The sequence below is a fragment of the Chelmon rostratus genome, chromosome 6, assembly GCF_017976325.1.
Source record: "Chelmon rostratus isolate fCheRos1 chromosome 6, fCheRos1.pri, whole genome shotgun sequence".
Lineage (NCBI taxonomy): Eukaryota > Metazoa > Chordata > Actinopteri > Chaetodontiformes > Chaetodontidae > Chelmon > Chelmon rostratus.
In genome coordinates, this window is record NC_055663.1 from 17,094,268 (window position 1) to 17,356,216 (window position 261,949).

General features: G+C 42.5%; 21 protein-coding genes across 28 annotated transcripts; 10 read left to right on the forward strand and 11 right to left on the reverse strand.

The window, feature by feature from the left end:
- The first annotated feature begins 4,418 nt into the window (after nucleotides 1-4,418).
- On the forward strand, nucleotides 4,419-23,189 carry LOC121607507 (transient receptor potential cation channel subfamily M member 1). Its single transcript, XM_041938345.1, has 27 exons — nucleotides 4,419-4,522; nucleotides 11,255-11,331; nucleotides 11,969-12,164; nucleotides 12,347-12,560; nucleotides 12,875-12,999; nucleotides 13,104-13,275; nucleotides 13,608-13,782; nucleotides 13,867-13,990; nucleotides 15,706-15,778; nucleotides 15,882-15,982; nucleotides 16,363-16,539; nucleotides 16,654-16,788; nucleotides 16,923-16,973; nucleotides 17,073-17,213; nucleotides 17,309-17,338; nucleotides 17,438-17,730; nucleotides 17,888-18,116; nucleotides 18,292-18,423; nucleotides 18,511-18,642; nucleotides 18,732-18,860; nucleotides 18,967-19,218; nucleotides 19,324-19,498; nucleotides 20,190-20,210; nucleotides 20,298-20,442; nucleotides 20,540-20,745; nucleotides 20,921-21,053; nucleotides 21,144-23,189. The coding sequence occupies exons 1-27, from the start codon at nucleotides 4,451-4,453 to the stop codon at nucleotides 22,519-22,521; spliced, it is 5,088 nt and encodes a 1,695-aa protein (XP_041794279.1). The 5' UTR covers nucleotides 4,419-4,450; the 3' UTR covers nucleotides 22,522-23,189.
- LOC121607509 (ras-related protein Rab-8B-like) lies at nucleotides 22,745-27,016 on the reverse strand. Its single transcript, XM_041938349.1, has 8 exons — nucleotides 26,176-27,016; nucleotides 25,543-25,603; nucleotides 25,390-25,450; nucleotides 25,217-25,294; nucleotides 24,990-25,079; nucleotides 24,812-24,877; nucleotides 24,669-24,719; nucleotides 22,745-23,948 (listed from the first exon to the last, which is right to left on the reverse strand). The coding sequence occupies exons 1-8, from the start codon at nucleotides 26,297-26,299 to the stop codon at nucleotides 23,856-23,858; spliced, it is 624 nt and encodes a 207-aa protein (XP_041794283.1). The 5' UTR covers nucleotides 26,300-27,016; the 3' UTR covers nucleotides 22,745-23,855.
- On the forward strand, nucleotides 26,982-28,545 carry rps27l (ribosomal protein S27 like). The gene is made up of 4 exons (XM_041938350.1): nucleotides 26,982-27,116; nucleotides 27,821-27,929; nucleotides 28,067-28,177; nucleotides 28,296-28,545. Exons 1-4 carry the CDS (start codon nucleotides 27,111-27,113, stop codon nucleotides 28,322-28,324), a joined length of 255 nt encoding a protein of 84 aa, XP_041794284.1. The 5' UTR covers nucleotides 26,982-27,110; the 3' UTR covers nucleotides 28,325-28,545.
- dnaja (DnaJ heat shock protein family (Hsp40) member A) lies at nucleotides 28,541-32,078 on the reverse strand. Of its 2 annotated transcripts, none has more exons than XM_041938347.1 (8): nucleotides 31,943-32,078; nucleotides 31,388-31,532; nucleotides 30,222-30,396; nucleotides 30,015-30,119; nucleotides 29,695-29,922; nucleotides 29,375-29,605; nucleotides 29,182-29,282; nucleotides 28,541-29,081 (listed from the first exon to the last, which is right to left on the reverse strand). In XM_041938347.1, exons 2-8 carry the CDS (start codon nucleotides 31,517-31,519, stop codon nucleotides 28,866-28,868), a joined length of 1,188 nt encoding a protein of 395 aa, XP_041794281.1. In that variant the 5' UTR covers nucleotides 31,520-31,532; nucleotides 31,943-32,078; the 3' UTR covers nucleotides 28,541-28,865. The 2 variants fall into 2 exon arrangements, with proteins under 2 accessions (XP_041794281.1, XP_041794282.1); XM_041938348.1 differs by having other exon boundaries at nucleotides 31,388-31,528; nucleotides 31,943-32,065.
- Nucleotides 32,079-33,199: 1,121 nt separating this feature from the next.
- Nucleotides 33,200-37,910, forward strand: acsbg1 (acyl-CoA synthetase bubblegum family member 1). The gene is made up of 14 exons (XM_041939340.1): nucleotides 33,200-33,246; nucleotides 34,093-34,148; nucleotides 34,338-34,606; nucleotides 34,727-34,815; nucleotides 34,967-35,087; nucleotides 35,169-35,249; nucleotides 35,340-35,489; nucleotides 35,591-35,767; nucleotides 35,993-36,174; nucleotides 36,287-36,520; nucleotides 36,622-36,839; nucleotides 36,995-37,134; nucleotides 37,476-37,722; nucleotides 37,834-37,910. Exons 1-14 carry the CDS (start codon nucleotides 33,200-33,202, stop codon nucleotides 37,908-37,910), a joined length of 2,088 nt encoding a protein of 695 aa, XP_041795274.1.
- A 263-nt stretch (nucleotides 37,911-38,173) lies between these two features.
- On the reverse strand, nucleotides 38,174-43,489 carry idh3a (isocitrate dehydrogenase (NAD(+)) 3 catalytic subunit alpha). Its single transcript, XM_041938703.1, has 11 exons — nucleotides 43,244-43,489; nucleotides 41,901-41,963; nucleotides 41,682-41,765; nucleotides 41,348-41,462; nucleotides 40,925-41,112; nucleotides 40,511-40,644; nucleotides 40,320-40,422; nucleotides 40,116-40,180; nucleotides 39,538-39,622; nucleotides 39,181-39,333; nucleotides 38,174-39,092 (listed from the first exon to the last, which is right to left on the reverse strand). The coding sequence occupies exons 1-11, from the start codon at nucleotides 43,268-43,270 to the stop codon at nucleotides 39,009-39,011; spliced, it is 1,101 nt and encodes a 366-aa protein (XP_041794637.1). The 5' UTR covers nucleotides 43,271-43,489; the 3' UTR covers nucleotides 38,174-39,008.
- Nucleotides 43,490-44,370: 881 nt separating this feature from the next.
- lrrc61 (leucine rich repeat containing 61) lies at nucleotides 44,371-47,736 on the reverse strand. 2 transcript variants are annotated; one of them, XM_041938704.1, is made up of 9 exons: nucleotides 47,554-47,736; nucleotides 46,449-46,544; nucleotides 46,217-46,363; nucleotides 46,043-46,103; nucleotides 45,793-45,878; nucleotides 45,642-45,707; nucleotides 45,456-45,524; nucleotides 45,109-45,234; nucleotides 44,371-45,003 (listed from the first exon to the last, which is right to left on the reverse strand). In XM_041938704.1, the coding sequence occupies exons 1-9, from the start codon at nucleotides 47,579-47,581 to the stop codon at nucleotides 44,897-44,899; spliced, it is 786 nt and encodes a 261-aa protein (XP_041794638.1). In that variant the 5' UTR covers nucleotides 47,582-47,736; the 3' UTR covers nucleotides 44,371-44,896. The 2 variants fall into 2 exon arrangements, with proteins under 2 accessions (XP_041794638.1, XP_041794640.1); XM_041938706.1 differs by lacking the exon at nucleotides 47,554-47,736 and adding an exon at nucleotides 47,320-47,495.
- Nucleotides 47,737-49,741: 2,005 nt separating this feature from the next.
- cib2 (calcium and integrin binding family member 2) lies at nucleotides 49,742-56,396 on the forward strand. 2 transcript variants are annotated; one of them, XM_041939718.1, is made up of 6 exons: nucleotides 49,742-49,846; nucleotides 51,377-51,411; nucleotides 54,050-54,161; nucleotides 55,537-55,684; nucleotides 55,760-55,955; nucleotides 56,375-56,396. In XM_041939718.1, the coding sequence occupies exons 1-6, from the start codon at nucleotides 49,796-49,798 to the stop codon at nucleotides 56,394-56,396; spliced, it is 564 nt and encodes a 187-aa protein (XP_041795652.1). In that variant the 5' UTR covers nucleotides 49,742-49,795. The 2 variants fall into 2 exon arrangements, with proteins under 2 accessions (XP_041795652.1, XP_041795653.1); XM_041939719.1 differs by lacking the exons at nucleotides 51,377-51,411; nucleotides 54,050-54,161 and having other exon boundaries at nucleotides 49,796-49,846.
- A 3,290-nt stretch (nucleotides 56,397-59,686) lies between these two features.
- On the reverse strand, nucleotides 59,687-63,335 carry LOC121608436 (SH2 domain-containing protein 7-like). 2 transcript variants are annotated; one of them, XM_041939706.1, is made up of 8 exons: nucleotides 63,242-63,335; nucleotides 63,006-63,145; nucleotides 62,369-62,535; nucleotides 61,617-61,706; nucleotides 61,118-61,283; nucleotides 60,940-61,035; nucleotides 60,071-60,760; nucleotides 59,687-59,979 (listed from the first exon to the last, which is right to left on the reverse strand). In XM_041939706.1, exons 1-8 carry the CDS (start codon nucleotides 63,294-63,296, stop codon nucleotides 59,932-59,934), a joined length of 1,452 nt encoding a protein of 483 aa, XP_041795640.1. In that variant the 5' UTR covers nucleotides 63,297-63,335; the 3' UTR covers nucleotides 59,687-59,931. The 2 variants fall into 2 exon arrangements, with proteins under 2 accessions (XP_041795640.1, XP_041795639.1); XM_041939705.1 differs by having other exon boundaries at nucleotides 60,886-61,035.
- A 3,604-nt stretch (nucleotides 63,336-66,939) lies between these two features.
- tbc1d2b (TBC1 domain family, member 2B) lies at nucleotides 66,940-82,045 on the forward strand. The gene is made up of 13 exons (XM_041938190.1): nucleotides 66,940-67,331; nucleotides 68,087-68,237; nucleotides 70,191-70,365; nucleotides 71,419-71,570; nucleotides 71,792-72,045; nucleotides 74,959-75,384; nucleotides 75,516-75,626; nucleotides 75,846-76,042; nucleotides 76,715-77,209; nucleotides 77,299-77,416; nucleotides 77,734-77,919; nucleotides 78,778-78,899; nucleotides 79,567-82,045. The coding sequence occupies exons 1-13, from the start codon at nucleotides 66,990-66,992 to the stop codon at nucleotides 79,760-79,762; spliced, it is 2,925 nt and encodes a 974-aa protein (XP_041794124.1). The 5' UTR covers nucleotides 66,940-66,989; the 3' UTR covers nucleotides 79,763-82,045.
- Nucleotides 82,046-82,151: 106 nt separating this feature from the next.
- On the forward strand, nucleotides 82,152-97,499 carry dapk2b (death-associated protein kinase 2b). Of its 3 annotated transcripts, XM_041938193.1 has the most exons (12): nucleotides 82,152-82,377; nucleotides 82,987-83,121; nucleotides 88,980-89,201; nucleotides 90,003-90,141; nucleotides 91,437-91,566; nucleotides 91,676-91,724; nucleotides 91,817-91,843; nucleotides 91,940-92,092; nucleotides 92,583-92,628; nucleotides 95,263-95,352; nucleotides 95,459-95,539; nucleotides 96,491-97,499. In XM_041938193.1, the coding sequence occupies exons 2-12, from the start codon at nucleotides 83,045-83,047 to the stop codon at nucleotides 96,566-96,568; spliced, it is 1,092 nt and encodes a 363-aa protein (XP_041794127.1). In that variant the 5' UTR covers nucleotides 82,152-82,377; nucleotides 82,987-83,044; the 3' UTR covers nucleotides 96,569-97,499. The 3 variants fall into 3 exon arrangements, with proteins under 3 accessions (XP_041794127.1, XP_041794126.1, XP_041794125.1); XM_041938192.1 differs by lacking the exons at nucleotides 95,263-95,352; nucleotides 95,459-95,539; nucleotides 96,491-97,499 and adding an exon at nucleotides 93,316-95,256 and having other exon boundaries at nucleotides 82,984-83,121; XM_041938191.1 differs by lacking the exons at nucleotides 95,263-95,352; nucleotides 95,459-95,539; nucleotides 96,491-97,499 and adding an exon at nucleotides 93,316-95,256.
- Nucleotides 97,500-105,839: 8,340 nt separating this feature from the next.
- On the reverse strand, nucleotides 105,840-116,561 carry LOC121608343 (circadian-associated transcriptional repressor). Its single transcript, XM_041939597.1, has 6 exons — nucleotides 115,431-116,561; nucleotides 112,749-113,208; nucleotides 112,325-112,400; nucleotides 111,433-111,511; nucleotides 109,487-109,613; nucleotides 105,840-107,476 (listed from the first exon to the last, which is right to left on the reverse strand). The coding sequence occupies exons 2-6, from the start codon at nucleotides 113,166-113,168 to the stop codon at nucleotides 107,084-107,086; spliced, it is 1,095 nt and encodes a 364-aa protein (XP_041795531.1). The 5' UTR covers nucleotides 113,169-113,208; nucleotides 115,431-116,561; the 3' UTR covers nucleotides 105,840-107,083.
- Nucleotides 116,562-137,450: 20,889 nt separating this feature from the next.
- Nucleotides 137,451-143,343, reverse strand: fbxl22 (F-box and leucine-rich repeat protein 22). Its single transcript, XM_041939672.1, has 2 exons — nucleotides 142,961-143,343; nucleotides 137,451-138,888 (listed from the first exon to the last, which is right to left on the reverse strand). The coding sequence occupies exons 1-2, from the start codon at nucleotides 143,296-143,298 to the stop codon at nucleotides 138,540-138,542; spliced, it is 687 nt and encodes a 228-aa protein (XP_041795606.1). The 5' UTR covers nucleotides 143,299-143,343; the 3' UTR covers nucleotides 137,451-138,539.
- A 1,955-nt stretch (nucleotides 143,344-145,298) lies between these two features.
- usp3 (ubiquitin specific peptidase 3) lies at nucleotides 145,299-155,296 on the reverse strand. The gene is made up of 15 exons (XM_041938964.1): nucleotides 154,801-155,296; nucleotides 154,430-154,490; nucleotides 153,647-153,784; nucleotides 153,453-153,536; nucleotides 153,129-153,210; nucleotides 152,751-152,830; nucleotides 151,192-151,305; nucleotides 150,689-150,802; nucleotides 150,343-150,492; nucleotides 149,850-149,956; nucleotides 149,605-149,685; nucleotides 149,358-149,476; nucleotides 149,118-149,231; nucleotides 147,250-147,317; nucleotides 145,299-146,637 (listed from the first exon to the last, which is right to left on the reverse strand). The coding sequence occupies exons 1-15, from the start codon at nucleotides 154,889-154,891 to the stop codon at nucleotides 146,154-146,156; spliced, it is 1,887 nt and encodes a 628-aa protein (XP_041794898.1). The 5' UTR covers nucleotides 154,892-155,296; the 3' UTR covers nucleotides 145,299-146,153.
- Nucleotides 155,297-162,448: 7,152 nt separating this feature from the next.
- On the forward strand, nucleotides 162,449-172,172 carry ca12 (carbonic anhydrase XII). Its single transcript, XM_041939403.1, has 9 exons — nucleotides 162,449-162,566; nucleotides 162,934-162,954; nucleotides 165,556-165,735; nucleotides 166,845-166,987; nucleotides 169,263-169,358; nucleotides 169,433-169,496; nucleotides 169,707-169,864; nucleotides 170,017-170,143; nucleotides 170,816-172,172. The coding sequence occupies exons 1-9, from the start codon at nucleotides 162,503-162,505 to the stop codon at nucleotides 171,469-171,471; spliced, it is 1,509 nt and encodes a 502-aa protein (XP_041795337.1). The 5' UTR covers nucleotides 162,449-162,502; the 3' UTR covers nucleotides 171,472-172,172.
- A 4,800-nt stretch (nucleotides 172,173-176,972) lies between these two features.
- On the forward strand, nucleotides 176,973-186,622 carry man2c1 (mannosidase, alpha, class 2C, member 1). The gene is made up of 26 exons (XM_041938628.1): nucleotides 176,973-177,119; nucleotides 177,679-177,804; nucleotides 178,046-178,169; nucleotides 178,277-178,347; nucleotides 178,444-178,621; nucleotides 178,714-178,903; nucleotides 179,138-179,244; nucleotides 179,325-179,435; nucleotides 179,518-179,610; nucleotides 179,727-179,843; nucleotides 179,930-180,025; nucleotides 180,131-180,276; nucleotides 180,615-180,738; nucleotides 182,401-182,522; nucleotides 182,621-182,706; nucleotides 182,795-182,941; nucleotides 183,041-183,120; nucleotides 183,333-183,427; nucleotides 183,512-183,616; nucleotides 183,720-183,876; nucleotides 183,989-184,132; nucleotides 184,211-184,320; nucleotides 184,416-184,495; nucleotides 184,602-184,744; nucleotides 186,056-186,159; nucleotides 186,258-186,622. The coding sequence occupies exons 1-26, from the start codon at nucleotides 177,019-177,021 to the stop codon at nucleotides 186,367-186,369; spliced, it is 3,069 nt and encodes a 1,022-aa protein (XP_041794562.1). The 5' UTR covers nucleotides 176,973-177,018; the 3' UTR covers nucleotides 186,370-186,622.
- Nucleotides 186,558-190,803, reverse strand: neil1 (nei-like DNA glycosylase 1). The gene is made up of 10 exons (XM_041938629.1): nucleotides 190,449-190,803; nucleotides 189,244-189,728; nucleotides 189,042-189,161; nucleotides 187,763-187,871; nucleotides 187,574-187,667; nucleotides 187,331-187,452; nucleotides 187,216-187,243; nucleotides 187,051-187,121; nucleotides 186,765-186,972; nucleotides 186,558-186,687 (listed from the first exon to the last, which is right to left on the reverse strand). The coding sequence occupies exons 2-10, from the start codon at nucleotides 189,696-189,698 to the stop codon at nucleotides 186,641-186,643; spliced, it is 1,254 nt and encodes a 417-aa protein (XP_041794563.1). The 5' UTR covers nucleotides 189,699-189,728; nucleotides 190,449-190,803; the 3' UTR covers nucleotides 186,558-186,640.
- Nucleotides 190,804-190,878: 75 nt separating this feature from the next.
- On the reverse strand, nucleotides 190,879-194,045 carry commd4 (COMM domain containing 4). Of its 2 annotated transcripts, none has more exons than XM_041938630.1 (8): nucleotides 193,967-194,045; nucleotides 193,610-193,681; nucleotides 193,439-193,504; nucleotides 193,312-193,351; nucleotides 192,542-192,661; nucleotides 191,672-191,752; nucleotides 191,359-191,535; nucleotides 190,879-191,247 (listed from the first exon to the last, which is right to left on the reverse strand). In XM_041938630.1, exons 1-8 carry the CDS (start codon nucleotides 193,967-193,969, stop codon nucleotides 191,207-191,209), a joined length of 600 nt encoding a protein of 199 aa, XP_041794564.1. In that variant the 5' UTR covers nucleotides 193,970-194,045; the 3' UTR covers nucleotides 190,879-191,206. The 2 variants fall into 2 exon arrangements, with proteins under 2 accessions (XP_041794564.1, XP_041794565.1); XM_041938631.1 differs by lacking the exon at nucleotides 193,967-194,045 and adding an exon at nucleotides 193,871-193,889.
- Nucleotides 194,046-195,774: 1,729 nt separating this feature from the next.
- sema7a (semaphorin 7A) lies at nucleotides 195,775-205,133 on the forward strand. The gene is made up of 14 exons (XM_041939028.1): nucleotides 195,775-196,057; nucleotides 196,295-196,434; nucleotides 197,204-197,245; nucleotides 197,359-197,454; nucleotides 197,724-197,826; nucleotides 197,996-198,106; nucleotides 198,431-198,573; nucleotides 199,830-200,008; nucleotides 200,646-200,754; nucleotides 201,312-201,507; nucleotides 201,731-201,843; nucleotides 202,192-202,337; nucleotides 202,964-203,022; nucleotides 203,117-205,133. Exons 1-14 carry the CDS (start codon nucleotides 195,937-195,939, stop codon nucleotides 203,536-203,538), a joined length of 1,980 nt encoding a protein of 659 aa, XP_041794962.1. The 5' UTR covers nucleotides 195,775-195,936; the 3' UTR covers nucleotides 203,539-205,133.
- Nucleotides 205,134-208,211: 3,078 nt separating this feature from the next.
- On the forward strand, nucleotides 208,212-212,620 carry islr2 (immunoglobulin superfamily containing leucine-rich repeat 2). Its single transcript, XM_041939215.1, has 2 exons — nucleotides 208,212-208,437; nucleotides 209,150-212,620. The coding sequence occupies exon 2, from the start codon at nucleotides 209,159-209,161 to the stop codon at nucleotides 211,301-211,303; it is 2,145 nt and encodes a 714-aa protein (XP_041795149.1). The 5' UTR covers nucleotides 208,212-208,437; nucleotides 209,150-209,158; the 3' UTR covers nucleotides 211,304-212,620.
- A 381-nt stretch (nucleotides 212,621-213,001) lies between these two features.
- Nucleotides 213,002-225,896, reverse strand: stra6 (signaling receptor and transporter of retinol STRA6). Its single transcript, XM_041939605.1, has 17 exons — nucleotides 225,638-225,896; nucleotides 224,234-224,300; nucleotides 223,487-223,569; nucleotides 222,428-222,561; nucleotides 221,778-221,944; nucleotides 220,732-220,857; nucleotides 219,869-219,939; nucleotides 218,915-218,994; nucleotides 218,745-218,806; nucleotides 218,166-218,328; nucleotides 217,926-218,001; nucleotides 217,359-217,492; nucleotides 216,772-216,889; nucleotides 216,288-216,389; nucleotides 216,017-216,180; nucleotides 215,164-215,301; nucleotides 213,002-214,041 (listed from the first exon to the last, which is right to left on the reverse strand). Exons 1-17 carry the CDS (start codon nucleotides 225,706-225,708, stop codon nucleotides 213,803-213,805), a joined length of 1,995 nt encoding a protein of 664 aa, XP_041795539.1. The 5' UTR covers nucleotides 225,709-225,896; the 3' UTR covers nucleotides 213,002-213,802.
- Nucleotides 225,897-261,949: the final 36,053 nt, after the last annotated feature.

The following is a 261,949-nucleotide window of genomic DNA, read 5'->3' on the forward strand; positions in this document are numbered from 1 at the left end:
AGCATTCGTATTAGTTTTCATTCTTACTTTATATTCTCAACAACCACATATTTGTCTGGTAATCCCACACCTCTTTAATGTATCCTTTTGTTGGATTTATGATGTGCAAATAAAGTTTTGACTGTCACGCCTAACAAGTGCTTATTATGTTTTGAGCTCAAGGTGCTTCCATGGACATGCAGAGGGAACATGTCTCAACATGAACCACTCACAACAAACCACTAAAGACCACTTCCTGCCCTGAAGTTCAGGCAGTGTGCTCGGTCTGTGGAGAGAGATGGAACGTCAGCACTCAAACGTCGCCTTTGTGTCCTGTTATCTCCCTCCACACATGTTATGTAGTGGTTTTTTAATCTATTTGTCCAACTGTGTGCATGTTATTATCAGCTGAGTGTGTTTGCCCTCCTCTGCAGTACTGAGGGACTTAACACACCTGGAGCACCAAAGTCTCAGGTGAGGGTGTAGAGTCTTATTTCCTTAGCAACGAGGAGAAACACTGGCTGAGTCAAAAACACACAAGTTTTATTGTTTTGTTACTGTAGGTCAGTGCAGATCACCTTGATAAAAACCAGCAGTGCACACGCAAACAAAAGCAGGCGCAGATGCCTTTGTTTGGTGTTGTTCACCCGCAGGTTTCTGCAGTGCTCGTGTTCCGTACATTTAAATGTTTGGGTTTCCTTGCCAGGGGTGGTGCCTCCAACCACTTTACAGGAACAAAGGAGGGCTTCCACAGCACAGTAGATGTGCACAAAGTGAAACATGTCCTCTTCCTTGATCGGTGTCTCCTTCCAGAGTATCACATGTGGAAGTCGTTTAGGCCTAACCTGCTTTCCAGCTGTTGGATGTATCCCATCTGGCTTAACTGATGACATTGGTCACACAAGGCATTTACAAATTATTAGTTAAAACAACTGAAGGTAAAATGAGCTTGATGCAAAGCAGGGTTCTCAAATAAAGGAGTGAAATACAAGAACCCGGAGTCCCTTCTCTGTTTGTGTCGAGTAGGCAGATTTCTGCTTGTGGTTCTGGCTGTACTGATGGAAATGACACACAGATAACCTCTGAGACAGCCTGATACAACTAAAGGACTGAATGTTTCTTTTAACCACTCTGACACCCCCATGGTCAGAGATAGGCGTAAAATCCCTGACCATACAAGAGGTCAGAGCTCCCTCTTGTGGCTAAAGTTGGAAATCTGAAAACACCTGCACCCACAGATACTTGTTCAAACAGTCAGAGGTTTGTGGAGCACTGTGTCTTTATAAGGCATAATTTGGGCACAAGAAAATCTATTTTTTGACTACTGACCACAAGGCAATCACCTTCTCCCCCAACAGCATCCTGTTGTCGGGTTTACTTCAAATATGACCTGCTGCCCATGGAAAGAGATCTTTTTTGTATGGTCCAATATCTCCTCCGAAGTGTGTCAACAGTGAACTCTGCAACAAATCTGCCAAAGTCAGCTGTATTAAACAAACAGGAGAAAATCCCAAACTGCCAACCACATTATAATGTACTTGAATGTACACTATGTTCCTCAAATTAAGGTAAGATATGCTTACTTACTACACATCTTTTAAAAAGCCAATGTTCATACAGTACATACAATAATAAAGCCATCAGACAAGAAAAACTGACACACACATACACACACACACACACACACACACACACACACACACACACACACACACACACACACACAACGATAAAAGTGATACAACTAATAAAACCTGTAAAACTGGAATATTGCACATAAGTATTATACATTGCACCAGAACATTGTGCATATTCATTTATTGGTGCAATTTAATGAATCAATGGTTGATTCAATAAAATATAGTTTTTTCCTCACTTTTTTATGTATTGTAACAACAAGAGCCATCCAGTTATTTTGCATATGTGCAATGTGTCCCTTTGGTATAAAATTATAAAAGGAGTACATTGCATGTTGGCATGACTGGAACAGCTGAGTCAGAGAGACTAAATCTGAGTCTGGAAATCCATTTAAAAATCTGTTAAATGCATTTGAGCTTTCTGAAACTTTCTGCAGCATAATTCACATTTTAGGGCTACATTTCCTGGTCCTGTTTTTTCTTTCATAGCAACAGTCCTCCTTGCTTCTGCTCCATTCAGTGCTCTACCTCCTTCTGGAGACAAATAATCTCCTCCACTGATACATGCAAAGCCACTAACAGATGATAAAGCTCATTTGTGTCTGCTTACTAGGAGAAATTAGGCATTATCCGTTCTTAGAGGCAGGCAACGTCGAGGCTGGAGTAGAAAAGTACATCAATCATTCATGGACTCGTATATTGTTTGTTGTTTTCAAGGCTCTCTGTCAAGTTTGAGATAAAGACCAGCAGGGATCATCCACCTTTCTCCGCCGATTAAACCGGTAAGGCTGTAACTTGACGCTGCAGTTGACAACAGCACAGTACATACTTGATGATTTCACTGTGGATTAGCAGAATCGTTATCTCTTTGCTGCACTTACACTTGGTTCCACTGCAGTTTAATTTGTTACAGTGTGTCTCTTTGAGCTTCCATTTCAGAACAGGAGGATTTTGTTTATCCTCGTAAACCCCACTGTCCCACCGGTGGGTCAGTCATTAAAAACTCCGGCCTCTGTTCACACCCACAGAACTCTACTCTCCCCTCTAGTGGGTCTCCAAAAGCTTTTAAAGATATGAAGCATGTCACTCTAAATGTGGGGTAAATATAAAACAGGAAAAGGACATATAAAGTATTGGCATTTGATGGAAATGTGCAGCTATAAATAAGAGTCTTTAGGTTTTAATATTTGATTAAACATTGTAAACTGTAGCTTTAATGAAGAGCTGGAATAAACTAGTATATTCTATATTGATGCCGTGGAATGAGAAAGCTACTCGAGGGGAAATGAAAGGGAAAACTGGATGTTAAGGGGTTTTATCTGATCATCTTATTTTATTGTAAAGCAAATATCCGTTGAGCAGGCTGCTCCCCGCTGCTGTGTTTTTTCCACTTTACCTTTCAATAATTTTCAATATCGCTTTGGGAAATGTTGGTTTTGTTGTAATTTAGATGAGGTCAGCTTGGGGATCAAATCTAAACATATTATTATTATTCCCCCCTCCGACCATTCCACTTGGTATCCAGTAGAGGGAGTTGCTGGATATTTAATTTCTCTGCCTTAAATGGAATAAAGCCTGAATATTTTTCCATTAGTAGCTCAAACATGTTTAATTTGATAATAAAAAAAGGGAAATCTACACAAAAACTTAAACACTTTGTTCCTTTCATGTAAGCAACATCCTGTAATAGACCTTCTGTAAGGCAGCAGGTTGTTTAGGCTCTTAGATTTAAAGGTTGAGGCACTTAAACATCAGATCAGCTCAGCTAAACATTCATTACAAATAACAAAGTCCTAATGACATTGCATAACAGGTTTAAGTTGGTCTGGAAGTGATAAATTCAGCATTAAAGTAATACAATTCATTACTGCTAATGTTTCCCTCTTTTAATATTCCAAACTCTGTTAATGAATAGCAAAATATTTGCTCACATTTGCCAAAAGCGATGCGGCATTAAGCCTTAATAGTTTTACTTTCCATCATTTTTGTTGGTATTATGTAACAGGTCAAACTCTTAACAATACTTAACATGAAGCTGCTCTAAATCTGTGTTGGGAGACTACTTAATGTGGAACAAAACTGCATTTAAAATGTTCCCAACAAATGGAAAAGAGAGATTAAATCCACCGTGCATAATATTCTGCTATATTCTAATGGTGACAAAATTCGAATGAGCAAAGGACAAAAGGGTATTTTGTTCTGGTGACAAAGATCAGTTCATCCGGAGCGAGCGTAACATGGTGTGAAGGAGGTGTGCGGTTTGTCTCTGCATCACACTCTGTATGTGTGCATACCTTTCTGTTTGCACCCTGATGGGACACTCCTGTCTTCCCTGTCAGACACACTGAGCCTCATCTGGTGGGACAACCTTTGGCTTTCCGCCGGCTAACTTTAGCCTCACAGCTTGCATGGTCTCTCTAAGCCTTTTTTGGGGTTGTGGTGTGCCAAAGTAGATTTACCTTCAATAACCATTTATTAAATCTCTATCCATTAGACTCTGAGGCTTCGTAAGAGCCGGCTGCATTAAGCCTGATTATGGGATGCCCGGCAGAGGAAAAGGGTCTATGTGTCAAGTGTGTCATCGAGTGATTTATATCCCTGGCTGGGATCTCTGTCTTGTCAGTCGGGAGTAAGCTGCAGAGAGGAGAGAGAAGCACTGAAACCTTTAATGATGTGATTATTTTTCTAAGTGTGAATCCAGGGGTTGCTGCCATGCCTTGGTTCTGTAGTGGGTATCGAGGGTTTCTGTCTGTTTCTTAATGCTGATGCTGCTGCAGAACTTGGACCTGCCGCCAGTCTCTGAGTTAATTTGACTTAAATTCTAAGTCTTCAACATGGACACCAAGGGCCCGGGTACCAACTTTAAGCGGTCCTCCCTGAAACGCTCGGCATCCGGCTCGCAGAAGGTAAGATGAAGCTATTTCTGGCACATTCAACAGGTGATTGCTGAGTTGGCTCTAATGGAGTGTTTTCACTTGTATTGAAAAAGAAAAAAAACTTTGTTATGATATTTTGACGTCCTCTTGAGATACACTTGTGGCATTCATTTATGAAAGTAAACATTTGGTGTTGCTCTCGAAAAGGGAATTTGTAACGGAATGACGTTGCATTTTATCATAGTTTTTGATCGTTGTTAACTTTTTGCATCCAGAAACCACTTTGCTCTGCGAATGACTTGTCACATGCAACCGTTACTATGAGCTGCACACATTAGTTCCTAACCAATCATTTCCGAGCCCCTTTGTCCCGCATAATGACATGCACCATTCAGGACTGCTGCTTGCATACCGGCAGGCACATGGTCTGCGCTCCAAGCCCTGCAAACTTACTGCTAAGTGGTGTTTGAAGCTGAGTAGGCTTCAAGAGCCGCTCGCTCCAGTACTGCAGTTTAATCCTTCATAATGGCCCAGTATGGACGACCACCGCCATGACAGATTAAGGACTTTTATGTCATTCTAAAGTCTGCTTTCATGTGATTAACACACTCCTGTTAACATGTCCTTGAAAGCAAGAAAGATGCACTGTTTTTACATACATGCATATTTGAATACATTTGCTTCAGCTCCCAATCCAACGGGCAGTGTATGACAGGATTAGAGCACACACACTATGAGCTAACTCAGCCTGTGTTGCTTTTGTAGACACACGTAAGCACAAAATCTGAGTGGAATTTTGAGAAGGGGACAAAGTACAAAGATAGTTTCTTATTTAAATAGTTTAAAATAAAGGATAAGCAAACATAAACCATTTTAAAAGCCTCTGGTTCTCCAGGAAAAAAAAGATGAAGATGGAAAATAAACGTGGTGTAAATCATTTCAGCTTCATCTTTTGTAGATTACATACAGTCCATATCTATAATCAACATCAAACCATTCCAGTAAATATGTGCTTTTTAAATGCCGAGCCACGCTGCTCATTATATGGCTAAATCAGCCGTCGCTCCTGATGTATATATCAACAGGATATCTGACACTGACATCATTAAAAGAATCAAGTGTGATGGGTTTCTATAAATTATAGCGGGCATTATTTGGTGAGATTAATATTCTTTGCATAATCCACGGCCTTTTTCTGTGCGGTTTTACTCTGTAAAGCAATCAGCGATGTCATGGCTCTGAGCTGAATACGGCTGCACTTTTAATGAGATCGGATATGTTGCTAAATATAAACTCATTGGCTGCACAGACCAGACTGCAGAGAGATAACGTTCTGAACGTGCATTTTTTTTTTTTTACGACAGTCTTTGATCACTCATCTGCTTTATTCAAATGATATATGTTCATTTACAGTGGGTCAGGGTATGAAAAGGGATTTATTTTTCATCCATGGTATAGTAAATGATGATTAGAAATGAGGGTTAAAGTCTTGCTTGTTTGGAGCCTTAAGGTCCTCAAACAAAGAGCACATTCAGTTAAATATGTTCACATGATATTACCTTGCTGCCATAAATGAACTTAGTAAAGAATTCATGTTCATCCGTGGTGTTCTTTCTACAGAGAACGCTACTCACCAGCAAGTAAGCTGACCTTTAACCCCTTTTACTGAGAGTTAGTTGCTTACCGCTCGACAGTTAAAGAAAAGGCCTGAAAGCATCAGTTGCCCAAAAAGTTTGAATAATCACAGATGAAATTTGTGCTCGCGCCCTCAAACCAAATTCGCTGGATCAATAAAAACCGCAAAGGCAACACAATCAATTAAAATGCGATTAATGAATCCTGCAGTTTTCACTCTGGGTTTGCAAGATCATATGACCGCGTGATGTAAGCATCAGGCTTCGGGTCAGGTGAGGGGCAAGAAGCCTCAGAAAAGCTTTAAGGCTCCGGTCAGGATGGAGCATAAGGCTGCAGGGTTGCGAGCTGTGCGAAGGTTTGTGAAAAGATAAAAGTGAAGCAAGTAAAATCTTCAAATGCTGCAGCAGCCTGTAGTCGAATAAAGTGAAATGGGTGTCTTTTACAAACTTAGTTGGGTTGCTGTGTATAAAATGTGAATTTTAAAGGAGGTGGATATTAGTTAGTGGTGGTCAAAGTGAAGGGAAGTTGCCTTGAAGATTTAATTCTGCGATGGAGATGGAAATCTCTGACACCCCATATAATTACATGTCAAAACAAGGTGATATATTTGCCTCTGATGGGCCATTAGCGGACACACTCATACTCACACAACACTCATGGTCCGACCTGTTAACTGAGCGTTGAAGTGATAGCACTCGCCTTTTTCCAGTATAACATGGCATATAAGGCTAACATTTAGGTAAAACTGTTGGGCTGCTGTCATGAATCTTCAAGATTTAGAATGATTGGGTCATGACCGCGTTACACCACAAAAAAGATCCGATAGCTGTTGTTAGTTTTTTGAAGGAGCCGTCGGTATTCTGATCCCCTGACCTGATGTAAAATTTCATTTGGTCTCTTTCTCAGTCAGACGTTCCTTTGTGGGGAAACACAGAAAAACAGCAGCTTTAAAACATGTCTTATGACTCCCTCAACTCTCGGGCATAATCAGTGACATGTTGGACTCGTGATGGCTAACTGGATTTTCAAACCCAGGAGGACAATGAGTGCATTTACAAACAGGGCTGAGGGGAAACAGCTAGCTTCACAGTTGATGCAAATTTGCCAATCCAGAGCCTATGACTCGAGCGTGTCGCTTTGTCCAAATATCGCTCGCCTCAAGTGAAAATGTGTGAAAGGCAGCTTTTCATTCGGTCCACGTGGGATTGACCATGAGTCCGTAATATTTTTTTAGACGGTGAAGGAGTTTACGTGGGCTTCCTTCCTGTCACACTGCATCAGGCTCTGACCACATCCCCATTCAACACCAAACCCGAGCAATTAGTTGCTTTTATCTTCAACCCTGGTGACATCACATTCCATTAGGACCCCCAAATCCTTTCTGATCCACTTCACTTGAGGCTTTTGTTGCGTGAAGTCCGACGTTACTACGATATTCGCAATGACACGTATAGTTTTTACTCAGTTTTACAAAAGCCACCAACTGTAAACGATTAGGTGTCCAGAATGCACTGACATTGACAGGTCAGGTGTCAGCGTACACATACAGCCAGCGTTACATCTTCTCCCTGTGGCAGTTGGAGCTGAACAGTCCGTGTAATTGTAGTTGCCCTGGAACAAATTTCCTGTGATCTCGTTGCTCACTAAGCTGTGGGTCAGGAGACCAGGACCATGTGATTCCAGTGCGAAAAGGCATGAATGTATGGCAAACAGTGTACGTGGACTGTCTTGACCAGAGCAATGCACTATGTGTCATGAATAATTGATGAACTTCAGAGAAAAAGCACCATTGCGTCAATATACCTCATATAAAAAGAGGTGGTAAATATCTCTTATAACTTTTCTGCTAATCTAATTTCTCACACAATTGCCTTTTGTTTGGAACGACCATTTCCTGAGAAATTGCTCCACGCTGGAATGAACGTTGTTTATTGTTCTGAGGCTTAAGTCTCATTAATTTGCTTGGTGTGACACAATCTGATCCTGCAGTATCCAATTCTTCAAGGTTTTTGTTGTTTAAGAGCTCAAAGGCAGCTCTTAACAAGGCAGCTGCTTGCTGACTGGACTTTGGTTTTAATTGCTGTGGTTAATGAGTTTAAGCACGCTGAAATAACTGCGTCATACTCACCAAACCCTTCTGGAAATGCACTTTGTTTTCTTCGGCTATAATTAACATTTTTTTTCTTACCAAAAAGAGGGGAAGCTGGTGGGGGAGTTACGCTTATACCTCTCTGTCTTTCTGAGTCATCAACCACCAACCTCCCTTGTCTTTTTCACTGTGAGTTACGGTCAGGCTCAAACTGCTCACTTCAGCCATAAAAGGAGCGCTTATCATACCGTTTCACATGAGGAAGGTTTTAAATGGATGTCTACAACTTTGTGCTTGTTAACTCCATCTCAGCTCCGAGCTCACCTAATGCCTCCCTCTGGCTATTAAAGCATGCACCTGAAAGCCCTTAATAACATTGAGTCCAACATGCACAATAAACAGGATACATTTTAAATGTATTTAAATTGGTCAGATTTGACTTTTCCCTTTAATATCTAAATGATCTGTTTTTAATTGTGGGATATCAGGCTGCAGCCAGGAAGCTAAATGTGATTTTTTTTAAACAGTAACATCTGTTTCCAGCCTGCTGGGGGGGTTATTTATTAAACACAATCACTTCAGTTTTTGAATTCAAATCCACTCAACATGACCGACATTAAAAAACCAGACTGAGAAACTACTGAATAGCTGGTGTGCTGAGTTTTCTTTTCCTCCACAAAAACATGGTGGGTGGAAATAGAGATTAACTGCAATTAGCATTGACTGACCTTGCCCCCAACTGGAGACCAGTCATGTCTTAACAAGGCGCCTTCCAAAAGAATGCCTGCATCCAATTCTCTCAATTATGCAAATTGGGTTGAAATCAAAGTAGTTGGAGGGGGCGAAAATTTTCTAATGAAAAGTTGGGGAGCCTCTGAACGGGACTGCAGTGCTTTTAGGTTAGCCAGCCTGCTCCTCACACAAGCTAAGATCTTCCACACTGTGAAGTGAACACAAAGAAAGGAGTTTTCAACAAATTGGGAGATTAGGGGCCAGTTATCAAAGTAGATTTATTGTGCCTTGTTCAAGCGAAGGATGAAAATACCCTGTGGGCATGGAGAAGGGGTCATGGGACTCCCAAAAGGATTACCTTGAACTGGAGTCATGAGACTTGGGCGAACAAAGACCCTGCTCACATGCTCATCATATTAACTGGCCCTCATAAAGTGAAGAAGTTTCATGTCTTGTGGGATTCAATGAGAGCACTCGACTGGGAGTGCAGCACCAGGAGAAGGCTCCGGTGGAGGAGCAGCAGACTGTAGGCTTCCTCTCTGCTCTCTGGGCTAAATCTCCAGCAGCACTGGAGACAGGACCCTGCAGCTCGGACACAAGACTGCGCGTAAGTCTATCCACATTCTGCAACTGCGACTCTTTTCCAAACTCCATTTCAGCTTTCGCTTTTATGACAGAATTTGGAGGCTAGCACCGAGTGGCGAGAGATAAAGAGTGAATTCAGATGCAGTGACGGTGAAGAGGCAGCGCTGTGCTGAGTTCTGGGTGCTTGCTGATGCGTGATAACACTGAGATGGAAAACTGCTGAGACAAGACAGACAGCAACAACCACAGTGTGCCTTGGAAGATATAGCAAGATGGTAATATTTGAACAAAAACCTGCCATGGTGAAAGTATTGGCATTTTACATACGCTATTCATAGCCGATTTGTAGTGCTTTAACATTTTAAATAGGAAAATGCAAAAAAAAAAAAAAAAAAAAAAAAAATGCAACTGAATGGTTTGAAACAGGAGCATTGTGTGTTTTTACAGTCTGTTGTATCTACTGATTTAGCAAAACACTGATTTATGTAGTGATTTTATCTACCAAACCAAGCAGTTATCAGATTTCTATTTTGGATAAAGACAAAATGAGATGATTCTTTAATGAGTCTGGTGGGAAAAAGCAGGTCGGTGCAGGAGCAGACAATTAAAAGATGCAGAAAAGGAAAAGGGAAGAATGAAAACTGTGGATTCCCCCCCAAAAAATCAAATCTGATAAAATAGTGAGTACAAGTAGTGAAAAGTTTCTATGCAATATGCATATTTAATAAGAAGTATGCAAAGAACACAGTGTTTGCAGATATTTAGATAACAGGGATATTAACAAGCCATGCAAATGTGATCATAGTGAGTAGACAGGCTGTAAAAAACTATAGACCTGATTAAATAAAAAGATGTTGGCAGGTCATATGAAGGCGTCTTATAAACCAAAAAACTGGCAAATATGAAATGATCTCTTTTGCCATTCTAGTTAATATAACGAGAATATTTCTGTGGATGGAGGACATACAAAGTGCAGGACAGCCGCCCTGCTGCTGCTGCTGCTGCTCCTGGCTGGCTGAGGCCATTTGTGCAGATAAAGAGAGAGAACAGTAACTGTACTGTGTTATGGGCACTTCTGATTACAGTAAACAAGACTAGAATTTATCTACGGTCTTTCATATACACTCACATGACTTCAGACTCATATTTAAAGCAAAGAGATTTTTTTAGTATGTTTTAAGCCATTAACTCTGACAAACAATATGATGTTTTTTTTCATCAGTTTCTCCAATGCCTCAGTTTTAATTGGGCCTCCGCCGCCAACAATGGCCCTCAGAGAGACAGTGCTTTGAACTCAGGTCATTTTTGCTCAGCACTGGAAAAACATCAGACAGCAATCAGAGCAGGATTTGACAAAGTGTGTGGGCATAGTGCTTTTCACGGGCTGCTTATGAAGCTCCGGCAGACAATAAAGGTTGCCTAAATCCACAGAGTTGCTCTAATAACCTCAGGAGTGACCAAACATGCTCAGCCTCACCGTCGACACGCAATATAAACTGTTTTCAAAGTTCCCCAAAAACATTTTCACTTTGATTTTACTTCCTCCTCTCTCGCTGGGTTTCTTTGCAGGATGCAAATGGTCTTCATCTTTCAGCCTGGATTACCACCAAAAGGATTTTGATAGTGAAACTTACATTCAGATATCGGTAAAGACGCTCTCCCTGTGACTGCGGTATGACACTGTGTGAGCTGACTTTTATTTTTCTTCTCTCTCTCTACAGGCACAAAAAGCTTGGATTGAGAGGAACTTTAATAAAAGAGAATGCATTCACATATTTCCCACCAAGGATCCGACCAGGTAATTCAAATTGGCTTTTAAATGGTTATTTATCACTTGTGGTAAACATATGGCGTTCGCTTACAACAGCAGATATGACTTTAAATTTGTGAAAGCTATGCAAGTCTATAAAAAACTCTTTATTATGATGTGTAAAGTGTTAATTATGTAAATGAAAACACAAATAAGGGTTCTGCTCCATATTCACTATGAGTCAATTTTTAAATGTATTAAAATGATTTCTCTTTACTTATTCATCAATTTAGTAAATCATGACACCTCTGACTCTAGATTATCAGACATTTATCGGGATTAAAAGTGATTTTTCAGAGTGTATTGTGGGACCCAGTTGCTATCCTGGGCTCCGAGAGCAGCCAGGCAGGGCAGCCCTTTGTTCGCTGAGGCACACGTTTCCCAGAAAAGGGCACAGCCATGAAAGAGTCTGTGCGATGTGCGTTTCGAGGAAAAAACACAGCCTTCATGAGCAGACTAAACAACAGCCTTTGACTCGGCTCATTCGCTTCCACTCGTGGTTCAAGCCCTCGGCAACACTGGATGGTTCGCCGCTCAGGGTTTTCCATGAATGACCAACACAGACCGGGTCACCCAGAGCCCCAGACTGACATGCTATCACTAAAGCGATGCTTCCTCTGTCTAGATGTGCCTGTGGTCAGCTGACAACGCAGCACGTGGCCATCCCTCCTGGTGCCAACTCAGTAGAGGAGGCGAACCAGTTGGTGCAGATTGACACCCCGAAGGATAAATGGAGCGTGATCAAGCACACCAGGACGTACCCGACAGACGCCTATGGCTTAATCGAGTTCCAGGGCGGAGGATTCATCAACAAGGCCATGGTGAGTCTCAGCCGCTGAAAAATGACTCCTGTGTTTACATAGCTGGTCCTACACCAGCATGAGAGAGGTGAGTGGATGTGATGTGGCCTTAAAACATGTAGGGCTTAAAGCAGACAGAGTGACTGTGTGGTTTGACTGGAATAAACCACTCTACTGTACTTTTCCCCTCTTTTCTTTCCTAGTTTATTCGAGTCTCCTATGACACCAAGCCCGACAACCTCCTGCATCTGATGGTGAAGGACTGGCAGTTGGAGCTGCCCACCTTGCTCATCTCTGTGCACGGGGGTCTCCAGAACTTCGACCTCCAGCCCAAACTCAAGCAAGTGTTTGGCAAGGGCCTGATCAAAGCTGCTGTCACCACCGGAGCTTGGATCTTCACGGGCGGAGTCAACACGGGTAGGACGCGTACAGTTCGGGATAACGTTTTTAATGTCCACTTAACAAATAACAGTTTGTGACATTAGAAGATTACCTTTGCTCTAAATTGTCATTACATAATACCTATTCTGCAATTTCCTGGGGGAGATTTGACCGACCCATTGTCACAGGTTTAAGCACTGTAATTAGAGCTTTTGCGGGAAAATTCATCACAAATGACAATCTGTGTGGATTTTGCCTGCAGTAACCATAGTGTGTCCCATGATGCAGCCCCATTAGGCAGCTAAAAGAGTCATAATTCATGTTGCTATATTTTGCTCTTTACATCTCAGGGGTGATCCGTCATGTCGGAGATGCCTTAAAGGACCATTCCTCCAAGTCACGAGGGAAGGTGTGCGCAATCGGAATTGCTCCATGGGGGATCCTGGAAAACAAAGAGGACCTCATTGGAAAAGATGTGAGGACATTTGAAGCTGCATTGCACTTTCCCGCAAACATCCTCCTTCTTATGAATATGTCTTAATAAAACATTTTTAAACTAATTTCTCTTTCGTTTTCCAGGTAACCAGACCCTATCAGACCATGGCTAACCCACTGAGCAAGCTGGCTGTGCTCAACAGCAGCCACTCGCACTTCATCCTGACCGACAACGGCACCTGCGGGAAGTACGGCTCTGAGGTGAAGCTGCGTCGGCTGCTGGAGAAGCACATCTCCCTGCAGAAGATAAACACCCGTAAGTCAAACAGTGCTCCACAGACAACGTTGAACCCACTCCGTCCTCCGTGGTGTGTGAGTGTGAGCCAGAGTCTTGTTGGAAATGTGGATGGAGAGCTCCTCTGTGACCTGTGGGCTTCCCTTTGTCATCCTATGCCTGGAGCTCGGATAAGGCAGGGACAGCAAAGGGATGCTCAGCTGTCACCACTGACTTCACTCCCTCCCTCCTCCGGTTTGTCCGTCCACACATCACATCAACATGTTCTGCTTCAGCACTCTCAAAGTTCTGTGACACGTTGGCGATAGAGGGATGGATGGAAGGACTGACTTATTTTTGCCTGTGTTTTCCAGGCTTGGGTCAGGGGGTTCCTCTAGTGTGTCTGATAGTTGAGGGAGGTCCGAACGTGATCTCCATTGCGCTGGAGAGCCTGAGAGACGAGCCTCCCATCCCCGTGGTGGTGTGCGACGGCAGCGGCCGAGCTTCCGACATCATTTCCTTCGCACACAAGTTCTCCGAGGACGGAGGGTGAGATTTTGGATGATTTCTCCTCTGCTGTTATTACTTGTCCGGTAAAAAGCTGAAATGTCATCTTCAAATCTCCTCTTCCAGCCTGGTTAACGATGATGTGAGGGAGCAGCTTTTGGTGACTATTCAGAAGACTTTCAACTATAGCAAAAGCCAATCGCAGCAGATCCTGCTCATGGTTATGGAGTGCATGAAGAAAAGGGAACTGGTGAGTAGAGGTATAAAAGTGAAAAATAAGGTGTTAATACTTAAAGCTCCAGGTATTTCAGTTACCTCATGTTTGAATGTAGCTTGTCTGTGTCAATCAATAAACATTTCCGAGTTGTGAAACATCTGGTCTCCATCGTCATTCATCCATTCCACTCATCTGTGTGTTTCCATTAACATATTGAATAAACATAATCCCCACAACGTGCTTGTCATTTCTCCTTCTTGTTACGGTCATGTGTGGCATGTCATGTAATCTGGGGCATTCGCAGCTTCGCTGTAGGTCACCATCAGCCCTCACGTATAAGCACACGGCCGTAAAGTGGTGGGCGGGTGTCTAATCCCGTGGTGTTTAAACTGTTTACTTCAGTGTAAACAATACAGCTCGGGGTTTGACCTTCGATGAAGCACACATCCTGGTAAGATAGCACATTAATCCCTGAGCTGCGAGTGTGTCTCCAAAGTGTTTGCCGGAGACCGTGGTGCACAAACAGTGGCAGCATTTCTGCATCTCCAGCAGATGTCCGCAGGCGCAAGTGATGTGATTAGTAGTTTGTAATACCCAACGCATATAATCTCCAGACTCCATACATTTGGGTGGGAAAGATCAGTGCACACTACCACCTGCTTAGCAGAGGCTCTTACTTCATCCATTCACGGCAGGCATGCAGCACACAGATGGAGAAGAGGATCCATCTCCCTAATCCTCAGCCAGGTTCCCCTCTCTCTCCATTCGGCAGGCTTTTTTCAGTCCGCAGAGTGCTATCACTTCATCAGGGACTCTGCATCCTCTATCCCCGCTGTATTAGGGCGCCTAATGCTCCAACACACTCAGATAAGCAACTTAAACTGCTTTTTCAAAGATCACGCCGCTGCTGGCTTTTTTACGTACCATTTACTTTTCACTGATACCCAACACAGACATTGTGAGAGAACCAGAAGTTGTTTGAGCTCTTTATACCCAACTAAGAGGCCACACTATTGCCTGCTCTTAATCTAAAGTGCCATGACTAACCTACAGGTGAATCAGTGTCACCGTCTAGTCCCTGCATAATCCTTTCATCCTAAGTGCATCCCATGTGAACAGCTGGGTTAGACAAATAAAAACACTGATTTAGAGGCAGAAATTTGCTGTTATGTAACACCAGAATACAATGTTTGACCAAATTAGGACCTCGCCATTCGGAAAGTCGCCCTGTTTGCAGAGAAGCACCCCATAGCTGTCTGAAAGAGCAAGTTTTCAGTCACGATGCAGGGACGCTCATTACTAACGCATCCCGAGACCAGCTCTGGCACCGTGCCATACATTCATGCCGACTTTATCCCATTTATCACGGCTGCACATGTGACAGGCCCATCAACGTGATTTCATTTGATATAGTCGAGTCTATAACAAGGAAAGCACTATCAGAGCGACTAACAAGTAAATTAGCTGTTTGCGCTCGGAGGGTCAGTCACAGAGTGCTGCAGTGAGAGCGCCTGCTGGAACAATCTCCCATCAGTTGACAACACGCATGTTTACATCTGCAGTGAGAGTGGGAATACATTCCTGGCATAAATTCACTCATTCATTTGTGTGTGTGTGTGTGTGTGTGTGTGTGTGTGTGTGTGTGTGTGTGTGTGTGTGTGTGTTATTAACTGAGTCCACCATGGCAGTGCATGGCTTCACATCTGCAATCGTTTCTTCTCTTTCGTTTTTTTTTTTCTCACATGTAGATCACAGTGTTTCGAATGGGCTCTGAGGGACAACAAGACATTGAAATGGCCATTCTCACTGCCTTGCTAAAAGGTATTATCTCAACAGTATGATAGTAGTATGATAGCAACAGTTTTCTTGCAGTGTACTACATGCCAAATGCTCTCTGTCTGCCCCTCTGCTTCTTTTGCATCAGGCACGAATGCTTCAGCGGCAGACCAGCTCAGCTTGGCTCTGGCCTGGAACAGGGTGGATATTGCCCGCAATCACATCTTTGTTTATGGACACAATTTACCAGTGAGTGGTGCTCACATCTCACATGTAAATGAATCAATCCACACGAGTGCGCGGCAGTTGCAAAGTTGTCCAGGATGTATTTGTTACTAAAGGAAAGAATTCAGTTTTGAAAATCAAAAAGTCATTTGAAATATGGTTGTTTAAAATGATCGTGCACTCAAAAGTGTGTTACGCTTGTTGCTGCTTCGCTTGGATGTTCTTCACTGTGTAGAATGACGTATGTGCAGAGTCTGAAGTCTGTTTTCACTGACTAATGAATTATTCAAAGCAGAGTGTTTTTATATGCCTTCAAACATGTCTGGACAGGATCTTTAAATGTAACCAAGTGATGCTACAGAAAAGAGACTACTACGTTAAAGCTTATTTATTTACTTTATCAGCCTGCCGGTGCTATCGCCAACACTACAAGCTCTGCAGCCCCGGTCCAGGAGAAGCAAAAGAGTCCTGCCAGTGCTCCTCGCAACAAAACCCGAGGAAAGAAGGGGAAGGGGAAGGGAAAGGCAAAGCCTGAACCTCCAGAGGAAACAGACCCGAGGAAGCTGGAGTTGATTCGTTGGGTAAGAGCGGGGTTTGTGACAAAGGCTATCACTTCATTTTCAGATATGAGAATATAATGAATGCTGTAATATGTAAATAATAATTTCTTTGTCTTATCTATTACTCTGTCTTAGGTGAACTCTCTGGAGCAGGCTATGATGGATGCTCTGGTGCTGGACAGAGTGGATTTTGTGAAACTGCTCCTTGAGAATGGGGTCAATATTCACCACTTCCTCACCATTCCCAGACTGGAGGAGTTATACAACACGGTGGGCCTGGCACACTGCAGCAAATGAAAATAAGACCAACTTTGAATCTCTCAAAATACAGGACTGACATATATATATTTATAAAAAAGGTTGACACTTATGTATATCTAAACCTGTTCTTTCTCTCCTCTCAGAAACTTGGACCTGCTAATACACTAAATGCTGTGGTTCGAGACGTCAAAAAGGTAAAAATGATCTTTCCCATCAGATGTTCTTGCTGCACAATGTCTAACATTTCAGTCTGTACACTTCCTATATCATATATTTCTCTGGTGGTTCTGCAGGGAAACCTTCCTCCAGATTATCAGATCACTTTGATTGATATTGGGCTGGTGCTAGAGTGCTTCATGGGTGGAGCTTATAGGAGCAATTACACCAGGAAGGCTTTCCGCAACCTCTACAATAATTTGTACGGACTAAAAAGGGTACGCATGGGTGGAAGAAAATAATTGATAATGGTGTGTTCATCATGTTAAGCAACAATTGATATTAATGATCATGTTTTGTTCTCTTCTTGCAGCCAAAGGCTCTGAAGCTTCTAGGAATGGAGGTGGGCTCTCCTTTCTACAACAACATACTGTCACGTAACAATACAACCCACGTACAACTGAGTACCGGTAATCTACAGCCATTTTTTTCATTTTGTTAGGATGATGAACCTCGAACAAAAGGCAAGAAAAAGGCCAAAAAGAAGAAAGAGGAAGAGGTGGAAATTGATGTGGATGATCCAGAGGTCTGTCGATTCAAGTACCCCTTCCACGAGCTGATGCTGTGGGCGGTGCTGATGAAGCGCCAGAAGATGGCGCTGTTCCTCTGGCAGCGTGGAGAAGAGGCTATGGCGAAAGCCCTGGTGGCCTGTAAACTGTACAAAGCCATGGCCCATGAGTGCTCAGAGAGTGAACTGGTGGATGACATCTCTCAAGACCTGGAGAACAACTCCAAGTCAGTACATGTAACATCTAGGGAGTGGAGAGTCACAAGTTGGACTTCTCATTTGCTTTTAATACTTCTGCAATTATGTTTTTGTTTTATTAGCTCTTATGTGACCTCAAACTCTTCTGAGAAGCGCTACGTATAAATCATCATTATTGTTTTACAGAGAATTTGGCCAGCTGGCCTACGAGTTGCTGGACCAGTCCTACAAGCATGACGAACAGGTGGCCATGAAACTCTTAACATATGAGCTGGTTAACTGGAGCAACTCCACCTGCCTGAAGCTGGCCGTGGCTGCTAAGCAACGTGACTTCATTGCCCACACCTGCAGCCAGATGTTGCTCACAGACATGTGGATGGGCTGTTTAAGGATTGGCAAAAATCCCGGCCTCAAGGTTGACATCACAAAATGTTTTTCCCTTTAGGCATCCATAAAAATATTTCATAAAAATAATAACGACATCACTGGTTGCAATATTTGTAGTATTACAGCATGAGTAAAATAACTCACTGTAAATGAACAACTAACTCAGTGTATCTTATAAAAACTGTGATAATCTTCTTGCCTAGGTTATTCTGGGAATCATCTTTCCTCCTCTGATTCTGCTGTTGGATTTCCGTCTTGGAGATGACGCATCCTATCATGCAGCCGGAGGCAAAGAAGAGGGAAAAGACAAGGACGATGACACAAAATCCAGCAAGGTTCACACTCACTATCCTGATTCATTTACTTTAGGAGTTAAGTTTGTAAAACGATAAGCTGAAACAGAGTCTGATGTTATGTTGTAGGACCCTAATGCTGATGCAACTTCCCGAAAGGGAGACGAAGAGGAGGGCAGTGCTAATGTTCGCAAAATCCCCATTGGCAAAAGGTTCTTTGAGTTTTACGACGCACCATTCACCAAATTCTGGTTCAACACTGTAAGTTTCCTTCATGAAAAGAAGAAGATTTTAATGCAAAGTGTGGTGACTTAAGTGCTAACATTTTGGTATTTTTGTCCTTCTGACAGATTTCCTATCTGGGCTACCTGATGTTGTACAACTACATAATCCTGGTGAAAATGGAGCGATGGCCGTCTATACAAGAGTGGACTGTCATTGCATATATCCTCACACTCGGAACTGAAAAAGTCAGACAGGTAAAAGCCATTAAATACGACCAATCTGCTCTGAGTCGAGCCATTATACCGTATGTGTTAAAGATGTTTTGTGCTCTCGGCGCGACCTTCAAACCCTGGCGTCTAGATTCTGATGTCAGAGCCAGGGAAGCTGAAACAGAAGATAAGCGTGTGGCTGGAGGAGTACTGGAACATCACAGACCTGGTCGCCATTTCCACCTTCCTTCTTGGGCTAATGCTACGGCTGCAGCATGAACCTTACATGGGCTACGGCAGGGTCATCTACTGTATAGACATCATCTTCTGGTACATTCGCGTGCTGGACATCTTTGGAGTCAACAAATACCTGGGACCCTATGTGATGATGATAGGGAAGATGGTAATTACATCTTGTGTTTCATTCTGAGCTGAACAATTAATGTGAAACATGGCACACGTGACGTGCATATGAATAGAAGTTCAACTTTCTGTTTGCTTCTTTCAGATGATAGATATGATGTACTTTGTGGTGATCATGCTGGTGGTGCTTATGAGCTTCGGGGTGGCTCGGCAAGCCATCCTTCACCCTGATGAAGAGCCGACATGGCGCCTGGCCAGGAACATTTTCTACATGCCCTACTGGATGATCTATGGAGAGGTTTTTGCGGACTCGATAGACCGTAAGACTAGAATTCATAGTAAGATTCTGTTTCCTGATTCTGGGCAGATGATCAGTGACACATTAATTTCTTTGTTTAAAATTCTGTGCTGCACTGTGACACCCCTCAATACTTTGTCTCCCTCTGCTGGCACATTCACAGTAGGCTCTTAACTCAGTTGTAGTTTTGCATTGAGGAAGAGCATGATAGGTATTATTATCTCATCTCCTCAATCGTGATCATCTGCCTTCAAGTTTTTTCTGTCTGTCAGTGTGTCTTCTGTCAGGGTGAAGGCAACAAGCAGCTACTGAAAAGTGTATATTAGGAGGGTTATAACTTTAAGTATTTCTGAAGAAGTTGCCAATACATCTGTTTTACCATTGATACTGAAAGCAGCATGTGTGATTCCCTCAGTCTTTATAACAAATGCTCAACATTCTTGATATAGCTGAAGCAAGCTGTAAACTAATTTTAAAATCAGATTAACCACAAAAGATGAAGTATAACGAGATGCCAGAGACATAAAGTACATCGATTATCTCTACTGTTTGATCGCTGGCCGTTTGGAGAAACATTTTTATGACTGCCGTCCCCAGTTTAATGGACATGAGCTTGACCTTGACAGAAGTATGATGTAAAAATCCTATGTTTATTGATTTTAACGCTCTCTCCGTGTTTCTGCATGACTGCGCTTCTCTGGGATTTGTCTAAGTCTATGCAATGGAGATCAACCGTGAGTAGTGCTTAAGTCAAGAATGCAATTCAAATCAGTTAGTTTAGGATCTCAGATTAAATTATATGTCTGTAACTTTCCCCACAGCTCCATGTGGTGAACATTTATATGATGAGGATGGGAAAAAACTGCCTCCCTGTATCCCCGGCGCCTGGCTCACACCCGCTATAATGGCCTGTTACCTTCTCGTGGCAAACATTCTTCTGGTCAACTTGCTCATTGCAGTGTTCAAGTAGGTATATGCTCCAATGTCTACCTGCTCTATTATTTTCCAAGACACGTCGGCTATTAATGCGTGCACTCACTGCTCTTGGTTTCTTGTCCCACAGCAACACTTTCTTTGAAGTCAAGTCCATTTCCAACCAGGTGTGGAAGTTCCAGCGGTATCAGCTGATCATGACGTTCCACGACCGACCCATCCTGCCGCCACCACTCATCATCTTCAGCCACCTCTACATCCTCATCAACAGGCTCTTTCGCCGATGTGCCAAGAAGAGACAAGACGGCGAGCTGGATGAGAAGGACCGCGGACTCAGTTAGTCACAAAACAAATGCACACAATATAACATGATAGACTTAGAAGTCTGTAAAATTAGGATCTAAGATAAAAATCGGATCATGCTGTAGCCCACAAATAGAAACTTACAGAACAATATTGGTCCTAATTGAAACACACTGACTGACTTCATGTCATCATTTGTTTCTACCAGAGCTTAGGCTGAATCCAGAAGAGCTAAAAAGTCTGTACGAGTTTGAAGAGCAGTGTGTGGAGGAATATTTCCGTGAGAAAGAGGACGAGCAGCAGTCCTCCAGTGACGAACGCATCAAGGTTACTTCAGAAAGGTGAACCACCTTTTCAGGTAGCTTAGATATTTGTATGTTTGCTGACTGCAGTTTATACTTAAACCTTTTTTTCTCTGGTGTTCCTGGCAGAGTTGAGAATATGTCCATGCGTCTGGAGGAGGTTAATGAGAGGGAGAACACCATGAAGGCCTCCCTGCAGACTGTGGATCTGCGCCTGGCCCAACTGGAGGAGATCCACGGACGAATGGCCGTCGCCCTCGAAAAGCTTGCAGGGGTGGACAGGTTGGAGCTCACCAGAACCTATTCACGAAACTCCTCTGTGTGCGACCCCTCCTCCCTGCTTCGCCAGGGCAGCATTAACAGCGCTGATGGTTACAGTCTTTACCGCTTCCACATGGACATGGAGGAGTTTGCGGCGAAGCAGAAGGACACAGATGAGACAACTAAAACTGGTGTAGAAAGACAGAGGAGTCTGCGGCAAGCCTCCAGTAGCTGTGCTCTCAACACAAAGGAAGGTGGGCAAACCTTAGAGGTCGGTGGTTTAGAGAGGTCACGGCCAAGTTCATGTGTGGACATCCTCATATCTCCATGCGAACAAAAGCCTGCTTCTGTAGCATCAAGTCAAGAGACCATAAGCAACATAAGACAAGGCAGCACAATGCTGCTAGATAGACTAACGGATATGAACAGACTAAGGCCTTCTTCCCCTCCAAAAAGGACTAAATCCTTGCGATACTACCCAGTCGAAGACCAACCCACCTCTCCTTTGACGAAGCGGAGGGCTATGAGCACCATCACTGTCAGCCCGCCTGATGAACCAGAGGTCGCAGCTGAACCCACACAGAAGGCCAAACTGCCGCCGACAAACCCCTCTTCCCCAAAGAGGACTAAATCACTGAGATATATCCCCACTGAAAGCGAAAGCCAGACATCCCCTATCACAAAGAAGAGAGCTATGAGCAGCATCGTCTACAACCCAGCCGAAGCAGGGGATGAGGCGCTGCAACCTCCAGACTACAGATCAGTGGTGGAACAGATCATTAAAACACCAAATCAGTGGCCGGCAAACTTGGAGTACCAGGTGCAGCCCACCGGCTTTGGTCACATTCCTAAAGTCTCAACAGTCAGAACTCTTGCCCAGCAGTTCCAAACCGGTGCTGGACCTGCGGAGCTTAAAAAAGAGGCGACCCAGACTGATCATATTCCTTTAGAAAGAAAAGAAGCTCTTCCAGCAGCGGAGCCAGCGGTAGACCAAACAAAGGCGAAGGCCAGGAGAAACCTCTCAGACTCGGCTGACTATCTGACTGTAGCCAATCAGAAGTATATGCCGTCTCACAGGTCACAGAGCTGGAACGAAAGCGAGAGGAAAGCAAAGTTCTCGCCGGTCAACAAGGAGCCGAGAGCCTCCAGCAGTGAGAGAGACCTTGCAGAAGCCTGCAGGGTGGATGATGCGGGAAAGAAGATGGAGGCAGAGAAGAGAGAAGATGATGCACAAGAGATGAAATAGGAGCAACAAGAGAGGGGAAAGCAGCAAGAGAGGACAACAGAATGAGGAAAAAAAAATGAGGAAGATGAACTGAATGCTACCAGAGAGGCAGAGAACTGTGAAATTTAAGGGAACTTACCATCGACTGGAGACCATTACTGAGTTTATGAAACTGTGTTCACAACAATGATTAAAAAAAATAGAACGACAGTGACGAAAACTCATTCCCAAGCTCTTTAAGATTTCAACGATGCAGTAAATGTTAGCTGTCAGTGCAGAGTAGTAAAAATCAACAAACATCTCTCTTTTAAAGATCCACTTTCTTTACTGTCTTTACGTTTTCATTGGTGTAACATACAGTAGCTACAATCTTTAACATTACAGCTTTCCCCATCATGTCTTTTAAAGCTGGAGATGTCAAGGGAACTGGTTAGATGTCCACAGTTTAAATGAAAATAAAGTATGCACACAACAGTTAGTTGTGCTGACATGTGAACAGCAAAAACATGAACTTCCTACATACAAATGACACCTTCAAATACTGTCTGTAAACACTGTATTTTCAGATATTGTAAAATGTGCTTAATACTGATCCACTCAGAGGTATCCCGACGGCTTTCATGCAAATACTGATGGTCGCACAACAATATGTAGTAAGTACAACCCCCAGGAAACAAACAACCTCTCTTTTTTTTCATTTTGACACAGAAACCTGTATAAATAAAGGTTTCATTAAAAAGAATAAAAATCGATTATATTTATACATATTTTTGTCTTTCTATCACAATTCTGTGACTCCTTATAGGCATACATGAACAAATACAAATGATGCCAGTGCAACAGGAGACAAGAGGCATACTGATATACATGAATTTACACAAATACAATCAATGCTGAGACTTGATATGTCCATCTCGCAGCATCACAGTAGTAAATATGACAATAGGTAGTTTGTATAAAACAATGCTACAATTTATGAAAGATAAAATAAATCATAAGACAACTACGTGTAACTTAGATATTCTCATAAGATTCAACAGAGGTATTATATATGCCAGCAGAATCACTGCCTCCTGTGAGCAGAGGCTGCAGGGCCAGCTACAAACCAATGCTGGCGTTCACGCACAAGTCTTTTGCATGAGCGGATATACAGGCCTCATTCCTCACTGATCCTCTTCTGGTCAGCAGATCAGGATGGCATCTCAACCACTCATGAACCTGTGAGCTTCAGCTGGCAGTAGGGCCCTCTGAATGTGACCGCTGCTTCCGCTGCAGCGAGGTCATCCGGGAGGCAGGAAGGAACCCTCCCAAACAGCAAAGTCAAGCTAGAGCCGCAAACACTAGACATGAGCGGCCTAGAGGAGCGAACACTTCAAGAGTTTTATTCTCTTCGACTTTTTCTCTGTGATCTTGACTGGTTTGCCTGATCCTCCGGCATTGTTGTCAGTCTGGGAGGGAAAGATGTGATAGTAGAGAAATGTAATAATTGCAATAATGCAATTTCCCAGCTTGGGATAAATAAAGTATATCTATCTATCTATCTAAATACAGTGCTAAACAAGTAGGGCTTCACATTAAGCATTTATACTAGTGAATAAACATTATCATTAAGCTGGTTATCAGCCTTTCAAAAAAATGTTTTGTGCATTGCAGTACTATTAATACACTAATGTCAATTTAAAAATTAGGTTTTCAATAATAGTGTTCAAGCTTGAATATATGCATCTTCATAATAAAGAGCAGCCTCCTTTACTGCATTATGTTTGAAGAATGTTCGATTCTTGCATTTTTTAAGAGATAATTGACTACAACATTAACCAATCTGTGGTCTCTTTGTAGTGTGAGAGGTGGAACACAGGTTAAAGAAAGACCGCTAAGCACTCCGAGTGACATTCCTTGTATATGCACACATATGTTGCCAATAAAGCCGATTCTGACTCTACTGCTGGCAAAGCTGAATTGCTGTGAGTGCAGAAGTGATTGAAAGCAGCCTAGATGACCCTATCAACATTTTTATCAGCTAGTCTCTTCTCTCGTCTGAGAAATGGTGTCTGGAGGGTAAGAAGACTGTTTCAAGAGATTTCAGTGATTAAATCAAACTGAAACTATACAAGACATGTGGAATTTACACCCTTAGCATCTATTATAAGATTCTCTGAACCACTTACTGTCTTTGAGCTCAGGTTATGTAAGATGTCTCTTCCCATGGTATAAAATGCCTAGAATGGAAAACAGGATAACAAAACAAATTGTTAATATACATATTTATCATGTTATGTGATACTTTCAGGGTTCAAACCTTATTGCTTACCTCTTCTACATTTAAGCTAGACTTTGCACTGGTTTCCAAGAACTTAACTCCATAATCAATAGCCAGCTAAGTGAGATAAAAAATACAATGTTAGTGCCACTCAGTGCAAAATGGAAATTCACAGCATTTCAGTTCATTTGAGACTGCTTTTTAATAAAGACTGGCTGCAGAGACTCACTTTTTCACCTCTGTCTTTGGACACCTGTCTCCTGTCAGTCATGTCACATTTGTTACCCAGGATCATCTTCTCCACATCAGATGAGGCATGCTGGGAGAAGTTAAAAGACTCATTATATTAAGCTGTAAGTACATAACTCTCAGTGCACAGCAACACTATCAAGCAGCAATTTCTACCAAATACAAATGAAATTAATGCAACAATAGTCGCTTTGATTTAGAGCTCACCTCTTCAATATTTCTAATCCAGTTTTTTATGTTTTCGAAGGACTTCTCATTGCAGATGTCATACACCAACATGATGCCCTGTGAAGAAAAACAGTCATCCTCACTAACAATACCTCAGATCCTCTTATATGTAAGATAAACCCAAAGGGAGGAAGTGTGGGATGCAGACTTACCATTGCTCCTCTGTAGTAAGCTGTAGTGATGGTGCGAAACCTCTCCTGGCCTGCAGTGTCCCTGAAAACAGCAAATCAACGTCAGTGGCAAATGGGCAGGACTGTGTCACACCCAGATTTTTTTAAAGAGAAAAAAAGCCCACAAACACTCACCAAATCTGAAGTTTGACTCTTTTTCCGTCCAGCTCTATTGTTCTGATTTTGAAGTCTATTCCTGCATTTGAATAAACAAACAGAGACTGATGCTCACTGCGCTGATTAGTTACACATTATAAAACTATTTCCACATGCCTGGGCACTTCTGCAACAAGCAGCTGCCCTTTGTAAACTAAAAGAACTATTAATGCTCTTAATCATTCAAGTTGTAGGAGGACATCATTCAATGTCACAGCAACACTGACAGATTAAGTATACTGTGCTTTGTAGAGGATATAACAATTCTGAATGGAACAGAAAAAAAGGCTTCTCATGTCAAAAAGGTAGTTGAACATCATGACTACAGTTTTGACCTCATTCTATATTTAACCTTACAGGTAGCGATGAGCCATCAAGGACAGGCGATCATTATGATTGGTCTCTCAGTCCCATTGTCTTGCTCTGATGCAGTGATTGCACCTTAAACACAGTATGTCTGTGTAATATAATAAAAAATAAATACCACGCTATAGGTGTAACTAAGACAACATATTGATCACCAATGGCAAAGCGCAATAAATAAATGTGTACCGTTCATCTAAGCATGCATTATGTCAGACCGGTGCTGAGGGGCGGCTGCAGGGTACTCACCTATTGTGGATATGAAGGTGGTATTGAAGGAGTCCTCGCTGAATCTGAAAAGCAGACATGTCTTGCCGACTCCGCTGTCTCCGATGAGCAACAGCTTGAAGAGATAATCGTACGTTTTCGCCATTTAAACACACTGTAGACTCCAACGTTTCGACGATATAAGGCCGTACTGTGCCGGGATCCCACGTCTGGAAGTCCTCAGCTGTCGGTAGCAGTCTGGCAGCAGCCCGGTGCCGAAATGAGTGACGTCACGTTCTGCTATGCATTGTGGGCCGTGTAGTTTAAAGGGGTGAGTCGCTGGACTCTGCGTCGTGATTGTTATTTCGTATCAAATTTAATCAATTATGAGGTGACAGCAACTTACCATATATTTATGGGTTTCCTATCGGGCTATGCCTCAAGTAATGTTTTGAAATTATAAAAGCAAACATAAAAATCTGCTTTTTCTTCTCCTTTTTCATAAAAAATGCCTTCACGGACACAAAATTCATGCTCTTGTCAAAAATTGTTTGCCTAAACTTGATGCTCAGAACCAAAAAGCGCAAGAGCTCGGAGGCAGACTGTATGAAGTCTGCTATAATCTGGACTATATAAAACATTGAAAAATGACATGAAAATGAAATATCGTCTCTGTATCTGCAACAAACTCCGGATTTTTTCGTGTGAGGAGTCCATGAGAAAATGGCAAAAACGTCCATAATTCCTCTCTATGCTGAAAAACCAAAGGAATTGGATCCTCGCCGAGACTCTCTACCTTTTTAGCCTAAGACCTAACTTTTAATGAAGTTTCCTTGAAGGCCGTTCTCAGGTTTTTATAATATCCTCTCGACAACGCTCGGGGATGTCTCAGCCCCTCAGTTCCTGCTGTTACACAGCTCCGGTTTCTGTTCAACAAGCCCACGTATGCGCAGCAAAGCGAGCCTAGCACACTGAAAATGCCTGTAAGTTGCAATGTTTGTGGTCATTTGTTTAGTCTTAATTAATATACAGTGTTGTCAGCTGTCTGTTCTTTTTTACTATCGAGACCCCAGCGTCGTACGCTGGTGCTGTGTCAAACCTCGAAGTTGTGTTGTTGGTATGTAGCTGCAGCACATGGAGTGAAAGTAAGCTAACATAGCAATGTCAGGCACGGGTGGCGACTACTTGCTGAAATGCGACCGTATCGAATGCGTATGCAACAGAACATGTAACGTAGAAACTTCGGGCCAAGAAACAGTCTGTACCTAAAAACATTTTTTTTTTACAACAGGCACTCTACGTTTTTTTTTTTTACCGGTTTACAAACACAAAGCCAATTTAACTAAAATTACTTAGAAGAAAAACGATTTGTTGTGTATTGGCGGCACAGTGTTTTCCATCGTTCATGGTATTGCTAAAATGTTAGCTACAATCTGGATGTAAATGCCGTGTTGAGTGTATATTGGAAAAGGTAGTAGACGGCCACTTGCCTTGTTGATCACAGGAGTAGCGTTGAGATTATTAGCATGTCTAAAAGAAATGGTGAGTTCAGAAAAATAATGTACCTTAATTAGCTTGATATGACGTTACTGCGAATCCTTTAAAATCACTGTTGCTAACACTACTGCTAACTTCCACTGTCTAACTTAATATCACCTCTGACTTTTTTGTTTCTCATTTGTTTTAGCTGGCTAAAGACCTCCTCCACCCAACCATTGACCACGAGAGAAGACAACATAAAAAGAAAAGACTTGTTCAGACTCCTAACTCTTACTTTATGGATGTGAAGTGCCCAGGTATATCAAGAGTAGATTTTTAGACTTAAAGCAGTAATTTTAGGCCATTTGTCCTTTCACATATACATGGTATTTATAAATGTCTCAGTTAAGTGCATTTTTTAATACGATTGGCCTGTTAAATACTGTTTTTGCAGGCTGCTACAAGATTACCACTGTGTTCAGCCATGCACAGACAGTGGTTCTGTGTGTGGGATGCTCCACTGTGTTGTGCCAGCCAAAAGGAGGAAAGGCCAGACTGACAGAGGGTAAAACATCCATGAAATACCTCGTTATTGCTAATGCTGTATTCTTTGTTAAAATCAAGAGTATAAAGTACCACTGCCTTAGAGGGCCATCTAACTCATTTTAATTTTTGCTTTACAGGTTGTTCTTTCAGGAGGAAGCAACATTAAAAAGGGATTGCACGTAATCATGTCTGTAATTAAGCCATGCTGTTGATAAATCCCTTAGTTTTCCATTGATTACAATGTAGTTGTGCATTCACTAATGACAGGTTCTGTCTCTGTACAGATGTTCAACTTTTATGATACATTTATAAACTTGACATTTTTTAATATGCAACATGCTAAAAATCAAATCTGAATGAGTCAATAAAGAAAGCTGTTATAAAAGTTGAGGCGTTCTGGGACTTTTATTGATAAATAACCCAAAAGGTTTGTCGTGACTGAAATTACCTTCACAGAAAGCATTTAAGTCGGACGAAATGAAAGTGTCTGTGCCATAGATTTCTTAGGAAACATACATATAAAAGACACAGATCTTAAATACAGAACAGAGGAAACAATAACACCAAAATACAGTTTTGATAGATTGGGGAGCACAATGTGAAGTGAATGCTCCACTGGCATTTGTGTAAAGGAGAGTCCAAAATCCAAATCAACAAAAAAAACCCCATACATGCTCTACAACATTTTCTTTTATATCAGACTTTGATCACTGTGTTTGACATTGCACTCCACCTCTGGGACCCTCCTCATCTTCCTCATAAGCTTCCCTACTGTGGCTTCTCTGTTGTGCCTGCACATCCACCTCACTGAGTTCCACCTCCTCTGTGTCATCAGTTATCATCACATCCTCCCTGGGAGGAAGCAATCTTTCCAGCTGGAACATGAGATGCTCTGGGAGCCAACCTTTCTTTGGGAATTCCACCTGCGGGATAAATTACAATGAGATGAAATTCTCAACAATGAAGAAAATTGGATCCAGAGTTGTGTCACACTGGTGAAATGTTTTGCATTCCTGTTCTTACCTGGAATTGAATGATTAGCTGTCCCTTTTCATAAGGATCTCTGTAAATTGGCATGCCCTCATTCTGAACACATTTGATGTCATCATGCTTTATTACTTCACCTGTTGATAAGACACATGTTCAAGAAATCTGAATTGCATATAATATATAAAAACAAACCAGCACTGGGGACCAGCTGATCCCAATCAATTACCTGGCAGTGAGGTGATGACGATTGTTCTGCTGTCTAATGTTTGAATGGTCTTCTTGAAACCACACAGGGCCTCAACAAGTTTGATGTTCATTGTCATCATCAAATTGTCGTCTTGTCTCTGGAAGACGGGGTGATCCTTCTGATCCAGCACAATGATTACATCCCCAGGCTCCAGTCCAGGTTCCTGGTCACCTTCTCCATGGAATGTAATTCTCTGACCATCTTTCATACCTGCACAACACATTTATCACATTAACACAACTTTCAAAAAAAAAAAACCAAACAAAAAAACTTAGATTAGGGGAGGAAAAGGTACGTACCTTTGTCAATGTTAACTTCAAGAATTTTCTTAGTGCGTTCTACTTTGTGTCCGTTGCAGTTTTTGCAGCGGTCCTTGGAGTTAAATTTCTCGCCCTGTCCCTGGCACTCTGAACACATGCTTTGGATCTGCTGAATCATGCCTGGACCAATCTGTTGCACCTTGATTTGTACTCCTTTACCTTTGCAATTTGAGCACTTCTCCAAGGCACCTTTCTTGCCACCATAACCTGTAATAACCAGGATAATGTCATTTACTTTTACAACACTTATTGTATAAAGGGTTAAAGTAACAAAACGAAAACAATACAACACTACGTACCATCACATTTTTCACAAATGACATTCTTCTGAAGTCCAAGCTTCCTGGTGGTGCCTTTGTACATCTCCTCTAATGTAACACCCATCTGGTGGACAACATTCTTCCCTACAGGAAAAGCAGATAAAAATTAAAGTTACATAAGTTTATTAATATAAATAAAAGCCTGCTGCTAGATTACCTATAAAACAGTGCTACAATATATTGTACCTCTTCTCTCTCTCTGCATCCTTCCTCCACCTCCAAAGAACATGTTGAAAATGTCCATTGGAGAAGATCCTCCACCCATGCCCCCCTCTTTGATTGCTTGTTCTCCTCCTTGGTCGTACAAGTTCCTCTTCTCTGGATTTGACAGCACCTCATATGCTTGAGATATATGCTTGAACTGTAGAAATCAAACAAAAAAACATTATTTCTGATGTGGTCTTTCAAGTAGCTATACCACCAAAGTCCCACATTCAAAACCTTACTCAAGTTAAAGTATGCAAGATCATGCAAAATTTACTTAAAGCATCAAAAGTACATAGATATATGCTTTCAGAGTAATATTACTGTTGCATTAACATGTATGCTGCACTTTACTGCTGTAGTTGTTTAAAGTTGAGCTAATTTAAATACTTTACATGCTGTAGGTTAGAGTAATCTATGGAAATGCATCATATTCTCTAAGATCATCATATATTTGTAGTGTCACTGTCATGTGACAACCTGGCATCTCTGAAAAGTCAAGTTATCATGGTTTTTAAATAATTTAACTTAAAAAAATAGGACAATTTTCTTAAATGAAGACCTAGTCCTTCAGTTCATCAGAAAAATGCAAATTGAAAATCACCAAGATTTGTGGATGCCACCAAACAGGAAGGGTATGAAAAATTTGTTATTTGAAAAGAAACTTAACTAAAGCTGTAATGAGTGCAATACTTGCCTCTAAGATGTAGTGGAGAAGAAGAGTAAAGTAGCACATAATGGAAATACTTGTGTATTTGGGTAAATGTACTTACTTTCAACCACTGCTAGCAAGTGGTAATGACTGATATTAGTTTAATCTTTCCTGACCTTTTATCTTCATTTTCAGCATATTTTCTGACAATGACACTGAATGAGAGGAGCCCTTTACTGTTGAGCCTACAAGGACAGTAAATAACCACTTGATTAATTTCTCAACCTCCTGACGTCGGAGCCTGAGGCATTTCAACACAGGGAGGGCTAATCTTCCGGCACCTCAGCACAGGAGCCGCGACTAGATCATTCCAGAAAGTTCCTGCTGTCAATTCAACCAGGCGTGCAGTTTAAAATTAGACAGGTCATTTCTATCAGTCCATAAACGGCTACAGGAACCGCACAAATGTCTCTAAAGCTATATGTAGCTAACTCACCTTATCTCCTTCACTGGGGTTCTTATCGGGGTGATATTTCAATGCGAGTTTTCTGTAGGCTTTCTTGATTTCCTCCGGTGTGGCTTGGGGGCTAACACCCAAAAGATCGTAGTAGCCGGTTTCGTGAACCATGGTGACAGTCTAGCTAAAACATAAACCAGACACACAATAGCACGTTACGTAAAGCTGCCACTTACTATTTTGTCCATGAGGTTAGCGTTTAGGACCCAATGCTTCAGTTAGCTTAGTAGCCACGTAACTCAAAAATTAACGTTAGCTACCATTACCCAACAACAAAGTTCACATTAGCAAGAACAACAGTTAAACTTAACCTGAAAACGTAAGAAATAGTGTTAACACGTGGAAGGAATACAGTGACATAACTATGCCTCAAAACACCTCGCCGGCAGCACGTGTGGACGTTTTACAATCCCTATCAACCACATGCTAAAATGCTACTATTTAATATCACGTCAAGCTTGAATGAACCCGCTAGCATTTATGTTCCGCATAGCTAAATATTCTTTCAAGTTCCAGAATAGCGTACCAACTTACCAGGTGTTACAACAGCCCTGGCTTTCGCTCGAGTATCTCTGAGCTAGAGAAGGAAGATGGCTGGTTCTTGTAGCCGCAACACAGTACAGAACTTTCTGGAGGGCTCTGGGAAGAAGGGGCCGGAAGTCTCGTTGGCTGGACCCCAGTGAAAAAAGGCAGGAGGAATGGAGAGGGAGGAGCTCAGAAGTAGCTAGATCGGCTTTCTACATAACTTGACCTATTCTTAGTCTATATTAGCTTGGTTTGGTGTATTGTTGATTAAAGCGCAGTGGGTCAAGCAATTGTGGAATATCTTTTACTTAAAAACGCACAAATGCAACAGTGTTGAAATACTTCACAAGTAAAAGTCATGCATTCAAAAATAGCCCACTTGCAGCAAAATGCCCTCAAAGTACTCAAAGTAAAAGTATTATACAGAATATCCCATTTCAGAATAATATATAGTTTATTAGATTCTATTTACTGATGCATTAATGTTGCAGCTGGTGAAGTACCTCAAAATTTTACTTTGGTAGAGATCAGAAGGGCTTAAAAAAGGCAGTTCAGTTTGACACAATGAGCTTCTTCCGGTGACATAATGACATGATGATCTATCTTATTTTTAAGATAATTTGGAAATTCACTTTGATAAGTATGTGCCACCTACTCCTAGGATAGGGACAGAACTCGAAATAACTGCCAGAAATATGGCACACCAATGACTGCAATGATGACTGTATGAAGTGCAAAGTTTAACATGTGAAGGTATTGCTTTTACTAGCTAAAGACCACAGGAAGAGGAAGAGATCGTCTGTAATGTAGGAGCCATGCAAACACAACTGATCAACCTTTGGAACACTAAGGTTAAATATCCCGCTATTATAATTCCTATCTGATATATAACCTTGGCCAAAGGTGAAAGTGTAGTATTGTCATGATTTGGGTTTTACCTTTCTGTGTAAGATTTAAGAGAAGATTATAATCACACTGTTTTACATATGAAAAGATTGAGCTAATTTAAATTCTGGACATGGTCATGAGCGATCGCTCCAATGCAGTGCACACGTGGACTTTCTGACTTGTTTCGCAACCATTACCGACTTCATGCAGTTCAACACTGCATGTCTTTTTAGTTTCCCAGCTTCTGAAAAATACGTGCTATTAAAGGGTGCATTTGTCCAGAAAGAAATATATTAAAAAGTGTCTCTTTTGAGCAAATCCAGAGGCTTGGTCCTGCAAAACCTATAGCCACACAACCAGGACTACCATACTGGCAGTATGGAATTTCCTGATAAAGAGAAGGGAGATGATCAACTTGAGCAAAGGTAAGAAAATATGAGAAAAAATTAACATTTTTTGTTTTGTTTAATTTAAAGAATGAGGAGATGCTGTAGTCTCATCAGACTAATACTTATAAACAGAAGTTTACAATTCATATTACGTAGCTCTGGCATAGGTTGTAATGCTTTTCAGTTAAGACTGAATGAACCAGATTAACTAGTTAGCAAAATTCACTACAATACAAAACTAGTGTAATGACATTCGTTTCAGATTTTGTCCCTGGGCACTTCTTCTGTTAGATAAGATTTTATTTATCCCACGCTGGGGAAATTCACATGTTACAGCAGCAGAAGAAAAAAGGAGAGGTAGAAAGCAGAACAAGTAGGACAAAGAGATACAAAATAAAATCAACTATAGAAGGCTATGCACATTATATACAAAGAATATAATATAATTAACAATTGCTTCTTTTGTCAGTCTTTTGGATGAATGAACTTTGAATGAATGTTCCTGTCCACTTTGTGTTAAAATGGCTCTCTGCCACCACGATGTGAGTATACAGATAATGAATGGGAGCTAAAAGTCAATGCAGTCTCACTTAGCAGTTCACTGAGAGTTTTGTGATGGAGGTTTGCAACCTTTACTTCTGACAACAAAATAAATGAAGATAATTTTCATGGGCTAGAGTGAACAGTCTTTTCAGCTTTCATTGAATATATTCTGTCAAACAAAGCGAGGGGGCTTTAGCTGTGCCAAAAGCCTGACATTGTGTCGGATAAACAATGCGGCTGAAAATTAGACCCATGTGATGTAGTGGACGCAGCAGCCCACAGTTTGAGGGTGGAGTGTATATATGAGCTGTTTGGAGCCCATGTTTCTGTGTGTTTCAGTGTTCGGGAGTCTATGGCACACAAGCAGACAGATAGTGAAGAACATGCCTCTGTAGGTGAGTTTTGAGCACACGGTCTGCTGAATGAGAGGACGTCCACTGTGGTGCTGGGATCATGGTGGAAATCCTTCATCCGCAGACCCTCCTAGTTCTGAATAACACTAACAGGGCCACAGACGTGGCTTTTATACCTCTGAGGGAAGAACTCGATTCATTTTTCAGGTTTTGCTTTCTCTCTCATCTCAGGAAAGAAAAACGCTGAAGAGGAGTTTGCTGGCACACCTCTCGCTCCAGCTCATTCTCTTTGGACCTCCGATGCTAAAGGCTCAGTAAGACTGAGAATAGAAGAGGGATGTCCAGAGGACCCTATCACAGTTCACCAAATGTTCAAAGCCTCAGTTGAAAAATATGGAAACATGTATGCACTCGCCAGCAAGAAGAACAACAAATGGGAAAAGATAACCTTCTTAGAGTATTATCACTTCTGCCGGAGAGCAGCCAAGAGCTTTATGAAGGTACATTATACAAAAAGAGAACTTACTGTCTATAGTGCATACTAACCGGCAACTATTGAGTACTATCAACTGTCAGATTTGCAAAAAAGAAAAGACAAAAAAGTTTGTTAATGTGTGCAGCTTGGTTTAGAGCGATTCCACGGAGTGGCAATACTAGGATTCAATTCAGCAGAATGGTTCTTCTCTGCAGTCGGTGCCATCATGGCAGGGTGAGAAAGACACACGCCACAGCAACAACAACCAGGCTTGCATTACACTAAATACTGGCCTGATTCAGCCTATATACGTACCCACATGCACTGTGCAGTTGTTACTGTTGTTGCTATTGCTGTTCTGTAATGATCTGTATTCTTCCTACAGGGGGATTATGACAGGAATTTACGCCACAAACTCACCAGAAGCGTGCCAGTATGTGGCGAGTGACTCCAAAGCCAACATTATTGTGGTGGAAAACCAAAAGCAACTGGATAAAATCCTGCAGGTACTGTTAACCTAAATATATAATGGTCTTTACACACATGGAATACATGCTGTGGTAAATGTCTCACTCTTGATACAATAGATTCGTGACAGACTGCCCCATTTGAAAGCCATAGTGCAGTACACTGGACAGCCCCAACAGAAGATCTCCAATCTTTACTCTGTAAGTTCTCCTGTCACCACATGCAATGACAAGGATCAGAGTGCCTGCAGGGCTCAGGCTATGATGGTGCTTGTTGCTGTTTTGGGACAGTGGGAGGAGTTCATGGAGCAGGGTCTCGATGTTTCTGAGAAAGCTCTGGATGACATCAGCAGCAGCCAGAGAGCCAACCAATGCTGCGTCCTGATCTACACCTCTGGCACCACGGGCAAGCCGAAGGGAGTCATGCTCAGTCATGACAATGTAAGCTTTCGTGTGGCCACTGTTATACCTACATGCAAGCAGTTGCAAAAAGCAGAAAAAAGTAACCAGGGCTTCTGGTTTAATCTGTGATGAATACTCAGATCACATGGACCGCCAATCACGCCAGCAGGGCCGGGGACATGCAGCCGGCCGACACTAAACAGGAGTCGCTAGTGAGCTACCTGCCTCTCAGCCACATTGCTGCTCAGATCTATGATCTCTGGACAGGCATCCAGTGGGGTGAGCTGGTATACTTTGCACAGCCAGATGCCTTAAAGGTAAATAGAAACGCCTGGATCACACAAATGGTAAAAGCATCGAAAAATTCTTGTAAGGTTACAGTTTTTCATCAAACAAACGTTTACTCAATTAAATGTTAAAGCAATAAGACTTTACTTTTACTAACAACTGTCTCACAATAATTTTGCAGTAGTTAAGAAGTATTTGTAATACATTTTTTGGCACAGTGTTTTCTAGCTCTGTCTGTACTTAATTCATTGTAGGGAAGCCTGGTAACAACACTGCGAGAAGTTTGTCCCACTTCCCACATGGGCGTCCCGCGGGTATGGGAGAAGATGATGGAGAAGATAAAGCAGGGAATTAGTGAGTGTGGATATGTGAAAAAGAAACTGGTGACGTGGGCAATGTCAGTCAGTCTGAGAGCCAATCAGAAGTGTATGCAAAAGTAAGAGCTGATGAAAGGGTATAAATGACCCTCAAACCAACATACATAAATGCATTTTTACAGCGAGGTGATATAAATTTATGTTGTTATTTCACTTTTATGACGCTTTCAGGGATGATGAGAAACCATTTCTCTTCTTCCTGGCTGACAGCCTTGTGCTGCAGAAGCTCCGGGCTGAGCTGGGCCTGTCTTGCTGTCAGAAGTTCTTCTCTGGAGCTGCACCGATCAGCAGCGAAACGGTGCAGTTTTTCCTGGGCCTGGATATCTGGTTGTATGAGGCGTATGGCATGAGTGAGAGCACGGGACCTCACTTTATGTCAGGTCCCAAAACTTACAAACTACCAAGGTAGAAAGTCAATAAGCATCACATGTAAAATTTGTTAGTCTTTAAGTGCTGTGAATTTTATGAATATTAAATAACAGGAAGAAATCTTTTCTCTGACAAAGCTGTGGTAAGGTGGTGCCCGGCTGTCGGTACAAAATGGCCAACGTAGACTCTGAGGGGACAGGAGAAATTTGCTTTTGGGGACGTAACATTTTCATGGGTTTCCTCAATATGGAAGACAAAACGAGAGAAGCTTTGGATGAAGACGGGTGGCTGCACTCTGGAGACCTGGGGAAGATAGACGAAGATGGTTTCCTGTACATCACGGGGAGAATAAAAGGTAGAGCTGTCGGAGCACATGAGGGTAGTGAAAGAAAATAGTTTGTTTTAGCTCACCACAGACTCACACCTGAGTGCATGTGGAGAAAAGATCCATTATCCTTGTTATGGGTCAAAAACAGCCGTAATGTCGAGGTGCCCTCTCTTTCTCTTCAGAGTTGATCATTACAGCTGGAGGGGAGAATGTTCCCCCTGTTCCCATAGAGGACGCAGTGAAGAAGGAGCTACCTATCATCAGCAGTGCCATGCTCATAGGGGACAAGAGGAAATTCTTGTCAATGCTTTTGACCCTAAAGGTAATTTTAGTTTTATCCAGTTTGTTTTTATACAGATGATGGAAAACGACTTACTACTGTATTCTTGACATTAACTATATCCGCTATAAAGCCACTTAATGTAAATGTATCTTTGCAAATGTACATGTGCATGATGAGCTTTCAGCTTTTGTATTCTAGCCCCTGTGTTGTACCGCCCGTCAAACTCTCTAGACAGATGTGTAACAAACGAGGAAGTGTAAATGAGGCAAAACAATTCAAATAACTGGTGTGACAAACTACTGCAACTGTTCGTTTTCACAATTAGTCATGATTTATGAAGAAATAGAAAAGATTCCAGGAATTCAAATTTTGCGTTCCAGTGTTGTAGCGACACGGAAACCATGGAGCCAACAGAGGAGCTCAGTCCGGAGGCGGTGGAGTTTTGCAAACAGCTCGGCAGCCAGGCAACCAAAGTGTCTGACATCATTGGAGGGAAAGACAAAGAAGTGTACCGGGCGATTCAAGAGGGAATCAACAGAGTCAACTCTGCAGCCATCTCTAATGCCCAACGCATACAGAAGTGGATTATTCTCAGAAAGGACTTTTCTGTGTCTGGAGGAGAGCTGGGTAAATTTAACGCAGCATCGATTAGGCTACATGCTAAATAAACTTTTGTTTTTGTATTAAAAGCCATGCAATATTAGGAATGCATTGAACAATTATATTTTCATGTTTCAGGTCCCACAATGAAGCTGCGTCGCCCTGTCGTGTTGGAGATGTACCACCAGGTCATAGAGAACTTCTATCAGGAATAAAGTCACGCTCCTAGAGAAATGACTGTGTAACTGTTAGTATGAAGATCACGTGGTACTTGTATATCTCTTCATTCTTGTGGATATGCATTGAATTTAATTATCTCTGTGTCTTGTGTATAGAATGCATAAATAATACAGGCATCATATTTAATTTGGTTATATTTAAGAGGAAACCAGGAGTAAGTTTTAAATAGTGAATCATACTTGCTATGACAATACTGAGACTTTCACAGTCATTTTCACCATTGATGCATCTTGTCGTGAGTGAAGCATTTGTTTCTAATTTATATGTCTCTTGTCAAACATTTGTTTTTACTGCAGTTACTTGCATGGCTGGATCTGACCCCATGTCATGTGCAAATACTTGGTGGTATTCAGCACGTGGTTTATACCAGTCCTGATAAAAACTTGTAACTTTGACCAGGAATCTAATCACAGTGGTCATCATCATAGCAGCTGACCTGGCTTATGACACCCAAAAGAGTCATTGGCATAACACTGAATAAAAAGTCTGGCATTTCTGATGTCATTGTAATATTAATTTTTCTTCATACATTCAGCATAGTTGCAGAGAGAAAAACGGTACGACATGACAATAAAAGACGTTGTACAAAACATCTTCAAGTTTCATGACACAGAAGCCTGATTATATTTAGGTCATTAAAGTCCCAATCTGTATTTTTATGCCACATAAACGTGAAATATATCCACAAACATACAGTAATTGAAGAGTTTGGCTTGTTGACAAATGTACTGAGTGTTTCTCGAGTGATCATGGGGGTTACAGATTGTATCTTCAATGTTAAAATAACTGTCAAATACATTAGACAAGAGGCCAAATTCAGCCAATAAATAAGACAATATCTACTACAGATTTAACAGTTTAGGAATAAAACACATATCACATCTAGTACACGGTAACTGTTGGTCAAAACTGTTGGAGTGTGCAGAGAGAAAAATAAGACATTTAGGATCTCAAACTCCTGAGTCTTTTTTTAAATACATATTTTGGTTTAAAATGTGCAGATACAATTCAACATGATGAAATAAAGTGATCCATAGCCATAACACTTAACTCATGGCCCCATCAGCATGCTTTTAGTTCATATCCTGCACTCTTTGACATATTGCTTCAGTGAATTCTGAGCACTTAGAATTTCCTCCCAGGTCTTTTGTTAGAACCTTGAACACAGAAAACAAAAGCATTATAAATCAGCATGCGGAGATATTAACAAAAATCCATGTCTGAATTTCTTGAAAAGGGGGTTACCTTTTTGTCTCGAATGGTGTCAAAGCAGGCAGTTTCAATCTTCTTGGCGTGGCCATGCAGGCCCATGTGCCGCAGCATCATGACAGCACTGAGCAGCAAGGCGGTGGGGTTGGCCATGTCTTTCCCTGCTATATCTGGGGCAGTTCCATGAACCTGACAGGAAAAATAAATCACAATCCATCATTGTGGTTGACATTTCTTAAAAATCTAATTTTTAATAACAGGTACAACTTTCATGTGCCTTCACTGACTCATCTCATATGAATTTCTACTGCACAACTTATAGTTTGACATGGGCGTAATTGTTCCAAAACCTGTGAAGAAAAAAAAAAAGTCTGACAAATAACAAGAACATACCGACTCAAATATGGCAACACCATTGGCTCCAATGTTTCCACTAGGAGTGACTCCGAGACCTCCAATTAGTCCAGCGCAAAGATCACTGTTACAGTAAACAAATACAGTTTTAGATTACTTCATGTGGGTACACTCTGACCTCGGTAATAAGATTTAATTTACATAGGCACATCATTTTGAACTGACCCAATGTCAGTGCTATTTTCTAATGTGCATCCTCACTGTAAATTTGCCATAATATCTTCAGCATTTGGCTGTTTTTATTCAGCTTTTCTTTACAGGTTAGTCAACACTTTGCCTAGAATAAAGTTTTCATCATTGTTATACATCATTATTTTCTGCTAATACACTGCCTGATTGAATCCACCAAGTCAGCACTACAATCCTGCTTTTAACATATTTCTTCTTGTACATTAAAACACAGTCACGCAATGCATAATTGTGTGTACATGCATGTACAAATATGCAGGATTTCCTGTACAAAAAACAGCATTTTCTGGAAAAGTAAATATGTTGCTATTTGGTGCAATTCAATGACACACAAAAATAATGAGAATGAGAGCATGCTTCTGTCTTACCTCAAGATGTCTCCATACAAATTTGGCATCACTAATACATCAAACTGTGTGGGATCCTGTACCATCTATAAAAGCAAGTATGATAATGCCACTATTATTGAAGAAATGTCAATATACAAAAAAGTTAACAAAACATTGCTTCTTATCCAACTAAAAGATGTATACACATTAATCAAATTCATAACAAAAGCTATTGGGACTTACATTAAGGCACACAGTATCCAAGTACATCTCAGTGAACTTTACACTTTTGTGCTTTTCAGCAGCCTCTCTGCATTTTCGTAGGAAAAGCCCGTCTGACATGCGCCTATGACACGAATGAGGAGAAACATTTATTTCTAGCAAATGCCTTTAAAAGGACAAATGACGTAATTTGAATACTGAATACAACTTACATAATATTGGCCTTATGAACAGCAGTAACACTGGCCCTCTGATTATTTCTGGCATATTCAAAAGCATACTCTGCGATGCGCTGGCTGGCTTGCTCTGTAATGAGCTTAATACTTTGTACAACTCCATCAACGATCTGAAAATACACAAATCCAAGAAGGATTCAGGTCAAATCTGTCAACTATAAATAGTGTTTGACTAATTTCAGCAACAAAATTATTCTGTTCCTAAATATCAAATGGTCTTTATGCTGGGGAAGCTAAAAAACACGATGAGATACAATGCTTTGATCTAAGAAGAATGAAATAGGCCTACATGCTGACTCAGGGAGGAGATAATCAAAAGGTCAAAAGAGCAAAACTACAATCAATAAAATGTAACAACTAGACAAATAATGTGTTGTTAAAGGTCCGTACCACATGTTCAATTCCACTGTACTCTCCCTCAGTGTTCTCCCTGATGGTGACCAGGTTCACATCAGTGTAGGGGGTCTTGTAGCCCTCAATGGACACACAGGGGCGCACATTGGCATAGAGGTCAAACGTTTTCCTCAGCAGAAGGTTCATAGATGGATGGCCAGCAGCTATTGGTGTCTTCAAAGGACCTGTAGATCGTTAAGTAATTCAAAATGATTTACTAGTTCACCTGCCAACACAAAAAGAAAGCATCTTATTGGAGGGGTGTGATCAAAATCAATGTGCCATGTTTGTAATGATCAGTTTCTTATTTGCAAAAACCTCTTTCCAAAAAAAGGATAAAATGATTAATTTGGTCTTGTAGTTTCTCAGGTCTGGCAAGTGTAATTCACAAGGCTAAAACAATTTAATAAGCAGGTTAACCTTTCAGGCCAATTTTGTTCCGGTCCATCGATTCTTTGGCATCAGGAGGGATCATCCACTTGCCACCTGGTCCTTGGATGGCTGTAACATTTCTCTCCTCCCACTGAATAGGTGCCTAGATCAAAAGTGTACATACAGAAAAATCACTAGATCAGTTCACATCATGCAGTTTTTTAAAGACTTTAATTGTGTTTCTGATTTGATCGGATTATGTTGGATAAGTATCAATGCTGAAGTGATAAAGCATTATCTATTGCAACCCTAAAAAAATAATTTTGCTGGTTAATGTTCCTGGTGAACAAGGATGCTATTTTTCTGCTTCTCCAGAACTAACTTCAGCTGCTTCAAATATCTTCATGACAGCATCGGAGATCTCTGGACCAATTCCATCCCCAGGGATTAAAGTCACAGTTTGTATCTGTGAGGCACAACAAAGACACATAATATTCAATGACACAAGATTGATTAGGCACTTAAGAGATGGAGTGAATAAGTTACATCAAAGATCTTCAAGATTTCAACTTCACTGTAGGTTAAGTGAAAATATACACACCCCACGGGTGAATGTCCTGGGTTGTGGAGCCTGTGTCTTCCAAGCTCCAACCACCAACGACACCTGACAGTCAAAAAGGTCCAGGTTTTTACAGGCACAAATAAGCATCACAAACAGCTAGGATGAAATGCGAATTGAGCAGCAGCGTACTAGAGTAGTGAACATAATAGGAACAAAATATTTCAAGAATTGTGCACTCTCATGTTTTACAGTGTTTGATCTGGATAACTGTTCATGTACTCTTTTTGACCAAGAAAGTACACAGTAATTGTTATACCAATCCTTGGTTACTCTCATAAACCTCCTATCTGAACATGAGAAGCAGTTCAATTGCATCAAACACACAAGGGACTAATCTAAATGAACACAACAGATAGATATGTATGACTTTGGGAGCAATATGCAAAGGACATTCTGGAAAAGCAGACTCCAGTTCACAGATGGAGTTAACAGTCCTTAAATAGCATGTTGCTGTGGTGAAAAGGCAATTTTCTGTTGCATTTTTTGGGATACATGACTGTCAACAAATGAATTAGCCTTGGCTTAGTATATGGGTGGGGGTGAAGGGCCCACCTCAAAATGCAAAAAGCCTGCAGTAAGGGGAAAGGCAACTAATATGGCAAATTGAATGTTGAAATGTAGATGACCAATAATAAAAGTGAGGCAAGAGGTCACCTTTAGCGCAACTGACTGCTTACAGTAAAAAGGCTATTTTAGCTTAGTTGAGTTGCAGAAACTGCAGACGTGCAATAGCAAATGCGCTCTGATTTACAAAAGATGGCAAAAGAAAATGGCCATTCCAGATTTCAATAACATTACTACTGCGGGAGATTGTGAGCAAGCATTTTCCCTAAGGTAGAAAGGACAGTCAGCGTTGTAATACGTGTCTTAACTTACTGTGCCTTGATTTTATCCTTGCCACTGAGCGATAAACCCCACTTTCTTAGTAGATTAAGAATCTGTAACTTTAGATGAGGGACATTTTATAGACATGTTGCCATTCTGTAACTACCTTTAACAGGACGAATTCGACTTGAGTAATAAGATATAACCTAAGTTTTACAACAATGTTTGATAAAAGAAAACATGTAGCTAACGCTAGCTCGTTTCGTTAAATGCTAGCTGAGTAGCTAACAGTCCAGAGTCTGGTTGCTATAGTAACTACAAGCAAGTAGCCTATGCGTTAGCGCCTAGCTAGTTAGCTGGGCTGGCACTGTCTCTGGTTTGCCTGTTATCTGTGTGAACGACAGTCAAAGAGCCGAACGTCAGGTGATAAATTAAAACACAATGTCATGCGTTTGCTGATATACTTATGGGCAGTTTACATATTTTCCCGTACATACCGCTGACCTCCACGCCTTCCCTGCCATCCTACAGAAGCCAAGGTCGATGCAGCACAAGAAGCACTTGTCAAGCTCACGGCGGTACAAAACGGATTTCCGTTCTGAGCATTTTTTTCCCAAATAAATCAGTATTACACAAATTTCGGCATAGAGAACATCACTATTCACGAGAATTTTAATTTTTTTGTCATAGTAAGGTTCAATTATTCACTCCACTATTTTATTCTATACTGCGGACCAATTTAACATCTTTTACAACGTTTCACAGGACTCCCTTCGCTCTTACTCTGGATGTCTTCCGGGATTAGGGCTGAGACTTAGGGAAGTGATTTTACGAGTTAGTCTCAAGTAATACGACAAAACCAAAATAAATAAATAAATAAATAAATAAATGCAAGCTTTTCAGACGAAAACATGACATATTTGACGTTTCACGGGCTATTTTGTTGGTCGGGAGTATGGATGTCCTGGGACATAGGGTGCCTCACACGCACATATCATCCATCATCGTCAAATATTTACTGCATCCTTTATAGAGAGATGTATACATACGTATATTAACACATAAACACATACTTCATCTATTACACTACGCATTTAATATTTATTCCATTGCACTACTTGTATGTGAAGCACTTGTATATTGACACTATACTTTTTGGTCAGTTGCTTTCCTATATATATGTGTATAAATGCACTGTTTACACATACTTGTATATACATAATAGCTGCTTATTCATCGCCATCTTTGTTTTCTGTCTAATTCTAGCTTCTTGTGAAATGTCCTCATGTGCAACTACACTAAGAGCAACTTAAAACTGGAGTCAAATTCTTTGTATGTGTCCACATAAAGCAGATTCCGAGTCAGACAAATTTTGCAGGATTCCACCAGCAAGTGGCGCCAGTGGACCGCTCCTGAAAGTGTGCAAACTCCACCATGGGTGACTTCTACAGGTTGCGAATGTTTCCTTAAATCACACAATTAATGCAAGTTCTTTGTCTCTGGCTGTGCAAACTGTGTATGGTATGTATCTATCAGCGGTCTAAAACCAGACTTTATAGATGAGAGTAAAAATCAAAAATCTGAAGTACTCCTTTATAAGCATAGTATTTCCCACAAGTTGATAGTACACATAATAAATTTTATGGTATAAAACAAGTAGAAACAGCTGAAACAATCATTCAATCACTTTTTGCAAAAGTTCAACTTACAAAGAAAGCATACAGCATGGGACACATTAACTCCCAAAATTATCCAGCAATGCAAAATGGAAAAAAGCTTTTAATTACTTCAACCTATAGAAATTCTTAAGCAGCATAGCTCTCAGCATAAATGCAGGGCAGGCTACAACATGGTACAAAATGCACACTGTGCAAGTAAAGACATCTTTGAACCAAACTGAGGGGTGTCAGCATGGATAAAGGTTTTCAAACCATTTACATGTATCATCACTTAGTTAATGCATAGGATGTGATACAAATTGAACAAATGCCCCACACTGCAACACAGAGCAACGTGTGTCTGGCAATGATACTTATCAAGCATTTGGATGCAGCTTAGAATTTGAAAAACCTACAGTACGTTAGCCATGGTTTATCATACAACGAGAAGTCGCTAAATGTTGCACACAAATGTGTCCAAAATAGCCCAACTCAGATGGCATACTGCTTTGGCTGCTTCTTCAGGCTCATAGATCTTTCAGTTTGTGAAATTACATGAGTGGCTCTGTTGTTGAGGAGTCTGCATTCATGAAGAACATCTGTTGGAAAAGAAATGTAGGAAAATGATTATACAGGATACCACACTGCAAACACAATGAAGTTGAGATGACAACTGGTTAGATCACATGCAACACTTCTCTCACCGTTAAACTGTTTGTAGGCTTCTTCAATAATGGCATTGTTTGATCTCTTTATCTCCCAGTAACTATCCTCCACCCATGGTTTGCAATCAGGGTGTTCAACAAGCTGTCCGTTCTTGTATAAACCAGCTGAATTTTTATAGAAAGAAAACGTTTGAAAATAGTTTACTTGAACAAGGAGACTCTATTCAAGCAGGGGCAAACACAACAACTGCATGACAGACATTCATTAAAGCCACTGGAAGATTGTCTATGTAAAATAAATACTATGCCCAACAACTGTACTTCATCTGATGAACAGAGTGTAATAACTAGCTATCAGTCATAATACATATCACACTACTCATTACCTTTGATGGTATCATCAATGTCTTTGCATAATTGGTATAAGTCACTCCCACGTCCAACCACTCTTTCACCTAAAATGTAAACAACAACAAAAAAAAAAGACCTCTAAAATCCAGGGACAGAGTCAACATCATCCAAGAGTTAATGTTGGGATGTGTAAGACTACATGACAAGAAAATATATCTTACCATCCAGCACCTTGATGTTGGGGAACATCTCAAGAACTATGGTTCTATACGATGCGTTCCTGCACACTGACGTAGAGAAAAGTCACCGTGAATTCACTTATCAGGATTCTCCATCCACTGGACTGATTTCAAATGAAGTCAACAAAATTACCTGGATTAGTGTAATTGTAAGTGTTGTCTTTAAAACGTATATTTTCCAGCTTTCTCAAAGCTTGAAGGCAGTGAAGGCTCTCAATGCTGTTGAGAAACAAAACAAATGAGAGATGATTTTACGCAACCAATTCAGAATATCACTCTTAAAAATGTAAAAATGACCTGTAGCAAAATATTTTCATGTTAAACATGAATGACATATTTAATCTTTTGTGTAATGTAATGTGATAAAGGTTGTGAGGTGATACCTGGATATGATATTACCAGCCACATTTAAATTCTGTATACTCTCACAACTGCGCAGGGGCTCTGAAATTACAGAAGCAACAATACATTGAAAAATCCAATTCTTTTCATGAGACTCCCTTGATATGCAAATACTCAGCATGGAAGTAAAGAACATACTGCTCCTGAGATCTTACCTAAATTGGAAATCCTGTTGGCAGACAAATTGAGTACAGCAAGATACCGCAGCGATGCTAGCGGAGCTAAATTTGTGATGTTATTTCCTGAGAGGTCTAGTCTCTCTAGATTCATACACTCCCCAATGCAGCCAAGATCATGTGTTCCTGTGAGGCATTAAATGAACAATTAGAATCATTACAAACAGGCATTTCTGAAGGCTTTAATAGTGGTACATTAATTAAAACTCACCAAGACCCCTCAATTTAAGGAACAGTATTGACTCCAAATCAAATTCTCCTGTGTGGGACTTGAGCAGCACGGCCGTTATCTTGTCAAAGTCTGCATCTGAAAGAATCGGAGGAGTGAGACTGCAGCATCACAAAGCACATTCACTTTTCTATTCTTAAACACAGACCAAAACCACAGACTCCTGATTCGTGAGTCAGCGCTGCAAAAGCAGAATGCTGGGAGCACCGCGTCCGTTCTGCTCGGGGTGGAACAATCACACAACCCGTGCCATCATCTCTACATAGGAAGTACCAATTCAAGCAGATCATGAATTTCATATCTGGCAGCAGGCTGAGCTCTTCCTCTGCCTGCTCCAGAGGAGGGGGTCACAGACAGGGAGATGCGCTCTCTGTGATGTTATTAGCTTGAAAGCTGTATGCATGAATAACAACTGAGGAAGTTATATTTGGTTTCATTTCCTGAGGCAGAATCAGTCCCCTACTCTTACTACACATGAATACTCTTTCATGAGCGCACACAGATGAAGCGCTGATTCCCAGATGCAAACAGGGTCCCTGTAGGAACAGACTCATCGGGATAACCAGAGATAATGATGTTGGAGTCTCCTTTTTTTCAATTTCATCCTGTTATATTTACAGACGTACATCAACAACATTTAACTATTTATTTCAAATGTGAATTATGTAAGGACAGACAGTCAGGGTACTGCAACACCACTACAAACTGAGGAAAACGCTCGTGGGTGGATTAATTAGGGCCACCAAACACACATCTTGCATTTGTGAACACCTGCAGAAATAAAGGTGACGGTATTTAGCTTAGCTTGACAATCGGCCACCAGCAAATGTTTTTAGCTAACGTGTATAGCTACCTGTATCTCAACTATAAACGCCGTGAAGCAGCCGCTGCGTGATTTCACGAGGATGATTCAGTAGGATGAAAGTGGGTGGGTTATTTAATGAAAAGGTAATTGTTCGTTTTTTTTCCCTCTCATGATGATAAATTGTTGTCCGGCGAGCGACTACGTTGTTAGCTACAGCTAGCTAGCACAAGCCGCTACTGGCTAGCATAGCGACGTAGCAACAAGCTATCCGTCACAACTTACCTTGATCTTTATCTCGCTTAGAGTCCATCGTGGGCAACTTTGCTACTTCAAAAGCTACCTGTCGCAGTAAAAGGCGACTGTTTTAGCCAATGCACTGGGAAGGCAAGGCAGTGGTTATTTTGGGGGAATGTGAAATTGGCATCTGTCCTGGGGTGCAGTCAGGACACGCTCACTGTACTGCTGTGCTGCTACAGCACGCAGGTGGATGAGACGGACTTCAGCTTCTGCAGTCCAGCATAGCATAAGCTAAAACAGATGGAGGCAATGCACTGTGCGACAGGGCCCTGCAGGATGCAGACCTGGCTAGAAAAAAAGACATGGTTCAGTATTTATGCGAAGCTTCGTGCAACAGGTTCAGTGACAATTAAAAGTTTTGCTCTTGTCACATCACTGACCTGAAAGTGATTCCTCCGTGGGGTCTTGTAATGGATCTGTAGCAGTCAACTCTGAATGAACTGTAAAATTAAGTAGTAATTACATAAAAAGGATAATGAATAAATAAACACGCGAAGTCTAATCCAATCAGGGAGTGAAATAAGCCACAGAAATATGATGCTGGAATAGAAGTTAATTTGTTATGACAAGACAAATGTGTAGAATGGATTAAAGGGAAGTGCCAGAATCACACGTCTGCCAGCAGACTAAAAACGTCCCTAAGTAAAAATCCTGAAGTAAAGGTATTAATACCACACTCTGAAAATACGTCACTACATGTAATATACATGTCCTACATTTAAAACCTTGTGTTAAATAAGTATTGGTGTATGGATTAGCAGTAAAATGTACTTAAAGTAGCAGAAGTAAAAGTAGTACTTAGTGAAATGGTCTCTGTCAGTGTTTAACTATTATGATGGGTTAATTGTTGGGTTAATGTAGCCTACTACATTCTCATAAATTACTGCTGCATTAATGTGTATGCTGCATTTTACTGATATAGATGTTTAGCTTTAAATACTGTAGGGTAGTTTAATCTACAGAAATGCATCATTTTCTATACGATTATCATCTGTTTGTCGCTGTTCTGTGAGAACCCCATATTTTCTAAAAAGTTTCCATGAGATCAGAAAAGACTGCCCTGTTTTCAGTTTTGTGATGATACATTTAACAGCTAATCCAGGGGGGAGTTTTAAATAGTTTATCATCTTAAGGAGAATTATCTCAACCCCTAAAGAAACTCTTAAAAAAATGGCACCTGCAAGTATGGCTGTGTGTCAAAGTGACGTTGCATCATGGAGAAAATGTTGCAATGAAGAACAACGTTTTGTGTCAGAGCTTAAACACATGAACTTACCAGTGATGAGAGGTAACTACGTTTATTTACTCAGGTAGTAAATCAGTACAAATGAGGGTAATATTGGACTACTTATTCTTCACTATGTTTGCAGGTGGAGATTTTATACTCCACTACATTAATGTGAAATTTTAAATTGCAAAAGCAAGACAGACAATAAAATCATTTTATAATAGGATGCATTTTAGATTAAATAAAGTACAAGTCACCCTTATATGAAGCTTTAAAATACGGATTACGTGTTAATGCATCAATAATAATTATAATAACAGCAACGGTAATAATAATAATAATAATAATAATAATAATAATAATAATAATAATAATAATAATAATAATAATAAAATTGCTAATAACAATAAAGGACCAGGAACAGGAACATTACATCCCTCTTTTCTTCACCTAACATTATGAAGTTGTTGCCATGTACAGCTATCATTCACAAAAAAGCAGAAGCATTAAATGACATGTGATGTCGGGGAGGATGCACATTAGTTTTATCAACATCAAGCAGCAGCACAGTGTAGTTAAGCCAGCATCTCCATTACCTGCAGTTTGTAGTTCACATGTGCTTATTTATTTATTTAGGTGACCTCCTATTGGTCTGCCCTGACTCCGGTGGACAGCAGCTGGGTGCGTAAAGAGAGCCAGACCAGTTTGCAGCTCTTGGACTCTGCAGACAACCTCCGCTGGCTCCAGCCGAACCGGACACCGGTCAAAAACACTATACTTTTCATTTTTCGTGTGTTTCTCTGCACCCTCTGCGTTTTGCGGTCATGGCGGACACCTCCCGTGAGGACGGCAGCAACCCTTTTTAAGAGTTTGCTGCGTCGTCGACCCTTCCCGCGCGGGGACCTCGCCTCCGCGGACCACCTCAATGCCTCCCATTGAGAAAAGGCTGCGGACGTTCAGTGTTGCGAATGTGTGCAAGCAACAAATGATTTGATTAAGATGGGTAATAAGCAAACAATATTTACCGACGAGCAGCTCGATGCCTACCAGGTAAGCCTGCGTGTCTACCTGCAGCCTGTTGGAGAATGTGTCCAACTCCAGTGTCAGAAAAAATCACGTTCAAGCATTTTTTTAAATTTCATTTATTTATTGCATGATCTGCAGTATAAACGATTAAGAGGATATATGTTTGTGAAGGAAAAGGCTGAAAAGCAGAGTGTAGAGAGTGTGCATGTGCAGCATTGCAATGAATGCATTTCCCCATGACTGTTAATTACTATTCCATGATCATTATTATAATACATTAGTATGATATTGACCTCTTGACAGATTCACTCCCATGTGTCTGAGGTTTAATGGATAAAGAAAACAAAATGCTGCACATTTAAGCAATATGTCCAATATGGATCACTTCAGCCCAGTCTAATACAAGCAGGTGGTCCTGGTCCCCCATCAATTAATGTCAGGCATTAATCAGTTTCCTCCCAGGGTCCGACCGGTTATGACTCCACTGTTTAAATATTTACACAGTCTTGATAGGCGAGAGCAGCAGAGGGTTTTGATTTCATTGTGAACTGGAAGAGCTTGCGCTCACCGTCCAAAAAAATAAAATAATTAAAATCCAGGTTTGCCTGTGAAGAAACACATCTTCATGTGCGGCACAGGTTTATCATGTGATCGGGTGGAGGCTTAATAATTGATGCCAAGCCGGTGTGATATGCTGTGAAACTCTACTCTCAGGAGACAGTTAAGTTCTCAAGAGCCTCTCTGGTTACTCCTGCTACTCTTTAAAATCCCTTATTGAAATACTGCTGCTTTCTGTCTGCCTTGGTGATTATTTCCCCTTTGGGTACTTTCATGTTTAATTTTTTTTTCTAGGATAGCAACACCCAGTTCAACTGGTGACTGAGCTTGAGTGATTTTTTTTTTCCACCAAAACCCCTTCATTACCTTTTCTATGTGTAGGCTTTACTTATAGTGTATTCTGACATGATTGACATATTCAGATATTGCCTCATATATAAGCCACATATCTTCAGTAGGCTGCCAGTGGATGTAAAAGTGACCAGGGCTCCCAGGAGAGCTTTTTTTCTTTTTTCTTTTTGTTAATTGCATTGTCTCTAGAGCTCAGCTGGCTGCGCTCCGCTTCTCACACTCAGGAGCAGAGCTCAGACAGAGGGGATACAAGGGAAAATGTAAACTGAGGTGCCTCCAGTAGGGCTGTTAGGTAATGTGTGCGCCAACACATGCGTGTCAGACAACAGCAGATCGTGTTCCCCTGCCTCATCGTTCCTACTGCAAGTGGCAGGTGACAGCACTCACACGCGCAGGCCATCATTTAAGAGACACCAGACACCAGGACAAGCATTCACAGTGAAGGGTTGCTCATCCCCCTTCAGAGGAACGGTGATGTTATTATGTGTGACTCACAGATGTGTCATCAGGAGTGTTTTTAGGCCTTCTATAGAAGATGCAGACATGTGTTGCACCATAAACAATCTGTCATGCACGACAGCCCTTCATCACTGTTCGGTGTTTGTCGTTTTTGTGTTTTCACATGCTGTTTTTCTCTCATTGCAGGACTGCACATTCTTCACCCGCAAAGAAATTCTGCGGTAAGAGTTTAATAAGATGCCTTGACTCTGATGCACTGTTGTCAACCACCTGCCATTACCAGACGAGTACATGCACAATGTTATGCACATATGCACATGTTTCCCCCTTTTCCCCTCCTTGCTGTATGCTCTGCTGTGAAGTGATTTAAGTTGACACTCCATTTGCATGACATGTAATACTGTTTGTGAAATCACAAACCAGACTTTCATTACAAGCTACTGTGTACCACATCAGGCTGCCTTTGGCTCCTGTTGCAGGAGTCGAATGCGTGTGTGATCCATGCCAAGTCCTCCACACAGGCTGCTTCCCACCTGGCGAAATTGATGTTGAAGTTGATTTCATTGGCAGCTGCAATTTGTAGTGTTTTGGCACTGTTCATTAAGGGGGAGGTAAAAAAAAAAAAAAAAAATGACAGTAAATGAATTTTCATATAATAAACAGTACATTATAGGTTACTTTGCCATGATTGCTGTATAACACAATAACGTGTGTGCTGGTTGTTAAAGAGGTTTGCAGGAACACAGTTTTTCTGCCACTGATTAGAATGATTAACAACATTGAATTCAAATGTAGAATAATACAGCAATTCATTATTGAGCACTAACTTGTCATTGCAGATGGTAAATGTACTGCTGAAACTGTGTAGAGGAAATAATGCATTCTGGTATGTAGGTTCAAGTAATATAAAGTGAAGCATATGAAGCAGAAGTGAGTAAAATTAAGCAATACAGTCATTTTTTATACAGAGTGAGTTCAGTGGCTACTAAATTATCCCCCCCAATCAATTATCTTCAAATATATCTTCCCATCATACAAATACAAACAGGCTGCAGCACAGCAACCAATCCAGACACATGTAATAGCTCAGTATGTGCATTTGTTCATAAGGATTGTTGGTATATATGATAAGTAAAAATATCCAGGTGTTTGTCCTTGAAGATCTAAAGGTTCTGTCCTGTAGCAGCACCAGTTTCTCATCTAAACCTTTTAAAGTCACGCCGACCTTTTGACTGCGGTGTTGTATTCAGTGCCACCCAACGAAGTATCACGTTTCTACCTGCTTGGACATGTGCGACGTCAACCCGTATAAAATGAAATAAATATCAATCCGCTCCGAGTGGTTGCACGAGGTATCGTGACTCACCGGGTGGCATCATGTCTTCCTGTCACTCGCCCCCTCGATCACAGGCATAAATTAAACAAATCACACGCTTTTCTTTTCAATGGAATTCACCACTGATGCTCATGTTGCAGCGTCTTTCCTCTGCGGTTCTGGATGATGGAAGATAAATAGCTGCTGAAAGAAATTTAATACTGCTAATGACGCTCAAGAATGTTACTGAAGTGACATGCAGGAATTTGGGGTCTGATTTGCCCCTGACCCTCAATGTGCAGTCAAGGTCGTTTTTGAAATAATATCAGTATAACAGTAAGACCAGCTATCATCTAATTTACAGGATTTAAACTCAACAGTAAACACAACATGTTTGGTTTATCTCACATAGATACAAACAGTTTTCAGGTGTAACTCCATTTAAGCAACACCTTCACTGCCAGACTCTCTTCAACAAAACATCTTGTTTTCGATATTTTCATTGCAGCATCTCACTGCATAAAGACAAAAATGGTGCATTTTTCCCAATTATGTTGCTTTTTTCTTTCCAACAAAACAACCTATTTTGTAATGTTTCTCTCTGTGTGCTAGTAGCTCCTCTGTGATATTGAATTAACTTTGATTGCAAAGCCATCAGTGCACTGGAGACTGAAAATTGACAATCAGCAGAGGGCGTAATTGGGTTCTACACTTTACGACCTTCATAAAGCACTCCTTGTTTCTGTCCCCGGCTGCAACAGTTACAGCACAATTATGTAACATCAAGGAAACAGGTCATCACCGATGGTCAAAAGGCCACTGATTTTGACCCTTCAGCCTGATGGTATATCTTCGCATTAGCACGGCTTTGTAACATTTCAGTGTTTTTATGTCTTTAAATGTGTAGTTGTTTTGGAAATGAAAGCAAGCGTTAATACTCCCACTGAACATAATCAAATTTACATAAGCTGTTCCGACCAAACACTTTCAAGGGTCATGGTACATTAGAAGTGCAGGTTTACCCGTTTGCTGCAGTGCACCAATGAAACTCCATCATTTTGACAGGTTTATCTAGTTTAATTGTAGTGAGTTTGCCCTCTAAGACCAGTGTCCCTGCTGATAAATGGCTCTGCTTTGGCAACTAAGGTACGCCGTGACAGGATTAGTCAAGGGACAGAGTGAAAGGGGGGCTGCAGCAGATAAGCACCGACTTTCCATCATTTGTTTGTCATTCATCCCATCTCCTTGCAGTTTGTTGACATCATCCTCAATAATGAATGGCATAAACTTAAAGGTTTTCACAGCGCAAGACAAGAGAAGGACAGGAGAGATAAATCTTAAAAAGAGGAATAATAATGTTGGCATACTCAGAATTAGTCACCCTGACCGTTCTATGACTCCATGTTTTACTGTAGAGCACATCCTTATGTACATTATATGTATATTGTTGTTTAAGGTGTTTGTTTCATTCTGTTTCTTTTCCAAATGGCAGTAAGCCAGAAGAAACAGAATTGTTCAAAAAGTGTTTTTACTTTTTATTCCAGGTTACATGGCAGGTACCACGAGTTGGCTCCACATCTTGTACCAATGGACTACACCAATGATCCTGATTGCAAACTGCCTTTAGCCTTAATAGTCAACATGCCAGAGTTAAAGGTAAAAAAAATCATTTTTTTTTTACAGAATCAGAATACTTTATTGGCCCCCTGGGGGGAAACTGGGTCAGTTGCTCACAACAGTAATAAAAGTAGAAAGGAAATGAGAATGTTAAAAATATGTAAAAATATGCACTGCACAACAATATAAATCAACATAAATAGTAAAGCATGTGAAATATGTAAATGTGAATATGTAAACTATGTGTAGCTGAAATAACAGCCGTCTGTATAGAATATAACTGTTGTGCAACATTGTACATCAAGTAATAAGAATAAAAATAATAAGAAACAACAGAATACTTGAATACTGCTAATACTAATACTATAATAACACACATACTAACAATACTAGCAATAAAATATATAGAATTATATATAGTAGTAATAGTATACAGTAATATATAGTGATATATAGTAATAATAATAAGAAGAGTCCTGTGTGGTAACTTGTCTTTCCTATTGGATCTGCCTCTGCTTTGTTTTTCTCCAGCAGTGTGCACCCCTGTTTTGTTTCCTTATTTTGGATTGTGCTGTAAGGACACTCTTAAAGCGAACACAGCACCCACTGCTCATGTGTGCAGACACCTAATCGATCCTTTCTCAGAGGGCAGAATTGATTTTTAACCACCGCCGTCAACACTGATCCGATTGCATGACGCCGCATTCTGTCAGCTTATGAAAGTTAATGTGCCATGAAACGCTCAGCCTCTCCGCCCTGACTGATGCACCCCCTCCTATTTTTAAGCACCTGCCATTTGAAGAGAGCATCCCGAGATTTTAGAAATTGCATGTTACGTAACATCACAATCAACGAGTACCAAACAGTTTTTTATATGGGCTCCTTATCCACCGAGGGGTTGGCACAGAGACTCTTAATGTGTTCTTCCTCTGGGCATAATTGGCCCTTGCCTGTAAACCTGTCACATGATTATAGGGCCTGTAAGGATGGCAGGAGGACGATGGAGACCACCAAAGGCAGGATTTATGAGGCCCAGATAATATAGAGTTACACAAAGTATTCAGAAATAGATTCCCTACTCAGTTTTAATGAGCTGTGTTGTATCGACTGCACTGATTCAAGCTGCACTGACGTGTTTTATGAGTTAAAAACGGCATCGCTTTCGATGGCTGATTGCTGCTTATGCAAACAGCTTCTTTTGCTGAGCTGATATTGAGTGCAAACATGCAAACTGTCCTCCAGACGACAGCTTTTCTTACACTATATTGCTTCCCTTTATAGAATTAGTGACAAGAGGTCTCGAAACCTATAGTTCCTTTAGGGCATTTTAAAAATATTGTGCATGTGTTTCTTGTGTAAATCACATGGTAGATGTTGCCGTGAATCTTAGATTAATGTGAATGTTCGTCTGCAGGAGAACCCATTCCGCAACAGGATCGTCGAGTCTTTCTCCGAGGACGGGATGGGGAATCTCAGCTTCAATGAATTTGTGGACATGTTCTCTGTCCTCAGCGAAATGGCTCCTCGAGAGCTCAAGGCCATATACGCCTTCAAAATATACGGTAATGACGAGTTTCCAGGATGTTCCAATTTCCCAGAATCCGATAAAATGAAATTGTGTGATTATTTGCCCACAGATTTCAATGTGGATAATTACCTGTGCAAAGAAGACCTGGAAAAGACTCTAAATAAACTGACGAAGGAGGAGTTGACTCCAGAGGAGGTGGAGCTGGTGTGTGAGAAAACCATCGAGGAGGCGGATTTAGATGGAGACAACAAACTCTCCTTTGCTGACTTTGAAAACATGATATCGAGGGCTCCTGACTTTTTAAGGTAATTAAATGCACCTCACGTAAGACACATAAAGTTATAGTTTGACATTTATATAAAAACATTTGTTGATATATTGTACTATGGCACTTTAAAATCAGGCGGTGCAGGTGTAAGCCCTCAGGCTGCAGTGCTGCGAGCTGTGTCCCTGGTTACTTACAGTTTCATTACCCAGATGGCTGATAACATTGATGATGACATTTTCATCATTTAACTGTCAGCCCAACATCGTCGTTTTAATCCTGAGCCACCACTGGGCCCATTCATTTATATGCAAATGGCCTCCCCACTCCCACTGAAATGATGAACACATCTATTCCTGATTCCTGTGTGTTTACACTCACATAGTTCAGAAAGTCAGGATATTTGCATGCACAATGACTACCACTGTTTCAATGCTAGTCCCTCTTTTGTCCCTCCAGTACCTTCCATATACGAATCTGAGGGGACTCTGTTGAAAGTTCCTGAGGTGGGCAGCGTGGTGGACCTCAGGACTCTACCTGCACCTCGTCCTGGCCACAGCACAGTGCCTGTCTCCCACTCCCATCGTCAGTCCTCTCCGGCCTTAGTGAAGTCTGCAGAAGCAAAATAATGGATACGCTGAATTCCCAGGACCCTAAGTTTCTTTACTGTAGATGAAAGTGTATTTTCCTTTCATATGGAAAAGGGCTTGACCTGAATTGATCTCTCACTGGGAGAAAAGTCTATTCTTTCCACATTTGAAGGTTGAAAAATGGTCTGAAATGAGCCAAACGTTGCATTGCTGCTGATTGAGCGCATCCAAGTACACATAGATTGTTAACCTACCTGTATTGTACATGAGATTCCCCGTGAAGTCTTCCTACAATGACACACCACATATGTAGTATTTATAAGGACAAAGCTTGAAGTGAATAAGGGCAGCAGTGGCATTAAGGGCATACAGATATTTTATATGAGCTATGCAATATTTGTACATGCAGTGTATTGATTTTTGTCATTTTAGGATGTGTTTCGCTTGTGGAACTGGAACACGATGACAATCATATCTTACTGTTCTCCAGCGAAATGAAGGGCTCTGTCATCTGAACTCATTTTGGAAGCTTTCATCCTCTGCCTCAGCCATTACTGTGAGATATTACACACAGCCATCTTTTGGATACACATGTTATAGTATTTTATGTGACTTCAGGTACTTTGAATAAATGTTGTTTTTTTTCTGCGTTCTGAGTGAATCACTTGGCGTGAATGCATTCATGAGGTTTATGTTTATCACTGAAAAAGCACGAAATAATCCTGAAATACAGGAGCTCTTGCTGTTTGTCAACCAAAAGCTTGTAACACCAGTAGTATCCTGTCTGTATAACCCGTTCACCTCCACCCACCCACCCCTGATGATCAAGGAGTTTGCACTATAAAGATCAGGAAATGACTGAGCCTCCGCATAGCCCATCACACGAGCTGCATTAACTTGTTAAGCAGGATGTGACCATTAGGAGTGAGCTGCCTCAGCATTCACAAGCATGATTACATCCTGCACACCCAGTTCATCTGTGGTGGAAATGGCCTTGCTCATGTTGTTTGATGATTAATGGGCCCTGGTTTCTGGGCTAATTTGCATCACGGAGTACAGTGCTCTGTGTTGTTTTTGTACGGTTCATGTTCTCAGCTCAGGTTGTGCTTGTGAGTCATACCGTGCCGGTACATGTTGGGCAGCCAGACATGCAGAACATTTCGTTATCAGTCACTAAGATGCTCAGGCCATGCAAGTCACATGCGAGTCATCTTTACGTCTTCGCTGCCAAGCGCAATGGCTGCAAAATAAATCTGACCTGGTTAATTGGTGCTGAGTCTGACAAATACAGAATGGTTTCAAAAACCGGAAAGTGGGACAGCAGCTAGAGGCTAAAGCGACATAACATCACAAGCAGCCCAGCATAGACCATTTCAGCAGTGTGTTGTGCAGAAACAGTTTCAGGCTCTTTCCTGCACAAACACAGCAACTATTTTTACTGTGTAATTGTGATGGTCTGTCGTTCAGGCTGCATCTTGTGTGCAACAGCAGACCAAAAAAATGGATAAAATAAACATGCATACAAATCACCACCAAAATATGAACATTCGTGTGACACTGCCAGCTATGAAAAATGAGGACAAGTTGATGGGGAGTCTTATTCTGCCTGAAAGAGGAGGATGTTGAAGTTGGTTAAACAGTGTGCAGTCGTCAGAGCAGCCATTTAATTCTTCACTCCATTATCTCCAGTTCCCTTTATGAGGGCACTATCGAATATTCAGGGCAATACTGTGCAGATTGTGTGGCTTCGTTAATTACTGGTCTGACGGAGAACATCTGTTAATTATGATTCCAGCAGAGAAGCTTCTGGTGCAATGCGATACCAGGGCTGTAAAGCGGCCATTACTGTAAGACGCCGCTTCCGAGGTTGAGGGCGGCCAAACAGTGTGTGAAACTCACACTGATTTCACTCCATTTTCGCTCCTTGTTGTGTTTTAAATCGATCTGATTTAAGATGGTGCCTGAAGCTCTCACAGCCTGACAACAGTAGAGGTCTTTGAAACTGCTGGATGGCACATACAGAAATTTGAGCTGAGAAGTCGGCGCAGCTCTGTGCTGGATCAACATCTCCTAGATATTGACGTTTTATTAAAATTAATCAATTGTTTATTAAAGATGGTGATACTTTTTTAACCCTACCCTAGTTAGCATTTTTAGCAATGAGGTATTTATGTATCTATAAATGCTTCAACCTCTATGACAAATCTGTTGATGCAGTTATTATAACTATTATATAATTATAACTATTTATGAGAATAAACGTTCAAGCTTTAACATGTCCCACCTGCATAAAACCCACCTGTGAATGACTTATTCATGCTTATAAAGAGATAAGTTTTTAAAATACACTGTAAAATTTGTTATACAGCGATATCAATCATTCATTACAGTGTGTTAGATACTATTTGTGTTTATAAACTGCTTATAATGTTAAATAGGGAGTTAACGTAAAGTGTTACCAATAAGCCTGTGCTGACATGATATTAAAATGAAGATGTGATATTTCAGTGTTCTTGACTATATGACTTGACCTTGTCAGTGGTTGACACTGATACACCAGGCACTCACGACATCTTGTTTATATGTCGTAAGATGTGATAGACACTTCCTTCTGTTTTCTAGTGACACTTCGTCAACCGTATCTTAAGTTGTCAAAGACAAAATGGCAGAAGTGTCATAAAGTAATGTGGAGCTGAATGTTCAATATTTCAGGGTGTTAATACGTCCTGGTTTGCATTCCATCACTTGAAGGGGAAACACCTTATTTCCTCATTTCTGCCACCCAACTTCTGCGTAAAGTGGAACTCTAGCCGCTCCTGTGTTTAACTGCTTATAAAGATAACTACGACCATGGAAAGCATTCAAATACACAGAAAGGCATTTGATGTATTAGTTATACTGTGGTTTTAGTGACTACGACTAGAACTATAATTAGAGGATAAAGGAGCAGCAGATGGTAAAAGATAATAAATGACATTTCAACATCTTTGACCCACTTCCCCATTGCTGTCGTATAGAGACGTTTGAAATCTGCATGCAAATAAAGTTTCCTGTCAATGAAACGCAGCATTGATGGCAGCAGCCTGCAGTTAAAATATTTTTCAAAGATCAACGGTAAACAAGGCACACCCTGTTCCTCTGACACTGAGCTGATAGAATATGGATTTGTGTTTAATATCATAATTTGCTTTGTGAAATTTCAACATACAGTTTGGCCCACTGCACATGTGGAGACTAAAATGTAATTTGGTCTTAAATAAATACATTAAAAGGCAAAAACACAGCAGATGTCATTTGAATAGTTAAAAAACATGTAAACCCAAGTTGAATATATAAAAGAAGCTTTCACAGGTTGTATATTAGGCAGAACTGTTGTAGTGTCAGAGTTAAATTAGTAAACGTTTTCTTCAGTAGCTGGTAACCTCTTCACCATTTCCTCTTGGCCTCAGGAAACAGCCATTTCCATTTATCGTTCTGCAGGAGGTAAAAAAAAATGGAATGAACATTAAATGCAACTTTTGTAGAGATAAGTATTTATTTATTAAATTTTGACCACATCACTGACCTTGAACCCCCAGGACTGGGATTGTTTGGGCCTGATGTCCTCGTAGGTGTTGCTGTTGGGTTTTGCAGTGGCCGTGTCCTCGTGGCCAGGAATTGGCTCGTATGTGTTGACATGAGGGACGCGGCCGGCGAGGGCTTCAGAGGTGACCTCAGCGTACACTGAATCCGTGTGCCGCTCGGCCCTCGCCTCGGTCGACGTAGTGTGTGTGCCACTGGGCCGGCCCGCCAGGTGATAGACGGCACTCTCGCTTATGTGCTCCAGGCTGTGGCTGCCGCTCGGCCTGCTGCACGAGCCTGTCTTCTCTTGGTCGTGGCAGGGGGCTTGCCTGACGGCGCTCGGGGAGAGTCTCGGCGGCGTGCTGGGGGGCGCGCTCAGCCTGTAAGGCTGCTCTCCGTTGGAGCTGTTGTCCAGAAGTGGGAGAGATCTGCTCTTGCTGTCCAGCGGGCTGAGCTCAGAGTAAACAGAGTCTGGTCTGGATGGAGGGCTACACCTCCTAGTGTTGTGATCCTGGGTTGCAGATCTCTCAGCTCTCCCCGGATTATCTCCGGGTAAATCGTCCTGGCAGATGTGCTGGAATCTCGGTATCTCCCTGGGTGATTGCTTCCTGAGCTGAGCATACAAAACCCTGTCCTGGTCATTCAGGGGACCACCATCAAGGTTCCTGCTCCTCCGAGGCAAAGGTGGTCCTTCCTGTTATGCAAAACAAGCCCGGTTTTCAAAGTCAGCTTGGATACACTGATGACACTGATGCTGTAAAAACGTCAGTGTAACACAGTGTAGAATTAGAATAAGCGCCCTGTTATTTTTAGACTTGCCTGGGGTGATCTGCTGCTCTTCGGCGGCCGTGTAGGCGGCTCAGCTCTGCTCACCTGTGGTTTTCGCATGTTCTGCACAGCCCCAGCAGTGGCTGCAGGCTTTTCTTTGGGGCTGACCTGGATGATATCATACAGCTCTTCATTCAGGTCCTGCAAGAACACAAAACACCAGTTAGACCTCCATTCTTGATCAATGTCACTTAAACAAAGCGAGTCAGGAGCTGTGTCTCACCTCAAAGCACGAGGACGTCAGATACTCTCCAAACGGCTGGATGGGGCTCGTCTTGTAGTATTCTATGAGATCAGAGACCGTGCTGTGCCCTTCAGTGTCTCCGCATACAACAAACTGGCCTGATTCGCTTTGGTTTATCACAAAGTGCCGACACCGGTCCCTGCCTCTGCAACAGGAGAATAATTGTTTGTTAAAGCTTCTCCACAACAATGTTCTTAGAGCCGTCTGAATCCAAAAATCTGATTCAATCTAAATAACCCAAAACAGCACGAGTTCCTTTGGCTGGAAGGTGATAACCAGTTCAAATGGGTTAAAATGACTGAAATAAAATCTGTGGTTAAGACAAGCTGAAAACAGCACAATATTTCATTCTGTGTTAAATCCACAGCTGAAACATCCCATTCGTGACTTTTGGAGCGTGGATGTCCAATGACAAAGTAATCTGCTAACAAATAACTTTTACAATACTGATGTTTAGTCAGACTGGACCGGAACTCACTTGTAAGACAGTATGTATCCGATGGCCTTGTCACTGAGCCGGATCAGGAAGCAGCCCAGCTCCTTCTCTCTCAGTATTTCTTCAGCATCCCTGTAGATGGACCATGAAGAACTTAGAACAAGTGTTTCCCAGGAGCCCATTCAGCCTTTGTTTACAGGAACAACGGGCAGCTTTTGAGTGGAGTGAGGCGGATCACGTAATTCACCTTGCTTCAAAGGAAAATCCATTTGGTTACGTGTCTTTTCCATAAACCTTTCATTTGCTAACATGCAGACTCTGACGAAAAACCATATCTTTTATCGCTGTATATGTGGGAGTCTGTGTCTGCCAGAGGAGAGGACAGTGGGTGAGGGTGGGCGTGTTGCAAAGTGGACACTTTCCATCAGAAAAAGTGAGTTGAATCGGCAATCCTTCAGACATAACAATGGTGTACTTTGGCGCCAGAGAAACAGCTTTCAGCAGCATAAATGTCTTCTTTACTAGAATATCTCATTTATAAATTAATGAATAAATAACATTTATTTTCCTGCCAAAAACAAAATAACACCTTCTATATTAAACAACAGCAGCAAATCATTTATTACTACTCTTTATCTGGAAATTAAATATAAAAATAAGACAGGAAATCAGATAACTTTATTATAACAAATTATAGTAATAACAAGCTTTAGAATTAATTCATGACCTTCGAAATAGCAGTCTGACAGAAAACAAACAACCCATACTGTGATGTTTCCTCAACAAATACTCACTTTCTGGTGATGAAGCCCAGGAACCATGTGGGGAAGAAGCCGTTGTGGACGATGAGCGGCACTTGAGTGTCTATGAACCACTTTGAAGCCAGTTCCCGGAGTCGTCCTTCAGTCACCTCGGGGTGAGAGTCCACCGGTGGCTCCCTTTGCTCCATCCTCGCCCGGTCCTAATCAAAGCCACACAGGCAGCCGATAAAGAGTCATTTCCCAATGTAAGCAGTGAGGCTGTATTTTAACAGTCTAATTTGCTTATTTTCCAGGAGGCGTCAACCAGAAGCTAAAAGTAGCTCAGTGCTCTCATTGTTACAGGTTAATGCTAGTGCTGCAAGGAAAACACTTCATCATTCATTTACTTTAACTCACACTTTTTCACATTATTCTGTATAAAATGTATTTACTGGCAAATCACAATATTGAATTATTTAATTTAGCCTGGTCCACAATGTTCGAAGTCCATCCACACTCTGAAAATACTCCAACAAGACTTTTATTTACATTGACCTCCTCTGCTGTAAGGCCACACTGACGTGAGGCTAACATTTATTTTGCATGCAGGTGTGTGATTAATAAGTTAGTCATTAAAGCAATGAGGAACCAGTTCGGGTGAGTGCGGTTGTCATCTAGTAACAGCACTTACCTTGAAGCAAAATGTGAGGCAGGTCCTGAGGCAGGCTGATTTTATATGTCTCTGATCCTTTGTCCTTGACCCTGAAAACTGGCAGATCTCAGATCTGGGCTTCTGTTGTCTGTACAGTGCACAGCAATTCCTTTCAATCCCTAGAAAGAGAATAAAAGTTCATTCTCAGTTGAATAAAAAGCTCAGATAGTGCTGCAATAAGGAGAGTGGTCTTTCGGTTGAGAGGGTGTACATACCTTTCCTTGAGATTGCCAGCATGTGATTTGAACCTGGTGTCATTTCAGCAAACATTAAAATGCTTCTCTCAGCCTCTGAGCAGTCAGTAACTGAGGGAGTATGACCCTACATGGGAGATATAGACACATGACATTTACAGTCACACACTTTTTTTCCACAGGCTTGGAAAGCAGCAGCATTGAGGCAACGGCACACTCAAGGTTCACGCAGCTCATTTGCATCACAGAGACGGCTGAAGGGCTGCTGAACAGAGCAAGAGCTTCCTGAAGAGAAACGGAAAGCAAGCCGTACAGAAACTGTGGTTTGGGTGCACACAAGAGCGCCGGTTCTGCAAAGAGACGTTTTACCCACATACTGTCTGGTTACTGTAGTAATGGGAGACAAGTTGCGTCAGCGGCTGATCTTCTCTGTTTTCTGACCTGGGTGGCTTTACAGTTAATTCACATGGTAGCTGATGAGGCAGGGACGGGCGCGTGAACGGATGGAAAGGTCTGGGAAAATTCACCCTGCATGCAGGGATTTTTGAGGGCATAAACAAAACTCTAGTGAGATGAGACATTTCCCAGCCTTGTTTTGAAGGTTGTCATAAATAATGGCTTCACTCATTCCCCCCGTGGCTGAGGCGGCCGCCGTGAATCACCTCCTTTGCTTCGTGCTCGGAGGTGAGCAGTAGGAACTCCCATGTGGGGGAGAAACAGTAACCAGAAAGAGTCTGTGTCATACCGAGCGGGATGAGACGACACTTCAGCATTCCCCGCTCTTAACAGGGCTCCAACTGATCTCAAAGGCAGCAGTGGAGTGTAACTTTGTTTACTCAAGTACTCCACTCAGATACAAACTCAAGGTACTTGTATTTTACTTGAGTATCTGAATTTTATGCAGCCTTGAACTTCTACTCCACCACATCTCAGAGGCCAATATTGCACCTTTTTACTCCACTACACTTGTCTGACTGCTTAAGTTACTAGTTATTTTTCAGATTACAATTTCTCATACCCTTCCTGTCCTGTGAAAATCACGCATCTCCCAATGCGGTGATTCTGAATTTGAATTTTTTCTGTTAAACCGAAGGATTACATGTTCCTTTATATGTTGAGAAAATTATCCTACTTCTACAGCTAAATAAACTATTAAAACTATAAATTAAAACTATAAAATCTTGAAATCTTAATATCTTAAATCTTGAAAAATGATCTTGGACCAGTTGGAAAATACATCGTCTTAAAGGTGAAAACAGGCTGTTTTTCTTGACTTTTTAGAGATAGGTGGTTCGCACAGGACAGCGATGCTATAAACATATGATGATCTTATGGAATATGATGCATTTCTGTAGATTAAACTACCAAATAGTTTATAAAGTAGGTGGAATTAGCTTTTACGTAAATCCGGTTTTGAATGCAGTATCAGTACTTTTGCTTCAGTGAAGGATCTGAATACTTTGTCCACCAGTGCTCTGATGACAACCTGCTATACTTTTCCCTGTAGGCAGCTCATCAAACTCATGTCTGAGAGTGAGATCAGTGTGGTCGTGACTGTCTACAATATTTGCCGTCCCTCCACGCTTCTTTTAGTTGAAATTCTAGCCCCGTTGTCCGTGTTCCATGTATGACAAAGTGTTGCTACAGTACCACGGCCCAGAATTTCAACATCATCTCAGCAGTGCTGTGTCGATTTTAAATGCCTTTGTGAGTCATTATGTGCTCCTCTGGGGGCGTGCAGAGGTTAAGTGTCAAATGTTATCACTGGTTCCGTGTTTGTAACATTCAATATTGCATGCAGCGTATCATACGATGCGCATAGCGATGTGAATGACAGAGAAATGTATTTTATCTACAACAGCTGTGAGGTAAATGGATATATAAAAGGAAGCCGTTATCAGGCCGTTACCAGACAAAAGGCTCGTTAAGATCTTTTTTCAATCTTGTGGTGACACACCAATGAGGGGGATGTGGGTCTTTAAAAGGTCACAAGTCTGTTAAAATGTCACTTTTGCTTACGCTTTCCTTTAAACATTCGAAGGTGTGTCCAACTGAATTCTCCCAAAAGTAAGCCAGAGTTCAATCTGGCCTAAAGAGTCATGTAGCTTCTGACAAAATCCAAGTTACACAGTTATCACATGTGGTTCTGGGCCTTTACCGTATTACAGTTATTTTAAAAGAAAGCATAAGACCACTCATCTGCTGTTTATTTTCCAGGGCCTGCATGCATCTTGTCATAGCATGTTCAGGTCTAAAACCGTCAATCACCCTAAAACATCCTAAACAACTTGTTCAGTAGGAAATATTCTAACAGGTCTGTTATAGGCCTTTGTTTTACTGTATGAGTCACACTGTGAATAACAAAGAATTAACTGCACGTCACAGGTTATACTACTGGTGATAAAACAGGCATAGACTAGATTAAGCAATATACTGTAGATCCTACTAAGAGAAGAATATAGTTATAATAATTTAATGATCTAGTTTAATTTTCTGAAGTGCTGTGCTGTAATCAGATTTTTTCACTGCTGATCTTCTTTTGCAGTATTTCTACTTTTTTATTTCCTACTTCATGTAGACGCAGATGTTGTAGGCTGCATAGTCACTTTGCAGATTAGCATTTTGCATTAAATGCGGGCGAGACTATAAAGTTTCATAACTGTTGTCTGGTAAAGATTTTGTATCTTCAAAATGGAAACTTTGCACAACAGCTCTGTTTCAGCTCAGCGACACAAACAAACAGCAGATACCTCCAACCTGTGGAGGAGATTTTAACGCTTCAACTGATCTGAACGAAAAGCCCCGAAAGTGGAGATATGATGGAGACAACTGCCCCAGACGTCTCAGGCTCATAACAAGACAGGTGGTTTGGTTAAAGGACAACATCTAAAGCAGGCCCTGCATTATTATCTTACCTTGTGTCTCGTGTTTTAAATGGACTTTGTGCTGAGTCCAGTCATCTTAGTTTATGTTGTGGTCACATTCAATACATTTTCATCAAATGACCACAAACTATCTGACACAGAGCCACCTGAGGTCAAGCTGTATTATTCCAGCAAAGAAGCAGGCTGCTGGTTGGCAGCAGTGGAAATCTAACCCTAACCCTTAAGTAGATTTACTCAATTACTGCACTGCAATTTAAGCTGTTGTGATCGGTTCACAAAACAGGAAATATTGTTACAGAGTGAACTACACAAATGTATATCAAGCAGTTAAAATTAGATTCACATCAACCAGCTACAACACTAAAGTTGACATTGCATCTTAATGCATCAACAATAATATTGCAATATAATAACATAACCCATTCTGCCTAACGAGTACTTTTACATTTTGAATTACATTTTAAATTACATTTTGAATGAAAGACTGTTATCGGTGACTGCTGTTGCAACTTTTATCCAGTAAATGATCAGTCCACTTGACAATTTGAAGAATTTGTTTTTAGTTTTTTAACTCATTCATTTTTTAATTATCTCCAGTTACGGGAATTTTAATTAGACTATTTAATACTACTTTAAGATGAAAACAGTAACGATTCTTCTCTCTGGCCTTTAGCTTGCGTTATTTCTCAACAGCAGCAGGTTGCACATCTGGGCCAACACCACCACCAAGCGGCGCCGCCGCGTCACCCGCGCGTCGTCCACCACGTCAGCGCCGAGACGCACTACATCTCCCATGCTCCCCTCTCGAGGAGGCAGGCAGTCATGCGGATGGAAACAGGAGTGGGCATCCGCTGCGCTGCACGAAGGAGAAACTTCGAGGAAAGATGCACGAAGAGGAGGATGGCAGCGACCCGAGCCCCTGCACAGCCTCGCGGATCGCGGCCACCAAGTCCGTGGACGTGGCCGAGGTCGAGGGAGCGAAGGAGCAGGCCTCCAAGCTGTGCGGATACTTGAACAAACTGTCCGGCAAGGGGCCTCTGAGGGGGTACAAGCCGAGGTGGTTCGTGTATGATCCGAGGAAGTGTTATTTGTATTACTTCAAGACTCCCCAAGATGCCTTGCCGCTCGGCCACATCGAAATAGGCGATGCGTGCTTCAGCTACGACGTGGAGGGGGAAGAGGGTCAGTTCGAGATCCGCACGGCCGGGAAGGAGTTCCTCATGAAGGTAGAAACTTTTCTGCAAGTGTAGCACAAGGCTGACCGCGTTTTGCTGTCATTTGTCACTTCCTTTCTTTCTCATTGTGGAAAAGGCAGACACACCCATTCCAACTTGACAGATTTATCCTCAGCCTTTGCTTTTAGTCGGACATGCAAATGTTTGTGCCGGCAGGGATGTGGTTTGACAGCTTTTTAAAATAGAAAATCTGGCTAAAATAAATCAAGAGGAAAAAAAGTGGTTTGCAAAACGTTTGCCGGACAAGAGCTTAATCAGCTGATCGCATCAAAGACGCTCAGCCCACTGCTGACATGCAGAGACAGTTTTAGGCTGTGACTGGCAGGAGCTCATCAGCCCTCATGACACCTCTGCATTTGCAAGTGGTCACTGCATCTCATGTGATGGACCTCCGTGCTGTCACATGACTGTGTCGGGGTCAGTGCCAAGACAGGTGCCCCTGGTTTGAGCCAGGCAGCCTGGCTGCCCGCTGGAGTCTGCAGCATTTTCAGCAGATGGTGGGAATAGTTAATACCAAACAGCTTGCAAGGCCCGAGGCTGGAACTGAGACCGAAACCAGCGTCTGTGCTCATTCCACATGACAGATCCGAATAGTAACCTGCTATTTAAAGTGCTCTTTCATATGTTCTTCCACATGTCATAATCGTCCCAGCCGAGGGGGCGTTTCCATAAATTGTGATGTTTGCACTGTCTTTTAACCGATGGGCTCTAAAAACAGATTGATGTGTGTGCATTTGTGTTTCCAGGCCCCCAGCAGGCAGGTGATGCATTACTGGCTGCAGCAGTTGCAGCAGAAGCGTTGGGAGCACAGCAACACACGGGGCTCCGGTCAGAGAGACAGCTGGAGCTCCCCGACCCTGGCCTACCCTCCCACCGGCCTCGTAGGCAAAGACAACGGTAGGCCGACGCAGGCGCAGTGCGTACGCACGGCATTGTCACTGCTCTGCTCCATCAGCTTCAGACACCAGCTGAAAGTAAACACCTGTATCTGATGGTTTAATATTTACACACATGACTTATTAAGTTCCCGCAGAAACAGCATATGGGCAGGGCCGTGTCAAGCACACATTATGTAAGAAATCAACAAAGGGAATAAAAGAAAGGGGCTCACATCGACTGTATGTTGGGTGTTTGTTATTTTAATGTGCTCAAAGAAGCAGAAATCTCAGTGTTTGTGTACCAGCTGCTGTTCAAGGAAGGTTCAAGTGTGCCCACGAGCATATGCAGCAGTAACATGACACAATAAACGCAGCTCAGGTGCAGCATTTACAACACAAACAAGAGGATATATATATTTATATCAGGCTGCCAGCGTAATATAAGTGTTCAATTTACCAGCTTTATGCTCCAGCCTCATGCTGGTCACATTTTAGGTGTTGACCCTTGACCCTGATGAAGTCAGGCAGGTCAAAATAAGATTAATGCAAATTTTTCAACAGAATACTTCTAGGCGAACCTAATTTCTCGGCACAAGTAATCTTAAATCTTTAACAGGAAGCATGTCATTGCTTTCAAACAGTCTTGGTTATCCTAAACAGAGGAAGTGTAATCCATCCTTACGTAAAGCTAATATGAGACATTGGATAAGACTTTGTGTGAGGTTTTCGTTATCCTTCTCGGTTTTGTTCACATGGTCTAAGTCTGCTTACAGCTGGGTGGCAGTTTTATACTTGTACGACAGGTGTTGCAGAGTGAAATGAAGTGTGAATACCTCTTCCTTTTCCTGTAACCACCACACACGACTCCTGTTTTACTTTTCGAAAATGTGTCCCACAAAGGCACAAATGGCCACGTTATCACTGCGTATCAAAGCCGGCGTCGAGGCATTTAGGGAAAAATATTGTCGTTTTTTGTTTTTTGTTGGCTCCATGCAAGACGAACCATCTCAAATCACAGATCCCGCAAAAAGAAGCCGTTCCTGTAAAAAGATAGACCAAAGTGCTTTAAAGCACTCTGATGTTTTGTTTTTCCCACATTGTTTTTTCACATCCTGTGTTAGTTCTGCCTCAGAGGGCTGTGACCCTTTGTCACTGAGCTGTGATGAAATGCAGGAAAAAAAAAAAATCAGCCGGGCTCAGTAACGTCTCCTTAACTGGAATTTTCCCTCCAGCTGCGATGAGGACATTTAATGTTTTATGTTGCTCTTTTTGCTCAGCTAGTGAAAGATTAACGTGACTAAACTTAACCTCGCAGAGTAACCAAGCTAGTAGCTGCCGCCTCGAAAGGTTTAGAGACGTCGCAGAGGAAGAAGCCAAGCCGGGGCACGCAGCCGTTACTCTGCCACCAGCTGATTGGCTGTGTAAATTCAAGAGTTGGAGAAGATAACAGCATTTGTTTTTCCCTGGCCGAACATGAGTTCAAAGGTTGCGTCAGAGCAGAACGAGTCTGATCGTTGTTGTGTTTGATTTGCACTGCAACACCAACTATGTGTTGATGACCACCGGTTTCCCCTCCGGGTGTGACAGCATAATTGCGGAGCTGCTCGGCCCTTTATAAAAAAAAACAAAACAAGTTCCTTCACTGTCCCGGCTTATTTCCCACAAAGAGGAACGTTTATATTTAGCCTGCGGGGCTCAGAAATGCTACATACTGTATTTTGTGTTGGAGCGAGAGCCGCTCGTGAACCCACACACATCCACCCTGCTGTAAATAGCATTCTGGGTAACTCAAAATATTGCTTCACTTTACTCTGGAATCCTTTCAGGGTTATTACAATCTCATTTCCTCATCAAACAATGGTTACAGCTGAGGTCCTGCAAAACAGATGTGGTTGTATGAGTCATGCGTTATTATTATTGTAATTATCATTAATATGATGATGCCATTCTAATGTTCTGCTCTTATTCTCAGATGCGTTTGTCTTCGAGAAGCCGAGTGACAGCGTGGAGAATGTGCGCAGCGACTTTGCCGTGGAGATGCAATCAGACGGAGGGGGAATGGTAGGGATCCAGTCAGCCAGAGGACCTTCTGCCGCATCCACAAACCCCCTCAACTTCTCCCTCAGAAACTTTGGTACAGAGCTCAGGTACGCCTGAACGGAAATACCCATGCTTTCTGGAATGTTTGCGTGGAGGCCCTGCCAAACAGGCACAACGAGTTTCTCGCCTGTGCCTCGGTAGAGCTGCATCGAGGAAAGAAAATACCAATTCCATCTTTGCTAGTTGCTCTAGTGTGCAGCCATCAACAGTTCCCCTTCTGGGCCAAACAACACATCCATTCAGAGGCTGCAACACACTGAAATGCTAAAAATGTGGCCTGGTTTGGAATCTGCTTTGTGTCTGCGATGGGAAGAGAGTTCACTGATGGAGGTGCACAGGAAGCTTGGAGCATCTGAACTCCTCATAGCACGTCTCCATACCAGCATGTTCATACCTTTAATCATGACTTAGCATCTCATATTTTATAATGCCAGCTGTTTGCAAACAACTGCAAGATGAATCTTAGTGATCTTACCTGTGACTAGCTTATCTTAACTGTGTAACCAGCAATGAGTGCAAAGAATGTTAAACACCAGATATGTAATGTGAAAAGATGCTTTTGAGTGAGTCCGTCATGGTGCTGCTGCAGACAGACGCATCGATTAAGGCGGCAGTGTGTCTGTTCGGTCGGGTGGACGTAAGGTGAAAAACGTGGCTGAAACACCTCCAGTGCAGACGAGGTGTGAGGGAGGCGTGAAGTTCACTCTGCTGCACAAAAATAGTCCTGTGTTTGCACTGATCTCACGTTCAGATGTGTGAAAAACACAAGTCTGTATTGGCTTATGATTAGACACGACCCTGTTAATTTTACACCCAAGAGTGCACTTTTTGATTGTACGTAGACACTATTTGTAAGCTCTGCTCTCCCATCCAGTGCAGCTGCAGCTCTGTTGCTCAGGGCCTGTTGAGAAAAGTGTAAAAACCTCAACAAAGGCTGTTTGCGCTCATGTTATTATTTACAGAGTTGCAGAGCGCGAGGCCTCCCTGCAGATTGTCCTCGGTGCCTGTAGAGTTAAAAAGCTTTCACAGAATTGCAGTCTCTTAGAGTCCAGCATGAAACTGGTCTTACTCACCCTCTTGTCTGGTTTCTGTTCTGTCAGGAACTCCATGTCTTATCTGCGGCCGGGGAGAGGAGGAGAGAACAGGCGCAGTGTGTTTTACACTGGCAACAGCAGCTCAGAGGACTGGGAGCTGGTGGACGCTCCACCCAAGGACTTCCCTGAACAGAAACATCATCCAGACACACACAGACGTACGTCCGCTCCCCGCTGTTCACCCTGTGGCCATGGTTTCATACCCGCAGCCTTTTATTTCTCCACTCATTTGCGCAACACCATGACAAATGGACAAACAATGCTTCAGCCCCCTGAGTCAGCTCTGTTACCTTGACGAGCATTTGATAACAATAGGCGGGACTCACAAGGCAATAAATATGAAAGCAGCAAAAAGTAATGCTTCTCTCTCCTCTCTCAGATTCCTTTGGGTCAGCGTTTACTTTCGACTTTGTGCGCAACTCATCGCGCCCTAAGAGGCCTTTGCTTCGAGACATGATGGCCTCCGGGCGGTTCGGGCGCAACGCTGAGACGCGCAGTGCCGAGAGCTCCCCGGTGGAGTGCAATGGCAGCAAACCTTTGGAGATGCAGCTCCGCCTGCAGAACCAGCAGGAAGAACTAAGCCGCATGCAGCAGGAACAGGTCAAACTCAGAGAGGAGCTGGCCAGTCAGAAGGTACAGTTGTCTCACTCTTGTTTTTTCACCCAGTGTTTAATACTTTAATACACACAGTCAGATGAAAGCATAACATTCTGGGGGGGGGGTGTATAGAAGAGAGGAGCACATCACTGCCCTTGCTTCATGCCCCACGTCCCCTTCTGGGTTAAGGCAGCCCCTCTAATTTGACTGGTGGTAGATGCAAATTCTGAGGTCTTTGCCAATTTATTAGCATAAAATGAGATTGCTGTATTGCTTTTAAACTAGTAGGAGCTCAAATCAGATCGTCAGTCAGGCAGACAGTTATGTCACTGCTGATCTTTCAGTCACTTTTCTGGCTTTAAAACACTTTATTTTCCTGTTTTGTTCGTCTGTCCAATGTGACATAACTGTAAACTAATTACATCACTGTGGTGAAGGGGAAACCTCTATTCTGACAGCTGTTTGTGCTTATCGCAGGCAGAGAGAAGTAGAAAAAAACAGGTTGGTTTTAGCCTCACTTCCTACGTTACTTTATGCTGTTTACAAGGTTCATCGTGAGAAGTTAGGTCAACTCAATTTATGTGAATTATTAAAGTTAAAGTGCCCTCTGCTCCCTGCGGGCCTTCGAGTGGACAGACTAAACCAAACTTCATTCTAAAAGCAGGCGTTTTATGGTAGATGGTAGGGTATGATTTTTTCTCAGTAAACACTTTAATCACACGATCACTAAGACCATTTCTGATTCACTTTGAGCTTCGGGAAGAATCGGCACACATTTCGTTTGTGATGAAGTGTTGTACTGCTTGTACTGATTGTCCGGTTCCCACAGTTTTGTTAACGTAAGGATTTGCACTCTTTCTTTGTCATGTAAGATAGTAAATGAAGTGCCTTTGGGTTTTGGATTGTTGGTTGGACACAAGAAGCAGTATCACAATATTTTGACTTTTTATAGACTTTATGGTTTATGGGGAAAATAATCAGCAGATTAATTGATAATGAAAATAATAGTAAGTTGCAGCCGTGGTTCCATGTGCATCTCTCTTGATAAACAAAATATTTTTCTTTCCATCTTGTCTTTCATTGTGCTGTTTGTCATAGCTTAAGAGTCATTTTGCGCTTGATGAAACGCTGCAAGCTCATCGCCTGTTTGGTGCCTTGAAGCTCTCCTGTCCATCCTGTCCCTTAGTCATCTGGTCTTGTTTATTATTATTTAGTCATTGTAATGTCCGGAAATGGACGTAGCAAAGACTTGATAGTTTTAGCAGGAAACTGTAAAGCTCCAGGACTGACTTGATCATGTGTGAATCGTCTCCATTAGGAGAAATACCAAGCTGGCCGGAGTGATTTTCCTCCCGTTTTATGTCAGTCAGCACAAGCCTGGGGTTGTGGCGTCTGACTGAACAGTTCGGTACAATCCAGATGCTCTCCCTCATACAGGAAGACAGCGAATGATTAGTCATGCTTAAGCAAGAAACAAGGAAACAGCAGTTCTCTCAACAAGAATCACAGATGGGTCGTTCCTTCCCATTACTCTCTGTTCTTGTTTTAGTGGTTTGAGACCAGCCGATTGGTCACAATGGTTGCAACGCGAGCCAGATGAATATATAATGTGTGTGTTTATGCTTCCCCTGTGAAGTTTAACAGGAATTAACTGAGTCAGCTGGCTATCTCTGCGTAACTGTTCAACTGTTCATCAGTGCACATGTGCGATCTGGGTATTTGCACATTGGCCACATTTTCTCAGTGCAGCAGGCTTAATGTTATACAGCTATAGTAAACTTCTGTTATTGAATGTCATGCTCTGTAATTCTAAAATTGGTTATCTGGGCACAATGGTGGCTGTGTTACAGGTTGCTGCTTAGGTCAGCGTGACTGTGGCCTCTGTCAGACTGTGAACGAGCAGCGTTCAGCTCCCCAGACCCTGACACGTCCTGATGAATGCACTTTAGTTAGCCTCAACAATAGCCTTTCTTATACATTTTTTAATAATTATGTCCTTGTTCAAGTACTTTTGTGGTTGGTTTTGAGGTAAAATAAGAAGTGACAAAATTGTGGCAAAACCTTACTTCCTACAAAAAGCTTGCTTCCTTCCCTCCCTTTCTTTCTTCCTTTTTTCAAATTTTCATATAGTAACATTATGTAAACGTGTTATTACAGAAGTTAATAACAGATCGTGGTTTATAATTTAGTTTTTTCTAAGCTTGTTATGCCTCTGCACCCAGCAGGGTGAAGTATGAGAAATGATAAAATATAATAAAAATTCTTGCTGTATCAAGTATAGCAGTTACCCTAGTAGAAACTCAGCTATCAGAATATGCAGCTGTCCCTGAGGAGAGCAGCTTTTTATACCTCCACGCCTGTGTCAGCTGCAGCCAGAGGCGTTTCACTTTCAGGTCGTCTCCCCAAACGTCTGTCTCTCCCATTCTCGTGAACGCGGTATCTCAGGAATGCCTAGAGGGAGTTTCTTCTTTTATTTTGGTCAGTGTGACCTCACAAAATATGTTTTTGGCCATATCTAAAGAATTCCTGCAGTAATTCTCATAAAATGTCTCATATGATTAAATGATGCAGTGATGACATTTTATATCCAAAAGTTCAAAGGTCAGCTTCACTGTGACATGCCTTCTCACTCAGGAACAGAAGGAAAGATTGTGACCATATTTATTTAAAGAAACTGAATTGGTGCCAGTAATCTTGGGCGTCCCCCTTGAAACTGTGCTGATTGCAGAGATCTTCTTTGCTGCCAAGTTGAAGATGTGTGTGAAGCATCCGTGTTTTCCAGTCTGTAGCTTCTTTGCAGCAGCAGCGTCCATATGTGAAGCATTATAGTCCACCGCAAGCTCACTGGTTCTGCTGATATTGAGCTTCAGGTCATTGTCTTTGCGCCATCTTAAGGTGTGATCCTGCAAGACAATATGTTGACCAAAAAAACTCTCTTTCCTCAACCAGGAGCTGGTAAGACTTCTGCAGCAGACTCTGAGGACCTCCCAGTGCGACAGGCAGCCAGTGCACCGTCCGGACCCGGTTCCAGATTCATCCTCGACTTCAAACCAGACTGAAGGTTCAGCAGTAACCCAGGGAGCGATCGCCCAGTTGGAGGCCCTGCTTCAGGAAAGGGATGGTCAGATCCAGTCCCTGTGTGGCCACATGGAGCGTCTCGCCTTGGAGAAGGACAGTCTGCAACAGGAGCTGAAGGGCCTGAAAATAAAGGTGGGGGAGATAAATGACCAGCTGGGGATGCTGATGGAGACCATCCAGGCGAAGGATGAAGTCATCATAAAGCTGTCACAGCAGAGCACCGAGCAGAGAGGCAATCCAAATGATGCCGGTTCACCGACCCCCAACAAAGACCAGCAGGAGCTGGACATCCTCAAGGTACAGAAGGAAACACGTAAACCAGATTTATGCTTGATAGAGATTAGAGAACAACAGATTTTGAGAATTGGAAACACTTATTCTCCTTCAATTTTTACTCTGATTAACTGGATGTGTTTCTCCAATTTCAGGACAGTCTTCAAGGCTACAAGTCCCAGAACAAGTTCCTGAACAAAGAGATCCTGGAGCTGACAGTATTACGCAGAAATGCAGAGAGTAGAGAAAAGGCTTTAGAAGCAAAGGTACTGTCTTGTGTTTGTCGGTTAATGGTGCATCACTCTGTTATTAGAAACAGGAAGTCTGAGTAGCTTTTAAAGGAAGTCCAGTATTGACCTCAGCTGGTGCCCCCCAACCCTAAAAATGCCAAGTAAGAACAATGAGTAAGAAACTTAAATCTTGCTGTTGACAGTTATTATAACAAAGACAGTGCAAACGTTTTTCTGTTTGCATCTTTGCTGCAGTATACGGCCCTGGAGGCCAAAATGTGTCAGGTGGAGAGTAAGTATCTGGTGCTGCTCCAAGAGGTGAAGACCCCGGTGTGTTCGTCTTCAGAGCAGAGCCCAGCCCGCGAGGTCATTTCCAGATTATTAGAGGATGCCCTGCAGGCGGAGAGCCCCGACCAGCAAGAGCACCCCATCTTTAAGCCAAATACTGTCAGGTATGGACAAGGACAAAGTGCCTTTAGGAATAGATGTTTTGCTGATTTTGAAGTATATTTAATTTTCTGCAATGTTTTCATTTAAGCTAATTTATTTAAATGTTAAATTGCAACTTAAATTGCACAGCATTTAAATATTTCTACAAGTTTGGCACATATAATGGCTGAATGTACATGATACCACATCCTGTCTTAATGAGGAACTTCCACCATAGCTGCACTGCCGTTAAATGGAAAAAACCCACAAAAATGTGAGACCCTCAGTATCAAAGGCCCACAGTTCTTTGCAGACGCAGCTTTTTTTTATCAACAGGAAAGGAAAAATCTATTGCAGCAGAGAAATAGTCACTGCTGTTGCCTCAGTGGCCTTAATAGATATAACAGTGATGTAATCACCAGACTTGTTTTACTTTGATTAAATCAATTTTTCTTGACTGGAAAAACTAGCTTTGCTAATTGGTGTCTCGGCTGCTTTCTTTGTGACTTCTGTGCAAGCTCAGGCACGTCCTTTGTGGCTCGGGAAATTGTGTTGTTAGATATTCAGGCAGTCCCTAAAGTGATGTGGAGCTGAAGGCAGGTCGAGCAAAAAGAGGGTGCACCTTAAAACGTTGATTTGGAATGAACTGACTCACTGATTGGTGATGTTTTTTTTCTGCCTTGATTCAATGTTAGTGAGTATGACGTGTACGGCTTCAAGACCGTCCCTGAGGAGGAGGAAGAGGAGGAGAAGCTGGTCGCGAAGGTGAGAGCTCTGGAGCTGAAGTCCCTATCCATGACGGATCAGGAGGTGTCCGTCGGGGTGAAGTGGGAGAACTACCTGGCCAGCACCATGAACAGAGACCTGGTGCGCTCCCCCGAGCTCAAAGCCCTGATTCGCAGCGGTGTTCCCCATGAGCACCGCTCCCAGGTGTGGCGCTGGTGTGTCTCCTTCCACGTCAAGAAGTTTCGGGACCACTTGGCGCCTGACTATTATGAGACCCTACTGAACGTTGCCCGGGACAAGCCCAACCCGGCCTCGAAGCAGATCGAGCTGGACTTGCTGCGTACTTTGCCCAACAACAAGCACTATGCGTCCCCGAGTGCAGGCGGCATCCAGAAACTCAGGAACGTCCTGATGGCTTTCTCCTGGAGGAATCCAGATATCGGCTACTGCCAGGGACTGAACAGGTACAGGAGGGGTTCAGGTCTCTCTCCTTTTCCCCTCACATCTTTTATGCTTTGTAACCATTCATTTTTATTGCATTTAATTTGCTCAGGCTGGCAGCTATTGCCCTGCTCTATCTGGACCAAGAGGACGCCTTCTGGAGCCTCATAGCCATTGTGGAGGTCTTCATGCCAAGAGACTATTACACCAAGACTCTGCTTGGCTCACAGGTAAACAAGCTCAAAGGTCATAATGTAGCAGCGGAAGTCACGCAGACAAGTGGCTCCTCCTCGCAGGGTTTCTCTGCGGTCACTCCTGTCATGTTAATGCGACTGAAGCTGCTGCTCATGAGTCATTCTCTGGATTTGAGCCCATGTTTTCTCCTGCTGTGAAAATAAAAATATATGATTGTGGCAGCTCGATTAAATACTCACTGACTTTTCAAAAATCATGCATTCATTGAAGATAATCACTGGAAGCCAAAATCTTGATTGAAAGTAGAATTTGATTCATTGCCCCACACATGATATATGAATCTATACTGCAGGTTGACCAGCGTGTGTTCAAGGACCTGATGAGTGAGAAGCTGCCCCGGCTTCACGCCCACTTTGAGCTGTACAAGGTGGACTTCTCCCTCATCACCTTCAACTGGTTCCTGGTGGTGTTCGTGGACAGCGTGGTGAGCGACATCCTCTTCAAGATCTGGGATGCCTTTCTGTATGAGGGTCCAAAGGTAAGAGGAGAATGCAGCGCTGCGATCCCTCTGATCTCACGTGTCTGCCCGGACACGCTCACAGAGTTCTGCAGAAAACCAAAATGTCAGATAAGGAGGCATTCAAAAATAGGGTTGTAGCCATTCAGTCGGCCGAGTTTTAAATTTCACTGCGACTACAGATGGTATGTCTGATTAGTTTTCTGTGAGCGAGGTCCCACAAGTGCCACTTCATTGGTGTGGTGTATCAACCCACCGTCTTAAATCTCCAGCCTTACCTCACCAGTATTTGTGTCTGAATTTCTCCATGACTGCACCAGCGAGGTGCGGTCATTGATGTTCGACCACTTGGGGGCAGTGGAAACAAGCTGTGAAACAGTTTCCTATTTAAATCCAGCAGATATGAGTAACATTAGTATCGTGTTTGTTATCCTGAGTTGTGTTTGTGTCCACCAGATGAATGTAAGTGTAATATTCACTCTCCTTTTTGGTTTTGTTTGTGGTGTCCTCTGTCTCCTGAGGGAAACAGCTGGCTCTTTGGCTTCTAAATGCTCCACTTTGCTCACCAGCTGGTCGCTGATTTTGCCCGTCTGCTGTTTTGTTGCCGGGCAGGTGGCGTGCAGTGGGTTCTCAGGGCTTTTTCGTGAAAAAGCAGCAGGCCGCTGTGGCTGAAAACAGCACAATAAGAGCAGAGAGAGTGAACCAAAATAGTATAATTTGGGGCTGAAAAAACAAAAAACAAAAAAACAGTACTGAGGGGATCCCCCAACTCTGCAGCTCATAAGTGGGGTTCATCACTTCGAGCGACCACTTTCACCTCCTCATGTGATCTATTGTTTATATGAAAATATTGATTATTTTTTTATGACTTCTCCACAGATCATATTTCGCTTCGCACTCGCGCTCTTCAAGTACAAAGAGGAGGAGTTTTTGAAGCTGCAGGACTCCACAGCCATCTTCAAATATCTTCGATACTTCACGCGCACAATCCTGGATTCGAGGTACAGTGATCGCAATCTGTTTGGGTGTTTGCACTTACGATTCCTAGCTCATTATTTTATATTCATATCTCTGAGTCTGCAGTAATAAGGAACAAGATAATTAACCTTGGAGTAGCTGAACGTATCTTGCTGTTGGCTGCTGTATACAAATAAACAGGTCATCCACAGTGTGTGAGTGTTTTCACTTATAGATATTGCAACAGCAGGTCAGAATTGGTTCATTCACAGTCACAAAAGCTGCACTTCTACCCTAAGCGGTCAGAACTTTTAGTCCCTTTTAAAAACGGTGGCAAATAAAATTCTGCAAGTACTCGACCAATCAGAAATGTTCGTCGTGTACGTCCCATCCCCCAAGTTCCTGTAGTTTTGGAAAGCACCCCCCGGAGAAGGGACTTTTTGCACAGTAAAATAATGTCCCTGGAACCTAAATTAGACCCTGAACCTTGAGGTGGAAACACTTTGAGTTCCTCCAAAGGTTCCTGGTTCCTGTACTGGAAACGTGGCTATAATAGTCATGATAGTTATACAAAGGAATACACATAGTAACTTAAATCAAATGTACAAAACAGATATAATAGGATCCAATATTCAGTACATTTCCACATTACAGGCCTTGCAAAAGAGTAGAAAACCATCCCAGACTGACAGAACTGCGTCTTTCTTCCAGGAAGCTGATGAACATCGCTTTTGTGGACATGAACCCATTCCCCATGCGTCAAATCCAGAACCGCCGCTCCTTCCACCTGGAGAAGGTCCGTCTCGAGCTGACCGAGCTGGAGGCGATCAGACAGACCTTCCTCAGGGAGAGGGAGACGAGTCAGGACGGACGGAGCTTCGTCAGCGATGACGAGGAGGATAACTGACCTGAGGCGCGTCACTTTCCCCGGGCTCATGGCTGAAGTGTGAAGACGAGGAGAGCATTGGCACCATGACAGTGATGTGCTGCAGCTGTAAAGGGATTTTTTTTAAATGAAAGAATTGTCGGATTGGTCTCCAAATCAGAGCTGGAACAATCAACTGTGCATTCATTTTGAGTGAGATGGCTGCAAAAGACCCGAACATTACAGGCCGAATGGGCTTTCTATCAGTATTCCCGCCATTTTTGTTGTAAAAGCCTTGTTTGTTGTGCGCTTGTGTGTTTAAATGACAGTATGCTTTGTCCGTGGCTCTTCAACATTCATTGCCAAACTACACTCTTGCAGTCCGAATCAGTATTTTGAAAAACATAGCTGTGATCTTTTAATATCCGGCGATTTTATGCCTTTTGAAGGAATGATTGTATTTTTTTAACTCTTTTCATTAGGACTCAGATGCATAAATGTCTTAAAATTGTTTACCTAAATCTTTCTTTTTAGGTTTTCCACATTGCCACTCAGCCACACATCTTTTATGTGGGATCCCCGTGTCTCTTGATGCACTTGAATCACTTATGCTGAAATTCAGATTCTGCTGAAACTTAAAGATTTAAGTCTTACAGCCTTTTGATCTCTAGCTTGTTAGTTGTACACATCATTCCAGCCTCTAGGGGCTATTGTGGTTAAAGAATACACACGAGGATTTCCCATCAAACTAGGGATCAGAAACTAAATCTCCCTGTGTGTCATCACTTGTATAAGCAGCATGTGGAACACTTTGGGGAAGACCATGCTTGTTTTTTTTATCTGTCCATATTTGTTATTTTATATTCAAGTACCACTTAAAAACTTAAACTTCCCCAATGACACAAGTCTGTTTTGCAACAACATTTTGTACCGAAACTAAAAAAAACTGTGGTGTATAAAGGCCGCTGGACTTAGTTGGGAGAATATTTGAATTCGTACTGACCAACATGGATCCTTACAAATTACCTCATTCCCTGTTTTATTGTAACCATCCTAAAATCTGTGTATTAAGGTATTTTAATTTGTCCTGGAAATTCTCCTACCCAGCTGTACTGCTCCTTTAAGTGTTTTCTTTCAGTAATGGTCTTGAGTTTTCCAAACAAACATTTGACGTTTAAAGGATTCAGTTTCCCCAGACCAAAACCTGCTGTGACAGATTTCCAGGACACGCTTAATGCTGGGAGCTCTCTCCTGAGCCCTTGTCTGAACATGCTGATGTATTTGCATTGATTGTCCTCAGTGTGGCAGTATAACATTTGTCCATACAGTGTTTACACCAGCTCACAGGTACCCTCCACAGGAGTTTATGATACCAATGTCCAGCTTTGTATGAAATGGCTGCAAACTCAGTCCGTCAGCATGATTTTAGTGTGTGAAAATGGAAATCTGATTTGTTATCTATGAGGGAAGCATGTCAGACACAGCAGTACCTCTCTGTCTTCCACATCCAGGTACTTACAGATGACAGTTTACTCTTCAGCATTGTGATCATATACTCTTTTACACCTGTTTTGTATTTTCTACACTTTAATACACCATTACGATGAATGTCGTTTATCCCCTCACCAGAAAAAAACATGTTCAGGTCAGTCGTGTAAAATTGTTGTTTAAAATGAGAATCTGGAAGAGAGGAACATGTTTTTTCTCACCTCGCCCCCTCTGTTGTGTCCTGATACATTGTTCACAGTTAAACTTTGAATTTCCTTCATTCCCATTGAACTTCGAGCTGTTTACAGGGATTACGTCCTCATGTTGGACCTGAATTTGTGAACAAATGGCAGAACTGTGGTTGTTTTGAGGATGGGAATGTGAATGAAGACAGCCCCGTCACGAGAGCAGGCCTCTCTACAGATCAAAACTTTCAGCCTTGATCGCTTTAAGATGAGAAGATTTTCTTAATTTAGGTGCGCTCATTTTGTCAAATGGCTCATACAGTAGACTTTCAGTGTTTGCTCCTATTTCAACACACGACTTCAGCTCTGCGACTAGTGTGCTGTCACTTTGATCTTCACATTGAATAAGCTACATTTAATGTTATCGTCTTTCTTTTGCTTTTCCCAGCAAGTGTAGCGAAAAGATGGCTTCAGAATATTATAGGGCACTTCACTTTTTTTGTACGTAAACCTCCATGGTATCTTGTTCAATGTTAATCGGTATCATTTGATGATGAAAAGTGCAAAGCTTTTGTTACAGCATGAAGCAGACGCCACTGTATGTTTTTGTAACACCAGTTAAAAGACATTCAATAAACAGTGGCTGACTGGGTGTGTGCTCTGTCTTGTGTGCAGGTGTTCATAAAAAGCAGAAACAAAACCGCTCGCTGTAGTGATCCTCAGTTCCTGAAAGACACGTTTAGAACAAACACCAGACGTGTCGGCCGTCTTTACTGATAGCCTGCCTCTCTCGTGCTGCAGTTTCATAATGGAGCCATCAGGGGGTGGGACTTGTGCAGACACAAAAGGCTGATGGTGCTGCCACAAGTGACAGAGAACAACAGAGAGACCAGAGGAGCAGATTTGTGTCTGAGCAGCAGCCATGAGGAGAGCAGAGCAGCTGTAGGAGAAGTGCATCATCAGTGAGTCTGCGTCCGACTGGAGGTAAGACTTTAGGTTTGGTCACACGCTCAGTGTGAAGCCGCTTCAACTTAACAGATAGGAAGTTTGTGGTGCTTCAGCTTCTCGTCTTCTCATTTTTTTTTTCTATGTTGTTAGAAATTAGTGTGTTCACAGTAATGGTGTGCAATTAACCACTGCTCTGCTTTTAAATTCTAATTCACAGCAGTAAAAACTGTTATTTCTAACGGTGGCAAAGCGTGTGTTTCTGTCAGCCTCTTTAAAGTGTTTCACAACAGGAGCAAATTTCACTGATACCCTGCCCTAATTACCCAAAATGCTCCTTTCTTTTCATTTGTAATCCTGTTATAATCGCACAAACTAGACACTATTATACTGCCAGCTTGGAACAGTTGGTGTACTCATGAAACTTATTAGAATTTAAAGCCAGTAATCAGTGTTTAGACAAGCAAAATATATACCACTGTAACTGTGCAGTTTATTCCCTTTGCTGTCAGCTCTCAGTGTTTTGGCTTTCTCAGCAGTGAAAGTGGGTACAACTCTGAGATGGAATGCTTTACAGCAAGCTGGAACATGCAGTAAATGTGTTCATGGCTCCAGCCAGAAATCAGCAGCAACTCTTTGTATCAGCAGGGTTGGACTTGTGGAGAAAAGTCTTAAGTGTTGCACATCACGGAGATAAACTACATCAATGAAGACACCTGGCATGGCGGTGTTCAAGCAACAGAATGTGGATGATTTCTATGAAATTGGAGAGGAACTCGGGAGGTGAGTATGCTTCAAAGCTGTTTAATGAAGCATGTGCGGCAGCAGATGTTTGATTGCCAGCTCACAGACAATGATCCTCCTCACTGTGTGTGATTCAGAGTGTGATTCAGCTCTCCCCTGCGTGCCCCTCGGCCCAGCGGTCCCCATGTGTACGTAGGTATGCAAACAGCTGGCCTGTTTAAGCTTGAAACGGGGAGTGTCGCTGCCTTTAAGTGGGCTGAAGTTTACAGCGAGAGATAAAGTTTCAAAAGTAAACGCGCTCTAAGAAAACAAGGCTTGTTTGCCCCCGATATGCTCACTCCAAGAAAGAGACTCAAGTGTGATTTACTGCTTTTGCGTGAGGTGATTCTGGGCGGTGGAGCGACGTGTTGAGGCTGAATGTTGAGGTGGGGTGGTAATCAGGCCTGTGCAGGACAGACATCGAGGAAACTGTGTCCCATGGGGAAATACATTAAAGGAAGTTGGCAGGCAGCAGTATGGATTTGAGGAAGCTGCAAAGCTATTTGGCACGGATGGACAGCTTGGGCATGTGTAGCACTTGCTAACAGATGGGGAGGGTGTGAAAGGAAAGTGTCTGACCTCTAACCTTTCACTGCTAGTCAAAATATACATAATGTCCTTGTATTTGCTCTTCATCTGCTGCTCAGCTTCTTCGACACACCCTGACAGGACAAACCCAGACCTGCTGTTGACAGCAGCATTTATACGCCTGTAGAGGCAGCGTGTGCAGCCTTCACACTTTCACTGTATTTTACATTGTGTATTTGCGTCATTAAATAATCAAACTAAAAGACTGAATATTGTCAGGATCAACACTCAATTCACTTACATGATATTTGCTGCCGTTTTCAAGCAAGGCAGCCTTTATAAGTTGCAACTAATCATTTATTAATGGTTAATAAATCATGTACTAATGCTTTATAGATCAGTATTAAGCCACTAAAAAGAGATTTAAGAACTCAGTCTCTTACTTTCTGGGAAACAGCTGCAGAACATCTGGAAATGCATTTATTTTTTAAAAATCAACACTTAAAAACGTTATGTATTATTCCAAGAAACTTCTATTAATGACTTCTCATGATAACTATTGTACTACTATATTTTCCAATATTGTTGGTGCCTTCCTGATTAGTCAAAGAGCTAAAGAGCAACAGTCATTCTGGTCACTATTAATGGCTTTTAACTGATCTGTAAAGGATTAGTGAATGATTTCTTAAGATTAATAAAGCAGTTGCTTACAATTTATAGACCTATTTAATAAAAAGTTAATTAAAAGTTCTTTGTCAAGCATTTTCTAAACTCTTTATCAACCATTGATGAAGAGTGCCCTATTGTAGAATAATATTAGCAAGTGGAAGGCGTAGAGGTTTTTAAAGGCTGACAACTTCACTGAGATGTGGTTGCAAACGTGTTGCTTGAAAAGACAGCTAAGCAGTGAGGTGAGCTGCGTACATGAGAACTTTAAAAGCTGCTGTGGTTAAAATCTGCAGATTGAAACTGAAACCCAGAAAATCATTTTCAGTGTCTGAGAATTTCATCGGCCATTCGGCAGCTGGACTTTGTGCTCGTAGGCCTAGTTGTGACAGCTTTGTAGTGAGTTCTGGAGGATGCGGCCCACCCCGCCCACAGTTTGTGAGAGCCTCGTGGGTTCAGACCTCTCCACCACACGCCACAATGGAACTGTTACTCAATCGTCCTCTCGAGAGGGTGGGGAAATTTGATGAGGGGGCCAAAGACTGATGATGTGTGTCTCTATGGAACTGTTGAGCCATTCGCTACAGGAAAGTCAATTCATCACACTGTCCCCCCATTGACAGATTTTAATGTCACAGGGCCCCACGGGGTTGTACTCAATGTTTCTTTCCACTAGTGATGGGGCGTTTTTGGTAAATCTATCTGTAAAGCAACCCTTTGCTTGAGATGTGACTGACAACTGGATCTGTCTTTCCATCTGAGCGATGACACTGATGATGACATACAGTAGGATGTGTCACAGTGGGAGCCCACAGCTGCCACCGGCCCTCCCAGGAGATTGTGATGAGCTGTTACACAAGTGACCGTCCAGGCGAGTCAGAGAAAGGACGGACTTTTGTGCAGACGGTGGAACGATGTGAACGCGACACGCTGTCAGCAACGAATTCGTTCTTGTCTAAGTTTGGTCATCACACCCGAGACCCTTTACTGTATATGTCTACCACCACCTTTGCTAGATGCTGATGAAAAAAACATCTCTGTTAGTCATGATCAAGCAATGTCAAAGAGTCACAGGATGCAGCGTTGGATGGGAAGTGCTATTGTCTTTGCATGCCTGAACAACAACAAAAGACTCATAAACTTCCTCCTGATTTTGAAATTTGTAAACACCGCTCTTACATCATAGTGGGTATGACTCCTTCACAGGCTTTATGTTGGTTAGTACAGATAGTTGTGGGTCTCTGGTGTTTTTAGCCCTGCTAACAGCGTGGCTCTAGTGACCACCTTGGTCCTGACCTACAGTAAATGTCTCAACAACTATAAGATGGGTTGCTGTGAACTTTTCATCTAGCTTCACCATCAGGACAATATATATATATTTTTATTTATGGCCAAATATCTGCAAAACTGACAACACTCCCATCAGCCTTAACTGGGCTTTGTGTTAATAGCCCTAATAAGCAAATGTTATAGTTATCTAAGTTTAGCTTATTAGCATAATAAGCTTAACTTAGATGGTGAACATGGTAAGCACAGGCAGCATAGCATAAGCCTGAACATCACCATGTTACATGATCATCATGAGCATATTAGCATACTTAAGTTAGCATTTTCGCTGATAGCACCGCTGTCCCTGCTGTAAATACAGCCTCACAGAGCTGCACAGCTGTAGAGTCTTGTTGTTAGATTCAGATCTAGCTCCAATTGAATGCAGGAGCCCTGAAATTGTTACACACACCTGATATGCAAAGTGTTTCCCAATTTGTCGCTAAGCACTGGGGTATATGTCAGGAGGAAAGGAAACGAGTTAGAGAAATGTTTTCAGTTTGCAGAAGGTTGTTGTCTTTGGAGAGGATGCAGGGAGGGCAGCGGTGCACACTTAAGGCCGCAGCCTTCACACACTGAATGTGTTGAAGTGAAAAGAGCTGACAGTCGCGAAGCAGACAGGTGCTGCTGATGAGCACAGTAAAGTGCTAGAATTTCTCCAAAGGGATTTACTGTACATGATGTATCTATAGCACGGACAGCAGGCATGCGTGCACAAGGTGCAGGATGAGAATGCATGTAGTCAGCTCTGAGGAACAGACATTCCTGCTGGTGGGTGAGTGAAAAATGTGTTTATTCAGTGCAGGCTGACAGAGGGAACTCCACGTTGACCTGCGGGACATTCCTGGAGTTCCCATTTGGCAGAGGTCGACACAGGAGCGAACAAAACAAGTGGGAATCTGGAGTATCCTGAACACTTCATGAGCAGAAATGCAGAGATGTTTCATAAGAGTGGCTGACAAATTGTGTATTTGGGTTTTTAGGCATAAGTTACACCAGATAATACAACAGAAATTATATTTACAGAGTGTGGTGAAGGTTGAGCCGCTTATCCTCTCATTCAGTGTTACAGATGGAACGGGTGTGAAGGGACAGGGCTTGGTCCATTATGAATTTGGCTGTGTGTGACACGCCGCCCCAGAGGTTGTTCAGTAGAGAAATGTGTTTAAATATTGGGCCGGCGCCACTTGTCCGAGCATTCCTCCAACCTTGGCTGTGGATAATGACCTTCAGCTGTTGGAAGTGGAAACTCTGCGGGGAGATGGTACTTTCAGCCCCACTGGCCGGCTTAGAGCTAAGACAGCCGGCACGCCTGGCCCGTTGTGGAATACCACTCCCAGCATCACTGCTCTCTCCGCACTTTGTAACAGCACCAAAGCAAAGGCCTTTCACTGACATCTGCGGTGTGCACTTACTCACATTTGGGCTAAACAGTCGGGGAGAGGGGTAATTCTGCTCAGTCTTGCTTTAACAACAAATCAAGGACGCTGTTGCTGCTCTCCTGCCATGTGACAGTTCGTCCCCTCGGGGCGCTTTACGCCTGTTTTTGCAAGTGGAATTCACTGAGTGACTTACCCTCCTTTTCAGTTCACACATTATCGTAGTCTCTAGCAGGTTCAGCCTTTCAGGGATGTCTCAGGGGTGGAAATGTCCTGTGAATAGAACAGATAGAGGCAGCATTTGAGGTTCCACACTGCTGCTCTGCCTCAGCTCCCTACCCACCCTGTCTTTTGTGTTTCTATTGCAGCATGTGTGTGACTCTGGAGACCATTGTCAAGATGTATATACCCCACCCTGGTGCGACTGCAGGACTGTGTAAGCGCAGGACAGGTTGTGTCTCTGAACAGTCCCACACCAGTACAGCTAAGGAGCCAGTAGGCTTGCTTTAAACCACGAAGATGATCACCTTTGTATTTCATCCATTTATTTGTTTGGTGATGAGTTGGTGGACGTCTCTGTGTAAGTGCTCTTTGAAAGCACAAGTGAGTACAAGTGCAGTGAAATTTTTCCGGACAGCTTTTATCAGGCAGCTCCTCCAGCTCTCCTCCCGTCAGCTCCTCGGGCTCAGCGGGCTTCCTCCCTCGCCCCAGCTGCAGCGGAGAGGTGGCAGGTGGAGAATGAGCCCGTGGGCCGGGCTATTCTTAGCCCACTAGACACCCAGATGATAATGGACACAGACTGGACAGCGTCTCACAGCCACCCTGGAATCTCTGTGTGGACAGTTATGTCCAAAAAAATATGAAAAGCCTGCCAGTTATTATGTTTCCTCTCCCTGTGTACTCTGTCTAAAAATACACTTGCTGAACAACATGGGTCCACAGGCCTTTATGTGTTTTGTCCAATCATCTTAGTCGCTAATCTGTATGCATACTTGGCTGAATGTTCCTCCTCTGTCTAGCGTTCATCTTCCCCACTCAGAAGCTTGTTGCCAGCTCTGCTGCCACACTCCTCCTTGTGTATTTGTGTGGCCTGTTACAGAAGGATCTGTGACTGGGAGGCTTGTTTTCACCGTATGAATATATAGGGTGGGCAGGTCGGCTGACAGCAGCAGGAAGCGTATAAAGCAGCAGGAGTGGCAGCAGGCTTAGTCAGGCCTGAGATTACAAGTGCTGGTCTGATAATAAAGCCACGGAGACTCATAACATATATTTAACTGGGTGACAGCACTGGAAAATGTTCTTACACTTCTTATTCAGTCTGTCAGTGGGTCAATTATGAGTGAAATGACTCTGTTGTTATGCTAGAGGACAGTGATGAGTTTACTGGAGGAGTCACCCCTGCCTTGAAATATGAAATGGCCTTATTTGGTTAGTGTAGCTCAGGATCTAAACTCGTTAACTAGATACCATAACCACATGTCTGCAAGCTGTAGTACGCAATAAAGAGCACAGCGAAAAGTGAAACAATAATCCACTGAGAGATGGTCTCTAAGCCACACCTCTGTTGTGAAATATTCAGAGTTTTTGGGATTTTTCAGCGGACTGATCCCTCGAGGATGGCTAGAAATTTGGCAGGAAGGTTGCTGGAGTGGGAGGACGGCAGCTATGTCCACACTGCTGGCCCGTCTGATTGTTCTCTGGCTGGCTGGGAAACGGGAAGTGATGGACTATACCTCAATATTTCAGCTGGTTTTGACACGCCGCTTCCTCCCTGATATCTGTCTTCACCCGTAGCCATATCCTGTTGTTAATTGTTAAATGTTTCACAAGGAGCTGTGTCACAGATAATGATAAAATCTCATTATGATAAGACGGCAGATCTTAATGATCTGTCACACTAAAAACAGTCATTCAACATGAGCTAATGCCAGCGTCTCGTTTCTTCTTTTGTGTCCGCAGTGGGCAGTTTGCAATTGTCAAACGCTGCAAAGAGAAGAGCACGGGCATCGAGTACGCAGCCAAGTTCATCAAGAAGCGCCAGAGTCGGGCCAGCAGACGCGGCGTGAGGAGGGAGGAGATCGAGAGGGAGGTGGACATCCTGCAGCAGATCCAGCACCCCAACATCGTAGAGCTGCACGATGTGTACGAGAACCGCACAGATGTGGTGCTCATCCTTGAACTGTGAGTCACTGCACGATTTAATGCATCACAATATGATAGTAAACAGCTTAAAGGATAGAGTTTGCTCATGCTTGCCAGACATCTGCACAGAAGAGTTTTGCATTGCATGGCATTTTGTTTTAAGAAAAAGCCATAATGTCAGTGTAGTTTCAGTGTTTCAGACCAGCGCTGGTAAAGCTGTGTCCAAGTTCTGACCTGCGAGCCAGTTTCTGTGTACATAGATTGTTTGTTGAATCTGTGTTTGCTTGAAACCTTTTGCCTGGATCACGTGTGCCAGAAAGAACCGAACAGTATCAATAAGGCTTGTGTTGAAAAGGGGCCTCAGAGGACCTCGGCGAGTGCCCGGGAACACAGAGGGTACAATTAGGACTAAATGGAAGTTCAGTCCAATCAAAGCAGGGAGCTGACTGAGAGAGCGGTTCCAGTGAGGCGCAGGATGACACACTGTGTGTCATTCGACTGATTATCTTTTCTTTGTATGAATATGAAAAGAACATCGTGTTCATGGGCCGCTAGCCAGTCAGAGGCTGCCTTATACCACTTTTCTGCAGCTTTTCAGGATTTTTGTTTTGAAAAGGTTGCGAGTGATTCATAAGTAGAGCAGACTGACTCAGAGCACACCCAAATAGTTACCACAAACAAACATATCTAAGGCATCCTGAGCTGCTGCATCCAAGTCCTGAGAACTCACTTTAGATAACGTTCAAGAGAGCGCTTGCTCCAGATTATCAGAGTGCACAGGATGGGCCTCTAAATGTGTGTGTGTGCGCGTGTGTGTGTGTGTGTGTGTCTGTTTTACAGGGTGTCTGGAGGGGAGCTGTTCGATTTCCTGGCTCAGAAGGAGTCTCTCAGTGAAGAGGAGGCCACTCAGTTTATCAAACAGATCCTAGATGGAGTACAGTACCTCCACTCCAAGAGGATCACACATTTTGATCTGAAGGTACAAAATGCTCTGTCCGTGCATCGCACGGAAATCTATATTTGTCACGTGATGAAGGTGAGATTCTTCACCTCTGCAGCGTCTGAACCCATGTGTGCGTGCATGCTAGGTCGAGCCAGACTTAATGTCAAATATATATAGCAGGTGTCTAATGGACGTGCTGGTAGAGTTTCGCTGTTCTGAATCACACATCCTTCCTGTTTTCTGTGGCTGCGATCCAGACTCTCAGATACAGACACCACAAGGTTATCTCTTCACTTTCAGAGAGCAGCGTCTCCCACACTGCACTCTGATAGTCGCTGTCCTGCGTTCCTGCAGCTGCGGCTCTCCTCTTCACTCTTGATGAAGAGTTTCAAACCTGCCTGAGGCCTTGACCTTCAGTTCACAGATCTGTGCACTGATTGGTACTTCACATTTTCTGTCAAATCAGAAAATCTGACTGTCTATCTGACCTTTACAGTTATTTATAGGAATCCAGGTCAATATATTAAAGTCTGAACTTCTGTAAGTCTGCAAAAAGTATGTTTAATGGAGGGAAAAGGTGAATGTAATGCAATGTGAATGAAAATTTGCTACTCACTCTCAGTAGGTGAGAAGATTAACATCTGACGTCTACATGCTAAATATGAAGTTCCTGCTAGCAGCCGGCTAACTTGTATCTGTAGCTAAGCACAAAGCGTGGAAACAGCTAGCATGGCTCTGTCCAATAGTGACAAAATCCACCGGCTTGCACCTCGAAATCTCACGTATTAAGAACAATTAACAATAAAGCAGGGTATGCTTTAGGGTGAGGCTCCATTGTGATTGACAAGTCAGTACCAAGGTGTGTCCTCAGGTTCTCCGTCAGATCCAATCAGGGCGGAGGTCTTGCAATGCATATCCTCTCTATCATCCAAATGCGGTCATGGTACTGATCTTAGCATAGCTTTGGAGCTTCTTTTTGACAGAGCCAAGTTAGCTGTTTCCTACCGTTTTCAGTTTTTGTGCTAAGCTACAGTAAGTTAGCCAGCTGTCAGAGCTTCATATTTAGTGTACAGACACGAGAGTGGTATCAATGTTCTCGTCAAACTCTCGGCAAGACAGCGAATGAGCAAAATAGCAAAAGATGTTGTCCTTTAATATTTCACACTAGCACGGATGACCATAACTGTTGTGATGTTTTTCTTTAATGCTTACACTAAAGGCAGCTTTAACCAGGTAACTTGTTTTACTCACTGTTGCTTATGTATCGCCCTGTCTTGGTGTTAGTAGAAATCTGCTGACCAAAGCGTCTCTCCGTTCTATTTGCACTTCAGCCTGAAAACATAATGCTGCTGGACAGGAACGTTCCTCTACCCCGCATCAAACTCATAGACTTTGGACTGGCACACAAATTAGAAGCTGGGGCGGATTTCAAAAACATTTTTGGAACTCCTGAGTTCGTTGGTAAGTGATTTTATGTGAGATACTTTTTGCAGCCAGAGGACGTTTTAAGAAGAGGCTTGGTGTTTGGCCTGGCTCTGTTTGTGATGCAGTGTGTGCCGTCTATTTTCAGCTCCAGAGATAGTCAACTATGAGCCACTGGGATTGGAGGCAGACATGTGGTAAGAGCCTTTAATTACCTCTGACTCTGCTGCCTTCCATGCACCAGGCTGCAGTGCATAACTCTGGATTAACCTTGTGCTGTTTTTCACAGGAGCATTGGAGTCATCACATATATACTGTAAGTTGGGATGATTTGTGATTATTAATGGGAATCTTAATGTACCTAAAGAGCTTATCGAGGGCAGTCCAAGTGAGCGTGTGAATATTGTTTCAGCTTGAGCGGCGCTTCGCCTTTCCTCGGCGACACGAAGCAGGAGACGCTGGGTAACATCTCGGCGATGAACTACGACTTCGACGAGGACCTCTTCAGGAATACGAGCGAGCTGGCCAAGAGCTTCATCAGACAGCTCCTGGAGAAGGACACGAGGTAAACGAGCTGACAGACCACTGAAGGCCAAAGGTCAAGTCTGACAATTCAGATACAAAGCCCAGTATTAGAGGTTTCACTGCAATAAAGCCTAAGCGTATTAAATTCCCAGACCTGATCCAAATGAGAACGAAAGACCAGCCTGTCCACAGAAATCTGGAGCAAGGATTTAGGCACATTTGTTTTTGGTACACAATGTGACACTAAATAAAATCAGCTAAATAAACAATTTTTCTACCTGAAACTAAATACAGCATGTAAAACACTGTGTAATACTTGCATTTCTTTGTACCTTTATCCCTTTTCTTCTTGCTTAACATGTGTTTCCTTTTAAATGCACCTCCAGGAAACTGAATATTCCTGTGAATGTTATCCCGGTGGACATATTCCTGAGAGATTCACATCCTAAAGCGTGACCGCTCACAATGCAGCGTGTCTGACCGAGTCGTTCGGGTGTATTTACTCAGCTGCATTTTCTCTCTCACTTTAGAAAGCGGATGACGATACAAGACGCCCTCAGCCATCATTGGATTAAGGTACGATTTATGTGTACCGCAGCATGTTTTTGTGTTCTCAGTAACTGCTGTCAGCACATGCTACATGTGAAACAACATGGAACAGTTCTTGTCAAAGACAGGTGACAGGTTTATTTCTTATTAAAGGGGAAATTCTATGTTTAAATGTGCCAAAAAAACCACCCACTAACTTTTTATGTATGTTCTGGCTTGTTGAAAACATTTATCACGGTTAGTGTATATTGTTTCTATCGCTGCACCACACCCCTCCCTCTGGGAATATCCTCCTCAGCCTTCACCTATCAACACACTTAGCTGCACACATCTAGTACAGCTGCCTGCTGCAGTCTAGAAATTCATGTGATCAAACTGAAATCTCGCCGATTGTAGTTTTTAACGGCACGAATATTTAACAACCTGTAATGTTGTAATGAGACGTCTGCTCCAACATTAGCTGCTGAGGTGCATGTGAATGGCGTTGTGCTGTGGAGTCTCCGTCCTGTTTGGGAACAAGCATGAAGCCAGGACACGTAACACACTCGACAGGAATGGGTTTTTTTTTTTGACGCTCTCACCTGCCATGGCTTTCGCTGCAGGGTCACAAACTAATCCTACAGTGCCGCTGCAGCCACCACCATGTGTGTTTTCAAGATGCAGCAATGCAACAGCCTCTCACTCAGTGTCCCCCCTCCACCCTTCTATCTGAAGTCCTGTGGCCCCACAGAGGAGGATAGCGCTGCGCCTGAGGCGGAGAAGAAAGCGGAGCAGCTGAAGACGAAGCGTCTAAAGGAGTACACCATCCAGTCCCACTCCAGCATGCCCCAGAACAACACGTATGCCAACTTTGAGCGTTTTGCGCATGTGGTGGAGGACGTCGGCCTGATGGAGACGGGGCTGTCGGAGGTGGCAGGAGCCCAACACACTCTGCAGGGTGATTTAGAAGCTCTGCTCTCCATCTACAACGAGAAGGAGGCCTGGTACAAGGAGGAGAGCGAGACTGCGAGGAAGCAGCTGTCCCAGATCCGCTACGAGTTCCGCAAGGTGGAGGCCACGAGGAGGCTGCTGCAGGAGGACATGAAGGCTATAGATGCCAGTCTGGAGAGCATCAGTGGGAAGCACAGCCAGAGGCAGAGTCAGCTGGACGCTCTGAGGCAGGAGCTGAACTCTGAGCTGCACTGGCTGCGGGAGGTGATGACCTCTCTGCATCCGGAAGGAGCCAACGGCAGCATCCTCAACAGCAGTCTGAGTACGGACGTGAAGCGGGCGCTGATGGAGCTGCTGCATCAGTCCTGCAGGAGGGAACTGTGTCCCGAGGCCACACAGCCGCTCACAGAGTCTGGCTAACGTGCACTGACCTCAAAGAGCTTTACAGGCTGTTTGACTTCAACACATGAATTTTTTTCAGCAGCACAAACCTTTGAATGTATGCCTGTGTAGTCTTTACCTTTTCTTGATTTCACTGTTTTTTCTTGTGCAAACTTGGTAGTACGATACTTTCAGTTTGAGTAATAGTAGGAATACGAGTAAGATGGGAAAATATGCTTATTTAATTCTTGCTGACAGTTAGACGAGATGGGCACCACTTTCATATCTGTACAATAAACATGAAGCTACAGGCATGAGGTGATTAGCTTAGCTTAGCACAAACACTGGAAACAGGGGGAAACAGCTAGCCTGGCCCATTCCAAATGTAAAAAAATCAGCCGGCCAGCACCTGTAAGGCTCACTGCTTGACACTCCAGGTCTTTTATCACCCTCGGACGAAGCCAAACTCACTGTTTCTCCCAGCTTCCAGTCCAAAAATAAGACTCTGGGTTCAGATTAACTCACATATGTAACAATGATGTTGAGCTTCTCATCTAACGCAGGGCAAGAGAGCAAACAAACATATTTCCCAAAATGTTGAACTATTTCTTTAAGTAGCACAATTATGGCACAATTTTTCTAAAATAGAGGTGATTTATGTAGATTTATCTCTGCACTGCTCTTGTTTGATTAATCAGGTCTGGTAGCTTTTTAATTTGACAATGATGACAATGAAGATATGTATTGATTATGAATGTTTTTACTGTGTTACGGCCAGAAAAATACTTTTTTTCATGGAATGTATCAGAAATTCACATTTGTTGATTGATTTTTTCATTCCATTTTTTTTGACTGTATATTGATTTTTTTTTTTACAATGGTTATCCATTTGTAAAGTTACATGTGTAGAAATAATTTTTCAAATATGCACTTTTACTAAAGGTTGAATTTATTTATTTATTTTTAAAAACCTTGTTTTTAATTTCTTTCTTGGAGATGTTCTATGGGTCGACAGGAAAAACAACATCTGTGATAAGATCACGTGTTTATCAGTGGTTTTTAGCATCTCAACAAATAAACACACCCACGCACATTTTGGCTTCGCCTTTGATGTGCACACTGACATTTTTCACTGTTGCCTGCACACTGAAATAAATGTTTGTCCTTAATTATGCATCATATTGGGTTTTGGCATCTAGATTCCACTATGTTTCCAGTCGTACCTCAGATCAGAGTGTAAAAACTAGACCAGTAGTGCCTTAGCACAGTGTTTTTGAACTTGCTTTGACATTTTACATTAACATAAAAGACACTTGCTCTGCTTTTCAATCCCTCATTGTGTCTCTGCAGCCTCTGAATCCCAGGCAGGCCATGGTGAAGAGGCTGTCAGTAGTCAACCTGGAAAACTTTAGGAGACAGTACGCCAGACGCAGGTGGAAGGTAAAGTACAGTTCAATGATTTCCTTACTGCCGTCAGGCTCTATGAAAAAATTATGCGCTTGATTGATTTTGAGACTTGTTCTCTTTGCTTTTATCTGTTCAACAGCTGTCATTCAGGATTGTTGCTCTGTGCAACCACTTAACACGGATCATGAAGAAAGGCCACAAGCTGCCCGAGCAGGACGGGGTAAGAAGAGCTAACACCAATGGCTCAGCAGTGGTTCATCATTTTAGGAATTTTGCATGTGTGCTTTCTTGCTGACAGTTAGATGAGAAGATTGATGCCACTCTCGTCTCTGTATGTTAAATATGAAGGTGCAGCCTGCAGCCGGTTAGCTTATTTTAGCACGGCATAAAGGCTGGAGACAGGGGGAAACGGCTAGCCTGGCTCTGTCCAAAGGTCATGCAAATTGCTTAACAGCACCTCCAAAGCTCACTAATTAACACACTATATCTCCTTTGTTTAATCCAAAAACCGAGGTGTAAAAACGACAAGTTGTGGTTTTGCGAGGGATTATGTGCCGGATGATTTCCAGCGGCTGAGACTTCCTGGGGTGTTGTTGTCACCAGGAGGTTGCTAGGCAACTAACGGAGAACTCAAGAAATTACTCTTCCCAGCCAAGAAAAAGACCAGTGTATAATTTCTCATTTTGGTTTTCACATTTCAGTTTTTGTGAAACAAAGAAGCAATAAGGAATAAGAATTTGTTGCCTTCATACAGAACCAGGCTTGCTTTTTCCGTTTTTTTTTTCCCCTTTTGTGCTAAGCTAAGCTAACTGGCTGCTGGCTTTAGCTTTATATTAACTGTACTGTACAAACCTGGCATTAAACCTTAAGTCAATCATCAAATCATCAATCCCAAGTAACTCTCAGAAATGAAGCAACTAAGTGTATTCCCCAAAAAGTCCAACTATTTGTTAGCAGTAATAATGCCGTAGCTGCTATGTGACCTGCACGGGACTCATCACGTCATACGTTTAAGATGGTATTTTGGGGCGCTGCTAGTTATTCTGGACCCTGCTTTTCAAACACAATAAAATAATCCTCACATTTGGTGGGGCCCTTGCGATGCAATCACCTGTCACCTCACAAACAATTTCACAGCCGTTTCTCAGCTCAAACGTTTTGATTATTTCAGAGGGACTGTGAAAGCGATCAAGAAGAAGAGATCCTGAAGAGGAGGCCGAGGACCAGAAAGAGAAGCAGCACTTCCTGAGAGCAGCGACCAGCTTCAAGTGTGTCAGTCAACAATGTTCCGGTTGCAAAACAGTGACTCTGCACCTTTTTGACGCACACACTGCAGCTGTTAGCGCGTCATAAAGAATCAGCGACAGTATTTGTTTGACTGCTGTGCATGCAGCGTTTTTTATTGGTTGGGGCGGCTTTGTTTGTCTCTTTGACCCACAAAACCAGCAGATCATCTGCTGTGCGTTAGATAGCATTCTGCTATTCCTATATTTGAGCTACCGTTTTCTGGCATGAGAAGATATAACTGGACTATTGTTGACAGGAACTGAGAAGCCAATGTTAGCACACACAGAAGAATGTAGGCAGCTTCCTCTAATAACTGCAGTCCTAAAGGTCCCTCAGCTGTTGTTTAACGAGTACAGACGCAGGGTTAGATTCTTTTATTTTTGTTTTGCAGGCTGCATGTGCAGATTTAGAAGAGGCTGATGGTCCAAAGCATTGGCAGATCAAAAGGTTTAGCTGTGCAGGATTGGCAAGTTGGTTGCAGATCCTCATAACCAAATGTTTACATGTCGTTCTGCTTAACGAACACCATTTACCGTTAACCTCTTCATTTGCCACATCAGAATAATTTACCTGAAGCTTATACACCATACAGAGCTGTGTGTTTACTGTATTTAGCAGGATATTTTTTATTACTGTCAATTACTCGTGTCCAGTGGAACAATAATTATATTTCATCATATACAATTCAGTTCAATATTTTAAAACAATTCCTGATATATATTAATGTAATTATGGTGTAAATTTACATACATGTCAGCCAAATGTCTTAATATCAGTTTTACTTGTATCTCAGCTTGTTAAAAGGAACATTCACTTCTTTTCAACACAATTTTTTTTCTGTGCACTTGTATGTATTGTAAATTGAAATTTTGTTTAATAAATTAATGACATGATTGTTTTCGTTCAGTTTCTATAAAGTTAAAAAGTCAGTGAACTCACTGAACGTCTCATGATTCCTGGATATAAATCAGTGCTATTAAAGCTTTTCCATTTTCTTTTAAGGCAGTTATATAAAATTGTCTCTTTTAAAAGTGTATTAGCATCCAATTTAACCCCAAAAGCATAATTTAGCGCATCGCACAACACAACCATGAATGTTCTGCTCTGTGACGTCTCTGTCAAACCAAAATAAAACTACAAAGGCCTTCGACAATAAATACATTATTAATTCTCTGAATATCAGTGAGCACTTTGTGATGGTGCACTTCTGATGATTTTTCATCCAGCCACTGGTCAATTATTTAGTCTCACAACAGTAATGTTGTTTGGGCCCAGCCGGGCTGAACGAGAGTGAAGGGATCATTTGACCTGAACTAAATAACACTTTTGGCAGTGACACAATGTAGGCAATTTCCACACCGATGGTAAGAAAGGAATCATAAGCAACAAGTGGGTCAGTCTCAAATCTGTAAGCCTGTTTGTGCTTCAGTATCCCACTACAGCATTACTTCATGTTCAGCACAAGAACACAGGCCATTTTATGTCAGTATTGCATATTATAATATGGGGGGTTTAAAGCACCTCCAGAAAGTGGACAGACTTACAAGAGACACGTCAGAATTCTCTAGTGTGGGTCAAGTGGCAGGACTACAGGATCTTACATTTCCCATCATGCAACCGATAACATCATTTGACCCTCCCTGCATGACAAACACTCAGATCTTCCTAACTCCACGCCATGTGGTCTACAAGCCCAAGCAGAGACGACCCTGGTGACACCATTGGGTTTATTTTTTCAGACTTTATTGACAGAAAACAGGACATAAGCTATCTAATGCAGACATGTGTGGAGCCTGAGTGAGGGCATTTAACTTTGATCTGCATGAAAAATGGCATTTTTAGAATTTTACCTTTACATTTTGAGTAAAGGAGTAGACAAAAACAACTGGATACATGTTATGTAATACATGCAATACACAGTGCTGTGTCAGATTGGGAAAAGTCTATTATTTATATTTAAATCTGGCATATACCTTTTCAGTACTATTATTACAATAAGTTGAAAATTTTAAAAGCCTTTTATAATATTTATGTTTTCTTTTACTTCAGCCTGTATTTCTGAATTAAAAAAGCTTTATGTATAGCTGTCAGGGTGAAATAGTCAACACTTTACTCATCTTAATTCCTTATTAGAGCACATACATACAGTGATTCCACGGTAGATGTTTAATGACAACCTGTGAGTTACTGGCATGAGATGAGATCAGAGAAAACATTTACAGCACGCTCAGGTCGTCTATCTCCAGGCTGGTGACTGTAAATATTTCAGCCATGTCTCACTGAAATATGAGCTTTGAGTCCTTTGTGGCTTTGTCATTGGTAGAGAGTGAAACGACATGCCTTCCAGTCAGCCGTTTCAGTTAGGTCTTAAGCATCTCATGTAACAGAGTCACAGCTGGCATGTAGGGATCAATTCTGTGGTCGACCAGCGGCGGGGTTATGGGATCATGGGATTCCAGCAGACTTACAGTGGGATGATCTGATGGATGGGCCGTCCAAGCAGACAAATAAGGAGCGCCGTCAGCAACCGTACGCTGCATGTGTGTAACACAAAACCACGTCCTTCATCCAAACAGATACAGACGTCTTTTGAAGCAGCTCTTGACTCAGTGATGTGTCAGGAGGCCAAGCTGTAATATGTAATGTGATGTGCATGGAGAAGGCTTAATCCAATGACTGCCCTCAGTAAGAATGTGACTGTAAATTACCTGTAGGTAAATCTGAAGTGTGACACACCACGGTGACATGTCACTCTAAAAGGGCCACTCATAATTCATACGTTCACGTTCAGAATTGAAACATTAATGCTTTTATGGCCGCGTTGGACCTCTGCTGAGAGTCAGTTTAGCTCAGTTTATATTCCCACCCTGCTGAGAGATTGAGATCATTGCATTGGCTAGTTACATGTGACCTGTACTACTGTTGAAAAAACTAGGTCAGAGAGGTCTCTTTTTATTGATTTTTTTTTCCCTTTTGCAATGGTGCCACCTAGTGGGCTTAACAAAGATCTGGCGTAAGATGAATAGCAACAAGTGATTTGTTACAAGAAAATAATGCAAAGAAAAAAGCTAAATTTGCAACAATATGCAAAAGTAGAGTTATGCAAAAAACACATATGATCATTTGGCATGTTCATGGATCAAGCATAAGCAACAGCTTCGATTATTGCGTGCTAATTAACCACTGCTTTCAAAGATAAGAAACAAATCTAATTTAAAAAGGATGCAAAGTGAAGGAACAAAAAACAAAAACTCATGTGAGCGTATCAAGTAAACACAGACTGTGTGCCTCCAACATGCATTTACAATTATAATTATGGGATGTCTTGTTTACACACTCATGTCAATGCAAAAAGGCTGGGGTGTAGTGACAGAGAGTGTACATTTTGTTCTGAATGGACTTGTCATATGTTTCCAACAACCAACCATATGTCACATGAATATTATATGAATTAAAAATAATAATAATACAAATAATCAGTCTTGTGTAGCTATTGTACTCAAAATGATATGTCTGGTATTATTATATTACATCAGATATGACTTATTATTATTGCTATGATCATATTGCAGCTGTGTGCACAGTGACATCTTATTTTCCGTGTGCATGTGACACTTTGTGCTCGGCGAACAAAGCCGAGAGAAGTTCTGACGGCGGAGGCTGTGTAACTCTGGAGACAGACCTGAGGGCATTAATCATGAATGCCAGCCTCTCACTTTATCTGTGTGATCATTAGGCCATACTTGAGCATGATGATCACTCCCTGGAAATAAGCTCCAGGAGGCTGCTTCCATTATTCATACCTACAAGAGCACAGTCTGCCCTCTATTCCTGGAAATGAGACTTAATGAAGGGTGGCCATATTTAGGCTCTGTGCTCTTGATATGTCACTGAGTGGCATCTCTTTGTTAGTGCTTTCACCCCATCCTAAGCAACCCGCTACACCCACGGGAGATGACAGGCGTTGCTCATTAGGATGCTGAGGATGACTACTACACCCTTTTAAGGCAAAGCCTGTCATTTGATTGATTGACCTTTTCGTCAACGTTGTGTTTCGCAGCTATAAGAGCAACTGCAGATCTGACAAAGCTTCAAATTGAGCCACTGATTTATGTGGCAGACAGTTATTGCCTCAGGCCTGTATTATCAAAGCAATGTTATTATTCTTAATTAATGTGGATAGGCAGTGCGGCATGATCCGTTTTCATGCATACGTCATGCATAATTATGATCCTAAATTCGGGCCATTTTAACAGGCCTATTCAAGCTTCATGTCAAGAATGAAGCTTGTTTACTGCAGCTGTTGAAGGGTTTGTAGTCCACTGACCCAAATATGAATGGTATATGGTATAAAGCAATAATGTCCATTTTCCCTTCTCTTTCACAGAGGTATAGGCATATGTCTCAGGTCAGTAAAGCGTATATATGCACCCAAATGGAGGTGGGAATTCCTAAATACACTTGGCTCAAATACATCCTCGAGGAATATCAAAAGCCCACAAGAATCAGTTCTGCTCCTCTGCCACGAGACTAAGTGCAGATAATTAGCTGGCAATATGTGGACAGTTGTGGTGTGAGGACTTGACGATGCCTTGCTCGTGTAATTGGTCTCTGGGGCCCTGGCGGTCCACATCTTCAAACCCTGCATACAAATTAAACCGTGGAAGACTGAGCTTGCGTAAGACGTTCTGTGGCGATGGTAAACCGATGACAGCTGACCACACTGTGAGGGCATACTGAGCACGTGAGTTTTATCATCTAAAAGTCCATGTCGCCGTATTCCTGTTCATTCATGAATTCATTATAAAATAAATGTTTAATGATCTCATTAATGATTCCCTCAGCGTTTCTGCTTTGAACATACTCGGTGAAGTGTTTGTCACCCCTTTACAATGCTCCCCTCAACAACTGATCGTGTACGTTTTAGCTTTTACATCATGTTCAGAGCTGTCACGTGTCATTCACGACACCTTCCCGTGCACTTACCATTCCCCATTTGTTTTTTGCTCTTTGAAATATCGCCTGCTATCTGAGGAAATACTGAAAATCAATGCTGCTGGTAAAACCCATGCAGAACATTGCTCTTTGAACATTGTTCTTCCTCTTAAAAGGGCCGAGGATAACCTATTGGAGACGGTAAAATCAATTGCATGCTGAATTGCAAAGGCCGCTGCCGGTGGTCACTGGGCTCTGAAGACCAGAATATTCCCACTGCAATATCAGGAAGAAACCTTATACAGCACTGATTTATCCACATCAATATGCAGTGGAATTAAACTATAAATAATAAATAACAGGCTATAAAGATGTGTTTGCTTTGTCTTATTTGCTTCAGTGATGAACCAAAGCTGAGACAATGACTGACCAGACCTCCCCCAGTGTTTATGTGAGCTCCTCAGGGTTTTGAATCTCCCCAGTGGAAAGCATCTGTGGCTGTTTCATCATTTGTGTAACCTGCTCTTCTTATAATTGAGCAGGGGATATTTTGGGTTCACAGGTCTCTTAATCAAAGGTGCTCAGTCCTCTGACAGATGAGACCATTATCTCTGTAGGGTGTGAATGAGTCTGCTGTACGGTTCATGATAACATAATGAGTCCGTTCATTGCTTTGCAGGGATCAGATCAAAATGTGCGACAATCCCACACGAAGCTGCAGAACGCTCAGAAACATGCTGTTCCTTTTCCTCGGCATCTCCTGCTGCTGCTGCAACAGCCTGTAAATTATAAACCAGACTTCTTCTTTTTCTGTTTTCATGCACTCTTCTGCAAAAGAGCAGAGGCAATGGATTTGATTTTCCAAGTGACTCAATCTGCCTAAATTTCATGTCCAAAAACCTGAGTGACCGTTAATGTTTGGACCTAAATGGTCACTCAAGTATCTGACATTTGAGACATGGGAGCTATTAATCCATCTCTGTCTGGGTCTGAGATGCTAGCAGGTTACAATTTGATGAGAGCAAATCAGTTTTGGTCACAGTATATAATTATGTAATATTGGTGATGACTAGTGGTGACTGACTTTAAGAGATTCTCTCCAGACATGTTTAAAGATGCATATAAAACACTAATCATGTGTTTCTGATTTTATTTTTTTGTTTGTTTTTGTTTCTAGTATCTTGTTAAAATCCTTAGAACTTCATAATGTTCCTTCTCCCTCATCACACTTGTATAGGTTGATTATTGGACCAGGATTGGCCTCCAGACTAGTAGACCTGCCTCTTTCAAACTGGATTTTCAGAGAGCACAGAAACTTTGCATTTTCAGCAGATGAATGTGAAAACAGCCCTGGAACTAGAAGAAAAAAAAGATTTTTGAGTGAAGGGGGACTTTCACATTGAAATAGCAGGTTTAAAGACATATTGAGCGTGAACACAAAAAGCATCTGTTGCATTATAGAAGGATGTAGTTGGTAATTTGAATGCCACAGCTTGAGGAAAATTTGCAGAGGAGGTACTGCAATTATCTGCCCTTTATTCACTACCTGCAATGATGTGATTAGCCCTTTTTATAGCACGAAGGTTTTTTTTTCTCACTTTACGTACTTCTACAGTATTCTTTTTTTTAATTTATGAACTGATTGGTTAGTTAACTGTCTGCAGGTGACTTCACAGCTGCCTCGTTCTGTCTGGGAACACTTGAAAAGTGAAATGAATACATACAGTATGTATAAATAACTGCAGCGGATTGAAGCCCCGCCACCTTGGCTCTGATTCAACACCACACCGCCTTGTCATTTCACACTCAGCTGGAGCTCAAATCAACGGCAATTTACAATGAAAGGGTGGCAGGAGAGAATGAAGCTCTATTTATTATTCCTTCCGGCTTTTTGCAACTGGAACCACGGACCTGTCCTCCTCCCTTTTTTTCTCTCCCACTCGCCTTTCAGTGCTTGCAACAAAAGGCTCCCATCTCTGCTTCTCCGGTAATGATTAGTCTTTGTAGTTTAGCCCACGCGTAGCCTGGACAAAAAACCTGGACATCAATCAATCTTGTAAAGCATGACCTCCGTGAACCTTTAAAATGGAGAGCAATATGATTTCTTGTCCATGGCAATATTGGTCTATAATGCTACAAGGTAATTCAGGTACAGCTTACACAGCTGAACACACAGTTGAGCAAATTAACATGCAATTCATGATCACTTATGGGGTATTCTGGTGCTGGCTGGTTTTTCACTTGTGAATTGCCTTTTTTTTAGGTTCAGCAGCTGGTAGTAATGCATAACAATCCCTTTTTGGATACCTTTCAAAATTAAAGTATTAAAAATAACAAAATATGAGAAGCATCCTTCAAGAAACATTACTGTTATTTTTACATCATGTCCCTGTTCCTTCATGGCCTTGCATTTTTGTCTTGTAAAGCACCCAAATAAGTATCTTAATTTCCTTTTTTTGATTACTTTTTTTTTTCTGTGCAATTTCCCAGCACATCACATGTTCCCCACTGGCAGCCTTATCACTGCACAATGCGATTCGGTCCAACTCCCTCAGAGAGCTCTATGAGAAAGGTGCCTTTCTGTTGATGCAGCTCTTCCTTACATTCATAACAACTTCCCTTTTCAGGGCGAGTGCGAGGCAGATCAGTGCCAGCTGTCTTTGGACATGGATGCTGTCAGGTCCTCGGCGCACGTGAGTCCAGACCATTAGCTTTGCCATGGGAGATGGAATCTGGGGCGGCAACGCTAAAACAATGAAGTTTGGGTAATTGACCCCTTTAACTCCTGCAAATCACCCCTTTTAATCTGGAAAAAGAGACATGTGACTATACTGTGTCACTGAGAGAAAGATTAATAAAAAAAAGTAGACCTCAACTATTTTTAATCTCCTTAATTTCCTGACAGATTGTTTTCCAGGCTACAGTACTCCCACAAACTGTTTTCACCCTCTGTAAATACACCATGTTCTTCCTGAAACAGAACAAAATGGCTCTGGCGGGAGATGACTGAAACAGAATCCACAGTTGGGGTATCATAGTGGTTTCACAAAAATGTTCAAACTCACCAAGGCCGGCTTGAACAAATAAATGCGCCACAAGAGCTGCACTATATTGCAGCTTTTCAAGAAAGTGCATTTTCCAGACGAGAATAAGGAAAAGAAGAAAACTGCCTTCATGATGTGCTGCGTTAACCACAGCGCTAATGCGTAACGTAATCATGTCCATGAAGTGTAAACCTGAAGAGATTCTGTTTGCAGAGCAGCCGAGGATGAATGCATGGTGTTTACCTCTTCACCTATAGATGGCAGTATTCAGTTTTGGATTAGGTGACACAATCTGTTTCTTTTTAAAATGAAGTTGGCAGAAAAGATGAGCGTCTATTGCCGGTGTGCTACTGGGTGCAGCTCCAGGCAGTCGGAGTAGAATATTGGGTCTAATATCACTCAGAACTGTAAAAAGTACATTTAACCGCCACTGGAAGGTCATGTAGCAAAATCCAAATATTGTCGTTTTCTGCGGGAGCCTGTTCGAGTTTGTTATTGTCTGTGTTGTACCGACAGGCCTCATAGTTTTAACCCCCGCTGTCTGTTTGTCTGCAGGTATGTGAAAGCAGATCAGCGTATGTATGTCAAAAAAAAAAAAAAAGAAGAAAAAACCTAAAGCTTCCCTCCCCACGACAGCGACGCTTTCTGAGAAACGTGAAGTGATACTGAGCTGGTACATTTCACTGCACCACTGTGAAAGCAGAATGTTCACTTTGTCTGTACAGCAGGAGTGAAGTGCTGAAAATTACATCCTGCCTTACAGACAATAAATCTTATTATTCCGTCAGGAAGTGAGCTCCCTTTGAGTGTTCCCGCACGACTCACCCTATAATTGGTCTAACTGGGATATAAATCAGATAACAACCTTTCTTTGGGGTTCTTTGATGCTTAATTGAGCTCGGTTGAGACTTGAAAAGGGTTATTTCATAGATTCCTTTTGCTGACACATGGTCTTTCCCTTTGTGTCTTACACTTAAAAATAAGCCTTTTTGTGTTGCTGCAAAGTGGTTCTGAATGTTCCACCTGAAATGAAGGTGAAAGAGCTGAGTGGAACAACAGAAGATATATAGAACATGATCGAGACAAATTCAAGGTTGAAGATGTTTCTAACATTAAAGCTTCTTTAGGGAAATTAAAGAACAACAACAAACAGCTTTTATTCCTGAAGCAATTGCTGAGTCTCTACATTTAAGGTAACTTCTACCAGCCTGTATTAAGAAAATTCCCAATAAAACAATCTGAGGCCATTTTGCATCAAACAAAGATAACCACATTTATTTTGAAAGTATAAAATTTCACACTATAAAGGCCACTTTTTCAGGGTAAATTGACAACCTTTCTGTAAGATTTACACAGAGAAATACCTTGTCCCTCTCTGCTGGTCTAACATACTGTCCAGTTCTGTGGCAAAATAAAAGAATTGTTCTACTCCACCACAGAAAGTAGTTGGCAAGGTCTGAATAATTTACTCGATACAGGAAAATGGCAGGAGAGTGAGAATTCCTGATTTGTACATCCCACAGAGGAGCAGGTATTCTGAACGGTTCTCTCTCTTTATCAAACCGGCTTACAGGCACAGCTTGATGTTACAGGCACTGTTTGCCTTCTACTGGGAGACTCAAAAAAAAAGAAATCTGCAGTTGACATTCTTTACAATGGCACCAGTCAGGCCACGAGAGCGTCCCCGCGGAGAGAGCATCCTCTGTTTGTACAAGCAGAACGACTCGTACTGCAGACCTCGCTGTCAGAGGCCGTTTGGCTCACTGCAGGTCTGGTGAGGTGTCCACACTTAGAGCGCAGCGTTCACATTCCTACTCACGAACTGCGACGTGGTGCCCACTGAGGTAGAACAGTTGTACCAAAAGACTTATTTATAAAGTATACAAATGAGTAACAGTCACATCAATAAACTTAAGAGTGGAGTCATGAGGGGATTGGGGGGGGGGGGGGGTTGGGGGGAGAAAATAACATCACATTTCACCCACATTTTCAGCATAACAATATGTAGACCACTGACATGTCTGGATATCTGAAATACTCCCTTCCAGCACAGACTACTCCTGCAATCCTTTCCCTTTCAGGCATAATGGCAGTTTCACAGATACTCAAACTGTATTATTGCATCTACAAGCCAGCGGGGAACAATTCAGTTGTGAAATCACTCGCTCCGGTGGCCTCGGCATGTGAAATCTTCCCACTCTCACATGCGCTATTCAAGAGCGCAGAAAAAAAACAAAAAAAACAGAGATAAGTCAACAAAAGGGAAGTAAAGCAGACACTTGTCTTGTCAGAGAGAGCACATTGCCATGTAGAGTGCACAACATGTTCGTCGACACTCCTTCCACATTAAAGAGGAATCTGTGATGTCCTTTATGAGGGCTCCCGTCTCCCCTGAAGGCTGGAATGGGCTAAACGAGCTGACTGGCTCCTGGCAGGGTGGGCAAGGCTAAGCTGCGCTGTGCAGTGCTTACAGCTGGACACCCAGCCCTCTGTGTGGACTAGGACCAGCTGCTGTCCATCAAACTGCCCGCCCCCTTGCGGGTGATGATGCTTTCTGTTGACTTTAGGAGCCTCTCTAGACAGGGCGCGTTGATTTTACCCGGCGGAGGGCCTCTGGGCACAGAGTCTGTCTTAGAGTGGCTGTCTGTGCTGGAGGACACAGCGTTGTCCTGCGTTAGGTCTCTGACTCTGGGGGACAGCAAGTGCCTGGGGCCAGTCTGGGGCTGCTCCGCTATAGGGGAGCAGATGGGCGAAGTGTGGAGCCATTTCAGGTTACTTGCGGAGTAGGCTCCAGTAGGAGTGAGGTCGGTGACTCTCAGGGCTTTGACGCCGGCTGGAGGGTCGCTGATGGTGACAGGGCTCATGGCTGCAGTGATGGTCACTGGAGATAGCTGTTAGGAAATAAGGACACACAGTTTAATTGAATTGAATTAGTATCTTATTATTCATTGCACAATAAAAACTGTACCACCATAACATGGGTTTGCAAATTTCCAAATTTGGCGCCCCCCAGTGGTATTGTCTGACCCACGAACACTAAGACGAATAGGCGAAAAGCAAAAACATATAAACTGCTTTCTCCAATAGTATGCCATCAGAATAAGAGGAACTATGTTATAATCACATAAAGATGCACACATTCATGCTTTAAACCTGCAAGTGACTTATGAAACATGACATAGGTATATTTTCCCCTTATAAAATTGCTAATTTGTTAGCAAATGGCAAGGCCTATTTATGTATTCAGCAGACACAGAGCAATATTAGCATTTATTGGAAGATTTGTTTCTGGCCACCCGACCAACTCAAAGAGGCCATATTATGTTGTTATTTTCTTTTAATTAGTGTGATATATATCTTTTGTTCATGTAAAATGTCTGCAGAGCTACAAAGCCCCAAGTCCACGCCAAAGTAAGTTATTCTGTCCCACAGAAAACACTGTTTCTGAACTGACTTGTCAGTAGACCAGCCTTTTCTTCCGTTACTTGTCTACATCACGATGTAACACAGAGCCACCTCCAGCTTGGTGACCGTCCTCCGCCTAAGTGAATGTCCGGCCCAACTCAAAGCCTTCATCTACTCCCACCATTAGAGGATGTCAACAGTGGATGAATGGTATTTTTGATGAAAATGTGATGGAAAAGACAGCAACAACAACTTCATTTACTCCACTGGACTGCTTTGTCAAACTTCAAAGCTGTGAGTACCGCAAAGTTTCATGTTGTTTGCTAGCCTGTTAAACTTGGTGCTAGCATGTGGCACTGCTAATTTGCCCCACTGACTGGGAGGGACGTTGGACTAATTCTGTAATATTGATTGAAAGTCAAGAGAAACTGTGTCAATGAAGGCAACTAAATAAAGACAGTTGTGGGTTTGATGGCTTTAACTGCTTTTTTCCTGTTGCTTTTTGTGTGTTTACACCGCAGTGCTAGCTCAGCTACCACTGGCTAATGTGGCTGCTCCCACTGACCAGGAGCGATTTTGGACTAATCTTGTAATATAGAGAGAGCATCAAGAGTTACTATGTGAATTTAAGAAGTGAATATTGTGGTGATATTCATAGTAGAAGTGCAGCTAGCCGGAAGCTATAAACAGCAGCAGCGCTAACAGGAAACAAAGACAGCAGTTCGGGCTCAGGCCTGTGTTGACCGACCAATCAGAGCAGACTGGGCTACACATCAGGTTCTTTAGCGGCTGACTGTTCCACTACGTTCACCAGCTAGTTGCTAAGTTTACCTGTCTGCTGTTTGGTGCTGGGCAGGTGGTGTAAACCGATTTTAGCAGAGCTTTATAACTCAAAACAGCTTTTTTGTGTTTAAAGTAGAATTGTGAATGGTAATTGGTTGATAACTATCTTTGAATTTGTCAGTATAAGTGACCTTTCTCACATTACAAATAGCCATGTCATCCATTGTTAATATCGACATATCTATTACAGCAGCTTTAAAGTTACCGTGAAGCTTTCACTGACAATACGACCGTTCATGAAGTGCAAAACAGCTTTTTTGACTGGTGACTAAAAAATGGTACATGAAATTCCTGTTTATGAGCGGGTGCGTCAGGATTAGCCACAGAAATACATCTGCACTAATTAAATGCAAAGGAATGTACCAGAGTATTCTAACCTTTCTTATCCCCTTAGGGACACCCCTCCAAAATTACCTTTTCTCCTCTGTCATTGTTCTTAGTGAACCTGAGACTGCAGTAATACCTCAGTAAAAATAGCTTTTAATCCTCCCTTCCACAGTCCCAGACCTGTGATTAAATAATAATAGATATTTTAGTCCCTCTTTCACTGCGTCGTCACCATATGTTCTTGGCAGCCTTGGCCTTGTCTGACTCTTACACAACAGTTCTGCTTTTTTTTTTCTCCATTTCTTTTTTTTTTTGTACAACTTTACCTTCGGTTTCTTGGTAGGAACGGCTTCCTCTGTCTGGGTGACAGCCAGTTGGTCTTGGAGTTTTATGTTAGGGAACCAGCTCTTCAGCATTTCCTCCATTTTAAGAATGATATTAACGTATTTCTCCCTGAAAAGGGGAAGGAAAGAGAGGTGGAGAGAAAAGAAACACGGAGAGAGAAAGAGAGGAATATTTACTCAAGCTATTAAACTACCAAAAATCTTACCAACCTCTTCTTTGAAATCTTATCTCTCCATCAAGCTCACACAGGAAATGCGCAAGAGCAAGTGAACACTTACGCTCACTCAGTAAAGCCTGTAGTCCGTGTGTGAGGGAGGAAAACTGTCTTAAGCACATTTGTCACATGTTTTGAGCTCACACGTGGCCTGATGTAAAATAGTTCTGCTCGCCTCTAAATATAAACACCAAAGCCACAGCGGACGCCAACATCGTCATTGTGAAAATAAACTAGCCGTGGTGACGCAGTTCTCGTTGGAGGCGGCCAGCAGAGAGCAGCGTCCCAGCAACTCCTACCCGTCAAAACCAGATGGTGGGTAGGGATTAGCCCGTGTCATATGATCAGCACCTTCCTGCTATACTCCATTCAGAGCATGTTAAATTCATGTGAAAGATTATCCGCAACAGTGACTGCTAAAAAAGTCACTTTGATCCTATCTACCATTGTGTTGCTGCAGGGGCTGCCAGCTGGCAACACAGAGCAGGCACAGGGAGTGACGGAGAAGCGAAGGGTGGTGGTGGGGGGGGTTTAGTCCACCTTCCAGCCTCTGCCCTGGCTGTCTGCAGGGAGGCTGCCACACCCACTCTTTGTCTCCCACATGAAGGCGGCAGCTGGTGGGTGAGGGCTCCAATTAGTCTGTGCCAAACTCAGCAACACTTTATCTTACATCAATGTATGTTGATGCGAAGCTGCCCAGCAAGGCAAGCTTGAAAACGATACATGAAGCTGCTTTTTCACTTGTAGACTTTCAGTGTAACCACATCGTGTTGATAAAATCACAATGTGATATAATGCTTAAAGCTTGTGTCATTCAATTTTGCATTCAAATTATTTTTATTGTTTGGTTCGGACTCTGACAAATTGTGGCTTTTCACTATTTTTCGCACAATGTCCAGTGAAATAGCACATTACGTCAGTTGTATTATTCTGTGTGTAATTTTTCCTAAACGTTATATGTTGTAGAGTACATTTTTAGCAGAAAATGTTCATGTTGATATCGTGATATTGATTTCAGCCATGTTGCCTTGTGCTTGAACATAGAAAATCAGATGCTAAAGAGCCAGAGAATGGCAGGCAATTTAATGCAATTTTTAAGCTCTTTGGTGATGTAAAACAAATGTAACATCAAAACATTTAGAAATGATCATATATCAGGAACCAAGGCTTTCTGCTTAAAAGGGGTGATATCATACTCCATTATACCGTCTGGCCAGTGGAGAGCTAATCAAGCAGGCACAAGTGTGCTGCTCCCAGAGTGGAGCCTGATACATTTTTAACAAGATGCCCGGCTATAGTGAGGGCCAGCCGTCTCTGCAGTAAATTTATCCTGAATGCGTGGGGGTAGCAGCTCCTCGCAGGGCGGCCTGCTGTGAGCCATGTGTCACAGACATGTTGGAGACCACTTTTGACCCACAGACAGCAAAGCACCATTTCTAGCTGTTGCAATTCTATGCTAGGGTTTGAATGCATCGCTGTGATTCTGATCAGATCGGAGGAAGCTCTGAAGCAACAGAGGTTTTCTATTTCAGTAATGGTAAAATATTTGCACTGACATGACAAAGGCTGGAATAATGCAAACTGTACCTATGTCTCAAAATGTGTTTGTAGCTACAAAAACAAACATATAAAACAGGAGATACGCTGAATATTATATGATTGGGCCCATTGTTCCATGTATAACAGTATGTGGGCCACACTGAGGACACTCACCCCATGCAGGGGTTCTGCAGGACACCCATGATCCTCTGGATCCTGTCCATGGCCACACTCTCCTGGAAACTGCTGAGTCCTGGAAAAGAAGAATGTTGTACCATGAGCCGCATGAACTGAGCTGACTGCAGGGCTGAGTCTGTGGAGCATATGGGTTGTGTGAAATGTGAACATACTCCCTGCCTCTGTGGCCAGGAAGTGTCGGGTCACACAAGGTCTTGGTTTGACAAAGATCCCAAATAAAGCAGTTTTCAGAGCTTGTCTGAACATGCCGCTACCTTCCAGAGAACCTCATAATGCCTATCGGACGACTCACCAACTGCAGCTGCTTCAGTAGAGACTGTGGTACAGTATGTTCTCATTCACCTCTGCCAAGCAGCTAACTTACAAGGAAGTGTGACATCGCTTTTTCTCAACTGGTAAAAAAAATCCCATTTAAATGTGTTTTTTTTTAACTCTTACAAGGTACATTTTAAAAAAGCGTCATTCCTAAGTGAACCTTATAACCTCCATTTTAAAAGACAGACACACGCACAGGAAATTCTTGTGGTTACTTGATAGTTCTATGATAATACATGTTTGAGACATCTCGCTCTCAAACCTCAGGGCCAGATATTCCATAAAGAGTGGCACCCTGCCTGTCCTGGCTATTGTTTTTCTCTGAGAGAGACAGACTGGCACTGCAACCCTGAAGAGATCACCCGTAGGAGCTGTATGTAAGAATGCAAATGTCCAGATCAGTGGGACCAGACATTAGGCAGACTGTACTGTTCCAGCTCCTCAACACGAAGTCAGTGTACACAGGCAGAGGTGCAGACTCAGCTGAGTAATGGTTGTGTTAAACTGTATGAATCTAATGAGATTTTTAAAAGATATCAAATGACTGACTTACGTTCTCTGTATCTCCCTGAACGAAGGCCATTCAAGATAGATGACAGTGGATGAATGTAGCATTGTAGCTCCATGCACTGAAAATGAGAAAAGATTAATTTGCAGGTGATATGTATTCGTCAAAATGTGTTCAAAAACCCTTTTGAAAAGATATCGAGCTGGCGTCCTCACATTGATATTCATTTTAATATAACAGCTGCTCAACGTGATGTAGATAACCTGTGAACTCCCCCTACTGTCGTAGGACATGACTAATTCTGCTTACAGTTACAGGGAAGGATCATCGTTACTGGATATGCCATGTGTGAGACACCCAGTAAAACCAGCAGGGGAGTCGATCTTGGTGATATAGGGCGCGTTCTCGTTTTGCTGACGCTGTCAACCACCTGGTGTGGGAAACAGACATAAGTCACCGCGCTGCTCACCTTACGGCTGAGATTTCGGTTCTTCTCTGACGCGCTGGAAATGAGCTGCCGTTCCTTGCACTCCTCCGCTGCGGAGCTGCGAGGTCTCTTCAGTGCTTGCTGACTGTCTTTGCCATTCGTTTCTTCTCCTTGTTGTGTTTTGTACAGTCCAATGGTGCTGTCCCATGTCTCTGTGCAGCCGGGGGGAGATCCCCGACTGGAGGCCTCCCTGACCTCGCTCCAGCTACTGTCGCCCTCCTTCACCTCGCTGCTCCGGCGGCAGCTGCTGTCAGACGGGCCCAGGTGTGGGGGGGTGCTGGGGGATGCCAGAGCCTCTGTCTGGCTCTGCTTTCTGGTACAGTCAAACTCCTGTTCGCTCTCATTGTCCTCATAGTCACTTGCCAGCCAGTCAATGGAGTTGTCCGAATCCGTAGCAGACATCCTCGGCTGCAGGCTCTAACTAGCACTGACCATCACTGACCTGACAGACAGAGAGTCGTGGTTACGATAAGTCAACAGAAGGGCATAAAAAGCAGCAAGCAGCACAGTGATGAAAATGAGAAACAGTAGCTTGAAAGTAACAAGCTTAAATATATGCAGCAGCAGACAAAATACCCTATTGAAGTATCCTTGAGCAAACACTGCAGGTCAGTCTGGATTGAAAAAAAAAAAACCCTGCACCTCCAACCAGGCAGGAACGAATAAATGCAGAGACCCAACAGAGCACTCTGAGCAGATGGTGGCAGTGAGACCACTGTTGCTGAGACCACAATGGCCTGTTTGTTTTGCAGATGCAACACCTGAGCCAGTAAACAGCATCAAAGGCAAACACCAAACAGCTCAGTGTCCACAATGACCCTGAGAAGCCCTGACACCTTTGTCTCTCACAGCCACTGGAAATCTCCACATCACGCCGTCACACAACAACTAATTTCTTGCATTTTACAGTCGCCAGCTTGGCTAATTTCCCCCATTCAGGCTCTATCAGCTGGCCTGCCAGCTGCCACCACCACCATCATTCATAAACACTGTTAGCTTGTTTATTCAAAGGAGGCAGGGGTCTGCCACCATGACGACCAGCACCTCAGACTGCAGACCTCCCATCAACACAAGTGACACTTGTGGAGGGGGAAAAAAAAGGGATTTTACTAAACGAGGGACTGGCACCGTTTGTTCACAACATGCAGAAAGCCTCGTGAATAAAAACTCCTCTGACCAAATGCTCTGCCCGGATGCTTAATTGCTTGTGGGATCTTTGCATCTCTCCAACACAGCTCCTCTGTGATTAGCAGATAAAAGGAAGCAAGAGCAGCATTTTGGGCACATGGATTATTTTTGGTGTTTTGAGTGGTTAACGCCTGGCATGTCTCTTGTCTCCTGCGAAATTTGAGGCTAGGATAGTTAATTGCCCCCTAGCTCTTTGTCTCAGGGTGACCACCTTCTGATCTCATTGTTACAAACAAGGGTGGAGCAGGGATTTACTGATTTTACAAGCTCTAACATAACACAAATAAAGCAAACAAAAATAAATACATACTTGGATATTTCTGGGTTGCAGAGACCACAGCTGACCCGTTTTTGTCAAAACAAAGCGATTTGCAAGGAAAATGTTTGTGCAGTGGCCAGGCTATCACACAATGGGGGCACAGCTGTGATAAAATGTAGTATGCATCCAAATGTTGGGAGGCTGGAATTGTACAGTATCAGGAGCCAAGATGTCCGGCAACGGAGATTTAATGAAACTAATATGTACCTTCTGCTGTTTTAATATTCAATGCCAGATGGTCCTTTAAACACACGTATCAAATAACACACAAAGGTAAAATGCATATAATATGTAAATGTAAGCGTAACTTTGACACATATAGGCACACATTGTTCTTTAGATGCTACCATGATCCTTATTTTAGCTAAAAAAAATTGAAAAGAGTCGGTATATAAAGTGAGTGCCATGACTTCCTATTAGCATTAGTTTGACTTAATTCTGCCATAAAACAAGTGAACACTTGTTCAAATGTTCATTTGTCCCGGGCCTATAAACGCACCACATATAGCAGGCCTGCAGTCTGTCAGCGTTTCGGATCGATCATCAAATTCCTGCTGTGCTGCTGATATCAGCCTCTAGTTACACACGTTTTCTACCTGACACACATTTCTTCGGTACAACACACTCAAACCAGACAGCCTCTACAATCTCCATGTCTCCATCTACCTGTGTAGGTGGGGCACATGAATAGAGATGCCCTCCACTTCACACAGTCTAATTTAAATCAAAGATAAAAATGAAATGAACGAGTTTTTTTTTTTTAATTCCCTCATCCAGAGATCAGACGTCACAATCTTTGCCTCAGAGGAAATAAGAAAGTGTAAAGTGGATGATCCGAGCTGTCTTTCTAACGCTGGGTTGGGTAACAGACACAATAGACTTCCTCATCAGTCATAGTAAATTTGGCAGCATGTAATGTAAAATTACATAAAACCATCAACGACAGACAGGAATAATTACGCCTTTATCCGCCAGGTCCCGTTAATTCATCTCTCACCACTTTAGAACTGCTTATTCGCAATCATCACATCTGCGTCAAATTCCTCTGGATGATTTTTTAAAAAATAAATTAAAATCACCTGGCGAGCTCACATAATGAGTGAATTTCATTTAGCGGCGATGGTTGAGCTCTGGATCGGCGGGCGGAGGGTACGTACCTTCCCAGGATGGAGCGGCTGGTTTAAACTCTCCCGTCGCTGAGCGGTAAATCCAGCAGGACTGTCGGCAGGGAGCAGCTGATGTGCTGGACGTGCGGCGTGTGAGTGGGGAGTCGGTACAGCCAACGATCGGCCCGTGTTGCTTCTCCCAAGGCAACGTGTCTGGGAGGGCGGGATTAGCGAGGACCGGCTCTCCCATTTGCTCCTCAGACGCCCCCGACTGACAAATCGGCTTCCTCTCACCGTGCAGCCGCGGAGCGATAGGCGAGGCCGGTTTACATATGCAAATGACATGGAAATGACACAAACACGTGGACACGCGGATCGGTTTCATTTCAACAGCTGGGCGAAAAAGTCAATCCGGGGCTAGTTTTGGTCATTCTGCAGGCATTCTTCCTCATTATATCATCCGGATGATGATGCCTGACTTGTGGCATGTCAGTAAGCTGAGCTGCCCGGTACAGTCAGCAGTTTCTCAGGAGCAACTGTGATAATTCATGCAGGTCTGAGAGTTTCCTCAAGGACACTTCAGCAGTCTATGTTTGTCCGAGCTGGACAGTCATTTTCCAAGTATGAATTACACTGATCAGTGGTGGAGGAAGTTTTCAGATCATTCACTGTAGTAAAAGTATGAATACGTGACAATAAAAATATCCACAAACTCATTTGGCAGAATGTGATATAACATGTCAGTTTTATATTGTCTTATTATTGTTGATGCATTCATGTGAGAAGCAATGTTGCAGTTGCTTTACATGCTTTTTGCCAATTTAATCTACATAAATGCATCACACTTTATAGTTTGTATGTAAAATTTTACTCTAAAAAGTATCTACTAACTGTAGATTTTGGGTTGAAAACACATTGGAGTAAAAAGTACAATGTTTCCCTTTAAAAATGTGATGGAGCTAAAGTTTAAAGAAGCACAAAATAGAAATACTCGAGTGAAGCGACTCAAAATTGTACTTGAGCATATGTGTTTAGTTGTTTGAATTAGCCTCTGAATTTGCATGTACATGAGCCATGAGAGGTCTTTTAGTTGGGAGTAAGTGATAAATTAAGATGAATTATTATCAGATGAATTAGTCATTATTTCATGTTACTCATCTTTTAAAGCTCCAGCCTTTAAACCCAAATAAGTAAATCATCTTACAGTCAACACTGGCTGTAACTGAAGACGCTGTTGACAAGCACAGTGTGTTCAGTCTGCATCGTTTTTTTTTTTTTTTTTTTTTTTCTGGCCACACTGATGGTAAAGGCATGACTCACAGGACCTCTGTTTGACTGCCTGAGAGGGTGGGATTAGGGAGCGCTCTGTCAGAGGCCAGGCGAGGATCCTGAGCCTGGAGCCAGTGAGTCATGAACCCTCTCGCAGCAAACGTGATCACGTGCGACTGGGAGACACCCACTCCTTCGCTCCTCGTCTCCCTCCATTGACAATGAGGACAAACAGAATGTAAAACATCACATTTCCTCGCCCTCTATCTGCGGACTGCACGGGTCACATGTGGAGAAAGATACTGGGAGATGTTTAGAGAGCCGGAGACGCTGCACCGGTCTAATAGCTGGGTGCAAATGTGCCTGACATAAGGACTCCTGTGCTTTCTATAACAAGCCTGTGCCATGGTGATTCTAAGAGCACTCTGTGGTCAAGTGATCATAGAGGAGCGCATGTGGCTCCTTTTTGTTTTATGCGCTGCTGTCAAAGTGAGGAGCAGGCAGGACAAGGGCACCGGCGGCCCACTGTCCTAATGGTGGGTTTACTCTTTGCTGCCGTGCCTTTAATCACATCCTGCTGTGAAGAATGCACACCGCAGACACCAGAGCACCCATAAAGCTGGTCGAGGTGACACGCCTGCTGGCACAGTGAGCCACTCGTGTTGAATTTTAATTGTCCCGTAAGCCGGCTGCAATCTTTTAAACATCCCATAAACAGTCTCTCGCCGTTCTGCTCCCCAGGGCCAGATCCTCTGGTGACCCCAGACTTTGTGACGGCCGAGAGCTTCCTACAGATTCCCAGCAAACTCTCATTTCCCTTTTTTGTCTTCAAGGCTTCCCAAGTCACTGTGGAGTACATCACATCTACTTCAAAGCACAGGAAGCAGACATCTGTGTGTTTTTTTTTTTTTTTTTTTTTTTTGGTTCAAAGCACATACAAGTACTGTAAACTGTACAGACACGGTATGAAATGTATAGAAGACACCATCTGTATTTATATAAGTAAGAGATTAGCACAGCTTCAAATGTCTTTTGGCGAAAGTGTTTAAACCGCACATTGTTCTGAATGTTTCGATAAATCTTCTGTGTGATCTACGTGAGCGTTTATGTATTAACAATAATCCGGCCCCATTCACTCGCGCCGCAATTTGTCAGCCGCATAAAAAAAACACAACAGCAGCAATTTGCAATCGCCTCACAAAGGGAAACTCTTTTATCTGTGCATTCTCCTGTCAGGATCCGAGATGAGTCACACAACACAAACTGGCACTGTGATTTTCAATTTGTCAGAGAGGCTGGCTGATTCTGTATCCCACAGAGACTGGATGTCTCCCGCTCTCATTCATAAAAACATAAAAGCCAAATCAGAGCCTGACGCCTACTTTATTATAGGGCATACACTGAACATCTGCCCTAACCATCCATCTTAGCATGCGCATCACGTGTGCGTGGGTGAGCATCGGTGCCTCACCTCACCCTATGGACGAGAAAGTTTGGAGGAACCGTGGCCCGCTGAGGGTTTCATGCATGTGTGTACAGTTTACGGATATTGCAAAATCTGTTTCTCATTTTCAGGCAGGGTGACGTGTCTAATGCGATCGCTAGCCATTGAAAACATTCACTGGCGCGAGGAGCTGATAGCCTCAGCTGACCCTCGTCTCACATGCGTGCTGCATAGTGACAGAACGTGTCCTTACCTGCAAGTATGTTGCAAGATGATAGGGGTGAAGAGTGTTTGGGTGCTGTTGGCAAGGGAGCATGTGTGTGTCTTGCCTTACTAGCAGGTGTCCCCTGCAATGAGCTGTGCATATGACTCAGCTCGGTGTGCCGTGGCTTTGGGCCATGTTCCGTTCCGTGCCGTAATCTGCATTTACAGTGACATGTGTGTGTGATTTAGGCTACTTTTTGGGACACATTTCAGACTCAGGGCCAGTTAACTGGGGCAGATGGTGACAAAAGCTGTGTCCCCAATTAGAAAACAGCTGATTGGGTCATTGGTTAAGGTTGGGGTAAAGGTAAGGGCTAGGCAAGTAGTGGTTATGGTTAGGGTTATATACCAGGAAATGAATGTAAGTGAGTGTAATTTCCCCAAAAGTGAGCTACGTTTGTGTGTAGGCTGTGCAGCTGTACGCCGTGCAGCGAGTCTCTAAATTGGGACACCAATCAACAGGCTTTCCGCAGCATTGTTCACATTATGACTGCTCACCACTAATGGTCGGAGTGTTACCCAGGCACAGGTTTTGGTTTGGGGTCAGAGGGAGCAGAAGACCGACTGGAATGTTCATGACTGTGTTAACGACAAGTAAAAGCCAGTGCAGGGAACACAAACGTAAACACAAACATGTGAGCCGTCAGACCTTAAAGACACATGCACTGGCTGGACACAGTCGACGCTGGTGGAGGATATTCAGTCCTTGCAGCAATTTGTAAAACTGAGATAATGTCGTTTTCCCTGTAAAGTCTAGGGCTTTGGACCAGCTGCTCCCCTTTTGAAATAAATTGAGCATGTCAGCCTCTACAAAAGATTAAAACCTTATTGCACTCATCATTCTTGTCGAAACGCAACTTTGTAGCTCTGTAGATCTAAAGGTTTTCAGCAAACACCAGAATACATGTTGGCATCGTACGCTTCTACAAACCAGGGATGTGTTGAAACTATACCTGTCCTCACATTCAAATTTTACGTTTCTTTAGGTTTTAATTTTCAATTTTGTCTCGTGACAATGCTGTGGTTTAGGTCTGGTTAACCACTTGGTTAGCCTTAGGAAAAGATCACGTTTTTGGCTTTAAATCCCGGCTGGAAAATGGCCCTACCTCCTGTTGAAAATAGCCGATTTTATCGCCACAAACATGGCTGGAAAATGGCCGACCTGGCGTTAAAAATACCCGGTTTTGACGCCGCAAACATGGCAGAGACAGTGGTCTGCTGCTTGACGGTCGTCTCGCCTGGCTGTCACACCACCACCATCCCTGCTCCTCTTGAAGAAAAACTCAACTTCATATAGGTTTACTGGTAATCTAAGTTACGTCACTTTGATGCCTATTGTAGAACTGTTATATATGAAACATAGACAGTTCTTTGTCTGTGGTTTTACAGAAAGATGCAATGCCAACATTTTATTCTGGCGACTGGGCTGCAAATGCCCTTGTTACCTAAAGAAGAGTGTTTCTTGCATAATCTGGGCAGAGCTTGACTGAGGAGTCTGGCCACTGTAACTCTTGTTAATCTTGGTAAGAAAACGTGTCTTCCACTTCTCACTTAGTGCAGCTCACTCCTCCAGATATGTCATCCTGTTACAGTAAATGCTAGTTTCGCCCAGTTAACCCCACCCACACACTAGAAATGTGACTGCACGTAACGTGGGCACGCTGCAGCAGTGTGTGTGTGTGTGTGTGTGTGTGTGTGTGTGTGGGGGGGGGGGGGGGCAGTTGTGTGTGCCAAGGCTCAGCCAATAGCATTTAGAGTTGGTGTTAGAGGTTATGTAGTCAGAGGAGAAGTGATACTGGGTGCATTTTTGTGACTTTAAAGGGTTGGACTTCCGGCACCCCGTCATGTACCCTCCCTCTCCCTCTGTGGCTTCTTCCCGGTCCAACTCTGCTCAGTCACATGCGCTTCACTCAGAGAGAACGCTCCCTGACTATTTTCCACACAAAGTTCACATGCAGGCAGTTGAGAATGTCTGGCAGCGAATCACTGTCAAATCTTTTGTGGCTGTGTGTGTGTGTGTGTGTGTGTGTGTTCATACTCTCTCTAATGTCTGAACGGCTGCCAGAGCAGCTCAAGCGACAGTGGGATATCTATCTGCAGGGCTGAACGTTACATGTGACTGGGGTATATTTTAACTGGGTTATGTAAGTGCTCCAGCCTGCGCTCTCCACACACAGATGAGGAGGGCTACGCATGATGCAGAGGACTGTGAGCTCACCACAAGCATTGCCTTCGCAGCACATTGAATAATTCCTTCACTGGGCTGGAACTCGGGCCAATACGTATTTCGCGGACTCTGGCTTTTCAGTATTGGTTTCCACTTCAAAAGGGCCTTTTAAGATTGGCTGAACTCTCTTGTGATTCATAGTTGTTGCAGCTTTTTTGCTTCTTTACCATCAGCAAACGTGTTAATATTGATTTCAGATGATGTAACGTTTTGAGTTAGTAGCAGTATAATATGGTCTTAATGTGAAGGTTAGGGTTACATAAGAGGATTTCTGAGACAAAAAAAAAAAAAAGGTGACCCTCACACAGACACTCACTGCTCTATTCACACTTTTCTGCCATTAGAGATTCATCTGAGGGTTGTGATCATGTGGCGTGATAACAAATAATGGGGTAGTCATTACATGTAGACATGATACAGACAGTTCTTGCGAGGCTGATCAAGTCTTTACTTGACGCCTCCCGTGGAGAGCATTTGAGATTTCTGACAACAGGCTAGCTGCCAAATCTATGTCCAATGTAGAACTGCCCACGCTCCCTCTGCTAGCACTTTTATGGGATCATTGTGTGGGTGTTTTAGTGTGAGATCCTTTCTAGAAGTGATGCAATATGGGCTGATAATTTCTTAGTAGGCAACCATCCAACCTCACTTGGAGAGGAGCTGACGATCATTGTGCTGTCATAGCTAGTTTTGACCCGAAACTTCACCACGGGTCTGCTGTGACAGCGTCACAGACATGTACATTCAGAGGTTGGCTTCAGAGAATTTTTTTGAAATGACAGAGCAACTGCTTCAGGGCAATTGTACATCTCAAATGCACTGGCTAACTGAAGATACCATGAAAGGTTTTATTCATTCTACGATCAGTCAGATCAGTATCATGAACAAGGTTAAATTACCTCATGAGTCACGATAGCCCCAAATCATGTACAGCCAAGCAAAGTGCTTGGTTGTGTAATCTGTCTTTTTATTTTCTTTTTTTGTGTGTGTGTGTCTTTTTTGTATTCTGGTCTCTGTTTAAAGGACCAGTGTGCAGGATTTAGGGGGACCTAGCAACAGAAATGGAATATAAGTATGTTTTCATTAGTGTTTAATCACCCGAAACTGAGAATTGTTGTGTATTTGTTACCTTAGGATGATGCCTTCATAACTACATTGGGAGTGGGTCCTCTTCCATGGAGTCCACCATGTCACACCACCGTGTTTCTACAGTAGCCCAGAACAGACAAACCAAACACCGGCTCTGGGGAGCGTCTGTTGAGTTTCTCATGTTTTTAGAGGTCATTGTAGGGGAGGGTGAGACGAGGGGTTCGCAGCTGCACGATGAGAGAAACTCATCCACACTTTATAGCAACAAGCATTTCAGACACTCACACAGACAACAGCTGCTATGCAATGTAAACCGATTATGAACAACAACTACTGATTCTTTTGGTTATTTCCTTGATTCACTCATGTTTGATGTTGTTTAGTCTATAAAAAACAGAAAACAGTTGAAACTGTTTTCACAGTGGCGTTCTGAGAGTCCATGGGTGAAGTGAAATGTCTGAACTAACTGCCTAAAATCCAAAGATATTCAATTTATTACACTGTTAAGAGGAGGAAAAGCAGCAAATTCTTACATTTGAGAGGCAAATGTTTGCACGTTTGCTTGAAAAATATAATCAGTTAATGGACCAGTCACTGCAGCCTTCACTGCTTGGTATCTTACAAAGTGCAGGATCAGAAATACTTTTGAAAAAGGGCAAATTGAAGAATGTGTTTAAATCAGCTTGTTGGGTGTTAGAGTGCTAAAATTTCCCAGGGGCCAAAGCCTTAAACAGGAAGGTGTGAGCGCACATTAAGGTATACAGCTGTGAAAGCACACTTCACTGATATTAAACTCTATAAACTAGAGAACTGGCAGACTAAAATATATATTAGACCACCTGAATATGTCATTCAGAATGAAATCTTCATCTGTACTTTATATTCTTCATCATCAGTGGAGCCACTAATGTTCAGCGTCATGCTGAATGTCACTAATGATGTTTGTCAGGGTTGCTGTGCGATCTGACGGGGGGCACGGTGCCCTTGTCCAGGAGGCAGAATGTCACAGTGCAGTTTCACCTTGACAAACCTCATATAGTTATACCTCAGCTGCTGTAGCTGAGTAGCGCACACGCATTAATCATCCATTCAGAGTTACTTCACAGTGCGGTTAAAGAGTCCTCCGAAATTTCCATCCAGAACCAATCTTTAATAGCCGGGTTGTTTGTGGCTAGCACGTGTCCTTGGCCCTGCCCCAGGTGTGAGGTTTCTGCTCTCCTTACCAATAGGAACAGCAAAGCTTCAACGTGGGCTTTATGCTTTTTTTTTATTTTATTTTTTTATTATGCTGCTGCTGCTGCTGCTGCTGCTGCTGCAGTCATACACTTGCATAACATTGTGAGGCCCACTTTAGGACTACAGCTCTTTTGTTTGGATGTCATCCCAACCTTTCAAAGTGAAAAAAGTACCTGGCATCTCTCCAGCCTTCGTCTGAGGAGCAGTGCTGGGATTCAACAGGGGCCACAGAGAGGAGTTAGCTTCTCCTCCATCACTTCCTTTAAAACAGAAAGACCGAGATGGCATGTTAAGTGATGACTGAGCACTCAGCCATAGGACATCTACTGGGCCTGCTCTTATGCGTGACCTGAAATGAGCCAGCACATATATATATAATGGCTTTCAAATACTGGTAAGAGTAACAGTAAAGCTGCATAAGAGCATGCGCACTGAGTCTGCAGAGGTGAAGTCATTCCAAACCTTCAAATGTTTACCGGTGTAGTGGGAATAAGGCTGAATTATTGCAATAAAACGGTTCTGATTCGCGTTGGGAGCTGGAGAGCAAGAGAAAAGCCTGGGGGTGAGGTTAGATAAGGCGAGGGGGAGGACAGGTGTCAAAGTGTGGTTGCTACAGAAAGTACATGTGGAAGGAGCATGAGGGACCTGAGGGACTGAGGGTCTGACTTGCTGCTGCTGCTGTGTCCAGAGATCGCCCCGGTGCAGCTCCGTGCTTATTCTGGCATACACGTGACACTCTCTCTCTCACTCCCCTGCCCCCAACTTTATCTCTCTCTCTCTCACACACACACGCAGACACACACACACACATACACACACCTTCTATCACTCTACATACAGAGCACTAATCCTGTTCCTGCCCCCTCACTGCCCTTTCTCACATTTTTACACTGCCTCCCCTTAATTCCTTCAGTGATCTTGCAGTCAGTCACCTCAGCCTGCTCGCCGCCCCCCGATCTCTTTTCTCGTGTCATCCCACCTCGCCCACAAGTGCACACATGTGCGATCGGCTGCATCCTTCCTCCATGCGATCTTTAGCATGATGACTTCAAAGAATAAAGCTCCTGCAAAGGGAGCCATGATTCACAGCCTTTCTTGCCATTACCACTTCTGGGTACATTTTGTTCAGCCTAACTTTAAAAATGCTGGAAAGCGTGAATCTTACGTTGTTAAATTAAGATGCCACGAGGCTGGTGAAGAGTCCGAAAATGACGTGAGCTGCGGTGTGCAGCAAGGTTTCTTTTTCTGTCAGTACAGTATGTGCTTCAGGAAGCAGTCAGAGGCAAGAAAAAGACAAGGCTGGATGACTCAGACAACAGGTTCTGCTGCCACTGGCATCATGGCTGAAATGATAATGAGAATACACTTTATACCATTTATATGTATTTATATTAGATGGACATTATATTTTCAGGCCTGTTTTCCCATCTTTAGGTCACAAAGGTCTTGTGACTTGAGAAATTAGGCGTTTAAAGAGATTGGACAAGTCAAGTGCACATCAACAAAACCTCACTGGGACAGACAATGGATACAAATCAGATCATTAAAATTGCAATACGAGGAGCACCTGCACACTGCGATCACAGCTCCCTTTAATTTATCAGCAACATTTCGTCAAACCGCAGTTCTTCCTCAGGCAAATCCACTCATATTCATATTAATGTATCCCATTATAGATGCCACAATCGATGATTTATGTGGCCAAAATCTCAATTTACTGCTCATTATAGAGCAAACTACTGAGTGTCTTTTTCGGTGTATGAAGCGGTGAATGAGTTAATGAGAGAGACAGACAGATAAACAAAGACTGTTTGACTGCTAAAAGTAACACCTGTACTTTTCATAGGACATTTCCTATGACAACAATAACTCCATTAACTGTCATAATCAGCATGACAGTTTGACAGCATGTACAACACCAGGACCTTGGACCAGCCACATCTTAATGTAATGTAGCCAAGATTAATTTTATCAACTGCACCAGTGCTTTTCCTGTCATAATAAATCACAGTGTCTGTTCTCTTGAAACTGTGGTGGTAAAAACACTTACTGCATTCACAAAGAAGATAAATGAAGGTACAAAAAACAAAAGGACAGGATTCACCAACATTTGGGTGAAGACAAAGCTAATGCTTATTTCAGAGAACAAATGTTTGTTCGTTGATGTTTGGCATCCGTTCACCCTCTCACTACACTGGCTATTGTTAACAGAAAAATCATTTGCTCATATAAACCAATAATTGCACTTTCACACCAAAATGAGTGCATATACGCAGGCCTTTTAAATGCGGGAAATCTCACTAAAAATAGTTGACTGACTGTTTTCTGTGTGTCACGTTCGACGTCATGTACAGGGAAACAGGAAGAACAGAATCGCTGTTACACATTGTTCACATAGGCTGTTAACAAACAATAAATAAAGTTCCTGGCAATTTTCGTGGCAGTGTCCGGAACTTCAATGTACGTCACAGTATCGCGCTGAAAAGGGGAGAAAATGAGCATTTTCCACCCGGGTGTCATGTTTCAATCATTGCTGTTTGGAGCTGGAGCTGATAAATACCTGTAACTACTGCAGAGCCATTTGACCCAGGAAAGAATGCTGACAGTACCCTTTCCACTAATGACAAAAGGCAATGTACATAGGTGTTAGTGGCTTTTTGTCCAGTTTGAAAGGGGTATAAGTTACAACATTTTTTCTCGCTTACAACTCATTTATAGTACATATTCAGACGTGCATTAAAGGCAGGATCATAAAAGGGGGATTACTCTCTAAAGAGTAATCGTACTTCTTAAAACTTAATTTCACTACATTTTGAGTGGATTTTGGGACAGAATAGCGAGGCCTCAATTGGTAAATGATGCACAGAAAAACCATCAGGACAAACCTGTAAGATTTGTTTAAATCAAATCCAGTCAGTGAAATATCAGCAGGACAGAACATTTATAGGCTGGGGAGGTATTTAATCGTATAAAAGTGGTGACCTCACTATGATCAGGCCTGGTATAATGTCAGAGTTTTATCAAGCTGTAAAAGCTGGTCATCTACCAACCCCCCCCCCCCCCCCCCCCCCCCCCCCCTTTGTGGACATTAGCCCGCCCTGTGAACTGGGTGTGGAAAGGGTGGAAAATTCCAGATTTTCTGCAGAGAAGCAGTTGCGTGTGTTTACTCCTCCATCTCTCCAGAGACATTAACTAGGTCAAGCGCAAATGAATCTGCCAACAGCCTAAAGAGCAGTGGTGACAGCGGGGGAAGGTGGTGGGGGTGCGGGGGATTCTGTGGACTTTGACAAATCTCATAGTCAGGATGAAACTAAGTTACCTAATTTTAGCTCAAACCTCCCCCGTGGCCCATTAACTTTCCAAGGAGTCTGAATTCACGCAGCATTGGTTGGAGCTCAGCTCAGCGGGATCCTGGTTAAACAGTTTAATGGTCACACAGCTAATTATGCACAGCCACAAACTAAGCCAGTCAAGGACACTCAACATTACAACCATTTATCCAGCACTAAATCTTCCTTCGCTGTAAACTCCCGGACTCTTAAATGACATGTTTTCTGTTCCCATAGAGCACTAAATTTTCCCTATATATTTTTTTGTCCATGTGAATCTGCTTCTACTCATGATTTCATCCTGTGTTGGCTGGAGTCCACTCGAGTTAAGCCCATCCTCTCTGTGGTATTTTCATTTAGTCAATAAAACGTGACCATGTAGTGAAACGGTGGGTTATTTTTTCCAAGTACAGCTTCTCAACTTCCTGCAAGACAAATATCTGCGTCTGCTATCGTGGTTGTATTTCCCCTTTGTGAGACCACAAAGTAACAATACACATTTTAGTCTGTGTAGTAAGAGTAATTTTAGCCAACAGCAGTATGTTGAATATTCAAATAATTATCCACTAGCAGCAGGCAGAAGAAAACGTATAATTATGTAAGGAGGGTACATGATGTAATGGAAACGAACATAAATTTTGTTTTTACGTAATGGACCTCTCAGACACATGGCGGTAAAGGGGTGTGAACGAAGGGGAAGCCTTAAAACATAGCTAAGCGCACTGAGTGTGACAACTGATCCTCAGGTTTCAGCCAAATGTTTTAGGCTAATTTAACAGGTCTAGTTTTCCACAAGGTCAGTAGGTTCAGGGTGTCACAGATGGCTGAGCCCAGGAGCCGAGAAGCTGGTATTTCTTAGCAAAGAGAAACAGAGAACGGGGGAGGGGGGATGGGCTTTTCAGCAGGTCAGTGGGTTTCTGCACGCTTATGTGTGTGTGCGCGTGCGTGCGTGTGTGCTTGTAAAATGTACGTGCGGAGCCACGTGTGTGTTTGCATTAGCAACCCAAATACTTAAGTAATGATTAGTGCGTATTTGTGAATGGAAATTTGGATTTGGAAACCAATGTTTCAACTTTACTCATCTTATTTTAAAAGCATCTCATTTTACAGATTTGTGTCAAAATGTAGTTTTAGGGTGAATGATTTAGGAGCAATGAGCTCCAGCACCCCAATGACGAATGCCAGAGCTCACCAGTTGTGCCCAAAATGACAAATGATGTCTTTACAACTTCTCTCTTGCGCCTGATTCGGAAACACTTGAGAAGTTAAGTGAATGTGCACTTGCTGGTGCTTAACACACAGTGACCTCTCATTGTCCTTGGCCTCAGCAGAGCTTTTTTGCTCCTCTTATGAAAACAAGCCCGCCGAGCTGCCTGTGGGATGACTGACATTTCCTCCTTTGGCTGTAACTTAACTCACACGAATTCACATACAGGTGAAGGCTTGGGCAAATGCTTATCAAATGCTCAATCACTGATTAACTGCAGGTCAGTTTCAATCCACTGTTCACATTAGAGTTGATTCACTTATTGTGGATAGGATAAGATGAGATAAATCTTATCAAGCATTTGCTAGAATCTTTATTAATAATCACAATTTTACCAACAAACAGCCAACATTTAGTCATTTTGGGAAATATTCGCCGATACTTGGATAAGAAGAGTAGCTAGCAGTTAGCGTAGCTTAGCTAAAGACTGGAAATTGGTGGCGAAAGCTAGCATGGCTCAGTGTGAAGGTAACAAAATCTGCCTTCAGGGTATGTGTCAAGCTATTTTCTGGCTTGGAGCTACAGTAAAACTACAGATTTTTACACAAATTCGACAAACAGAACATATTGTGTTAGCAGGCAACTTTCGTTGCGTTTGGACAGAGCCAGGCACAGGAAACAGACAGGGCTGTTAGCTGTTTCCAGTGTTTGTGCTAATCGTAGCTAGCCAGCTGATTTAAATCTAACAGATGTGAAAGTGGTGTCGTTCTTCTCATCTAATTAAAAAATAAAAAAAACATAAACATACTTCCAAGCATGACAAACTACTACATAAGATGAACGATCTTATCAAGCCTCTGCTAGACTCATCATATTGAACTGCTAGACTCATCATATTGAACTTGACTAACAAACAGTTAGCTTATTAGCATACGGTATGTGTGGTATTTAAGTTGCTTGATGTAAAGACTTGAAAGTAGAGACCTGTTATGAATGTTTCTGAAACCAAGGTCAGTTTCTGGCCGTAACTGCAGACAATGACTATGAGTTTCCACTTTAAGGGCTGTAGCATTGTTGAAAACTAATAAGTGGAAGGTTGATACCATGTTACCATGCAATGCTCCTGGTTTAGATTTGTCTTAATTGTATGTCAGCCCATTAATTATTCTCTGGCTTCATCACCTCTCAGCACGATTAGCATAGCATCACATTTATTTACTGAACTTAATGTCTTAAATTTACTCAGTGACTAACACTATGCTAGACGGACTCCTCAAGTCACGAGGGAAGTTTAAGTGTCGTGTGACTTGATTTCCATCATGTCACTGGTGAACAATTATTGAAATTTAATTGGCTGCTAGAGAATTTGGGGCAAAACTAAGCCCCCATTCATTGAACTGAGCTTCTGCAGGAAGGTATCGGCAAGAGAGACCTCCTAGCTATTCTGACAACACCTCACCTGACCTTTGACATCACCTTTTGACTAGAATGTAACAGGACACAATGTGAAATGTGAGGTCTAGCGTGACCTGCCAGAGAATTCATTTTCTGAAACGTTCTCGGAGAACCAGCTAAAATGTCACAGCTGAGCCATATATCATGCGGGAAATCACATGAATGGGGTCAGAGGGCCCAGGGTTCACTGTAGACATGCATCAGGTTGCTCTGCTGTTCAGTGAAGATGACCAGTGGTGAAAAGTAACTGAGAACATTCACACAGGCACTGTACTTAAGTCCAATTCTGAAGCACTTGCACTTTACTTGAGTATTTCAATCTTAATTCTATTCCTCCTTTACCACAATATATTTACCTGACAGTCACTATTTTTCTTTAGTATGATGCATTGTTCAGTAACAAGTCATTTAGTGTGCAACTGAGTCCATAATATCCAAATAGTCCAAATATCAATGTCAATCAAAATTTTCTTAATTAAAATTCACTAGGGCTGCAACCTGCTTTATTCTTTCTTGTTTAAAGATTCGGTCTTGTTTTGAGAACATTTTCTTTTTTTTTTTTAGGTTGATTTAACTTCAAAGCAGTTTGACTTATTCTTACTGCTCTGCAAAATAAGTTTTGGTAATTGCAGACAGAAATGGCTTCGCACATTGAAGCGTTTGCAGGCTAAACTGCCAGACACTTTATAAGGCAATTAAAATCAGCTCTACCTCACTCATACCTGTGTGATTGCAGGACGTCTGTATTTATTTAAAATGACTACTTTTACTAAGTAAAGTGTCTGAATGCTTCTTCCACCGCTAAATATGACCAGAGCAACGATAATGACTGTCTGATGACATGATCTGGCTGAGCAGGGCTAAACCAAAGCTTGTTATACCAGTAGAGATTCCACCAGGTCACATCCAGGTTTAGAGGTCTTGACATTATTCGTGGTTAGTCACCTTACAAGAACAAACAATTGTAAGGAGACTGTAACAGCTACTTCTGCTTAAAAAAAACAACAACAGTCTGACGCTGCTGCGCTCTCCAAGGTTAGAAACCCATTACTGCTCTCTGTGTTTCTAATCCTCTCCATCAATGTCCCCCCCTGCAATTTGAGCACTGACAGCAAAAGAGTGAACGCATGATGAATTCAAGTTGAAAGCTTGTCATTATAAGTAGTGCACTCATGTGCCCATGCTGTGACTCACGAGTGTGCTTCATTCAGCCTCCCACTCCTATTTGCACATGTCATCTGCTGCTCTGTCCTCCATCCATATAAACGTCAGAGGAGGCTGGCTGTCCTCCTACATCCCCTGCAGAGTGCGACCAGTTGGATAGGCAGCCTGGTCCAAGCACGCTGCCTCTCTGTAGATGCTGTGATCGACAGCCGACACAGAGGGCCCTCATACTGCATGCCTAATTACCAGGCCACATGGGGCACGAGCAAACGGCGCACGGCGTACGATATCGGCTCAGTTTGCTCCCTCACATCTCCGCGCTGTGTTTGATTCTGTCCTTGCCTGAAGCCCAGCCAAAGAGAATCATCAGTGTCTGCACTGTCTTCCCCTTTAGTGCTCCAGTTACTCCCTCACACACGCTCTGGCCGGAGCTCGGCAGCCTTTGTGGATGCTCTGACAGACGGAAACAGAAATAGCTCCACAAATAGACCCATCCACTGGCTCACAGGGGAGCAGTAGCCCCACTTCTGTGTGCTCTTGCCTCCTTTTCCGTGTGTGCCTCGGGCCAAAACAAGTTAGCTAAGAACCACAGGGAAATCAAATTTGGAATTATTAGATCGTACCGAAGGTATCGAGGGACGAAGAGAAATGTGTGCATAAATATATATTGTCATGAAAATAGGTTCATTTCTGGAGCTTTCTGCTGCTTGTCAATAACATAATCTGGAGCAGTTTGATTTGAAATGACGTAATAACAGCTAAACGTAGCTGGATTAACCCTAACCCATGTTTTGTAACAAATTTCCAGAAACCCGTAAATCTGTTTTAATCTGCAGGGTAATGAATTGAGAGTTCTGAATACAGACAACGAGGAAATGAAAGCCATTTATCTCTGGATGCCATTAGTGTGGCGATTAGATTACTTGATTACTCCTTTTTTAGTCAGACATGTTACATGATGCTTTCTGGGTGACAGGAAGGAAGCAGCACCGAAAGAATATGTGGAAGCTGAGTCTGCACAATGCCAGCATGATGCGGAAGGGGGAAAGAAAAAACTGTATTGAATTTTGGATGTTCATTTCACTCTTTCTCCAGCGAATGTTTCAAGTGAAACGTGAGGACAGAGTGTACGTTCAGTAAAACTCACGTTCTTGATGTGGTTTGACAGCGTGTGAAAGTGGGAGGTGAGAGACTGCGAGCGACTGAGTCAAACCTCCGTCTGTGATGCCTCTCCTGTGCCATTTTTTTCTTTTTTTTCTCTCTCTTTTTTTTATGGTCGTGTTGTGACAGACAGAAACATTGTCTCTTGCCTGGACTCCGTGTGTCCTTGAGCCGGCCTTCCGCTACAAGCCTGCAAGGATTGTGCTTTTGCATCATCCCTCTTCCCCTCTCTTTATCTTCGTCTCTTCTGTATGACTTAGCTCATTTTGGTACCTTGCGCAACATCAGCATGTGTGCAGAGAAGAAGACAAATCTCAGGTTTAAGTAATGAAAACAGCACTGATGGACTTGAATGTGCAGTTTTTTTTTTTTTACTTTTACTCTCTCTCCTATCCTGAATTTGTTCCATCATAGCTTGGATTATATAAGTCTACACATATGCAGCTACAAAAGACTACTGCTGCTCTCTCAGTAACTCTCAACTGTGGCTTCAGCTACGAGGCAGATGCCAGAGAGCCTCCTACTGCAAGGACCTGAGGCGAGGAGCCTTTGAGTTACTCCAGCAGGAAATATGTAGAATAATCTATCCTAGGACAGGGGAGAGGCTTCAAAGCTCTACTCTGCCGTCAAAATTGTCTTTCCATCTGCAGACAGGGCTCTACGAGGACAGACTCACACCTACCGCCGCAGGTGCAAGCTAGCACGTACGAGGGCAGAAGTACACAGATGAAACAAGCGCAGCACCTTGACGTCACTTAAAATGAGACGCCGTTTCTCAAACTCTGATAGGAAGTTGTGCGCAGACGTCTCGGGATCAGAGACGTTTACATTCGTCACGTCATGCATCTGTTTTCCAGATAAGGTTGGCCTACATTCCACGTTCATGTGGGCACATCCAAACATCATCATTAACTGGATAGAAATCTGGCTGCATCCACACTGTGATATTCTGTAAGGATTACCTTAAAAAAAAAAAAGCATCAAGTATTCATTAAGAAGCATTTTTTAAATTTTCATTTACACTTGACAGAGGCTTTGCCAGATGTATTCCATGTAAATGTGCCCATTGCTTAAATGAACATTTACTTGTGCCGAAAGAACTGAAGAATTTGTAACCTATTTACTCCCTGTCACATTAAAGAGAAGATGCATGCCTCCACTGTCTAGACTACATTACTCATGCCCAGCGGAGAGGGTAGAGCTTTAAGTTACGGCCTATTCTCAAGCCTTTAACGACATAAAGCTTTGGGCTGTGAAAAGTAGCACAGTTCCTGGTTAGTCACTGAAGCCAGGCGACTCTTCATCTGATATCGCAGCGAGGCTGAGATGTTCTCTGAGGTGAAAGAGATGGAGGATCAACAGAGCCCCTCCCCATGTCTGACCCTGGACGAGCTCTTGGTCACAGACTCACAAACACAAGTGCTCCCAAAAAACAAAAACAAAAAAAAACCTCCCTCTTTCCTTTTTCCTTCCTCCCTTCTGCTGAAGACTCAACACCCCCCCTGCTCCTCCCCTCCATGGGCGAGTAATCAGTAGTGGGTGGATCCTGGAAATGCCTCCCATGGCTGACCTTATAAGGCTGTCAGGAAACTGCTGATTTCAGGTTTCAGGGCTCAAATGGCCACCCCTTCCCTTTTACCTCCATTGCATCAGTCCCCCTCCCTCTATTACCACCAGCATCCTGTCGTTACCAGCTCATATTTCACACAGGGGAAAGGCCCGCGCTACTGGCTCCACAAAGGCCTTCTCCCAGCATGAATCCTTAAGACAACACATTTTCACCCTGAGAGCATCTGCTGTACACATCATATGGGGGGATCTGCTCTACTAAATACAGGTTGCAGACTCCATGTGGTACTTTTTTGGCTCCAGAATGTTTGGACAGTGTGTATAGCATATCTATATTTAAGGATTTAAGATTAACTCTCAGTTGCCACAGTTCACAATCCAGCCAAATCAAACCATCATTTAAAATTAAGTTGATTCAAAGGATAAAACCTCACTGATAACCACTCTATTGCTTCTAGCTTCTCATAAAGGCAGAAGGAGGTGCAAAAATGAAAAAAAAAAAATAAACAAGACAGACAGCATGGTTTGAGCATGGTTTGCAGGAGAACATACACAGGTATGTCAGGCTGTGCTGAGAATTTCCAGTATTTAAAAGGCTGATTTGCGACGTGGCTCATTGGACTGTATTTAAACCCATTCAGAGGCTGCAACAGAATGTTCTTAACGTTAGAGGTATTTGTTATTGTGGTCAACTGCATTTTAATAAAGGGGACACATTAGAGTCTGTTTACAGGTCTTGGGGAGTACCACTGCACATGTGGAAAAAGTTGACTAAATCTTGTGGTTCCAGATGTGAAATCTGATGAATTGTGTCGGTCGGGGCTGAAGACTACAAGATTGGAAATAAAAAAAATATCTGGGGGTGTGGACTTAGAAAGAAGTGACCTTACCAGACCTCTGCAGCCGCTCCACATCTATGCTCGAGGCTTGTGGCTCAGGTTACAGTAGCCACTACTAGCAAAACACACCAGAGTCTCTAGTGGCCGAGTTGCACTGTGGGTAATATAAGTGACAGGTTTTGACCGGGAAGAAGAACGCATGGAATTAAAATGACAATATGTCTGGTACAATGAACCTCTAATGAGACACAGAGTGTGCAAACTTTCTAAACAGTTTCAGGGAAATACAAAAGAAATCTGTGTTGTTTTTGAGGGAGTCTGCACGGATTATTTTGCTTTTAATATGCTAATACTGTCACCTGTCAGGAACCTGGTTAAGCATAATGCATTTAAAATGCAAAATTATATTAACAAATGTATTATTAAAATATACTCACTTTTGTTGTGTTTTGTGATTCACATTAAAATGTAATAAGCATGTGACTTCCAAACTAAATGCAAAAAAAAAATAAAATGCAACATCATTAACATCATAGTCTCTTGTCTCTCCGCACGAAACCACTTGTGGAGAGCAGAGCAGCTAATTAAAATGATTAGAGGGTTAGCTGTTTCCTTCTGCAGAAAATTTCTAATGAAATTTGTTATTCTAATGGAGCGAGAGTGACAAATTTAATCAATCCCTTGGAATTAGCCTTGAACACAATTTTCTGTTAGGAGAAAATTGAAATCTTGCTGTTCGTTTCGTTCACGTGTGTCCAACCGTGTGCCAATGAGTCTGCAGAGTTGTAGCATCGTCCATTTTATTCCATTTCGCACTTCGACTTCACTACTTTTCACAGTTAAACATTGTTATTTATTCCACTACATTTATTTGACAGCTTAAGTTACTTTGCACAAACAAAAAAATGCGATGAGCTTATAAAACATTTCACATATTATACTACCCAAACCCAACCAGCTACAGAATGCTGATATATATACATGCATCATTGATCATAATAAAATAATATAATGATATTTTTTTCATACTTTAAATACATTTGTCATTCTTTTTAGTTCATTAAAAGATCTAAAGACCTTTTCCATCATGGATGATGCACCTTTCCGGGGGCTTGAGCCGGCTGGGTGGGTTCTTTGGCTGAAGTATCGTGGAAAGCGTATTAGCAAAGGAAGTGGATTTGAAATCCAACAGTTTAATGTCATCAGCGGTAGAGTGAGATAAAAGAAAATGAAAAGGAGAAAACTTGCAGCGCGTCTTTTGAAGCGGGTCATAAAGATGAAATGTTTCATCTCTTCTGTCTCTTCAGCCAGAAATCTGTTGGCCTGATATTCCTCTTATGCACTTTTAACCATGAACCGTCTGGCAGACTGTTCTCATAATACAGGGATGTAATTGAAAAGTGTGGTCTGTTTGAAGACGCAGTTGGCCCCAACCCCCAAACTCAGTGTGTTTCACCTCAGGCGGAGTTGCTTAAACAAGCCCGAGCCCCTCGACAGTCCATGGTGGAGACAGATGCATGTGGGTGTCCACATTTGATCTTGGCTGATTTATATTGCGCCAGATTTCTCATGAACCGTCCTTTGTGTGGAGAAATAAAACTAACCATGGCTGAGGAGAGCAGAATAAAACTGACCAACATTTGCATTTCGTGAAATGTTTGCGATCTGAATAGCAGATACAGTGAGTGTGTTTACGGTCCAGAGAAAATGGCTGCTCAGCTCACAGTGGCACTTTCTCTCACAGTATAATGAGATGATATTCAACATAGAAGCCGCTCTTATCGGGCACAAACTGCCCTTTTGTTAAGGAGCAAATCATTGGATTCCATTAGAGTGGAGGCTGGACTTTATACTTTATTCACAATTCACACGGACTGAAGAAGCTGTGTAAGTGAGGGTGTCAGTCACATCAGTATTGGTGGGGCAACAAATAGCTTACGCAGCAAAAGGCAGTGCTTTGAAGAACACGCATCTGCGTAACAGGTCTTTCAAGACTGTCTTCTTTTGAAATCATACAACCATAAAAAACAACCGGCCTCTGTGGAAACAAGCGGAGGAGTGACGCTTTGATACAGTCGTGTTGTTACATGTCTACAGCTGAGGCCTGTTATTGTGTTGGAGTGCTGTAGGCAGCCGGAGGTGCCTCAGGAGTGTCCCCACCTGGAACTCATAACTCTTAACAGTCTATCCCAATGTGCACTTTGCTGTTAAAACCTATTTTTTGATACTAGGCTAAATAATACAGCGAAGGTTGTCTCGCCAGTGAGCCTCTGTCTCTCTGTTAAATAACAGAGTTATATTTATCAAGTAGGTTTGGGGTTTTTCCTTGTTGGAAAACAACACATTAACGTATATTAAGACAGAACATGTTATACTATCCTCACCCAACCGTGGGGGCTGTTATTTCTCACCAGAGTGTGCTGCAATGTAGTGTTCAGTAAACCTGGTGCATATGTAAACATGCATATATCCTGTTGGAAGATTTGCCTGGACGGATCTTTTAATGCAATTTCAGACACCCCTGGAGTGGACCATACCATTTCTTAAACTTCATGTTAGTTGAACATCTTGTCTGCCTGGCTCACTCCAGTCGCTCACGTCCTCATTAAAGACTTTGCTCGAGTGCGTCACGCAAGCCAGTGCAGACACAGTGGGTTAATAGTAGGCTACCTTCAGAGTTTCTGAATTAGACTGTGTTAAGTCTCCAAAGATGAATGCAAATGTTAGTTAGTTTCTGACTGTTGCCTTAAGGATTTTGGAAATTTGCCTGTGATGTAAAGCCAAAGCTCACTATTTATGTGCTCACACTTGATTGTGTTAATTTAGTTTTTCTATGAAGTTCACCATCATCTATGTTCAAAAAAAAAAGAAAACAGCTGACAAATGTAGATTACTGGGTGGTCTATGCCATGTGTTAGTCGAGTGCTAGTCAGGCACAGGCCTACATGCTGTGTGGTAGGAACTCATCTGATTACCTCTTCAGCGTGTTGATTGTGTTGTTGGTTCTGGTACAGCTTTGTGTGATCACCTGCTGCTGTTGAGTGTTTGTGGGCCTGACTTGCTGGCAGTGTTGGTGACCCCTGTCTACAAATGTGTGGTAGGAGCACCATGATCTGGTGTAATGAACCTCATTTTTCATGAGCTACAGCCTGCAGACATTACATTAAATTGTCGCTGTAAAATTTGCACTATGACAGTGTTATAGGGATACCATGTGTCTACAGAGCTATCGTGACGAGACAGCAGCAGACAGCAGCATAATTACAATATGCTCTCAATAATGCAAATTTTTGGTTTCACTGAAATGACACAATTACTCTTGAATATACACTTGATGCTTTTTAATAACTTAAAAGCCAAATGGAATTTTGGAAACTGACCCAGTAGCCCAAACCACTCAAACCACATCTATCAGCTCGTTCTGTTTCATGCAACCAAGCACCTGCTTGCTGGGTTTGCGGAGCAACAACTAGAGTTCAAATACAGATTCTGTTCATTCTTATTTAATCAGACATCACAAATCAGAACAACTAGCAACGGGACACAGTTTACTCAGATGTATTATATTGTTAATGAATGCAGTTAAACCCAAAAGCGTCTTGCATGATGATGCTGAGAGAAAGTGCTTTAAAACACACTTCACCAGTGTACTGCAACAGATCTAATTAACACGAGTCCTCGTTATCAATGTGCAGATTTCCGCTCAGAAAAACTTGACTGTCCATCACAAAACGATGCAAAAATTTCTTTAATGAATAAGTAAAAACAAACAAACAAACACATAACACGCTTAGTAAAAAAAACACAGTCAATAGAAACACACACAGTATTGTGATCTTTCAAAGGTAAACTGAAAAGTATAAAATAAATATCTGGCTGGTGCTGGAAGGACTGACTGGTACTCGTTGGCCTCGTGTAAAAATATATATTCATTCTTCAGAGCTGCAGCCACTGGACTGAGAGCACCCTGCAGCAGCAGCCTGCGTTAAGTTTGTCACATGGCATATACAAACAGACGCACTCCCTTGATCAACCTACTTTCATATGTCTCACAGTGTTATATAACGTGAGTCTGATCACAGCTCAGGCCCACTTTACCCTCAGAGATCCCTTCCTCTGAGCTCTGACATGTCGTACAGTAACAGAGACAGAGCATGCAGAGTCGTGCAGGTTCGCATGAGTCCTCCCGTGTGAGAGATTTTATTTAAACGCTCAAATTAGCAGGAACAGAGCGACATTTTGAGAAGTATGCTTATTCGCTTTCTTGTTGAGCATATTTTGCACCGTTTTTACCCCAAACTATGTCTCAACCACGACATATTTTGGTATAAACTCCTATAAAAGGTGAAATGGTTGTTTTTTTCTCTTCAGTTTTTAAACAGACAACATATAGCATGTTAATTAGTGAGCTTCAGAGGTGCTGCTAGGTGGATTTTGTTGCCATTGCCAGGCTAGCTATTTCCCCCTGTTTCCAGTCTTTGTGCAAAGCTAAGCTTACTCGATTCTCCCATCTAACTCTCGGCAAGAAAGTCAGTCAATAAGCCTATTTCCTGAAATAACTTTTCTTTAAAGGATGGAGTTGTATGATTGCATGATTTCAGTGTTTACTGATTGAGAATTACTGATAAGGCCACCTGAGTACACACTAAGACTTTATCGTGACTGTCTCTGGAATTCTCCCTGGTCGGGATAACATGGAAAACAGACGGCTTTAAAGTGCCCGTCTTTGTAAGACTCACACTCAGGAACATGTGTTGTATAAAAATGTGTAAAAAGGAAAGTGTGTACAAACACTTCTAATAAATACAGATAATGTACAAATCAAAACAAAAAGCATCACAGTCAAGTCCAAACGTTACAGAAATGCTCTTCCTTGAGGTGCATGTGTAAGGATGAAAGCATTTCCATCAGGAGAACAGCAGGAGCTTCTGCAGGGTCCTCCTCATGGGCTCCCTCTCCTCAGGCTTGCTGTCTGGGATCATACCAGCGCTCCTCTCTGCACTCAGCTGGATGCCCGGCCTCTTCTCTCTGACACCCTGCAGCCCTGCCTGAGTGATGTTCCTGCAGAAGTCAACCTTTACCTCCTCCAGGTTGCCTCCATGAGCCGCCACACCCTCCAGGCAGCTGTCGCTGATGCGGACGCAGTTCTCCAGGTGGAGGCGGCGCAGCTTCCTGCAGCTCTGCAGCGTGGAGATCACATCCCGGTCCGTGATGTGTCCACAGCCAGACAAGGTTAGCGAGAGCAGGTTGGGGCACCTGTGGCACAGACAGCAGTCATTAACCTCATTACACAAAGACAGGTTTCCATGCACGTGTTGAGGTACAACCTGTACAAAGACCTGTTCTGCGTCATCTTTACTCATCATGCCTTAGGACATATTGTGTAGTACAGAGGGATTAGTTTGTTTGGAGAAGGACTAGCCTTAAGTAAGCGAGGCTGTTTGGCGTGTGTGCCTATTTTCAGATGAATACTCTCCAGGTCTCTTGAATAGAATCAGATAACAGAGGAGAGCATATAGATCAGGAGCTTGATCTGAGCAATATGTGAATGAGATGTAAACAACACCACTGAGGGGCAGCAACATGATCTGTGTAACGATAGAGCAGTTTAATGCCAAGACCAAGCTATCTTTTCTTTCCACGCTGTCCCGCTGGGCTCATGTGTTTCCGTCCTCTAAAAAGCTGCGGTGAATAAATGGAGTATGGCGCTGCTGCACAGAACAATTACAGGATGTTTGATGAATTATAGCATGACTAAAATGCATTTTCTCGTGCTTAACTTTCCTTCTAAAAATGAATGTGGATCCTTGCAGTTGAAATGCACGCATCCACTGCATGTTTCCACCCTGTATCATGGGCGCACTGCAGGCCGGCAAGCTGGCAGGCAGACAGTCCAATGGCAGCGGATGGAGGATGCCATTCACGTTCACTGATGCAGATTACATAAAGACTTACATAATCTTACCACTTTGCCACATGTGAGCCAAACATATTCCAGTCGCCTGCAAGTGTTGAGGGTACTGTCCCAGTAACCTCTGAACATGGGGCGGCACAGTTGATCCACGTGCCCTGTTGCATTGTTGCATGGGGCCAATGTGGGGCTTTATCAGCGGATGTGACTGCACAGTATTGACATTAACCAAAAAAAAAAAAAAAAAAAAAAAAGAGGGGGTGGGGCAGTGGAATGACAAGAGCTCCAAGTATTTCGGGATTCAGCCTCTAATGACTGCAGTTAGTGTGTCTCAGCGGAGACGGTACAGCACATGAGGGAAGGGAAACATGACAGCAATAAAAACTTCATCAACCTTTGTTACATAATCCACCCTCTCATGGTACCTCCCCTCACTTTGTGCAGATATTTATGTGTGTGTGTGCGCGTGTGTGTGGTTGTTGTTTTTTTCTACAAGAGCATATATGCATGCCACCTTGCCGTAATCTGTCCTCGTTAAGAATTCCTCTTCCTACTTTCTCACATGCACACACACCGATTTGGTAATGTTTAATTTTAGGCACGTCACAGAACTGGCTCATAGCACCTCCTGTGGTGGTAAACTCACCCTTTTTTATGCCTTTATTAGTCTGGAGATAATCTGTCATTTCCAAACTACAGGCATTCACCAGCTAATTGGAGGTAAAAAAAAAAAAAAACAAAAAAACAAAACAGAACTATTTTTTCTTGTCAAAATAGTAAAAACAGAACAGCTGTCGTATGTAGAACAGATTCCTCATCAGGCCTGTTTCTGTTGGTGCATGGCCCTGTTTATTGTCTTTCAAGGTTCTAATGTTCTTGCCCCGCAGCGAGTTTATACCACTGATGTCTTCTCTGCTTTTGCCTGTCTAGCACAGTTGCACCTCTTTGGAACATGACATGAAAAACAAAACAAAGGCACAAGGATAATCGGGTGAGCTGTTGACTGCAACATAAGAAGAAGAAGCAAGAGAGACCATCCAATTTGTCTTCAGGCTATTCATCATATGTTTTATGTCTCATATATACCTCTCTCTCTCTCTCTCTCTCTCTCTGTATATATATCTATATACATATATAAGTGTGCCGTATAAATAGTGCAAATACGTCTGCACTGTTGCCTTCTTTCCATTCAGGTTTGAGACGTGATGTAGCTCACATTAAAGCAAACAGCATGCAGGGCAGTCTGGTCTGAGCTGAGCACAAGCAGAACACCACACCGCTAACCTGTAATCATCTCTCTAATGAGCTGTTTGGTTTCCTAACGGTTATTTTGTCTGGTCAAATTATCCAGTGAACTCGAAAAGGAACGAAGACGTACATTTAACGTTCAGCTGCTTCGGCCTCTTAAGTGGGTGAGTTTGTTTTAAACCAGCGATTGTAAATTGTTTCAAACATGATTTTGGACATCTTTGACTTTCTAAATTTAGCTGTGACTGTTTCCCAAAGCAGCTGTCAGCTGAAGCTGTGGTTTGCGAGCAGAAGTCTTAAGTCTGAGACAGTATCTGAAGATACGCTTGTGCTGGTTTTCAGAGAGAAAGCATCAATTTATCCACATGGTGCATATCAAATATTGGAATGAAGCCACTATTTAACCATAGAAGCCTCATTCCGAAGCTTTTTGTGCCACCCACTGTGCAACCCACACATGGCATGTTGAGCATTTTAATTCACGCTGCAACTATAATTCTAATCCAATGAAATATAGTCAAAATCAAATAGCCGTGTTCTTGACAAGTGATTTAATGTAGTCATGTGGCATCAGAGGAGCATTACACTGGAAACTACACTACAAACACGCCAGAAGACAAGCTATGTTTTATAGTGTTTTTCCATGAAGATCAAAAAAAAAAAAAAAAGACAGACATGAGCTTGGCGTCAGAGTTTGCGTGGAGTCTTATCCAGGAAGAGGCAGGCAGAGACAGACGCACATGTTCATTCCTCTGACAGCAACAAAGAGCCAATTGTACGCTCCACCTGCCTGAGTAAATCTCTAGTCTGCAGCTGACTGGGAGGGTCAAATCACTCTTTATCACCCCCACAGCCTCCCTGCGTCCCCTCCCACTTTGTCACGTGCACTTAGCTTTCTTCTCCCTGAGACAATTTGGGAGGGTTTATCAGTATGCAATGAGTGTGCCTTAAGGGCATTGAGATACAGGACCCAGACAAAGCAAGGTTTTTTTTTTTTTTTACTCGATCTCACCGCCCTCATGTCTTGCGTCTCACATTTCACAATACAGGAAATCCTCACAGGGTCATACGCTGAGCCAATGAGCCGGCCCCTCTTCCCCCCTCTTGTGTCGGCCAGCTGCGGTGGCCAGGCTCCCTCACATCAACGGTTATTACTGGCTGCCTTGGAGAAATTATCCAGAGACCTCATTATGCCTCTGCAGGCTGATTCCTGCATGCAGCCAGCCACGCACACAAGGCCGAAAGCCAATAGAGCTGCATTTCAGTGACCTATCAAATCCAACTGTCACATCATTCAATAAATATAATTTGATATCTGACCACAGTTATGTTAGTTAATAGAATCAGTCTTATGTCCCACAGATGTGTCATTTTTCTGTCTCTACAGCCAGATACACCATCTGTTTCTAATGATTTTCTTCCCTGCTGTCTTTAGCTAAACATGGCAGTTTCAGTAAGCCATGTGCCTCTACAATGAAAACAGTTTTGCTCCCCGTGGCGGGTGTGAATGACCGAAAACTACGTGATCATCCTCGAGACGCATCTGACCCGAAGTAGCAGTTTTTAAGACAAAAGTTTGAATGATCATGTGTAGCACAAAGCTGTGAAATCTCAGGCTCCCGCAAGATATTTCAGCATCATCTCGTGAAAAGACGCCACAGGGTTGGACAAAGTTACAGGTACACCTTCACATACAAGGCACCCAGAATAACTCGAAGCAACTCATGCTCGGTTTTAACTGAGAATGTGTTAGAGTGGTGTTAAATCAGCTTTACGGTCAAATTTGAGGATGTGGTTTGTACTGCTGTCAAACTCGGGGTCGGGACATCCACGACGGGTCACATGATACAGCCAAGGTGTCGTAAGAGAACTAATAAGAGAGTAAAGCATAAAAAAATCCTATTTCTGCAACCCAAAGTTTAATTTCTTGCGACTTACGGGATAATTTTACTTCTTGAGGACTCTAAAAGTTATTGAAATACAGCAAAGTAAGTCACGTCTTTGGCTGAACTGGTCACAAGAAGACAGTGTATTATTCTATAGATTATGTTACAGTCCAGTGTGGCGTGCTACTGCTGTTGGTCTGTTTCATCACTGAGCATTATAAAAAATCTTTTGTTATTGTAAAACACACAACAAAGCAGCGGAGAACCACGCACAAACACTCACATGTGGCGGACACGGGCCAGGAAAGTGCTGACCAGGCTGTCATGTTTACTGCAGATGTCCCTCTGAAACGAGCTCTTCAGCCAGTCCTCAATGTTGCACACTTGCAGGACCCTGCTGGAGTACCAGCACACAGTCAAGTAGCGCAATGAGGGTCCCAGAACAAAGTTGTCCCTCCTCAGCTGACAAGGGGAGCTGAAGTGGAGTAGATTCCACAGCCGGGGGTCCAGGAACACCTCGCGCAGCTGACGACAGGTAAGGGACAGACTCTTCCGGCTGTCCTTGTCCAGGAAGGAGAAAAGGTGGAGGAGACATTCACGGTTGAGTTGGGTGAGATGCATGGCGAGCCTTCCCAAGACAGAAAGAGAGGCCTCGTCCCCGGGGCGGTGATAGGCCTGCTGGTAAGCGGCAACAATGAGCCTGTAGCCCGTATTGTGTGGCCTAGATACATGATGCCTCCTCAGGCACACGCTGGAGGCCTGCACATATAAGGCCGGGGAGTGGGGGCTATTTTGGGAAGACAACTGCCGGTACGGTCAAAGATGGAAGTGTTCAAGGCATACGCTCCCTTTCCATCTGTCACGGCTCTCAACAGGCAGCAAGCGCTGGACTGAGCCAGATGTTTACACTGCCCTGGCCTAGTTCTCAGATACACAGTGAGTGACACACAAAAAGAGAAACACCTCCACAATGTACTGCAATAAAGCAGCCCTGCAGCATAAGCTTCCCTACTTCAAATGTTCAGTTGTTGTCGAGACTTAAAGACGCCCTTCACTCCAAAATGTGTTTTGTGTTATTGCTTCTTCGCTTGGCTGTTGGAGCTCAACAGAATGAGCTCGTGAAGAATGATGTAGCTGCTGTTTGACACTAGAAGGCTGTTTTCACATTCATTATTTTTCAATGCAGTCAACTAGATAACTTTTTTTTGTGGGGAAAACCATAGAGGTTGCTAATTATTAAACCTTTCTTTAACTGGTTGTTTGTGCGCCATTTTAATTCTATGATCATTAAAGATGGAGGTGGCGTCACAAATCGGGGTACAAATATTTTGTCCACTTCATAAAGGGAGGAGTAAGAATATTAAGATCAACTTCAAACATAATGCAACCCAGTACATCACCATTAAAAACACAAATTACAATGAGCTAAATTTACCTCTTGGCACAGTGTCAACAACAATTAGCATACATTACACAAAGGGAGTGTTTACAGTACAAGACGCTGGATTAAATGAAGGCCTACAACAACTTTAATGACACATTTAAATCCTTAATGTATTATACTCAAGATCATAACAGAGCCTAAGTACAAACAGCATTACGTAGGACTTAGTGTAAAAAGAACACCGTGAACTATGACTCACTGTGTTTGAAATTGCTCAATTGGAGCGCAGAGGACATACTGAGATGGCAAAACGGCAAAATACCACTATATCTATGTCATCACTCCATACTACATTTCCAGTTATGTCCTGTTCCATTCGTTATCACCAACCTCTAAAAAGAATGCAGGACATTGGGAAATGCCACTGTTGGGAGGCTGATTACAGTTTGTCCTGTGACTCATTGTGTCACAATGTCCTTCAGCAGAAGCTCGGATCTGACGAACACAATGCAATGTGAGCTTATTATTAGCAATGGTGATCTAGCCTTCAAGAGAAAAAGAAAAGGGGGGGGGGGGGTACTCGTGTCATTAACGGAGAGTAGCGAGCCCACGGCCACCTGCGAGCAGTCGAGGAAGAGCAGCTGTTCCTCATCATACAGGAGTGCTTGTTCCTGAGCGAGAGGGCTGACTGGCTGGCACGTGTCCCGAGGGGAGCTGTTACGTCTGACTGTGTGGGCGGAGATGTTCGCCAAAGGGAAGTGAAAAACAACAACAAAAAAAAAGGGAGAAAGGCTAGCTTAAAAATTGGTTCTGTTCTCTAAGGTCGTACTTGGACACACCAGTGGCTGTTAAGCATCGCAAGCCATAATTAGGGTGTTAGGAAATTGGGCTGCTTCTAAACACAATGCACCTTCTGGTGTGCGTGTGTTCAGCTCACAAACTCAAACGCAAATGAAACAGCAGTTCCTATCAAGTGCATCAAATTGTGCACCTGTGATGTAGAAGTTGACACAAAGACAATCAGTGTCAGTACAGGTTTAAAGAATTATAGGTAGGCACTGAAAGATTTCTCTTTCATTTAGAGCTGCAACTAACGATTTACTTAATAATATATATATATATATATATATATATATATTATTAACAAATTATTTTCTATTGTTTGGTCAATATAACATCACAAAATAACAAATAACACCTATCACAATTTTCCTATGTAAAACCCAAAGATATTATAGACAATATATAAGATATGTATTTGTCTCATAAAGAAAAAATGCAAGATTTACAAAATCAAGGTGGATTTGATTCATGATACAAATTCTTTGACCTGTGTCCTCTGACAGGTCGCTACAGAAGGAGTGGGGACAAGAGAAGGATGGAATGATAAAAAGATTCTCCATTGTATTTCATCACTTTGCCCAATACATGTTTGAAAAGAGCATTTCATCAGGGCCTGCTTCGAAGCCCATTTCAGACCAACATCAAACATTAAAAATTATACTCCAGCGTCAATACAGACAAATAAAACAACTTGAGAATGATCCTTTCTTCACATTGGTTCTGCTCAAGAAGTTAAAACTTTCTAAAGCCCTAACGAGCACTTGTCAGTCAATAAATGCATTGCATTGTTTTTACTAAAATCTTCCCTAATAACTGGAAAAAAGAAGTATGAGGTTTTCAAGAGGTGGAAATGACAAAATTAGAAACTTTACAAACAATAGAAACTCCAAATATTGTTACAATGACACAGTGTCTTGACACAATCAGTCTCATCAGTCTAGACTAAACATTGGACCAACTTGAGGTTTTCCTACAGCTTTACTTCATTATCTTAAACAATCACCTTTGGAATCTAATGAATATAGAGACGTCTACCTCAACTGAGGAATATAACATCAAGGAAATAAATGCAAAAAGTCATACTAAACAAAACTCAAGCAGCAAATTATACATGATGCTGTCATGCAGGTCATAAAAAACAAAATAGTAGCACATACATTGAGAGGTGAAAATTAACTATTTAAATCAAGCACTGTGAGAAATGTGATCGAGGTGAAGCCAAACGGTGTGATGAGCTGGTCTGACAGAATCATTGTGCAACAGCTTGTATAGCTTGGCTGGCTTCCTGGGTTGCAGCCTTGTCTGAGGTGTCCCTATCTGTTGCAGCCTCCATTGAAGCTGTGTCAGCATTACGTAGTTCAGGCATGTCTTCACCCTCATTGTACACTGCAGCATTACCTGGGGCCACCACATCCAGGGTATTCATGTGTGAGGCTGCCACGTCAATCAAAACCGTGTCTGTGGCAACCGTGTCTGCTGCAACCTCATCCTGAGCAGCTACGTCTGAGGAAACACTGTCCGTGGCTGCAGTGTCCACAGCAGGCTTGCTGGTGGCTGTGCTGTTTGTGGTACTCTTGTCTGAGGCCACCTGTTCAGTCCTCTCTACGTAGAAGAGGATGTAGGCCTTGGCCTTCCTCACTGTGTCCTCATTGGTCAGCGTCACTGTGCTGTCATTGAAGTGGTACCAGCGGCCCTCATGGCTGCCATATGCTGTGTAATGCCCTGATCCAACCCTGCGAACAGACACATACATCATGTTCTGCTGTCTGGCTTCTTACAAGGCTTCATTCACCGCTGAAGTGAGAGGGACAAGTGCAACTCAACGCCACAGCAGCGGTGCAACATCGCCACTTAGGGGCCAAAAGTAGAATGGCAGCACTTTGACAGACAGTTCATCTTAGCATATCTAAACACATTTTCAAGGACTTTCAGCCTAATGCCTTTCAGCATTTAGTGGCTACATGAATTTTTAAACTGCAGCTGTCCACAAGGCTTTTCAGCTCAATTGGATCTGAATTGTTTATGCAGCAACTGGGTGGCTGACAGCCAGGAGGCAGAGCTGGTCAGTCGATGTATAGGTGATGTATTCTGCTTATGTAGGGATCCAGCTGTTAATTTTGCTGCCATGGTGACAAAAGCACATCTTGCATCTGAACACACAATCATCTGCTAGCTAGAAGGGGAAAAAAAAGACACAGACTGACCCCAAACAAGTCTGATACATGCAAGATGCTGCACCACTCTGTACGTGTTTGTTAAAACAGCAAATTCTGATTAAAAAGATGAAGCTTTAATGAGTATCAGTTTCAACTGCTCCACTTGTGTGTGATATTTCATCTACTCACCCAGATCCATGATGCACGACCACAGCAACAAGGTCATACAGGCAGCTTTCTGGTAATGAATTCTCTGGCTGTTAATATATAAAAAAAAACAAGATAAGGATTTCCTTCCTAGACTCTCAATTCCACCCACAACATCACACCTCAAAGATGTACAATGGCATGAAAAACTTGGTCAAAGTTTATGTTACTGTAAACAGCTAAGTGAGTAAAATATCTGATTTCCAAACAGCATAAAGTTAAAGATGACATCTTTAATATTTTAAGCAATTGCTTTTTCATTTCTGTCTTTTACAGTTTCAAAATAGCAACAGCTAGTCTTTCAACTCTTGCTTGGGATTTTTCACATATTCTTCCTTGTAAAAGGCATCGAATTCTGTGAGGCAAAGGTTATCTGACAGCACAAATCTCTTGGGGTCCCCAAACTTTTGTAGGGGGCTCCTTTCCTTTTTTTCCTCTCTAAAATTGTACAAAGCAAAAATAATGCACTAATCTTGCATGTTGAATGACAACAAAACCACTGATAGAATCATTTGACGTTCGTGAATGAAGACTTGCAGGTATCACCCAGTGATCCATAAAATAAATCAACGCACTACAGATGGGACTGTAACAACACAGTTCATTGTACATTAAAGTTCATCCGTAATTTACATTTTTTCTTAATCATTGAGTCTAAAGGTTACTTTCATTACTGTCAATTGTTTTCTCGATTAATTAATTTTTCTCACCCACCATAATTTCCCAAAGCCCAAGTTGACATCTTCAAATGTCCCAGAAATAATCAGTATGTTACCACAGAAAACAAAGATAACTAAGAAGTCCTCACATTCAAAAAGCTGAATTTTAAACATTTTAATAGATAAATGAAAATTAATGATAGCCGCTGATTAATTTTATGTCAATCACCTAATTGATTAATTTGTTTCAGCTCTATTAGTCTGTGCTCAATGCGATTTTAAGACAATTTCTTCATTGTCCAAATGTTGTGTTTCTCTGGTCTGCCAGTAGAGGCCAGCAGTGATCTCTCTGGTTGCCGCCTAGCAAAACATGTTTTTTCACTATGGATATAAACCCATCATCTGAGGACTGTCAAAGAGAAAAAAAAAACGGTTAGACTAAAACACCAGTCTGGCAAAGGAGCTATTGTAATTTTTGCAAATAAAAAGACCTCCTATATCTACATTTCAAATTGTCTATTCTTTATGCTGTCTGCGGCTGCTGTGCCCAACTTACAATGCAGCCATTACAGTTCACCATCATATTTCACATGCTTTAGCGAGTCAGATGTCTCGTCACATTGTGGAAAGATCTAAAGCAAAATGCTAGTGTTTTGACTCCTTTTTTTAAGTTACCAAACCATACCCCTTCATTACAAAGGTTCAAACTTGGCACAAATACACAAAGTCATTGTGGTATTGTGATGTTTCCTATAAGTATGACTGAAGTAATACAAATAACATTTCCACATTGACGACTGAAGATAACTTGTTTTTCTCTTGGAATTTTCCATAACAGAGAAAAGCAGTTATGGCTTATGAATACAAGTATCTGTGAGGATGTTTATTTATTTTGAATACTGCATTATGGGTGCAGCCAGTGTTTTGGAGTAACTTTAGATAGTTTTCACCGAGGCCAGACCTGTTATGGTTGTTACTGTGGCACTCGTGTGGTTCAGGAGCCATGACCGTTTCCTGACTAAACTGCAGCACTTCTATTTTCACAAATGTATTATTCCATGGTTTGTCATGACTTTTAGACTTATTTTAATGACAATAAAACTCCCTGAATTAACACAGATTTGTCCTGTTGTGTCTTAAAATCTATATTGTGGAATTTTATGATGAGCATTTCTTCTGTTTTAAGCTCACCTCAAGTAAGTAGCCCTTCATGTCCAGGCCTTTCAGTGGAAATTCCACGTAGGTATCCACCTTGTTTCTCAAAAAGGCTGTCCAGTGGAACCTTTTCAGGTGCAGACACAAAACCTACAATTGGAAAGTAAACCCCATTTACACCAGAACACGCCATTTTCCCCACTACTTCACTCTCAAAGCACAGACAGACAAATTAGTCGATTGTAATAAAGGAATTGAGAATTTCTGTTCGTATACCTTTGGCAGCTTCTGGATCCAGAACTTCTTAGTGGATTTCTGTCGCTTCTTACATTTGTGGCAATAGTACAGCTCTGTTTCATCAAGTTCTTCCAGGTCAGTGAAGCTACGTAAGCAGTCTAAAATATAGTCAAACAAATATAAAATGCCAATGTCAATAATTTCAGTGGTGCACAATTTGAGACTAATAGTGTAAAAAACAAACAAAAACGTCTGAGGAGTCATTACCTCTGACTAGGTAACTTACCACGTAAGGTGCATATTGGCCCTGGCTCCTGGTCCTTACTTCTTTTTTGTCTGAACTGGCTGGGAATGTCCAAAGACAGATCTGAGTGAAACATAAAGGAAAAGAGGCGTTAACATGCTTTAATTATATACCTCTAAGTAAACGTCTTTACATTCTCTCAGAGCGTTTGCAGTGGGAATGGTTTTGCTACATCACAGAATTACTGAAAAGGAAAGAAAACACAAGCCTGCCTTCAACTTGCTTACCAAGAAATGGATCAAACTTCCGAGATTCTGTCCCACATATCAGGCAGTTGACTTCATTCTGAAGTATGCCACCAAAAATGGATGTGACAACACTAGCAGTCCCATTGCTGTAAAGCACCAAAAGGCAAGCCATTTTAATCAACAAATGCACATTTCAGTCTTATCATATTCTGCATGTGGACCAGACAATGTTTACCCAAAACGTTATGGATAAGCATTTTTTGAAAATGTACTGCTGGATGTGATCATTACAACTTCTAAAGGCCAAGAAAATAAACTTAAAAAATAGACTGGTTTCAATAAGCGAATAAGAAAAATGAAACACGGTATGGTAAAATGGGCTTAAAGAAAACAGACCCTTTCATAAACTACATCAGGCAGCATGTCTGCAATGATAAATGTGTCTGCTGCTCCAACATAAAAATCAACCCAGAATATAAAAACATAAACAAACTGGGAAAAACAAAATAATTGCAAAGTTAGATGGGCTTACATGCAGCATTTGCCCTCTGTGGTGGAGAGTCTGACCCCGTCTTGAGGTGAGACTGGGTGAGACGCCCCGTTGCGACTGTACTGGAGCTCCCTGTGCAGGTGGTCCAGTAGGTAACGCATGAACTCGTGGGCATCCTGCTGCTGATAGCCCCTGGATAAACAAACACAGCTTTAAATGACATTACTGTAATAACTCACAACAGATTGTTCCAGTCTGTGACGCATGTTGCATCTTCACCAAGATCTTGACTATGCTACACTTAGGCTTACTGACAGAAAACAGAGTTGTTTACTGCTCAGCATGAGAAGCTTAAGTCTTGGAAATTCTTTGTGCAATGCTGGCATACCTGAAACTTGGCATGATTTTCCATATAGCATAAAATAATGAGTCTGGACTGAAGGCGGTCTGGCTGCCTTGCCACAGAGAACAAAGGGTTTTCCTGAACTCCTCCACCAAAGACCTGTTCAACATAAAGAAACTCTGTTACCACGCAGCACAGCCTGGGACAATTAAATTTTAAAGTCTGTCTAAATACTCTTGTGGGCCAAGAAGAAACGCTTACAGAAGATGCTGAGAGTTATTGATACTTGACACACAAAGACATACCCAAACTTGTGTCAGATTGCATTACAGTGTGCAATGATCTTATTTTTCTGGTCAGTCATTGTAAAACACTATTTCTAGTGAGCAGAATTAAGATAATGTTAAGAGCCTCATAAGATTTCTGGGAAGATTGTCTTCTATGATTACTCTCAATAAAATAATTTTGTCAATTTCATACTTGCTGAAATTTAATTCAGATAAATGCACTCGGCCATAAATCCCCCCTCCCCCAGAAGAGGACCTTACACACTGTTGTCCCCTTGGCTGCGGGTGTGGTACATCCTTCTTCCTGCCGTCTTACCACTGCGAAGAGCCACCGCAGGCAACTCCTTGAAGTAACAGCTGAACTGCTCGATGTTGCTGTCAAAGAAACAGATGTTTTGTGATAACATGTTTCACACCTGAGATTTGCAAAGCTTGCAAAAGGAAGAAAGAAAGAAAAAAGCAACAGGTAGGTACAACCATAATCAACTGTGCAACTGGTTTACACATCTTATGCTACAAAGGAACAGAAAGCACAAAAAAAACACTATGAGACAACAGTTACATAGCTACTGTTCACTTACTGGTACTACTGTCGTTATGTGGTAATGCAGTTGACATGGCAGGCTCATTTGGCAAACAACAACTATTTCAGTGCAAGAAGCAAGAGAAATTATGTTATTCTTGCTGTGAATATTGTCCTATGGATTTGATTTTCTGACAACAGAGCCATACTGCTCAGCTGCACAAATCTTATAGCTCCTCACCAACAATAGACACTGAAATACCAAAGCATTTTCAAATCACTGCACTCACACTCAGGATTTGAGAAAGCAGGATTGAATCTCATTCAATCCATTTGTGTTTTACTTGTGCAACTAGTTCCTGCAATATCTACCCATATATGTTTTAAATGTACCATTATTTGGCGCTTTTATTTGTGTGTTATACAATGAAGTACTACAAAACCGATATTATTCATTGCCACCACACAACTAAGAATAGACCATATGCCCGAAACTATGTATCTATTTATCCCCCTATCCTACTCTCTGGATGTCTATTTGGCATTTATTCTGGATCTTTCACATCAATTGCAGTCTTAAGTGTATTAATGTGTTTCTTCATAAGCCTGCATAGATAACAGAATTGAATAATAGATACAGATTTTAAGTGGTTTTACATGTTAATTGTCATCACAAGAAATGCAAATACATGATTACAAAGTTTTCATTTTACTTTTATATGGATATTGTAATGATGAGCACCCAAGCTTTAGACTGTATAGATAGTTAAATAATAATAATAAAAAAAACACTTGGATTTTAAGCTGCATTTTTATACGTCAATGGCATAGTAACTACCATTAAGTACTCATAATCTCAATTATTTATTAACTTTAAGGGGAAGGTGAGGTTGTCATTCAAAATACTAAAAGTGTTTCTGCAAACTGATTTTACCAGCATATTGAAATTAATGCAAACTAATGCCTGGAAATCAGTTAAACTCTCTTTCACAACTCTATGTCATGCTTTGGCAAATGATTGGCAGTAATATAAAAGGTACTTGGTATAAAGTAACTGTGAAAATTTACCAGTATAGTCCTGTAGGAACCAAGCAAAAATATGTGTAAGCTGGGAAATTTGGCCTTTGACTGTGTCTTGTTTCCAAGCAGCCTGTGTAATTCCCCTGACTGTGCCCCAGACTGTATTAATAAAGGATGACTGGTCGTGGGGCCCTGGGTCTACAGGGGCAGAGCTACTGAACCAGGCTGCACACCCACTGTACCACCCATATACTTCATCTGCAGTGCAGAGCCTTACCTGAGGGACTGCAGAATGGCGTTCATGAAGCATGTGTTGCCTAAATTCCGCAGGCCTGTAGCACCTAGGGCTACCCCATCCTGACAGAGACAAGTGAGAAGCAGAAAGATGTGTATATACATATTTACTTGAAACATCTTTTTTAATGCCTTTGGAAAAAAGTTTTAAGCTAACTTTTAAAGATATCTTGATAGTTACTTAGGGTAGAGCTCTATAAAGGCTGCTGTGAGCCATTTAATTGGAGCCTTGTCCCACAGTGTGACTACAGACTTGTAAATGGAAAATTTTGAGTGGAAGAACAGTCTTTTGTGCTAGGACATAATTGTGGAGCAGCTGCAACTTTGCTTCGTCTTACAAAAGAAATCTTAAGGCACTTACATTGTCCTTCAGCAACTTGCTGTCTGGAGCTGGGCTTTCCTGAAGTTTCCTTTTCCTCTGTCTGTCGTTCATCAGTGCTGAGCTGTAAGAGGGGAAAGCTCTTAATCTGGACACTGATCTTGTAATGAGCATGCTGTGCAACATCTTTTATGTGTGTGTATCTTCCTGGTGTTGTAGCTGATCTTTTGTGTCAAACTATAAAAACTAATGCTACATTTAAGTCACTGATATTTACATAATTTGGCAAGCGAAATGATGATAAAGTAAAAACAATGAAACAAAAACAACATACCTAAAGACTTCATTCTTGAGATTAGTACTTACTTTTCTAAACTCTGAAGATGTTCCCTCACCTTCTGCACCTGCCCGAGTTTGGTGTCATTGACAACAAAGTCATCACATCTGTAACTATAAAATCCACATTAGTCAAGTCACATACATATTTGCACACGTTTGCATGGCCCCACGGTGAGTCACAGACAGTAGCCATAGATATGTTTGCCATGAAGGACACTCACCAGAATACACTGTAGTTGCTGCAGTCCATGCACACAGAATGATGGGATTTCTCTTTCTCCTGTTTCTCACCCTTCTTTTGACTCACACCAGCAACTTGGCTGTCTTCAAAGTGTTTCTTTGCATGACCATTGACATATCTACAGAGGAAGAGATTACTTTATAAACACACAACATCTGGCACTTCCAGAAAATAATCTAACACACAGTAACAAATATTGACCTATGGTATGGCACAGAAAATGCAAAAACAAGCAAGTCTACCGTCTAAGAAAATATAGTTCAAATTTTAGGGGTGGACAGAACATTTTTAATTCACGCGATTAGACAAGCCTTTGAGGATTCTGGAAATATTTCCGAAAAAGTGGTAAGTGCTGCCCTTCTATGTTTTTTCAAAGAAAAGGGAAAACAGATGCTTCGCTCTGTGACTCGGATATAAGTATAATACACAAGCCGAAACTGTGGCTGGTCTGTCTCACACTAATACAGTCGCAGCTCTGGAAAAACAGTAAACAAATACTAAAACATGTATTTTGTTAACCTCAGATTCTGAGGGCCATATTTACACACAGCCACCCCCCCCAGTGACCACTAACTGAGTTCTATAGACTTAAAACCCTTCATCTATGTATAGCAGCTTTTACATGGCTGCACAATTGAGTCGTCAGACCCAAAGTGAAAATGGTTCCCAAAAGCAAAAGGACTGAGACATACCAAAGTATTACTTAGATTACTTGTGTGCTGTGTTTGCGATTCTGAGCACAACAAAACAACCACCAACTTACCGTCCACAGTGGACCATCAGACAGGTAAGGCAAATCCATGGACTTTTATTGGACCTACAAACTGGAGATAAAAGATGAACCTGTCTTAATTCAGGAGTATTCAGTTAAACATCATGCATTGCTGTAATTTGCTTTTGAGTGGACTATTATTTCATGTGTCACAGGGACACGCTGTGCATCTAGTGAATTGTGATCTGCCCTTGTAACAGCGGTTGTGTTGACTTGCAGCTACATTATCTATCTGCCTGACACAAACATCGTACTATCAGTGCCGGCAGACGCTGGTATCCAAAAAATCGCACGTAATTTACGTTTCCAATAACCTACAACTTGGTAGCGTTGAATAAAAGGGTCATAAACAATTTTCTTACCGTTGCAACACCAGGAGGACGGGGTACCGTTAGGGAACCTGGACGAATCGACAGGACAGCTCACGTTTGAGTTCAGATGGGGGCACTCCATCAGCGTACAATTGTAAGTAAACTAATGTTAGCCAACACCACAACACCAACTGTACCAGGAGCCAGGCAGCTAACAATAGTTAGCCAATTAACCTAAACTAGCTAGCTAACGTTAGCTGACCAACTACTTCTGCTCGCAGACGCACGTTTCCCTGTCTTTGCTAACGCTAACACGTTTGATAGCCACTATATTTCTTGCATAATTTAAGGGTACAACAATTCACAGAAAATAAAGGCTCTACTGTTTCCACCCTGACAAACTGTAAAATAAAACAGTAACGTTATCTTTAGTGTATAAGGTACAAGATAACTGCTGGCGTTTGCCACAAACAAATGGAAATAACTTGAGGAAGTGACGTTGCGTCTGCCGGCTCGGCGGTTTGCCAACTACAAAACAAAGATGAAAAAACTTCTGGGAGGATGCGGGACTACTTCCTTCTTCGCTTACGCCCGCGGTGCCACTTATAGATGCTGTTGGTGCCTCATATTTGGGTGCCCAGTCGTTTCTTTTGTATTTATACCTACTGACGTTAAGGAGCTCCAATCTTTAACCTAATTAAGCCATTTTGCAAGGATGAGCTCGTGTCACCGTGGCACGCATGCGTAGTAGCAAGCCATAGCCTCTTCCGAAAACGTACCGACAGTGAATTGTCTTAAACAAAGTGCGGCATGTTAAAACGGTGGACATGTTTTACCGTAAATATAAATTATAATTACATTTTCACTAGCAAAAGGCCATGACTCGCCAAGTTTCACATATAGAATAGACCTAAAGTAGTTGGGTCGCCACAAAAACGTAATTTTCCGTTCATCACTTAATGTAATATATTTTAACTTTTTGCCTATGATAATATCTACCATGACTTGCACACCTTATCTTACTTGACAAAAAGTGGTTGCTCAAACAAAACGTCTGTTGTATGAATGTCATGAAGAATCATTGATTGTTTTGTCATCATGGCAATGCCAGGCCATTTATGATGGTTGTTTTAAATATTTTGCATGTACGGATTGAAACAATGAGCTTGTTGATAACTGAGTCTGAGAGCAATGTGACTCATTTGAGAAGCAGTGTACTCCATTTTGATAAGAAAAAGCCTTGCTTTTCTTCACATATGATGACTGATGAAATCCTTGTTCATGGTTTCATGTTATCTTTAACAGATGATCTCAACAGCAAGGGTAACAAAATCAGAATTTTATTAACTGAAAATTTAACACCTTTACAGAGTGCCTATCAATTGTTGTAACCAGCAAATCAATACACTGTGACTGCAATATGGGCCAACTGAATACTGTTTTCCAAATAGGCCTACTTATTTTTAAATGAATGTTTTTCTGGTCAGATTTGCACACAATTATAAAATGTTGACATACTTAAAATTATTTTTCCATTCCATTAACAGTCTGCACACATGGCTTGATGGGTTGCAAATAAAAATTACATTTCATCCAAAATGTTGGGAAACTTAACATCAAACTGAATGCAAGCAGCATATTCAATTGGACTAATCAAACAGCCTAACTCTGGAAAATCCTGTTGAAACCCTGTAGCAACTTGAGTAAAGCACCTTTAAAACAAGTCTCTGCAATGTATTTTGTTAAAAAAAAAAAAAACACAACATTAGAACAGAATATTTTCAGCACTAAAACATACTAGCCAAAATCAAAATCAAAATGTTTTAGGAACATTTACGGCACATTCAGTAAATAAAAAAAAAAAAAAAAAATCCATCAGAACATTTCCAATAAAACAAGGCATTCTAGTGATATTTAATCATCTTTATCTCTAATACAGAGCATGTTATGATATTACAGTTATATATTTAAGATAAATGGGAGAAAGAATGTTTTTGCCAGGTGATGATGCAGTTATAGTTTGGAAACACTGAAATGATTATGAGACCAGACTGTCACAGGCATTTCAGCTAATTCTGTGCAAGCAGATGAGTGTCTGAGCTTGGAATGATGCAGTTCTCCTCTTCACTTCAGTTTTTGTCTAAAACACTGAATTGCTTCTAATGGATTTTTTTCCCCAAAAAAAGCTCTTTGAGTGATAGTGTTTGTTTAGGGCTGCAATAAACAATCAACCCCATTAATAATTAATGCACCAACTGTTTTCTCCATTAATCATCTGCTCTGTAAAATGTCTGAAATTCATGACAAATGGATCCCAAATTGCCGCAAAGCAGGAAATCCTCACTACTGCAAAGCTGGAACAAAAGACAGTTCAACGATTAATCCTTATCAATATAGTTGCCCATGAATTGTCTGTATATCAATTAATCAGTTAATTGACTAATTCATTTGGCTCTGGTTTATTTGACCACACTTACACTAATCAGAATTATTTTTTGATTGCTGAATCAAAGTAAAGGATAGAAACAGGATAGGGAGTTCGCAAGAAAAAAAATACAACTTCAGAAACATCACCTTGCACATGTTGAAAGATGCGCAGAATTGCAATGGCTATTACATATGTCAGTACAACATTGAATTTGAACTTAAAAGTTATGATTATTTGGTATGTTTGTTATTAAAACTAGTAGAGTTATAATCCAAAACTGAGCAGGTAAAGACTCCACATTCTGGTAGCCAGGTGACATGATTTTCTATGACATCTCAATCCCCTCATGAAGAGGTGAGCCAGACGAAGGGTCTCTCCTTTTCCCTCCTGCATTCTTGGCTTTCTTTTTCCTGAGGAAGTACAATGATTATAAAGACAATAAGTCATGTTCATGCTTTGTACTTGTAGTCATTATCATTCTTTATGCAAACCTCAAGGAAAAATGGTCTTACTTTGACCTAATGGTCAACACAATCGCAGCGATGATGACGCCGACAAGAACGAGAGCAAGCAGAACTCCTAAGATGATTGCTGTTAAAGAGGACAAGTTACAGATGATTACATAGATAAAATACCGACATTTACACAAAGTATATGACAACATTTTATGCAGTATGGTTGCAAACAGCCACAACCTAATATATCATGTAAAACCAGTTTAAAGTAAGGCAAACTTATGTAAAACACTTATCATATTTAGAATAAGAAAGAATTCATCATATATTACAAAATCAGACTGTGTAGTTTGTCATGGTTCCTTGAGCTCATTGGGTGTCTACTGACCAACAGGTGTGTCTGGCTCCTCCTCCTCCGGATCATCACCATCATCTTCAAACCAAAGCAATCAACATGTTAAAAAAAAACAAAAAAACAAAAAAACAAAAAAAACAAACACACATGATATCTTCGTATCATATTTCAGCATCGTCACTGACTCCTTGACATTTTTATACTTTAACACTTCTAATTCTCAGCAACACAAAGGGGAGATTTGTGCTCACCGTGGACGCCAGTGCAGACAAAGTAGCAGCGGTCACTGGAGGGAAATCTGTTTCCGTTCCCGTTGCATCCCGTCCAGTAGAATTTGACGCATTTGTCATTGACAGAATCGTAGTAGAATCTCAAAAGCCGATTCTTACACCTGTCGCCGCCTGCGGCCTTTTTTAGGTGACAAGCTTTAGTGACTGTGAAGAGAAAACATAATCCTCATCATCATCATGAAGTAGTCACAACAATGGCTGCAGTTTATTAATAATACTAATATAATAAGCACAAATGTGATTGCGTGTAAACTGCTCAGCTATCGAGACAGCGGAGATGAGTATATTGACGATTGATCTGTTTTTATCCTTATTTGATGCCTGGCGTTCAAAATGATCAAAAATGAAAGTTTAAACCTGCTTATATTTCCACAACTCCTGCACACATATGTCCTCATGCTGGTATATTTGTACATAACACGTCCGTAAAGCGCCATGTGCACGAATAAGCCTGAACTTGAGTAAATCTTAATCGAGCGGTTTGTGAAGCCATCGGGCGCGTTCATCCACGCCTGCATCTGTAATGAGTAGTCCTGCTCTTTCACCACTTGGGGGCGTATTGCTAATACTCAATGCTGACAGGTCTTTCCTGCAGCCTCTGAAGAAACAAAGTAAATACATGTGGAAAGAAGAAGTAAAGCTCAATGTTATTTGGGTCTATTGAAATAACACACAAACTAGCATTGGCATGGTGTAGATTGTTTAGTCTTTTGTTGTTTTTTGTCTTTATGTCCTCATTTAGCTTTGTGTCTTCTTTTTCCTATGCATGCACATTGAGAGCAGCGTTCAAACCAGAGTCAAATCCCTTGTATGTGCACGCGTACTTGGCCAGTAAAGCAGATTCTGAGCCTGATTCTGAAATGCACGGACCTCTGCTTGAAACAGATCTCAAGTAGTGAACAAAGAGGCTTCATGATGATGTAGTGTTTCCTTTCATGGTCCTTTAGGCCATAAAACTCCACCTCATTAGTCAGTTCATGTTCCAAAGTCCTCAGAAGCCAGAAAGAAGGACCGCTTTTTTCTTTCTTCTTTTTTTTTAACTGAGTTAATCTACTTTTAGGGGGTCTTTGAAGTTACATTATACATTTTGCATAATTTAAAACAGAGGGGGCGGTTAAACAAAATGAATGATTGCATTAATCCACCGTCACTATGATTTCATACATCTTACCATTCATGGGGTAGACATCTTCTGCCTTGAGAGAACAGTTTCTAATGCACTCCTTTTCATTTTCAAAACGGTTGGCATTTCCTCCTTGGCCATTGAAAATGAAAGGATAGCACTGATCATCCTGGGCATCATAATATACGGAGAATTTGAAGTCTTCGCCTTTACCTTCATCATAGGGTATTCGACAAAAATCTGTTGGATGATAAAAATATAGTATTAGTTATTTTCAAAAGGTGATGTTCTGGCTTTCAAACAACTGATTGTATTACTGGCAATGGGGTAAGATGCTGAGATGACCATTGCACAGTCACTGTACAGTTTCAGTAGAAATCATCAGCCTGTGATCACATAACTAATGTTTAACTAACCTCATCACCAGAGACCCACTCCCTCTTTTTATGACAGCAATAAAAAGTATCGTTTATGGTACATTTTCTGTCCTCCCGCCCTTTATAGATTTCACAGAAGAGAAGCGGTTTCCAACGGTTTTTTTAGGATTAAACTTTTCAAAACGCGCTTGATTTTTGGAGGGAAACTCGCTAACTGTTTGGCAGTTCCTGGGTGTTCAAAATGCAGGCCTTCCCATTCATTGGCTGAGTTGTGAGGTGAGATAAAGTTGCAGGTTGACATAGTTTCAGGCCATCGTGCTCAGCCTCAGACAGAAGTGATCTCAGTGCTTTAAAAGTTTGGAATAACAGAGGAAGGAAATGTCCAGTCATCTTAGCACGATCATTAGCAGCGCGTAAATAACGTTTCCAGGAGAGTCAATGAACAGTAAATACCATCTTGTCTTTTTTGGTGATGGCTAAAGACATTGCTCCAGCTCCAGGTTACAGCATGAACAAAAAGTCAGTAAATTATACTTTTATCCTGCTGAGAGATGCAGTCTACACTTGTATAATGAGTTTTTTTCCATGAAGTCTTTTGATATCTGGATAATCCCCCCTCAATTATATACAGGCATCACTCTCATACTGGTTCAGCCAACAGTTTCGTAAGTTCCCCGCCAATGAAGCCGCCATGTTGCTCTGAAAGAACTAAAGGTGAAGCTTTATCTTCACATTATATTTAAGTGAAAAACACTGGCAATCATTAGATTTACAATATGTAAAGCACAATATTTTTGTATTTATATTGAAAAATATATATAAAATACATAATTCACCATTTTTCACTGAACCTGAGCCCACATGCTTACTCTGAAAGCTAAACCTCGGGCCCATAAGCTGATCTCTGGCTACGGTTTAAGAAAACCCTGCAATTTAAGAAGAAGAAAGTTGTTGTACCTGGAGTATTTGAATGGCTGACGTGAAATGCAGCAAAAGCAATCCCCAAAAGCAACAGGTGCTTCATCTTGCTGCTTGTCTTTGTGCCGTCTCTCCTGGACTGAATGAGGGTTGTAAACTACAGTGGGAGTGGGTTGTTATTACAGACCTTTGGACCTACATTTCCCTAATGGTGACAACTTCAATCGAAACAAAAGTTAACGGCAGGGACGGACATCTTCCTCTTTTTACTATGTTTGCTAGCAACATGTCACCCTGTTTTTTTTATATTAGGGCGTAACCAGACAAAACCAGCTCCATATGCAGCAGCGCGTGATTATATTACTATGTTGGGTGTTATGTTTGAAGCACCTTAATATTTGTGTGTTAGTCGGCCTGTGTATTTAATGCTCCAAGTGCTTTGCAAGCCGCATTCAGGGAACATTCAGGATGCGGTTAAACATGATACCAGCTACACAGCAGATGCATACACACGTAGATTGAGACATGAGTCAACACATTGACAAGCAGTTACACTGGCTGGTTATTTTTGTCATTTTCTGCAGCACATTGAGAGCTTATGCATCAAAACTGAGATTATCTGACGCAATTTAAATGACGGCAGAGGCAACGTAACCTTTCACACAGGGCTTGATTAGAGAGCATTTTTAGTAAGTTCAAACCCCCCTGTCATAGAGGTAACCTCAGCGAGTTACTCTAGCCTCTTATTCTGTCATTTTGGCTGACATACTCATGTCGGCTTTCCATTCTTGCGGCGGAAGACTTTCATCTTTAGTGTGTGACAATTCTTATCATGAGCTCAGTTGAAAAAAAAAAACCTCATAAACATTTTGTAGCCATGTCTTTAATGAGTATGAAATAAGATAGATAGATTTAGATTTATTTACCTAATATTAACGTTGGAGGAAAACTAGAATAGTTTTGAGATCCACCAGGCATGTTTTAAGACACAAAATAATACTCTACATGGAGTGTTAACTTGTGTCTGAATTTTAACTGTGTACATTATGTGCACACACACACATAATAGACTACAACTGGCTTCCAGGCTGTAGGTGTAATGTCAGAGCGTCTTGCTAGTACACACAGCACAGAGAAACTCTCCCCCTTCAGCTTTCCAGAGCCAGACTCTACACATCACTCTGCACAGCAAAGCTCAAAACGTCCAAGTGAACATGAGCACATGTTTGAGTGGAGGTGGGCTGGGACTGAATGCATCATGAGACTGCAAGGCTAGAAGTTAAAGTTATTATTTTAAACTGGACTATTTATGTACGGCCCCATAATCTTAAGTTTGCTCATGCCTGGACAGTGGACACACAACCTTTCAGCGTGCAGACAGGTGGGGCAAAGGGGAAGCCCATCCAGCATGGATTTTACAAGGTTGCCTCCAGCAGTCTCTGTGTGAAATGCCCCTTTAAGTCCACATGTCACTATTTGGTCAACTCATCTGTCTTCTGAACCCCAACCGTGTCAGAGTCTCGCAGATGTGCATGGGGCGCACGTGCACGCCGCTCGGCAGCGCGAGCATCCAAATGAGGGACTGCGCTTGGATGCGGTCGCCGCTGTTGAGCTGTCACTCTCCGTTGACCAGATGACTGTGGAGGCTGGTTTTGTTGTTGCTCTGACGTCAGTGCGAGCTACAATGAAGCTGACAACATGGGTATAAAAGCCGGTTTGAAGGCTCGCGCTCCGGTGCTTCAAGCTCGTGCTCTGCACCGGGTTAACACCAGGCTCACCACACGAAGGGAGGGCTGCGGGGATCAAGATGCACTTTCAGAGCTTCACACCCATCCTGCTACTGCAGCTGACTTTCTGCGCCGTGCTGCACGGTAAGATCTTTGAGGAGTGCAAAAAAAGTAGCCTGTGAGGATGTGAAGAGTTTGGAGGCTCTTTTAGATTTGTGTGGAGTAGAAGGAAGAAGAAGAAGACAGGCTATTTGCTCTGCAGCAGGATACATGGACATGTAGCACTTGCAGGGAAAGCGGAATTGATGTTTCATGGCAGGTGTCTCCATCCACCTGCACATACACTTTCTGTGGAACCAGGCTGATATGAAATGTGACTGCTCAGCTCTGAGATTAGGATGTTTGTTTGTTAAATTGTTTTATATTTGTTTGTAAAATATGCAGTTTATGTACATCAGATGATACCTTTTAATAAACAGTGGGAAAAATGTTTTTTTTCTGTCTGTTTCAGGTGCCAAATGGACATACAGTGGTAAGTCTGATAATACTTTCCTCACAGTTTGTCAGTGGTAGATCATAAGCTGTATATATATTCCAGTCCAAGTGCACATATGTTTATCTTGATCACTTGCAGTGGTGCTCCAACCTTAGACCAGCATTAACCAATTGAGTGTTAGAATTTAATTTGATGCAACTCTCTGATAGACAATAGCTGAGTCAGAGAATATGCCATTGTTGTCTCCCCCACAGCAGTGCTTATAATAAGACAAGATTGAGCACAAGGAAAAAAACCCTCTGTGACCCGTCTTTGACCTCCAAAGACAGCATCCCCCCATCACCTCATGTAATGTAATTGCAGAGGTCACTACAGACTCTGCAACTGCAACATTTCGTAAGTGGCTGACTGCCTTTGTCTTCTGCCTTAAGGACTATGGGCAGCAGCTTCTTGAACCATGACTATCTGTTACATAAACTGTGCTCAGAGCATGACCTCTTGTCATTGTGTCACTGCTTCTCAAAAGTCTGTTGCGTTCAGGGACTAAATGTTAAAACCAATGATTAGACAGGTGCAGCAATACGTTGTGATGGCATTTTTCTTACCTTTTTATTTGGACAAATATTAAACACAGTTTTGACAACAAGAATATTTGTTCAAACCAACTGTTCTCTTTTAAGATAATTTTACAGCTTTCAAGATGAACAGCTTCTTTGCACAGTAATTTTTTGGTCAAATAATTATAGTTGGAGGAAATTATACTTAATTATACTTAATTAGACCTCTAAGAGAGGCTGATCTCTGTTTTTAATTATAGCATTGGCTTGGCATTAATGGGAGCAAATGGCTCTATTTACACAGCTATGTGTCTCCTAAGTGTGCTAAGTTGAAAAAAATGGAACAACACCTAAACAAACAATGGAAAAATAGATTGGATTTTTTTTTAGTTAATTTGTTAGTAAAGGGAATGCCTTAATGTGGCATAATACAGAATGATTCACTCTATGCTGTACTCGGCCAAAGTCATTTACAAGTAAACACTTCCAAAAATGCATACAGGGCACTTTACTTAATATATACAATAATGATAATAATAATGATAAAGTTAACAAGGAGTCAGAGTGGAAAGGTTTGTGATGACTACTGAGAAAAAAAAAGCCTGAGGCCTCCTAAGTGTAGCGTGGTGGATTTCATCCTCAGTTACAGTCAAACCCTGAAGAGGCCTTGTCATAGTAGTCAGAAGTCTGGAGGGCTGGTAGCACTTTCTGTTGACGGGGGCACAGCTGAGTCATACGATTTATCTCCACCTCAACACTCCACCCTCTGGCGGAGGACAAAACAGTAAACCTTACCGTGGGAGTAAAGTAAATGATGTTCATGAATGTTGTTTTCTCACCCTGCTGCAGTTTTTTCCTACTCTGACCATTGATGTTACGTTGAACAGTTTAATATACAGAAAGTCTTACACAAATCTTCTTATTTAGTGTTTACATTACATATGAAAGGCCCCATATTAAAAAAGAAATTACTCTCAGTCATGTATGTTCTAAGGGACGCCAACACCCCACACTGAAGGCCATTATTCAAGGGCAGACTGGGTCTAATTAAAACAGCAAATGAAGTGGACACTGAGTAATTATAGCCATAAGAGTAACTTTCTTTTTTACGATAGGGAGGGTTTGCCTAGATTGAACTTTGAGTTTTGCTTCAAACAAGTTTTCAGTGATTTCACAGCTTCACTGGATGCCTTTTGGCACGTCTCGTACAATCAATCCACATTTGTCTGGGAAGTGACAGTCGGGGTCGGGGCAGACCTCGTGCTGCGTCATTCATATTTAATCATCTGGCACATGGTGACTGTTGCACTTTCGGGAATTCGGGATAATGAATAAGTGGCAAATACGCAAAAGCGATGAGAGCGATGGTACATTCAGGGCCCGTTATGGCGGTCTTGATTCCGCCACAGTTATGTTACTTCAGATTTGAGAGCATCCATTCATTGATTCGAAGCGTCATGTTTGAAAAGCTCAGTATGGATCCTCACACTTCAGTCAATACACTGAATAAAAATGTCAGAAATCAAGAGCTTCTTTACATGTCTTCCTCTTTTGTATTATTTCTGAGGCCAGTGTGCCTCATTGCCTCTGCAGACACGCTATTGAGAGACACCCTCATGCAGCTGAGCTCCCTTTGTAAACTGCATGACTTGATCTGCAAATGTGGCCCTTTTCGGTGTCTTGTGCTTTATAGAAACCTCTCATTTGGAGAGAGACAGCATTCTCACTGGCTCTCCCCGCAAACAACAGCCTGGTTCTCACTCTCGTTGGTTTAGAAAGGGCCAAGGGCGAAGCCACGGGCCTCTCCCTTGCCGCCTTGTGCATAGATAATAATACTTAACTTTGATTACAGATAAAGTGTTCAGTAGGCCAAGACAAGCCTTGGCCCTGTTTGGAGCCACCCGCTAGTCGACTTCACACTGGGGCACACTTTTCTTATTTGCCCTTCAAAATGGACCAACTAAACACTTGAAAATACATTCTTAGGTGTAATACACACTTCTTGGATGACTGAGAATATATGTAATGCCACTGCACAGCATTTGAAGAGGTGTAATAATTTGCACTGATGCGGTTGCAGGGCCAGAGGGAGAGCACCACTGGCCAAAGCATTATCCATATTGTGGTGGAGCTTTCCAGTCTCCAATAAACATCAAGACAGAGCTGCTGAGGTTCGACCCTACTTTACGCCCAATTGAGGTGCAAAACTACAACCTGTCGCCCAGTGAGCAGCTCACTCTTGGAAATAATGGACATTCTGGTGAGTATAAAATGCAATGTCATCAGCAAATTCATATTAAGGTACAGTGTGTACAATGAAATGTGTATTTGAAGCCCTTTTAATCACAGGTAACAACGCTATGTATCAAGTTAAGCATTTATGAGCAGATAAAGTGCACAGTATGTTTTGTTTGTCTTGGGATCTGAAAGTCGCTTCCAATTAAAGTGATGCAGTAGTCAGTGTATTCATTAGAAATGGTCATACATAAACATGGAGGAGACTGTACTCGCTGTAGAGACCTAATTCCTGGGTCCACCGTCAGAAAATGATACGTGGATCTTCTGCCACAGCAATTTTCCAGAATCACTCTCTTATTATCTTAGCTGTCCTTTCGCTGAGAGAAGGAGCTCGAGGTTTAGTCTGGGAAACTGACAGCAGAGATTAGTCATGTGAGCTGCCTCCACTGCGTCTGATGCATCTTAACAAAAGAAACCAGCTGCTGTTTAATGTCCAATATCAATTTACAACATAGTCTAAAAATTGAGTTGCTAAATATACTGCAGTAATCAGAGGATAAACCGCCCATGTGCCACGGGATAAGAATATTTTGATGACGTAGGCACAGGAACGTGATTATTCCACAAAATTATAGTTTGTTCGACGATTCTGCCTTTGTTTGAAGATTAGAGACAGTTTCAGTCAGAGAAAAGTGAGGTGAACTGTGCACTAAAGAATATGCTGCAGGACTGTATTCATTTCCACGACAAACTCCATACAGCCAAACATGCATGTAATGTCTGCCCGCAACTTCGATGTAAGTAAACTGTTAGCCTCTGACGGAGTGCAAAGACCAGACAAGTGCTTGTGTGTGCATGCCTGATGGGCCTCAGCCCCACAAGCTGAGTGGCATCATCAGCGTGACGTGTGTCTGAAATGAGCTGACAGAGGTCTTTCACTTGTAAACATTCATCATACGCTGATGGAGCGCTCCTGCGTCACTCCACCAGAAAGTACCTCAGAGGTAGCTACGCAGCATTTGCGCCCTCAGTTTAGATGATGCTTCTCGATCTGCTGATGCGAGGTCATGTGAGGTAACCTCCGCCCTGCTCTGCTGGATGTGGTGCCGTTTCATGTCTCTTTATCCGCAGTGCAAATATCGCTGCCCTCCAAGATGTACATCTCCAGCCTGCCTCATCGTTACACTGCGGCTCAGCTCCACTTCCACTGGGGCTCCTCTGGCAGACCAGCAGGCTCTGAACACACGGTCAACAGTAAGCAGTATGCAGCAGAGGTAAACGAAGCAAACAGCAAGATGATGCATTGTTGTAGAATACACCACCCATCAGCATATTGTTCAAAATCAGCTTCACCTAAAAGTGGAAGTGAATGCATGACTCTATTTGTATAGCACATACATGGTATGATAACTAGAACACACTGAAGGAGGCCATATTCCATGTGTACTTTTACTTTAGCACATTGAGCTGAGAGAACTTTACTCACTGTACAATGTTTGAATGCAGGACTTACACATCTAAGTATTTTTGTACTGCATTACTGTATTGCTACTTTTGCTTAAGTAAAAAAAAATCTCAGTATTTAAAGGTAAAAGGTCAGTGAATATTTACTTATCAGGCTAGCTCAGTCCATTTATTTCAGTAGGTCATTCACTTATCTGTAGCATCAGGCGACAGCATCTCTGGCACCAGAATGACTTAATGCTTTATGAGTTAAACATGTGACATTTGACCGGCAGAGGAATCAGAGCCACTAACACCCTTCAAGGCGCACGGCTGCTGCTCAAACTGAAGAAACTCTGCATCTGCATTATTACTGTTCCAGCGTCTTGACACTGTGGCAGACACTCGGCTGACATTTACCCAGACAGTTTCAGAAAAAGCTTATTGTGCATCTTCTGCTTTCATTGCACAAGTGACTGTAAAGCACAATTGAGTACTTTTACATAACAACTCAATTAAAAAGACTTAGAAGTTTTTAACAATGAAGAAGTTGTGAGTCTTTAAAATCTTGACTGCTCAACTTATAAAAGAAGGGGAGTTAAGGTCATAGTTGCTTTGTCAAAATAAATCATCCCTTTACCAATCAAATGAGAGTACTTTACCACTTACTTGCACATACTAAAAGGCAAAGAGACAATTTCAGTCAGCCTTGGTATGTACAGTATGACAGCATGTCTTATTTCTGCAGGGTTTAAGGGGATTGGAGTACCAGACTATTATGTGCTTTGGTTTTCAACCACCTCTGGGAAGGAGTGGCTGTCTGTGCTATTTAATGTGTCAAGCCCTGAGAGCAGTTTTCACACACTAATTTGCTCTATTTACTTTTGTACTTGAAGTACAGCAGACAGTAAAGTTTAAAAGTAAGAGTCTCCTTTAGGATATAAACAAAAATAGGGACCTTTTTTTTATTTTTAATATAATTCGGTGTCACTTGAATTATAGTGGGTAGAAGCTGAAATGGTTACAACCTGTGTGCTTTTATGTGACTGTGTCCCAGCTGCAGCAGAGCCACATGTGAGGTGCTGTGGTTTGACCTGGGTTTCAGAGTGGACACGTTGAGAACAGGCATCTTTTCAAGTCTCTCCAGCCTCCGGAACCACAGCTCCTTGATGACATGTTGTTTCGGAGGGGTGGAATGATGGAAAATTGAACATTTCCCAGAAATAGTGCAAATGTCCACCTAGATTCCCAAGACAGAACAAAGCCCGTAAATACAATTTCGTCATATTTGGACAGAATGACTAACCTGACTTTGTTTTGGAACGAGTACACAGCACAATATCGCCATCAAAACAACTGACAGTCTTGGTATTTACTTATGTGCTGTGATAGACCAGCTGCTGTAATACATCTCCAGTGTTTCTATGGACTTTCCACTAATATTAATTCCAGTGAACACCACCAGCTAACACCTACCGTTCATGGAACACATGTTATAATTAGTGACATAGTGACAACAGTTAGCAGCACCTTAAACGGTGAGATGGTATAAAGGTGTAATCTATTCCTCATGGTCCCTGAAGCGGCACTCAAATGATGTTTATCCAAAGAAACTGGAGTCAAGACAGGTTATTCTACTTGGCAATAAGGCTCTGATATTTTTTTTTTCACTTAACTCTTTATTGGCAAGACTGTAACAACACTGAATAATAACAGTAGCCAGTGAAAATTATGTTCAGGCTATGTTGGGAGATTCATTTATAGCTTTGTTCCACTATCAACGTTTTGTGTAATGTCCTTTTCCCCCATTTTCCTTCCAAGTGTGCTTATTATACTATTAATAAGATTTCTAGCTTTGCTGCACAACTTCTCTCCCTTTATGCTTCCTCCAGAGAAATTGTAGACATAAATTACCGTACATCTTATATCCTTTTATCTGTTGTAGCACTTTACAGTTTCCAAAACGTTTCTTTAAAAACCTGTGTGAGTAATCTACATTAAACCAGACATCTCCAGGTTTTGACTCCTTGCCACTACACGCTATTTGTTTTGTTTGCCCCTGAGAGTTTTGACTTATTCCTCCTCTTCCTCTTATTGCTCTCACAGATGCACGTAGTGCACTTCAATTCAGACAAGTATCCCAATATGTCCTCGGCCGTAGACAAATCTGACGGCCTGGCTGTGCTGGGTGTCCTGATCGAGGTGAGACGTTGTGGACATTGTTGTGTGAATTTCTGCGGAGCGGCAGAAGCATCTAACTGTGTTTGTTCGTACAGATTGGAGAGTTCAATCCGGCGTTTGAGCAGTTTCTGAAGTTCATCAATGGTATCAAATACAGGGGTGAGTCCAAAGTGATGGCTGTCTCTTCTTTTGTAGTTTTGCCACATAGAATGTAAGTATGAGTAGTGAATAAAATCAGCTATGTTTATGATACACAGTCATGAAATACAAATGTGGCAATAAGAGCTTTGGTTACTTTATTTCAGGGTTTGGGGTCAGAAACTCTTCATCATTACTTTAAATTGCATCTGTTCTCGTGTCATTGGGCAGATCAGAGAGTGCAGGTGCCCGGTTTCAACATCAGAGCCCTGCTGCCCGCACGTTTGGATGAGTATTATCGCTACGACGGGTCGCTGACGACTCCTCCGTGCTATCCCAGCGTCCTGTGGACGGTGTTCAGGAATCACGTCACAATATCTCGCAAACAGGTGCTCCGTCAGTGTTCGGCAGATTTGATATTGATATGAACAAGCTAACTTTCAACCGACGTTCGAATGAATTTTCAGACATTTAGCCTTAATTTTGGTGGAAAAAACCTTGTCTGTGCCTGACCTGCTTTTGTTTTGCTGTGTCCTCGCAGTTTCTGGCCCTGGCTACTGCCCTCTACTCCTCCCATGCCCAGGACTCAGCCCCTGTGCCTCTGAACGGCAACTACAGAAAACCGCAGCTCGCTGACAGCCGAGTCGTGCTGGTATCTTTTAAAGAGGGTAAGTATGGTCTTCCGAACGAGCTTGCTTTATTGCTTGAGCATGAGTGCAAAGGTCGTCTAACTGACATGGCCGCTGCGCTGCTTTCAAATTGGCAAAAGGACAGGTTTGAATGATGTATGGGCATTTTTTTCCTCTGCAAAGCACAGGGCTGTCACACCTTGTATGGTATCACCTGCTTGCGGTTGAGCTTTCATGCTGATTTCGGTCTTTCTTAATGATCTTTAAGGTTGATGGACTTTGATGAGCTTCTTGGAAAGTAGGCCATCTTTTAAGTCACAACAAATTAACGGTCCCTCTGACATACTGCAAAAGTCTGCAGCCCTTAAATTTGTCTTTAAAGGCTTACTTTTATGTGGTTGACTGGTCTACCACACTGTATGGTATTTAGGTCCATATAGTGTGGTATGAATGTGCATGTTTTCCTCATTTTCAAAGCTTCCCTCTCAGAGCTATGCTTCTCTAATGGCACATGTGTTTTGACATGGCACTGTGGACTCCGCTGCCATCAGCATTCATGGGTGGCATTTAGCAGGCGACGGCTTGCGCTTTTAGCTTATCACTACAGGCAGAGCTTTTGCATGCCGGCTGTGAAGGCCCGTAGTCGTTCCAAGGAATATCCCACAGGCTGGGATGTTTAACAAGCTGTGATTGGCTGTGTGTCTGATGCAGGCAGAGGACTGCAAGGTATTCCCACAGTCACGTCTCCACTCACGAGGAAGCGAATCGTTCAGCAGCTGCTGGTTGGCGACCTAGCAGACCTGGCTGATGAAGGGCTCTATCAGCTGCTACCGAGCGGCTTAGAGAAGCCCCACGCTGGCAAGAAGAAAGACCTCAAGAATCAGCAGAGTGCGACTCTGGCCAAATCCAAACAACAAACACTGAATCCATCCCCGTCGAAGAAAAGCCAGACCAACCACATTGTGGGAAAGTTAGGGCTGGCTGAAGACGCACTGTGCTACGTCTCGCTGGAGCAGAGGCTTTTCCATCAACTCAAACAGTCTCACGCCGAGACCCAGCTGGTTCAGGCTCTCAGGGACGCAGTTTTCCCCGAGCTCAACGTCAAGAGCTACCTGGAGTGCAAGTCAGACCTAGCGCTCCCCGCCATCAGGCATATCCTCCGCGGACGGCCGCCGACAGATGAGGCGTTCGAGTTAGATCGCTCTCTGTCGAAAGCCTTGATGAATCAGAGGAAGACTTCCACAGCAATCAAACAAAGTGTGCCAGATACAAAGTATGGTGGTGTCGCCCCTGCTTCTGTTCCCAGGAAACCACACAGCCAGGGTTATCCACATCCTTGGCTTTTGCCAATGGAGTGGGAAGACTAGAGAGATTCCTGACATAGTTGAGTCTCACATTATGTCACTTTATGTAGCAATCGTCAGCTGTGTGTCCCACAATGAAAGACTAATTTTCAAGCCAAGCCCTGCATTCCTTTGACTAATCTTTCTCAGAAATGTATTTAATATTAAATTATTCCTTCCAGTATGTGCACATAATTATAATATAGTTTCTACCAGTAGACTGTAGTATGAGTTGATTTACTGTAGTTATTGTTTTTGCAACATACGCCTATGCATAACCAGCCAGTGGCTGCACTTAGTACTGTAAACAGATTCTCAAACATTAAATCGAGTTTAATGTGTAGATCTTTGTCATAAAAATACGCAAAAATAAGAAACTTTTACTTTTTCCAAAGTGCTTTCGGCCTGTTTGCATATTTTTGCCTTTTCGTACAATACTTCAGAATAAACTGCTATAAAGCACATATTTCATGCTTGGAAATCTATACTGTACATCAAACTACATGTTTTTTTTATAGTTGTGGTGTCCACAAAGTTCAGTTATATAGTATGGAATCTGTGGAGCTATACTAGTAATTACTGTCTGGCACTATATAGAGATGCATTTAAACCAAAAGAATCTGCAAGAGCTTAAGCCCCTTACGTCACATCCCTGTCTTCGGTCACAATTTGTTCTTGCCATTTATAATAAGTAAGAAGACACTGTACTGTACATAGGGAACTATTTTCAATAAAAGCATTTTACATGAAGCATATATGGAAGATTTCGTCCCTGCTGCATTTGCACCTTTCACTGTGAACTTACATAATTAGTATTATATAAAATTCAGTATTTTTCAGGAACACAGGGGGCTCTGCCAGCACACGCTGTGAAAAACTGCCTGGAAACATACTCACTGTCTCATGGAAACATCATCTTTGTATAGTTTTTGTCATATCCTGCAATAGCTATGAGGAGAATAAGGTTATAAGATGTACAAGAGGCAGAAATCTGAGAACGGATTTGTACTTTGTTATAACCAAGCCTCAAACAACTGGTGTAGGTCTTTAAGTTTGGGTTTTATGCATGTATAGCCTCCATTATATGATATATAACATTATCTATGATACAGTTTTATGCATTAAAGACTTAAAAAACTTAGTAAAATCTTTCTTAAAGTTAGACAGCTAGGCTTAAGAGACAAGGGTTAACATCAGCTGGAAGGGAGTGCATGCGTGTGTGTTTGTGTGTATGTGTGTGTGTGTGTGTGTGTGTGTGTGTGTGTGTATATATATTACTCATGTTGTGGGGACATAAATCTGTTTACATGGTCACATTGTGGGCACTCGCCTTCCTTATGGGGACAAAACAGAAGTCCCCACAACGTAAATCATTACAGTTTAGCATGAAGACCCGGGTTAAGGTTAGGATAAGCTTGGGTTTAGGTTAAGTTTAGGGTAAGGCATAGGGTTAGGTAAGTAGCAGTGGTTATGGTTATGGTAAGTTTCCAGGAAATTAATGTTATCTATGTCATCCTCAAAAGTGTTGAAAACACGATTCAGCAGATCGGTGACAAGAAATTAGGCTAAAACGTTTCTGCAACACCAGGAGCATCATGTTTGAACGAGTCTGTGCTGTCAGGTTGTGTTATCTGTCTGATACAAAAGGCATTAAAGTTTCGATTTGTTTTATCTTTCATGAAACCTCTTTACACTTTAACTGTACCGTATCTGAGGTGTCTCTTCCTCTCTGAATTTCATTTTCACCGTCTCTTCTCTCTTTTTCTCTGTTACTCAGCTGACATATCTTGGATAAACACTGGTATGTTGCTTTTGTATATTTTTCCTTCTTGTTGTTTGTGGTCATCAGTTTCACACACAGCATCAAGGGATTCTCCCTTCGTAGGCCACTTACATCTCATATGAGGTTTTAACAAATAAGCAACGCAAGAGTTCAAATGACGTTTTCTCCGTCTGAATTCAACTCATACTCTTCTTCAAACTGAAAGCTAATGAATCACCAAACTAAACCACAGAGTTGCTTATGATGCATAAGTGTAGCAACATAAATATTTTTTTTACCACTAAAACACTAACTGTTCCTTAACAAGTGAAATTGTTCTGTAACTGGTGATTGTTTTTATTTGCAGTAATGTATTTCCATTTAAAATGTTTTAAGTTACACACACACATATGCACACATACTAGCCTGCATACCAAAACCCTAATTATCACATAATCCTTTGTGCTTCTGTTGCTCCATGCTCTGCAGGTTTACTGGTTCCCATACTGGTGGGCTCTGCACTGGGACTTGTTCTCATTGTCTCTTTAATTTGCTGTCTATTAAGGCAAAAAAGGTAAGCCAAGGGCAAAAACGATGAAACAAGACCACGTTTATGTTTGTTGAAACCATGCTCTCCACTTAATACTGTCTCAGAAGTCCTGGGAGTTGTTTGGTAGGAGGGTCAAACCTGGTGTTTATCACACTATTTGAAGGCATCTGTATGCCGGAATGTCCCCATAACGCTGTGTGTGTTTTAGTGAACCAATTGTGGTGATGGTGATGTATGCTGTTGACCCTGACATCCAGGTTCAGAGTTTTAAAAAAAGAACTTTATAGGGTTCGTGTCCTCATTAGTTGGGATTTTTAGGAACGTTCACTCACTTGTGCCGCTCTTAGTCACCCTCGACAGTGTAATGTCGCATAAAGTATGACCCCATTTTGTATAATTGCGGTTTTTCTAAAAAAAAAAATAGTGCCCTGGAGAATATTTTCTTGGGTTTACATTACTGTGTGATTTGCAGAGATTTTTTTGTGGCACATAGTTGAGAATACATCTGAGATTCAACTTTGACTTTTAACCAGTTGGAGAAAACTGGCTTTGGAAGAAAGTGTAATAGTGAGTCATATAACACTTAGAACATTTGTAAGAAAAAGCTATTCATAGCAATAAACATGACAACTTTTTCACACCTGCTCATCTGGTCAGGTGTTAGCAGGAAGCGAGGAACTGAATCCACAGAGAAACCTTCAGGTTTAGTGCTATGCTGTAACCCGTAATAACTTCTACATTCAGGGAGGAAACACGTGTGGAGACGACTGAACCTTCAGTTTCACACAACATAAAACCGATCTGTATCATAACTGCTGATCTGAAAGTAGAATATAAAATATAAGATGGAAGAAAAACATGACAAAAATGAGATAAAAAAGCAAAACAGACACATTTTAAATTGTTTATGGACTCTAGATTTTAAAATCTAACTGAAATGAAATGGCCAACTCTCATACATATTGTGCTAAACATGTCTACTAGACACTCATCTCAACAAGTCCTCCCACTTTCAAAAATATATCTGGAGAAAAGGCGAATGTCTTCACACTCCAGAGGTAAAATGTGCTTTGAAGCCTTCTCCTCATCAGCGGATGTCACTTCTCCTTCCTTTCTTTATGCTAATGAGGCACAATCCGCTTTTGGAGGTGCGAGGCTAAGTGACAGTCTCGTCACAGATGGGTTGGCGGAAGGCTTTGTACATTAAACTGGTAAATGCACAATGTTCCTCTAGTCTTCACATGTTCCTCTTTCTTCCGCTTCCAAAGTAATGACTGTATGTTTACTTCCACCAAAAAATCTGCGGCGGCAATTCTCCGGTTGCACACGGGTGATTTCTTGAGGACGGGGCAAACAAGGCAACTACAGGGGAACATGTGGATAAACTAAAATAAAAGAGCTGTAGTTCATGCAACACTTCAGCATCTTGCTCATATGTAATTCAAGTAAAACATTTCCTTGATGGCAAAACAAACCTCAGCAAGATATACTCGATGGCCATGAAATAAATCTACAGCTTAAGGGGAGAACACTTCATCAAAGACTGCAAATTGCATGTGTTTAGCGACATGATCAAATTCTGAATGCATTATGGTTCTTTCGTTCTTCAGAGCTGGTGCTCAACGGGATAAAAGCAAAGGTGTTGGATGCGACATTGGAGAGAGCGACGAGTACGGCTCGAGAGTTTAGCTCATCTCGCTTCAAAGGAGCTTCAACAAGAACCACGAGACCATTGTCTTTTTGCATCACTCTTTCTGTATTTGTGAAATTGCCCCATGGGTCAGTTTAGACCGTTGTGGAAGCATGAAAGGTTTAAATAGATCACATGCTAATGTTTGCATGCAGCTCTGGGGTTTTGGGAAGCACTTTTTTCTCAAGCCACAGTCTGGTCCTTTGCTGTGTTGTGGCAGGCAGAACATGGTAGGCCTCCGTGCTGGATATTTAAAAGGGTGTTTTGTGCTGTATGACTACTTCCTTAGAGCAAGAGGACCAGCTGTCCTCTCTAATCCCCCCTTATTTTTCCGACGTGATGTGGTGAGTTTCTTAAGGAGAGCCCCGTACAGAGGCATCCAGGCAAACACATTGTGCCGCAGCTGAACTGGTGGGAATCGCAGGTCAAGTCCGACCATGGCACCCGTTCCCTCGGGCCATCCTGGCATGGAAGCAAGCCCAGCCACAGTCCAAACAACAGGGGGATAGGAGTCGACAGACATCCCTGATGGTAGCGTGGCCTGAGAGGGATGGGCTACACCACAATTCTACCAAGCCTGTACTTAGAGCTGCTCTATGGATTTTATAATAAAAGGGTGCTTGGCTTTGCACAAACACAGAAACACACAGTCCCTTCCCTGCGAATAATGCTGAGAAAAAAAGGCTTTTGTGTTTTCCCGGCTGCACGTGGGCTGACCCCTAACCCCTGTCCGCCAGCCTGATCACAAGACTCCCCAGCACTCCTGAGAGCCTCTCAGTTACACTGTAGCCGGTTCAGTTAACCACAGGATCACTGGAGAGTTATTGTGTCGTCATCCTCACAGGGTTTCCCTTGGCCTTTGTGACACCTCCTCTGTCTTCATCACATTCTGATCATTTTAGATGCTCCTGAGTTTGTGTTCAGTGTACGCTATTTGCATGCTTTAGATGCTTTAGACTGACTAGACAAGCTACGTGGCAATGAGGAACTGACCCAATGAAGAGAAGCACAGGGCGACTGTTTCTCCACATGACGTCTGTCAGTCCGAAAGACTATTTAGCCTGTTAAATGCTGGTTTTGCCCTTGTTACACTGTCGACATCCTGTTGCCATATTTAAAACAACGTGCCACTCCATGTGTTGAACTCTAGCTGTTAGATTTGTTAGGTAGTTGGAATTTATTTGTGCCACAGTGTTTTTTAGGTGTTACATTGTGTATAATAAAGTGTACATAACTGCTGTATCAGAATAAAAAAAATAAAAATATTTATGTTTGTAATTAAAATGTCATTTTCAATGCATTTTGTAATTCTTAAAGGGGAAATCTATCTTAATTTACAGACTTAATACACACACCGGTGACACTGCAGGGTTCACCTGCCCCTCATCTCTCCTGAGAGTCAACGCCTTGTCACATTACTGCGCAGGACTGCCATCTAGTGGCTGCTCGCTTTAATTACAATAACAATACCTTTACTTCCGGGTCGTGTGGAGGGCTGGAGTTTATCTTCCGTGCTCTGACTGCTCACGGCTGTGGAAACCTGCAGCTGTCCTGTCCGTCGTTTCCGTCATGTATCATCAGCCTGTGCTGAAAAACAGGCGCACTCTCCTCGAGAGAGCAGAGAAGTTTATCTCTGATGTTTATTTCACAGACTGCAACCTGAGAGGACGGTAAGGCTTCTTTCACTCAGCTGCACCGAGCCTCGCTCCTGACTGAGCGGCCCTCACAGTGCTGCACAGCAAACATGGTGCTGCTGTTTGTGAGCAGAGACAGCAGCAAATCACAGTGACTGCACACTGTTCTGCACATTTTCTCCACATTGTTCTGCACATAGTGTGTCTTTGTCTGCAAGTGAGTTTCAATGAAAAAGCAAAACAAAACTGTCAATCACTATAGGTGATACCCAATAATAAGTTATTACTGACCTCAACATACTTTTGCGTGCAGTTTTTTTTTTTTTTTTGGTTTTAGTTTTTTTAATTTTTTAGGGAAATTTAATTGAGGTCTAGATCTCTATTCTGAACTTGATAACCTCACATTCTGTTTTAGAGAAAAAGTCCACATGTTGCCCACATTTTTTATCTGCATATGTAATCACAAACTGCACCTTGATCACATTGTCAGTGTGAATCTGAATTAGGGTTTAATTTCAGAGTTACTGTAAAGCCAATTGAGGCAAACTGAAACTTTGATATTGAGCGATATAACTAGTGTGATCTCTCCTCGCAGACTCTATGGAGACTCTTGCCCGCTGGAGTCCCTCTCCTCCTTCATGTCCTATAAACGGATCCCATTTACAGAAGCTTCCAAGCAGCACTTTGCACCTCATAAAGTGGGTGATACCTTTGGACCGACGTGAGTAATACTGTCAAAGTCCCTCAGGTGTTGACAATAAACCTAGCTGGGTGTTCTAGGTTTATTTTTCACATGCTCGTCATATCTGTGCATTGTGAAGTGAAATGCTTTGTTGTTGCCTTCACTGCTGTGCATGGCGTAATAGAAATATAAAATGTTCAAAAATACAATATAACAAGAAAATATATGCGCAACAAATATTGAATATTGTACAAATATTAAGGTGCAGATGTTGTTGAAGGTGGTGGACTTGCTGGTTCAAAGTGACCCTGAAAATCCCTGAGTCCTGGAGAGGGAAAGAGGTTCATCTGCTGTGGGAGAGTGATGGAGAAGCGATGGTTTGGAGGGATGAGCAGCCAGTTCAGGTGATGAAGCAGCAGTTTTATTTAAGTCGGACTCGGTTAACGTGCACAAAGTCTACTCTAAACCCATGACCGGGTTTCATTGGGTCGTGTGCCGTGTGGCTTTGCAGGGCCTGACTAAAGAGGGTGAAAAGACGAGCTACATCCTGTCTGACTGTCTGAAAGATGAGGAGCCACACAGGTCAGTTAGCTAAAACACGAGTTCATTGCCGCTTTGGTTACTTTGCTTGCTGAACTTTTGTGCACCTCTCAACTAAAATGTTCTCTTGTTCTTTAGTGTCACCCTTTTCGTAGAGGTGGCCTGTAATGGGCTGTTTGGAGCTGGTCAAGGGTCCATGATCGCAGCCCCAGATCCGAACAGGAACTTTTCTCTACAGAGGGCAGAGCTGGTGGTATTTAACCGGGATGTGCAGGAGCTGCTGACTGATTTTGAGATGCTGATTGACATCGTGAAGGTACGGTCGCACCAAACAGCACAGGCTGTGTTCGTGTCACTTCAAGTTTAGTGAAAACGAACGTAAACTGTTTCTCTTCTCTTCCTTCGCAGGAACTCGGAGAGGAAGAGCAACGAGGCTACCAGGCGCTCTTCACTGCCAATGAGATGGTGAACCTGTGCGACCTGTCTGATCCCAGCTCGTTCTCCAAAGCACGCAGTCTGGCCCACAACTTCTTCAGCCAGCGGAACGGAGAAAGCCAGCACACCGCTCATGCCATGGGTCACTGCCACATAGACTCAGGTCTCAGCTTAATTTCTGTCAAGGCTGAACACTTTTATTTTAGTTTTATTACCTGAGTGTAGTATTGATTATTTAGATATTTACTATTTTATTTAGGTATGCATCAAAACTGTTTCTCAGGTATCATATCATACAAAAAAAGGCCCTGTTTTTCAAGTAGAAAACTAATAGAAAATGCATATAAAATCTTGCAATATTACCAGTTTTGTCACATTATTGACTCTGTATCTGCAGCTTGGCTCTGGCCCTACGAAGAGACCATTCGCAAATGTGGCCGAAGCTGGGTGACAGTGATCCGTTTGATGGAGAAGAACCCAGAGTTTGTCTTCACTTGCTCTCAGGTAATTCCCTGCTTTTACAGTTTTGTGTGAGCCACAACTGTTCGGCAAGTCTGAGCGGTCCTCTTCGGTTTTTCGTGCAGGCCCAGCAGTTCCAGTGGGTGAAGAGCTGGTACCCAGGACTTTTCTCCCAGATTCAGCATTACGTCAAGAAAGGGCAGTTTATTCCAGTTGGAGGAACGTGGGTGGAAATGGTAAATCATATTATTGGGGCTGCTGACATGCAGAACCTGATGTCCTACATTAAGATGTACTAATGACATGTTTGCCTGTCAGGATGGAAATCTGCCCTCCGGTGAGTCCATGGTGCGGCAGTTCCTGGAGGGTCAGCGCTTCTTTAGCCACGAGTTTGGGATTCATTGCAAAGAGGTAGAAATTCATGACAAATTCCTGCATAATCTGAGTTCACCTGTGTGGATGTCTGCTACTGTGTGTTTGTGGCTACTTTTTCATTGTAAATGCGTAATATTGCAATCTTTTTCTAGTTCTGGCTTCCAGATACGTTTGGCTACTCAGCCCAGCTTCCTCAGATAATGCAGGGCTGTGGCATTTCCAGTTTCTTGACACAGAAGCTCAGCTGGAACCTGGTCAACACCTTCCCTGTAAGTAACGTACAGAGGCACAAGGCTAAAAAAAAAAAGTTTCCTTTCCTGAAATAAATTTCAGTTTTGATTTCTCTTTCCCACAGCACAACACATTTTTCTGGGAAGGTCTGGATGGCTCCAAGGTTTTAACTCACTTCCCACCTGGAAATTCCTATGGTATGATGGGCAAGGTTGAAGACGTGAGTTTATAGGACATATAGGAACTCGGTCAATGTTGAGTCTGCGAAGAGAATATTTACAATCGTCCTGAAGCTAACACTCATTTGGGTTTTCTCTGCCCGCAGCTGCTGAAAAGTGTGAAGAACAACAAGGACAAAGGTAGAGCCAACCACAGCGCAGTGTTGTTTGGCTTTGGGGACGGTGGCGGTGGACCCACACAGCTCATGCTAGACAGACTGCACCGGGTCCAGGACACAGATGGACTTCCCAAGTGAGTTCCTGTCCCACACTTTAACTCAACGAATGACCCAGCCCAAACTAAGGCGGAAACACTTCCCCCCAAAAATGAGTCATGAGATTTTATATTCTGCTCTTGGGAATTGTGGGATTCCTGTAATGAAGTTTTCAATATGGTGTGTCGGCATGTAGGCGGGAGACTCCACATGTTTTAAAAGCAAAAGGATATGAGTGATGTGTGCTGATGTCAGTGTGGTGTTGTTTTTTTACAATGCTCGTCAGGACAGTCATGTTTTAGTCAGAATGAAATAGAAAGGTGTAACCAGAGACGTCATTGGTCACTTCCATCTCCAATTCTTGTGTGTTTCTCAGGGTCCGGATGACCAGTCCTGACAAGTTTTTCTCCCAGCTTTGGGCTGACTCAGCTCTGCTCTGCACATGGACCGGAGAGCTCTTCCTTGAGCTGCACAACGGCACCTACACCACACAGGCACAGGTCAAAGAAAAGTCCACATTATACGAGCAAGTGCAATAACAAACTAATCGCGTTTATCTGAGAAAAAGAAGCAAATCTGAGGATAGAGATGCAAATGAGAAGAAAAGAAGGAACTTTATGAACAATACAGCTAGAAAATATATTAACACATACTTTGAAGTTTAAATATTCACTAGTGGTGCAGCTTTAATTCACAGCAATCATATCTTGATTTCTAAATATGTTTCTAAAAGTGTTTTTCACGACTCTGTGCCAGCGACAGCCATAGTTGGAGGCTTTAAGGTCAAAGGTCAGCTTCACTGTGACATCATATTGTTCTGCAAAAAGCACTTTTCTGGCCACTATTCAACACCATCACTCAGGAACAGAAGGAGAGGTTGTGACCATATTTCACATTTGGTCAGATATAGAATTGGTGACACTAATCTTGGGCGTCTACCTTGAAACTGCGCTGATTGTACAGATCTTCTGTGCTGCCGGGTTGCAGATGTGTGTGAAGCATCTGTGTTTTACAGTTTGTAGCTTTGCAGCAGCATCCGTATTTGAAGCATTATAGTCCAGCAGAGGCTCATTGGTTCTGCTGATATTGATCTTAAGGTGATTCTGTAATGAGTGTGAGTGTGAAGGAAGAATGTTGTGTTTGGTCTACTCGTGCCCCCCAAGGAAAGCTGTCTGGAGACTTCGATGTCTTAATGCAGAAAGGTTTATTGATGCTCGGCCGTAGAGAATGGAGAGATTATCAACACAGTGTGAACACTGCCTGATGCCACTTCAGTTCTGAGTGATGCTTCCTGTGATCAGTCCTTTATCCTAGCTGGGAGCAGTAGATCTGGTTCATGCCCAATTATGGTCATTCTTCAGGCAATAAGAATATGTGTGATCAGTTGACTGACTCCACGTTCCCCAGCTCACGTTGCAAGCGTCTTCAGGTCGACATCAACACATTCCTCTAACAGGAGACAGTCTAATGTCCCCAATGTCTGGAGGACAACACAGCTTATCACCTATGCCCTTGGTCGCCCCAGCAACGGGGCTTCTCTCACTATCAGAGGGCACCAGTCTCCCCAAACAACCCAACAGCTGCATCGTACTCTCGCAGGGCAAACCAGACCTCTCCCTTCCCCTGGAACATGAGCTGACCTGGAGACGACCCCTTTACCTGACCATGACCCTGAGGCCCCCACTAGGAGACGGCCAAGCGACAGAAAATTCCATCACAGAGAGAGCATCATCGTCACTTCTCTTTCAAACCATCTGTCTTCCCTGGCCAGAATACTGCTGAGTCTTGACCCAAGGTGTTGGCTGTCCTGCGTGTTGCCATGCGTTTGTTTTGTTTCACCAATGTATAGGTCTGTGCACTGCATTGCACTGTAGCACCACATTGCTCTGCTCGTGCCTGGGTGTTTTGTCCTTAGGGTGGACCAGTTTCTGCCTCAGGGTGTTGCTGGGCTTGAAATGCACAGGGATGTGGTGTTTGTTGGAAATCCTCCTGACTTTTTCTGATACTCCCGCAATGTATGGTGTAACAATATTGTTCCATTTATGGTCCTTTACTACTCATTCAGGTCTGTGCTACACGCCAGTAATGTGTTAAAACGGTTAAAGATGTTGCTCCTGTTCGATTAGGTGCAGTTATTTTAACACTTGCTCTGCTGTTTCTAGATTAAACGAGGGAACCGCCAGTGCGAGACGCTGCTTCATGACATTGAGATAGCCAGCAGCTTGGCACTGTGTCGGGACAGTACATTTCAGTATCCTGTGGAAAAACTGCAGGAGCTCTGGAGGTCCAGACACACACATCCTATCATAGTTTGACAATGAGTAAATAATTGGTCTCTGTTGTTGAAGTGTAAACGTGGTTTCATTGTTTTTTCACTTACAGGCTGCTTCTTCTAAACCAATTCCATGACGTGATCCCCGGCAGCTGTATAGAGATGGTTGTGGAGGATGCGCTCAGATATTATGAAGGTACAGTTTTTACCAGCTGACCTTTACTTTGAGAGCCATATTGCTTTGTTGTATTCCAAAATACAAATTACATTAAATTGTGTTTTAGATATCCGTAGTGATGGCACCAGACTGCTGCATCATGCCTGTGAAGCCTTGGGCTTAAAGGGCAGCTCTGCCGGTGTGTTCAACTCTCTGCCATGGGAGCGCCAGGAAGTCATCCAGATTGAAGATGGCTCTGGTAAACCTGGCCTGGGTACGTTTGATATTTAGATAATTTTTTACAATATTCATGTTGTGGCCTTCAAAATTACAACTGCATACCTGATGCTCTGTGATATCTGTTGTTCTGCAGCTCTGGTGAGAGTTCCCAGCATGGGTTTGTCTCCTGTCAAAGCCACACAGCCTGTGACTCCAGTCTCCGTCACTGTTCAAGTACGTCCTGTAAAACTCATTACCTCCCACTTCCAGTTATGGTTAAGTCGTGAATGATGTGATGTGGCACACCCCTAATCAGTTAAATATACACCTATATTGCACCAATATAAAAAAAAAACAAGTGTGTACTATATATAGACAGAGCATTTAATCAATTTAGCGTAGTTGTAATTTCATCTGGCTAACTGAGATGTTTTGGAACATTACAGGCCGACGGCACCGTCCTCATGGAGAACGGGATTTTACAGACTGTCATAAACAAAGATGGCACATTGGCATCACTGTATTTGATCAGTGCTAACAGGTACTGTGCTGTGTAATGTGTATTTTTTACCACAGCATCAACATTAATGAGTTAACATCAGGCCTGCCACTCTTTTTGTTTCAGAGAGGCCATCTCTGACAACTGTCATGGCAACCAGTTTGTCATGTTTGATGATGTCCCTCTGTACTGGGATGCTTGGGATGTAATGGACTACCATCTGCAGACAAGGTGCAGTAATTACTGTTACATCTTTCTTTTAACACATGTCTTGCTCTTTTCGTGTGTTCTACATTTGAATATTAAAACCCTAACTGCAGAAATGACCCTATAGGAAGCCGGTGGTGGAGGTGGTGCAGCCTGTTAGTGTGGTGTCCTCAGACGGGCTCCGAGGCATTGTCCGCTTCACCCTCAGAATCAGTGACAAGAGCACTATCATGCAGGAGATCATCATGGACGCCATGTGTCCTTACATCAAGTTCAACACAGAGGTACTTTTAAAATATTTATGACACCTGGAGAAATCTGAAGATACACTGACCCGACAGTTGATAAAGTGTTCAGCAGCCAAGAAAGTCACAATGTTGCATCCTCTAATTTCAGGTGAAGTGGGCAGAGTCTCACAAGTTTCTCAAGGTGGAGTTCCCTGTGCGAGTACACAGCCCCAATGCTACATATGAGATCCAGTTTGGGCATCTGCAGAGACCCACACACAGGAACACTTCGTGGGACTGGGCCAGATTTGAGGTATGGCACCGTGGAAAAGGTCAACCAATGTCAGTGGTGCTGTTGCAACAAAAGTAACGTTGCTGAAATGCTTTGCAGGTTTGGGGTCACAAATGGGCCGACCTGTCAGAGCACAATTTTGGAGTTGCGCTGCTGAATGACTGCAAATATGGCTATTCAGTCCACAGGAACACCATGACACTGTCACTGTGAGGTTCCCTGCTGTCTTTATACAACAATAAAACAAAGAAATCACGCTAATTTAAATAATTCATGCATCTAACAGCAGCGGTCTTTGTCTTAGACTGAGAGCACCAAAGGGCCCAGATGCCAATGCTGATATGGGCACTCATCATTTCACCTATGCAGTCATGCCACACGCAGGTAGGACTTGACTGTCTTTGAAAAGAATTTGTTCTCATTAAACCTAAAACTCTGACCGTGGAACTCATTCATAAGTTCATGACCGGTTGTCTGTGCTGTAATATAGGATCCTTCCAGGATGCCTCCATCATCCAGTGTGCATACAACCTCAACTTCCCTTTGAGGTCAATCCTGTGCACTCCCGATGCCATCCCTTGGAGTGCTTTCTCCGTCAGCAGTGCAGCAGTCATCCTTGAGACCATTAAACAGGTATGCCATTATACGCTGAGCTTGACCTAGCTTGACTTAATCCACTCAGCCCGTTAATGGCCACTGACTATATTTACCATAACACTCTTATTCTCTGCTTGATTGTCTTTGCTATACTTCATGTCTCCTGTCTTGTTTCTCTTCTGATTACCTGATTGGCTGTTTTGGACTTGTTTAATTTTTAATTGCCTGATTTGACTTCCCTCGTTTTGCTCACTGTGTGGCTGCTTTTTGACCACCTGTTTTCTCTACCTGTGTCTGGAGTTTTTTATAATCACTGCACAAAAGTGGGTCCAAGAGGTGGTGACATCCATCCACTGAGTCCATTCTGCCTGTAGGTATAAAATGCCTACATAAACCACATAGGAGTGGCCTTTCTGCTTGCCTTCTGATTGGCTTTCATTCTTTTGCTGACATTCTCGCAATTGACTGAGAGAGTATCACAGATTAAAAAGAAGATTGAAATGCTGCATCAAATACACGAGTAGCAGCTACTGTACAAGTTGCTGAAAACAGCACACGGGATTACATCAGATGTAGAGCACTCTGTCACGGATTTGGCTGACACGCTGCCCCGGATGTGTCCTAACACCACTGGATCATCTGCTGAGGCTCCAAAACCAGCCTTCCCTAATGAGGCTACTTACTGGCACAGCAGCAGCGCCAGGCCAAGAGCATCAGCTCCAGCCAAGACCTGGTCTGACGTCGTTCGCCGCAAGGGCAAATCCAGCAAGACAATTAAGAGGGCACCAACGCTCAAACAGCCACCTGAACTCTCATTGCAAAACAGGTACGACCCACCGAATCTGAACTCCAAAAGGTGGGATGATTCCAACTGTGTTGAACGCAGGGAAACTAATCACACCACTAACATTAAGGCTGAACCGATTCCGGGAAATAGCCCCAAAAGCACTGCCGGGCTGAAGGCTACAAAAAATACTGGTACCTCCACACCTGATAAGCTGAGGCCAGGAGAAAGACTGGTAGCTCCACACCTGACTCTATAACCAAGCACGTAAGGATGGCAAAGACTGAAAATCCACCTGACAAATCTGTCAGGGCTGTTGACAGTTATCCTCTCTACACATTCAAACAACAGGAAGATTATCACTCAGGCTGGGTCTGTTCTGTGAAGTAAAACTGGCTGTCTTGTATTCCGTCTTGTATCACATTGGCTTTATAGCCCAGTTTTTTTGTTTGTTCTTGTCTTTTTTTTTTTGTGAAGCACTTGTTCCCTGTATTTAGTTCCCTGCATTTCTCGTATGAAAGGTGACATGTAAATTAAGTTTACTGTTGTATTATTATTAACAGGCCGAGGATAGGAAGGGGGCACTTGTCATCCGCCTCTTTGAGTCACATGGAAGCAGCGTGACTGCAACTGTCTGCACCGCCCTTCCTGTCAGGGAAGCCTGGCAGTGAGTATTTCTATTCTTATCGTGTTTACTGCTACCTGGCATCTTTCATGTTGTATTGTCTTCTAAGAACAAAACTCTTTATTCTCCCTTGCTTTCAGTTGCGATCTCTTAGAAAGACAAGACCCCACCCAGCCGGCACGTATGACATCAGAGGGAATCACTGTGAGCTTCAACCCCTTTCAAATTGTGTCACTTCTCCTCATCTTGTGATACATATGGCATTTTATAGTCACAACTGGGGTTTTAATACAACATTTTGGTTTAAGGGCAGAAAATAGATAAATGCTCTCAAATGTGTCATCTGCTGCTGTTCTATTGACAGTTTATCCTGAGACTTTGAGGTACTTGTAGATGTTATTGTGATAACTTTGCATCAAATCAATAAAGCGCTGCAGAACTTTCGTAGAAAAAAGATTTTATTTTAAAAAGTATAAAAATATTAAAACAGTCTCATACAACGGTTCCTCCCTCGTTCTTGTTTTTATTTGCCGTTCTGTCGGGTCACTCTTCCGCTCCGCCTCTGTGGACCTGCAACAAGGACAACAATGAGATCAGAATTCTTTCGATTTTGCGAGTTTAATTTTGACTGTTTATCACAGGCTCACATGAAGCTGTTGGCTCTGCACTGCTACCGCTGCTCTTCCTCTTACGTGCAGCCGACTTCTTCTCATGCGGAGGCGCGCTTATTTCTGTCTTTCTTCTCTTGGATCCGGCTTCCTTTGGACGTGCATCCTTGTTATTCTTTGGTGTTTTAGCCACAGTTTCCTTTCTGACCAACTTCTTTGTTGCGCTTGCAGAGCGACTTCTGGCCACCTAATACAATCAAACTGCTGTTAAGAGTTTTGTCTGTGGAGTTTGTCATTTGTCAAGCAAAAACGTTGCTGTTCATACCTTTTTCTTGTCTGTGTAATCATGGTCGTCTTCTTTCTTTATCCTCTTTTTTGACTTGGGTGACTTTGAATCTGTTTGAGAAAGATCGGACATCATTTTAGTCAGATGCAGCAGCTATTCTTCCAGCTGATGTTCTCAGCTTCATGTATACAAAGTATTACGTACCTTTCGGCACCATGGGGCCTGGATCTCCCTGAAATTAGAAGAGTAGGTATTAGCATCTGTGATGTATACAATCCTGTGCAAAAAAATTAAAATATAGGATTTTCCTCAAACTCACTTTGAACCACATAGTTCTACCATTGTGGTCCCGGACAGATTTCATTCCATCCACGTAGTAGCACTGCAGCCATGCCTCAAAGTCAGAGTAGTCCGCCTTCTCTGGATCGTAGCCCTTTCCCCCTGAGTCACGAGTCAAATACAGGAGGCATTTGTAGAATTTTATTATTTTCACTCAAAATGAATGCTGATCTTTGAGTATGAGTTTCAGAGTGGAGCAGACAGTAAACAGATGATACCCCACCTAGGCTCACCACCTCTAGAGGTACTATATTACACAGTCTCAGCAGGTCACCCGTCTCGCCTTTCAGCCTCTTCTGTGAAGCTCTGTCTGGGGTCTTAATAAAGAAGGCAACTGTTAGAAAATGCAAAGCGGTTAGGGTTGAGTGTCTGATGTCCTAAAAAATGTGCATCTCTGTTTGGGTTCTTTCACCTTTGTGTCCGCATACTCTTTTTTCACAGGCTTCTCATTTTCACATGAATCTTCTGACTCAAGGCCTTCCAGTACGGTCCTGGCAGCGACAAAGGGTGGGATGTTCAACCTAAAAAAGATTCAAGACTTCAGGCTTATTCTTCTGTGCAACAAGAAAGCTCTTTTGTTAGTCTGAATTATTACACCTCCCCATGGGCAGTGAGACACCAAGCAGTGAAAGAGAGTCATTCATTTCATATCTGAGGGAAACAGGCTTTGAAACACACAAGGGTTGGAATTTTGTTTTGGTCATAATTTTCAACAATGCAAAACGTCAGTCTTTTTCTTTAAATCAGAACAGGAAAAGGAAAACCTGTTTTTTCTTTTTAAACTGTGCATGGACCTTCTGTTAATCAAGGTCTATTGGCAGCAGGCTGCCTGCGTGCATGCCTGTGTTCTTTCACCTTTTGTTCTTTGTTACCACTAGTTACCTCCAGCAAGGTACTCCAGATGCAAACTAGCCATTACGGTTGCAACGATGTGATGGTATCACGCAATTATTATTTTTATCAGTTGCAATGACCCTTAAAGGCTGAGCAAACACTTTATTACAATTTCACGAAGTATTATTACTGACGGACATGACTTTTGGGATAAAGATTTTTTTTTTTTTTCGAAATAACACTGGTGGAATTCAGCATTTCATACCACAGAATACTGTGAAACCCTACTGGCCATATAAGAACATCTACAGAAGTATTTGCTGTAAAAAAAAAAAAAAAAGGGAAATACTGCAATAATGGTTCCGGGTGAACTGATCCAACTTTCTCTCTCCCAGTAGTGCTTCAGACACTGAGTACCAATCTCACACCAGAGCTTTCTTTTCCCTAAGTCTGACATGTGACATCTGTATATCTCACTGCCTGGAAGTCACTTTTATCAAAACAAAAATGCCAAACATTCACTGGTTCCAGCTTCTTCTAAAATGTCAAGGTTTGCAGCTTTTCTCTCTTATTTGATTGTAAAATGAATAGTTTTAGAGTTTTTTATTGTTGGTCAGACAAATCAAGTAATATGAATATGACATTTTCAGCCACTGGGAATTTTTTATCATTTTTTAGGACTTTTTTTGACAAAAAAAAAAAGCAATGTAAGAAAAAGCAACAGAGCTCTTTTTCCATGCAGATCATCATAGCTGACACACAATCCACTTCCAGTAAGGTCAGTATCTGTGCATCCCCACTATGTAAATGTATGATGTGTCATTCAACTGGTTCTGAGGGTTGTGCATGTTTGTCACCTGAAAAGGATTTCAGCCCTCAGGTAGTTCCCGATACCGTTGAAGTACTTCTGATTGAGCAGGACTTCACAGATGGGCCTGTCAAAGGCGCGGTCGGACAAGTGCGACACCACGTTCTCCCTGCAAAGTGATAAAGTGGTCAGCGTGACGGTGATGATTTGGTTGAGCAGGTGACACAAGCGATGCTCTCGCCATGACTTACCTGAAGCTTTTGTACTCAAACATGATGCAGGGCCCTCTGCCAGGCTGCCATGTCCCATTGGACTGCCAGCTGCCAAACCGGCGTGCATCCACAAAGCTCAGCACTCTGCAGGGCTTCTCTTTGGAATAAAAACGCAGGTGTGCATGTTTGGGCAGCTCATCCTCTGTGGTGAAGCGGAAATAACCCGACATCCCGAAGCGAAAGACTATATCCATGGGCCGGTCTGCCTGTCCTGCCTTTACCCTCCGTTTTGGATCATCACTCTTCATGGGTGTCAGCGTGAGCATCACTTCCTTCCCTCTGGAAGTGGCTGTGATTCGATAAGCCTCACAGGTGAAGGGCACATCAGGACTCTTGCTGACCTCAGATTTTCTGACCGGCCCAGTAAACACCACTCCATTACACATTTTGTTCACGTAGAGGCTTGCCAGGTGGAGCTCTGGTCCCTCAGGCATTTTGTTGGAAAAAATCCAGCTGTGCTGCAACTGTAAAGGACAAAATGACTGAGCAATCATTGCATCACTGAAACATACACATGTTGGGTATTTTAGAAGATTACTTCAGTATTTTAACACTCAATATGTTTAAATTCTAAACAACTTGCAGGCTGACACAATAAATGCAACTGTTCTCCCCCAGAATGATATTCTTGAGAGTGTGGAGATGGCTTCGAAACAGTGTTTGTAAAGTGAGTAAGTAAATAAAATGTGCATCAAGGATAAATGAACAGTAAACCTAGTGGTTCTAGAAAATACCACAGAACTTGATTTATGTTCATGTTTTTCAAAGAGTAATGGGGTGTGTATTGGGAGGACTTGTGACCTCAGTATTTCTAAAACCAGTTGCTGACACATCAAGCACCACTGCACAGCTTCAAAAACACACAACAAAGCATGCACATTCTACCACACAACACAGCCTCAACAATACCTCTAGCAGTGCATTACAGTCATTCCCGGACGACAAAACATGATGCACACCGATCCTTAGTTTTCACAACACTGCACACATCCTGCCGGACTACATATGGCACATTTGGCCTTTGATCTACCCACATAATGCATGTCCTGCAGTGTATTTTTTAACCATCTCACCCAGTCTGAACAAAACTGTGTGTTTTTGCATTGCACAGGTCAAAACAAGGAAAACGAGTCCTGATGGCTCACTGCTGAACGCAAACGGGCATTAAGGGTCAAACAACTTACCCAAACCAGGAAATAGACCTCGCCGCTGATAAACTAGTCACTTTAACAGACTTAAACTTAAAATAATAACGCCTGCAGAGTTTCTCGGCTTCCTCTGCTGCGTGCAGGGCTGCAACAATGAGCCGGTATAGCACGCACCACACGGCTTTCGCAACATGCATGTTACTAAACATGTTGTGTAACGTTAATTCATTCACACGGAAATGTCGCGAGATCTCCAAGATCCGCACGCTCGTTACTTATAGTCAAGTATGTAACCCGTATTTTTTATCTAAGCGCGTGTTTTTGCCAATTTATTGAAAACAACGACGAAAAAAAGTTAACCGGACTATCCGAGCAAACACAGTCGGAACACATGAGTAAACAATCCAAACAATGCATGCTGGGATATGTAGGCCTTATGGAAACGGGAGAGGACGACAAGTATCTGTGTGTTTCACATTTTATTGTGCTATTTACGGGCACGTGAAGATAAAACAGTTATCAATTATCAACAGCATTTAAAATGTGTGACATAATATACAATATTTTACAAAAAAAACGGTCCATTCAGTATTCTTGTTTCAGTGATGAATCACTCAGTCTGTAAACATTTCCACCAATTATTGCAGATGCATTCACATGACCATGGATATGACTAAATTATTACAAAACGTTATACTATACAAGGAGTAAGTATGGCACTTTTGGCAACCGATCAGCGTCATCTGTTTCCACTTCTTGATCTGACATCAAGGTCCGACTTCACTGTCCACTCTTCACTGCAGAGCATTCATCATAGCCTGGGCCTGTTTGAGCTCTGCAGAAGCACACAGAGGAAATATCACAACATAATTCTGGTTTATACAACTGACTGAAATGGAAAAACTGTGAGAAAAGAAGTGTGTTGTTGACAATATGCTGAACTAACCTGCAAGCAAGACTCTGAACTTGTCACCAGAAACAGAAACAACAGTGGTCTCTGTGAAGCCTGACTCTGCTCCTTGCGTCTGCAGTTTAAGCTGAATCACTGGCTCATTCACCTCCCTCAGCTCGCTGGAGCTGAGAGTGTAGTCGACGCGCCAGGACACACTGTTCAGGCATCCCACTGAAATTCATTGCAGAGCAGAAAGGATGGCACGCTTCAGTCAGTGCTGAGTCGGCAAGATCACACACGACAGCTCTCTACATCAGTTACATTTGTCTTGGTCTTTGAAAAGGGCAAGACAGACAGAAATACTTACGCCTCAGGCTCGTCTCTCTGAGTTTGTCTTGCAACGCAGAGTGTTTGTCTTCATATGATTTGCAGAGTCCCGTTGTGTGTTCTAAAAGAATGGATGCGTGTGTATTCGTAATTAACAGTCAGGCCAAGATACATTTCAAGTAAATAATGGCATAAAAGTGTTTCAACACACACTATTAGCTGAAGACATTAATGCAGCATTAACTGATCAATAAGAGATAAAAGAAATAACCACAAAGTAAGTAAAGTACTTAACATCCATCAGACAAAGTGGACATCTTTAATACACTGACAAAGAGAGCACAGTGTTAAGCTGGCTGAGAGTCAACTGCGGTGGTTTTGTAATATCAATGCACCAAAGTCACAATGTCCCACACCACCCAACCCTCACATCAGCATTGTCCTCTGCACATTGTATACATACTGTGTCCCCCTCAAGTGCCAGCTGAGTTTTGCCATACTTAAGTTACACAATAGCAAATGATACAATGCAGTAAGCTCCAATAATAACACAATAGGCTGTGCTTTGGGACCTGTAAATTTCTGGAAATGAGGCCTTTGTTTGCGTTAAGATGCATGATCCTTTTTAAATTCATTGTGCTTGGGTTCATATTCTGAGCACAGTTCAATATGTTTAAAAAAAGTGCAAATCTTGCAAATATTTAACTAAAATTTAGATCAAAAGATCTAGTTAATGCAGACCCTGCCCTGAAATATTACAAGAAAGCAAAAAGAAATTACAACAACAAACAAGGCAGTCTGTCCTTCCTCTTGCCACAAGTATGGAAAGACGTCTGTGCATGTGTGACTTTAGATTATGCAACATAATCAGCATTTTCAGATCAAACACGTGGAAACCCTGTGGACTAACCTTTAGGCAGACCGAGCTGCTGCAGCTCACTAGAAAGAGATTCACTGTCGACATCATGCTTTGCAGCACTGGACAAGATGAAGCTGAGCACCGCCACACTAGCTTTGATGTCCCCGCTCTCTGCAAAACGGATTAATGTCATGAATGCGTGTTACACAACAATGCAAGTATAACAATGTTAAAGGTTTGTGTGCATACGAGTAGGACTGCAGAACCAGCAGCAGTGGAATATAATTAAGTACAATTACCCAAGTACTCCACTTGCATATAATTTGTATATAATTTGGCCCTTTGCCAAAGTTTTTATGCTTCCTTATACTTCTATGTCGCTATGTTTCAAAGGCACATATTCTGCAGTACTTTTTACTCCAGTGTGTTTATTTGGCAGCAAGAGTTACTAGTTAGTCTGCAGATTAAGGTTTTGCACACAAAACATATGCCGAGTTTATAAAACAGGATGCGTTGTTGGAGACTTAACTCCTCAAACAGTTTTTAAAGTCAATTCATCGATAAACTATAGCAGTAAAATGCTGCATAAATAAAATCACTGATTATAATAATCATTATCATACCCACTGTGGCCATATTTCTGCATAGCCAGTGCTTTTACATTTGATACTACGATGTGAATGACTATCATACTACGTTTTTCTAGAAAAACTTCGGTACTTAAGAATATTTCTCTCTATTTGTAATGAAATATTTTAATATTATGGTGTTGCTACTTTAACAGAACATTTCCTCTAATATACGTAAAGAGGGAGACTTACCAAACTTTGCATCTGCAGTAAGCTTAGCAACTTTGTCGTACTAAAAATAAAAACAACACAGCACTAATCAGTGTTATTGAATCGTGTATCTGACGAGCGATTATGCAGAACTATGTTAAACACTTACATCTATGCCTTCCCCAAGCAAGTCCTTCAGCACTTGAACACAGAGGAGTTTCATCTTGACACTTGACTGTTAGTTAGTGAGGCAGAAGACAGAAAGAAAATAATGAAAAACTGACATTGAAAAGCATAACACTTCTTGATAGGTTAATGTAGGACTTGTGTAATTACTTACGATCTTCGCTAATGTGCTAATTTCGGCAAGTACCCAGTCAGGGCAGTCCAAATCTCCACAAAAACGGAACCGCTACAACAGACAAGACACCACATAAGTGTTCTTACCTGTAACGTCACCATAACAAAACACTGTGGACTTAAACACTGCAACGCTAGCATTCACATTAGCTATCCATCATTCAAAGCTACTAGCTAAGCCTGCTAGCTAGCTACCTGAAAACCGGACTAAACAACGATAGCGTCGAAGGAACATAATTACCTAAAACATTTATCAATCACGAGACTAAATTGTCCCATAGATGGTTTCTAAATGAGCGAACTAGTTTTAAATTATACGTTTAGTAAAAGCGCTTACCATGACTGTCAGTCAGCTGAGCAGTTGGACAGAAAAAAAGCAGAACAGGAAGAAATTTCGGCTTCCTCACATCTGATTGGACGATGGAATGGAGGGGCGGGGCGCTTCTCCTGGGCAGTTCATGGTCCTGATGTTGCATGGCATCGTCAATAACTCCTGTTTGTACCACATGTGCCGAACAATAAAAACAAATAATAAAAGTCAACAAGACCCAAAACATAAGATACAAGACATGATAAGATAATTAAAATAGCCACAACAAATACCATCGGTTAAGAAAAGGTCATACAACAGTGAATCTTATGAATAGATTTAAAATTGACACTTAGTTTGCCTGCCATAGATCCCCAGGTAGGGAGTTTTACAGCTAACAGCAAAGGCAGGGCCACCAACTGAGACTTTGAAACCATTAGTAAGATCTCAAGGAACTTTCAGGGTCATAAGGAATCAGCAGATCACAGATGTTGGCAGTGGCCTGAACATTTAATGTTTTAAAAACAAGTTCACAAAACTCACATGTAGCCAGAGAAGGGCAGCAAGAATTAGTAGGAGTAGGAGTTAAAAGTCTGGCAGCAGCATTTTGTATAAGATGCAGTATTTGGATGTTTTGTCTGCTCATACCTGAAGAATCTGCATTGCAGTAGTCAAGTCTGGAGGCGATTCAAGCATGGCCAACCTTAGCTAAATCTGCAGAGAAAAGGAATAAGCTGATCTTGGTGGAGTGTAGCGGACTGCAGGACTGCAGCACTTTAGTGACCTGCATCAAGAGACATCTGTAAGTCACAAATTACACCTTGCTTTTAGGCCTCTTTTTTTTCATTGTTAAATAAGGCACCCGGACTACAAGAGGCATTGTTACAAATGATACATCTGTTTGGGGCCCCAGATGTAAAACATGGTTAAATACAATAGACTTCCACATGATCTATGTAAAAATTTTCAGTTTCATTTATGCATTGACATTAACCTAGGAGGCCTTTTCAGAATCCTTCACACTTGGCATTCTTTCTTTCATTGTGGCCATGAGGTTAAGATAAGATGCAGGCCTTGCACATGTGCCAGACTTGCCTGATAATACTGACTGAGAAACAACACTGACTGAGAGTGACCCACACCGTCTTGCCTCCTCCCTGGTGACGTGATGATATGTTATTCTGTATGGCATTTGACATACTGCATAAAGCTGAATGAATGAATAAACTTCTATACATACTTAGGTCCATTTACCCACAAAATAAGTAATGTTGCACAACATATTAGATAAAATACATTTCTTTGTCTGTAAATGACTTTTGGCAAATAAAAGGAATGAATAGGTATTTTTTCATGGTCTATAAAACATCATATAAACCTTGAAATATTTGCTTATTTGGTACTTTATAATTTCCGTATTTTGTCACCATCAAAAGCGAGCCTGGATTGTGTCAAAGAGAAGAGTTTATTCCTCACCTGCCTCACCTAGTCCCTGCATGTCGTTTATTGTATCTGTGCAGGCGAGAAGCTGGTGGCGACAAAGCACCTGTCCCCTCCTCTCCTAGATCGTTCCAAGATAACACACATGCAGAAGACGAAAGAGCGAGCCAACAAAAAGCACCTGCAAACTGCTGGCTTTGTCACCGCCCCTAAAAGCCTGCGTCAACGCTGGCTCAGCGCTGATGACACAGGTGGGTAAATTCATTTTACGATTTTCTAAACCTCGCTTCACCATTTCTTCTGTTTTCTCCTTGCCTATTCGAAAAAATGCAAGATATTTTTGTTTCCCAAATTTGATGCTTAATGACATTGGTATTCCGCAAACATCAGTCCTAATTTGACATTTAATCTCCTGCGAGGGAAGGAAGCCGAGCGCAGCGGGAGGAGGAGTCCGGAGTCTAAATCTGGAGCGATTTATTCCAGAATGCGACGGAGGCTGTTTGAGTCCGGTGCACAGGAGCGGAATTAACAGATATATTCAGACATTTCGGCGCAATATGAGGCGGTTTGTTTTAATCTATATTTGTCTTGCTGGCGATTTTCTTCTGGTCCTTAGTGTTGACTTGAAGGACGCACCGACTCTTGGATCTAAAGATAATCCCAGAGTTTTGAGCAAAGGTACGTTCACTTGTCACTTCTTCACCGTTAGTTTTCTGCAGTGTTTTAGACGCGTTCAGTGGCTCGAATCAGCCACAGAGTTAATACTGTTTTCAAATCCTCTTCAAGCCTAGTTCATTGCAGATGACCCAACTTTATTCTTGTGATGTTCCTGCACAATGCAGTCATTGATAAGTTTCACCCTCACCAACATCCTGGCAGGTCTGTGTGATAGTGTGACTCTTGTTCTTCCCTCAGATATAACAAATGGTGTATTTCAATATCCAGTCCGTCAGAACCACACTGTGCTCTACTATCAGGAGGACGTGGAGGAGATGTATGTTGGAGGGACTGATTTTGTGTTAAAACTTGATGTGAATGACTATCATATCATAGAGGTGAGTGTTTTTGGGGCTAATAGATTTTGAACCCGGCTTTTTCTATCTTTTTGTTTTGCTGTTTCACTCACTCACATCAAGTTGTCTAATGCTTTATTGATGGGCTCCCAGCTTGAGATCTGCGTGGCTCACCCGGGTGACAGTGGAGTATGCAGCGAAGGGTTATAATGAGATGCTGTACAGTAACAGATGGCTGTCACAGACGCCTGCCACAGACCCTTTTGCTGCACAATGAGTCTGTCTCACAGGACAAATACAGCCTTTCAAAGCCAGCTAATATGCAGCTTCAAGTCAGTAGGCGCTGCTGATTAACTGCTGGGGGTGAACAAACAGAACCTTATGATGTCCAAAAGTTTCTATAATAATCCACAAAATTCATGCAAATTAATTATCTTATGATTGAATAAAGAATGGTATAATGGTTGTTGGTTGTTTTCCAATAAAACTGAGTAAATGTGGCCTCAGATCGGGCCATAAGACAGACGTATCTTCTTTTCGCTAATGGATAGGAGCAGCTGAAGCCATTTCAGCAGAAGACATTATCTTGAGTGAGATAGATAGAAGAGAGTAAACCTATGGCAGAAAGCCTAAGATGGGTATCGGATTGGCAGCCCTGAGTTCATTTTTATGTGTCACCCAGCTATTTCAAACATTTCAAACACCAGGTTTTAGTCAGAGTTTGAGCATTCTTCACTGGTTAGTGATAAGAGCTGTTTGAAATGTTCATTGTCTATTCATAAATTTGTCTACCAATTCTCTCCTCCTGCAGAAATTTCCTCTGAAAACAACAGGGCAGCGACAGTGCAGAGAGGTTAGTAACTGGACGGCGAGGATGTGTGATCAGGAATGGCTGCTCAACAAGTTTGAACAATACAGAGACTCATTTTGTGCGATGACAAGGTAATAACAGCCTTTGTGTTGCAGGGCCCCTGTGACAATGTCATCACAGTCATTGAGAAGTTTCAAGACAGCCTGTTTGTCTGTGGAACAAATGGACACAAACCACAATGTTGGAAGCTTGTGAGTGTTCGCATACACCTCTTAATATGTGTTGCACTTAATGTCACATCTGTTTGACATGCTGCAGTTTTTGTGGCTAGTTAATTACTGGCAACAGCAGGGCAAAGCTTATTAAAGGGTAGTGCTGTTGGTGATATGGCTGTGGTTGAGATTAAACTTTAATCAGCAGCCTGTCTGTAATTTCAGAAGGACGTTTGGTGCTTTGTTATTTTTCCACACAGTTGTCTTGAGCCGTCACACTACCCTGTTGACCTTCTGTTGTTCCACAGTTTTCTTCAGTGAACAATCAGTCCCATGAAATAGTGGAGAGTTATGAGGGGACAGGCATCTCTCCGTTCACGTACACGCAGAACTACTTATCCCTCACAGTAGGTATGTTAAATACAGCTTCCTGCTCAAGCTATGGCCGTGTTTTTCAAGGTGTAAAAATGTGACTCAGTGCTTCAGACTTATGTAACCATGTCGCATTCTCACAGAAATATGCTCAATAATTGAACATCTTTGCTCGTTTTCATGTGATGTTTCTATCTGCTATTTTTAGAGGGGGATCTATATTCAGCAGCAGCTTTGGACGCTGATGGAAGTTCGTTACAATTCAGAAGGAAAGCCGGCAGCAGAACTAATGTCTGGATGTATGACAGCTGGGTCTCAGGTGGGCAACTGAATGATGGCAATTCATAATGTATGATGCTACACTGTAAGTCCCATTAGCACTGCGATGTGCCAGCACACCATATCAAACACAAAAAGAGTGAGGATTAACAGTGGTGTTGAGCTTGCATGAGAATTGTGCACCTTATTAGCAGCAGTTTGTCCTTAAGATGCTCAAGCTTCACCTCAGACCATTCAGTCCACTCCTCTGCACGGTTTTGCTTTGTTTTCGCATGTAAAGCTGTTTTCATCGCATATTCTCCACTGGTATTGCACTGCACTGTAAACAGTGAAACACTTGGGTAAACATATCCTCCCCTTGCAGAGCCCACATTCATCTCAGCATCCTGGGTGAAGCAGGAGGACAACCCCGATGATGAGAAAATTTACATCTTTTTCCGCGAAAAGAACTCAGATCACAACCCGGAGGCTGACCCCTGGATATCGAGGGTTGCCAGAGTTTGTAAGGTACGCTGGACACTGGAGGAGGCTCAGCTTACGTCAGTGAAGCTCTCATCTTACTGGAGTGCTAAATTCCCTCAAATCTCCTCAGCTCAGCTTCAGTAATCAAGCTATCCAAACTAAACAGCCATCCAAATCTTGTTCAAGGTAGAGGCAGGTAGGAAGGGAGAGTCCACTCATATTGACTCCAGTATATAAATCCTAGTAAAACATGTTTGTAGTTTTAAACATATTTATTTGAAATATAAAGTAAATGAAATTAATATAAATGAAATATGTGTTTTAATTACTGAGAAATAGGCTAGAGCTGTATTGCTTCATAATACTCATTTGAGCGAGTTAGAGGGCGTGGCCATGAGTCAGGCAGTGACTCAGTCTTTCTCTGATGAAGGGTGGGCTAGACCACACAATTTGGATATGATCCAATATAAAGCAACACCAGGACCAGAATCACAGTTATGTGTTTTGTTCATTAAAGCATCATTTCATCATGTAGGGTGAGTGATGAGCGATGATGTATGATCTGCCAGTTAAATCTTCTTTGGTCTGGTTGGATGAAAGGCCCAGCGGGGCCACAGTGGGGAGGACACTGACTTCAGCAGAGTTTAACTAATAGTCTGTAGGCGTGTCTGCTGTGTCTCCTACAGTAACCCCTCCTGAATTTTCCAGACAAAGGAGATGAAAGGCTGCCATCTGTCAGACCAGTGTGTTTGATGTTGACTCTAACCTTTGTTTATTCCAGGAACAATGGTTAAATTCAGCCTCATATTGATATGCTCATACTGAGGGTGCAGGCTGTTTCCATGGATAATATGACAGGATAGGAAATTATTTATTTGCACTGTGCTAAAAAAACAAAACAAAGGGTGACTACAGTAGGCAGAATGATATCCTGTAGTTCTGTGAACACAATGCCAGACTTTGACAAAGGCATAATTAAAGTATTTAACCAGATTAATGTCGTATAATGCAACCATCTGCTGCAGGGTGGTCTCATTTCCACCATCCGTGCCAACGAATCAGGCGTCTTCTTCCTCGAGTAACTAACCTGTGATACCGTTATTGAGGCTGAAATACAGTCTTTTCAGCACCCTTGTTATTTGACATCTGTACAAAGCAAAACTTGCCCTAAAAGCGGTTTTGTTCCAGATCTCATGGTCCATGTACCAACAGTCCTATCAAGTAACCCTGAGTTGAGGAATTTCAGTTTGCAAGGAATGTGAAGCGTCTTCCTCGCGTCATTTATTGCCATCATTTTGCAGGTAGATGAAGGCGGATCGAAGCGATTCTTCCAGAACATGTGGACATCTTTCCTCAAGGCCCGGCTCGTCTGTGGGTTTCCAGAGGAGTCCCTCTATTTCAACCGTCTCCAAGACACTTATGTGATGCACGCCGAAGACTGGCGTGACACCAGAATCTATGCCCTTTTCACAAGCAGCTGGTTAGACACTTCCCCTTCCTTTATGATGAGCTGCTAAGCAACAGCCCAAGCGACATGCTGACAGGGTGACACAGAATGGCACCCACTCAAAGTTGAAAACTCAGCATTTTGAAATGTTTGGAGACAAAGATAACTCTGGCCTGTAGCTTTTGACCTAGACACTATGTTGCAGAATAGGTTTCTAATATGAGTAGCACAAAGCAGCAAAGGCGGGGATATCCTGACTTTTAGTCCTTGGTATGGGTCAAGTTGCATGGCCAAGGGAGAGGCCCTTTTCCCCCTCCACCAAGCCTCTGTAAAACTGGCATGACTGTTTGGTCTGGATTGGAAACTAAATATTTATTAGTGAGTGTAATAAGGGTTTGCCATTCTTTCTGTCAGTTTGATTGATTGGGTTGCATGAATCTGGTGTGAGCGATTTTGTAGTGCCACACCTTGTGTTGTAGAAGTTGCTCTGCGCCAAAAAAAAAAAAAAATCATCAGAAGTTGCTCTGCCAATAAAGAAATTCGTCTCTTTTAAGATTAAAGATGGTTACAAAATCATAACCCCGACCACCACCATGGTTGATGTACAGGTGACATACAGATAAAAGCAGTGCTTTTTATGCTCACTTCACCTGTCTTATTTCTCCTCTAGGAACTCCACAGCAGTGTGCGTCTATTCAGTAGGAATGATTGAAGACATATTTGAGAACTCAACTTTTAAGGGCTTCAACAAAGACATCCCCAAACCGAGGCCAGGAACGGTAAGGATCTGTTTTGTTGCTATGTTTTGTGCCATCACAAAGCACTTCTTCTGGGGGTTTTATTTTTGTTTCAGCCCTCGTATTCATTCTTCCACATTTATTGGGGTTTGTCTAGTGTTTATCACGTGTCCCTGAGTAGGACTGTAGATTAAAAAAAAACATATTACGTACATGGGTGGAAACGTGGAAAGTGTGTGTCTGCTGTCCCCATCACGTGTGGTTCAGTGTTTCCATCTGTGGATGTTGATTGTCTTTTTTTACATGAAGTCTACTTGAGTTCATCCCTGTGTATGAGGAACTAAAGGGGCCTCACAAACAGAATTTCCTCTTGTTGTAGTAGACAGTTTACTGACCGCCTGAGTAATGATAGCTTTTCCACAAAGGACGTGGTCTTGTGGCCATGTGTGGTAAAGAAAACCACCCATCCATCCATCTCTTCAGCTTACAGTGTAGGAAATGTTTGCGTCTGATTTGTTTTCATACTTTGGTGTCTGAAAAATGTTCAGCTAGCGTTCCCATTTCCAAAGTATGCAAACCACTTGTCCATATTTTTTCAGTGTGTAAAAAACAGCAGAAGCCTGCCGCTGGCCACGGTCAATATCGTGAAGGATTACCCAGAAATGACTGACTGGGTTTACTCCAAACATTATACAGCTCCATTTTATGTAAGCAGCAACAACTACACCAAGATAGTTGTGGATCGGGTCCAGGCAGCAGACCAGCGCGTGTACAACATCCTGCTACTATCCACCGGTATGTTCTGACAGGAAGAAATGACACTGTTCAACATAGAGATGGTCTTCACTACTTTATTTTGCTATTTGTATTGTATTGTACCTGTGTGTCCCTGTTGACTTGGCTTGCAATCACACATTGTTTAAAATCTCTGCTAGGAACAATGAGCTAAAAATATGGCACTCAGTGTGACTCCCGAAATAACAACAAACAAATTGCCCTTTGTGTGCTGCTCCCACAGATTCTGGGAAGATCCATAAAGTGTTAGAGGCTGGGTCCGAACCTTTCATCATCTCTGAAACACAACTCTCCAACCGTTCAACCATACAGTCAATGAAACTTGACTCTAAAAAGGTGCTGATTGTTCATAACGCCATCTGAATGTCACACATTGTGCGTTGCGGTGTTCTCAGCAGTGTTTGCTCAAAAGTGAAAACATTTTTTCATCAGCCAAATTTGATTTTTTTTTTCACAATTTAGTATTTTGAAGCTGGACTGATGAGTATTTTTAACGTATGCAGACCATGGTCTGGACACCTGGACACCCAACTCCAAATGCTTGTGCTAGCTATCAACTTTATAAAGTGATGATATGTTAGGACAAGGTCATATGCCAGTGTTGTTTGCAGCTTGCTTCGCTGCAAGTGGCCAAAATAGCCGTCAACGCAGGTTTAAAGTGAAATTGTGTCTTCCTCTCCTCAGAAAAAGTTAGTGGTGGGTTTTTCAGAGAAAATTTCTATCGTGGACCTCCAGAGCTGTCAGCAGTACAACACCTCCTGCGCAGACTGTGTTCTGGCCCGGGACCCGTACTGTGCCTGGACGACGTATGGATGCACCCCGACTTCCCCGTAAGTGTGGACAGCAGAGTCTTGCTCTTAAGTAGGCTTCTGATATTCTGTACAAATCCTTGTCATGTTACAACGTATTAAGGTCAACAATATTAAATAGCTGCTTTCTGCATGTCCTTTTGCAACTCGGTATTACGCCAAAGCTTGTAATAGACCCGCCTCGGTATGCCTCACCGAGGTGTGAAAAGAACACGTTCTCATTCCAGCGTCAAGTTAGCAATGATGAATATGCAACACAGGGTTAGTGAAGGTCATTGGTTGGCTTACCGCTTCCTTAAAATCAACAACACTGACTGATGGTTTCACAGGGAATCAAACCATGCTCTCCTGTGTGAAAGCCCTATTTTTTTCCTTCTCTCCCATCATTCTCGCCCCCTGATGGTACCACACCTTCATACATGCCTGCACTTCTCACGCCTCGGCAAAGCATAACATGACAGTAACAAGCTATCTTCTGGTGAATCAGCGATTCTGTTACTTGCTGTCTGCCAAAGAAAGGAATAAATGTTGATGCAGGATCAGACAAAAGCTTTTTCCAAAATAAAAAGATCAGCAGGCCGATGTCAAAGTCACTCATCTCTCACTGTGCGTATTTGATGGAACATGTGTTTTGTTTTTGTTGACAGTGACGCCATTCAGAATGTCATGGATGGGGAAATAAGTGTGTGCAACTCATTAGTAAAAGGTAATTAATGCTGAGTCACATTACAATAACGCACACTTACTAAGGGCTTGAAATGTTTTGGTCACATCTCTATTTTATCTTTTTATTTTTTTAGAACAAAAGCAAGACCACCGGCTCAAACGGGAGACAGTTACACCTGCGGATATGAGGACCGGCCACTCTGTCCCCTTGGGTGTCCCTTTCTATCTGTCCTGTCCCATAGATTCGTACCATGCTGCCTACACCTGGGAGCATGGAGGCCAGACCAGCCCTTGCCTACAAATGCAGTCTAATTGCCTGCACCTCATCCCTGCCATGACACAAGAGAACTATGGCACCTACGAGTGCATATCCAAAGAGAAAAACTACACCAAAGTGGTGAAAAATTATCATCTTACGGAGCAAAAGATCCCAGAGCCAATGACTGACAGAGGCAATACCCCAAGGCAATACAATATGAATGATGCATCCGCTGTTGTGCCACAGATGTGGATCAACCTTGGACTTGCGGTAACGGTGATGGGGATTTTCAGATAGGGTTTACACAACTAGCTAGTTAAACTTTACACTCTTTTCTCCTTGAGAATTTCCATTGGTCCAGACCTCATGCTTGGAAGTGCAGCCTCAGTATTTTCAGGCCCTTTGTCCTTGCCTTTGCTAACCAGCCCACGGTGCTGCGGTACCAAAGGAAATCCGCCCAAACATCGGTTAAGCTTTCAACTCAACAGTGCAGGATCAATCCCACTGTGAACCTAAACCTCATTTGTGTGCGCGGTCACATCGCTGTGCTTGGCAGAAAATGTTCAAGTTTACAGGAACAAGCCACGGTCAAGTTTATTTTCAAAAGAGAAGCCAGAACAGGAAGAGGTGATGGAGGGAGAAAGCAGCACAGCTGGTCAGCGGTAGAGCACAGCCTGAATGAGCCGAGGAGCTCTAATGGTGTTTATTGGGATCAGCTGATGATCAGTCACTGATTTCAGCAGAGGTAATCTGAAGGAATTCCCTTTGCGGTAACAAGGGATCAGACTGACTGCAACGCTCAGACCAAAACACACCTTTAAAATGTTGTAGTCATGAGTGCAAAGGCTTCAGGTGGAGAGCCACAGACAGTGCAGCAGACAGGAAGCAGGTGTGGTGTAGCTGCAGCTTGGTATGCACATGTTGAAGCCATCTGAGCTCTGGTTCATTAGAGGTCAGGAAAATGCAAAGTTCTGGTGGACATTTCCACTGTGCCTCACTGCAGTGCACTGATGACAGATTATTTTTGTTTAAGGAAGGGTGGAGGCAGCCAGGGGCCCTGTGGAGTTCTCTGTTTTGTTCAACTCTCCCACTGTCACAACAGTCAGTAGTCAGAGAGGTGTTACAGTGAAAGGTGTCCTGCTGCAGAGCAGATACTGTCTAACCTCTAAAATAACAAGCACCTTGTTTCATTTTCACATTCGTTTTGGCAATGAAATGCACATTTCTCTGAATTTCACATACAGAAGCTTTGATTAGCTGCAGCAGGAGCAATAGATATTACACGTAGTACCACATTACACTTGAGGTAGAACAGATTGGAGATGGTTGTTGTAGGGGATAGTTTTGACACATTTAAGCCACCTTCCTAAACAGTTGTTTATATTAAAGTGAGAGGCCATGTAAACTTTGCTGAACAGTAGCCGCTGTTTTCACAAGGGACAAATACGGGATAGTGCTAAATGCTGCAACAATAACAGCAGTCGAGAAAACTCAGAGAGCTTTCTTAATAATGTCCATTATGGAGGAATATCTGGCTTATGTTTACTAACACTTTGCAGCCAAAAGCTAAAAGCTCATATCAGAACAACTAAACCTGTATTAGCAAATCCTGATTGTACTGAACCTGAGTAGTGGTGTGCTTATTGATTGCTAATGAATTCAACTTTTCATTTGTAAAAAGAAGCCTGTGTTATTTCTGATTTCACAGCCTCTCACTAACCACCAAGCTAAACATATTTATTATTTTAAATGTTTTGGTACAATCATAGTTTTATGTTAATGCTAAATCTTTGTTTCACACTGGAGATTTTTATACATGCAAGCAACATGTGTCCTTACAATTTCAAAAATCTTGTACTTTCTGAAAATCTTGCTTGAAGACTGTGAGTGACTTTTATTGACTTCCTAATTGTTAAAATGAACAAAAGGAGCGGAGCTGAAAATCCAAAACATGGTTCACAAGTAAGTGGTTTCAGGACAGCAATTTATTTGTCCTTATCAGGTCATGACGTCATCGCTCAAACCAAGTGCAGTCTAATCAGAGTACAGACGACCCTGTAAGGATCTTTAGTTTAATCTGTCTTATTCCTGGATCTTAAGTCTCAACACTGCCAATGGTGGCCAAGTGAGTACATCTTGTTTACACCAGGAGAGGAAATCACAACACAACTACACTGTGTATCTCTGGCCATTACCCAACAACCACTCGGGTGGAAATCCTGGATTCTCATCAGATTTTCTTTCTAGAGAAGTAATTGTGGTTTCGGAGATCTGTGAGAAATTTGCAGCTGTTTCATCTCAGGTCCAAGATGAACATCCAGATTACACATCCACAGTGAACAGTCATCTTGGCCAGTCTGTGACCAAGCCCCTCTGGTAGTACGTTGGCCTGTGGGGATTGCTTGTTATCCTCATCTTAGGAAAGTTTTTATTTTCAGCACAGCAGTGACTTACCATGGTGTATTTATATGAAGTGAAATACCACAAGCTGTGTAAGTCCTTTTCATCCGAGGTTTCACACAAACTTCTGACGGTTTAAAACAGTTTGTTTTCCCAGCACTGCAGGGCACAGCAGGATACAGATGAGCCACCCACTGCACACGTGTCTGGCTGTCAGGTCACTTTAATGAAGATCATGGATTTTCAGGTTTAAGCCGGAGCTGACACGACACCTGACCTGATAGTTAAGTGGCTCCTGTGGTTACGTGTCCACCTGGCCTGTAGACTTGCTGCTGAGAAGCTTACTCATAGTCTTGGTGGAGATGTAAAATGTGTTTTCATAGATCTATGACATGATTTGTTTGTGGCGTCTGCATGAGTCACTGCTTGAGCCACCCTTTTAGTTAAATCCGGACCCTCCCTGCTCAAGCTGTATGATGTAGGCAAAACAATGGCAACCTTTTATTAGAATAAGTAAACATCACTATGATTTTCTGTGGACCTCCTTTAAGAAGCTCCTCCAGTCTCCTTAAGTGTAAGCGGCTCTAATTTGGGACGGCGCCACACTGCAATCTCAACTGTGTGATATGGTGGCCGTGAGCTCTGCCGGACTCTGATATGAGTGTAAGTAGACCTTGATTCCCAGAGGATTCGGGCCACAGTTTACATCTCCTTTCCTGTTGAACTCCTTGAACAGGAAGGTCTGCTGGAAGACAGCCAAAAGTACAGGGAATCATGCAACATAATCAGACGGAAACAAACACAAATCATCCTTTTTTCTGAGAAAAGCCAAAAGAACCCCTCCCTGTGAAACAAACAAACTGTACTTAAAACATATGAAATATGTATACAACGTAACACACATATATTAACGTTTTCCAAAATATTTGCATAGTATACTGTCTAATTTACCTCCAAGCTTGCAAGTACAAGCATTCCACAGATTCTATCTGTAGCTGCAGTCTTTTGACAGCAGAGGTCACTGTTGTACAACAGGACCCACAAGTTCACAACACCAACCCATAGCCTAAACTGAACCTCCACCTAAAGCTCAGGATAGGCTCATATTTTCCAAATCTGTCTTTAAACAATACTCACACGCCCATTTATTAAAACAGTTTTTGCTTACTGTCGTTCCCATTCCAGACATGCTTCAAGTGGAAGTGATGGGTGGTAAAGTCATGAGACCTCCTTCAGTGCAAAAATAAATTCCAGAGTTTAAGTTAAAATGAGGCTTTAGCAGCCTGAGTTAAGCAAATGTAATATTTTCCAAAAGTATTGTGACCATGATGAGAAGATATTCTCACGCTGAGAAATCAACAATATGACTGAAGATATGTTAATGCCCAGTAACAACGAAAACTCTAATGTCTTAACTTTGAAAAATAGCAGTTCAATTAACCTTTCACTGCCACTGCCTGCTACACTTCATATTGCCAGCAAGTCAGGTTACACATGTTAAAACAGTGAACACTCACATGCTATATTTATAATGAAGAGACAGCACAATATAAAGCATATGTAACCCTAACCCAAAGTGAGGAAAGGCCAAAATGTCCACATTCCCAAGGTCTTACACTTAAATTGGCCATTACTCTCTCTCTCTCTCTCTCTCTCTCTCTCTCTCTCTCTCTCTCTCTCTCTTTCTCTCTCTCTCTCTGTCTCCCTCTCTCTCACACACACACATACTCAGTCAAAAACAATGGTGATGAAGGAAAATAACTGTAGTTACCAGTCAAATATTAATTATATGAAAATTAAGGCCCAAAAACATGTCAAAAGATTAGATTCATTCACTTTTTTCTCAATAATATGATGGGATATATTCTACATGTATTATTCCTTGCTAGGCCCATGTGGTCTGATGTTGAACTGCCAGAGACTGGGAGAGGTCATACTGCAGTTCACCAGACGATGGCAGTATTTGCGCAGGAAACAAGTCTCCTCAAAAACCAACGCTGATCCATGTGACTCAAACAATTAAGGAACTGCAATGACTGAAAATGTTGGTTTTTAAAATAGGCTTTCTTCGGTTTCTATTAGCTCTCTGTGCCACGTCCGGTTTTAACACATTCACTAAAGCTTATAAATCGGTTCAGGCGTCACATTAAGCTGTTTCACTGAAATACCATCAAATGTCTTCTCTCTCACTGGACTCCTCTGAATTCAGCCTCATGTCCGTCTGTTTGTTTGTTTTAATTATTAAGGATAATTTTTAATGACGCTGCAATGCTGGATTTGGATCCTCGTACTCGCAGCACAACTCAACTCATAATCTGTCAGTGCGTTTGGAAACTCTGGGCCTTTAATTAAAGACAAAAGGCTGCTCGCCGAGCCGAATGAGGTCAAAGATTAGACTTGGGTCGAGGTAATAAATTAAACATCGGATCTTAAATTATGAATCTTCTCTGAGGGTGGAGGACCTGGAGCCTCTGTATCTTTAATAGTGAGGAGAGAGATGGGAGAGGCTGCGCGTTCACGTCTCCTTTTCTCGCTCCGCGGCGGCGGGAACGCGCAGTGGAGCTCACAGTCGCTGGAGAGGAAAAAAGCGCCGTCGGACTGCAACAGCGACTCACCGGGGAAAATGTGCCCTCGGCCGCCTTCCATCAACGCCGTCGACGTCTGCAAAAGTCATGTGAAAGGATCCGCAGCATATGAGGACTCGACTTTTCTCCACCATTAAACTTGTTTCAGAGGATTGAAAACTCCAGAGTGATTAATAACAAGACCCCAGGAATTGAAGTTAACATTGGACAGGTAAGAGGATTTAGTAGCTGATGTGACAGTTGCTGTAGGTAAAAGATGAATCAGACTTTGAGCAGAATCCAGATAAACGCTAAGGTGGAGAACATCGCCCTGTAGGTCAGTTGCAACTGTGATGAATCACAAGGGCATCTGTTTATGCACAAAGCTACACCTTTATGTAAACTGCTAGTTGAGATGCGCAATTTAACTCTTTCTGAAAGTCAAGTGTTTTTGATTAACTGCAAAAATCAAAGGTTTCACGCTGTAGACAGCGTCTGTTTGTCCGCACCGGATTGAGGAAACGCGCACAGGGCAGGAGGGACCGACTGACCCTGAAATTGCTGTAGATATGACACTGAGCGCATATCCTTCAAAACAGTGCAAAACTCCTTTAAAAACAATGCTATGTGTGTGCATTGCATTGGTACCGTGCGAAACAAAAGGAAACTTCGCATATGACGCTTCCAGGTAGATTGTGTGACAGCAGCAGCAGCAGTAGTAGTATTCACCTTGTTTTTGTGTTCAGTTTCTTTGTCATCACATGAGTTTGTGTTGTGTTAAAGAGCCTTGATGCCACTTAACTCACTCAGTAAAACACATTTGAATTAATATGAGATGTAAAAGCTTCCACAGTACATTTCCGCTGCAGTAATAGACATAATGGATGCTATGTGACTGATGGAGATTTTACCCTTGGCTAATGTCTGCTTATTGATACTTGCAGGTGCAGAAAATGGCGGGACGGCTCCTGCAGCTCTTTGCCTTGTGGACTATTGTGATTGGCATTGTGCAGTGCTGTCCAGAGCTCTGCAGCTGCCAGGATAAATTTGCCCACCAGTTCGCTGACTGTGCTTACAAAGACCTGCTGACGGTGCCCGTGGGTCTCCCGTCCAATGTCACCACTGTGAGCCTTTCTGCCAATAAGATCAAATTGCTGAAAAGTAAAAGCTTCGTCAATATCACGCAGGTCACCTCTCTCTGGCTGGCCCACAATGAGATAGTTACCATAGAGACGAACACCTTGGCCCCCTTGATCCAGCTCCGCAACCTGGACATCAGCCACAACAAAATCGTGAACTTTCCATGGGAGGATCTGCACAACCTCACAGCCCTGCAGCTGCTGAAAATGAACAACAATGAGATGGTGAACCTTCCAAAAGATGCCTTTTCCACCCTCAAAGACTTGAGGTCGCTGCGCATCAACAACAACAAGTTCACCACCATTGTGCAGGACACCTTCAGTGCTCTCACCTCCATGTCCCACCTTCAGATTTTCCGCAACCCCTTCACGTGCTCCTGCAGCCTGGAGTGGCTGAGGGACTGGATCACGACAACTAAGATTTCGGTCCCCGAGCCAGAATCAATTTTATGCGAGGGCCCTGAACACCTGAAGGGTACGATGGTTACTAATATGCCCAAACTGGACTGTAAGCCCCCTACTGTTACAATAACATACCAGCCCAACATTGAGAACACAGAGCTCTACGAGGGTTTCATGGTCATCTTAAACTGTGAGACAACAGGGAGCCCCAGACCACAAGTCAGCTGGGAGGTGACTGCAGGAAATCAAAACTATCTGTTCCCCCTGCCCGTCACTGGAGAGACAAATGAGGCGCCAATTAATGATAAAACAACCAACAATCGATTCTTGGTGTTTAGAAACGGCACCCTCATCATCCCTCGTATGAGTAAAAAGGAGGATGGAAATTACAGCTGCTCTGCGGTGAATGATTTGGGTAAGGCGGAGAGCAGTGTTAAAGTGGCTATGGCGGCCACCCAAAAGCACGGCGGCGATGCAAAGCTTGACTCCACGGTGGACAAGATCCGTCCTTCTGCCAAAAAGCCTGCGGAGCCCAAGATCTCCAAAAACAATGTGATCAACTGGAGCAAGTCTGAAGAAAAGACAAAGGACGGGCCTGAAGGCTCGTCAGACAAAAACGACGGCACCGGGCAGGCCGGCGGCGTGTCGAAGGACCCCACCTTCGCCAGCAAGTGCGGCGTGAGGGACAGCAGTGAATACATCTCCAACCACGCCTTCAACCTGAGCTTGGACGACCTGAAGCAGTACACTTTCGATTTCGGGGTCATCGCGTTAGAGGTGTCAGAGACGGAGGCCAAAGTGCAGCTAAATCCGCTGCAGCTTCCCAGCAGCAAATCTAACCTTCATCTCAGTCACACTGAAAAACAGGAAACGGTGGACAAAGAGCCTCTGGGTCTGTTCCAGTCCTCATCCAGTAAAGACAGCCTCGACATGCTCTACCTCTGTGTAAATACAGGTAATGGACACTCTATGGTTCAGTGGTCCAACATAGAGGAGGGGGTTAATTCCTACCGCTTCCATGGTTTACAGCCTGGCACCAATTACACACTTTGTCTCACCTATGGGGGGCAGGACTGCCAAGTGCAAGTAGTCTTCACAACTAGGAAAAAGATCCCCTCCCTGCTTATCATCGTTGTTGTCAGCATTTTCCTACTGGGTCTGGCCACTGTTCCCTTACTGGGGGCCACCTGCTGCCATTTGCTATACAAGTACCAAGGGAAGACCTACAAGCTGATCATGAGGGCTCAGAATCCGGATCAGATGGAGAAACAAATGGCAGGAGATTTTGATCCTAGGGCGTCTTTCGTGGAGTCGGAGAAAACATTCAACCCCAGCGAGTTAGGCGAGGGGGAGGGAGAGGCCGAGGGAGAGGAGGGAGACGGAGAGGGAGAGGCTGAGGGCAGCGTGGTGACGGAGTCCATCCCCGGATCCTCATCCAAAACCAACCAGGAGGAGTTCGAGGTGGGCTCGGAGTACAGTGACAGGTTACCGCTGGGAGCAGAGGCGGTCAACATCTCGGAGGAGATCAACGGCAACTACAAGCAGCCAAGCCGCTGAGCTCCGCCGCTGCCTGCCAGTGTCATGTAAAATATTTTACTTTCAAGTAGCCCACATTCAAGCAGGTAACTCACCCACCATTCCTCCACGTGAAAACCGGCGGCTTCTGCAAACACAGGTGGATCTTTTCATTTATTATTATTTTTTACCTCAGAAAGTCCTCCGTCGATCACCTGAGATTGTGAATTGATTCATGTGACATTTGTAGTCTTAACAGTTACTGTAAGGTTAAAATAAGCGACATACGTTTATGGTGCGAGCAGAGCTTTCTCCTCCAGTTTTATCAGACCTCAAAGGTGACAGGAAAGCAACAAAAACGCTTCCCTTTTTCTGCGGGACACACGCGGATGGGCGCGGGCGCAAATTGTGCAAAAGGCACGGCGCGGAGCTCGCCAGAGTTCCGCGTAATTTAAGGCAAAAAACAAACAAACAAACAAACAAACAAAAACAAGATGTAATCATCGTTTTGAGAGCACAAAAATAATACAACATCAAAGTGCCACGTGTTTTAAAGCCATTAAAAAACAGCAGGGACCAATAATTTCTAAGATGTGCGCACATGCGCCAGACGCGCGTGAGCCTCGTCTAAAACCTGCCAATTATCGTCTTCTCAGGTGTCGGCACGCCGGCTCCGCTCCTCTAGTCCACGGAACACTTGTCGCAGATTTGGACGATGACATTTGAGAAGCAGCCAGACGCGGATATTTGGTTCCGGTGTTTTTGCGCCTCACCCGCCCGTTGTCTTGTGCGTCCAGGAGGGGAAATTTCACTTTCAGCTGTGTTGTGCTTGACGGGAAATCCCAGGTTATTTACCAACGAGATGTTGTTCGACGTAATGTTAAGGCTTTAAAAAATGTGCGACTTTAAACCTCTTAATCAACGGGTGCTTGCTCTCGCTTTTTACAATGAACGTGTCCATGGCATGTCACACGTATTTCCTTGTGTGGTTTTTATTAGTGTAGTCTAGAGGACTTTAGATGTTGCTGTCAACCTGTGATGTAAAGCCATGTGAAATGAAATTATTCTCCTTTTTTCATTTTTTTTTTTACGACGGTAAATTTCTATGAAGCCTCACCAAAAAGGCGCATGTGAGTGTCTGGCGGCTTCACTGTCTTGTAATTGATGCATATAGTGACTTTTTGTGAACTGTTGTAAAACGAAACTGAAAACCGGTGACCTTTCAAGATTTTTTGATATAATTTTATGTAAGTGGAATTAATAAAACATATGAAAATATACGGACGATTTTCTGGATTTATCATTGCGGATTGAGATGTTTCAGGAGGAAAAAAAATAAATCTCAGCTCCATTATTTTTTAAAGGTGATCGAAATAATAAAATGATTATTAATTAATGAAACACAACTAGTTTACGTTTGAAATGGATTCAGATGAGGCTTTCACGTGCCCGGTTTCTTTATTTCTTAGCGTTTCTTTTTATTATGGGAGCTTTGGTCTTTATCGTATTTCTTTTAAAGACGAAAAATAGATGGACAGAGTGTTTCTGCAGAAGATTAAGAAAAGTGCTGCGTTTCAAAGCGCTGATCAACACAAAGACCCCCTTTTATCTTCATTTTTCGTTTTGGACCTGTTCAGCTCATTTCGCTCAAGACAACACAGCAGCATCACAGCATGCATATATATATGACTGAAGAAAAAGAAAAACGTTTGTTTCAGTTTTATTTTCACGGTAATCAGAAGGAAAATTCGGGTGTTTTCACTTAAAAGTGGGCATTTTAAATGTAAATGCAGAGGCAATCCATGTAATATGGTGAATATCAGAAAACCAGGCGAGAGTTTTGACAGCAATAACAATAGCAGCGAGTGTTTCTGGACTTCAAGATCTACAAATAAAACAGAAAATACAAACAGTCTATTTGTCTGTTAGCTCATGTCCCACAGGTTACTGTTAATTACACAAAATGTGTGCAAATGAAAAATTTATTATCCAGCCTATGAAAACAGCTCAGTCTGTAAATTAATAAATAGTGAAATGCTCTACATATTAATAATACCCTCTTTAAAAGGATGCTTCAGTGGACAGCGCATCCATGCGTTTAAGTTTGGGCAACTACGAATTTGCATTATCTGCACTATATGCTAATGACAACATATTGGAAAACATGTGATTAACCTACAGGTCGAAACGTACAGCAAATGAGTGCTATCCCAAAATAAGCACATAAACGCCTCGAAAATGACACTTAATGAGTGTGTTTGGATGGAAGGTCGGTGCCACACACAAGCTTTCCCAGCAGACTGGAGATTGTGGCCCTCACATATGAACAGCCAGGGGGCCGTGAAGAGCATGAGGTGGACACACAAGCTCCAGGCAGGAAAGGCTTGGGTGACCATCTCTACGTGTGGCACCGAACAATAAGTGCACTTATTTCACCAAAGGCAGACCTACAGTTGGTGTGGGCAAATAAAATGACTGTAGAATTTTCCCAAAACCAAAAGAGACTGTGCAGCCGATCCTTCATCAGGGTGACGTTCATGTTCAGTTGCTGGCGGCGGCCTCGGCCTCCTTGGTTGCTACCTCTTTTGTGCTCCCCTCCTTGGTGCTGCGGTTTAGGCTTCCGTTCAGAAAGCTCTCTGCGGCCTGACGCTGGAAGTGCTTTCTGGTGCCCACCAGGGAGGGGTTGTTGACCAGGGTGTAGAGGAGCTGCCAGTGCCTGCGAGCCCTCTTGGCACTGGACACTTTGTGCTGCTTCTTCTCCTGCTGGACCAGCTGGATCCCTGAGGACATTCAGACATCATGATAGCACTGATGGTATGTCATATACACAAATCCTATAGTCACAAGAATAGATAACCCTTTTTTAAAAATAAATAAATAAATAAATAAATCTTAACTGGAATGGGAAAAGACTCTTTTGAGGGCCACCCAGGACCAGCTACATACTCTAAAAAGAGTAATAATAGAAAGCAATCATATTCTAATCCTCTAAGCATGTTCGGAGCATATTGGGCTTGCCATTAACACGCTGAAAGCTAAAGCCCCTTGGGCAACATGAATATGAAACAGGCAATTAGCGTATAGCTCATCTGTGTAATCAGCTACTAGGGAACTAATCTTTGCAATACAATAGCTTGTTCCTGATAATGCGCTGTCCTCTAGATGCAGACAAGCACCATCTCTACTGTGCGTTTCTAATTGGACACCACGCAAAGTTGGATTCCACAACAGCCGATGAAGCCTGATGCATTTTCCTGCTAGTTTCTCACTCTGGCGTATGCCCCCTGTAGGCGACCATCACTCCCCTTTGTGTCAATACTGTCAGCCTAGCAACAGCCTTAAAGGAGCTGTTTATCTTTTGGGTAAAACACATAAGTGATACATTGGCTTCATTTGTATTGAACAATATATATATATATATATATATATATATATATATATATATAATGGCGACTTATGGGACGACACAGTCTCTTGGTGACAGAGGCTGAGGGCTCAGGCGAGTGTGGGCATGCTAATCAGTTTATGACAGATTTGATTGAGATCAGCAGCAGGAGTGTAAATTATTCCGCAGCGAGACTCAATTTGCTCTTGACATATTAAATCAGAACTGCTAAGCTTTCATTCCTTCCTCGCGTGCAGGACAGTGGTATGATCTGATTATGTGTTACAGTGACCTGCGACTGAATCCTGAAGCTCCCTGGAGAAATGAAAGAAGTCACACTGCCTTTAATAAAGATATGAGTCTACTGTTTATCTTTTGAAGGGTAAAGCTGGTGATATGCTACATTCTGTTATTGTCATGAAAAGACGAAAACAAAGTATGAGCGTTTGTGTGAGCTGAATTATTCGCTCTTGGGAAATGAGCTGAGTGGGACTGTGAGTGAGTTTTTGCTACAGACCCTCTTCAGCGTCCCGTGACCTTTGTGCAGCGTTGCCGTCCTGGCCCATGGACTGCAGCAGCATCCCGCAGAAGGCCTTCATCACAGGATGAGACTGGCTCACCTCAATCTTCAGATAATGAGCATAGCAGCGGTAGGCTGCAGACAGACACAGGGAGGGGGGGATCACTCTGACTGGGCAAAAGCAATAAACACATAGGACTACACCCCACGTTGGCTTTGAGGCAATCACACATAATGGCCATACAATCACACTTCTTTTTTTTTTCTTTAACCACCTGCTTTTCCTGACAACAGATGTCTTAAATCTGCAGCCATTTCAGAGATCGGTACGCAATTACAGCCCCGCACTGCACAGAATACAGATATCATACGAGCTGCAGTGAGCTGCTGCCAGGTTAAAGTGGATAGGATACACGTTTCTGGCCTCTAAGTGGGATCAGTAAAAATGCATTTGCTCACAGAAAATTGCTTCTCTTTAAGCTGACACAGTGAGAGTAAAAAAAAACCCCACTGGCATCTACAAAGGTAAAAGCATGATGTTAATACCAGTGAATATGTTAACATTTTGTGTCTGAGACTAAAAAGGGGGAACAAACATAGGAAAATGTAAAATATAATGAGCAGTGAAGTCTAAGGCGTTGAATTCCCCAGCAATGCCTTGTTGTTGTTTTTATTTGAACACATATAATTGACTAATTTTGCCAGTGAGACAGCAAAGGTACAAGCTATCCATTATATGAAGATATATTTTCAAAGCAGATGACATTGACCTGATGCTTCGGTCTGGCCGAACCACACAGTGACATTATGGCTGTGTTGATCTGCACAGAGTGCAGAATATCTGGCTCACCCGGGTCAAATGCCTCCACATTGCGGTTAAGAAGACTGATATCCATGCGTCCCATGTGGACAATGTTGAACAGGGCTGTGATGATCATGCGCCACACCGCCAGCAGCACCCCGATCAGAACGTTGACTGGAAACAGCAGGTAAGTCAGCAGGAACAGGTTACCTCTGTAAGATAGGACAGAATGCGTCAAACGTACAGGACCATGCCGTGATTATCTGACAGTAAAACACATAGGAAACATGGCATAGCATCAGCAAAGGCGCTGAGTCACCTGTTGTCTAAGTCTCGTGTGCCTGCCGTTTTTTTGATGAAGCAAAACCTGCTGGTGATGTGTTGAATCAACACAGCCAAGAGAATCATGAGCCAGAAGGGCCTGAAAGGTCAAAAACAACAATCAGACATCTCCTGCAGTGGAACAAGAAGTACAGAAAGCACAAAAACATTTGGTAACTGACTATATTTGACCTAAATCCATTCCTGTGCAACATACATGGAGCATGTTGTTGCTGTTAATTGAAAACCATCCCAGGCGTCAAGTTTTCAGGAAGCAGCAATTCTACATTGAATGACATGCATTTTTGAGTTTATCCAGTTTTTTTTTTTTTTTTTTTGAAAGATTGTTTTAAGCCAAGACCAGCATGAAAAGTTCTCAGATTTTTGCGTGACAACAGCAATTTTACGGTGGGACGTTATGCCTTAGTCATGCAGTCTGCAGACAGAGAACTTTATTGAGTAATAGGTGTGGCGATGCTCACCACATGCTCCACAGGATCTGAAAGAGGATCAGATTCTGTCTGTGCAGGACGGGTATGACAATGAGGAAGACAGCGATCAGAAGGCAGAGGAAGAACACCATGGTCTGGACGATCATGCCTGCAGGGGAGAGATCAGAGCTTCAGGGCCTCGTACACCACGCCCAGCATCCGACACATCGACACAGCACACCCACTCCTCAGTGAAGGGAGGGGTGAGCAATAACTCTTCTGAGAAACCTCAAGAACAGAACTTGAGAAGGCTCCTGTCATGAATCGCAAGTAAAACCCTGACAAAGCTGTATTCTGGATGAGTTAATCAGTGCTAGAAAGATGCATTTAGAAGCATTAAAAGGAGCGTGAACAGTACTGCTAATACAGCATAAATGGAATGGCTTGCTGAAGCTATTTTGCCACTTTGTGTTCAAACATCTCTTTATTCAGGGGTGCAATACTGTGCCCATTACCAAAATGCCCATATGCCGATATGATACACAAAATGTAAGGTTTAAGCAGCATTTCTGAAGCAATGCAACAAAAAAACAAAATGTTAGCATACAAGAACTTGAACTTTAAAAAAAAAACTGTACCGATGAAGATGTGGGCTGCCGTGAAGCTGGTGTATCCCATCCAGCAGACCAGTGCTGGCCGGGAAGCCCTGATACTTCTCTGACAGTTGTAAACATTGTAGATATCTCCTCTGTACAGCCCCTTCAAATTGGACCTACAGAAGCAAAATGGCAATCAAGACAATGCAGCACTATGCAAAACATAAACTGATTCATCAGTAAATGTACAAATTACATAGTTAATTGAGGAGGTAATGTAGCATGGGGATACGTCCGAAATGCAATTCAATACTCAACACAGAAAAGCATTTCTTTAATATGACAGAATTTATGGTAATGGCACAGTATTATGTTTCTTATCTTAATAGCCATTTTCAATTCCAGCAGCATTTAACGCTGAGTGAATGCTTTTCTGCCTGTCTGGATGATTAGTACTCTATTATGTTATTATAACTCCTCTGTGAGCCATCTCATAATGAAGGAACCAGAATGCGAAGCACGCTCGTGATCCTCAGAACCTTTGGGGAGAGAGCAGAAGAATAAGAAGGAGAGTGAAAAGCTATTAATCGGTTCTTTTCTCACACCTACCGATGCAGAACCATGGACCGCATGAGCATGGCCAGGTTGACCAAACCAGACAGGGTCATCGCTGAGATATAGCACACTGCAGGACAAAGAGCACATGACATTCAGGCTGTTTGCTGCAGGAGGATTCACTGACAGTTAGCATGTTAATATTACCCTCTGCAGGTTTAAAACATGCACGCAGCAAGTATGAGAGGAGAGAGATGTAACTAAATTAACTTCCTGCTTCCTGGTTTAACTCACCTTCTACACACCACATGTAGTAAACCACTATTCTGACCACTTCGTGTTTGTCTGGAGACAGCATAATCTTGAAACCAGCTAGAACGTTGGCAATGTCTTCATCGACTCCTGAACGGGCAGTCTGGAGAGACGGCACAACCGCTGAGATCAGAAGAAGACCCACCTAAAAAATAAATAAATAATTAAACAAACACATAAACATAACAACTGGACTTTATTCATTAGTAGGAAAACTAACATGGTAATGCAATGGCTTTTAGAGCTGTGCAGATTAAAACTGGATCATCCTCTGCTGATAATTAATTTACAATCAGGTGAATTCAGTGTGGAGCATTTAAAGTCTGCTAAGTTCTTGGAGGTACAGTGGTGTCAAATGTAATGTATTCAGAGTCTGGACTGAATTTAGGATTGGTTCAAGTCAATAAAGACCTGATAGATGTTTGAGTATCCTGGACTCTGCGGGAGGTTTTATCTAAAGCAGAGGCAGACATATTACATTCAGTATGCGACTGCCACTTTGTCCTCATGTATTATGGATTTGTTTGGATTATAAAGTCTAATAGTAGATATGGTAGTTACCTGATACACGGTTATAAATGACACTACACCAGATATAGCCAACTTCAGAGGAAAGCGGAAGGCTGTTTGAGGAAAAAAAAAAAAAAAAGAGCAAAGTATTCAAAATTTAACAGGAGATGACAGTTGAAGGCATGACCAGGCAGAACGCAGGGCCGAGACAGTACATTTACCTTCCTCTGGTGTATAAATGTACGACTTCACGGCATCGATTATTCTTTGAGGGAGCTTGGGTGTCTCTGTGTTCGATGTGCTGAGGTGAAAAATAAACAGAGGTGCAAATTTAAAAAGCTGCATTTTATACCAATGAATTCACGAGATTGTGGTTAGGACACTTGAGAATGAATGAGCCACTTTTGCCATCATCCTTGAATACATCAAATCTGTGTAAGTAGAGTCCAACATCCTCTACAAACGGAAAAACATGCATTATTTCCTGGTGCTCATCCACCGTGACGGAAACCTCTGCATGACATGTCAGTCATTTGCATTGACTGTAATGGTCTGACCACTTTCCTCAGATAAAAGTTCATTTTTTACTTGGAATAAGGATATAAATGCCTTTACGGAAATAAGCAAGGGGATAAATCTCTCATGCTACAGGGGCTGACTATACAGCAGAGTCTGGACCAGCAGTAGCAGATAGCAGCCAGGATTATTTTGCATAACTGGAAGAGCCCACATAGACCAGAGTGCACAGAGTGGCTTAAACTAATGTCGGAGTCTGCCTCGACTGCCAGAGTAAAGAATGTCCAAAGCAAAAGTCCTACACTCACTGAGGTGGCTTTACAGTTAAGTTACAGGGCTCAAAGTTTAAAAATAAAATATCCAGGGGCACCCTTTGTAGTTTAGGGGCTAAGGTGCCGACCGTGAACGCATCTGAGCCCAGACCTTTGCTGTGTCTCTTTCTCACTTGTTTCTGGTCGTCTCTAATATATCGAAGGCTTAAAATATCCAAAAAGGTCCTAAAAGAGATAAAAGTCCCTAAAAAGCTCTCCCTTCAGCTGTGCTTAAATTCACAATTACACACATAATCAAACACGGTTCAAATTGTTTGTCGCAACATTGCATTTTGACTGAAGAGATGTCACAAGACAAACATAACATATAACGCCTCATTGCTGTACCTGATTTTGGTGGACTTCTTCTTCTTGAGCATTTTCTTCACATAGTCTTTATAGTAGCTGCTGCTGAGATCCTTGTAGAAAAATGGACATCATTCATGAAAGGAACTAGGTGATAACAGCACATAGAAAATAGGCCAGAATGGTGCAGCGAAGTTCAATAAGTTTATTAGATTTGTGGGGTCACACATGCTTCAGCTGCACCTTCATATTCCTGAGCTCCTTTGGAAGGATGTGGCATTAGCTGTCTAAATTTCAACTTTATTTTGTAATTATTAACATGTGGGAAAAAAAGCACTGCTCACCAGTTAAGCCTATTTCTAATAAGTCTCTGCATCTGTGCAGATTTATGGTGTCATATACTTTCCCGTGGGGTGCAGGAGAGAAGGGGGGCTGAGTCAAACTCCAGGCAATCGCCTCACCCCAGCTTTGTCACACCCATGCTGAGATTAGCATCAAATAAATACAGCATTGTGTCTCCTCCGCGAAACAACAAGGCAACCTTTTCATAATCTGATCAAGAACATAACGTAAACCAATTACGTCAAATCTACTTAAAATGATTAGGCAACTGGCACGCTGCGCTGGACTTCACATTTTCCCTCAGCCGAGACTGTATGAGCACGATAAGCCCCTTGATTAGCAGGAGGCTTATGCAGGTTCCTCACATGCACAGATTCAGAAGAAATGTGCGTCTTAGTGAGATTTTTCTTTTTAATAGCCCAGGCTTACGTGCGCATAGACTACTAATCAACACAGAGCATCCTTTTTGTTATGCAAGCATGCCAAACAATTAGTGCTATAAGGGCTGTGCAACCATCCTGAAGCAGACATGCCAGAGGAACTGCACTCAGATCAAAACTTACCTCTGTAGCGTTATTCTTTTCAGTGCCCTTTAAGCCCTTGAATAGAAGAAGGGGATACTGGAAACTAAGGAATGCCAGGCAAGCTATCTGGGGCAGGCTGGAGAAGAGGGAGTAGTGTTTGTGTATCTGCAAAGGAATAAAAGAAGACTTTAAATCACCTAGCAACTTGTTTTGGGAGTTTTGAAGTGACAGACTAGGAATACATGCTGAAACTGCATTGTACTGACACAGAAAGTGGACACAAATGGCTTTGTGTGTTGTGGTGGGAGTCTGCATGTTGGCCAAATGGGATGCTCACCACGACATGAAAATCTCCACTGACCAAATCCTTCTGATTTATTGCCTGAGAAAAATGCTACCATATTTAAAACTTTCTTCTTAAGTAATACACCAAATACTGGGATTGAATAATGTGATTTTCTTTCGGATTTGCATGTTTAGACAGGAATACAACGCTAAATGTAAAATTTATTCTATTGTCTTTCTGTGATTGAGCTCGGTCTTGCGGATCAGCTCAAATGTTCCCTGCGGCATTTGGTGCGTGCCAACTCATGGTGGGCAAGAAAGACAGGCATCACCACTATTAAAAAAACCTCTCAAAGCCTGGATGTCTCTCTCTCACACACACTAAACTGATTAACTGTGACAAAGCCTCTTGATTAAGACCAACAGACACTGGAACTAATTGTTTTGAGTTGTAGCCATTCGTCGCCCAGAAAGCTCAAACAACGTGCATATGGCACAAACATTTTCAAAGCTCCAACCTTGTGTCCATGAATTGATCTGAAAAACCCGACATCTCTCTTATATACACGCTACCGATCTGCTTTGTTTACTAATCAATGGGTTTCCAGACCAGAGCCAATCAGCTTTGTTTTAAATCCTTAAAGCTCAGACAGATGACACATTACAAAGAAAGTGACAGTTAATCCAGTGACAACCTAGACAGTATAGAGTGCTCTATTCCTCACAGACCTATTGCTGTCTCTTAAGCAGTTATAGAAGCACTGGGAATCACAGCGCTATTGAAAATCATCTGTGCTTACCAGAGGCGTTTTGGGACAGTCAATTTTCTGCCAGACCAGAACACCAAAGTGCGTCCACGACAAGAGGCTACCAAGAACGTAGCCAACTTTATTATGTAAGGTACCGCATGCCAGGAGAGGGTAGTATAGCGCGGGGTAGTAGAAGACTCCCAGAATCACCCAGTTCTCTGCAAATACAACAAAAGTGTGTGAAGATCCATAGCACCCAAAGGAAAATGCGCTGATTTGTGATTTGCTGGACAATGTGACACAAGATCGTAACTCGGACAACAGATTCCGCCTTTCCCTACAAATGCGTGGAAATGATGAGAGATTTAAGATCAAACTCTGCTGCATTGCCACTTTGTTTCCTACCCTGCTGAACTTTGCACAGACTGTTTGGGGATCGTGCAAAGTAACAGGGAACAGACTCCTTACAGTCAATCCTTATGTAATTCCATTTCAGAAAAAAAAGAAAAAGCTTCCAGTAAAGCTTATCATCAAACTCTTAAGTCAAAAATAACAGAGACACAAAGTAATCACATTACATAACACAGATATTGTGTTATGTGCCTAGTGACACATTTGACTACTAAGATTCAAAATCTGTGTAAAAAGTGAATGCAGATAGGCTGATGCTCCTGCAGGAAGAACCAAGATGACATCCTCACGTTTGTTCTCTGTGTCTGTCGTGAAGGGGAGGGGGTTTGGCGATATGATCAGGCCCCATAGTTTGCACAGGAGCACTCCAAACACAGCCACTGCAAGGCCCTTGTGCTGCGTATGATCCAGGAAGTTGACCGGACTGTGAAATCAAGCAGCAGGTATTTAGAGCCCACATGTCACCGGCCTCACATTTGGATCAAACGGTTACTGAGCAGAAATGACACACTTCAAACAGTTTGATTTAGAGTATATCAGACATTTTTAGTGTGATTTTTTTTTTCCAAGCTGCCCTTGACTTCCATTCATGTCAGTATAGTATGAAAATCAACTGTGAGGCTTGAAACTGGCCTGAAATAGGAAAATCCATCAGTTTTCAAACTCTCTTAATCCAGGGAAGGTTGACTGAGAATGAAAGCTCTAATTAGTGCCCGCCTCCAAAAACACACACATTCACACAGAGAAGTTAGCCTGTGTGACCACAGTTTTATCTGCTGGCTACTGAGCAGCTCCACTGGAGCAGATATGGGGGCTAATTGCTCAAGGGTACTTTGGACAGCCAGTCAAAAGATGAAATTAGCACGATAAGGTTTGTGGTAATATAAACTGCAAGTTGCTAGACATCCTTGACTTAAAACTTAGCTAAAAGTTGCCTCTAGAACATGACAAACAGTCTTTATCCCCACATGTATGTTTCCATATTGTTAATGGTGGAACAACTGAATATGTAAATGCAATGGCTCACTGCAATATCATATCATCTGTCATGCTGAATATTCACTGTGATGGATTTTCGAATCCCAACCAAAGTATATGCAGATGGAACATACTGTACTGAAATGAACGGAAGTCAATGACAGCCAAGTAAATACAAAATCAATCTATAAATCTGCCGTATGTTTGGCAAATGATTAATAGTGATGAAAACTATATGAAGTGAAATGGGCTACACCATGCAAAACTACTAATATGGTTGTATCAAAGCAAGAAGCTGTGTGATTTCACATTTAACCACAGTGTTTTTATCATTCAAGAAAAGAGAGATAAAAGACAAAATACAGCCTCACCTGAGTAAACCTGGGAGGCCTTTCTGTCTGTCGCCCACCTTCGTGCGTCTGGCTAAGATTGCTAGGATCAGCATGACAACAAGCTAGGGGAAGAAGATGCACCAGTTAGCCTTATCTGCAGAGGTGTATGCAGCTGTGCATGCAGCTGTGCATTCCCCTGGCTTCAGGCGTCACCCTGCTTCACACTAAAAAGGAGCTGATGCCACAAAAGGCCGAACCCCGGTGGCTCATTAACGCTCCCCATGGATGTAGTATGAAAGAATTGTCATCAGTCAGGATCACTGACCAGCGAGAGGTCAGTGACCCAGCATGACCTGTGACACATTTAGGAAACACAAGCCTGGTGAGACTGCCGGCCAGTCTGGACCAACTACCATGACTATCTTTCCACAGACATCAAAAGAAGAGAAAGTGACATCATTACATAAACACAATAGGTGACAACACACATAATATGTCCAATAATTAGTGAAATGGTAATGATGGTGAACGTTACTGGGTCTCGTATTGGTAGAGTGACAAAATTTAGCAATAGGGTTACCAATCTTCTGCAGTCAGTTGTTATATATTATTATGATTCAATATTCAAGTAATTGTAGTATTTAATGAGAAGAAAACCAAACCTTGCATACTGCACATCATAAAACCTGCTTCATTTTGACAACCAGGTGTGATATCATGCACCCAGTGAATGACAGGACAGTGTAATGTTGCTTCACATTAACACAAACGGGAACGCAGACTTACAGATATCGCTGTAATGCATATATGGTAGAGCCTGTCATCAGCCGTGGGGTCACATGGAGGGATTATTCTAAAAAAAGGAACACAACATTCACACATGAGCAAAACAATCAAGGATTTGAGTCACCAAGCAGGCCGACACCTCACTAAACCTTTCACACGTCACCGTCAGGACCATTTGTGGCTGGAAACTTTGCAGCTGAAATCCTGCAGCAGAGATTTGCATTTAAACGGATTGGTATCAGCGTGACACAGGAACAACAACAAATGCCTATGTTCATGTACCCGTACACTGGAAAAACAGGAATGCCTGGTCATGGGGTAGTTATTACAACTCTGATATTCAGAGAAGGCCTCATACCTGAACTATTCTGGGTTGGGAGACTTATTTGGGAAAATACTACAGTATACAGTATACTTTATGGTCTGTGAGCACAGAGATGGCAGCTTCCAGAATGGATGTTTTGACATGTTTCACAGCAGTCCCTTACCTGTCCAAACAATGTGTGAATTTGTCACTTGGCAGTCAGAGAGCAGACCATTTGTAAATTTAAGGCCGTGTCAAAATTCACATTTCAAGTGTGAGATCTGCAGCGGGACATCTTAGTGTTTACAAATCAGCCAGCTAAAACTGATAGTGAGCTACAGTAGTGGCCATGCTGAAGCTTTTCAGACCACAACTCAGCAAAGTCTATTAATTTACACGATAGCCAGGCAGTTCATTAGCTAAACATGGTGACTGGTGATCAATTGCACTACTTCCATCCTATTTCGGTCACATTGTTCCTCTGAGGACATTATTAAATATTTTTTTCTATTAATCTGTGCCAATGTATACATGGTGGTAACATGGAAAAGCAATTTAGAAACATCCCCAGAAGAACTAACTGGAAGTACTGCTCGTGTCCTGTTGCATTGTGGGATGGGCCGGGAGCAAAGATTGATGCTACAACACACAGTTTGGGAACTTGCATCGAACTTTGCATAGTGCCATGTCCTATATCTTGAAAAACTTCACAATGAAACATTTACTTACTGAATTATTTTGGGTTGAATGCACATAGCGTTTGTTCATACTTTTTTATGGGAAAAACCTACCAGCTTTCCACACAACCTGCATGCTCGAGGCATGAAAATGAGAAGGCCTTTACTGCAAAATGACAAATGAACTGAACAGAAACAAGACCACACATTGACAGCGGCACTGTAGAAGTGTGCCAAGTGTCACCTAATATCTCAATGAGAGCTGTATCTCACCACAAACTTGCTTAGACTTAAAAAAAAAAAAGTTTAAAGAAGTACTAATATGCATTAAACGACGGGCAGGCTGATTTTTAGACAAACAATAAAATAATGCATAAACTAACTTAAGTAATCTTAAGTTCTCAGAAAGATTAAGATACTTACTCTGCTTCAATTTTGGATGGCAAAGGATCCAGGTCCGGGTACTCATAGTCCAGCAGAGCATCCTTATCCATTGTGCTGCCTCTTTTTCAAACAGATCCAAAGTCTTCCAAAGGAGCTGGAGCACTTTTAACCACAACCTCTGGCGACACACAGCTGCGCTCCCCTTGACTCAAGGGGGAAAAGTTCTCCCAATTCCCAAGGTGAACTCTGTTGCTGCTGCAGAGGCGTCCTTCTTTCCCTGTGTTTGGTCTAGTCTCCCTCTCACTCTCTTACCCTCCCTCACAGCCTGTATTCAGGTGCCCTCGTCCCACTGTGGAGCTGAGAGTAATGTGACAGGTCCTGGCTACAGCGTGCTGCCTCCACCCTGCAGGCCCTATTTCAGCTGAGGGTTGCCACCACACTGGGAGCCTGGGGAAAAGAGAGTGAGAAGGGGGCAGTGTGTGAAAGGAGGGGAAAATGTGGAGAGCTGGGCAGCCAATCTGGAAGGCCACCTGCAGCTTACTGGGATTACATCTACTTTTTGGGGTTGTGTTATTGGACCTGTTGCCGGTGGTTGAAGGGGTCAGGTGTGTGCAGTTATAAAATACCAGCTGGGACTGTGTGGGTAGCCGGGAGCGATGAGTCCTTCCAATCAGAGCAAAGTTCCACATAGATAACAGGGAAATTCTCACATTGTTTCCTTCAGTCATGGTTCAGTTACATTCGTGAAAGGTTAGGAAAACTAAATCCAGGTAAATCACCAGCACAGCAACATGGAACCAAGTACGGACGGAAGAAAGTGTTTTCAGGACAGTCAGATTACACCCCACCTATCTACGTAACTCTGCACCTTCAGCTTGATAAGGATCAAGGAAAGGTTCATTCACCCCAGTACTTTGTCTTCAGCAGATAAATTAAGATAAAGATGTCTCAGAGCATATTCACTCTAAACCTGATTCCAAAAAGATGTCTGCTTCTTCAATGTGTTATAATGTGTTGTATTCTTCGAAATGTGACAATAGGCAATTTGCAAATAGTGATGCAAGTCATCCAGTAAACTGCTGATAAAAATCAGATATCGCGGGGCGTAAATCTATGTTTTCAACATGATACGAGCATGTGATACTTGAATGAAATAGACTTCACAATAGGTACAGTCACACTGCCCCGAGGACATGGCAGCTTTTTTTTTTCATACCAGTGGTGTCTTTTGTCAGCTCACGAGGCACAAACAATGTCCAACAATAAACAGCGACAACTCTCCATACAAAAGAGTGCAGACCTCAGAATATCAGGAGCTGCGATGGGCACTTTTTTTCCTGCCATTTTATAGACTGCTTGATCGATTCATTCAGAAAATAGTTACAGATTGATGGAGAATCACAATAATTGCTGGCTGCAAAATGGGAGAACAGTTAGATGATTTTTTTTTTTTTTTTTTTTTTTGTCTTATACTTCACATGACAGTGTGACCTGGCTCATCTCATCACACCAGGATGGATCTTGACTCCTGAGTCATGAAAAGTCTCTGTTACATATTAAATCCTGTCAGAGTCCAGCAGGTGGTTCACGAACAAAAAACTACTTTTCACACCAGATTTTTGGGCTAACTTTCATCACAGTTTTGACTGTCATGTGTTTTTTTTCTCTATTTCTTCTCTTTACCATGATCTCTGATGTTGTTTCTTATTTCTCCTGCAAAATAAGAAACAGGAATATGACTTATTTCTTAGGAGACAGAAAAGCTGATTTGGGCAGCAGGGATTCTGTGCTGAATTTACAAGAATCAGTGACAGCACCAACGGTACAAATAGAACAAAATGATCACAAAGAGTCTCCAACATGAGTAAAGCACAAGCATGTGAGTGCTACAAAGACAGGCTGAGGTCAAGGGTCATGCCAGCACCCTAACTCCAATTATTTCCTTTCTGCAACAACTTGAAGCAACAGCCAATGCGCTCACATTTTTATGTTTACATGCACCAGCAGCGTATACACAAAAGGTATGTATACACTGTATCATGTGCAACATGTCCACATTCAGCAGCTGCTGGCTGAGATTAAGTCAGTTTTGCAACACTGCCTCCATGTCAGCATACACTCATTATGACAGGATTACAGTCACACTTGTTTAAAAAGCAACAAAATTTCCCTGCTAACACTCCTGAGAAAACACGGTTTCTCAAGCATAGTAAGCCACCAAGTCAAATGTGCTCCCGAAGAAAAAGCAGCCCAGCAAATAAAGGGGTCACTGAACAAAGAATGCTTTGAACAGTTATAATTACATCACAGAGAGGCAGTTTGATTGGGCCAGACAGTTTCAGGTTTAGGAAGTCAGCTCAAAAGCTCTTTGCTCGGAAATATATGGAGCAGGAGCCTCGTAAAAACAAACACAATTGAGCGGCCAATCTGCTAATCCATTTTTAACAATCTCAACAGAAACATCATGACAGGTGCCGAGCCAAGCACCCACACGCTAATTAAATGTGAAGGAGACTGAGTTGACAAACACCTCCAGTGCCTCAGGAAGATTGGAATATAAATCTTCGTTAAACAGAAAATAATGCATGAATACAAGAAGTGCTTTAAATGTGATCTGGATATGGCTCATACCTGCATGACCATTAATGATGCTAAAACACTGTCCAGTAAGAGAAGATGCTGCTCAGATCTTCTCTACCTGACTTTCATATTCTTCTATCACTCAGGGACTCTGAGGAAGCCAGAAGTTTTCAGGCTGCAGCCATTAAACGGATTCAACACTTCAGCAGGAATGGATATATGTTAAACATGCAGGCGAATTAAATGACACTTTACTTTATTTTGCACGGTTTTTAAACAACATTTCGGCTTGCCGTGGATCTGTTTCCCACTGTTGAGCATGCTTGTCTCGGTTTCTGCGCAGGGCAGCTGGAGGCAGGTCCCCTGGATTCAGTTTCACAAAGAAAATCATGGACAAATTTCATGCCTTTGAAGTTGAGCTTGATCTCCTGACAACAAAGAGACTCTCAGGCTGAGCGCCGCGACAGGTAGGCCAACCTGTGCCTGTCCACATCTACAGGACTATCTGCCGCTCGGATGAAGGGTGAAATGTGTTTTACGCACATACGTTATTCGACCCAGGTGCGCTTGTCAGGGGAAACATTTATTATCGACTGCCAAGTTTCTCAACCTAGCCTACTTAATATCAGCTACACTGGCTAATCAGTTTTATAAGCTTGGAGCTGCGAGGCTACTCACCGACCGGCTGCAGGTGTGCTGCAGCGCCAGGTAGGCGTGGAAGGTGGTCAAAGCAGGACTGCTGCTCATTTTGTCAAGAGCCAAAAATGCTTTTAAAATAGGCTACATGTAGTTCACTACCTGCCTATATTTCCTACTCTAATTTCCCCAAAACAAGTGCATACTGCAGCCTTCAAAAGTCACTATAGTTAGAAATTTGGATCTTACCTGGTGTCACTCCTGTGCTGTCTGCAGCTTGGTTTGGAGCTTCAAATGAGTTTTCATCACTTTCTGCCACACACCCGAGTTCAATAATTACATAAACAAAACAACAACCTGAAAAGCAGCCTCTCTTTTTTTTTCTGGACACCTCACATGCAGTGTCTGCCTGGGACTTTGACCCGTCTCTATCTTGTTGTGGTGAGAACATCATAAAAGTGCTGCTGCACACTGATGTTGTGAAACATATAGAGGTGACTCATGTGGTCAAGTTCAAGTCAAAACTGACAATGGAATATATTGAATAAATTACAAGCCGCTGTGGTTTTTGTGCGTCCTTTTTGGATGAAATGAATATGTCAGGCTTCTGATGTCAGGTTTAAGCCTGTGTTTCAGCTGTGTCTTAATGTTAAGTGTCTATACTTGATGTCCTTTGTGACATCCTGCTGGGCTTTTTTGCTCTGTTGACATTTCAGGCCAGAGAGGTCATTGTTCCTGCCATAGTTGCATCAGCAAAGCGGTTACTGTATACTCTGACACATAAATCCGATGTTACAGCGGTTTTATCACAATGCAGGGGACTCCCATACATGTGGAAGTGGAGTCATTTCATTCACTTCTGGTGCTCTGTAACCCAGTGACTGAGACTTCCTTCAGACCCATGCTGGATGCAGTGAATACCGCAGGGCGGACCAGCAAGGTTAAGGTTAACGCCAGAGTTCAAAGTGGCAGATTTGTTATTTTCAGATGAATTTAATTGTGTTTGTGTGTCTTGAAGCTTTTGAGGGGGACTCTTTGCCGGAAGCATCAGTTTTTCTTTTGCTGGCCAGGCGGAGGATTTACGACTTCCTGTTGATGCACTGAGGGCAGCTGGTGTTCACTGCAGTCAGACCCTTTTGTGAATAAAATCATTAGTGTGACGGCGGGTGCAGAGAGAGACCCAGGAGCGGAAACGGAGAAGGTTAACAAAAGTTTATTTTGCAACAACAGGCAATAACTGAAACAATCGCTGGCAGCGTGAGGTCCAAACAAAACACGAACTCAGAGAGGTCCAGAGAGTGCTGGGCTGTGTGGGCAAGGGAGGCACTGGAACAAAAAGAGAAGAGACAAACAATTAATCAAAAAAGTTCAGCAAGCTATCAAAACGTACTATACCACAGGAGACTGAGACCAACTGATACCACGGTACGTGGAAGTATACTCTGGCGTCGAGGAGTCACTCCGCAGAGGTTAAATAGGCGTCCTAATCTCCTGAAGTGAACTCAGGTGTGCCCAAACACTCCTCGACGCATCGGGGGGGAGGGGAGCCTCAGGAAAACAAAACGTAAAGTTACAGCCCACAAAACAGAACACAGGAAATGGACCTTCAAAATAACAGCACAGACAATACCAACCGCCACAGTACCCCCCCCTCAACGAACGCCTCCAGGCGTTCTACCCGGCTTGTCCGGGTGAGCGGCATAAAAGTCCCGAAGGAGAGAGTCATCCAGAATGAGTCCCCTGGAGACCCAGGAACGCTCCTCTGGACCGTAACCCTCCCAATCCACCAAGAACTGGAAACCACGGCCGCGTGGACGGACATCCAAGATCCGTGACACCGTGTAGGCGGGATGACCATCAATGAGGCGGGGGGGAGGTGGGGCGGCGGCCGGCGGGCTGAGCTCGCTGGAATGCACCGGCTTCAACAGGGAAACATGGAAGGTGGGGTGGACCTTCATAGAGTCTGGTAGCTTGAGCCTGACGGCAGACGGATTAATGATCTTCAACACCTCGAAAGGACCGACAAAACGGGGAGAGAGCTTACGTGACTCAACATCCAACGGAAGATCCCGTGACGACAACCACACCTGCTGACCCGGTCGGTACTCGGGGGCGGAGACGCGGCGAGCGTCGGCCAGCCGTCGGTTCCTCTCCGTGGAGCGGGTGAGAGCAGCTCTGGCAGACTGCCATACCTCCTTAATCCTCCGGAGGTGCTCCTTCACAGAAGGGACGGATACCGCAGTCTCCTGCTCGGGAAACAAGGGAGGTTGATAACCCAGACAGCACTGAAACGGTGACATACCTGTGGCCGAACAGGAGAGGGAGTTGTGGGCATATTCTATCCAAGGCAGGTGTGTACTCCAAGAGACGGGATGATGAGCAGCCACGCAGCGAAGAGCGGACTCCAGATGTTGGTTAGCTCGCTCTGTCTGGCCGTTACTCTGGGGATGGTAACCAGAGGACAGACTTGCCGTGGCCCCCACCGCCTTACAGAACTCCTGCCACACCTGGGAAGCGAACTGTGGACCCCGGTCCGAGACCACGTCGAGGGGAATTCCGTGAAGCTTGAACACATGAGTCACGAGTAGACTAGCAGTCTCGAGGGCAGAAGGCAGTTTAGGCAGGGGAACATAATGCACAGACTTGGAAAAGCGATCAATAATAGTTAAGATGACAGTGTTACCTTCAGAAGGAGGAAGACCAGTAACAAAGTCCACGGCGATGTGAGACCATGGGCGGCTTGGGACGGGCAAGGGGTGCAGTAACCCCGCAGGGGGATGATGAGAAGCTTTTCCCCTGGCACAGACAGAGCAAGCGGCAATAAATGCACGGGTGTCGCGGTACATCCTCGGCCACCAGAAGCTCTGACGGAGGAACTGGAGGGTGCGGTGGAAACCAGGGTGACAGGTAAGTCTAGAGGAGTGAGCCCACTGGAGAACTTGCGACCGGACCGAATCCGGGACAAACTTGCGATCGGGGGGACCGGAACCAGGGTCCGGTTGTTGCTTCTGCGCCTGGAGCACGAGGGATTCGATCTCCCATGTAGCCATCCCCACGATGCAAGCCGGCGGGAGGATGACATCCTGATGTTCCGAGTCCAGGGGAGGGGCATAGAGACGGGACAGGGCGTCGGGCTTAGTGTTACGGGAGCCGGGGCGATAGGAGAGGGTGAAATTGAACCGGCTCAAAAACAGAGCCCATCTGGCTTGGCGGGGATTAAGCCTCTTCGCGGTGCGTAAGTAGGCGAGGTTTTTATGATCAGTCCAGATCAAAAAGGGAACCGTAGCGCCCTCCAGCCAGTGCCTCCATTCTTGAAGCGCCCAAACCACAGCCAGCAACTCTCTATTCCCGACGTCGTAATTCCGCTCGGCCTGGGATAAGCGGCGGGAAAAGAAAGCACAGGGATGCAGTTTATGAGTCTGAGGGTCTCTCTGGGAGAGGATGGCACCAGCACCGGAGTCGGAAGCGTCCACCTCGACCACGAACTGACGAGTGGGATCGGGGTGTTTGAGCACCGGGGCAGAGGTAAACAGTGCTTTAAGCTGGGCGAAAGCCTGTTGGGAATCGGGAGACCACTGGAAGGGGATTTTCACAGAAGTAAGTCTAGTGAGGGGAAGAGCTACCTTACTGTAGTCACGGATAAATCTGCGGTAGAAGTTAGCGAAGCCGAGAAACCTCTGCAACTCCTTCCGGGTGGTGGGAACGGGCCAATCCGTGACAGCTTGGATCTTGGCAGGATCGGGTCTTAGCTGACCCTTGGCGATGATATAGCCGAGGAAACCCACTGAGTCAGAGTGAAACTCGCACTTCTCCGCTTTAACAAACAATTTATTCTCAAGAAGTCTCTGAAGCACTAGTCTTACATGCTGTCTATGTTCCTCTAGATCTCGAGAGAAAATCAATATGTCATCTAAATAAACGAAAACAAACCGGTTTAACATGTCTCTGAGGACATCGTTAATGAGAGCCTGGAAGACAGCGGGGGCGTTGGTGAGACCAAAAGGCATGACTAAATATTCGAAATGACCTAACGGTGTGTTGAAAGCTGTCTTCCACTCATCACCCTCCTTTATCCGGACGAGGTGATAAGCGTTACGCAGATCAAGCTTGGAGAAGATGGTGGCGGAGCAGAGTGGTTCGAAGGAGGGGTCGATGAGAGGGAGAGCGTACCTGTTCTTAACGGTGATGTCGTTAAGTCCACGGAAGTCGATGCAGGGGCGAAGGGAGGCGTCCTTCTTCTTAACAAAAAAGAAGCCAGCCCCTAACGGAGAGGATGAGGGGCGGATGAGTCCAGAGGCTAGAGAATCCTGGATGTATGTCTCCATGGCTTCCCTCTCGGGGCGTGACAGGTTATACAGCCGACTAGAAGGGAGAGGAGCACCAGGGAGGAGGTCTATGGAGCAATCGTAGGGGCGATGAGGAGGCAGGGACAGGGCTAACTCTTTACTGAACACAGGGGCTAGGTCATGGTACTCGGGAGGCACGGAGGTAAGGACAGGGGGCGTGGGAGGTGGTGGAGAAACACGGGAAGAAAAGGGGTTGGCCGAACGAAGACAGTGGGCATGACAGAATGGGCTCCAGGTGGAGATACTAGCTGTAGTCCAGTCTATCTGGGGGTTATGTTTAAGCAACCAGGGGAGGCCCAACACCAGGGGAATCTGAGGGGAAGGAATGACGAAGAATTGGATGTCTTCTCTATGATTCCCAGAGATTATGAGCGTGACCGGGACCGTACGTTGAGTGACCTGAGCTATACGTCGGCCGTCTAAGGCGGTTACATTTCTGGGCACCGGGAGGGATTCAAGGGGGAGCTTAAGCTGGGTGGCTAGTTCGGTGTGGATGAAGCTCTCGTCTGCCCCTGAGTCAATCAGAACCCTCATGGGAAGCGACTCACGACCCCAAAGCAGACAGGAGGGCACGGTAATACGGGAGGGAGAGCTGGGATTAGGGGATGTCTGACTCACCAGTGCGCTCTCCGTCACGGGTGAGCCTGCCCTTTTGGCGTCTGAGGGCAGTTAGCGAGAAAATGACCTCCCTGGCCACAGTAGATACAGAGCCGCTGGCTGAAACGTCTCTGCCGCTCGCTGGGGTGGAGACGGGTCCGACCCAACTGCATGGGCTCCGAAGGGTGAGAGGAGGACGTGGAGGGAGCAGCGGAGTGGCCGGAGGATCCGCCACTGGCTGAAGGGGGAGCGAGGGAAGCTGGCTCGTGAACATGAGAGAGGCGAGTCTGGGCTTTCTCTCTCTGTCTTTCTCTCAAGCGGTTATCTATGCGTATGGCGAGGGAGATTAATGACTCTAAGGAATCGGGTTCATCTCTGGAAGCTAATTCGTCCTTTAACTCACTAGAAAGACTCCGTAAGAAAACACCTCGTAGCTCTAACTCCCCCCACCCGCTCTCTGAAGCTGCGATACGGAAGTCAATAGAGTAATCTGCCACTGACCTCGCTCCCTGCGCCAAGGAGAATAGGCGTTTAGCAGTTTCCTGCCCCTGTCGTGAATGATCAAAAATACGACTAAGTTCCCTCGAGAAACTGTCGAAAGACGAGAGAATGGGGGAGTGCTGTTCCCATAACGCTGTAGCCCACTGCGCTGCCCTGCCCCGTAACAAATTAACTGTATAAGCTATCTTAGCTCTATCAGAAGGATAACTAAGGGGTTGTTGATCAAATACTAGTGAACAGCGCAAGATAAACCCCCCAGCATTACCAACTTCACCTGAAAAGGGTTCGGGGGCCGGCACATACGGCTCACGCTGAGAGACAGACAGAGAGGTAGATTGGGCTGCAGCGGTTGCCGGTGGGGGTGGCGCTGGTGTGGGACTTGGGGAGGAAGGAGAGCCACGGGTGTCCGTGCGGCTGAGGTAAGCGGTGAGGTCACGGACTTGGACGCTGAGACCTTGTACTGCCTCCATTACTCCCCGCAGCATGTCCTCGTGCTGGCCGAGACGTAGTCCTTGATGGGCGAGCGCCGCTCGAAAGGGGTCCGAATCCGCTGGGTCCATGTTTGGCCAGAGTATTCTGTGACGGCGGGTGCAGAGAGAGACCCAGGAGCGGAAACGGAGAAGGTTAACAAAAGTTTATTTTGCAACAACAGGCAATAACTGAAACAATCGCTGGCAGCGTGAGGTCCAAACAAAACACGAACTCAGAGAGGTCCAGAGAGTGCTGGGCTGTGTGGGCAAGGGAGGCACTGGAACAAAAAGAGAAGAGACAAACAATTAATCAAAAAAGTTCAGCAAGCTATCAAAACGTACTATACCACAGGAGACTGAGACCAACTGATACCACGGTACGTGGAAGTATACTCTGGCGTCGAGGAGTCACTCCGCAGAGGTTAAATAGGCGTCCTAATCTCCTGAAGTGAACTCAGGTGTGCCCAAACACTCCTCGACGCATCGGGGGGGAGGGGAGCCTCAGGAAAACAAAACGTAAAGTTACAGCCCACAAAACAGAACACAGGAAATGGACCTTCAAAATAACAGCACAGACAATACCAACCGCCACAATTAGCTTCTTTTTTTAGTGGAGCAGAGTGCTCAGTGAGCGCTGAGGGAGATGAGTCAGGAGAGACATACATGTATTTACGTGTCCTGGAGTTTTCTAAACCAAGAGGCAGAAAATCTCAAATCCAGCCCCACATGTAACTGATAAGACTTTATTAATCTCACAATGGAGAAACTGGAGCAGTTATGATACAAAATGGCGCAACTAAAATGAGCTTCTTGTGATTTTGGTACCATCGAATCAGTATTGTGTTCACAAAGATGCCCTTCACAAATGCATCATGGCCACAAGACCCCACTGTCTTTGACTGCACTGTCACTGACTCATTAGTGACAGTATGCAGAGACAAAGATTGCCTTTGTTGACCTCAGAAATTAGATTTCTGGCCTTTTATAGGCCGTCATGCTCACAGGAACAACTTAATTTGGATTTTTGTCTTGTCCCTTCAGGCCTCACATAGCTGGTAAATACACAGCCATTATTTTCAATACAAGAACTGTTTGCTATTCTTCTCTTATCTAGCTTCCTGCAACCGACACTTAAGTGGAAATCTCAAGTGCAAGCTTTTTCTGCATCCTAAAGAGTCCAGACTTGCTCCTCCGCACACCAGGCAAAGACAACCTTCTTCCGACCTTTCCATAAAAGCAGGGGAGTACATCCTCCTCTGACTGCCGCTTCCCAACAATCCAGCCTGTTCTGTTCAAGCTGAACACTGACTCAAAGTCACTCTCATGGAAGCAAAGTAATGATACCATGAGAAAAGCACATCATCATAATTATTAACTAGCTGACTCCAGTTTTTTCTGTTGAAAAACATGCAGCTGGGTTAGCAATCTGCCATCACAGCTGTCCTTATACAGAGAATGACATAGACTCTGGAAAAAAATATTATGTAAATTAAAAATGTTAATAGTCTTTGAAGTCGTTAGAGTTTGCAGACAGTTTGCAGGAGTTTTTCAAACCAACCTTTGATTTAAGATTCCTCGGGTGAATAAAATCTAATTTTATCTGCCTTGAAATTGGTTATTCTTTCATTCTTTATTTTGTGCTCCATAAACATTAACATTTCATTGTTGGCAAAGTCAATTCAAATTGAGTAATATTGAGAAATATTGCCTCAGTATTAAATCATGCCTCCCGAAGGCCTCCAGGGTGCAGGGGGGCTAATTACTGGGGATATTTTTCTCCAGCTCAGTCGGCTGCACTGCCTCTGTCATAATCAATGAGCCTTGTAACACTCAATTAGAACATAATTGGATTTGTGTGTGTTCGAGGTGGAAAAACATGTACATTTGAGCAGACATGAAAGAACTGCTTATCTCTGCTGACAGCTGTAATGAAGTTGAATTGGGTCGGCCAATTGTAAAATTCAGTAAAAATTCAGTCAGTGTAAGCATATTCCAACGCATCCACTCCCAGTCTATGCCCATATGCTTCATATTTGGCTTGGTTTAAAACAGCTTGGATTTACATTCTAATGTTTAGTTAATGATTTAGGCTTGGGTGCACAGTCAAAGCTAAACATAATCAGACTGTGCTGTTTGTATTGTTCACACAGGCAACATTTTGGGGGTTCTGGTGGCAAAAATGCGAATCTCACCATGGCGAAGGGATGACCAGCCTTACTCTGATTGGATTACCTTGATATTCTGACCCTAACTCCAGCCAATCATCACTCTGGATGCCTACACCTAACCAACCCAACCCATGAAGGCAGTGAGTACTAGCCAATCAGAGGCTGATTCAGGCTGGTCAGGCCTTCGCCATAGTAGGATTTGTAATTTAGTGTCCCAGAGTATTGTGTGTAGCAAGTCAGTCATCTTTCTCCCAGAAAGCGGATGCTAGTTAGCTTAGCTTGCCATTAGCAGTGATTTGTATCTCTCTTTGGGGCTCCAGTTGGAGTGATGGCAAATAACCAGACTCACTTTTGAAACTATTGAAACTCACAGCAATTTTTTAACCTCAGCAGCACAAATGTTTCACTGTGATTTGGATCACAGATCGACTAACGTACAGAGTGAAGCAGGGAGGGCTCAGCTCACAGGAGTGATTAGTGTGATTAAATCTGAAAAGCTGATCCAGACCGCTGTGTGTTTTTCTAATGGATTTGAATAATCTAGTATGGTAGATGAGCTTCCATATTGCATTTTGCCATCTGAGGTTGATTGAATCTAAACGGCCAAGAAGAAGAAAAAAAAAAAATCAATTTCAGTCCTGCAGGTCGTTTCTGTTTTGATATATCGCTGTTATTGTGGTTGGCCGGGAGTGAAAGATTTATTTCCCTGCTTATGAGCGCTGAGAATGGGATGTTGTATCTAAGGAGCCCGTGACAAGTACAAATCTTCCTGATAGTTATTAAAGTGGTCGTGATCACTTTGCAGCAGACACGCCGGTGTGCAGTGCTCGGTCTGTCACCTTCCTGCTGCGATTGCCTGACAAGCGCTTTGAATTTATGGCGGGGAGGCAGGGTCGCGTCTGAGTTGATGTGCAATAATCCTCTTTATATAACCGCTTGGACAACACCTTGGCAAACGCATCGCACACTCTCAGGAAGAAGATTTGATTTTCATGATCTGTTTATCTTAAATGACAATTTACACTTGATATTTTACTAAGGAAATACTTTCTAGAGCTCATTACTCTGTATACATCCACTTAAACTGGCTGACTACTTTACTAGGCACACCTTTACAAACAAAAGGCCCCCTCATGTGCATGAATGGGAGTTGACAAAATATTACCTTATAATATACTGGACTACAGGTAAATTATCGATGATACTTAAAAAATGAATATTTTATGCTTTGCGTAGGTGGGATTTATTGCATGCTACTGCATCAGATAGTGCTGGTGCATCTAATAAACTGTTAGCTGGTGCATATTACTGTATGTTGTCTTGTTGGCTCAGGAGGTAGAGAGGCCGTATTGTCATTGTCGTCCACTAATCAGATGGTTAGTAGTTTGATCCCTGGCCCCTGCAATCTGCATGCTGAAGTGTCCACGGGCAACATACTGAACCCTAAATTTCTCAAATTCCCCACCATCATATGAATTTTTGTGTGCGTGTGAATGCCGACTTGTGTTGTAAAGCACTTTGAATAGAAAAGCGCTCTATGAATGCAGTCCATTTAACATATAGGAAGCTGACCCAGCGAGATAACGAGGATGAAACACAGTTTGTAGAGCAAACGGAGGAAGGATTCTTTCTGTTATCGATATCCAGTATTTTTTGCTCTCTGAGATTGTATACGTGTTTGTGTGTGTGTTGATGTCTGTTTTAGTTGGGGTGTTGTGTGTGTCAGTGTGATAGATGATGTCCTTGCTGCGGCCTCTATTTTGTCATTCTGTGTGTGTGTCAGCATAAATTTAAAGGCTTTGGCGATGTGGGTCATGTGTGCAGTGGGTTATTGGTTTGTTGCTGAATTTTGGATGTGTTATCTTATTATCAGTAAAACTGGAGGGTAGAAGTTCAATCATACTGATATGCTTTCATGACCTTTAATTTTTTTTTTCCTGGAATCAGTAGCATGATTTTCCATTTGCATGATTTTAATTTCATTGCTTACATGTTGGGAATAGGTCCAGTAACTAGACTTAGCTTTTAAATCTGGCTTTTAAAAGAGGGAAATGCGAGAAAATGTCATAATTTTTCACCAAAATGATCCACACACACAATTTATTTGAAAAAAACGTGGTATGAATATTAATTTCCAAGTCAAAGCAACATGTCCTGTCTCAGTCTGATGGAGGATTTGCATTTCTCACATCTCAGAGTTTTTAATTATGAAAATTCCGCAGAGCATGCTTAACGTAAATGCTTTCAAAATGAGAGATTTACCAAATTGCCCCAAAAGAGGTAATTGAGAGCAGAGAAATACTGATTCGTGTTTTAGGTTTTATTCTCTGAGCACACAAGATTTTGTATTATATGTGTGCTGTTTCCGTCTAGAGATGTTTTTGTTTGTTGTTTGTATCAAAATCTTAACATATAAATACAGCAGAGGCAAAAGGCCTGTGTCTGATTTCATGTGCACAATATGAATTGGAAAACATTTAACCTTTATTTCAGTGTCCTAGTTGCTCTGATCACCACTCTGTTAAAGAGCAGAAACATTTCATATAACATTGGATGGAAAATTCTATATGTTTTCGATTGCAAGAATAAAACCTTAAATGACTCTTCTTGCATGGGATTTGTACATCCAGCGTCTGATTATTTTGCATGGCTTTCCGCAGAGCATCATTTGTGCCACAGGGCCTGCGTTTGACCAGTTTTCATAAAAGAAGATGCCTGCCGGTCTGCAAGCATTAGATTTTTTTCTGATGAATAATGTATTCATAGTCTGAAGCTGCAGACACAGTCCCACTGTGTGTTCAGAGATGCTTGACTTTCACACGTCTCTGCTGGAATGAGGCTGAATCAAGAGCTTGTCTCGGTTATCAACAGCTGAGGGGAATATCCTGCTATGCATAAAGACAGAGCGAGAGCATTTCTGTGATGTTAAAGTGTTTCTCAGGCTACATTAGGAGACTTTATAATGGTGACAGAGAAAACACATTTTTTTTGTGTCTCCTTTCTGGAATGACTGCTTTTATGTCATAATTGTAATGGGTGGCATTAATTTGCATTGAAATGACATGATTAAAATTACAGGGGATTATTATACCTGGGTTTAATAATAAATTAGTTGGCAATGTGTCCTACATTTTTGAAGCTTACAGTCTTTCATTTTTGTTCAACTGTCTTACAGAAATGTTCAATGCTCAATTTTTAGGCCCGATTTCATATTGTTATTGTCTAAACCTGATTATACTGTAATAAGTTTTTTTCTACATACAGTATATACTAGATATGCATGGGTCTCAACAATTTTGAGACATAAATGTCACAAGTATGATTGCATTCCTTAGTCAGGAGACATCAGACCTTTTGTTTCACAGTATGAATGAAACCAAGTCAGGGAGAGAACAACATTTATTCTGGAGTTTGAGACTACTGAGCTGTAACTGAACTGGATCAATATTAGGGATCACATCACGTCCATTGGGCACAAAAGAGATCAGATCTGTTTTCCTTTAATAACGCAAATTATTGCAGCAGAGGAAAGATGGTTTCTTATCAACAAAAGTGTTTCTACCTGGTCTCCTGTCAGCGGAGGGATTTTGACCCACAGTCATAAAACATTCCTATTTTGAGGCGTGTTACTGAAGCTGTGTGAGATAAACACACGGTTACTTCTGAACAAGTCAGACAAATTATGACAGACAATACAGACAACCTCCTCAACACAGGTTGTAAATAGCTATACAGAAATATGATTTAGGTTTTGTTTGGAGTTTTTTAAACCTATCCAGTCACTCCTGTCACTGTTTATGGATTGCATGGATTGCTTTGAAGACGGGGAAGCGGTCAGCGTGCTGATTTGTAAAAGTCAGTCCAGCACAAATGGCCAGAGGTCCGGGAATCTGGGACGTTCTCTGAAGCTGACGGTAAATCCCAGGGAGACCATAGTGCCGTCACACCGCGTAGGTCTCCTGCAAAGATCACTCACGCCAGACTCCATTAGCAAAAGGCTGCTCTCCACATGTCCCTGCCTGAACAAAGACACATGTATTCATCCCACACTAAAGGAGGAATGCCAGCCGCCATAAATAAGGCTTTGGTAAACACGCTCTGACACAAGAAAAAGCTTGTGTCATTTATAAAATACAATGTCGTGTAATGCTCAAACTGGGGTATTTGCATGACTGAAGTCTTGAAACGGATCTGTAACGAGGTGGAACTTTAAGATGATCTGAATTGATGTGTTTCAAAGTCAGGATCAGATGATAAAAGAGAGCGGTGATGCTTAAAGACAGGAACTCATTGTCAAAGCAACGTTTGCGCCACCTCCTGTGTTTGTACTGTGCACAGAAGAAAACCTGCTCTGCTCGCGACAATATGTGATGTTATTTCTGCAGCTCAAACTGGAGCACACTATTGAATTATCCGCATAGAAGAAGTATTACAATCATTTAGCTACTGTGTCTCTATGCTTTTTGGGAACATCTGTCCAGTATTATGTTGCTGCACTTGTGATTACGGTTTCCCTGGTGCATTATCAGTATTGGTTTTGATCTCCAAATGCTGTCACAGTGACATCATGGTATCGATTCCCCAGATGACTGCCGTGGAGAACTGAGTCATATTTCCCGGAGAGGTTTGATGATAAGCCAGTGAGGAAACCCCTCTGGGCATAGTATGGGCAGGGCAGAATACATCATTTACTTTTTTTTTTATTACAAGGATCAGAAATGCTTCTTCAAAGATGAGTTCTGACACGCATTTTCATAACATCACAGTCCTTACCTTCCTCAATAGGCTCCTCACAGTGTGATTGGATCATAAAAACGCCTCGTCGAGCTCGAGGAGTCTCACAGCTCTCTTTCACGTGACCTCCACCTTAATTAGTACGGCAACAGATTGTCATTTGCATGTACGTGCCCCGGTGACTGGATGGGAGGTGGTGTGCATATGGGGGGGAGGATAGAGGCACTCCAGGGTCGGTTTGCTTAACAGACCCCCAAGGTACAGTCAGTTCAGGAGTGTTGTTATTGCAGCTAATTATAACAGAGTCTAATTTATTGTGCCTAATTTCCTTTTAAAAATTAGAACAATTTGTGTGGTGCACAGGTGCCGCAAAGGGATAATATGTGTGAAATTAAAAAAAAAAAACTGAATTTATTATGTCAGATTGTCCCTTGAATCCATTTATAGCCCATTACCATATTTGAGAGCTTGAAAAAGAGTCTCTGAATTTCATCCTGTCCGCCATCGCTGTGCAATTTGGCAGCGTTTGATATGCACAACAGATAAGGAAACTCTACAGAGCGTCATTACCTTTAAAAGTGTACCCTGATCCTGACAAAAGATCCGCGTTCTACCTGCTGGGAGTTTCTGCCTCTGGAGAACAGAGCTCTGCAGCACTGCGAGACTCCTCCTTTTATTTAGCAGGCAGCAGCATTTAGATGTTTCATGCCTTTGGCTGTTTGCTTTAAAGCCTCGTCTGCCACAGAGACGCTGCTTTGTTCTAACATTGATAGAACATCTATTCTGCAGTGTCAGGCTGTAATTTTGTAAATTATTGGACCGCGTAGTGAAACGCGGGTACCGTTATTTGTGTTTCTGCTGATTTCTGGATCATTGGGACTGGGCACATAATCTGCCTCATAGAGGATTTCTCATTACATTTCAGCTTTGAATTCAATCAGAAAAAACAAGATGCATGGCAGCAACAGCAGAGTGATTTATTGACCTGGTTTCTTGTTTTGACTTGTGGTTCAATAAATATTCTTTCACTGCCTGTAATAATTACAGTTAGACCTGTTTTTGTGTGTAACTTATCAGAATCCACATGTTTTCTCTTAATAAGAACAAGGATTTACCTTGTTCTTGTAACATTTCAGTTAGGCGAATCGTCTGTCTGTATTTTTCTGTGTTGAATTTGTTTTTGTAGATCATTATCTCTGTCATTTGTCAGGCTGGTTGTCGGCTGTGCACATGCCACTGGCCAGTTTAATATCTCTCGTCATCACTCACGCTGTTATTAAGCTGCGAAACCGGACTCATGCAAATATCCTCTGCAGTAATTTGCATTTGCGCTGCTGACACCGATTAATGCTCCATCGTCTGTTGTCTCCTGTATACCTGTAGCCAACACATTCCCTCACATGTTCTCTTATGTAGCGTGGATTTTCCTGATAAGGTGCTAGACCCAGAAAATGGAAGAAAAATGCTTCTTTTCCTGTACTCCGTATTCACCGCTCCCCGAGTGTCTCGTTGATTGACAGCGAGAATCCCTGAAATCCTCTGCTGACATGTTATTGCTCTGGGTCAGAATCAGGCAAACAGGAGTTAGCCTCCATACTCCCCCATATCTACTCTTCGCTCTTTTTCCCTGTTTTTTTTTTTTTTTTCACTTTTATTGTCCACTATCTGTCTGCCTCCTTATAAAATTTCTCTCCCTGCTCTGAATTATTGACAAGTCTGGAGTCCTGTGAGACTGAGCGAGTGGTGTGTTGTGTCCATCAGCAGCAGCAGAGAGCTTTTTTTGTTGAAACCAAAATGAAAACATGGTCGGATTTATCATGTTGACTGAGGAAAGGGTAACGGTAGCATTTCGCCTCCCTTAATCTAATAACAGCTACATAGGGTGCTGATGTGCAAAAAATATAAGATGATATGGTGCATACAGTCAGAAATGCTCCCATAAAATGTAAAAAAAATGCTTTACTTCATACAAACACTTTACTTTATTCTCAACTACTCAACAGTGTCATCAGTTGGTGCACATGAAAGTAACTAGTTACACACAGGTTTCTGTTGCTATGAGGTCGTCTAAATTGAGTCATTTCTCTCTGATTCTTGGTATGTATTGATTGACTTGTTTGTGTGTTCAAAATTTGCACTTTGCCAAAAGTCAGTCCACTGCAGGAAGTACATTTCTAACTGAATCAGATAAGATACTGAGAAATCCGACATATTACCATGTCATGTAGCTGAGTTTGAGGAGTCTGCACACACAATATGATGTTATCACACAGTCTTGCTGAATCATTCAAACCGGATTTGCCTGAATATTTTGATGATGGGGATCCTTCGGCGGGTCAGTTTTCATTATAACCATTTAAACTTGGCTACCTGAGCCTGTGCCTGGAGAAAAGTCTAAAATGGGTCATTTCTGTCTGATTCTTGGTATGTATTGATTGGCTTGTTTGTGTGTCACAACTTATTGAGGTCAATCCATTGCCGGAAGTCGAATTTTAAGATTATCAGCGAGTTCTGCAGATAAAATACTGAGAAATATGTATCTGCCTACCGCGACACGTACTAGTGCAGAAAACACTTCAGGGACACAGCTGGTGATGATCTGTAGTTTTGTTAATGTCAACAAACACAGTGAAAGGATGAAAAACCATCTCTGATACGTTCCATCCTCTCTACCCTGCATATTCATTTGTCCCCACTGAGGACAAATGAGTTTGTCAAAATGGCTCTTAAATAAATTGTATATTTTTTTAAAAAGGCTAAATAAGTTCTTAAATCAACTGGACGTTGCAGTTGTAACTGGACTGCTACTTTCAGTAAGTATTTACAGCAGCAGGACAGTGTATGTGCAATCAAGTTAACCTAAATAAAATGTCAAAGTTCATATTACAGTCTCGTCTTACAGTCTATGGTCCAGAGGGAACAACTTCATCAGTTGTTGGCTACACAGAAAGTACTGATTCGTAGGATCAAATGGTTGTTTGTTTTTTTTTTTGTCTTTTCATGGGAGTTGTTAATTATAAGACAACTATGGAGTATCACCAGATTTGTCCTTTAAGATAATTTTCAATTTTCCTATGAGAAACTGAGCCATCCTTCCTCAAGGTAATAGTATTTTTATACAGTTTTGTATATAATGAACATACTTGCATGCATACATAGCTGATTTTATTCTGTATCATTTTTTATTGTCTATTTTGATCTTTTCCTGCGTCTCTCTTTTATTCCTGCTCTCTGTAACAACTTAATTTCCCCGGCGTGGGATTGATAAAGTTTTGTCTCGTCTTATCTTATTCCAAATTTAATTCCTTGTTCCTGTTGGTATTTAATGCAAATGTTTTGAAAAAGTAATGATTAGGGCTTTAATGCAATACGTTTTTCTGACTTAACCTCAGATTAACCTCACTCTATCATGTACAACTCAGTCTGAGTAGTCTACACACATATTCTTGTCCTGCTGAATCATTGGAGCCTGAACGTTAGGATTCGCCTGTATATTCTGATAACTCTAACAGCAGATGGGGATCTTGTGACAGGCCAGTATTCATCATAACTGTTCAAACTCTGCAACCTGAGCCCGTGCCTGGAAACCGCAGGTCGTGCAGGGGAATGTTGATTCATGTGGCGCTGGAGAAGACCTTGCTGCTGAAGATGAATGCTGCTTCATTGTGCTTCATTGTCCTGAAATAATTATTCCAGTGACAAGTGTGACACCCCCCCCCCAGCTTTGAACAGAGGTTTGAACAGTGCTGAGTGGCTCAAGGTTGCTGTCTGATGTGACTTTAGATTGGCTCGAAACCCCGCTATGAAAAGCTGCTGCTGCATGTATCGCGGTGTGTGTTGTGAAATTACCTGTTGCTTAGGAACCAGTGTGACTTGATGCATGAGAGCAGGCTTTGCCAAGGTCTTTGAACACAAGAATTCCTCTACCATCTTGTGCCAAGTCAAATCTGAATTATTGATATTTTCTATACATTGTACATGTTACTATGTGGCTCAAATTTAAAGGGAAATTAAACATTTTCTCTTGTCACTGCTGTCACTATTCTGAAAACATCTTGAAACTGCCTTTGCGTAACTCTCAAGACAGGATAAATCTCTTCTTTTGCTCATATGAATATGGTTGTTAGTGATAATGCCATAATCTGTGTATATGGTATTCCTCATTCACGCCTTTGCATGTTGTTTTTATTGTTCCCTCTGTTAGCACATTCGACAGCTGTTCAAAGGGATGCGTGAAAACAACTTTTTCAGGTGACCGAGGGATGGAGAGGCGTTGGGAAACAACGCCCACATGCTCGGCCCTGGAATAGGGGCTGTTATTGTCACTATGGTGATTACACTGAATAAGAGACGTGGTTCTCAGCAATGTGAAACAGCGTGAGTATCATATCGGAGGCGTTTTTACGCATATCTGAAGATTAATGAACATCTGTCTGACAACGTCTCGCTGAGAGAACAAGTCCCACCATGTTATTTCCCCTGAGGTTCATTTTTCAGCATTTTTGTAAAGCTTCAGGTGAAGTTTCTAAAATTAAAAAAAAATGAACATTGTCATTAAATTATTAATGACAATGTTCATTTTGCAATGTTTAGGTTGACCCCCCTTTTAGTTTTTGCTTCTTTTTGTATTTATTTATGACATCACTTTGGGAAAGTGCACTAAAATGTAGCTTTTAGTACAAGAGACTTGTTTTGGAAAATAATCTAACTAAAAAAATGTCTTTTGATTTAACTTATGTTTTTTTTAAAGTGTAGAGTGAGTCTGCAGAAAAAAATCCACTATTGCCACTATTGCCACTATTTATGGTCAGGTCTCCATGACATTGTGGAAAAATTTTGTTTATTTATGTGAGAATTGCCATCTATTACTGTTTGACTTTTAATATAATGCAATTACTGAGTGTCAAATAGATGTAACTGTATCCCAGGGAGGGTCTTGAATGTGCTGCCACTTTCCTCATTTTGCCACTTTACCAATTTATCACATTCTTTGTTAACATTTAACTGAGAATGTGGCAAAAAATGCGAATCCTCACTAAATGATAATAGTAAGATGAAAAGCTTGAAAACAATGCAGACACACTGCTGTACTGTGAGAGAACTGTGTGGGGGTGAGTTTACAGTGAGTGGCTTTTAAAAGCAGCTAATCAGTGTCTTGTTATTGCACAAAGCCAAGAAAAAATCGGTCCTTGATTAGTGAATAGGAGTGTAAAGTGTAGAGTGGAGGAGTGTAAAGCCACGAACACGGCCCCACCCTCTCTCCCTGATTTGCACTCCCACTGTGAGGAAAAGCGCTGGTCGAGTGAAGGCGGCAGACGCAGTCGCCATCAGTGGGGGCAGCATCAGAGGAACAGCAGCACTTCAAATGGAATGTGAGGTTTTCAAGGCATACAGTCATAAATTTTTCATCTGCAGCCGGCTTTGAGGCAGGAGAAGGGGCAGGCAGGCAGGCTCCAATTGAAGCCTTCTAACAACAAATCAGGGCTTTCAGAGACAAAAGGTAGACGGGGGAAGGGCACTAGAAATGAGAAACAACAAAAATCCTTTGTTTACAGTACATCAACAAAGAGTTGTTAAAAAAAAAGTCAATGTTTAGCTGCAACAACTGAAAAATCTGCCCGCAGAGTCGCAAATATCACGGCAGCAATGAAAAACATAATGGCAGAGCAATAACTGTGAATACTGTAATAATGGCTGCCACAACAACAAGCATGAATAGATTTTGCAGTCGTCTTTTCTAGAGTTTATAGAACACTCAACAGCTTTTTCTATAAGGGATTGCACACATAAATATTATTAATATGTTTTTTAAATCCTATAAACTTCAGTTTGTCATTTATGCTCCCTGGCCACTTAATTTATCAATACAAGAGCTCTGCCATAAATTCCATCATTCTCTTTCTTATATACATGTATATGATATTAGAAACACTTCTCACCACCATCTACAACCTCAGTGCTAAAACACATTTAACTGACACCTCTATGACAGTGTAAAAAAAAGAAGCTCATTATAGACATTATAAAATAGTTGTATTGGATTGAAATGCACATGTCATGCACATGTAAACAGTCTTAAAGCAGTAGAATAATAAAAACACCCCTTATTCACAACTGTAAAGCAAATATATCAGTGCATGAACTGCAGACGCATATGTATTTTTAGCACAGTCCTTTTCGGTAGCTGGTGTCGTATAAATATTCTGTAAATATTGAATGGGCACTTTCAAGCCCCCGCTGTTCAAAGATGGCACACTATCTCTTTCAAAATTCAGAAATAAAAATATACAGCTCCTCTTTTACAACTTCTCCAAAACCATCCAGGGCCTTTGTGTTGTACGTTACAGGCGACTCTTTATCTGCGGGCTGAAACAGAAATATGAACCAGTGCTGTGGTGAATCCATCCTGGCTATGAAACGTTGTCCGTCATCCCATAAGCAGACAGTGGAGCTCTGCTGAGCGCCTGCAAATTTAATGACTGATTTTCCCGGCACTGCTGAATCCTCTGGGTGCAGAGCTTGTCTGGATGCTAATGCAGCCTGACATCTCCATCCTTGTTTAAACAACCCATGTTTTCCTGAACGGGATACGACAACGGCAAATTAAAGGCAACTTTAATACAAAGATGCATCTGAACACCACTGCTCTACTTTTCCAGTACACTCAGATCCAAGCTGAGTCTGACTTGATCCTGAAAATATTCAGTCGGCCGCTTGCGAAAGATGACAACGCTGTACTCCTTTTAAAAACTATTTTAAATCGTGTTTTAACTTGTGTGCAGCTTTTGGATAATTTAACACGTCAAGCACAATTCAATACAGTATGATGCTTCATACAAAATTTATTCTCATACATTTCTACGTATGGATATGTCATCCTCTCAACTGAGAGTGGTGACAAAAGCTCAGTGGAAATTCTGAGAAACTCAGCTCATCTTCATGTGCGTCCTCCTAAAAGGTTCATTTACCATACATTTAAGTAGATTTGTGACTCAGATTCGGTGAAATTTAAATGAGTAGCGCCCTTATCACCCCGCTACAGTGACTTTTTTACATGGCATGCCTCCATAACGATGTACTTAATGTAAAAGCTGCTTGACAGTGGACGCTTGATGACTGCAGCACTCAGCTGATGTGCCCAGTAAGACCAGTTGCCCATAGGTTAATGTAGCCAGTTTGAGCTAGAACACATATTGCATTTCCATCCGTGTAACAGGCGATTGTCAGTTTTACCACATGTCTCTGGAGATGTAGCATTGTACGAATTAGGAATTATAGATTTCTCTCTGCTGACCTGTACAGATGACTCATGTCAGTCTGGCTTCATTTAATATGTTTCATATGATTAAAGAAGACAGTTCACATTTTTTAATGTTACTTACTTACAATGAAAGCACATTTGGAAGAGATCTCTTAATGACCAAGAAAACTGTTAAATGTAGATTTGTGCAACTGACTATTGTTTTAAGACGGACTTGAAAAATTGTGACCTATCCTTTCAAGATATACTATGTAGGATTTTCCTGAAAAAACAAACTATTGACTCCCACAGAAGAAGCCCCTCTCAGTCACCACTTATGACCAATTAGAAGTGTGTGGCACTGTATTTATCTGCAGAGACTCTGCCCTCTGCCTGTATTTACTTATTTTCTTCCTATTTTTTTGTGTTCAGGAGATTTCTGGGCTGCAACCTTTGGGCAGTCGGTGTATAACCCCCAGCCAATAACAGCGTGCAGGTGACGTTGGGACTTAGTATAAAGGCGGCGACCAGGCGCCAGACCGTAAGCAGCACGTATCCAAGAGGAAGCTACAGAAATGGCGGACACATTGTTTCTTAGTTTACTTTCAGCAGAATAGATGGTTTCATAGGATAAATGTGAGGTGTTACTTCCCCTCACAGTCTTTGGTCTAAGTGGAAAAAAATGCATGTGTGGTTATTAATCTCTAATGGATAAAGTCCATTAATCCCAGCCTGCATGCCAGTTCAAAGGGCTGTGAGTTTGGTGAGCTATGGTGGAAATATGTGTGTATGCTGTGGTGAGTCCAGATCCGGCAGTGGCACCTAGATGAAGCTATGCATTCGTTCACGAGATTAAGGTGCAGCGTGGTGTCACAAGGGCGGTCAGGCCTCGAGCTGTACGACTGGAAGCAGGTGGCACGTTTCCTACATCCTTACTAAGAGGGATTAGGCCTCTGAAGGGAGAGAGAGCATATTTGATTAGCCCGTTCAAAGGTTTTGGAGGATGGAGGGCTGTTCATGTGATTAGCCAGGCATTTTGAGCTGGGCTCCTGCTTTCTGTGGAAGTGTGTTTTATAACATCTTGTGAAAGACAACAGTGTTATTTTAGTGGAAAGGACCGCTTGGTTCTCCACCTGCTCTGGAATGTAAAAAAGCTGGTCAGACTCTGCTGCATGTGTGCACACAGTATGAAAACATCATGAATTGAGTTGATCAATAGATTTGATTTTGACTTTAAACATCAGCAGTTTAACAAGGTCTTAATCTCCATTTGTGAAGTTTAAAATCAGGTTATAGATGAAATAAAACATGTTAGAATGTATACTTACCTATAAAGTATCGTATGGTGGCCCTGAAGTACAAAACACAACATTTCAGAAAGCACCATGACAAACTGAATCTCAGTTATGTAACATGCAGTTTAGGGAGTTCTGGAGGAAAAATCTGGCTTTATTAGAACAAATAAATTCCTATGAGTCTTATCTCCTCAGTATATTGCATGTTTGCATTTCTGCTTTTGCAGGCGGAGTGAAGTGGATGAGTCCCGTGGGCGGAGGAGTCAGGAGGTGACCATTGCACCCACCAGCCCACACACACACACACACACACACACACACACACACACACACACACACAGGAGGAGAGCCTCTCCACTGAGCTCCAGGAGCTGCAGGCCTACAGGGAGAGTGAGCAGCCAAACACCACCAAACAGGATGAAGTTAATGGGTAATGTTGTGTGGGCTCAGCCTCAGATTGTACATTATAGTACAAAGAGCTGAGAACATCTGTCTGGGTCAAAGTTTTAATAACTTTCAGTGGCTCATGTCATAAGGATGATTTTTGGCAAATCCTTGTGAATGTGAATTATGCGGCATGCTAAAATCCATGAATGCTTTCAGACAGTCCAACTCTATCTGATGCTTAAGAATAGATTGTTCTTTTAATCCTCTAATTGAATGTGGTAGAGAAGAAACGGGGGAGTCGTCTTTCAGTATTTATAGTCTAAGATGCATAAATCTGTTGCAGAGCTCTGGAGCGTAGCGTCGTAAGCATCCCTGCATGCTGTTAACGCTGCACTTTGAAAGGAGAAACCAGCACAGGAGAAAGATGTCGAGACAGAGTGGATATGACTGAAACCGACACATGATATTGTGGTTGATTGAGATCACTGCTGGTTTGCAGGCACTCGATCGTGAGATTATGAAGCTGTTTGTAGAGCTTTGGCCAGCTAATGCATATTATGCAAGCTCATGCTTACAGTGGGTATTAATTTAATGCCATTAATGGTTTAGATGCATTTTTTGTGGAGTTACTTCTCATTTTCACTCACACTGACTGACTGCATACAGAGCTTTATTAAAGGGTGATGACGCAAATGTGTCTTCAGAGTATTTTGGCACTGTGGATTCCTTATTAAAATCACCAATATAGCCTTTCGTGTACTTACTGAACCCCCAACATCAAGGGAAGAAACATATATTGATATTGAGACACGTGTTCGAGGAGGAAAATGAAATTGAAGGGGAAGCATTGGGTTTATGCCTCTGAGAATCTGTTGCATGTGACTGGCCCCTCTCTGAATGTTAATGCAACATATTTCCCTCTGTGACTGAAAGGAAATATTGGCAGCAAAAGGTGTATCTGCGTAAAATAGCTTCGCCTTGATTCGCTCCCTGTGTCCAGGAGAAGAGTTCAGCGCTGATGATACTTGTCTGGCATGGGCCTGCTCATTCGCATGATGTCTGCCTGTTACGTGACAGCATAATTACACACGAGGCTAAATAGGGCTCTCAATGAGTGTGGGGAGTGATAGGAGGGGATGTGGAGGGAATACTGATGGTCCTACATAGGCAATGTTTCTGAAGCCTCCTCCCTTTGTTCGAGCGTCTGCTTTATTTGCCGACGGCTGCCTCCTCCCCTTTGCGGCGAAGCTAGCTTATTGGTGGACAGCAAAGTCACGGGTTAACGATCAGGTTTGCAGCATGAAGGATTCTAACTGTTGCTAAGGTATTTTAAATGCTTTGTTGACCATTACAGGGTTTCATTTGCTGTCCTCCATCTTCACCTGCTGAATGCTAGGGGATGGGATGGAATGTGCTGAAAGTGTGAAATCTGAGGATTACTCAGTTTCTCATCAGTTGGGCAGACAGTCTGCACTGTCACTTGCTGTCTGGGGCTGTGGATGGCTTCAGGCAACATTTGTTATTGAGATTTGACCCGCATCGTGTTGGATTTCTTTATATTGAACGTCTTTTGAATCCCCTGCCAAGAGAAATTTGGCAAAGGCTTCTGCTGTGTACAGATAGGCCTCTTTTAAATAGAAGTGGAAAAAAAAGCTCAGGTTCACCCACAGTTCAGAGCTCATGTAGAGGGAAAACTATTTCAGCACTGCAGACTAAGCACATCATTGAACGCAGGAGTCAGAGGAGCTTCCTTTAAAAGCTGGGTCTTCGCTTAGATTTCGTAGTTTTAGTCTGAATCACCGTATTTCTGGGAACTAATGGGATCGCTTTTTATATTTCTCCTTTTCTTTTCTTTCTTTTCTTTGCTTGTGTGGAATTAGAAAGTATGTCTCATGTGTTAGACGTCTTACTGCAGATTTATTTGTGTTGTATCCAAAAAAGCCTCATTTATCTTATAAATCTCTTTTCAAGAGCAAAACCAATGAGTTACAAACGATAACATACAGGTGACACAAAATAGGCCACAAATCAGACTTAACCATGATTAAAATATATATATATCTGTTTATCTGCAGCGATGGTACTTATTGTGGCTAACAGTCAGCATATCACCCTCTTCCTGCGTTAACACCCCTGCAGCCTTTCCACCGTTACCATTTGGAGCTGGTCCAGGTGAGCTCACCCATCTACACAAAGACACACACTCCACAGCCTCGTCAGGGATAACAAACTGGTGTAGAGGAATATGTGCAGTGCATGTAACTGCACTTTACTGAAGGTGACAGTGTTTTTGCGTACCTTTCACCACCTCTCTGCACCTCCACCTGTCATTTGATTGGTATGACAGACCCTTACATGTTACTTCCTGTCCGTCAGCTGAACTAAAATAAGCTCAGTCAAACGCCGTCAGCACTTGTCTCCTGCTACCTCTCTGCTCTACTACCCTCCTCCTGATACTCCAGTTTAAATTTAGGTTCACCTCAGACCACACACCATCATTATGTCTTGACTATAGAGGGGAGACGAGAGCCGCTGGCCCTGTCTGTGATTCTGGGGGAGCTCATCATCGCAGCTGTGTGGAGCAGCATGAGGCTGGGCTGCCTGGGACTGTTGGTATTGAGCAGGGAGGAGCGCCCCGGGCACAATCCATCAAAAAGGAGCTGTTTGCACTGTGGGAATAGACATGAATAATCCATGCTTTCTTTACCCTTTCCTGTGTTACTGTGCGTATCCCATTACATTCTCTGTTGCCTTTTCTTCAAATATCCAACCGCTGTATTTGTATTCAACGTTTTTTTTTCTTAGCTAATAATGATTTTAGAATATCTTGGCTTTAAAAGTATATAACCAAAAAAAATAAAGCCGATATGATGCACAGATTGATGGTTGATCCTGTATTTAGTCTTACTGAGATCAGGAGCTGATTTGAGATCACTTGTTAAAATAAGGGATTTTGAAATATATATCATCATGTCTAAACTAAAGAGATCACCATGAGTACAAGACATCAAATTTGCATCAAAAGTAGTATGACTAAACCCCCCATTTTTAAACAAAAACAACCAACATATCTCAATTTTTCTTACCATATTCATTTATTTTACATTTCAATTACTGTCCTACCATTAAATAGAAAGTAAGTCAAGGTGAACAATCACCTAAAGGTGTGCAGTCATATGTAAAGAGTTGCATGGTCCTGAGGTTTTTGTTTGTTTGTTTTGACTGTTTTGTGTAGAGGACTCATTTTACTACTTTTGATATTTTATTCCTAGTTAACATTCAATAATTTTACCAACTTGTCCACATCAGACATTCTTGTAGTGCCACAAAACATTTATTATTTTATTATACACATACATTATATATGTAATCATACTATTTTGACTATTTATACAACTTCACGATGGCATTCAACCTGCACATACAGACAATACAATAGTGTATTATAACACTATACAAACAGCATGAACAAAAGCAACAGAAAACATCCAGTAAGCCTCTGTACGTGCTACACTGGTTCACACAGGTTTGGCCTTCTCTCCTCTATACTCTTGCTCCAAACAGTAGTAGTTATGATATCTTAAATTATTACACATGCTAAATCAAGGTCAGTGCCACTGTAGGTATGCTGCAGTGCCACATCGTTTGTGGTTCTTGTGACTAAACTGCAGCGTCACTCACAGCGGGGAGGTGAAGGACTGGTGGACTGGTTTCAGGTTAAATCATCTAGAAGCCAGCTGAATACGGCATGTAAAGAAAAGACTTTATGGATGATTCGGGCTTTGGGGGCTTTCTAGTTTGCAGTTTTTTTTTATGATGGTCATAAACATTGATTTGTGCAGCCTTGATAATGGAGGACCCTCTTGAGAGCTCTGAGCCATAATCACTGTTTGTGAAGTCCTGTGGTTCTAGTTTTTTATAGTAATTCCCCAACGACAGATGCTGGCCTTACTAACCATCAACACTATTTCTTGCCAGGTAAATTATGCAGTGAATGCTGCTGCTGAAGAGATTTCATACTACAGTATTGGATTATAGCTTAATGGACTACTGCCCCACTGTGGCAGCAATATTTCTGTGCCACACGGTGCATGTTTCCTTCCAATCTGTTGCAGATGAGGTCTCTTGTGATCAGGAAAGTCAGCAGCTTCACATCTCCTTCACTGGGCTTCAGCACACTTTTCCCCCTCCGACATTCAGCTATTTTATATTTTTATTGTCCTCCCCGCATTTCCCTCCATTTGGCTGATGAATGAATGAAATCCTCTAGCGGTGATGAATATCCAGTGAGACGTGAGGAGGGGTTTACAGGCTCAGGATTCAAGCAATTATAATGTTGGCAATCATTTTTCTTTAATTAGATCTTAGAACACCTGATAACATACCCAATCTCAATTTTCCTTTTTCACAGCTCCCTGCCAGCGAGATGAAAAAGATGCAAACTCAATCAAGCAAAGTGAGAATTTGATATTAACTGAATCTTTCCATTGATCTTCTGCCCACCAGGTGGTATTGAATAGCATGAGTTTAAATGCCTGCATGTGATAATGCATAACTTAAACTGACCAGTACAGATGTGCCATGTTTGCTGATTGGACAGTGTGAAGGATTTGTGGTGGGCATGCTCTCTACCTCCCTTTCTCCTGCTCAATAAATCAGCCTTGCTTTTAGGCGCTCCTGCAGGCAATGGAAAAGCCCAGTGAAGAACCATCTACAGTAGGTCTTCTGTCCACAGTGGCCAATATTGTCCCTAACTAAGCAGGTCAGTCAGAAAAAATACCCTCCCTGCTTTTATTCTGCTTGCATGAGCAGTATAATCAATATGCTCTGGCTGCATTGTGCAGCTGGTGGGCGAGGCTCGGTGCTTCTTGCAGAGAGGGCAAATGCACACCAGCATGGGCACATCCTGTAACGCACTAATGCACCTCAGGTCTCTGACATCAATTAAGAGAGACAATGGACAGCTGTCCTGTGCATTGCGGGGCTAAAGAGCTTGAATGTGTGAAGCAGATGTGGGCGTGTTTATGTGGTGAAAGGAACCGCCATTACTGATTAGACCTCTGCTGAACCTCAGTTTGTCACCAAGGTCCAATTATATTTCAGGAAAATTCATTTTCATCATCTTTGTAAAGGAACAGTTTGACATTTCAGGAATTACCAGTATTGGCTTTTTTACAAAGAGTTCGATTAGAGGCTTGATATGATCTCATGTCTGTACAACAAATATGAAGCTGCATCTAGCAGCCATTAGCTTAGCTTGTAGCATAAAAACTGGAAACTGTGTATGCCAAACTTTATCTTGGCTGGGAGCAATGACTTACAAGAAACTGGTTTCCTTGGAACATCACAATGATGACAAGAAGTTGTCCATCAAATAACTTCACGGAAAACAACAACAACAAGAAAAATTATGCTTGTTTTTACACTACACACTAACAGAATAAACAAACATTGTATAATGCATTAATTAGTAGGTGGGTGTGTTGCCTTCGAACAGAGCTGGGCCAGCTGTTTTGCAGTCTTCATGCTAGTCTAAGCTAACACGCTGCTCGCTGTAGCTTCGTATTAAGAGCACAGATATAACTCTTGGCAACAAAGCAAATAAGCATTTCCTTAAATGTTAATAGCTAATATTAATATAATAGTAATAACTATTTATTTAAGGGTCATACTGTCTTTTCCACAGAGTCATCTCAAAATGAACTTTTAAATTGATTTCCTTTGCGATATTCTGTACAAGATGTTTGTTATTGTTTCACATTAATAAATCTGTTTTATCTCACTTTACTGATTTGATATAAAAATAATTGTGAATGAAGTTTGAGCTGAGAGTCACGTACAGAACCTCAGGCATCACGGTCATTTTCAGATGGGTTATGTGTGTCAGTCTGGCCTGTCTGGATGCAGTTGGAGCTTTCCCGGCTGTGTCTTCCCTGCACCTACCGGTCTTCTAATAATAGTAGCTGTTGCCAAGGTGCAAATGGTGCGACTCGATGTTTTATTTATTTTGTTCCCTCAAATGGATTTTCTAGCCGAGTGTCAGAACCTTAATTTGTAGCAGGGATGGTGGTCGACACCCACATCATGTTTTCATTTATGCCTCTTGTGAGGGGGGGGTAGCCATTACAAATTCTTATTATTCTAGAAATCTGAGAGCAATCCTCTTTTTCCACGGACGCCATGTTTCTGTCACTCAATTTAATGTAAATGGCATGTTTATTTAGACATGACAGCTGAACATTTTCTTTGTTATTTTTTCTTGTGTTGGACTATTTTTAGGTAATATGATTCTTAAACAAAAAAAAAATATATATATATAATATATATATAATATATATATATATGTATATATATATATATATATATATATATATATATATATATATATATATATATATATATATAATATGTATATATATATATTTTTTTAGTTTTAAAGAATTTAGTAGTAATAATGTAATATTTGTGATAAAAATGTTTTATGTGTCATTTGGTTATATGCTTAGATACTTTCCAGCCCACAAGCAGCAGGACTGGCTCCTGCTTCCACCCTCCACACCTCGCTGCACAGAGCTGACTTCAGGTATGCTTGTCTTGCTCTTTTTGGCCCATTTTAATTGGGTTTCCCCCTGAAGCACATCCAGGAAGGCAACGGGATGATGGATCAAAAAGCCTCCAGATCAAATCAAAAGCTCCGTATTCCTCTCGATGGCTGTAACTGAGCGAGGATGGGCAGGGCATGGCTCACGTCCCAGAGTCATGGTGGGGAGCTGGAGTCTGGAGAACCAGTATGTCTTCCTCTCCTCTCTCAGAGAGCTCTGTTTGTCACTCGCTATCACCGTCTGTCACGCCACAGAGCGCCGCGGCCACACACTCTCCTCTCTTTCCTTCCTGGCCATGGTGGCATAACCCTCCCTCACACACTCAGCACCTCAAAAGGGAAACATGTCATCCTCCTCTCCTCACACGGTGCTAAAAAGGCCCCACTATCCCCAAGGGACGTCTACTCTTCCTCTGCCGATCGATCTGCTGAACCCTCGCCTTCATTCATCAGCCTACAGTATCTATCCGTCTTCCTGTCTTAGCGCCTTGCCATTTGTCTCCACTCTTTACCACTTGTCTTTATGTTCACTGAGGATATCTCAATAGCTTGTGTTCATAATCAATATTGTGTACCACTCAGTTTAGAACATAAATAATGAATATTAGTGGTTTTAATATGGATCCAAAAAGCTGGACATCCTGCACTCATCACATACAGTGAGTGGAATCCCTCCTGCTCATGTAAATGTCTCACTTTGTAATGTATGGCGCCTGTTTGGATTTTGCTTTCCCCTCCAACTCTTCCCTAGATTGCTTTTTCCTCCGCATTCAACCCCCACGCGAGGAGTATTGATCGTTCCAGTGCACTAATTATCCTGCTTGGCCTTGAATGTCTCTGTGAACCGCAGTCAGCCTTTGATCGACACGTCTGCTTGTCTTACGTTTGCTTTTTTTTAAAAAAGGAACTAAACTGTTCTGATTACATAATTGAGAGTGCGTCGGGTTTTGACTCCTGATCTTTGCAAAAAGAGTGTGACACCTTCTTAAACGACCAGTCTGTCTATCTGCAGTCACTTCCTGTGCCATAGAATGAGCTCTTAACTTGGCTGATCAGCACCTATGTGTGGGTGTGTATGTATGAGGGCAGTATTTCCATATGCATCCATGCATATGTGATTACTCTGTATGTAAGTGTGTGTGTTTGTGTGTCTGTGTGTGTGTGTTTGTGTGTGCACGCGCATGTGGGCAAAAGTACAGGTCGGTACATCCTGCTCTGCCACCATCTGTGCTCAGGCAGGCAACAGGCCACTTCATACACACTCGCCCTCTCCATACAACCACATAGCTGTGTTTTGGTTTGTTTGTTGCTTCTTTAAAATGTGAAAATGTCTTGAGTTCTAAATAACAAATATGTACATTAAGACTGTAATTAGGATTGTGACAGGGAAGCCAGTCTGATGCTTTCAATTACATTGTGGCATCAAAGTATTTGAAATATTGGCGGTTTAGCTCAGCTTTCATCTGTGCTTGTGCTTCTGTTTGCTGTCAGAGCTCCTGTGTGCTGAAGGTTTTTTCATCCCAGGTGCTCTCTGGTGTTCCAGAGGGTGACAGCAACAGAAACAATAGAAAAACATGTAGCCATTATCATTTTAGCTACATGCTGTTTACTGCTTTCTTCTTACACTATAACAAATCATTTCTATAAGTAGGATGATTTTAGCTCTATATTACTGATATTACACATATTGTATATATTTCTGCGTATGTATTCTAAACTTTGTTCTTTATTTCCTTTCAGTGCTACTTTTATAGAATTCTATTTTATTGCCTATTTCTTGTTTCTATTCTATTCTAATAGAAATATTTGAATATATGTATATATATTGTCTGTGTGCAGCATGAAGGTGGGGAAATCCTGCTCTGTATAATGACATACAAGTCAAATATTGGACCTTTGCTTCAATAGCACAGTTCTGCAGTTGAGCCTGCAATGTTTCTTTCTGTAAAGTGGTATTTGTATATCACCAATTTTTACATTACAAATTTGTCTTGAATTAAACTTGAAACATTTTGAAAGATGTCAGATGTTTAATAGCAACATTAAAAGTATTAAGTGGGTGGAAAATGCTCAAGTGCTCACCAAGAGGAACCCCTGGCCGTCGACTGAATTACCATACATGTAACGGCACCACATTACAATTCCAGTTGCACCCTCACACTGAATGTATTTCCATGATTAGAATTTTAGTTCCGTCTGTAATTGTCGGGAATAATGGTGGTAGATTGGGAATCAATAAAGATCTTTGGAGCCGCTGTCACTGGTGACCTTTGTGTGCGCTCCGAGGAGCCTCGGCCAATGACATTTGAAGCTCAAAGGTCCCCATGGAGAAGCACTCATCAGGCAGCGTGTAAATGACACTCTTGGCAGTCTCTGTGTGTTTCTAAACAGTGCTCGGCCTGGCAGAACATATAGATCCACTGAAGCAGGCTGAAATGTGTGTTCAGCATGAGCCGCACCTATACATAGTAGCATGGAGACAGAAAATACTGAAATAGGGTTAGAGACAGGTTACGGAAAGATGCAGACATTGCAGGCATAAATAATTCAGTTGTTGCACAAAGTGCGCAGACCTGCTTTCTAAGCTCTAATGAGCAGAAACATCTGTCTGCCTGGGGCTTTTTGTGACCCTTCAAGCCCCTCTCCAGCCCAGTCCATTGGAGTCCCTTTGCCCGACCCTCTCCTCTGTTTGGCAACACTTCCTGTCCGCCCTTGCAGGTACCGTCTTTCTTTGCGTTCTCTCCCAGGGAGTGCGGCTTAGTGGTAGTCAGTGTGAGGATGCACACCCCAGCGTCAGTACCATCTGCCAGCTCCCCTCAGGGCACCAGCCAGGTGCTGGGCACGTTCTCACCCCAGCTATGCCACAACAGCACTGCCTGCTGGGATCAGCCTCGCTGTGCCAACTGTTGATCATCATGTCCTCCCTTCCCCGCCCGGCGACTCATTATTAACCCAGGCACAAGCTGTGCTTAATATAGATTCACAGCAGACTAAAGATGGTTTCAAAGTACGTTTTAATTTTTGATGAATGCAGATAATTTCCTGAAGCCACGTTGAGTCTTTGTTGTGTGTTGCTGTGATCCGCCTCCGTGTTTGCTGCAGGTCTCCCAGGTCGTTTCCCCCGAGATGCAGCCTGTGTGGAAGCACAGCTTTCTTTTTCTGTAACGAGACTGTGCTACCGTGTTCACTGGGGCCGCTGTACTACACACACAACCACTGCTAACATGGGGTCTAAAATCAAACATGTACATGGAGAAAATGCAAAACTAAACTGTTGCAAAATCAGGAATGTTTACACAGTTATTAATGTGCCCTGAATCCTCCCAGTAGGGCCAAGTGTTTCTACAGTGTATGCAGATAGCTCATTCATTCACAGGGCTCTTCCACCAGGAGCTATACAGGAAGCTGACATCAGAAAGGGATGAAGGTGGAGAAGTCCCACCCCCCAAGGGTGACAGAGGAGCTTAATTGCTCATGCTTCAATTGGTAATACTTACTTTTGCACAGCTTTAGTTCACTATCTGATGTGATGTTGCCATCATGATACAGCAGGTCTTTGTGTTTCTTGTTGCATTCAGCTGTCAGGACCATGTCTCATTTAGCTGAGTCCTGTCACAACCTGTCAAAACACTGACACCCTCTTACCTCTTTAATGATATTTTGTTTTGTCAGAAAAATCTGCACTCACTTTATTATAATTAGCTGGTTCTGCTATTAATGTGTATTTTCATTATGCCTGTAAAGGTGTTTTTTGGACACTATCATAGAGATGATGGTTAAATTACATGTAAGATAGCGGTGTTGTTGTACTAGACTGCATTATGTTTAGAGGTAATTCTAATATTCTGCCTCACTAATGTATGTAAAGGACAGAGAAATTAGAAACACCTCTCAGTATAATACAGTCCAGTACAACATCACCTCTAACTACGACCTCATAAACATATAATTGACATTAAACATATAATTGAAATTACCTTGTTTGATACACAGATAGGGGCTCATTTTATCCCTGTTTTCAGTCCTTGTTACAAACCACACTGCCTTTAACCTTGGATCTAATTTAAAAAAAAAACAAGATTTTCTTTCTGAACGATCCAACAATAACAAAGGACATATTCATGTCTACTACTATTTTCCTTTAATTTCTTTTCACATCGAGCCCCCCAGATAGTCGTGGAGCCACTGGCCTCACTTCTCGGCTCAGTTACTAAAAAAATATGTGCACCACTTGCCTGGAGAGGGTACTAAACATACTTTATTGCTCTTTAATAATTGCTTTTCAACATTTTTATCTTAGTACAGCCCCTTTTATGGGATCTGAGAAAATACCATTTACTAGCTCACAGGAGCAGAGTGGCAATCCTGGATGTGATGTGTCTCACCACCTCTGTCTTGGTCCTGCTGTTTGGCTCCTTTATGGCCTGATTCATGGGCAAGCTGTAGCCTTATGATATTAATAGATGTCTTTGCAGCCAGGATGGCTCTCTTGTGCGTTATGCTCATAAGCATTATGTTCCTGGACAATGATTCTCAAACGATATTCCCCAGACTGTCACCCCAGCTTTATATTGCAAAGCATGGAGGATCTGTATAGAATTTGTCCCTATCTGGCTGAGTTCCTTTATTCTCTGCTAAACTGTAGAAAATAGAGAGTTACAATCCAAACTTGGCCTTGTGCTCAAGGTCACAATGTATAGCAGGGTAGAGGGGGACTTCATGCATAATGTATACAATATAGCATTCATTGCTAATTAGCTCTAACAGGAAAGGATGCCCCCTGATTTCCCCTGATT

Excerpts from the sequence above, each read along its gene's own strand:
- dnaja (XM_041938347.1), bottom strand. The coding sequence starts at position 31,519 with ATGGTTCACGAAACCGGCTACTACGATCTTTTGGGTGTTAGCCCCCAA. Across the intron at positions 30,120-30,221 it reads GATGCAGAGAGAGAGAAGAG|GGAAGAATGTTGTCCACCAG; the intron begins GTACAATATATT and ends CTTTTCCTGTAG. Across the intron at positions 29,082-29,181 it reads AGCTAATCATTCAATTCCAG|GTGGAATTCCCAAAGAAAGG; the intron begins GTAAGAACAGGA and ends TTTATCCCGCAG.
- neil1 (XM_041938629.1), bottom strand. The coding sequence starts at position 189,698 with ATGCCTGAGGGACCAGAGCTCCACCTGGCAAGCCTCTACGTGAACAAA. Across the intron at positions 186,973-187,050 it reads ATTACACAGACAAGAAAAAG|GTGGCCAGAAGTCGCTCTGC; the intron begins GTATGAACAGCA and ends TGATTGTATTAG. Across the intron at positions 186,688-186,764 it reads TGCAGAGCCAACAGCTTCAT|GTCCACAGAGGCGGAGCGGA; the intron begins GTGAGCCTGTGA and ends TCCTTGTTGCAG.
- LOC121608436 (XM_041939705.1), bottom strand. The coding sequence starts at position 63,296 with ATGTTTGCTGAAATGACACCAGGTTCAAATCACATGCTGGCAATCTCA. Across the intron at positions 61,284-61,616 it reads GGATACATACTGTCTTACAA|AGGCAGGGACCGGTGTCGGC; the intron begins GTGAGTTCCGGT and ends CTCCTGTTGCAG. Across the intron at positions 59,980-60,070 it reads CCCAGTCCTGGGGGTTCAAG|AACGATAAATGGAAATGGCT; the intron begins GTCAGTGATGTG and ends TACCTCCTGCAG.
- cib2 (XM_041939718.1), top strand. The coding sequence starts at position 49,796 with ATGGGTAATAAGCAAACAATATTTACCGACGAGCAGCTCGATGCCTAC. Across the intron at positions 54,162-55,536 it reads TCAACATGCCAGAGTTAAAG|GAGAACCCATTCCGCAACAG; the intron begins GTAAAAAAAATC and ends GTTCGTCTGCAG. Across the intron at positions 55,685-55,759 it reads ATACGCCTTCAAAATATACG|ATTTCAATGTGGATAATTAC; the intron begins GTAATGACGAGT and ends ATTTGCCCACAG.
- ca12 (XM_041939403.1), top strand. The coding sequence starts at position 162,503 with ATGCACTTTCAGAGCTTCACACCCATCCTGCTACTGCAGCTGACTTTC. Across the intron at positions 165,736-166,844 it reads TGGAAATAATGGACATTCTG|TGCAAATATCGCTGCCCTCC; the intron begins GTGAGTATAAAA and ends CTTTATCCGCAG. Across the intron at positions 169,359-169,432 it reads TGCTGGGTGTCCTGATCGAG|ATTGGAGAGTTCAATCCGGC; the intron begins GTGAGACGTTGT and ends TTGTTCGTACAG.
- LOC121607509 (XM_041938349.1), bottom strand. The coding sequence starts at position 26,299 with ATGGCGAAAACGTACGATTATCTCTTCAAGCTGTTGCTCATCGGAGAC. Across the intron at positions 25,295-25,389 it reads CTTACTACAGAGGAGCAATG|GGCATCATGTTGGTGTATGA; the intron begins GTAAGTCTGCAT and ends TTTTCTTCACAG. Across the intron at positions 25,080-25,216 it reads GGATTAGAAATATTGAAGAG|CATGCCTCATCTGATGTGGA; the intron begins GTGAGCTCTAAA and ends AACTTCTCCCAG.
- sema7a (XM_041939028.1), top strand. The coding sequence starts at position 195,937 with ATGAGGCGGTTTGTTTTAATCTATATTTGTCTTGCTGGCGATTTTCTT. Across the intron at positions 196,058-196,294 it reads TCCCAGAGTTTTGAGCAAAG|ATATAACAAATGGTGTATTT; the intron begins GTACGTTCACTT and ends TTCTTCCCTCAG. Across the intron at positions 203,023-203,116 it reads GTGCAACTCATTAGTAAAAG|AACAAAAGCAAGACCACCGG; the intron begins GTAATTAATGCT and ends TTATTTTTTTAG.
- tbc1d2b (XM_041938190.1), top strand. The coding sequence starts at position 66,990 with ATGCACGAAGAGGAGGATGGCAGCGACCCGAGCCCCTGCACAGCCTCG. Across the intron at positions 72,046-74,958 it reads AGGAGCTGGCCAGTCAGAAG|GAGCTGGTAAGACTTCTGCA; the intron begins GTACAGTTGTCT and ends TTCCTCAACCAG. Across the intron at positions 78,900-79,566 it reads CGCACAATCCTGGATTCGAG|GAAGCTGATGAACATCGCTT; the intron begins GTACAGTGATCG and ends TCTTTCTTCCAG.
- fbxl22 (XM_041939672.1), bottom strand. The coding sequence starts at position 143,298 with ATGCATCTCACCCAACTCAACCGTGAATGTCTCCTCCACCTTTTCTCC. Across the intron at positions 138,889-142,960 it reads CTGGCCCGTGTCCGCCACAT|GTGCCCCAACCTGCTCTCGC; the intron begins GTGAGTGTTTGT and ends TCTGTGCCACAG.
- dapk2b (XM_041938192.1), top strand. The coding sequence starts at position 83,045 with ATGAAGACACCTGGCATGGCGGTGTTCAAGCAACAGAATGTGGATGAT. Across the intron at positions 91,567-91,675 it reads TGGAACTCCTGAGTTCGTTG|CTCCAGAGATAGTCAACTAT; the intron begins GTAAGTGATTTT and ends GTCTATTTTCAG. Across the intron at positions 91,844-91,939 it reads GGAGTCATCACATATATACT|CTTGAGCGGCGCTTCGCCTT; the intron begins GTAAGTTGGGAT and ends ATATTGTTTCAG.
- lrrc61 (XM_041938704.1), bottom strand. The coding sequence starts at position 47,581 with ATGGACTCTAAGCGAGATAAAGATCAAG. Across the intron at positions 46,545-47,553 it reads TAAGCGAGATAAAGATCAAG|ATGCAGACTTTGACAAGATA; the intron begins GTAAGTTGTGAC and ends CGATTCTTTCAG. Across the intron at positions 46,364-46,448 it reads CCTTAAATTGAGGGGTCTTG|GAACACATGATCTTGGCTGC; the intron begins GTGAGTTTTAAT and ends AATGCCTCACAG.
- rps27l (XM_041938350.1), top strand. Across the intron at positions 27,930-28,066 it reads TATGGATGTGAAGTGCCCAG|GCTGCTACAAGATTACCACT; the intron begins GTATATCAAGAG and ends CTGTTTTTGCAG. Across the intron at positions 28,178-28,295 it reads AAAGGCCAGACTGACAGAGG|GTTGTTCTTTCAGGAGGAAG; the intron begins GTAAAACATCCA and ends TTTGCTTTACAG.
- usp3 (XM_041938964.1), bottom strand. The coding sequence starts at position 154,891 with ATGGAGTGCCCCCATCTGAACTCAAACGTGAGCTGTCCTGTCGATTCG. Across the intron at positions 149,957-150,342 it reads ACAGAGGGCAAATGCTGCAT|CAATGGGACTGCTAGTGTTG; the intron begins GTAAGCCCATCT and ends GGTGCTTTACAG. Across the intron at positions 149,686-149,849 it reads GAAGTTTGATCCATTTCTTG|ATCTGTCTTTGGACATTCCC; the intron begins GTAAGCAAGTTG and ends TGTTTCACTCAG.
- LOC121608343 (XM_041939597.1), bottom strand. The coding sequence starts at position 113,168 with ATGTCTGCTACGGATTCGGACAACTCCATTGACTGGCTGGCAAGTGAC. Across the intron at positions 112,401-112,748 it reads ACCGAAATCTCAGCCGTAAG|TGCATGGAGCTACAATGCTA; the intron begins GTGAGCAGCGCG and ends TCTCATTTTCAG. Across the intron at positions 109,614-111,432 it reads CTGCAGAACCCCTGCATGGG|GGAGAAATACGTTAATATCA; the intron begins GTGAGTGTCCTC and ends TCCCCTTTTCAG.
- islr2 (XM_041939215.1), top strand. The coding sequence starts at position 209,159 with ATGGCGGGACGGCTCCTGCAGCTCTTTGCCTTGTGGACTATTGTGATT.
- acsbg1 (XM_041939340.1), top strand. The coding sequence starts at position 33,200 with ATGGAATTTCCTGATAAAGAGAAGGGAGATGATCAACTTGAGCAAAG. Across the intron at positions 35,768-35,992 it reads CACAGCCAGATGCCTTAAAG|GGAAGCCTGGTAACAACACT; the intron begins GTAAATAGAAAC and ends AATTCATTGTAG. Across the intron at positions 37,135-37,475 it reads CAATGCTTTTGACCCTAAAG|TGTTGTAGCGACACGGAAAC; the intron begins GTAATTTTAGTT and ends TTTGCGTTCCAG.
- man2c1 (XM_041938628.1), top strand. The coding sequence starts at position 177,019 with ATGTATCATCAGCCTGTGCTGAAAAACAGGCGCACTCTCCTCGAGAGA. Across the intron at positions 177,120-177,678 it reads GACTGCAACCTGAGAGGACG|ACTCTATGGAGACTCTTGCC; the intron begins GTAAGGCTTCTT and ends CTCTCCTCGCAG. Across the intron at positions 178,348-178,443 it reads AAAGATGAGGAGCCACACAG|TGTCACCCTTTTCGTAGAGG; the intron begins GTCAGTTAGCTA and ends CTTGTTCTTTAG.
- commd4 (XM_041938630.1), bottom strand. Across the intron at positions 192,662-193,311 it reads TACTGCAGATGCAAAGTTTG|AGAGCGGGGACATCAAAGCT; the intron begins GTAAGTCTCCCT and ends TCCGTTTTGCAG. Across the intron at positions 191,248-191,358 it reads GTTCAGAGTCTTGCTTGCAG|AGCTCAAACAGGCCCAGGCT; the intron begins GTTAGTTCAGCA and ends GTGCTTCTGCAG.
- stra6 (XM_041939605.1), bottom strand. The coding sequence starts at position 225,708 with ATGGATAAGGATGCTCTGCTGGACTATGAGTACCCGGACCTGGATCCT. Across the intron at positions 219,940-220,731 it reads AAAAGAATAACGCTACAGAG|GATCTCAGCAGCAGCTACTA; the intron begins GTAAGTTTTGAT and ends TTTTTCTACAAG. Across the intron at positions 218,807-218,914 it reads CATTTATACACCAGAGGAAG|CCTTCCGCTTTCCTCTGAAG; the intron begins GTAAATGTACTG and ends TTCCTCAAACAG.
- idh3a (XM_041938703.1), bottom strand. The coding sequence starts at position 43,270 with ATGGCAGGGAAGGCGTGGAGGTCAGCG. Across the intron at positions 41,113-41,347 it reads GAACAAAATTGGCCTGAAAG|GTCCTTTGAAGACACCAATA; the intron begins GTTAACCTGCTT and ends AACGATCTACAG. Across the intron at positions 40,645-40,924 it reads ACAGTGGAATTGAACATGTG|ATCGTTGATGGAGTTGTACA; the intron begins GTACGGACCTTT and ends GTGTATTTTCAG.
- LOC121607507 (XM_041938345.1), top strand. The coding sequence starts at position 4,451 with ATGGACACCAAGGGCCCGGGTACCAACTTTAAGCGGTCCTCCCTGAAA. Across the intron at positions 4,523-11,254 it reads CGGCATCCGGCTCGCAGAAG|GCACAAAAAGCTTGGATTGA; the intron begins GTAAGATGAAGC and ends CTCTCTCTACAG. Across the intron at positions 13,783-13,866 it reads AAGTTCTCCGAGGACGGAGG|CCTGGTTAACGATGATGTGA; the intron begins GTGAGATTTTGG and ends CTCCTCTTCCAG.